This window comes from Cheilinus undulatus, linkage group 6, assembly GCF_018320785.1.
Source record: "Cheilinus undulatus linkage group 6, ASM1832078v1, whole genome shotgun sequence".
NCBI lineage: Eukaryota > Metazoa > Chordata > Actinopteri > Labriformes > Labridae > Cheilinus > Cheilinus undulatus.
In genome coordinates, this window is record NC_054870.1 from 21,168,748 (window position 1) to 21,457,105 (window position 288,358).

The 288,358-nt window shown below is 38.6% G+C and overlaps 4 protein-coding genes and 1 long non-coding RNA gene across 10 annotated transcripts; 3 read left to right on the plus strand and 2 right to left on the minus strand.

Annotated features, from left to right (window-relative positions):
* The first annotated feature begins 2,689 nt into the window (after positions 1 to 2,689).
* Positions 2,690 to 21,825, plus strand: LOC121511419 (protein phosphatase 1 regulatory subunit 1C-like). The gene is made up of 5 exons (XM_041790095.1): positions 2,690 to 2,778; positions 5,178 to 5,235; positions 7,782 to 7,816; positions 8,641 to 8,695; positions 20,235 to 21,825. Exons 1-5 carry the CDS (start codon positions 2,698 to 2,700, stop codon positions 20,294 to 20,296), a joined length of 291 nt encoding a protein of 96 aa, XP_041646029.1. The 5' UTR covers positions 2,690 to 2,697; the 3' UTR covers positions 20,297 to 21,825.
* A 580-nt stretch (positions 21,826 to 22,405) lies between these two features.
* Positions 22,406 to 71,834, minus strand: nckap1 (NCK-associated protein 1). 4 transcript variants are annotated; one of them, XM_041789099.1, is made up of 31 exons: positions 71,514 to 71,834; positions 50,837 to 50,947; positions 46,418 to 46,504; positions 46,273 to 46,329; positions 46,005 to 46,147; positions 45,288 to 45,378; positions 44,679 to 44,816; positions 44,413 to 44,461; positions 44,143 to 44,299; positions 42,854 to 42,910; positions 42,299 to 42,395; positions 39,083 to 39,189; positions 38,835 to 38,967; positions 38,455 to 38,536; positions 36,098 to 36,156; positions 35,823 to 35,968; positions 35,545 to 35,677; positions 35,300 to 35,419; positions 34,775 to 34,914; positions 34,074 to 34,205; positions 33,590 to 33,808; positions 33,360 to 33,490; positions 33,123 to 33,220; positions 32,118 to 32,211; positions 31,875 to 31,957; positions 31,307 to 31,387; positions 31,127 to 31,220; positions 30,274 to 30,390; positions 28,335 to 28,444; positions 27,781 to 27,870; positions 22,406 to 26,110 (listed from the first exon to the last, which is right to left on the minus strand). In XM_041789099.1, the coding sequence occupies exons 1-31, from the start codon at positions 71,619 to 71,621 to the stop codon at positions 25,994 to 25,996; spliced, it is 3,381 nt and encodes a 1,126-aa protein (XP_041645033.1). In that variant the 5' UTR covers positions 71,622 to 71,834; the 3' UTR covers positions 22,406 to 25,993. The 4 variants fall into 4 exon arrangements, with proteins under 4 accessions (XP_041645033.1, XP_041645031.1, XP_041645032.1 ...); XM_041789097.1 differs by having other exon boundaries at positions 35,521 to 35,677; XM_041789098.1 differs by having other exon boundaries at positions 46,418 to 46,510.
* On the plus strand, positions 71,021 to 90,686 carry LOC121510834 (dual specificity protein phosphatase 19-like). Of its 3 annotated transcripts, none has more exons than XM_041789102.1 (5): positions 71,021 to 71,275; positions 73,063 to 73,312; positions 79,428 to 79,474; positions 82,338 to 82,490; positions 86,281 to 86,382. In XM_041789102.1, exons 2-5 carry the CDS (start codon positions 73,087 to 73,089, stop codon positions 86,362 to 86,364), a joined length of 510 nt encoding a protein of 169 aa, XP_041645036.1. In that variant the 5' UTR covers positions 71,021 to 71,275; positions 73,063 to 73,086; the 3' UTR covers positions 86,365 to 86,382. The 3 variants fall into 3 exon arrangements, with proteins under 3 accessions (XP_041645036.1, XP_041645034.1, XP_041645035.1); XM_041789100.1 differs by lacking the exon at positions 86,281 to 86,382 and adding an exon at positions 87,978 to 90,686 and having other exon boundaries at positions 71,022 to 71,275; XM_041789101.1 differs by lacking the exons at positions 71,021 to 71,275; positions 86,281 to 86,382 and adding exons at positions 72,624 to 72,760; positions 87,978 to 90,686.
* LOC121510835 lies at positions 73,974 to 111,179 on the minus strand. Its single transcript, XR_005991994.1, has 3 exons — positions 111,048 to 111,179; positions 93,843 to 93,931; positions 73,974 to 74,271 (listed from the first exon to the last, which is right to left on the minus strand). It is a non-coding gene; the product is annotated as an uncharacterized LOC121510835 (long non-coding RNA).
* A 141-nt stretch (positions 111,180 to 111,320) lies between these two features.
* On the plus strand, positions 111,321 to 212,280 carry LOC121510831. Its single transcript, XM_041789095.1, has 5 exons — positions 111,321 to 112,288; positions 185,093 to 185,197; positions 192,455 to 192,591; positions 198,361 to 198,485; positions 203,391 to 212,280. The coding sequence occupies exons 1-5, from the start codon at positions 112,178 to 112,180 to the stop codon at positions 207,674 to 207,676; spliced, it is 4,764 nt and encodes a 1,587-aa protein (XP_041645029.1). The 5' UTR covers positions 111,321 to 112,177; the 3' UTR covers positions 207,677 to 212,280.
* Positions 212,281 to 288,358: the final 76,078 nt, after the last annotated feature.

The following is a 288,358-nucleotide window of genomic DNA, read 5'->3' on the forward strand; positions in this document are numbered from 1 at the left end:
TTGTTGTACTTGTGCAAGGGCAATAAAGATTCTATTCTATTCTATTCTTATGGGATGAGCAGCAGAGCTGAGCATGTGGGTTGCGCCCATGATAAATTAGCCAAATGTTCTCTGACAATGCCAAACAGCTTATTCTGCCATTGACTCTTTAGTAAATTGGATAAGTGACATATTGGCAATTTAACAATTTATTCATATAACAAACAGGAGCCTCAGTACTGTGTGGAAGAACCATACACAGCCACAGCAGCCTGGCACCTCATCCTCATGCTGGTCACCAGCCCGGTCACACTCTGCTGTGGGATGGCATCCCATTCTTCAACCAGTATTTGTCGCAATGTGGTTGTGTTGGTCACTCTGGCACAAAGAGCATGCCCAAGCTGATCCTACTAGTGTTCAATTGGGTTGATGTCAGGACTGCTGGCAGACCATTCCATCCTCTCCACTCCCCAACTCTGGAGGTAGTCTCTGATAAACGCTGCTCTGTGGGGGTGTTGTCATCTTGGAGGATAGATTTCAGTCCCAGACTGCGGAGATATGAGATTTCCACTGATTGCACATCCTCATCTTGATATTTCTGCATCTTATTTTGCTGTTGCTATTGAGTAGTTAACAGCAAAAGCAAAATAAGCTGTTTGGCATTGGCAGAGAACATCTAGGGAAATTTTCATGGGCATAACCTACATTCTCATAACCTTGCAAAGCAGATGGATACACCCGTTTCCGTGTTTCTCACTGGCGAATCCATCTTGCAAAGCTCCCGTCTGAACCCTGTTTGGGCCTGGTTAGAAAGTGACAGGACCAATCAATGACGAGGGGCAGTACTTACTGGTGCGCCAGAGTCATGGCGTAAGCAAGCAGCAACAAGAGGCCGGTGCCATTATGGCAGAACACATAAGCATGGATGCTGCTAAAGCGCCAGTTTTATCAGAACTTGACATTTCTTTGTTAAAAAAGAACAAAGAACAGCAGTGAGTTGTTTTCTTTTCAAAGATGACAAAAGTCATGTACTGACATGTCTTTAGTCGCCATGGTTCGAGTTATTCCTCAGTAGCTGTGCATGCACACCTCAGTTGCGGCTACGTGTTTTGTTGCTCTGATTGGCCCGTAAAGATGTGACAGACAGCGTTCATCCAATCACACTCCGAGTTTTTTTCAAATCCTCTGCCCTTTCCCAAATGCTTAGTATTGAAGGTTTTCCAGATGGACGTATGAAAAAAATCCATCTGGCGTGTCAGGTTAACATTCTCAGCCCTGCTGCTCATCCCACAAATCCATGTTCCTTACAAATGTGGCACCATTTAAAAGGGAAATAAACAGGCTTTCCAGTAGTATAAGATTTATCCCAAAGAAGCATTGTTACTTACTTTTTGTGCCAAATTTATTAACATAAACATCCAACCTTACAATAAATTTGTGTTTAAATTCCAACGTTTTTGTTTTTGGAGGCATTAGAAGTCTCTTTTTGGATTGGTAAGTGTTGTATTTTAAACATTTCACGCTAGAGGGACCAACATGAATGACTGACAGTCATCATCTGTGCTTTTATTGATCACCAGGTCATTAAAGTTGAACCACTGCTATGAGCTATCTGGTCCCTCTATAACCAAATGTGAAATTGACAAATTTCAAAGCATTGTAAGGTCAAACTGAATCTATGACCATTTAGGGTTTCACTTTAATTGAAAAATACAGCATTTTATTCATTCCCTGAAAAGTGTTGATTTTTGAGATTGGAGGTTTGGGCCCGATGCCAGCGATATTCACCACGCAGCTAAGAGGACAAAATCTGAGTTGACTTTATAATGCTACTTGCTGATGAGTACCCAGTACTCAGGAATAAGATTGTTCCCATCTCCCACCTACCATACCAGAGTCCACATGAATCGGGCCTGAGATCACCTCTTCAAGTGGACTCAGGCATGGTGACCAAGTACAGTATGATTGCATTCACACTGAACAAATTAAACTGGATTTTGTGGTCAAGTTCACCCGATCTGGGCTGTGGTCCCTAATGTAAAACCACCCTTAACATCAGACACATTACAGCCTATTGTAAACTTAGCAAAAGTAACTTTTTGTAATCACTATAAAAGATTATGAAGAATCCTGTAGCGTAAGACATCTTTTTTGTGTATTTTTTAATTTGTTGATTTCCCTGATTGAGTGTGTTTTTTTGATTGCTTCAGATAAATAAGTCAACAAAGCGATTGTGGATTAAAGTACATGTTTTGGTTTCACTATTTTTTGTTAGTATTTTGAAATATACTTTGTTCTTAACTGACTCCCCAAACTCGACTACAGCAAATTTTGCTGCAAGCAGTGCTGTCAAAGTTGCATATTCAGGCTGCCCTACTTAACATGAATCAGACTAAGTACATGTGTTTGCACTCTTTGTGGCTGTTCCAGTTCAGAATCACATCACAAGATTTAAGAGGACGACTAATGTACACAAGTTTGACGTCACTGCACTACTTCATCCTGCATCAGAGCACATGTTTAAAAAAAAGGTTCAAAGACTGGCCCACTATTCTTCTGTTCTCTTTCTCTCTGCAAGTCTGTCAATTAGTGATAATGGACCCCATCAGCTGAGAAGACCACTCCCTCTCTGCTCCATCCCTCCCTCCTTGACACACACACATACACAGTCTCTCTCTCTTTCTGTCTGTCTTTCTTTCTATCTCTCAGTCAGTAATAATGGAGCCCAGCAGTCCAAAGAAGATCCAGTTTGCTGTGCCTCCACTGCAGGGACAGCTGGACCCACAGGCTGCCGAACATGTGAGTATATGTGTGTATGTGTGTCCCAGAATTGGGGTGGATGGTGTGGGTTCATGCATGTGAGGGCTGAATGGGGCTTCTATCTGATCTTGTGAGTCTTGTCTGGAATTTTCTCTGCGTGGGTGCAGACCAGCATGTGTGCATAAGTCGGTACTATGAAAACTGCCATATGTCTGTGTGTGTATCTGGGCGACAGCATGTGTATTTATTGGGTTTGTCATATTTGAGCAGCCATGCATTCACATGACTGAATGTTTGCGAGCTGCTTTGGATTGTTGTCTATTTAGAGAGCGTTTAAAGTGTAGTTAGTATAGTTAGTACCGTTGTGTGCTTTGATGATAGGGATGAGAAAAATCTCACTCTTTAAAACAATTCTCAAATTTAAAAAAAATACATTAGTGGCTTACTCTGCCTTCCTGGATTATTTCCTGAATTTCAAGATTCATAGAAATATAAATTGTTACAATAGTGTATCCCTTTTAAAATGCTTATGTAGCTGATGATGAAAATGTGACTTCAGACAGCTTAAGCAACATAATTTGAGTTAAATCCACCCCTTTCACAGACAATTTGTTTCTGATTGCAACAAGTATACACCCATTCTCTTTAGATTTGTTCAAAAGGGGCATTATGGACACAAACAGACTGCTCTTTACTTGAGCAAAAATGAGTAAGCAAAAAGTTCATAACACCACTGATGAATAACGTCTTAGAGTATCAGAGGTGTAGCTCTCCTTTAATGGCACTGACCAACTCCTACAGTAACAAGAAACAGAAGCTTAAACACTGCTATAGGGAGTAAAAACAGTCCTCTCTATGTAAGGCTCACTGCTCGCTGCTTTGCTGACGTCGTTATGAACTGTTTAGTCAGTGTGAAGCGGAAGTTGTTCATTTCTAAGGAAGCTGGTAATGGGCAGTGACAGATGAAGGGCCCTCTGTGCTTGTTTGGGGATTTCCAGTCAGAATTGTATAAAGTCAGAGAAAAATTCAGTAGATGTTTTATGAGATGTAATCTGGTGAACCAAACTCCCCCTTTAAAATGACAAAAACATTTACATTCCAGAGTGAACTCAAGGTGCAGTGGTTCTCAACTGGTCAAGCCTCAGGACCCACCACTAGCTCTTAAAGAGAAATCAAGAACCAGATTTTAAAAAAATTGCACCCAGTCAAACTTAATGAATGAAAAATGTTGCAGTCTGGAACCCAGATCAAACAAAACATGACTGAAAAAGAGACGAGACATAAATAATAATAATATCAAAAAAAGTTTATGAAGTACATGATTAAAGATACCCTCGGAGACATGCATACATTTCATTTTCCTATATTTTCCTCAGATAATGTTTAAATTTGTTAAATTTTCAGATATCTTGAGAAATTAACTTTGTGATAAAAGTGTTGGTCACAAGAAATAACCCACATTTATCCATTATCATGAAAAAACATTGAAATAAGATTTATAAACATCTGTCCAGCATTTAGGCCTTTAGTACATTGTAGTTTTTGGCCACAATCTCTTTTTCAAGGCCTAAAATTTTTGACCTGACAGCTTCGCAATCCTCTTTTGGGTCCTGACCTACCAGTTGAGAAAAAGTGTTTTAATGGTTATCACAGCTGTTGTTACTGTACAGGAAAACTGCTGATAGAGTTTGCAGGACTTGTATTACATGCCCCAAAGGTTTAATTCAAACAAAAGAATGAGGTGGTAGAATAAATTTTGCTATGCTGTATATATGACTAGCAACAGTGCAATGAGACAGTTCTACTTTTTTACTGAGCTATTGAAACTGTAGGAGGATACCTGTGTAAGGGGCATCTAGAATGAAAGAAAAATGCATGCTTTCTGGCAGATGCTTAAATACTTCTGCCTTTGTTTCCAAAAACCATCATGAGTGTCTTTAAAAGTGTGTTTTAACAGTGTAATAATTGAGACATTAAGTCCTAGTTAGTGTTTTTAAGGAATTCACAATGAGCTGAATTTCTGTATCTAAAAACTTGATTAGAGCAAAAGTTCTAAAGCTTGAGAGTTGTGGTGTTAAAATAGAGTCAAAGTTAATCTATAATAACAAAATTATTAGAGACACAAAAATAATAAGTAATTTTACCCTCTTATCTGCTATTACTTTAACCAAAAGCCTTCAATTTCAATCTGAAATCTGTCAAGTTAAACCAAGATTTTTGATATACACACCAATTGTAACTTATAATTATTTCAATTTTTCTCCGCTGCTTTTGCAATGCTTACAGGTTTTCTATGCCAAGCTCATTAAATTAAATTGAAAATTGAAATACAAATATGATAGAACCAGCAGTCCTCAATAAGGAGACAAGAAAGGTCTTAGCATAAAAGTTTCCATTGGTTTCCAGAAATGCAATTTGTGTTTGTGTGTTGACCTCAGATCCGTCGTAGAAGACCAACTCCTGCCACTCTGCAGATCTACAGACAACCTGGCACAGGTGAGCAAGAAAGGGAGAGAGAGAAAGAGAAAGAAAGAGGGGGGCATACAGAGAGCAGTGGGGGGAAATGAGGAGAGCTGAAAAGCAGCAGCTATAATGGAACCTTTATTAGATTTGTGCTGCAGCTTTTGGTAAGTGATCTCATGGTGCAGACTGGACTGATGGATGCCTTTGTGCATTTGTGTGTGAGTGTGCTCTGAGCTCTTATAAATCCCTCTACACAGGAACTAGCTGATTGAATAATCAGCCTGATTTCATTTTTTCACAGTGCAGTTGTATAAAACTCTGCAGACGCCTGAGTGTTTTCAAGCAGACATTTTTTTTCTTTTTCTAAAAAAAAATCATAGACTAATGTAGGTCTCAAACACAGCTGGACTAGAAACACAAACAAGAACAGGCAGAAATAACTTCAGCATTTTTAATATTTTTAGAGAAATCAAACAGTTCATTGGCTTTTCATTCTTAATTCTTGACAGTCAGTGTGTGAGAGGAAGCAGCTGGCAGCTGTGAAAACAAGAATTGAATGTGCACCTCTGACCCCAAACACAGATATTCACAGAGCAGATGTTGTGTCTCGAGTTGATTTTTTTTCAATGTTTTGCAGAAACAAGGGATGGTATTTAGTTATGAAGGAATAATTACATCATGAACACGTTCCCCTTTTTTAAGGGATATTATAAAACATGTGACTTTTATGATTTCTATGAGAACTCTCTTTGAATCACATTAAGTCTTGAAGATAAATTACTAAATTTTGCTTTATTTCCCCCTTGCAAAATCCTCCAGCTCACTGTATGTGGTTTGATACCCATAATTTAACACTGAAAATAAAAGTATCAAAATGGAGTGTAACCAGATATGCCAGTATTTAAATGAGTTGATACCAATATCAATAGTAATATATAAATGTAGTTCAAACCTAAAACTTCATTCTTTAAAACATAATTCAAAGCTTTAATATCGACAAAAAAATACACTACATTTCTAAGATAACTCTTTAAAGTTTAAGAAACGAGGATGAAGGATGAAAAAGACTTCAGCTGACATAAGTCTGCTGATCCTCTACATATGTATTCATCCATAGGCTGATCTTTACAGCGGCTATATCGGTTGCAGATAACGGCAGAATGTTCCATATGTGACAGAACAGATAATTAACTTCTGAGGCTGATATCTGCCATTCCCATATCATACTAACATTATCATGCATCCCCACCTTAAATATCAGTATGAGTCCTCTCAGTTCATTCATGCGCTGAGATGCACTATCAGCAGATGCATTCAAAAGAAAAAAAATCAATGAATTAAAAAAGACTGGTTACTTACACAAGTTAAAAGGTGATTTATAGTATGAGGTATGGCTATTCAATAATGATACTGTGCTCATGAGGACAAAAGTATGTGGTTCACAGTCACAACAAGTGTTATATATTAAAGGTTGGGTATTCACGCACAGCTGCTTTAAGTTTCCAATAAGTGACATATTTAGTTCGCTAGCAAATGACTGAAGTACTTTTACCAAGGCAACAGTAAATGATTAGCTTAAGAGTTGAGGAGTGCATTAACTTGAATTTTTTGGTGACATTGAATAAAACAGAAATAAAATCTTTTCGTACATTATCTGAGGTGTGCATGTCACATGCATGTGTGTTTGAATGGCACAAAAGATTCTGTGAAGGCAGAGAGGACGTCCAAGACAATGAACGTTCTAGACGCCAGTGTTGATCAAAAACTTCTGAAAACATTCAAAAAAATGTAACAAATCATTTAAAATGATCAAGGATTCAGCTTAATACTGATAGCAGAAACAGTCTCCATTGATACGAGACAGTTCGGCAAATTTTGCAAGAAAATTTGAACATGACGAAATTGTGTGCCAAAGTTGTCCCAAAAATTCTGACTCCAGATAAAAAGGAAAAATGCAAGAAAATATGTGGAGATGTTTTGGAACAAAATGACGGAAACCAAAATTCTTTTAGAAGGAGCAATTACATGTTTCTTGGATCTTTCAATACGATCCTGAGCCAAAACGGCATGAGAAACATCACTTACAGTTCCCTAAACATAGTTCCGATTTTTTTTGGTCTAGGGTTATACAAAAGAAGTCAGCAGAGACCTACATCTTTGATTCTTATCAAGGGTGTCAGTAATGGTCTTACTCATAGTTTTAACAAAGTATTTATTTTTACCTACACAAAACCAAAAGCCAGTACTTCAAGATGTACAGGACCAGCGGAGCACTGCTGCACTTTTCTATGCCTGCCATCTATGTCTACTACTTTCTTGAAAATCCAGTGTGGAACATCAAGTTTTTCATTAAGTCTAAAAGTTAATTGTGAAAAAATCGAGGCAGAACTGACTCGCTCTCCAGAACCTCATTGGGAAGATGTTTAGTAAAAATGAAACAAGAAACACTCTGAAAAAGGCTAAAAAAAAAAAACGTCCTCATTTACAGATTTATATTAAGTGGATTAAGTTAGATAACAACCAGAGACAAGCAACTGAAAGGACAGAAATGTTAATACTGCTGTTTCTTCTGTTTGCAGATGGTGATCAACACAATGCCAGTGGAGAGTCACAGGTTTGTTTGTTTGTTTGTCTTTTTTTTTTACTGTTCATATGGATACAGGGAGTTTGAGCTTGACATTACAATATGTCAATAAGGTGACATCTGAATTTTGATTTTGAAATATCAGACATGTTGCAGGAGTAGGGAAACTAAATTTTGTGTAGGTTAGATTTAATGAAAAAGGGTTCATGTTAAATGTAGAAAAAACTACATGGCAATTGTCCAAGAATCTGGCACATTTTCTTGCCAGCTTTCATTATAAAAGGCCTACAGCAGCAACAGCAACAGCACGACGGCAACAATCTGCCTAATGATTACTGGGATGTCTTAGCCAACAATTCACTGGAGACATCAGGAAGGGACAACACAGTCTATGCTGTCTTTTCTCAGTAACATCACATTAACATGTTGCCATTATTCTGATATTTAAAATCATTTTTCACTGAATCTCAGTTTTACTGCAAGTCCTGTAGTTCCAATCTGGGCTAAGACTGTGGAGAGGTTCTTTAAAGTCTCGACAATGTCACGGGAGTCTGGTTATGCTGACCAACAAGAGAGCCCTGGGTGGCTAGGGCATGACAGAGGCTGTCTGTGTCCGCTGGGTCCATGCTAGCCAGATTGTTCTGTTGCATCTAGTGATGTCTTGGACCCAAATGAAGGACACACAGTCAGCAAAGTCCAAATCGTAGTAAGTTTTATTGAAGGACTGCAGATAAATGGAGCAAGCTTGGCTGTGGTTTGGGTGGGAGTCAGTGGACAGGGAGAGGCAGGCAACTATGATTGTAGTTGTGTAACTGTTTAATTTTAGGTGCCATATTTTTCTTCCTGGTCCTCAGGCCTCAGAAGCCTCTCAGAGGAAGCAGAGCACCTACGCCCCGCCCTCCATGAAAGGTAAACAGTCATTTTCAGCCTCAACATGTGCAAAACTTGCCACTTCTTTAGGTTTACATGTTCAACCCCTTGTAACAAAAATATCTTATCAGTCCATCACATGGCAGCAGCCAACGCATTTAGGCATGAAGACATAGCCAATGAGCCTGAAGTTCAAAGGGAGTATCAGAATGGGTTGTAAAGGTGATTAGGGTAGCTTTGAACATGACATGCTTGTTGGTGTCAGATGGGCTAGTCTGAATGTTTACAAACTGCTGATCTACTGTGTTTTCACATATGACCATCTCCGGGGTTTACAGAGGATGGTACAGAAAAGATAAAATATCTAGTGGCCCACAGTTCTAAAATGTCTTGATGATAGCAGAGGTCAGAGGTGAATGACAACACTGGTTGGAGTTGGCAGATGGGCAACAATAACTCAAATACCCACTCACTACAATCTAGAAGGGATGTAACGGTTTTTGTATTCGGTTCACAGTTCGGTGCACATAGTCACATGTCCGGACCTTAAAAAAAAAACAAAAAAGAAACAGAAGAAAAGAAATGTGACAGTATTTACCTGTCAATCTTGGTGGCAGTAATGCTGATAAGTGTTTGTAAAAGCCTCCAACAGGGAAAGCAGAAAGGGTCAAGAATATTACTGCTGCTAATACATTTCAAAAACTACGCACGGACTGGTAGAAGTAGAGAACAGCGACAACAAAAGTGTTTGTAGGCACTCTGCTCAGACTCTGTTGTACAACCCACCCTGTACTTACATGAGCTAGTCTGGGATCCTTCACTGATGAACACAAGTCCGGATTTTACAAGAGTAACCACCGCACTGGCTTTTTATTAAAAATGGTATTTCAGCACACTTCAAAAATCATAAGTATGATGCACTGCTCCAAAAAGCACATATTTTAATTTGCATATTATGTTGTATTTATTTTTTAGTTTTTCAAATCAGTAGATTTAAGTTTTTTTTTCTGTTTTGCTTTTGATTTTTGCATATATTTCTTTGTTTCCCTCTTTTTGTCCATGTTTCATATAGCATAGGCTGTACCAACTATCACTGATACAGGTGCATCTCAATACATTTGAATATAATCAGAAAGTTGATTTATTTCAGTCATCCCATTCATAAAGTGAAACTCATATATAGATCCATTACACACAGACTGATATATTTCAAGCATTAATTTATTTTATTTTTTAAGATTATGGTTTACAGATTACGAAAACCCAAAATTCAGTATCTCAGAAAATTTGAATATAACTTAAAACCACTTAAAAAAGGATTTTTAACACAGAATATTTTTTTTTACTTTCACTGACTCGAATCACTTCCACAGCTTCAACCCTGACCACATATATAAAAAAAAAAATAATAATTTTGCACCCTTTTAATGCCAGTTATTGTACACTATGCCTATGACTTGGATTCAGTGAGATAGTGTCCATGCTAAACAGATGGATCTAACAGAGTGAAAAACACGCCAGTTTAACCCTCCTTTTCTCGAGCCTCCTCCTCTACCAAATCATATGCGAGTGAATGCATTTGTTCATGTTAAGTTTATTCTATGTACAGAGAAATCAGAGGAAATATGTAGGATATGAATCACGAACACGCGCATTTCCACCTCTAACTAAATGTGACCGTGACTATGCTAATTACACGCATATATAAATTTACTGCATATTTGAAATATGATATATTCTTACCTATTGATCAAAAGGACCCGTACATCCTCATGCATGTCCATCCACTTGCTATGAAGCGAGGGCAAAGTTGAAATTGTCCAAATGTCCCCCTTTCTTAGTCCCACATCTGATGATGTTTAGTGAATGAAATAGCACTTCAAACAATCTGTGTCCATGGAAAAAATCTTGCATGTGCGTTGCTGAAGGGGTTAAAATGGTGCACTGGCACTATTTGCTGGATCACTGTGGAATGGTGAAATTTAGGGCCTTGGTGATCAAGTGACTGCATAGAAAAGGTTGCTATATGTTGTTTGAGTGCCATGGACACACAGTCAAAAAACGTGTTTTTAATAGAAGTCTATTGTCACGATTTTGGACAAACAAGGATGGATGGAGCTATTTGGCATCAGTAGAGTTCTATGGGCAACACATATTATTTTTATTTTTTTAATATGAAGAAAAATAATAACTTTGGCCAAATTTGATGCCTCAATCTACAAAAATGTCACTATCAACTCAAAATAATGACGATAAAAATAATGAATGTCCTCAAAATGGACATAGAAGGATATGAGGGTTAATGAACCTGTTATATATGAGTTTCACTTTTACAATTGAATTACTGAAATAAAACAACTTTTTCATGATATTCTAAATTATTGAGCTGCACCTCAGTATAAGCTTCATTAACACTGGTAAAAGAAAAAAATAATATTAAGTGAAGGACATCTAAAATTATAAATCTAGGACTTTTCTTTTTTATTAATGAACCAAACCTGTACCAAACTGTGACCTCAAAACCGAGGTACAAACCGAACCATGAGCTCTGTGAACCATTACACCCCTACAATCTAGGTATGTAGGAGTGCATCTCTTACAGAAGAGGATTAGGGACACCTTCAAGGAGAAAATATGGGTGGATCAAGATTGAAGTCGAAATGATGAGAATAAAGTCAAAATGTTGAGATAAAGTAGAAAAAAAGAGACTTTTTCTCTTTAGCACAAACATAGTGTCTAAGATCCGCTGTTAGTAATAGCGATATCAACTTTTTTCTCGTCTTTCGACTTTAATCTCAAAATTGCTTTTCGACTTTATTCTTAAAATTTCTACTTTAATCCCGACCTGCCCAAAATTGTTTTCTTCTTTGAAGGTGTCCCTAATCCTCTTCCGTAATCTCTAAACACACAACACATCGAACCTTAAAGCTGATGGACTACAGTAGTAGGAGACCATACCTGATGCCAGCTGTTTACAGTTTTAAGAGAAACCATGTCACCCTCAACCTCCCAGTCAACCTCAGATAAAGTAAATGCAAACTGCTTAAGAATATGCATTTTGTGTCCCTAAGGGACACCTGAAGTCACAGGTGTGAACTCTTGACTCCACCATGAGTCATTCTCTCTCTATGTGCCACTGTGTAGTCAACAAAGGTGGAATTGTACAAGAGTACTGTACTCCAGTAAAGGTACAGTTACTCTGGTTTAAACTTACTAAAGAAGAAGTTAAAGTACTAATTTCAGAATGTACTCAAAAAGTACTGATACCCCCCCCCAAAAAAAAAAAAAATCAGTTACATTTGAGTAAATGTAATTAGTTACTTTACATTCCTGCTAAATGAAGCAATCATTTTAATGTCTGCTGCATGCATTATTTGAGAAACTGCATCACCAAAGCTCCAATCTACAGTTTATTCTTTTCATCAGTGCAAACTGAGACTACACAGCTAATGTGAGCCCTAATCATTTGACTGTATCTGACAATAACAATGGCCAGCAGCCTATAGACCCAGAGAGTTACTTTGAGGTCACCAAGTTTAACACAGCGTTTCTTGTATCCACCTTTTACCCCTTGGTGTAATTCTTTGCAAAGGTACATTTCATTTTCAAAGCGTCCCTGAAAGGTAAACACTTAAGCTGGCACACAGGAAGGAATATTTCTTCTCACAAAATTAAACATTAATCATTTTATGTTTAGGAGTACTCTGGTAATTAATGCTTTAAAGAGATTCAAATGTTTAACTTTCTGATTGACCATGAGTCAAGTTTCCAAACCAGATGTAGCATGCAGTAAATGTGTGTTTTATTTTGGAACATGCGCCGTGTACTGGCAGTAAAAGGAACCAAATACTGAAAATCAAAAATACTACCTTTAACATTTAGCTGATTGTGCTCCCAAAACATAAGAGATAAGAACTTCTCAAAACACAGCTGACTTTGTATTTTTTAAATAGCTACTTTATTTTTATGTAGTGTTTATGTCTATAGTTATTTTCTAATATAGATCATTGAAATATGCTTGTTGACTTTCAGTCATTATTGGTTAACTGTTGGTCCAAGTCAGTGAGTACTGAACTGAATTTTTGGGTAGCAGAAGCTTCTCTGTGTAGAAACAAAATGTTGTCAATTGAGGTTTTCATCCACAGCATATCTAGAGAGCATCTGCCTGCTTCCTTTTATCGCTAAAAGTCTTGTTGTCATTTTGTTATCATCGCTTCGACTGAATAATTCATAAAACTGTAACAGAGCCAAAGGAAGCCGTGCTGCTGCGGCCTGTGTGTTCAGCTACACAGTTTAAAGAGGCTGACCTGAAAATACCTTCACTTTCTGTGCAGAAACATGCTTATTTGACTTCAAATTTAGATGTTAATCTAAACAAGTTCCAAAAACAGATGCATGTTTTGTGGGGAACAAAAGTGATTAATAAATATGTAGAAGCAAGAGTGCAGAGTTGACTACTAGTGACTGCAGCACTGAGTTTGTTCCGGGAAGTGGAGACAGTAAAAGCTTTTCTTTTATTGATCCTGTCTAAGCGTGTGTGTGGTTGTGTGTGTATACAGAGGTGTGTGCGTGAACCAGTTAGCTAACAGCCCTATGAGTAACTGCCTTTGCACCAAACCTTTACATTATATATAGTATTTAGAGCGGTATGGGCATCATTAAAATTCTACTGATGCAAGTTTAAATATGGGTACTGTAATGGCACAGATATTGATCAATGCTTTTATTAATGCTGATTTCTGTAGTTTGTTGCACCAAAATAGGGCATGGAATAAAAAGATGAGATTTTTTTTTTCTTGCAAATTTTTAAAAGGAATCCTGCATGATCAGACAAATTCACCTAATTGAATAGATATTTTTATCTCTCATATTTATACTGAACAAAGTAAATTTGAGCTTATACATTAGTGCAAGGAGGCCGCCATGTTTTGGTCCGCACTGGTAGTGAGACATCACTTGGCCACAGTACTCCTCAGCATATTATGTCTTAACCAGCTGTTTGAGACTGGAAGCCTGCGTGAGGGCTGCATCTCACACGTACGTCTTACGCACAGAAAATTTTGAGATTTGAGATCTCGTCTATTTTTTTCTGTGTCCTAGGAATGGGTGGTAATACAGTAACACCGTATTCCGGGGTACTAAAAAATAGCCACAGTATTGCTTCAATTACCGTCATTAAGAAAGTGCCATGTAATGAGTGCAGGTTTTTAAAATAAATGCCTTAAATATGTGTCCCCCTCCACCAGCAGGACCGCTGGCAGTGTGTGAAGATGCTTGAACATGATAAATGAAATCCTGCTTATGATTTCATTTCAATTTGGCAAATGATGAAGGCACTCAGAGCTATACCGGCACAGCGGTGTGCTCCTCTCTAAAGTCAAAGTGTTTAAGTGCACTGCTGGCTGTAATGTGATCCACAGTAATGTGACTTTAAACAACACGCTAATTCTTCTTTCTAGTAGACCAGTGATGAGAAATGTTCATGTTTTTTTGCTATTAATAACCACAGGTGCTGTGTGCTGCAGCAAAGTCGAGCATAATTACTCCATCAACAGATTTCAAAAACATCAGAATTTTCCTTAAGCCCATTTCTGGAAAATGTAGATACATATTATCAATATTTGTAAGTTATTTAAAGCTCAAAGTGGTCCGCTTGTGGTGCCTACTGTGCACCACAAGCGGTTGCCAGTCAAAATATCTGGAAAATGATAGAGTGCCATATTTATGTTTTAGCAAATATGTATATCCACATTGGCTGAAAATGTTTGAAATCAGTTTCTTGACAAATCTGATGAAGGCCAGAAGCTAAAAAATCCATCTGTTTATAATAGCTGTTCTCCAAACTTCAACTATTTATGAAGCTTTCTGTTTCCATTCTGGTACAATATGTTGCAGGCAAAGATAAACACAGTAGGAAAACACTTCTGGTTTGTGCTTTTCAAAGTAAAAGCCCACCTTAGCATTTCTTTAGAGAAACTCCCTCTGTTAATGCTCTTATTTTGAAAAGCTCTTGGCATGCTTTATCTATACATTGAATCAAGTCACTTGTAGGGAGGTTCACTGAGGTGAAACTTAGGAAGAAATACAGGGCTTTGACAGCAGAGAGACACAGTCAACACACAGCAAACTCACACCAGGTATGAAAGCTGTGACAGTGCAGGAGCAGACACACGCAGCAGCTGCAGGCAGCAAAACATGCTAAAGTCTGAAAGGACACCAATTAGGTGAATTTATCTGATCATGCTGGGTTCCTTTTAAACATATATTTAGCAGATGTCATGTCTATAGGAGCACTTACGAAGATAATTCATTTAAAATAAAGGTTTACTGTCTTCTATTATTTTTTCACGTGGATTGCACAAGAAGCAAAAACCTCAAAGTGCAGGTACAATGACCCTTACGCTTACAATTTTCAGGACAACATTAAAGATGGTTTATGCTTCAGAATAAATGTTTCTAATCCTTTTAGTCTGTTACAGATTTTCTTTCTATTTTCAAATGTTACTTCACTTTTAAACTTAAAATTAATGTAAGTTTTATTATTTAGTGTTTCCCTCCATCATGCTACAGTTTACTGTAGTTGTAAAATCTGTCCACTAGAGGCGCTCTTCTCTCCTCAGAGCTTCAGCTGGGGGTGGAGCAGCACCTTCTGGGGGCGGGGGTTTGTGAAGCAGATGGCCAGCTCAGCCCAATCACAGCACAGCTCTATGCCAGCGCTCTGTGGGCCAATCACAATGGGCAAGAAGAGGCCAATGGGAATGAAGCGAGTCTGCTGTTAGCCAATCAGGAGAGAGGAGTGGTGGAGAGCAACAGTGAAGACAGTGGTAAACTGTTTCTTGAACAAAAACTGTCCATATTCAGGCCAAAAGGCTCCAAAGCAAACAAGATTTTGTGCCCTCATATTAAAAGTATTGCCATGACAGTGACATTAGGAAAAAATGAGTAAGTACTGCATTGAGTAAGACAAAAAATTTATATAAAATAATCAAGTTTGTCAAGAAGAATAATCCAAGATTGTACATAACACTGATAACCAAGTACAACCACATTCACTGTATTTGCTTAATAAATCCCAGAAAAAAAATGTCACCAAGTGGCAACATAATTTCTCAAATGTTTAAATAAATACAAAAGAATTGATAACATTTAATAACTAAAAATGTTTAAATCAATGCAGAACAATAAGACAAAAGCTGTTTGAATAAATTAATATGGATATTTATTACACATGACGTGATGTAACCTTTGCCTAATTGGCATTTCAACTGGACCTTAAACGCCTCATAAATTCAGTTACCTCAGCTAATGTGCCAACAGTGTAAGTTAGCTAACAGGCTTTAATCTGCTGGTTTCAGCAAGTATTTTACCATAAACTTTAGCTTTGTACCAATAGTAAAGGGACTCAAAACAAACTCTGAGGGAGTTTAACAAGGCTGCTTTAAGTGGAGGACTGAGCAGCAGCAATTGTAGCATCACCAAGTGATCGGATCAGTGACTCCCAGTATCATTTCCAATACTTTTGATCATGTATTTTAAATAAATATGCCGATTAATCAGGGTATCACTACTTTAAAAGGAAAAGCTGATATACTGTTTAGTAAACAAACCTTGTGGGTGCTGTTTGGATTACAGTGTCATCTCAATACAAGACAGTAAGCCACAAGTTTATTGACGAGTCATTCAGGAACGGGCTTGTTCAAAGAACTGTCTCTTTAATACAAATGACAGAGGCCAGCTCTGGTTTTCTGTTTTACCATTTTGTCTTTGTTGAGCAGATAATAAAAAAGCAAAAATGACAGCAAATGAAGCACCATTTACAGCCCAAAGATTGGCTCTTTTTACGGAGCTAAGCCAAATTAATTCTCACATTTAATTCCCATCATAATAAACTAGGTTGGACTGACATTTGCTTTCGAAACATAAGTAATATCAAGGGTTACTGTGCCAAACTGTACAGAGCCAAATCTGACTGCTTGATGGAAACTAGGGTGTAACGATTTGGGACAATAACATATTGTGATTTTTTTTCCCCAATATTGCAATTTGATATGTGATTATTTCATAAGTTCCTCATCTTATATATTTTTCAACAAACACTAGCATCAAATCATTCTACATTTAAACCAACACAATACAGAAGGGCTGAACAATTTTTAAAAAATAACTCACTGTGATGGTTTTGACTCATATTGCAAATTGGATATGAATTCTTGTATTAAAGGGAGTGGTAATGTTTATGTTATTCTCATATTCAATAAGGAAAACTTAAAATGTAAATAGGATTTTTTACAGACTATTTGAAAAAAAATGGAACTTAAATGACTGCATGATATGTAATGCATAACATCTCTACTGCAAAAAGTTTTAAAACTTATTATTATTATTATTATTATTATTATTATAAGTATTTTCAGATTAAAGAAATATTGCACCTTCTGTGATTTGAAAATTGCAGTGGGCCAAACTGCAATTTAATCTAAATTGTAATTAAATGCCCTGCCCTAATGGGAACACATCATTAGTGAACCAGGGTTCATAGCATAAAGTCAACAATTACTTCTTTAAGTGCAAACTTAATGTACAACATTATGTAAAAGTAATATCAACATATATATAAAAAAACTATTGTAATTACTGTAATCATTTTACCAAAACTACAGTTTTTATTATCTGGATATATTTGTTGTTAAATATCTAGACAGTAGAGTGTTAAGTATGCAGCTGCTTGCATACTTCTTTAATCCCCAGCTTGATAGGCAGTTTTTAGACTGACTTTCATACACTATCAACACTATACTGAAAAAAAAAAAACAGAACAGTTTTTATCTTACATCAAACTGACACAAACACTGCACACACTCAGTTACTAATAACTCACTACATTAACATTTCAATTACAACTACTAACAGTACTAACTCCCTCTCTCTCCTTCTGTCTTACTATCCTCTCTATTTCCTGTACCACTACCCCAACCCTTCTCTCTACCCTTTTCTCAGATTTGACATGTGACAACAAAAAGGAAGCGTCCAGTCCTGACTCTGTCTCTCGATAGCCACCTTTGCTCTGTTTCACGTTTTTGTCTTCATAACCAATTTTCTCTTCTATTACTGACATTCATCTAATTCTACTCACTGCTTTACTCCTGTGCTTTCCATAAATACTGTACGCTTTGATTTTTCTCCTCCCCCTTCAAACAAACATGCACACAGATTTTAGTTGAATTTAACAAATGTGTCTAAATTTAAATGATTGTAGGTCATGTTGTTAAGGTTTAGCTTGTGAATAAAGATGTACTATATTCAAAAAATGTGGTGGATGTCTGAGTACTATCTTTTAGCAAGAGTCCTTATTTATAATATTGGATCCTCTATTTTCCTATCTTAACAATTAAGTGTTGTATTTTTCCTGGTATGCTTCAAATTAACAGATAATTGTTATTTTACATATTTTAAAAAGGACATTTTGTTTAGGCTAAGTCTTTGACAAAATATAAAGTGTTTCATGCTGAGCCATGCATCTGTGTGACCCTGTTGTTTGCAGGTCGTCATTCCCCATCAATGCATTAACAGCTGAACTGTCTTTATGTGTTTGAGGCTGTTCCAATGTTTTGACGCACAGTATGTGCATGTAGAGCATAAAACATCCACAGATGTGGTGCAAGAAGTAGAGAAAAACAAATAGGCTTAACCTTAAAGGGATATTTCAGGATTTTTGAAGTTGGGTCGTATGAGGTACTTGGCTATAGTAGTGGTATTAGCCTCCAAGGATTTCTGTGAAACTTGCTCCTGTGGTTATTACGAGCTCAGAGAGGTCCGGGCCACAGTGGCTGTAGATTGGATCATTTTATCTGCGTAGTTTGAGTTTCAAGTAAAAACAGGTGAGAAAATACATTGGCTTGCCTGTATGCTGTGTCGAAAATGTACAAAGCGATTCACACACCCCCCCCAAAAAAAACCCTGTGTCATGCACTAAGTTATGATGCGTTTTAGGACTCATTCCTGCACCACTCTATAACCAAAGGAGCAACTTTCACAGAAATCACTGAAGGCCAATGCCACTACTGTAGCCAACTACCTCATACAACCTAACTTCAAAAAATCCTGAAATATCCCTTTGATAGCCATACAACATAAAGTAGTGATTTCTTTTCTTTTCCAAGAATACATGGGATTAAATTTCTTGAATGTCTTTTTTGCACTATACTTAGTCTTCTTAAATAATTTAGAAAATGTTTATTTCCTGTTGATGCTGTGTATAAAAGCAGATGGAAACATGACGATTTATCATGGGGATATAAGGATTAGAAAGTGAGAGCACTATACCGTATCTTTAAGAATTGTAAGGGATGCATTTTTTTTAAGTTCACCTTCAGTTTACATTACTGGTTGTTACTAGGTGTTGGTATATGGGTGGGAGTAGAGGTTTGCATGGCTAATACTCTAAAAGACAAAAGCAGTGATAACATGAAACAAAAAACCTTTTTAAAAAAACGGTGTTCAAGAATGATAAACTGAATGAACTTTGAATGAACTTAAATAACTACTTCATAAGAAAGTGAGAGCAGGGGGCCATTAAAACAACAGAGTAGGAATGAAAACAGGTACAGACCATCAACATGAACCTCAGCAGCCCGGTAACATGCGTGCATCACACATGCAGCAAATCATTTATCATATGAATTTGAAGGATATTATGTCAAATGTCACGTATAGTGAAAAATACAGATTTCTGATTTATGTGATTCAACCATAAACTGTAGAAAATATTTGGGGGGGGGGGGGCTTAACCTGGATGAATGAGAACACAGACATCGACCAGTATCTACCTTGAACCAAGTTGTAAACATGTTAATTTCTGCTGTTAAAATCCTCATTTTAAAATCGGGTATGCCTATGACTTGTGAAGCTCCTGCAGCCAGCCTCAAATGGACACTCGTAGAACTGCAGTTTTCTGCACTTCCACATTGGCCTTATTTTTCAACCACGGATGATGCTGCTTGGAAATTACATGAATGTCATGTGTTTCAACAGATCATGGTAAACTAGCACAGAACATAAGTCTAAATGTTTAAATTACTTAAAAGTGTAACAAATATACATATCCATTCAAGAATGTTGTTTTTTTTATTGATAGGTTAAAATGGATGTTTTGCATTGTATGTACTGTGTGCATCCTTTAACATGTAGCCTGTAAAGATGGGACAGTTTTTAATAACAAAATTTTAGAGACTGGTTTAATGTATAATAATGTGTCACATTAGTGTGTTAATTACTTTCTTCCATATTTGAGTAAGCGCTTGGAGTCAGCACATAGGAGAATAAAAACTACTTGGCTCTTACATGTAAGAAAGCAAGGTGGAATGAGATGTAAATAAAATACAAAATACCTTAGAATTGTATGTAAAGGAGCTTCCAGTGAATGAACTAAAGTACTTTCCTCCACTGTATATGATTTAACAGACCTACTGGAAACAGTTGCTTTTCTCTTGCATCATCCTTCTTTTATGGCAGACAACTGAGGGGAAAAGCATAATGTTTTTACCATGGTGATCAACTGGAGTCACATCTGTGTTTGTAGGTAAGCTGAAAAGTTCAGTACCTGAAGAGGACGAAGAGGAAACCAACACTCAGGAAGGCTGATCCAGGCACAGGCACTCGGCACAGCAGAGGCAGCCAACTCTGTTATTCTGGACAACTGAACAACCTTTGGCCTCAAACACCGCACCTACAGACATGACATTGATCACTGGGGAGATTTTAATGAGGAACAGGAAATGGGGTTTAATGAAAGTAGGCTAAGAAACTAACCAGGTGTACTCATAAGTAACTGTCAATGAAAGAGCCCTATCCAAGGCTACCTGACCTCAACTAGCACATCCAACTGAACATGACTCAGCAAAAAACTGTCTCCAATCTCACAGCCCTGTATGATACTTCATTGAGGTAGAATGTGTGTTTTTCTTGTTTTTCAGTAAACATTTTTAACTTTAAGTGGAACAATGCTGATGTCATGAATGTTTTTCATTTGAAAAATTATTTAGAAACAAGAAATAAGATTTGTTTTCTTGCTTTTAGCTTAAGTATGTAGCTAAGGTAGCCATGCATGCTAGCTCGTTAGCTGACGGTTGATAGTCATTTCTCAGTCAACATTTAAGTGGACGGAATTAATTTTATTTATATTTGATCAGATTTGCTTTTAAAGAATATTAAGGCCAGAAATAAGAACCAAAACAAGTAAATATGAACTAACAGCTGACATGCTAACTAAATGATAAATACTATGAAGGCACACTTAGTGAAATAACAAAAGTTTTGTACTTCTGGTTCGTACCTTTGAGCTCCTACATCTTGAGCAACAATGGGATGGATAAAAGCAGATAGTAAAGAGCAAAATGCTTCATTGGTAGAGAGCAGGGTGGTAAAGTTTAAGGTAGCAAGGCAAAGACCACTTTCTGCCGATTTCTGCTGCTTTGTCCTAGATTGCTACCGCAGCGAGAAACCACAGACGAATCTAGGCCTATCCCTATTACATTTTGATAGGTAGCAGAAACTTACGTTACACCTGTTCAGCAAGCCTCCGCGGGTTTGAATTTATTTACAGGTTTACCAAACAAGGTGATATATCTCTTTTTTCTACAGTTGATCCTAAATGCGGGTTTTTATCACAGATATTTAGGGTCAGGGGATGAACAAGATTTCAGCATTGATTTTATATGCCAAAAACCCTCTGGTCATAAACCATCTGTGCAGAGCAGTGTTAGTTGTTTCAATATCCAAGTTTTGGTGCGCCCACTAGTGGCATAAAAGCGTCTAAAATAACTGCCTATAATTCATGAAGTTACTGTTTTTGTAATACTTTTGAGTGATTAAAGAGATTTAACCTAAAAATACCATGAAATGAGGTTTTATTTGTGCAAAACTCCACTTCAGTTTGCATCCTAATGGGAATGTGAAAACATGACTAAAACTGCAAAGAAAATCAGTGGAGTGAGCAAATTAATTTAAGCAAAATAACAACTAAAGTAATAATAAGAGCATATCTAACTTTGTAATTTTTCTTTAAGTTTCTCATATTTGTCTGATTGTGTAGGAGTTATCAGTTTCTCCAGGATTGAGTTGATACATTAAAGTTTCAGTTTCTACCCTTTCCTATATTTATTTGGACTTAAATTTTTAACAACAAAGAAAAGCAAATAAATTAATAAAATGGAATTTTAAAAAAAAGTCTGTCCGTCCATCTGGTTCCTTGTTGTGTGGACATACAGCAACACTGAAGGTTCAAACTGGCTTCCAAAGTTGTTTTCACTGAAGACCAAGCATGCAAAGCAACAATAAATTAATCTTTTTCTGCATACTTTTCAAATTAAGATTCAATCGAAAAGTTCTGAGACTTTATTGTTCCTCACAAGAAAGAAGTCACAGGTTTCATCAGGCATTGCATTATTGATTGAGGTATGATTTCCTTTAACAAACTGAGTGTTGGTGGAATAATTTCTGACAAATTACATATTATTTGAAGTTTATTATTTCCTTTTGATATTTGCTTTCTACTGTTCAGTTGACTTCAAAGTGGCAAAACATGACACTTCAAAGCGTCCCGCTGACAAAGTTTTTGCATCATCATCGGTTCAGTCAGGGTAAGACAAGCAGTCGTGTCCTGGCGTTAATAATTGAAACATTTTCACTTACCTTGTTTTCACTTCACCTCACCTCAGACATGTGCACAAAGCAGCGTCACACATTCATAGCTCACGTCTGACACAGCCCTAATGTTTATTTTATTCATGTCATTTAAGATACACGGTGGAATCAGAGACAAAAAAAAGTTAGAAAGAAAACAGCAACCATTCCACATCAAATGGCAGAATGAGTCCATGGATCTGTCCTTACTAGATCATAATGCACACTAGTAAACATATACTATATGGTGCAGACAAGTCTAAAATTTAGTCTTTTACTGCTACATACTCTTCATTAACTTCTCTTTGCAATGGCAGCATCTCTTTCTGGAGTTAAAAATGGCAACCGTATGCAATATGAGCATTTAGACAGATCCCTGGTGTTGGTCATACATCAGCAGAGGGCTGGCATAAAGGGAGCAGGGTTTGTGTCTCAGTATGTAGCCCTTTGCCATGCCGTCATGAAGAGAGAGAGAGCGAGAGAGAGAGCGAAAAAAATCCAACTGCACTTTGGAAAAGTCATTTATCATCCATGTGGTCTAAAAAACAATTTTATAACCTCTCTACTTGAAACATCACTGGAGAATATTTTGTTGATGAAAGTTTTTAACTGTAGTGAAAACATCATCCAGAGTCTTTATGCATATATACATTTATTTTTGTCTTATTGCAGCTTCATGTTTTTGTTCATAGGTCTGAAATCAATTAGGATTCAAAAGTTTCTCTGTAGAAGATTTAGTGTGTTTGTTTTTTATCTAACCACAGTATGTGGATGTTGGAGCCTTTATGGCTGCACTCAAATGTGCCTTTGAGGAAAGCGCTATCCCCTCAGCTGCTTCAGTATGGCCTGCTGGTAGTTTAAAACTAAAAAGCTGTAAAGTTAGTCACAGAAAAGGAAAAGTCTCATCCTCTTTTCAGAATCAAGAAGCTGCAAAAGCTCATTTGCAAATGATCACATCAAGTAAGCTGCAAAGATTCAAAACTTGACAGGTGTATACGTGTAATTTCTAGTCAAGATATCTCAGAACTAAGGATGTAGCGATGCATTGTGGGAATCAGCAGACTCCAGCCTCTTGGCAGACATTGACCCATTGGCAAATGAGGCATTAACTGATGTCAGTGGCAGAGGTTTATCTGTTTTATCATATTAAATAAATGCTGACATACAGTATATCTGAGAGTTGATTCTGAGAAGTTCTGTGTGGTCAGAGGAGTTGACCTAAAGCAGGGGTTTTCAAACTTTTTAGCCCACAACCCCCCACGAAAAAGGTGCCAGAGACCAGGGGCCCCCATAGTACCTCCAGGTGGTTGAAGTATAGTCAAATACAGCTGTATACATTCAAGAATAGTCAGATGCAGACTGACATTTAAAGGATTTTTTTAAACATTACATTTAATTCTGCATAAATCACACCAGATGACCATTTAACTAATTTTATGCATAGATCCTTATATAAACGAGTAAAATAATCAATTTGAAATCATTTAAAAACATTATTTGTTTTTAGGAAGGCATTTGACAACCCTCTCAGTGTCTCGCTACCCCCAAGGGGGTTCTGACCCCAGGCTGAAAACCATCGAGCTAAAGGACAAACTTATCTTTTTCATGGTCAAACATGAGAGAAAATGCTGGAATTGTGGAAGATGCAATGAAAAAACTGGAGATGGACCGGTTGTGAAAATTAGGGCTAATACCAAGAATTTAGCCGATGCGGAAACCTACGTACTGATTAATTCTTCTGATTCAACACTTCTTGTATGCAAACATTTTCTCTCACATTTGAACATGTAATCACTTCAGAAATTGTCAGCAGATCACCTTTTCAATCCTGTAAAATAATCCCTGATCTGCTTCAGCAGCTAAGTATACCAGATGCCAGCATAAAATTGACTGGACACAACAGATGAACACTGGTAACGGATATCTGTTCATGCCACATAATTTGGCCAGTGGTCGATGTTTGTAAACAGCCAGTATTGGCTAATTCTGGTGTATTTGTGCATACCTAGAAATAACATCAGAATCAAATCATTTATTTAAAACATTTCTATGGGTTTTGGCCCATATTTTCACAGTCAATCCATCTCTACTCTTCATACATATTAGTCACATTTACTGACTAGTTTGTAAGAATCTTATTTCAAAATATAACAACCAAAAATTAAGGCTTGAATTGCTTGCAATACGTAAAGGTAGTTGCTAATGTAACAAGCAAGATATATGCATGCTTTTGAATGAGATCCTTCTGTTATTTTGTTTGTTTTGCTTGCTGCACTGACAGCCCTCTAAATTTTTTGCTTGAAATATCTTGAAATAAGATGTTTATTTGTACAGCTCAGGGGACCGTGACTTATCTGCAGTGTAATGAGATAATTTCAACAAGGAATTAGACAAATACACTTGATGAGATTTGAGTTTTTGCAGGCTATACTTTGCACAGGCTAGTTTATTTGTATTTTGTTTAATCATTTAAGAAAAAACAGCACTTACAGCACCTTAAAATTTAGGGAAGAGTTAAATTAAAACAAGCTGTGAGGAATACTCGCAGGGAGAATTTTTAAAGTTAGTTCCTGTTGTAAAGGTTTGTGTGTGACCCCTTGTGTTTAACCAAGCTGCTGCACAGTCAGGCAGATGGTTTCTGGAACGTCCATTGTTAAAACTCAACTTAAAATGGCATTTCACCCATTAATACCCAAACACTCCACCACTTCCAAGCCCTGATACACATTTTTTTAGTGTCAACACATTTGGCAAATTGTCATCATCATTGTCATCATAAAAATAACAAAACATAAACATTAAAAACAGACGAGTTCAATTCACATCAAAGTAGAATACAGATATTATATCTTTACCCACAAAAATCTCATGTTACGACTAGCTTGAAAAAAGAAAGAAAATATCACCATGTTATACAAATGCATGTGTTTGTGATGAAATCCTGAAAGATTAGTGTGTAAATGTCGTTTTATATCTGCTCAGGAAGTCTGTCAGTGTTTGTTTTAAGTGTAAACTTAGATTAACAAGCAACATGTCTTTCATTATCAACACCAGGAATCCTCACCCACCCTCCTTGATTAAAGGAAAAGAAACCCACGTCACATCATTTGCATTCCCAAAGTAAGCATCCAAATCCATCACCACATAAAAGTAGTCAGCTGGCCACTAAAAATCTCAAATCTTTATCAGAAAAAAGGACAAAAAAGAAAATATTTTAGTGTCAACTATATATATACTATATATTTATATTTTTGTTCTTTAATACGAACCAAACATATGGTTTATTATGTGTTGCTATGGTAATGGTCCCTTGCAACATCATGAAAAATTACAATGATTAAAATAAAGACACTGATCCCCCAACTTCATCCAGCTAGTGTTTACGGCTGGTTTTTTTTTTGTGTTTGTGTCGTCTGTATGCTCGTTCAGTGGATTTGTTGGAGACTCATTTTAACACCAGAAATTTAGTGTCTTAACATTTTTATGCATGTTGCACACTGTTTTTGTCAGAATGGTACGTTGAGGCATTGTAGGCATAGATTAGTGTGTTAAGTTTGTAGTCAGTACATGTTGCTAGTGTGTTTTTGTTGCAGTGTATGCGTCTTTGCGCTCTGATGGTGAACAGTATAGTGGACCTTTGCTTAGTGTAGTGTGCATCTATGCACTAGCACTGATGCTCTGTTTATAGACGGCGTGGTAGGCGTTTCGCAGCAGGACGTAGGGGAAACAGGACTCCAGCAGATCCATAGTCAAGAAGGGAGACTCCTGCACAATCTGAAATACAAACAAAATGGCACACAATTACACAACTAACTGCAGTCAGGTCCTCAAATACAGATTTAACTGCAACTAAACATCATCTGGGAGGCAAAATAACAAATTGATGTTGTAGGCTTAAAGGATCTTCTGTTTGCTTCTGCATATATCAAAGCACTTTGTAAACCCATGTTTTTACAAGTGGTATATAAAAAAGTTTCTAACATTGGGTGAGTTATCACCAACATAAAGGTTTTGCTGGAAAGTATTGCTGTTATTATTGGTCATATTCAATACTGTTATTTCCACTTGTGGTGAAAGATAGCAGGCTATTTTTAGAACTCCTCAGGCATGTACAGGACAAGATCAGCAAAAGAAATGATGTACCATTTTCTTTACAATGCTCACCAAAATTAAAGCTAACTAGAAATTTCTTGCATTAATGCTAACTAAAGCTAGGGCTCTTTGGTCACTGAAGGTGTAGGTGTGCTTTGCTCTGCGCATAAAGTCAATGGTAATAAACAGAAAGCCAGGATTCAGTTTAATGCTGTTACTGTCACAAAATCCTTCTTTTCCATCACTTGTATTTACCTGGTCTGGGCTGGTGGTTTGAGCAAATTCACCTGACAATACTGAAAAATACCTTCATTTGGCTAGTGGTCGATGGCAATTTCCCACCCTGATTTTTTGCTTGCTATGGCAATTTGTAAGCATACAAATAAACAAAAAAAGATTTTTTTTTCACAAAAGGACTTCAGCTGAAAATAATTAAATGTATTTTATCCTTCTGTGCATTTTTGTTCCCTTCAGTGAAAGCGTTTTTGATTTTTGGACAAAGGCAATGGATCCTTGTGACATATTACCACAGGTAAACTGTTAGCAGTACTGGCAACACACTGGTCAAATGAAAAAAGAAAAAGAAAAAAGGGTGAAAAATGAAGGAAAAATATAGAGTGGGATTAGATGAGTCTTTCTACCTGGACTGGGTTTATTTTTGTTGGAGGGGATGAGGTAAAATAAAAACTACTCCTATGTTGCCCTCTAGCACACATGCTCAGCAATAACATTACATCTATTTTTTGTCTTTTTAGTGCTTTGGTTCATGTAGGGAATTTTATGTTGAAAGAGTCATACTATACTGTGCATTACCCCCTTGAAATAGGTAGGTAGGAGAAAAATTTAAGTAGCAAAATAAGAAGATAATCTGAAGGAAATAAACTCTCCAGTTTACATTGATATATATTTTACAGCTGCTGGTAACTGTTGAAATATCCCAAATGAAACAATAGGCAGTAAGTCACACAAATCTCAAGTCACAATGTGTTGTCTGCAGCAGATTATTTTATGATACAAACGTAACATGGCCGACACTTTGTGAAAGAGAGACAACAAAAGCGCTTCTCGTGTCTCACAAACCCCTGTGCTTATGAAAGGAAATTCTGAATTTAAGGTCTTTTACATTTCAAACCATCTTGAGTGCCTGGACCTGGACCTTGGCCTTTTCATTTAAAAACTTTAGGGTTATGATGCCATGGTTCGCTGTAAGAAGGCTAATTTGGTATAATACCGAGGCTCATTGCTGTACTACATTGCTCTACTACAAGGCCTTCTGTGTTAGCAACTCCCCTGATCCAGACCATGTAAGCTGAACTAAAGGGTTGAAATAAATCTTTATTCGTGTCTCTCACCATGTCCAGCAGCAGGTAAACAGATTCTCTGTTGCGTGTCGTCATCTTGTCTGTCTCCTGGCCGATCTTCAGCAGGCTGGATGAGGCAAGCTGCACACACAGAAAAGAAATTTTAGACATGTTCTTTATACAGAGGGTTATGCTTTGCCTATGCTTACATTTTCCACATAAGCTTTGCATTTCATTAAGTCATTAAAAACTAAGTGAATCACTATTTTTTTTAACCAACTTTCATGTTCAAAAAGTATTATAGCAGAAAATAGTACCAAATTAATGGATATATGGCATTTTACTGCAGCATAAAAAAGTTGTTTTTGTCTTTAATGTTTGGCCTTGTCTTAACTAATCAGTGTTCACCCTGTGCTAATTTTGTCTCCAGTTGCTGTAACACAGAGGCTGATGGTTGATATGACACAGAATTTGGGGTCTAAGCTCAACTCGGCCACTGTACAACACTTTTATGTGACGTGATGAAAAAGAAGAGGGTAAAATGGGAGCTGCAGAGGTAGGGGAAGAGTGGAATGCATAAATCTGAAATCTTGTTTTTATCTTACAGCCAGGAACTCTTTGAGGCGATCCTCTATGCTCCCCTTGTGGATGGTAAAGAGAGCAGCAGCGATCTGGTTGATGGCTTTGGCCAGGCAGTGGATGTTGTTGCAGTGGCCTGTAGGGGGCACACACAGTCAATAAAAGAACAAAATGAAACCTGTATTTGAAAAATTAGGCATGTCTGGTTCAATTTCAGACTTTTGTGGCTGTTTTTGTAGATTACATTTCTTGGTATTTTATGCTGCCATTAAGTGAGAATGTGAGACGCATAAGAAGTGTGTGAATATAAAATGTGCGTGTAATTGGAAGTTAACAATAGTCAGTGTGGATGCACTGGCGCCATGTGTTAAGATGTGCTGTCGGAAAGCCAATTGCTCACCATTATGTGGTCTGCATACTAACAATGGTGGGGCCCATTACAGCTCATTATCCTTTTCAAATGTCCCTTATTAACAATGGCGCCTTTCATTTCAAGGTTGTTAGAAGGCGATGTCTTTATAATGCATTCTCTGTGTGACAAATCTTTGATACCTTATCAAAAACCTTATTCTACAACAAACCTTTCTTAATTGCAATAAATATCAGGCTTATTTTATACTAAATTAATCTTAAAAACAAGGTAACAATTTGGGTAAAACAGGTGACAGTTGGGGAAAAACAATGTATATGTAATAGAGAGGATGATATGACTCATCTGTGCACACAGATTAATCTCTCAAAGGGCAGAGGGTCAATCTCATTTGCATGCAGAGATCTCTATTGCCAATAATGCAGCACATTTGTTTTTCTATTGTGTAGTATTTTCTCCAACACTGCTCCCAGGCTTTGAACTGGTTCATTGCCAAAACATACAAGCAACAATGGAGAATTTAAGTGATAAGGTTATTCATCAGGGTATATACAGGAAATTCAATACTTTTTAAGACCTTGTCAGAATGCTCTCAATATAATTTAAGACTTCATTGCTTCTTTAATTTCTAGCCAGTAACATTGATGACAAAATTAAACAGATACTATCTGTTATTGTAATATGCATATAATGCTTTCTTTGAGATACTATCAGTGATAAAATTTAAAATCAACAACCACTGGGCTAGTTTTACACCAAGCAAATGCTTCACTGCAAAGCTGCTCTTTATTTGAAAAATAAAGAGCAGCTATGCAGTGTCCAAGCCTCAGCTCCAACACATTCACCTCAGAACACTTCTCAGAAAACTAACATTTGCCTCTCATTTACATGCACACACCACTCAGTAATGTAGTTAACCTGCTATATAGGGGCAAAGCAGAGCTTTAAGGATGCACTGTTAGCTCAACAGGCCAGAACATAAACAAGTGTGACTTAAGTCAGATCTTGTAGAGTTCTGTCAGAATCTCGCCTGTGTTTAAAACTAAAACAGAAAAATTAGCCTACAACCTCTTGACAATTAGGGCTGAACAATTTGAGAAAATAATCTAATTGTAGAGCATAACATCTCTGCTGAAAAACAATTGTATTAGACTGGTAATTTCAAACACATTTCAGGTTAAACATTTTTGCAGCATCTGAAATTTGAAAATTGCTGTAGGACATATTGCAATTTAATCTAAATTTTCATTAACTGTCCAGCCTTATAGACCTTTATGAAATTTTGCAAAATGAAAGACTTTATAGTCTTGCGTTAACAACTTTTGAATAAATTTTAACGTCTTCCTTTCTGATACACTGATTTATCAACTTCTATACTTTTTAAGATACTGCAGACACCCAGATTAATAAAAGACTAGATTAAATAATTTGTATCAGAAATGTGTGTAGTTAAATATTTCTTGGAATTTTTTTCCCAGTCTTTCATAGAACTTTGTGCTTGTTCTTAGAAAACACACTAGATTTTTTCAGAGATATTGATCAAAATCAAAAGTGTCCCAGATTTTGAAAAATGGCACATCAGCATGCTCTCTTACCTTCGATGGCCGGGCTGTACTGTGACATCACATTGCTTGCTAGTGTTGGCAGGGAAACGGCCACAAACACCATCAGCAGACAGGCGATCTTATACTCCTCCTCTGGGCTGATGTTCTCTGCACAGTCACAAGCTCTCATTAGAAAAGGAGCATGCAACACTACTGGTTCACCATTTTCTTTGGATCATGGTATTTTGTCATCCTGTCGCCAATGTCAACAATTTCGGTCTCAGTCCAAAACTATTAAATTATTTACATTATTCCTGTCCTATGCATTACCAAAAATTACAGCAACCAAAAATGGACTGGAGTATCAAGCCAGTGTCTGTGTCATGTGTTTACATGATGCTAATATCCTTTAGGGGAAACTGTATCTAAATACATCACTGCATTAGTGGCATATGAATGTGTATGAATCCCTAAGACTAGGATTGCAGAACTGCTACCTGGTGTGGAATACTGTTCTATACTTGATTTGATTGTTGTTGAATCTGACACAACCAAACTCTTACATAATGATAGAATAACAGATAAACAGATATCTTTAGTTATTAGAAAGTGTACTCCCAAAAAGTCATACAATCAATACGAAAACACAAGAGCTCATCCATATTATACAGTATGAACCAGGGCATCTGATGTTTTTATTTACAGTGGGCTAGACCATCAGAATGTTTTTCACTTTTACTCTCTTACATTTTACTGAAATAGTGACTGGGACACCAGCAGGATATGAAAATAAAAGGTCAAATAAAGCTGTGAAAGTGACCTGGCTGCTACTTGGACAGAAGGTTTTTAGAACTAAGATGCGTGACTGCAGGAATGAACTTTCATTTGTGTTTGTGTCTCTCACCACTTTTCTGAGAGGACAGAGCCACCACCAGAGCCGGGTCGATCTCGCAGGGTAAACCTGCTGCTGATGACAGCTCGTAGACGTTCATGGCCACCTGAAAAGGTTCAGATATAAACATTAGGGGGGAAGCATTGACATCAGGTTGACAGGTTATTTCCTTCTTATTTAACTGTGTTTTACCTTCATGTCTGTCTCTCTGGGAATGTGGTCTTTGAAGTCCTCCACTGAGCTGACCAGGAAAGGAATGTGACAGGATAACACCTGGAAAGAGGCAGATGGAGACAGTCTGGTGTGAAAGTAATGAAGCATCTATGCAATAAAAAGACTACAAAATAAGAGAAAATACAGTTTGATACAGTTTGTGTTGTCAGATTAAATTAGCCTTGTTTGGTGTGGCAAAAATACAACGGATGCAAACAATTATAAAAATTTAGCGTTATCTGAATGGCGTATCTACATAAAGAAATTTGTGGCATTTGCTTTTATAATGGGTTTATGTGTGCAGAATACATGTTTATTTAAATAATGTGACTACAATCCATCAAATTGCATCCTTTTCTGTGCATATTATAATCTCATTAAGTTTGTTCCCACAAGTGCTGTGATTCTGGGGTCCCAAAGAAACATTTCTGAACAGAACCCTTTATATTCAACTAGTTTTATAGTCACATCACAAAATCAGGTCAACATGAAACAAAAAATACTTAAAATGTGTATCACAATTTCTTTTAAATTGTGTTTTTCTTACATCTCTCAGAGCCTCCTGAGCCAGGGAGCGGAAGGACAAGATAACTCCAATGATGGTCATTCTCTTCAACACACTGTCCACAGCTACAAAAACAACCAAAAACAAGTCAGTTAAGCTGAATTTGGTTGTAAAATCAGTGAACAGCAGCAGATATCACACTTATCAATATCAATTCAACAGCTGAGCAAGCTAGACAGTTTTGTCCTTGAGGATGGATAATAAAGGAAATGTGTGTTAAATTACATGTGAGTTTCTTGAAGAGGGCGGCCATGTGGTCTGGTTTGTCGAAGCTCGTCCTCATCTGGGTCAGCACCTCCATGTTTTCTACCACAAGTTTCTAAATGGAGACACAAATGTTAAGCACAAAGTATGATTTAATTTCAGTGTTACACAAACAAAGTGGCTTTCTTCTTTTTTTCCAATAGATTTTACAAGGCATTTGTGATAAAATTGTTGATTATCATGCTATGGAATTGAATTTTCAAGCAGCTTATTACTGACATAAATGGGTATATTTATTTATAGACATATCTTTACAGTTTGGTAAAGACACTTTCATTCCAACTGAAAAATTTCTCAACCAAAACAAAAAAAAGTTTATTTTTTAATCCTGAAATTTTTGCTATATGCCACTGATTCAGAAAGTCTTTTGTTGCCCCTTCTTTCTCCCTGGCCATACGACTGTTCAACACCTCTCTGTGAGGATAGGGTATCAGCTGAACACAGTGAAAGGTTTTAACTGCAAAATTGCACAGCTGTTCTAGGAGACAGCTCTTTGTCTTGTTTTTATGGACACCTTAATTTCTAAATGGCCATTTATTTACACACTGGCACCTTAAAATGTTACAGTATCAATTCAAACTTGCACTACCTCCATAAAAAATAGTTTTACTTTCTGTACAGGTGTCATTCTAATCCCTTACATTTTTTTGTACAAGTGTAATTTGAGATGCTATTTTTGTAATTTAAATAGTGCCTAAACTTTATATTTATTACTGAAAAGTTCTAAATTTTATCTTTTTTTGTACTTTTTATTTTGTTCTATTTAACTCTAACTCTTATGACTTAAGAGTTTTTTTTTTGTTTGTTTGTTTATTTTGCAAGGGCTTCTTTTGTAATTTTGCATGCTTAACATGGGGGGGGGTCTATACTAAAAGATGTTTTATGTCATATGTCTTGAAAAGTGTCAACCGGATGCTTAAATTTCTCTAGGCATTAATAAAGTATCTATCTGATTTGCAAACATACCTTTAGCTCAGCGACCTGCGATGAAATGTGCCACATCAGACTCTCGCTGAGGAACTTCATACCGTATGGACCCAAGAGCTCAGACAGTGAACGCATCTCTGCAGAAACACAAACGACAAAAAAGTTACACACTTTGATGGAGTAAATGAGCCAACAAAAATAGCAGCCAAAAAAGAGACTGTCCTGCAGTATCAAAAATAAATAAATATGAGCTTAAGACGGATTCTATATTCATACCAGAGATGTCAGAGTACTCTTCAGCGTTAAAAGTCAGTTCATTCTCTGTTGGCAGGTTGACGAAGGCCTTCATGGCAGGAAAATAGGCAATGTGTCCGTTGCTGACCTGACGGAGCAGTGTTTCTAGGTACCTAAAATGGTCCGTCATTTAGAAAAGCACTCATAACTACATTTTAGAGGAACAGCTATATTATTTTGGACACCCTTAAACTGGACTCATTCAATCATACCAGTTAGTGTACAGGCTGGTGATGGTGGGCTCTCCATGGCTGTCCAGGTGCTGCGTCTGCTGCAGGAGGACGTTGTTAAAGACACGGGTGATGTCAATGGTGACGTAGTTCTCTATAGACTGAAGCACCGTCATGTAGGCCCGGACGCTGGTCAGCAGCTCGCTGGGCTTGGCTATCTCCTGAGTAGCCTGGTTGTACATGGTCATCCCCACTATAGACCTACAGGCAAGGCCGGGACAGTCAGAGGAATTAAACAACACAAGTGTCAGATATCTCTGGATTTTTACAATAAACTTCCTATTCTATGTCTGTATATAAGCATTTATGTTGTGCTATTTGCTACTGGAAAAGAGAGGATTTGATTTATAAAAAGAGGACTGAAGATGATAAACAGGATCTATCAGTCCTTATTTTCTCTGTTTTTGTCTTACTTAGTCAGAAATAAGCTGGAGTCTGTTTGTGTTGGCTTTGTGTGTTTGTTTACTTGGTGAATCGAATCTCCAGGTGCGAGGTGAGGTACTCTCTTGGTGTAAATGTATGCTCCCACACAACCAGATTGGGAACATAGTTGATGGAGAAGCAGAGTTCAGATAATGCTGTGTGGAGTTTATCCAGACTGAGGAGGAGACAAGAAGAAACAGGTCAGACTGGACTCAATAAGAGCTGACAGAATCTTTTAATGTTGAAAACAAGTGTTCGCAGCAGCAAATTCAGCAGGTAAAATCAAAGAACAAAGGCAGAATATGACACTATCAAAAATAGTTATAGAAATGTGTAGGTGATAGGATGAAATCCTTGAGTTCTTACATAACACCACTACCTCCTTGTGTCCACATGTTACCAGTTTTAGATTAAAAAAAGCTCATCTATTGATTGATCTTAGACCGATGGAAAACACTGAATCACTCTTCACACTCATTGGTCAAATAATCACTATGTAAAAATGTTTACAACCAAAACCTAACAAGTTGATTTGAAAATGAAGAGCTAAATGAAACGGTTATCATGACTGATTCTTAAAAAGGAAGATGTTTAATGCTTTGCATGGGTATCCAGTCCATGCATTAATACAACTGAGGTCTATGATTATCTATAATTCATAATTAGAACAAGGTAGACAGTAATGATGCATCAACAGAAGCACATGGAGTTAAAAGTAATAAAGGGAGATTCGCTCTGACTCACTTGGTGACCAATAGTCGGTTCTTCCTCATACTCTCCACTCCAGGCTTCTCTCTCTCTGGCTCTCCCTTCTTTCCTGTTGCCTTCTTGCTCTTCTTATTCACAGCCTGGCTAATGGTTTTCGCACAGTGCTTAGGAAGCAACTACAGAGAAAAAAAACGATAGGAAGAGGCAGATGGCAGGGAGAGAAAGAGAAATAAGGCACAGAAGAAAGGGACAAACAGAGAAATCACTTGATTATTCATGGCCTGGCTGAAGGTCTTGGGAAAGTAAAAGAAAAACCAGCAGAAGATTAATGTAAGACTCCTTTAATGACATGATTAGAAAAGGACTAACAGTATAAATGTGACATCTTGCAGTGCTTTATTACTGATATAAACAACAATGTGATTTCTCCCAAAAGATTTTTTTTCTGTTTGGTGGATTTGATTTTTTTTCACACACTGATTGTGACTTATTGTTAACATGACATCACTTTTTAAATCTGATTTTTCTTTAGCGTGTTTATGATAGTCGGTAGGTTCCTACCTGGTCACTGAGAGTACATTGTTCAGTGCAGATGTCAGTGATCAGATTTCTGGCCTGTTTGGCCATCTCATCCAGAAACATGTTACACAGAGATAGGCTCCGATCCCCTATGTGGTGACGCTGTGAAGGGGGGATGAACAGGTCCCATACTTAAAAAGTTGCTCTCATTATTGACAAAATAGAAATATAAACTGGCATTTTCATGAGCAAATCAGGCGTACTTTTGTATAGATGTGTGTGTTTACCTCCTCAGGACAGAGCTCATGTGTGCAGGACATGAAGTGTGTACAGAGCAGAGGGAAACAGATGGAGTGACGGCTCTGAGAGGGGAGCTCCAAACACTGCTGGAACATTTTTTCAAACGCACGGCTGTAGAAGCTATACAAGCAAGAAACACAAGATATTAGATGTACACATACTTTAGTTATAACAATACAAATAAATTAATAAACCAGTGCAATTTTTACTATCCCCTAGGTATAAGCATCATTTTATTATATTTACAAGCAAAAGTCTATCTTACCAGAATATGGAGAGATCTGATGTCTCCACTAACATCTCCACCAGAGAGTCTACCATCTTTGTGTGGAAGATGATGGTGTTCATCATTTTACCAAGCTCCTTATGATCAGCTATACCAAGACTGGCTTTGGAAACACTAGTGTAAGCCTACAGAAGAAAAAAAGAGAATGAAAAGATCCTTCTTTTTACACTATTTTTTGCAAATTCACAATAGTTATATTTTTTATGAAACATGGGCTGTTTGAGATATAAAAAAAATTATATTTTTGTGCACACCTGGAGTCTGAACCAGTCCAATCTCATGCCTCTGAAGTCAAACACCTCTCCATCCTCCACTGTAAAACAAAATCAAAACATAAAATCAAAATTAGTCACACTATCGCTAAAACATCCTGACTGAAGAACACAAACATCTCTGTTAACCAAGATACAGTGCCTATAAAAAAGTATTCACCCCCTTGGATGTTTCACCCTTTCATTGATTTTTAAAGTTAATAATGGTTAATATATTTTGGCTTTTTTTACATTAAATGTACAAAAAAAAATCTTTAATATCAAAGTAAAAAAAAGATTTCTAAAAAGTAATGTCAGTTAAACAGAAATTTGAAATCTAAAATAAGTAACAGCAAAAGTATTTATGTCCTTTAAAGTGACTGACCTAATGTGTCTCAAGTTACTGTAGTGTAAAGAAACCTATGTCTGAAATCTCCGGTCTCTGGTCAATCAGTATTCCTGGCTACCACTACACTATGAAGGCAAAATAACACTCCAAGCAACTCAGACAAAACGGCACTGAAAAGTTTAAGTCAGGGGATTGAACACTGAGCATCCCCCAGAGTTCAGTTAAATCATCAAGAAATGGAAGGAATATGGTACATATGTAAATCCACCTAGATTAGGCTGTCCCAAACTGATTGACTGTGCAAGAAGGAGACTAGTGAAAAAGGCCATCAAGACACCTATGACTAATCTGAAGGAGTAACAAGCTTTTCCAGCTGGGATGGGGGAGACTCCGCCAACAACTGCTGCCTGGGTTCTTCACCAGTCAAAGCTTAGGGGAGAGTAGCAAAGAGAAAACCCCTTTTGAGTTCACCAGAAGGCATGTGGGAGACTCCATAGTCAAGTAGAAGAAAGTTCTTTGGTATGACAAAACCAAAATGGTGCTTTTAGGCCATCAGACAGGAAGCTTTCTTGTGTGGACACCAAACACTGCACATCACCACAAACACACCATCCCAACTGTGAAGCACAGTGGTGGCAGCATCATGCTGTGGGGATGGTTCTCAGCAACCGGCTCTGGAAGGCTTGCAAAGGTAGAGGGTAAAATGAATGTTGCAAAGGTAGTGGGACATCCTGGAGGACAATCTTATTCAGTCTGCAATAGAACAACGGCTTGGGAGAAGATTTACTTCACCAGCAAGACAATGACCTGAAGCATACAGCGAAAGCTTAACAGAAGCGGTTTAAAGACAACAAGGTGAATGTTACTAACTAGCAGAGTCAAAACCCAGACCTCAATCCACGGAGCTTGAGCAGTTTTGCAAAGAAGAATGGAGTAAAATTTCAGTGTCCTGATGTGGCAGCCTGATTGAGACCTATCCACACAGACTCAGTGCTAGGATTACAGCCAAAGGTGCATCTACTAAATACTGACATGAACGGAGTAAATATAATATAAAAAAATATGTGTGTGTGTGTGTGTGTGTGTGTGTGTGTATATATATATATATATATATATATATATATATATGCTATTTATGCAGTCATTTATTCTACAGAACATATTCCTATCTAATTTCTTTGTAGAAATCTGTTTCACTTTGACATTAAAGAGTTTTTTTGTAACTTTTTTTCTCAAAAATGCCAAATTATATTGACCATGATTGATTTATGAAATTAATAACAGGGTAAAACATCCAATGGAGTGAATACTTTTCAAAGGTATTCAGTGCAGTCTGTTTTGGGGGTCTCTCAAAGAAAAAACATTGCTTAACCAGCACTCCTGTGTTACCAGAAGCCATGCAATTCCTTACATAATGTCTATTCCCTCTATGTGGAGTTCATGAACCTGTTAGCTACCAGTGCAGTAGTTGATCTCTCAGTCTGGCGTCACACTGATGGTTGAGAAGTAAAGAGCAACAGCCAGCAACCAATTTTCTCCATCACTCTGTCCACCCTTGTAGGTCACTAGTCATCTTTTGTTGAGAAGTATTTTCAATTACACCAGTACTTCACGGGATTTCTCTACTTAAAGGTATACCACATCTTCTTTATATGCATGATTATGACCTATTGTGGCAAAAAATATGAAAAATGGGGATGAAATTTCAAGACTGTAAGGTGCGTGCAGTGGGTGACACTGGCATCTGCACTAACAGAAATGATGGTTTGGGTGTCAGAATTTAATACTGGTGGCAGTATACTGGTCCCACCAAACTTGTAGAAGAAAAAAATGCATTGAAAAAATGTGCCTGATACACTGGATTTTACTGTAAGTAAATCTAATGGTAACACAAGCACTACTCTAACTAGCATAAATAAAAACCCTGTAACAGCACCCATGCATTACCAGAAAAAAACTGCTGCTCCTATCACTTCTTTAAGGTTCCATAAAGCAACAAGTAAAGGTTTACCTTGTTTGACACTGAGAGAGGTCATCGTGTTGACGAATGAAGACATGATGATTGACTCATCTTCTGGACACACTGACAGGTTCTGTCAAACAAAACGTAAAAGACAAAAGGTTAGAAAAATGCATTGTGAGGAAGCTTATCTTCTCAAATGATCCAACATACCTGTTAAATAGAGGGATACTGTACAAAAATAGGTTCTGTGTGTGAACAATAACTAAATCTGTTCAAAACAGCTTTTCTTAGGCACAGAATTTCATGAGTTTCATGTCAGAGACCCTGCCACTGTTCTGTGTGAACATTATATGTATGCGATTATGAGCTATAAAAAACACAGACTTTTAATCTCTGCATGTCTATAGAAAAGGTTCATGTGTTCATACCTGCACCAGCTCATTCAGCACCACAGCATCAAACCCAGACAGGTACTGGACATAGTATCTCTGCATCACAGGACCGTACTTCCTGACATGAGCTCTGAGCTCTTCCATGTAGAAGATCAACTCTGCTATGTGTCTGTAAGGCACACACAAAACATATTATTATTATTTTTTTAACCATAGAATATGCATCTGTTTGAATGTCTCCTCATGTGTCTGTATGTTCATATAGATGCATGTGTTTGCCTTACTTGTCTATGAAGTCGTCTGTGCTTTTCTTCTGGATGTTGTCTGCATGTCGAAGTAGCCAGATGATCTCATCACGGGCAAAGGACAATGCCATGAACACAAATAATGCCTAGGGTAATGAGACGAGGCAGTAAAAGAAAGAATTAACATATGGAAGGGGGCACAAACACAGAGAAACATATAAAAACAAGAAACGCCAAATTTCCAAAACCCTTAGACTATAGTACTTTCACAAATGATAAAGGGAAGTGCTGGTTTCATTCTCACATTCTCAGAACCACCACTGTATACAAAATCATTTGGGCTTAGCAAATAAATTAATAAACACATTCACAAGGGCTTCCTTACAACAAAGACATAAAAGGTGTTCAAAGGTGGTCAAATTCTGTCTCTGAACTGTATTATTTATTAGGACGTGTGCTGCTGACCTCTTGGCCAGGTCACACTTGTAAAAGAGATCTCGATCTCAATGGGTTTTATCTGGTTAAATAAAAGTTAGATAAATAAATAAAAATAAATGTGTCTATTCTAAAAAGGTTCTAAACTAATGTAGTATCTTTTCACATTGTTTCACATGATATTTGACAGTGGTGTTAGAATCTGCACAAAACAGAGGGTAGAACTTGTAGTGTTTAACCCTTTACCTACTGAGTGCTGTGTTTTATATGTCCGGAGTATTATTACTGTAACTCTGTCAAAGTTTGTCCGATCAGAAAAATTCCAACGGTGTTTGAAAGCTGAGAATTGTGAGCATGCGCACATATATGGTCCCTTATGGTACTCACAACCATATGACGTGGGCATTCATAGCAAAACACCATAGCAAAACAACAGAAGTATCGCAAGACTACACGGACTCTTAACACTGTAACTCCTCGAAAGTTTGCTCAATCTAAAAAATTCCAATGCTGACAGAGAGCCGAGAATCTGTGTTTTCCGGCAATATATGATGTGTGGTATATATATATATTACGGTAGTGTCGAACAGCACCGTTGAAAACAGCAGCTTTGGCAGGAGACGAGTGAGAAAAGGAGAGTGAAGGAAGAGAGTAAAAGGAGAGTGAGCGAGAATGGTGTTTTGTTTTCAAAAAATAGCATTAGATAGTGGCATTTGTGCGTGTCTGTCATGTGCAATAACAAAGTTACTTGAGAATGTTGAGGATGCATTTTTTCACCTTTATTTGCACCAATTTTCGCCTATGTATATAGTTATCTTTTGCACTGTGTTTTGCACACCCAGAGTCCTAGACTCAAAAAATGACTGGTGATAGTTCTAAACATGTATAGGTTCACATTGCAAATGTCAAATCAAAACTTCATGAGCAATAACAAAATTTCTTCTCATAAAAGCTATGAAAAACAAATCCATTTTTGTGTTTTTCTTCTTTTAAACTGCTGACAATTCCATATAATGTGCAATAATCATTAACCAGATGATGAAAAGTCAAGTTCAAGTACTCCTGGGAAAAGGAACCAAAGCTCTAAGACTTAGGGCCTTTCCTGACTATTTTACAGCCATAATAACAAAATATGTCCAAATTGCCATTTTTAGACTCAGTAGGTAAAGGGTTAAACTCTTGGAAATAGATCTCTGGGGATGTAGATGAGACATTGTTGTTTTCATAATCCTGTTTAAATTAATCTATCATGGAGACACTGTAGCAAAAAGCTCATTCTTTCCTGAGCTCAAATCAATGACTTATTTTTCTCCTCAGGAGTTTTCCTTTAGTTGATAAACTTAAGTGATGGACACACTCCTGGTGCTCTGAACTGGCAGTTGAGGAGTAAATCTACATTAAATGCTATACAGGCTAGAGAATAGTTTATTAATATTGCTTAGCCTTTAAGATGTACAAAATTAAGCAGTGACACATTTTAAGACAGCAATGAGCAAAAATAATAAAAATGTTCTACATTTGAGGAAATAACTTACAAATTTGTTATTCCTTTTTTTGGTAAAATGTAGTGGTGTGACGAGACTTATCTCACAAGACAAGACGAGATTTTACACTTTTTTTAATTTTTGAAAAAAATTCATGGGTGGATAATATGTCCTTTATATGGCTGAAAGTCTTAACTGTAAAGCATTCAGGTCTATTCAGAAATGTTTAAACTAGCTCCTCTTGTACTGAATAGGCTATCAATGCTTACACAGTTTATCTTGTCTGAATCTGAGTAAAACTGTACATTTTAACGCTCTTCAAATTAGACCTTTCATTTTAATAGTCTACCACATCTTTATTTTACTCCACTTTACACTCATTGCTATAGTTAAAATCATAATACAAAAATCATTTAGATTATTTTGAAAGTAATTTAAAAACTATTTACAACATATTGAAAAATAAAGAGCTGCAGTAAAATCAGTCAAATGTAATTATTTCTCATCCTCTTTAAGGACATTCATATTTTAAACACTCTAAAGAAATATTTCTTTCAAAAACCCGTTTGCTGTAATTTAGAGGAATAGATTATTTTATCGTTTTGTGGTCTATTTTTTCTCATATGAGCTTTGACAACTGGCAACTGGGGCTAGAACTTCAGTTTTTGGAGCTAACAGTGGACTCTGTGAAACTCAGACTGAGTTTGTTTTGATCTCATCACACCCCTAGTAAAATGTCATATTAATAGCACAGTTTGTGACATCATGAATTCTATGTTCCAATTTAAATACCTTTAGCTTAAGGTTGATTCTAGGGCTATGCTGGAAAGTATTTCAAGAAAAAAAAACAACATTAAGCAAATTTCATCTGTAGACTCAATAACTAATACTTAAAAGACTTTTCTTCTTAGTTTTGGCCTCTCACTTTTATTTGGAGAGGATTTGCCAGCAGAGAGAGCAAGAAGAAAAGAGAGTGGGGAATGACATGGGAAAGGAGCCACAGGTCAGGCTCAAACCCTGGCTGCCTGTTTGTATCCTTTCCACTACTTGCACTTCTAAAGGCAGTTTTCTAATGAAACATGCCAGCAACAACAAGGTGCCTTCAGAACAGACCTGGGGGACTTGTGACTTTTTTATTTGAGCATGTAAATTGTAGATATATTGAATATGTAATTATGGTAAAACACTAAAGCTATCTAATGTTTTTTTCATGTCTATTAAAAGCTAAGACTACCATGGGTATGGTTTGTCATTTTCAAGTGCTATTTCAACTCCTCTGAATCCAAATTCAGGATTAAGGCATTGTCAAACTGTTCGAGGTGGTATTCTGTATTACCTTAGGGCCCAGTAGTCCAGGCTGATCAGCTAAAACAGTAGCCAACTCCTTCAGAGCTGATCTGAGAAACTTGCGTCTCTCTCTGTGCATGGAGCCTCTGCAGAGAGAGGAAGGCAGACAGAGGAAGTCAGTGTAGAGCACCAAGACACACAGGCACCATGGTTAAATGCTATTTTGACACTTTGAGGACAATCCTGCAGAAGCACAAAAGTAAGTAGATGGCAGTGATGGCAGAAGAATGAGAGTGGAGATGAAAGGGGAAGACAGAATCAGTAAGAGGATAAGAGCTGAGATGAGACAGAGGGGGAGGATATAACAGGGAAAAACTGAATGAGGGATAAAGGGAAGAAGGTGATGATTCTGTGTGAGACTCCCCGAGGGAAAGACTAAAGTCTGTGAGCGGGAATATAAATGAATAAAACCCAAAATGAGGGCAGAGAAAGAAATCAGAAAAATACTTTTTTGGGTGTGTGTGTTATGAACAAAAAGGAAAGATGGGATCAAGATTCAAGCTCGGTTCTGATGACAGGATTAGCATCAAGATTATATACATACGCATGAGACAGGGCCTGTTCTTTGCACTCTCTGATGTCATTGACTCGTTTGTTGTACCTGGAAATAACACGAGGAAAAAGGATGTGTCAAAAAGAGACTTAAACATGCTAAGCCATTCTGTTTTTGATTTTCTTACATCTAAGAGCACAGTTTAATGTAATGTTCACTGAAACTGTAAATATTTAACAAAGGAAGCATTATGGACAATTTTCCACAGCAAGCCTCAAGAGTTCAGAGTTCTTTGTTTTGTTCAAACAAAGACACAAAAAGCAAAATACATTTAATTAAAGAAAGATATGGAAAAATCATCAAAAATTTCATATTCAAGAAGCTGTTGCTCAGTCTCTATCAAATTTGACATAGAATTATGGAAAATATACATAGAGGTCCAAATATTCAGCATGGAAAGGATTCTGGTTTCTGTTATGGTATGATCTTAATCCAAGTCTCATTGATCAATCACATATCATCAGCTGATTTTAGTGTATGTATGTATGTATAAGAAACAGCCCATTAGACATTGTAACAGGTGGGACTTTGGAAAAGCATTGACAAACTGCTCCAATTATATACAGTTATTTCCTGTAAAGTGAGACATCTGGTTGAAGCTGTCTTCTCAATCACATGCTCGCACAGTGAGGTTTTGTCAACATTACTAGAGCCCGTACATGCGAGACACATGGCAGGAGCGGGTGAATCCATACGGATATGCAGATCCAACATGGATATAAGGTGAGGACGATCAAATGTTTCACCAGAAACGTCTCAAGGCTTTGTCTCCTGTAGCTTGAGTGTCTGAAGCTCAGTCACAATGCAGAGCTTTAGAAATTAGATTGTGGTGGAGTGACATGGTCTTGGTAGTTGATGGCAAACACTGCTAAGTGAAATGTGGATTTTTTTTTTTTCATATGAAAATGCTAATGCAATTAAACTGTATAATTCCAAGACAGAGCAAATGGATATTTTGTGTGATTTTATATTTTGATGTACACTATTGTTACTGCTCTGTGATTTCAAGGCTAAAGATTGTTTGTGTAAAATGCACATAAATATATCCTGTTTTGTTTTATTTCATCATTTGATATGGTTTAGGGTTACTATTTTTACAGTTTATTCCAGCCAATTTTTTTGGTTAAAAAAAAAAGCAAGGTTGAATTGGCAGTTTGTGTTTATTTTATGATTATGTTTTAAAAGTGGATGTGAATGAAAACAAAATGTAGGGAAAGTAATTGGAATTAGAAACTATTTCATCTTCCTATGTTTATCATGTTTACCACAGTCACTCTTACCCTCTGATGTTCACAAAAAGATCCTCTGCAGCCTTGTGGATGTGAAAAACTTCGTCCCTGAACAGGCAGAGGCAGGTGGAGCTCTGCAGAGCCAATTTCCACAGAGACAACGCAGCTGCATCGCTGTTCAGCACGGCGTGACATAGGATGAAACCAACTGGACAGAAGGCCAGAGAGGAGTATAAGACAATGTGCAACCAGAAGCTAAATTAATTAATTAGGTCATCAATAAATGCATGGAAAGTTTGGACACATTTTTAGAATACTTACAAACAATCCACTTCTCCATTGTGTCCAGTGAAAGGTATTCACATGGCATCTAAAGACAGGGACAGGAAAAGAGTGATCAGGACGTTCCATTTTGCAGATTTGTCAAATTATTCAGCCATTATACATAACCAAATGTTCAATCTTTATTTACAATTTATAATTTGTTAAAATCTTATACTGACTGATTAATAGTTTCATTATAAATAAGCTCCTAAGTTCAGGCTCTTTGATTATATATATTTCAGTGCCGTTATCTTCATACTAACAGTGTCTGACTGGGCAGGGTTGAGCATGGTGGAGGGAGCAGAGATGAGAGAGAGCAGCTGGGCGTTCCTCCACTGGTCAGCAGACAGATTCCTCCTGGGATAAACCATCTGAAGGCTGATCAAAGCATCTGACAGGGACTGGAGGACAGAAAAGAGGGAGAGGGGAATGAAAAAGGCGGCATGAAAGAGTGAAACATGAGGGAGAGAGGAAAAGAAAGGAGTACAGAGGAGGAAGAACAGCATAAATTTCATTTTTATTAGTCTTGCAGATACACAGGAATGTATACCTTAATGTAACTTTCAGTGTATGGTGTACATTAAAAACTGGAATGAGTAGATTTTAGGGCAAATGTAAAATTTCACATTATTGCTTCATTTTCTCTTTGATTAGTTATTATTTCAGCTCTGTGTTAAAGATCAGAACATTGTTTCGCTTTGATTGACTGATCTAAAAGTGGCACCAGGGATGCTATGGCAACAGTGCCACATCAGATCCATCGCAATCTTTGAATCATGCTGTAAAGCCTTAAAGTTCACTTTAAGAGAAGAGATGAAAACAAATTATGAGGGAACAAAGACAAAAAGTGGAAAATGAATACAGCTACGTACCTTTCCATGAGGAACAAACTCCTCCATCATCTTCTTTAGTGGGTTTTCATAGTCCACGATCATCTGGCCCAGCCTGGGGTACTCCCGGTCGCTGTGACACACAATGAAACAGTTACTATAGCAACAAGGGTTGTTGGTCGATCATTTTAAGTTTAACAAAATACTTTATTGAGGGAGGTCTGTATGTTTGTATCCCAAGAAGGATTTCCGACAGGTGAAGCTTTAGAGCCCTGCTGGGGACATCACAGTTCCGCAGCGCTCCCTATGGAGCCTATCCCAGCTGTCACTGGGTGAGAGGTGGGGTACACCCTGGACTGGTCGCCAGCCATTCGCAGGGCTGACATATAGAGACAGACAACACACAGAGACAGACAACCAGGCACACTCACATTCACACCTACAGCCAATGAGCATGTTTTTGGTAGTAGGAGGAAGCCGGAGTACCCAGAGAGAACCCACGTGTGCACGGGGAGAACATGCAAACTCCGCACAGAAAGGCCCTGTTCAGGAAGCTAACCAGCAACCTTCTTGCTGTCAGGCAACAGCGCTAACCACTGTGCCACCATGCGCCGTGGTTAGCACAGTGGTTAGCGCTTTCCTCCATTCCTATTTATTCCTTATGGCTGTTTCCCAACTCCCTGACCCCCAACAGACATTCTAGATCATGACTGGATGACAACCTATACAGAGGAAAACTGGCTTGTATGTTTCAGTCACCTGGCTCCATGTGTCATCTCGTGGGCATAGTTGTACAGTCCGATGATGGCCTTCCTCTCTTCTATGCGAGACAGTATCGTCATCAGAGTAGTGTAAGTCACCACCAGGTCCAGGTAGTTCTTGGTCAGATCAAAGTTCACCGTCTAATGGATAAAGATAGAGAGGCATTTTTTTGAGGGCCAAAATAATGTTTAACTAAATTACATTTTTACAAACTACAGCAACATTTATATAAGCATTAATAGTGTTATTCATGTATTTTACTTACAATGTCAAAGAAGACCTGGCAGGCGTCAATGGTGTTCAGCAGTTCACACACATGATCCTGTAGATCGTTTCAATATCAGTACCTTTATTAGAATCACCCACATAGTATACAGGATTGTTGTTTATATGTATGTGTGTTTTTCCACCTTGAATTCCATGACATCCACAAAGGTGAAGTAGTACAGGGCCAGGTTCTTCAGGATTTCTGACTTTTCTTTCTGCAGCTGAGCCAGCTGTTGCTGCAAACATGGCAGAGTGCATACAGTTCATAAGCAGCTATGGTAAAATCAATCAGTATTATCTATACTTCTTTTAAGTTTAGACTGACCTTGCATGAAAAATATCTTCTAAGGCTGTGGCTATCACTTTAGCAATACAGAAGCTCCATATGTATGAGCTCCACAGCTTTATCATACACAGACTGCCCTGCATCCATTTTCAGATGTTATCAGAAATACACTGTGTATGATTGTATATCAAATTTACCTGACCAAAGCTATCTGACTGAAGAAAAGACTAGAATTTTGACTTTAAAGACTTCATAAACAAACACATGAACATGTGTTGATATAAAATCTACATAGCTTCTGTCCACTTTTTAAAAAATTACCTTGGTCTCAAGACATCTTACTGTGTAGAGTATAAAAGGATGTCTTTATCCTGACTAACCTTTACAACAGTATAAATGAGATGCTGTATTAATTAGTAAAACTGGAGCAAGCAAAGATTTTCATTCTTCAGTCACAGAGAAACCCAGATAAAAAGATGATTAAGAGCAAGATTATATCAAATTGCAGTATGAAAATGCAGTTTTACTTTGGCACCACATTTCCTTGACAAACTCACTAAAAATATGGAGTGAGTATGGGGAATCCAGAAACATTTTTAAAGTTATGTTTGCCTTCAGTCTGATTTATATCTCATGGTGAATTTTGTGTACACAGTCTTTCAGATAGCAGTTTGTTTTTGAAGTTTAACTTTCAATCTTGTAAAACCTTTACAGAGGATAAAAAAAATGTTTGACCAAAGTAAAACTTGATTTTCAAAGCACCCGATGGCATCTAAAATTTCAGGGAGTTTTAAGACAGAAGTGAGAGAGAGAACATTCAATCAGTGAACAAAGACAAAGCCTTTTTTTCTGTACCTGTTGATGTCAAGGAAAGATACGCTGTAAATGAAATCTTTTAAACCCAAACTTGAAAGAGCTCGGCTTGAAAAGATTGACACCATTTCAATCTTTTAATAAGCTCCATCTTTAGCAAGGAAGAAGCTGCTTCTATTTACATGACAGAAATGACTGATGCATACTGTATGTAAATATTACCCCACCTCAAAAGCTTAGTGTGTCTTATCAAAACTGGGTTAAACTTAATATGTATGGGATTAAGTGGGGAAAAGGTGAAAAAGAGAAGTGTAAGGAGTGTGATCCTGCTGCACCAAGGAGTTGAAATGATTGTCACTCAACCTTAAGTCAATCTGAAGCAATACTGGGAAAAAAATACCAATTTGGGGAGGTTGGTATTTTTTCCTGCCAGTTTGTGAAACTTACAGGCCAATTTCTGTAAAATCTGTTTTTTCCATTGAGAACTGACAGAGACAGATCTGAAGCACTGTACAGATACTGACTCATCTCAAATTCAGTAATTACTGGAAACTAAAACAATCTGACAGGCACTCCTTAATGCAGGCAGCCAAATGCTTGGTTATCAAGCCATTTAACCAACCAGCAGTAAGCCAACTGGTAAACCAGTCAGTAAACCAGCAGTCACACAGTCATTCGGTGGATGAAGGTTACAAAATAATAATAAAAAAAGCTGCCAGCAGAGAAGAGAAAAGCGGAGCAAAGCAAAACACTCCAAATCAGCTTTAAAAACAGGTACAACAAAATCACATTTTTACAAACTCAAATACAAAAAGTTACAAAAACTTAGATACAAAAACTTACCAAAAAGCACAAGTCCGGAATAAGCCAAGTTTAGCATGCAGAACACAAACAAACACAGAAACAAAGCAGAAAACAACGTAAGAGACAATTTCTGCACAGATATACCGAATAAAGCAGTTAGCTGGACACACAAACACTCACACACATTCCCACAATCACACACAGTTCACTAAATGACAATTTCACATAACACATAGGCAAGAAGCTATGAGCTAAGCTAACAAGTAAAGCTGAAAGAAACATTTGATGAGCAATGACTCATAATGAGTTTAGTTCATTCGCGACATACGCTATCTTGCATACACACATAAAAACACACAAAAACTGAAATGAAATCAATCTCAACAGTTTTAGTGTTAAAAGAAACTATCCAGGGATATCTACCAAAGGTGTTTCACTTCATGGCTAATCAATGTAAACTGCATGTTAAAGCAAACATAAATGGAATCAACCATTTCTCATGGTAACAAATGAGATTTTTAAGTGTTTTGTTAATTGTTTACATTCCTTTAAGTCAAAAATAAATGTAATGTTTCATAAACGGTTACTTTAAAAATAAGTTATACTGTTAAACTTTTTAAACAGTGTACTGCTCCTGATTTTCATGCATTCAGCAAAGTCCAACAATGTGTAGCTTCTGCACAGCCAACTGTGTAGCTTTTCTATCATCTATAGAGCAGTGCAGTGGTGACATGATTTTGTAGGCAAAACCCAAAAGTTAGCGTTGCATAGGTTCCTTTGGTGGCGAGCCTATGCGATTTTTCTACAGGTTTTTGGATCATTACTGAAAATAAGAGCTGTGTCCAATAAGAGTTTATGAAACTTGCACGTTTTGTTCATAAAAATCATCTCTATAAATTGATAACATAAGCATCAAATCTGGTGCGTTAATATAACTGACGAAAGTAAAAAGCTAATGTTGTGCTATACTGAACTACAACACAGTTAAAGGAATTTAAAGTCATCACCTGTGGATACAAATGTGCAGCAGGCTCAGTTGCTGAAATGGATGATGACATATAATATCCCTGACAAACGCTGTAGTCATTGTCAGCTGTCCTTTAGCAACTGCCTTTATTAAGATGTGAAAAGATACACAACCCTAAAGTGGGGCACGTTTCAGATGTATTTTATGTTGTAAGATAAAAGGTTAAACTCTCTTGAGCTTGTGTTCACCACAGACCTTATTTCAGGCATTTAACTGAAAACTTTAACTAAATCTTATAGACTTTCAGATGAAGAAAACAGACATGCTAAAATGCTAACTCACTTTCATGTTTCAGGACATTCCTGCACCACTGTATTTATACCATGTGGAGTTTGCACTCCTGCTAGATGATAGTACACTAGTTGAGCTTTCAGCCTACATTAATGTTTATGGTTGTGAAGTTGCAATACTCAATGAATGGGGACAATTTTCATTGCACCAGACCGCAGATTAATTGGGTGATGGTGGCTTTTGTACAGCATAAATATGATTTATAGTGCTATACAATGTTTGCAGCCTGTGTGTAGGCATCACACGACTTTTCGGAATAAGGAAAAAAAAAAAAAAAAAAAAATCAGTACCATGTGTGTGTGTCAGCCTCTTTGAAACTTTGATATATGAACAGGTGTTTGCTATTAACAGGAATAATTGCCACATAAAAGAGGCTAGCTTTACACCAGAAGCCCTCACACACAATAACAAAAGGTCAATAGTTAAAAACAATTATTGATATCAATAATATGGAGATACGGAGCGATCAGCAGCAAAGACTCACAGATTGCAAAACATCCTACTTTACTTATCTTTGTATGTTTTTCTGATCAAAAATGAGAATGACATCAAACTATCATTTCCTTCAACATGACAGCTCACATGCCCTTTTTTCAAAATTATTCAGCTCTATGTATGATTTTTTTACATGTGTTTCTTCAAAATACACAAGATGAAGAAGTTAAAAAGTATTATTAAGTCATATATATTAAATTGCAATGGGGGGGTTGTCCTTCATTGTTGAGCCCTAGCATACACCATCTTTTCTTTATATATATATGGAGACCTATGGACAGTGGGGTAAAAGAGGTTTTTATGGATAGTAACAGCAAAAATATTTGGTGCCAAACAAAATAAGAAAACTATCTTTTGATTCATCCCTGGAAAATTTACTACCTTAAAATAGTTCTGCTAATGAGGGATTTGATCTTCCTGGTCATTATTACAGCTGAGGAAATATGGTTTTATTAAGATGTTATTAATATCAACTTTCTCTTCATCCTTTAAGCTTACCAAAAGGGAAAATTGATTCTTTAGGGTTGAGCATATTTATTAGAACTTCATTATGTAGTATGTATCAATATGATACATATAATATTTTTTTAATATCACTAATATGGCAGAAATTAGTATTATATTCAGCCAATAGTACACAGTATTACTTTATCCAGACTTCATCATCAATGCGTTTTAGCGCAACAAAAGAAACCAGGTTTAAATACAACTTTTAAAGAGAGCACAATGTGCAGGTAAGTTAACCTACAGTTTCAATCTTAATAGTATTGCTTATCAATCATTATTACACCAACAAACAAAGTCTCGCGTTCTACACACAGCTGATAACCATGCAGGTGTACTTACATTGTTATTCCGTGTCTCCACAGCCGGAAACTTTCTGACAATAAATTTAACTGCTGACTCCAAGTTCTTATCGACCAGATAGGAGGGCTTAGCCTTGGGATCGCCACATGCCTGAAAAAAGAGAGGAAAAGAAGAGGTGAGGAGAGACGAAACATTAAAAATGTATACATCAAATTACACTGCTGCTACTGAAACACTCTTTATTTTTTTTCAGCGTTTCTGACTGACTTTACTTCTCTAATTGTAACATTTTCTTTCCTTATAAACAGGTATGTTAGATGAGTGGTCCTCATCAAGAAACATTTTGTGCTTACAGTGAAAACTGGTTTATCCCAGCCTGGGATATGAGGAGGGGTAAAGGTATATGAAATACTTAAACTAATGCCATTTTGTGAAGACCGGAGGCCAACTCATGAAAACAAACAGACATCAAACCTAATGTGGGAGCAGTCCGATTTTGTATCATGCCAACAAGGATTTTCAAAATGTTTCTCTATAAGTTTGAGTACATTTCTGTTGAATTAAGTTTTTAGGTCTGTTGTTTTTATGTTTGGATAAACCAGACTCTACTGTTGCACCAAGATTGGGCAAAATCCTGACATTATCAGTGGTTCTTATTTCCTGAATGTGGACATAAGAGAGCAGAAAGCTGTTTAGAGCTGCAACAATTTGTTGTTTAGCAAGTCAATCAAAATAAATTACTAACTATTTTAATAACTGATTATTTTAGTATATTTTAAGCAGATACGTCAAAACATGTTGGTCAGAGCTTCTTAAATCCAAGAATTTGCTGAAAATGTGAGGATATGTTCTTGAGCTCTTATTAAATTAGAGATGCACAATATTCTCAGCATGATATTGGTATCACAAGATATTGGTCACAAGAACATACAAGTTAGTGGCGTTTTAGGCTGGATCAACAGATCTACTAGGGTTGGGTATTTCCTCCAGCCTCGCGACATGATATGTATATGGATAAGCGTTGATTCTGGGTAATTAATATGACAATAAACATGTCCTACACTGAATTCACTACAGCAGCTGTTCTTTATTGTAGAGAATAACAGATAATGTATAGTTTAAGGGTTTTTATACTTCAAAAACTGAAAATTCGAATCCTCAGAGATCCAAGTAAATAAAAGTGTTCTTTTTGTCCTCACTTAGCTATTCATAAATTCAAATACAATAATATTTAACTTTATAAACTTAAAATGACCTTCTCTGTTACTGCTCTTGCAGTTGTTTTTTATTCTTATACTTGACATATGTGGTTTCACTTTACTATAAGCCCTCTTTAATTAGTAAGAATGACTTTATGCACTTCTACATCTGCATAAAAGGCACCACAGTTTCTGAAATGAACGGACGAGTGAGGATTAAAGAAGTTTAACTAACACTGCCTGAAGCAGCTGCCTAAAGCCATTGTTATCAGTGCCACTTTTTGCCTTGTGTTGTTTTCAATAAAAGATAAAGTGCTGCTTATGATCTCCTGATCAGAAGTTGAGGGAAACTATGAGTTTACAGCAGCATTCAGTGCTAGTTGGGATGACGCAGATGAGCCTGGTGAGCCTAGCTGTTGTTGCTAAGTGCTGATTAGCCTGGTGTTGTGCATTGATGGCATTATTGAGGCGTTTTACCTTCTTAAGGCCTTAACACATAAAGGGCGATGTGAATAAACGGCACAAAAATGTGAATAACTTGGAGGCGAATTTTGTTGCGTCTTTCTATTCACAGCAGCAGCAACGCGATTTTGCAAACTATGCCGATTCTAAAACACATTTGCCCTGCATGTTTTCTCCTGTCCTTTGATAAACAGTGACATATACTGGAGCAGAAGATAAAAATAAGTTTCTCCCTCTCTAGATATACAAACTTGTATTGGTCTGAGGAGAGAGACGTGCACTGAGGCTGCATCGTGCAATTATATGACTGCTGCCATCTGCTGGCTCGTTTTGTGAACTGCACTGTGGGGGATATATGTGTTTAAACCGCTGTCACAGCATCTATGACCATATTGATTCTGTAAAATCCGTAACAATATGGGTATTTGCAAGCTGCTGTGAAAACATATTTCCATATCAGTTTTTTGAGCAAAGGCCTAAGACCAGCATCAGCTTAAGTCTTTCTTTTTAATCATCATGATTCCTTACACTTTGAAGTGTGTTTCAAGGACTCAGACATGTCAATTTGTTCACCCTCATACTTTCAATTGTGCGTTTCAAAGACTGACGTTTTTTTGGACAAAGCTAAATGTAAGTATTGGTATCGGCTAAAATTATTTTGTACATATCGGCATTTGAGATATCAGCAAAAATCCAAAATCGTGCATCCCTAAAATAAAATGATAATGGTAGAAAATTTTAAGCCTGAAAACCTTTTTTGTAACAAAGGTCAAATGTAGTATTGAGCAGCAAAATCTCATTAAAGGGATTGAATATCAAGTTTGGTACAGCTCTAGTTGCTAGTATATAAGGCAGAAAATGGTGAAACTCCAGTGGTTTTCAATGTTTATGGTAATGTCCATAAATGCCATGATTTGTCCACAAATAAGAAGACTTGTGTCACTGAACTTTTAAGATACTTAAAATATTTGCAATGGAAGCTGCAATCAAAAAATATATATTTTTTCCAATTAATACTTCAACATCTCAAATACCTATCAAAATTGTTGGTGATTGATTGCATAGTTGATACTTTTGGACTAATTGTTGCAGCTCTAGCCTAGACCTATTATTTTGGCCCTCCTTATGACCCCAATTTAATGAACTGATAACTAAGGCTGCCTCATTTCTCTTCATCCAGAAATGTCAACCTTGGCAGCTGTCAAAAGTTAAACTTTTCCAAAAGTTATTCACAACACAGAACAGGATGAGAACCAGTGAGAGAGTCCCCGGTAATGAGAGGGTTTCAGTTACAAACAGTGTCTCTGAGCCATCACTGGTTAGTCGCACTGCATGACAGGCTGAGTGATGGACAGGGGCATGAAGAGGAGACTGAATGAAACAGCTGATAGATAGAGATAGCGGGACAGATAGGGGAAAATAGAGAGAAAGGGTAGTGAGTACAACTTAAAAAAAGAGACAGACAAATTAAAGTGAGAAAAGAGACAGAAAGAAAATTGTTTTCATATTCCCTGTCATCTTTAAGAGCTGAATTTTCTGCTTACTTATTCAAGTATTTTAAATCAACACTCAACTCTTCCTCCAAAAGTATTCCTTTATCTTTCTAAACAATCAGACTCTGTAAGGAAGCAGCAGCACTCATGCATTATGGGTAGTGTAGTAGTGAATCGTGAGGAAGATGTAGTCCATGCATGTGCCATAAACAGAGTGAATGTTGAAAAGTTTGCTGGCTGCCGACACAGAGGAACGATCCTAGAAGAGGTCAGTTCTGAGGATTCAGTTCCCCGTGGTTGAGATTTGACTTTAAAAAGTGGAAGCACATTGTTTAGAAAAGTCATAAAAGTTCTCAAAATGAAACCTACAACACAGAACTACACTGGAAATGTAATACATCACAGCTAACAGGCTTGAAACAGCAACACAACCAATAAACCTGGATTTCAGTTTGCATGGCGCTGAAATGTTTCCAGCATCAGCCAGTGCAAAATGAAAGCACAAAACAGCGACACATGCTAGGTCACATACGCACAGTAGGAAACTGCCAACCCTGGAGTTAACATGAGATAAAACACAAACGGCAAATTCTGCAACATGTGGCAGTGGAAATTTTCAGATTGTTCATTTTTCACATAGTGATTATGCAGTAGTCACCTTTAGCAATACACTTCACCTCTGTGTGTGGTGGGGTCAGTGATTAAATACATGCTAACAAGAGACAAAATAATTATGCTTTTAGGCAATTCAACATTTAAGCTGTATTGACCATATTCACACAGTATTTTCCTCTGATTCTTGCTTAGGGTGGGACTTTCAAATACTGTTACAATTCAGCATGCAACAAAACCTAACAGTACAATAAGAAACATACACATAAAGAACTATTTAAATCCAAATTTTGGTTGTAATATCAGCAGAAAATTTCATATCTGCCAATACCGATAACTGCCATTTTTAGCTTGTATCTTCGATCCCAACATATTGCTGTTAATATCATGCATTCCTTAAAGCTAATATAACTAGTGGATACTGCTATATGACACAACGGGATAGGCACAATTTTGATGTAGAGCTTTACAATTTAGGAAAATAATCTGATTACTATTTTTCCCCTAATATTGCAAATTTAAAATGAAACCATTTTTGACATCCTAATCTTTATGTGTTTATCAATAACCAAGCAATAAATCCTACTATATTAAAACAAACCCATTTGATAAATTAAACTAAGGCTGATCAATTTTGAAAAAATATCTGTTCATATATTTTGATTTATTGCAAATTAGAGATTAACTGCTGTATTAATGGGAATGATGATTTTATGTCAATCATTTCAAAATAGACAAACATGAGTAACAAGGAAAGTAGTAACAAAGTAATATGTTTTCTTCCTTAAAAATGTATTAAACCGGTATTTTGAAACACATTTCAGGTCAAATATTGCAAATTCTGCAATTTGAAAATTGCAGACCATATTGTGATTGATTATGTTAATAATATTGTGTTATCAATTTTTTAAAAAGTGTTCTTGAGGAATAAATAATGTATGACGAACTTACAACCTAATGTAATGTAGGCCATTTTAATGCTGGCTAGGAGGTAGTTAAACAATAGCATTAACTGTTGCCTTCCATTCTCCAGCTGGTTATTAAATAAGCTGTATTTCCTCTGGAATTTATTTTATGAACTGTCTTCACAGTTGTCTACTATTAGTAATGTAATACAACAAAATTTGTGAGATAACCTTTACATTAACAGATAACATTTATACATTTATAACCTGGAAATACAGTGTTCCTACGTTACAACAGCATTTAAAATTCTGACCCCAAGCTTGACAACAGATGAAAATGGCTGCTGTGTCAATATGGTGAAAACATTAAGCTGTAAGTGTCAACTATATCCATGATTTAAGTGTAACTTAAATAGGATATTTGTGTAAATTGATTTGATTTAACTCACTAGAGAAATGGGGGAAAACCATAGCCTATCCCAAAATAAGATATGCAGAGTCCTAGCTATAACCCAGCTCAGTTTGTCTGTTTGAGCTTTGTCGACATGTTGATCCAATCAGAAATCTAATATGCTCACAAAACACACACAGGGATGCTTCTAACTTAAATTCTAAGCAGTATCATAAATTAAATTAAAAAACTCTGTTTTGTATTCAGAAAATACCACAGGGGTGCATGCTAAATATAGTTAAAGTTCTGCATTTTAAACAAAAATACACTAGCCTTAATCTTCAAACTGAAGTGACTTCATCTCCTACAAACACCAAAAACAGGCATGCCAAGCTCTTACAGAGCTGAGTCTGAAACACACCCCTTACTGCAGGGTCTCACACACATCAAACACTTGGACACTGCGGGGATCTGACACAGAAAAAACATACAACACCAACATGATTTCAGCACCCGTCGATGACACGGACTCGGACTTTGAGTCTCAGCTTGTTTCCTTGCGCCCACCTCTCTCACACCTGACCAGATTTTCAAACATCCTCAGTCATTAATGCTTATTGTCAGTGTTGTTGTTTGTTTACTCAACGACTACTGGCAGAGAGAATCTGTTGAGGTGTGAGGGAGGCGGACTGAATTTTAACTGAATGTTAAATGAGAAACAAGGAATCAAGATGTGACTGTGAAATCCATGCAGTTGCAGAAGCACAAGCTTTGATTTGCTAACACAATACTCTTCTGATGACAACACATCTCTAGCCTCACCCTACACACCATGACTAGTCTCTACAACGGCTACTTAGATGTAGTTACCCTTTGATTCACGCCAGGGAACTGCAGAGTGGAAAACACTTTTTTTGGTTATTTCATAATAAAGGTATGTTGACTACAAGGATTGTAAAGTTGTTTGCCATGTTTTAGCCCAAATTCAAAACTGAAAAGTGATTTTCTTTTTCCTTTTCAGTGGTCTATGGATTCTGATGAGGCTCTTATTTGAACATTAAGGCTGAGGAAAAAATGTCAACATCTTCAAAACTTGTTTTATTCATTTATCTAAGAAGCTCTGTGTTCGGACAAGATCTAACAATAACTCTCTAAAAAGTAACTTACTGGTTCACTTACTTGTTGGTCCACTTAAGTGCTTGTAAAAAGGTTGAACATCCAAGACTAGCAGGAAGCTACTAACACCTACAGGTTTGTTTCTTATTTAAATGCAAATGGGTGTGATGCCGACTTTAATATTAATCGCTGATTACAGAACTGTCTGAAGAATGGATAAAGGGTTTTATTTACTGTGCGATATCAGAGATATCTTACAGGCAACCATAACATGACTTTGAAAAACAGAGCTTTGATTACTGTCTTTAAGTTTTGCTTGATATAAAAAAAAAAAAATCACAAATGTACCAGCATTATGGTACACATTCTCATTCTGCTGGTATATAAGGCTGATATGAAAAAATTTTCATACCTGCTGATAGGATAATTGACTTCAATTAAATGTGTCATCCAGCAATACACTGAGCACTGTCTACAGCTCATGTAGCAGAGCATCACCTATAAGCAAATGGTGGTCTTCCCAAAAATTGGTTGGCTATGTGTAAAATACATCTAAAAACAGTATTTTTTTATATTACTGACTTGTTTATGCCGTGCTCTGCTTTCTTTCTCCTGTATGACAGTTAACTGAATATCTTTGGGTTGTGGACAGAAAAGATATTTGAGGACATCACCTTGTGTTTGACATTTTATGTTTTTTTTTAAAGTACACAAACAGGCTGAATGAGAAGTGACTGCCTGACAAATTTAAAAACGTAAATTACTGTTAGTTGCAGCACTAAGTTAATTAACACAATGAAAAGCATTGTCCTGTAGCAGTGGTGCAAAGTCGGTTTAACAGGTTTAACAATCAATGGGCTAAAACATGCAAAGCAACATGACAAACTGTTAAAATTTACACTGGAGACCTGATTATTGTTTTTACAGCCACACCACTGAAGCTAGCTTCAGCTAGTTTATTCCTAAAAGTAAAGCACTGGCAAGTTAGCTTCTCAGCATCACAGAACAAAGGCATTTAGTGTCATTTATATGGCGTGGCACTGTCCATTAGTTCTGGTGGTGGCTGGTGCAATAAGCTGGCTGGCTGGTTTCAGGTGGGTTGGGGGCTGATGGTAGGATGGATGGAAGGAAGGAGAGACGCGGTTAATGAGGGGACAGGGCATGGGAATAAGCTGAGGATCAGTAGTGGTCAGGGAGGAGTGAGGGGGCTGTTGCCTGGATACCAGAACAGACCTTAGTCTCGCCTCCACCATCGTTCCTCCACTCTGGGTAGCAATTAAGAGCTGAGCTTCTCAAAAGGGTCCCCACTCTGACCGACATATGGCAAGGGACCCTGTAATGGATATCACTGGGCCAGGGAAAGCTACATCTGAAAGCTAATTATGGCTGCTAATTACTGGATGAAATATTCCAACACCCCATGGCACCACTTCAGTGATCCTTCAGAGTCCCAGTAAACCATGCAAAAACACACTGCTCCTCCCTGAGATGAATTAGTATTTGTCTTTCATTCCTCACAGTGTGGGCGCTCTCGTTTTTCTTAAGTAGGGATTAACGACTGCAAAATAAGAGAGCTCTAAAGAATGGATGGTTTCATGTGATTAGGAACAGCTGAACTAAAGAACCACTACAACCAGCTAAGAGCTGGATGAGCGCCTACAGTCAAGCTTTAACAGCTTCACCGTACTCATTCCTTCATATAATAATAGGTTTTTTTTTTTAAGGATTTAATTCTCAAGTACAAGGGTGCCTGAAGATGATAGAGCAGGGACGGTACAATATTGCAAAAACTATTTTCATGTGTTTATCTGCATTGATATACATCAATGATAAACAAAAAAATTTTAATAATGGTTAAAGTTTCTAGTGTATCCTGGAACTGAGAGAGGCCTAAATGGGGTAGACAGCTAATTTGTTAACTTCAAAAAGAGTTTTTTAGCAAGCTATTCATTATTAGTCCATTACAATTCTTTATTCTGAGTAATGACAATAAAACTTGTGCAAAAACTGAATAAAGAAACATTGTGTTCAAAGTAATGACCCTTTCAGGCAGCTACTTTGAAATCTGTTCACATGTTGATTTTATTGCACTTGGTATCAAGTCTAAAGTTTAGGAAACGGTCAAAATTGAGAACTTTCAATTTACCACAGGATCACAGAAACTGCTGGAAAATTATGTGAAATCAATTAGCAATGTTTTGCTAACTTTAGCAATGCTAGCAACAACCTCCTCGCAGGTTAACATCCACATGCCTGTGCTGTATGTGATTACACATTGCATCAGTCAATTTAACATAAGTATAATGTGCCACTGCTCCAGTATAACCTTATTTCCCCTTTCCAGATCAAGTAAGATACTTTTTATTAATGGTGCTTGTTTACATCCAGATAGTAGAGCATTATGGCAGCATGGCAGTAACCACTAAATGGAGCTACCAGTAGGTAACAGTGGCAGACAAGGGTGTAACAGTTAAGACAGAGCAATTGACCTGGATTACAGGCCTGAATGGATTAAAAATAAAGATAAAAATTTAACTGCCTAAGAATTCACATGCAGACTACTGAGAGACCTTGCTTTAATTGTTTAGGCGGCTATTAACAGACAGCCCTTGTTAAAAGATGACACCAAACTATGTTTAAAAGACAAAGACACAGGCCTTTTAAGCTTATACTACATTTAGCTCAACATGTTTGTATCAGCCCAGCTCATAAGGATTTCTACTGTGTCGATCATTCTCTAGCTCTATATTGGGAACAGAATTATCTGCAGAGTTCCCACCTTATAAAAACAAATATGACTACCTGATTAAAAACAGAACACAGTGAGTAAGTCAGTTCAAGGTTGATAATCTGCATTACTGCATTGTTTAAATTTTCTCAACAGTTTCCTCATCTTTGGACGATGATGGGGAGTCAGTTTAAGTGTATTTAAGCGTTCTAGGTTCAGCTGTTTCTTTTTCTTAACTTTCTACAGTAGCAACTCATACAATGCAAAAAGAAGTGGATGTACTCTTTTGTGAATACTTCAAGTACAAGCAGAATCTTCAGAATAAGTGATCTGCAATTGACTGTTGGTTTTTTGAGTAGACAATGACTTAAATATCTGAGGTCAAGTAACTTAAAGGATGTCAATTTTCTGGCAATACTCTGTAAAATAACAAAGCCCTTCCCTTACGTACTGAATCTACTGTCAAAATAGATAAGTGGTTAAGTTTTGATCTGTATGTAACTATCCCTAAACAACATGCTAAAACAGAATAAACTACACTATTCGTATTTGAACACGGCCCATCTACTGATAGCTCACAAGGGGGTTATATCAAGACTTGATCACTGTTATAATTGTAAAAAATCTAGTTTTGCTTTGTATACTCGAAAAAAAATGTTTTTCTTAACAAAGCACAAAGGACAATGGGCATGGGGTATGTTCTCTACCATGAGCGAATGAATAACACGCTGGTTTCCACTGCAGATTGGTAAAACTGACAGTGAATGGAGCCTTGGCTTACTCTCAGCATTTGATTTAGACATGAGGAGGAGTGAGGCACAAAGGAGAGGACCAACAGATCAGTACAGGTAGCCAGAGGAGCAGGGGGAGGAGGAAGGGAAAGAGGAAGGAGTAAGGGTTGAGGAAGGGTGAAGGGGTGGGTGGGGTTTCATCAGTGGAAGGTGATAAACTTTGCAAACCTTCCAAACTTGTCCTTGCTGCATAGGAGAGGGGGGAAGCATTGGAACGGAGAGAAGAAGAGAAGAAATCAAAACAAAGAGCCCACCCAGACAAACTGCTGGATCACTGGTCTACTCACTCGCTCACTCACACGCACACATGCATGCATGTCTAAAAGAACAGGTGTTTTCTGCATATCTCAGATTAGGGTCAGCTATTCTGGCAATACTTTCATCACAGCACACAGAGAAAACAACACATGCTGCGCCAACATGTAATAATACTAACACTTGTTTTTTTTATGCAGACTGTCTTCAAAGTAACACAGGATTGTAGAGTGTCTCGCCACACTCTCATTGAAAATAATACATCAATATTTAACAGGGCAGAACTGCTGAAACAATATAGTTGACACTCTGGCTGTCTCATACAGAACAGTATGAAGATAAAGTTTGGCCCCTTTGTCAATGGCTGCAAAACTTTCTCCACTTTTCTGCTCCACTGCTGTTGCCTGGTAACGGACAATACAGTGTTTGCTGTTCACTGAAGCACAGGCATCACCTCTATGTTGCGTTGGTTTTATAACATGCAATAAATAAATAAACAGATACAGACATATGTGTTTGAGTTATGAAGTTACACTTTCTTTATTCTGTTCCTGTGTAGGTTGTTTAGTGATATGAATAAAAAATAACTTCACATTGCAGATTAAGGTACTTTTTTCTCTTAACAAAATCTTTGGTCCACCACAATTTCCATTTTTCATATCCACCTCTGACAACTGTTTTGTAAGCAAGTTGCGTGGTGTCAACAACATGAAGTCTGATAGTTTAAATACATTGTGTTCGCCATCGTGTTCAGGTTTCCGTCTTTTGAAGCAAATAATTATGATTTCATGTGCCAGCTCATTTGCAAGCAGCAATACAAGCAAATAAGTGTGCAGAGCTGCAGTCAGACCAGTTGACCTTAGGACTAGGTTGTTCATAGTTAAAATTTTAAAGTGTCAAAGGCCACTTTAATGAAGTGTTAACCAAACAAATGTGACTAGGTACACATTTTTTGTACATTCTTCATCATATCAGCTGTTTTTCTTTTGGGAAGTAGAAGAAAAAGAGGAACAAGAACTATTAAGAAAACTAACCACTGATAAGTAAATAACCCTTCTGTAAGGGACACATTATAACCCCAATTCCAAAAAAGTGTGGGCACTGTACAAACTGTAAATAAAACAGAGTGCAAGGATCTGCTCATCTCACAGTCACAACCCATGTGTTATTCACAAAAGAACACAAACAACATATAAGATGTTGAAACTGAGACATTTTAGAATTTCATAAAAAGTATAGGCACTTTTTGAATCTGATGCCAGCAACATGCCTAAAAAAAAAAAAAAAAAAAAAAAAAAATCAGGGATGGGGCAACAAAAGGCTGGAGAAGTAAGTGGTACAAATGAAAAACAGCTGAAGGAGTATTTTGAAACAATTAAGTTAATTATCAGGGCTGTAACAACGAATTGATAAAATAGAAAAAAATTCAATAATTACAAGTGTTGACAACAAATTTATGTATTGATTCATTGTGTCGCGTGATAATGGTGTCATTTGGCATAGCACGGCGCTGTTTACGTCACACACAGATGGCCAACAAACTGTACTTTTGCTTAGTTTAGTACTTCTCTGATTATCATCTGAAAAAAACTGAGTAAATATATATATTCATCATCAACCATGTGTCATGATGGAGATGAGAGGCTAACAATCTAAAAATAGCTCATTGTTGTAAAAACTCCGGTGGAACTTCAGTACGATATGAAACTGGATTAAAACAACAGCGGTGGACTGCACGGCGTTCATGTAATCCCTGATATTTGTCGCATTTTGTGCTCTAAATCTTAACAGGAGAGAGGAAGGAAAAGCGTGAGCCGCAGTCACAGGGCGAGAGGAGCAGTTGGGTGTGTGGGTCTGTGTGTGTGCATGTGTGTGTGACAGAGAGGAGAGATAGTTTGTGTGTCCATCCGTGGGCGCGTGTCGGTCTGACAACAAACATGAACAAACTAACATTAGCTTGTTGAATAAGTGAGTGACAAATGTTTTTAAGTTATCATACCATCAATAACTTTAAGAGGCTGAGGCTTACCTGCGGCTCCTCTGGGATAAAATAGCTGCAAAAGACCTAATAAAAGCAGTATCCCACTATTAGAGTCTTTCATTCAAATCACATCTCCAGACTGTTGTCATTAGTATGATCTTAAAGTGTTTATGTTTTTAAGGAGTGAGGCAAAGTAAAAACATTAAAAAAATATTTTTCATTAAAAAAAACATTTATTTTTTTGTGTTTATTTATGGCATGTTCAAGTTATTACATTTCACAGAACTCAAAAAGTGTTTTTTTTAAGAATATAGATATTTAACTCTAACATTATTTAGACAGCTTTGGAATGTCTGTGTTCAATTTTCAATCAAGAGTGTCCCTACCCAAAAACATCTGATTCATCGATGAAATCATCATCTGATTTATCGATGATTAAAATCATCGTTTGTTGCTGCCCTATTAATTATCCACAGCTCAGTAACATGACTTGGTATAAAAGGATCATTATAGAGAGGCAGAGTCCCAAGTAAACATGGGAAGAGTTTCACCAATCCGCAAAAAAATTTAGAAAAAGTGGAGCAATTTAAGAAAAATGTTCCTTGATGTAAAATTGCTAAGACTTTGAAAATTCCACCATCTACAATACATATCATCAAAAGAGTCAGAGAATCTGGAGAAATCTCTGTGAACAAGGAACAAGGCCAAATGTAAATATTGACTGCTCATGATTTTCAGGCCCTAAGGTGTCACAGCATCAAAAACAGGCATGATTCTATACTGGAAATCCTTACATTGGCTCAGAACACTTCCAGGAATCACATTCTGTCAACACAGTTTGCTGTGCCATCAAGAATTATCATTCTAAGAAGAAGCCATGTGTGAACACAATCCAGAAACGCTGCAGTCATCTCTTGGTCCAATCTCATTTAAAATTGACTGAGGCAAAATCTGTGGTCAGAAGAATATAAACTTCAAAACCTTTATGGAAACCATGTCCTGTAGACTAAAGAGGGTAGAGACCATCCAGGTTGTTATCAGTGCTAAATTTAAAAGCCTGCATCTCTGATGGTATGGGGTTGCATTAGTGCCTATGGCATTGGCAGCTTACACATCTGGAAAGGCATTATCAATGCTGAAAAGTATGTAGAGGATTTAGAGTAACTTATGCTTCCATCCAGACTACGTCTCTTTCAGTGGAGGCCCAGCATATTACACCACATACTGCTTCCATCACAACAACAGGGCTTCACAGTACAAGAGTGCAGGTGCTGAACTGGCCACTCTGCAGTCCAGAGTCAGACCTTATACCAATAGAAAACATTTGGTTCATAATAGAATGAAAAATCCAGCAAAGAAGACCTAGGACTGTTGAGTAGCTACAATCCTACATCAGAAAAAAATGGGACAGCATTCTTCTCCAAAAACTCCCAACAACTGGTCTCCTCACTTCCCAGATGTTTACAGACTGTTGTAAAAAGAAGAAGGGCGCTACACAATGGTAAACATGGCCCTATACCTACTTTTTTGAGATGTGTAACTGCCATTAAATTCTAAATGAGCTAATATTTTCCATGAAACGGTAAAATGTCTCAGTTTCAATATCTGATATGTTGTTTATGTTCTATTGTTAATAGAATATTGGTGTATGACCTTTGCATATCATTGCATTTTGTTTTTATTTACATCTATTTACAAAATATAAAAGATGGCTAAATTCAAAGTGGTTTCAAATTAACCGTAGTGTATATTACATAACAGAATTCCCTGTATATTCAGTTATGCATTTATGCATAGTCACACTGATTGCCTGAGCACCAAACAGAAAAGGGAATCCCAAAGCAAACATGTCTGCCTTAGCACACATTTACAAGACTGCTACCATCTAACCCTCAGGTGTGCAGTTAGGCCACTGACAGGCCCAAAGTCTGCAGGTTTTCACCAAAATCAAACTCTGCAAAAGTAGTGTCAATGATGGAGCAAATACAAAGAAAAGGTGGGCCAAGTGAATTTCAAGGAAACCTGCAAACTACCAGCCCACAATAACAACTGCCCATTCATTACCACAGTCACTTTATCTTGCTTTGGTCTTTTTAAATCAATCAGATGATAACCTAGCATCAAATGTGCCAACAGTGCCCTTAAAAGCCCATAAAATAGCATTAATATTAAAAATGAGGAGTAAAAATGCCCCCAAGAAATGTCCTTCATTAAATGTCAACCTGTATTCCTTTCCCCAAGTAGGTCATTATTCATTTTTGAGTGCAGCTGCAGTTTTGTCCTCTGTGCCACGATAGAGGTAAGAAGCCTTTTACTGCTTTAGATGTTCAGGTGCATTCTGGACAACAAGCAGATGTTGCTGCTGTAGGGGTGTGACGAGACACTCAAAAGACAAGACGAGACTGATTTGGGCTAACGAGACATAATGAAATTTTACATAATTTTTAACTTTGGTTACAGAATACATGACTGAAAAAACATGTCTTTTATTAAACTGAAAGTCATAAATTCAATAAAATGTTTGTCCATTTTTACAAAGTTCTAAATGCCAAACCTGACTGCTTACAAATAGTGCTACAGTTCCAATTATACTAATAGATAAAGTTTGATAAACCTAAATTATTTTGTGGTCTTTTCTCTCTTATGAGCCTTGACAGTGCTGGCCACATGACCTACACATCTCAAGCAGATCTGTTTGACTATGTTTGTGTGCCCGACAACAAACCAAGTGTTTATTAAAGTCTTTTTACCTCTGGTTTATGGAGCATACAAACTGTTCGATGACAAGCGTTTGTTTTGTCAAGTTCACTGATGTTATGTTACTTTTGTTAAGGTCATGACAGATGTGTGATAAAGACGTGCACAGAATAAACGGAGAAACATTAAAGCAGAGTTTGTTTCAAACAACAAAGAAATGAACATCAACACTTTATGTGTTGTCTCCGGGCAAAAATCTTAGCTCATATATTTACACTAAATACTGTATACTTCTCATTGTGACCTTGTATGGGTATTTAGAAGCAGCACATTTATTTCAAAGCGTGATGAGTTGTTTTCTTTCTGCCGCAGTTCACGTGCAGCTCGACCCAGCACAAAGTGGTGATCCAAATGGGTCATGAAGGATCAGCTGTGCTCCATTTCTTTACTAGCTGCCACAAAAAAGATTTGAGAGAGTCAGTGGCAATAGCAGGGGCATTTTATGGTTCAAATGGGCTACCCCATGGGAGCTTCATCTGCATCTATACAGCCTATTAATCTGGGAAGACATTTTTCACCTCAGCAAGACATCTTGTGATGTTTCGGTCATGCAATCTCGTCACACCTCTATTGATAGGACAGAAATAGATAAGGTAAGTAGAGGTGAACATTCAAAAAATAAATCACAAAAACTACAGCATCATTTAAAGTAATTCATATTGCAAAGATGTAAAAAACAATATGTATTGTAAAGATAAAATAAGTGATCAGTACTGACTGAACTGATCAGGTGAAAAAAAGGTATGATCCTCACCACTTGTCCAGCATAAGGAACATTATAAAATGCTCCATTTTTTCCATGAATTCCTGTTTTATCAACTGAGCATCCACTTAAAAGTCTTAAAATTAGAATTTTGATTCTAAAAAAATCAAAAGCAGAACCGACTCCAACTCTGCTTGTTTTTTGCAAGCTGCATGGAAAATACACAGGAGTCAGAATGAAAGAAAAAATGTGGACATTAAAAAAAAAAACTTCCTACCCTCAACTCATGTGTTTGCCAAATCCAATGAGACTTGTTGGTCAAACAGCTGCACTACAACTCAAAATATTCTGTTTTTGCTTTGTTTCTGTAAAAATAAAAAATGTCTATAAGTCTATACGTTTATAAGTTTTCTAAAAGCGTCTATCATCATCCATGATGATTATAGATCATGATGATAATCAAGATCATATAGATCACCTATGATCATCCACTTCATATCTCCCTAAATGACCAAAGAAACAATGGTGGTGGACGGCTCCTCTCTCTTCACTGCAGGACAGAAAGATATAGAAGATCTTTCATACCATCAGCAATAAGACTATATAATTCTACCATAAACAGATGAGACTCCAGACAAATTAATTTCCCTTCGGGGATAAATTAAGTTATTGTATTGTATTGTATAAGCTTTTTAATGGCTAATTAACTAACCACTTAAATATATATATACCACTTTAATATATCCCACCTGCTTAAAAAGCTAAGATTCATATAATCAACATACATGCCTGAAGAATGCTCTTCAAATCTGACTTAGGGTGTATTCACACCTGGCTCGTTTGGGGCAGTTGTTCTGAAACAGTGAGCCCCCCCCCCCAAAAAAAATCCAGTTCGTTTGGACACGTGAACACAGCAATCGCACTCTGATGCGGGACAAAACAAGCGGGCTGACATCGCCAAAATAGGGTGGTCTCAGCTCGCTTCCATTCGAGCCCTGTAGCGGTTCCTTTGCAGTGAGAACACAATCAACTCAGAAACCAGCACATCTGACTCATAACTGTAGTACACACTGTAGTCGTTGGGGCAGTGTTGCGCCCAGTTGCCAACCATTCAGTTAAAACAACAGAAGAAGGAGAAGAGAAGGCGGAAAAAACAATAGATCTATCTGAGCGAAATGAGTCATGGCTCATTGCTGTTGTTTTTCCCCGTGGAAAGCGGTTAAGAACCTGAGTGAATGAATGAAGATAAGAAAACTCCCCTGCCTTCCGAGTAAGATTTCTGACCAATGAGAGACGAATTGGAGCGCACGTGGTATTTGTTTACAACTTTGGACAGCAAGAGACTTTTGCCGTGTGAACACAAACGAACCAAGTGACAACTGAAACAAATGTATCGGTTTTGCCCCTGAATTGGAACAAAGCAAACGAGCCACAGGTGTGAATACACCCTTAGATCAGTAATAATACTTTATGAAAAAACGCATGTGGCCTAATTTTGGCTATCTGGATAGAATAAGCTCTATTCTATTGATGTCCATGTTTGCGTTCTGCTTGCTATAAATGGCATTTTACATAACAGTGAATGATGTAAACGTATTTCTTGATTTTTCATTGGTAATCCTCTGTTAACTATACTACAGGTCAACAACAAAGTATTTACACTATTGTTGAAAAATGGACTGTCCTAAAAAGGCCTGTGGCCAATTCTAATGCTCAATTACAAATAGTAGTGGAAAATGTTGCTGCAATTAAGTTGATTTTACAGCAAACCATAAATCTTAATATTCAAACTAAAATAGAATTTGGACCTTAAAAACAGTCAAGTACAATGCTGGATCAGGAGAACCATAACATCTGACGTGCAGCAGAGATAGAATATGTTTGATGTTGTTAAATGCCGCTTAAAGGTGCAGTGTGTAATATTTAGCCTATTAGCATTTAGCAAAACAAGCTTGGTTAAAATGAAACATAACATTTATAAGTAGATTGATCTAAATTAGTGTTGACATCTGATAACACATTTTTTAAATTTATATTTTAGATTAACTCAGAATAAGCCTTTTATTCATACATAGCGAGGGTCCCCTCCAAGGACGCTGCCATCTTGGATTTTTGCATTTTGCCTGTTTCTATGGCATCATAGAAGGAACCAAATAACAGTTAAGCATGTATTGATTTTTAAACTTCACTGGTTCCCACAGTTATCACCAGAGAAATGAGCACCATACTCCAGAATTGACTGTAAGATGTTTATCGTCCCATTTTTACACACTGTACCTTTAAAAGAAACTGTGTCAAGCCCTATGTGCGTGCGCACAAACTCATGAAAACTTCCTGAAGTTTTCAAATTAAGCTGCATGTGTAAAGGCAAACAGCTAAATGCTTCACCCAGACTTTACAAGGACTTTTTCTTGCCAACCCTCTCATAACATTTTGCAGGAAGTTGGGGAAGGTTGATGTATGAATTCTGCAGGAAATATTAAGGAAAATGTAAAGCAAGATAGCAGTGGGGCTGTATCCCCCAACTGGTGTGTGATCATTAACAGTAAAACAAATGGCTGATAAGATGCTTTGATACATTTTCTGGCAGCAAATATTCTCTGCTCTTCTTTTGCTATATGATTATGTTGTATTACATGTAGCACTGATATTATGGCCATTTTTATTCATTACACAACTTCCACACTGATAATTATTTTACTTTGCCAAGGTTTTCAGGAGTCAATAATTTCAATGATTCTTCAATAACAAGGCTCTGAGGTCCAACAGTTAAATATCTCTCTAACATGGTTTCAGCAAAAGGCTCAATTTTACATTCTACTGCAGGACCATAACACCAAACTGCATTTAAGTTTACACATGTTCATGTTGCTGCATGTATTCTGCTCCTTTAGGTAAAAACAAGAGAAACTGTTCCCTTGTTTGGGCTGTATGTATAAGTTTGAAAATATATTTACAACGAAATGACGATGCAAATAAGATGAGCAAACATAAAAGAGCTATCTGGATGCAAATAAGGTTAGGATAAATAAATACCATGTAAATTTTGTGCACAACACAAAATATGATGTTAGAGGATCCACTGACTTAAAGTTATGCACAGCAAACAAAACTTAAACACCAGCAACGCCTGCAAAAATTAGTTGAGGTGACTGTAAGGAACTGTTAGGGGATATTTAAGAAAACAGATTAATATTTTCTACAGCTAATCAATGGTAAGTGATGAGTGAATATGTTCAAAATGGAAAAGGCCATCCCAGTAATGTTAGATGATCCCATAAGTGAGCATTCGAGTGAGTATGAATTACTGGCTCCCAAAAGTAGAAAAAAAAAATACAAAAATGTTTTCACTTCTCTTTTGTTATGATACAAAATAAAGTAAGGGCATTGATGATAATGAGGAGATCTCTGGAGAATTTACAACTATTTACAAATATTGACAAATTACAATAAACTGGTCTCCAAATTGCTACTGCAGGTAGCTGAAATCTGTACAGATTGAGCCCAATAACTGTAGTACAGATTACTGTTCCAGTTGTTTTGTTTTCAACTTTTGGAAGCAGTTGTTATTGCTGGGAATGTTACAATGTCCTACAGTAACAAAAAACAAAAAGAATGATAAATAATTTTTTAAAAACACAGCTTTCAGGGTGGATATATTCAGAGGCCTTGTGGTGAGGCAGATGAGTATAGATATGAATTGGATGGGACAGACAGAAAGTAAAAGGAAGGAAGGGAGAAAGGAGGAAAGGAAGGGCATACTAAGAAGAAATATCAGCTGTAAAATAGCAGTGATTGTATCTGACTCCTCACACTGACTTGAAACTGCTACAGAGCTTAAACACACAGATGTACTCTCAAACTGAAGTCTATACTTCTCTGGATTTCATGTGATAGTTACAAATCATCTCACAGTTTAGTAAATAATCAAACGATCTAATGATACATGGAGAATAAGACACTATCATAGCCCTACTACTTTAAAAATCACTTCTGTAAAGAGCAAACAAACTCTAATGCTAATAAACAGACTTTCAGACAGTTAAACTTGACTGACTTCTTGCTCTCTTCCCCACTTTTTTATTCATCATGCATACCCTAGCATAAAGGCTGGTCCCATACAAACAGACCCACTACTCTTTTCCTCCCACACACACATCATTGTTAGCACACTCGAGGAGCACAGTTAATAGTCAGTAACATTACAAATACAGCTACTTAATTATCTACAACAGAGAAAACAGACAATTAAACATTGAAAAAACACACATAAGAGGGGGTGTCGCGTATTATATTTGCATTTCAAAGGTGCTACAACAGCTACAGTTCACTTTAAACGCCATCATTTATTCCATAGAAAATGATTTTTTAGAAACTGCCAGTTAAAGGCAGGGCAAATATTTAAGTGCCTTTCAAAACTTAACAACAATACATGAAATTATCTATAGTATTAAACAGATATTAAGATAATGTTTAAGTGAGTAAACGAGACTAACGTAACGAAATGCTGGCATTTACAGCCAGTAGCTGATTTCGACAAAGACAGATTAATCAAATAATTTTACTAGTATTTGAAAAACTTGCAACAGTTCAGCAAGCTCAAATGAAGCCAAGTTTGGGTTAATGTGTAGAAAACGTACATCATTAAAGCCCTATTTGTGCTATTTATTAGCCGCCATAGACATTTTTCAGCGGTACCCCGGGTTTATGCGTTTTAGTGTGCTTCGTGTTTTGGGGTTTGATGGAGCAGAGACGACGCCCGTTGCTAACGTTAGCTTAGCAACGTCTAGCATAGCAAGCAGCCGCCATTACCAGCCGACATTAGCTAGCCGTTGACGCTACTACAGGCCTTTCGGTTCGGCAATATCGTTTCAGACGCTTAATATGAGCCTTTAAGTTTCATTAAAAGCTTCTGAATTATACACTTTAGCCATATATGTCACAATAAGGGTTCCTTTTTAAACGAAAATCATTTTACATCGTAAAACAACCGAGCTATTTTACCGCAAGCTAACCCGACAGCTTGTGCCCAGCCGTGCCCAAAGCCTCTTTCTAATGATGCTAAAGGGATACATCTAGGATAACGTAAGTCTATTTTCACGCATATTTACCTTTCCAAATAAAACTATCAATGGTGGTTCGTGTTTAATATGTAAGGGGACTAAAATTTCAGCTAACGTTGACATAAAGGTTACAGTCAGTGCTAACTAATCAAGCATTCATCCTGTCTCTCACATTAATACTGGCATTCGTTTGCAGTGCAGGTGCAGACATATAATAAATCTGGTCATGAGGATATAAATTCCTGTGAGTGTGTGCGAACCTTTTTGATATTGTAAACACGGGTCAACATCCCGATGCCTCTGTCGTTGAGGATGGTGAGTTTTTCTGCCAGTTTCTGCTGGCTGGGCTGGATCACTCCCCGAGACATCTTCTCGCTGTTCGTTTAGATCTCCACTTAAATCCAGAAAAATATCACCAATCTCCGCAGCCTCTGATCCCGAACATAGAAGGTAAAAGAAGCGGTGTATTTAGGCGTCAATAGATTTCGCCCATGTTCAGATGTTCGGAGACAGCGGCTTCCTGTACTCCACCCCACCGTCTCCCTGCCTGTTTTTTTCGGTCACAGGGATGATGAGGAGTTGTCCTGATTTTCACAACGAGGCTGGCTCCCGCTGCGTTCAGGTCACCATCGTTAAAAGGAGTTTTCAGATAACGATTTGATTTTCTGTTTTAAAACGTCAACTGAGTGTTTAGTGGTGCATACTCCATAACCTTCCCCTGGCATAAGGTTCAAATGCACAAAAACATGAAAGAAACGCACATTAGTACATATTTCAAAGGACACTTCGGAAATATGCAAATTTAAGTCACTTTTGTAATGTTTGATACATGAATTAATTTTTTGGCGATTAAAACTATAAGAAAAATAGTAGGCTACCTGTTTTCTGCCACTAATAAGAGAATATTTAAGGCTTTCATCAGTTAACTGCGAATTATTTTTCTGATTTGTCAAAAGGTGCGAAAATATGTTGAATAAAGCGTGATGTAATTGTCATTTAAACGCCCAAAACCATACAGAATCTTCATCTTCCACCACTAACGCTGAAAAAGTGCAGCAGAAGGATACATTTTCCAAGTCTATGTTTGACTGGCCCAGTGTTTATGCCACACGCGTTATGTCTCCTATGCAAGTTTATAAGCTCGCTTGCACCTTTGTCTTAACCAAAACTTGGTATTTTGACTGACGGACGAAAAATAGATAAACAAGCTGACAGATGCGTTAATAAAAGCAGTTTTATTAGCCACACCCTGTGCAGTTTCTCATTCACCCAAAATGAGAATATGCTTTACTGTGAGCATTGAACGCATCACGCATAGTTGACGCAGCTTCCGACTCAGCTGTCATTTCTGTGTCAGAGCCGTCGTAGCTGCTGTAATAGCTGTGCTTCCTCATATTTTATCCTCTGTTGAACACTGTAGCGGGGATAATGTTATATTACCGATCAAAGTAGTAATGATGCAACATTTTTGGGGGATTTTTGTAGAATTCAAGACATTATAGACCAGGTGGGTGCACGACGCAGAAAGAACTGAAATGTTAAAGCTTCTGCACAAAGCAATTCTTTTATGCACCTCAGGGTTAGGGTTAGTTCACCTCGAGGATTGCACAGACCGTTCAGCAACAACTAAGGGCGATGTCATTTAAATCTCACTACAAGAGTCAACTTGCTGATTCATTGAGGAAAATTCCCCTTTATTTGATGTTTTATTCTTTGCTGTTCTCACGCTAGCTCCACCAGTTGGCATTTAGAGATTATTGATGATTTTCAACTATACATTTTGTGTAAGAGTTTTCTGATTTGTTTCAGCGGATTCCCTGAAACCCTGGTAAGATGCATTCGCTTGCTCAGGAGATCCAAGGCTTCACCAAGAACCGTCTGAAGAAACAGTGCACGCATGTTACCACGGTAACAGGCAGGAAGCTGCTGGAGAGGAGGAGTGATGGAGGCGAAGGAGAGGTGCAGGTGGAAGAGCTGGAAGAGGGAGGTGGATTTGGATTTGTAGAAGACAAAAGTTTGGACCTTCAAGTTGGTGTCGTTAAACCCTTCCTACTACTAGGTAAAGCACAGTACATTTATTAACTACCCCTACTGGCCTTGTACTACTAATTCACTTTTCAATCCATGGATCCTGGGTAGGCAGCTCAACTATACCCCAATTCTGCATGATATACTTTTTTGCAGCTATCAACAATACCCCCCCCCCCCGACAATTGATATTCCACCAGGGGATCACATTTATCATTTATCAAATTGTATACAAAAGGTTTATGTATACAATCGTGTATCAGATTTGATACAATTCGCTTTAAAGGGTTAACGGTTTACTTGGAGTCTTATATTATTTCTGATTTTTTAATTTCTGATTCTGAAAAGTATTAGCTTTTAATTTTGAAGAATGAAAGGTGTCACTTCATGATCTACTTATAGATTGTTATTATTTTTATGATATAAAGTTGTGCACTATTAATATTTACTTTCTAGTCCTTGTCATTATTCTTGCTTGTACTTCTATTTCTGCTGCTTTAACAGCTACTACTAGTTCTGCCACAACTATCAGATCCACAATAATGATAGGTCACTGTTGTCATGAAGATACAGGGTTTCATTTAAACTCTCTTTCCCACCTGAGTCCATTTAACAGGGACAGATGTTACAGACAGATGTTATGACATGTTTATGGTAGCACAAAGGGGAAAGTCACACAAGAGCTTGTGAGTTTTTAATTGTCAGACAGCAATTATTTCATAGTGTCTCGGCCACTTCAGTACTCAAGGTCACAGAGAAAGAAGAGTTGTATGTTCCTAGTAAATGGAATCCATATTAAGGAATAAATCAATGTAATTAAGTTTGGATTAGTCTCAGAGAGCATGGTGAAGTATCCTTCAGTCAGAGGACACAGGTTGACACCCTCTCATGTCAGCGTGTATCAAAAGTGTCCTTCAGCCTGACATTGAAGCCCCTCGCAGCTCGGGGGTGCTCTTCACTTCTGCAGCCGACTCTGTGCTTTGACCTCATCTGCAGGAGAGAATCAGAGAGAGAATTTCTCAGCAGGGATCAATAAAATATTACATCTGTCAGATTCTACAGAGGTGACTCTTTTCTATACACCGATTTGCTGCTAAAAGCAATAAAGTGCTTCTGTCTCTGTTATGACACCTCACAGGATCAGTTACAGAGCAGACAGGTTTGTAGAAAACCACCTTGTCTCCAATAATTAAATACCTCTTTGTCAGGGGGATTCTCTGATAGAATCTCTTCTGATAATAGAGACACTTTTTGATTTGCTTGTGTTTGCTTCTTTTGTCTCTGCCAATTTCAGACTATCATTTATCTTCTTTTTTTTTTGTGATGTTTTCGTCACAGTTGTTTTACTATTTTTTCTCTTACTCTGTGCACCCTCAGCTTTCATAAACCCTGATGTTTCATTACACTGCAAATCTTAAAGATATCAATAGTTATGCATATAGACATAGATCCAACTTCCAGCACATCTAAAGCTCATCAGCTACTTTGAAATATTTTCTTTGCTTACCCATCAGCATTTTGTATAAGGAGGATTTAACCTCAGTTTGTGGAAAGTCTTATTAATTGGAAAGTGCCTTTGACCTGCCCTCTTTTTAATGGCCAACAGGGAGCAACTCCACTAGTTTTAAAGGAAGTCAAACTATGCCTTGTAATTTATTTTACTGTTGTAAATATCACGCAGCAACATCTGATATTTAGAAAGGGCCAATTGGAAAGTGCATAAAGATGCAGCTCCTCCAGTGTCACTTGAAGTTGGTAGAATACCCACATTAAAATGCCCACCCTAACTGGTACACATTGCACAGGGGGTGACTTTATTGTTTTTCAACTCATCTGTTTTGATTCTATAAAGGATGAGAGTAAAACATAATCAGGCACATTACTAATCTGGCTGGCTAGTGGATGCTTTGTAGCTGTTTGCCAGGAGGCTTAAACCCTGCCTTTTCTTCATATTTATGTCTGTTATTATTGGTCGACCAAAAGTTAGTGTGATTCAACATTTCCCGCATGGTGTCTGCCATTGTTACGCTTCAATAATTTGCTCCAGAAACCAGTGGTTGATATCACTGAGACTATGTCTATGTTTTAAACAGAACATGTATAGAAGTCATATACTTCTACCTTCTGAAGTTATTCAGAGCTTATGAACACATTTTCAGAATGAGTTTATACTGTGCTCTCGGTTATTGATTTTAACTGTTCTGAAAGCACAGCGATGTTTATTTTGTAAGCTTAGAATATAAAAAACAAAGAATGATTTAGACCATGGCTGCCTTATGATAATTTGTTTATTGGTATGAAGTTGCTATTTGAAGCCTGTTTTTTAACATGGTAAATGATAAAATGGACTTAATCTTGTATAGAACTTTTCTAATCATCTGATTATTAAAAGTGCTTTTACACCCTCTCGCTTCACATTCACATGCTGATGGCCGAGGTAGCTATGGAGAATGGACCATCAGTATTAGCTTATACCATTTAGACACCACTGACGAAGCAGTGGGAGCAAACTGGGGTTAAGTGTCTTACCAAAGGACACATCGATGGACATGTGACTGCAGGAGCTGAGGATTGGATCCATGACCTTCCAGTCACAAGATTACCAGCTGTACCTACTGAGCCACAGTTGTGACTATTGACATAGTTATTAAATCTCCCTGAATAATAATGCATTTACTACCAGACTAGCAATAGGGCTAAATGATTTGGAAAATGTATCTAATTTCCCACCAACATTGTGATTACAATGTAATCTGCATTTTTTTTCCAAGTTCCACATCTTGTCTATTTTTCATCAAACTCAAGCACTAAATCACTCTTTATTACAACCAACACAATGTTAGATTAAAAGTTTTAAAAAGGTATCTATTGTGATTGTTTTATATATTGCAAATTACTAAAATTGCACATTCAGTATAAATTTTTGTATTAAGAGGGTGGCCATTTTATGTAATTCTCATTTTGATTAAGAAAAACATAGAAAGTGATCAACTATTCTGAAAAGTGACATTTTTTTTTTACATATTTGGACATACATTTCGGTAATATTGCACCTTCAGGGATTTAAAAATTGCAGCAGGCCATATTGTGATATAATCTAAATTTGGATTAATTGCCCAGCCTTAACTAGCGGTAGCTAGCTTACCTAGCTGTTGCGTACACCTCAGTCCTTTTAAACACTATCTCCTGTCAAAATATGGTCACTTTGCATTTTTAAAAACAAGATAACTAGGGCCAAAACTAAAGGCTTCTAAGCAGTAATCCATAAACTATTTATTTGCCAGACTGACTGATTTCAGTCTTTGATTTATGCCAGGCTATACTTCATCTGCTTCTGTCATAAACATTAACATGAAAAATTTTGAAAGCTTAAGTCTTCACTCTGTCACTCACAAGACTTACTTTTGCTACCTGTGCCCAAAGTCTGTCTTGAAATGTTTCAGGTACGCTGCTCCAGCAGCCTGGAATGGTCTCTTTGAATCTTTTCAAAATCAGATTGAAGGTGTTGAAGGAAGATGCACCAGATTGCAGATATTTTTGACTAATGACTTTGTGCTCTGTGAGTCAAGATAGGTTGATCTATGTTTGTAACTGCTATGTGTTTTGATTCATGTCTCTAGCTCTGTTGTTTGTGCTGCTGCATGTCTTGGTCAGGCCACTCTTGCAAATGACATTTTTTATTTGAATGAGGCTTTCCTGGTTAAATAACTTTAAATAAACAAAAGAGCTAATCTGTTGCTGGCTGATTAGGGTCATATTTACCCAGAAAAACACAAGATAATCTCAATTGTCTAATCAAATTCGTAGCCAAAACAAAATAATATGTATTCTCCGAACTCTCATTTAAGTCTTTTACCAATTAATTTCTGGTTTATTTAAATAGATAGCCATCAAAGAGGGCAGATAACTTAGAATTAAATTAGACATTTGAAGTTCATCTCAGTGCATATGAAAAGAAAGCTCTTTTATCTTGAAACAGTGCATTTTTTTCAAAGATATTTCAAAAGGATTTTAGATGGGTTTTTTTATATGGCAAATGTTCACGAAAGCACAAAAAACATGTTATCTCTTATCTGAAAACCTCCAGAACACCAGTTATTGAGCTACACCGGAGAAGAAGAATAAGTAAGTGAAAGAGAAATCAATGCGCAGGACAGTTTCAGGGGCTGTTGTACAAAAATGTTGCAGCTTTATTTCTAAATATAGATTTTTTTTACAGCACTTGCAGCTGACAGTTTAAATATGACTGAGATGTGTTCTCTGTAGCTGTAGCAGATTGAATTGGTCCCATGTCACACTTGTATTTAAAAGCGCTCCAGAAATCCTGGCATTCCCGCATCCTTTCACAGATGTGTCAGCTCAAATCTTTTCCTTTTACATTGATGAGGCATATGGGCTGGAGCTGGATTATTTCCAAAGACTCTCTAGCCTTTGGATTTAGATTTACTTTAGAACACCATGAATTTGGCATTATGTAAAAAGTGGCTTTGGCTGTTGCAAAGAGTGCAAATATTGCTATTGAAGGCAGTGAGCTGCTGCAGAGCAGCCAGTCGAGAAATCTGGAGGAATCCCTTCCATCATATTCTGTTTCCTGTCGTATTTGCCCCGCTAAATATTTATTCAGCCTTGAAACTAAACAATCACTTCATTTTACAAAGCGAAAGGGACTATTTCTTCTGCTTTTTAAGTCTCCATCATTGATGTAAAGCATGCATGGCCTCGGACCTTCCTCTAAGTCTTTATCTGCTGCATCATTCATTTACACTTTCAGTTTTTAAGGTTTTCTTGACACACTTTAGTTCAGTCCTATCATGAAAATCATGAACTTCTTTGTCTGCAGCTGCAGATGCATATTGAATGTCTATTTCAGCACTTTTTAAAGCCCAGTCTGGTATAAATCTCTATATCTTTTTTCTGTAGCTTTAAGCTGTTCTGCTGTTGGTTTCTGCTGACTTATATCTTCCTTGTTTGGTGCTGCAGCTGTTCAGAAAGTGTTTCTCTGTCTGAATGTTTTTCTCCTAAGTGATATAGGAGATTATATCCTGCAGCATTTGCTTCCAACTACTGACTTTACTGCGCTTTTTTTAACTCAGTGTTTATAGGAGTATCTGATCATGCTTCTTAAAAACAGTTTAAAACTAGTGTATTTTATGAAAATGGAATATTTTCATTAACTTCAAGTACAAAGTCAACTGCATTGTCCAAATACACATATCTGGGGGGTATTTATGTTGCTCTTATACTATGTGCTCTTTCCATGGGTTCATTTGTTGTTCTTTATTAATCAAAGTTTGTGATAATGTGTGCTTGAGCATGTTTTCTTTTAATACGCCATCACCCTAGCAGGCAAATTCAGCCTGGATTATTATTTATGGAACATAAGCCTGTTAAATCCAAGTCCTCAGATCAATTAAATGCTTTTTCCTTAAAATACTCACATGGCTGTATATAAGTGAATGTTTCTTGAAGTTCTCCTGCTCAGGGCTTTGTAACTGAAACAAATAAGGCTGATCCCTAATCTGTTGGGATTTTGGATTTGAAATGTTGTTATATAGGAAAAGTATTCTTATATTGTGTCATTTTGTTACATATGGATAGAATTAGGGGGAAACAGGCATTTCTCATGCCCTTTAACAACAAAAATTACAATGGCAAAGCATGTCACGGCATATGAATATCATTCCACAGAGTTCAGATCTATTAGCATTAACTTGTGTAACCAAAATATACACTTATCATTGAGTTATAGATACACATCATAAAATATTATGGGTCTGATGCTGTCTGGTATGGGGGAAGGAGGGTTATACAATAAGTTCAGAAAATACATTAACCTGTTGATTTTTTTAAATGGAATTTAAGAATGAATTGATCTTGAAACATCAGAAATTTGGGAAAACACCACATTATCTTCTCAGAGCCCTAGGGGTATCTTCTGAACAGTTTACATTTGATTTCCCTGCAACAAAAATAAAAAGGGTGGTTCTGATAGATATTCATGTATAGTATGAAAAGTCGCATCTTTGTAATTTATTACCAGCCAGTTATTGTCAGCCTGCCAGAAGCATTTTTCCACAGATAGATTTTCATAAGCAGAGGCATGCCCTCCTGTCTGTTTTCTCATTGAGTTGTTTCTGTCTTTTCAGCCTCTCAGGATGCAGCCCACGACATTGACACCCTGCGGAGACATAAGGTCAGTACGAGGGGATCAATACAGCAGGCATGCCCTTGCCTTGATGTGATCGCATGTGTAGTGACATGAGATTAGAAGCGGCCACGTAGGTGTGCATTCCTGCAGCTCTGCGACATCCAGCCAATAGCCAGAGGAGCTTCATGACTCATGCAGTGACAGTTTAGCTCAGTAGAGGGAGTAAATGATTACACTAAGTCTCAGCGCTGCTGCGTCTCCACATCAGAGAAATGTGACTACTCCTCTCTGCAGAGGCTGCTCCCAGGCATGAGCATATTGCTGCCTGTGCAGTCTCTGGATGATGAATTGGAGAGATTACAAGTGCCTTCACTTCCTGTTACTGTGATGAAGCCCTGACCGCCTAATAACCAAACCACGCAGGGTTTCCCAGACAGCTATTAAAGCTCAGGAGGCTTAACAGAGGGCTCTGAGGACAATTTATAAAAGGATCTATTCTCTCGGCGCAACATTTAATGAACACTTACTGGCATCCAGATAAAAAGACCACAACATTGTGTTAAAGGTGGAGTTTGTCGGGAAATCAAATCTTTTTTTTTAGGCATGTAAAAGGTAACCATAACATAAAGATTACATGATTGTAGGATCCTGTTTTGAGACAACCTTTGACAGATTTTTACATGAAATGAATGATAAACTGTTTAATTCCTCCTCTTTATCCAGCAGATCTGTGTTATCTGTGCCAACTAACCTCAACATGTGATGATGAAACCATTTTGCTCTCTGGCTGCCTAACATTTGCAGCACATCCGTCTGCCTTCAGCTTCTCCATCAAATATGTTTCAATGCCTGAAAAGAGGCGCAGGAATTATCTGAATCAAAATTGTATTGTTTGATTTTATTCCAGCAGGTGGAACCAAATAACATCATCAATCATGATGTTTTTTTGTGTCACTGACTTAATTGCTACATAATTCCATTTGAGAATGCAGCTGTGAAAACATGGCAGCCAATGATCAGGAACATGAAGGCTGAAACATCTGACAGTATCTCCATTATAAAAGTACGCCAGCAGATCAGCAGCTTTCTCAAGGTTCTCAATACCTGGATATAGATAGGTATGGCAGAGTTGTTTATAAAATATTTTATGAAAAATGCATTTTTTTCTTATGTAGTCTAACCCATTGGGCTATTAATCTGTAGAAGTACTTTTAACATTTATCAACAGGACTGTCCATCTACTGAAAAAAACATAACAGTTTAAATAAAGAGAAAAACTTTGGCTGTGTAATGAATATGACTTTGTCTTCTACTGGTGTACAAAAGTGAAGCCAAAATATCCCCACACTTGGGGCTCATATTGGGACAGTGCCTTCATTTGGAGTCAAGTTGTTCCCCAAAGTGGGCCCCCCAGGGGGGCGCGGGGTCATGATGGGGGGGCGTGGCAAGGCAAGGCTAAGCAACACCAGCTGATCACTTCAGTGCTGCAGAGAAGGAGCAGTTCACTGATGTCACCTTAGATTCAACAATGTTTATGCAGTTCAAGTCCAAGACTTTTGCTGCATTTTGGACTGGAGTGGAAAAGTAGTACAGTATCCACTGATGGGCTTGAGAGCCTTGGCCACACTCTTTCCTTTTGCAACATCCTACCAGCATGAGATAAGTTTCTATTATCTATTAAATAAAAACAGACTGTCGGTTTTCTGTTTAGTGAACAAGCGCTATGAGGCATTTTTATTGAAAGAGTCCTCAATCCATAACTAGACGTAAACAGTGCAGATGGGTGGAGCTGGGTGGAGCAGGGCAGTGCTGGTCAGAATCTTCATGCAGTGTTATTGTCTTGATTTAGAGCCCAAGGCCCTGATTTTTACATACTGTGCATTTAAATAGCATAAAAAAATACAAAACCTGAAGTTTTTACAGTACTGCTTTCAAAATAGATGAATATTTTCCAGAAAATAAGTGTTTTCCTTTTTTTGAAAATAAAGGTTCTTCTATAAAGAGTAATAGTGGCATTGCTGTAAGCTTAAATGCCTTTTTGCAGGCATTTTTGTAAATGTTTCAAGTACTACTTAATACAAAAATAATTGTATCATATATCAGCAAATGAACTCTCCAGGAATCAGTGGGTAGTACCAATGGGAAAGCTTCAATTTACAAGGCCAATAGTTAACAAGTCCTAACCACTATTAGCATGCTTATACTCAAGAACCAGGTTGAAAGGTTGGTATATAGTTGCTGCTTGTTTATTTAAAACTTACTTAGCCCACTCTGTTGGAAATATTTGAGCATTATGTTTGAATTTAGGAGGTGGGAGCAACCTTATTCAGTCTATGCTGCTCTCAAACAATACCATAAGCAAAATAATTGCCAACATGAGTGATGGCACCATGTACCGCTGGTGTAGGAAAGAAAACGGCAGGAATTTTACTCAAATCATCAGTAATTTAATGGGAAATTTTGCTATAACAAAAAGAAAAGGAAAAAATATGGGGATTCTATATTGAGCTGAGAAGAGTATAGACTGTCACCCAGCTTGTTATCTGTTTGGGAAGGATGTAAGATTAAAAAAGAAACAGTCCAGAAGCAGGAAACATCAGAACAATGTAAGCTAAAGTGAGATGTTAACTAAGTGGGAGAGGACAGATACTGCAAAATGAATTAGAGCCATCTGTCTTCTCTTTTTGTCTCCTCTCTTTCTCTTCCTCTTCATCTGTCTTCTTGCTCCTTTATAGCCCCCACCTGCTCCATCTCCCTGCCCTCTCACTCAGTCACATTCAGATGGTGTCATGTCATCAATAAGGCTGACAAAATATCTCTCTTTCCAAGCAAAAACAGCCCTTAAAACAAGTCAGTGCTCAGGGGTCGTTTGCTCAAGATGTTTATAATGTCTCTCTGTCCTCCTCAGGTCTCCCATGTGCTAAATGTGGCCTACGGCGTCAATAACCTGTTCCATGACCAACTGGTTTATAAGACGGTTGAGATCCTGGACCTCCCAGAGACAGACATCACTTCATATTTTGGGGAGTGTAGCTCCTTTATTGATCAAGCACGAGAACAGGTATACACAAAGACAAAACACTCAATAAGTGTAGTATCTTGTACACAATGACAAATGAAGGTCAGGTAGGTTGGTCTGATGGTCCAGCCCAAAACTCAACTAACTTGTTTGTTTGTAAGGCTAGTACTTACAGCTGATACAGGCAGATTTGTATTGCCAAAATATTATTTGTAAATATTGGCAGAAATTTCATATCTGCTGATACGATGTTTCACTTTTTTTAGCTAATGTCTGCTGACACTGATATGTCTAATATATCATGCATTCCAACACAGTTCTTTAATTGTAGCTGTTGTTTATTCTCTATTCTGCCTTTCATTATATCATTACCAGTCCTTTTTTCTGCTCGTGCATGTCTGTATACATGCTATAGATGATGGCGCATCCTGTTAAAAGTCACAATAAGGGCCCACTAATGTCTCACCGTAGATTTAGTTAGCTAGACTGAGGAGAGCCTGAAGAGGTCTGTGACTTCTGTCTCTGTGAGACTGAGGGGGCTGCTGTGATCCGCTGCCCTGTCTCTGCTGGAATTTGATAGGCTGTATCTTTATTCTGGAAAGGGTTCTCTCACCCTTCTCTATTTTGGACTCTCAGGCTGTGTTGGAGGTCTTGGGTCTGTAGAGGAAGGGATACTACTTTCTTATCCTCCTCTCACTCTTGTGAGGCTCACACATCAGCATCCACACTAGGACAATAAAAAAAACTTATACTACATGGTAAAAGTTACACAAAGTTTTTTTTTTTTAATTAGAAACAAACATTAACACACAGACCTACAACCCCTGCCTTCCCCTTGTTTCCTCTGCAGGTTTTGTTAAAGGAACAGGTAACTAAGCTAAAACAAGCTATTTCAGCTCAGCTTTCTACCTCAACAGCTTGACACAATGTTTTCATAAAGTAAGCATACCGTGCTGACTGTAGCTTGTCCAAATATCAGCCATTAGAAGAATAAAACAACAGCCATAACATACGCGAAAGACAAATTTCAATTCAGCCCCGCTGAAAGGGGTGGTTTTCCTATTTATCTCCATTAAGTTGAAGAAGGTCCATAAAACCCCAGCATTCAGTAACACATGGAACTCTGGATGGGGTGTGATGCAGGCTGCAGGCGTCTGTGAGGTGCTGTCTTCTGATCAGAAATGTCCTGAAGAAGTGTTCAAAGCTAAGTCCCACTTGCTAACTAGTCTTCACTAAAGTTTCTGCCCTCTCTCTTTCTTCCCACAGAGTCCCCATTTGCAGAAGTTGTTCCTCTGTGTACTAATTAAAGTACCCCTTCAAATCCTCATACCCTAGTAATTGGCACATCATCATCACTAGAGTCATAGTTAGGGCCTGACCTATACAGATTTTTTGGGGCCGATGCAGATACGGACATTAGAGCATAGAAATTCTAAAAAACGTTTATACCAGTTGAATAAATAAAAAAAAATAACTTTACACAGATGTATCTAATGAAGTGGTCAGTAAGTATATTTACAAATGATGAATTTATTATTATCTGTAGGTAATTGGATAAGCACCATCATAGAAGTCACTGGTTAAACACACACTCGCGCGCGCACACACACATCCGCTGGTCGTAACTCATCTTTCTTGATTTACTCTGGTCTTATCTTGCAGCATGCAGCTGCCTGAGTGAGCATAATATTACTGTGAGATACTGCATCATTATGTTCATTGTGTCATTACTTGGATAAAGTTTATAGCTAGCACATGTTAAGCTAGGTTACCATCACTTTAGTGTGCTAACATAAACAGATAAGCGTTATCAGCACAAAGGAGCCTATCATGACTCATGAACAAAGGGGTTAGATTTGAACAGGAAACTTGTAGAGTAACAGTTTAATTATCAAACTAGTTATATATTCACCGTTGAGGCAAGCTGTTCTCTTTAACACTTTTGAAGAGGAGACTTTAGTAGACAAATATGGAGCGTGTGACATGAAAGGAGTCAAAGCGCCCTCTACTGGTTAAATAATAGAACACAGACATTGTACCTATATAACCCCAAGTCTTATCCAGTACTCTTTCTTAGCAAAAATACAAGTGTTAACATCAGCGTTTATTGGCCAACTTTGGGCGATTAACTATCATTTTACATAGGCTGTTATCAGCTGATTAAATTGTTGGGCCAATCAATTGTTCAGGCCCTTACATTACAAAATAGTGCCAAACACAGAGCCTTTCTGAGTGAAAAATGAAAGGCTTCAAAACATTTCAATATAGTGCACAGTTGAGCCAACATACTTTTTGGCCCATTTTTACCTGAAACTTGCTATATCATGGAGATAAACTATACCTATCTGTAGTGCTGTATGGCCTAGCTTCCCCTCTAAGGGGCAATGCTAACTGAAATCTGTGAAGGCTAATGCCTCTAGTATTGCGAAGTACATTGTACAATCCAACTTCAAAAGTACCAAAATATCTCTTTAAGGTGTCAGCACTCACAATAAAGTAGATAACTTTTTCATGTAATTTATTGAAACCTTGGGCTGACACACATGACATGCACGTTTTAATTAGCTGTTGTTAATTTACCTCATAAAAAGATGAAAATGTAATCATGTACTGCATCATTATGCCAGCTTTTTGTTTATAAAGTTCCATAATAGTGCTCAACTGATTTTGATTTTTCAGGCTGAGAACAATACTGATTATTAGTTGTTCATAAGAACAATTAGCATTTATTATGAAAAACAAAACATGCTTAATGTCATAAAAACAACATCCCACATTTGAAAAACTACAGTATTAGAACAATATGGCATTAGCTCTGTTGACCCGAGGAATGGTACAGAGTAACACAGAAGCAGCAGGAAAACAGGAAGTGATGCCATACGCTCACTGTCTCAGTGGCAACCAGGCCTCTGTTGATTTGCTAGCACTTGTGTGATGTCTAGCCAATCAGATACGGATGGGAAATTAGGTTAGACCATGGAGATTGTAAACAAACCAGAGGGAAAGACACACTTTGCTGTGGAGCCAAAGTAGAATGTATAAATGTTTCAATCTATAGTAATTATGCATTCAAGTTCATATTATAAAGCACATCTTACAGTATTCTACTAAAATCTAGTATTATGGAGGCAGGTTGTATTTGTAAGAAATTTAAAGGACCAAAAAGTACAAGTGCATTCAAATTCTACTGAAGTAAATGTATTCAGTCATCTTCCACCTCTGACAGCTGCAGACACCATGCACACAGGACACAGACCAGAGTTCCTGGGTTTTTCTCAGATAAAAAAATGCATCAAACTATTAAAATATTTCTGTATCCACTTCTCCTCAGGGGGTTCATACAGTCTAAAAATGCCGTCTTTTAGATCTGCCGGCTAATTTAACATGTCAGTGTGCACACACAGAGCCTCTGCTCCCACACTGTGATGCATTTATACACATCGGCAGCAGTCGGCTATCTGTAAGTCAGCACAAAGGCGAGGTGGGTGGTCAGAATATCTATTAGAGGAGCATGCTGGGGTCAAAATGTTCTCTGCTTACACTTTCCCTCAATGATTTCACAGGCTGTATGCAATACTTTCCAAAGGATTATTTCATTGCAGAGTCTTGAATTTCTCCCTGTTTGTGTTTGTTTCAGAGATTGACCGTAAACAGAACATGAGTCGATGTGAGCACTGATATGAAAACACTAAACTCCAGCGCAATGAAATAACAGCAAAACAAGAAACTCTGACAAAACCAAATTAAGTCGCCATGTTCACTGTGATGGATTATCCTGCTCTGGCAATTTTCAGTCTGCAAAATTTGTCTGTTTTTTTTTTTTTCCCTAAAGACAGAAAAACAAGATCTGGTACAAAGCAAAGTGGATGCAGACACCAGCATGGATGATGCAGGAGCACAGAAAGCTTTTGATTGATAGAAACATATTAAAGACTGATATTATTGCAATAGCCTCTCTGTATGAACTTTTTTCTGCCTCATGTGATTGTTTCACCCAGAGGAAGGATCTGATTGGTTTATAGTTTGAAATGAAATCACAGATATCAGCAATAACATGTCAATTACATCTGCTGTATGCGAGTGTAGCCAAAGCTCATTTAAATCTCGTGTCCTTCCGTGTATATTGATTGACATGTAAAATAAAAATGTGCTCACAGTTTCTTTTCTGCTCCACTTCAACAAGAAAAGAGACTTTATGCTGTGGTGGGAGGCTCCGTGTTGAATAAAAGAGACAAATGTGTCAATATGCTGAGCATCAGAACTGAGCCAAGGGCCTGCACGCATTGTCTAAAGATGTGGCTGGAATTTAAAAAATTCATTTCCAGCCAGGCACTCTAGGCAGTAAAATAATTACATCAACATTAATATTAATCATATCACAAATTTTGACACACACACACAAACCACAGGCACAGATTTATTGCTTCTCAACGTGCTCTACATGCTCGTCCCAATGCTGCTTTCATAGATGTTACAAAATCAGAAGTTTACGTTTCACAAGAAAAAATAAATTTAAACTATACTGTCAAAGGCATTCACTTTTAAGTACTTCTAATGTTATGGATTTATCACAGTGATTGATTTTAGCCGATTTTATACAGCTGCAATTATAAAAAAGATAAGATTATGATTCAAACGTTAGACAAAATTATATTTTTTTTCATATACTTTTTAAACAAATTGCCATTTAAAACTGTAGAAAACTACTTTTATTTCATTTTGGATTTTGAACTGTCTTAAACTAAAGGAAAATGATGTCCTGTTTGGATATAGATATGACTTTATTTTAACATGAACTTTGGGTAAATTGAAAAGAAAAGGAAGGAAGGAAAGGAAACAAGGGAACAGTAAAAGGTAAATCTTTGATAACACAAAGTTTAGATGACTTTTGGCTTGTCCACTTAGCTGTCTGTGAGCTTTTGCAAGTGGAATGAGATATCAGGGAGCAGTGGCGGACTTTTTTTTTTTTTACATCAGTGCTGGGAGATGCTGCACTGGCTTAACCAAAGTGTGATAAAGAGACATACAGGATGCCATTACAAAAAAAGCACTAATAATGGAACTTAATTAATTGCAATTAATACATTTATGCTGCTGAAAGCCTTAATATTTATCGTTGTTGGATCTAAGGCATCAGTGCTAGAGTGTGTTTACAAGTAATTGTTGGCTTTTAATGTTACTGACGAGGTTGTCACAGTTCCCTCTCCTTTCTTTTCTGGCATCCCCACTTTAGTGCAGGTTGTGGTAGTACAGGTGCTTATAGATGCGGTTCTCACAAGACATAAAGCACATGACACACTTGATCTCTTGGAATTTGATGTATTGTTTACTGTTCATCCCCAAACATCCTATTCATAGGTGAATCACTGGTAGGGAAATATTTGACTTAATATTTACCTTATTTGTTGCTTTCACTTACAGAGTCAAAGTCCAACAGACACACATATCATAACATTTTCAATGTTTTTTAAAACAAGAGGACTTTGACCCTTGTTTCTTAATCTCACTCCTTTCTTACTTTGTTTCCAGGATGGTGTAGTGCTGGTCCACTGTAATGCAGGGGTGTCACGCTCTTCCTCAATTGTGATTGGCTACCTCATGTTGAGGGAGGGACTGATGTTTGATGCTGCATACAGCCAGGTGAAGCTAGCAAGGCCATCGATCCGTCCAAACCCTGGCTTCTATGAGCAACTAAAGAACTACAAACCATGAAAATACAAATTTTCATTGCTATTTTACTTTTTTTTTTGTTTTTTGTTTTTTTTTCCACTTGAAGGCAGCTCTGGTATCTTATCGGGGTCTGAGTTCATATTACAGTCTGCTACATATTTATGCATTACACAGATATAAAGTTCAATGTCTTAAAGCTTTGGGTTTTTGGAATATTTTTGGAGTACTTTTGTGCTTTCATACAACAAATGGGAACATTGGTAAAGTCTGAAACTGGGGACAGGGAAAATGGAGAATGACATGTGGGAATGGATCCCTACAGGCCAGATTTGAAGCCAGGCTACATGCTTTGATGACAACAGTCAATGAAAAGGGTGTGCAGACATGACCACCAACACCCATTTTAAGCTTTTTTTGTTTTCTATCATCTCCAAATCAATCACATTTCAAATACTTTTGGGCTCTTTTGTTACTCAGCTATGAACTCGCTTTGGTCACTAACTCTTCTATCTCCCTTTTGGTTCTGAATCGGCATAATTTAGTGGACTTTTAGAGATTTTGCACTGAAAATCGCCACATGGTGCTCCAAAAAAGGGATTTTTTGAGGGAAAGCTTTTGTGAAAACAAAAGTTTCAGCCCCATAAAACTAAACACTGAAGGCTGAGAGAAACAGCACAGATGGTGATAACTGTGTTAGATCTACTCTTCATCATTAAAGTTGTTCCTTTTTGTAATTTTATAAAACTCATTTACTGGTGCCATTTAAAAAGAGTTAAAATTTCTGTTTGAGAAGCCATGAAAAGCGACGACTTCCACAGTTCAAGTGTTGACCACACGATTAACAGGTCAGAGTGTGAGAAACATTTTAAAGTACAAGACCTAACTAACTTTTTTTATAATATCTGGCCAGAAACTTGCTCTTTGTTTTTTTCAAGAACTTTATCATTACAGCTTTATGAAAATGTCTTCAACATTAATTGAAACTTTTTGTTTTCAAAGCTGTCATCTGCACCATCTGGCCTTCCATAATGAGCCGTCATATTGTTTAGTTGTGTTCAAGTAAATCCAGCAGGGTTTTATATAAATTTGATAAATACACTATATGGACAAATGTATTTGGCCACAGCTGTTAATTATTGAATTCAGGTGTTTCAATCAGACTTGTTGCCATGAAATCAAACACCAAGCCATGTAGTCTCCATTTGCAGACATTTGCAATACAAATTGGGATGTTGTGAAGAGCTCAGTGATTTCAAGTGGGGCACTGCTGGATATTTCACAGTCAACTGTAATTAATATTATGAGAAACTGGAAGTGTTTAGGAACAACAGCAACTCAGCCACAAAGTGGAAGACCGCGTAAAATCCTTAGAGTGGAGTCAACGACTGCTAAGGTGCATGGTACATAAAAGTTTCCAACACACTGCTTATTCCATAGCTGAAGATTTCTGAACTTGGCACCTGGCATTAATGTAAGCACAAAAATTGCAGTGGGAGCTTCATGGAATGGATTTCCACACTGATACTGGACAGTGAAACCGTGTTCTGTGGATTGACAAATCCCACTTCTCTGCTTGGCAGTCAGACGGATGAGTCTGGGTTTGGGAGATGCTGAGACCGTTACCTGCCTGACTGCATTGTGCCAACTTGGAAGTATGGTGGAGGAGGGATATTAGTATGGGGCTGTTTTCCAGGGTTCTCTAGTGGAGGGCAATCTCAATGCTTCAGCACCCCATAGACATTTTGGACAATGCTAACAGTTTGGAGAAGGCCCTTTTCTACTTCAACATGACTGTGCCCCAGTGCACAAAATAAGGACTATAAAGACATGATTTGATGAGTTTGGTGTTGAAGACCTCGACTGCCCCGCACAGAGCCCTGACCTCAACTCCATTGAGCACCTTTGGGCTGAACAGGAACAGAGATTGTGAGCCAGGTCTTCTCGTCAAAAATCAGGGCCTGACCTCATAAATACCTTACAGAATGAATGGGCACAAACTCCCACAGAAACACTCCAAAATCTTGTGGAAAGCTTTTCAAGAAGAGTGGAGGCTGTTAAAGCTGCAAAAGTGGGCAACACCATATTAAAATATATGTATTTGAATAAATTGTCATTATAGTCCCTGTTGGTGTCTTTGGCAGGTAGCTGAATACTGTAGTCCATATAGTGTAGTTTTTGTTCCTGTGTGCCATATATCCTCTGTTTTTATTCTCTCTTAAAAAATACAAGTACTGGGTGAAAACGTGTGCCTGCCTCTTCTTCCACAGCAGTAAAATCCTTACATTAGAATCTCATTTGTCACATTTGAATACTCTTTCTTTTTTCTGTGGTTTCTAATTAAAGACATGCAAGTTTCTTTGGGTACAACTTGATTTTTACTTCTATCTCCAATAAACCTATACACCCATCAGTTATAATGATTTCTCCCTCTGCTGCGTTACCTCTATCAATCTAACAACTTAGCAAAGCTGATGAGCTAACCTCGCTCCCTTGAAATAATTAGCTTGTAATTAGCTTGTTAGATAATGAGGGAAAATCCAGTCTGCTCACATGTTAATCAGCACACTCCACCGGGACGAGCTCCTGATGCTGCAAACTCACAGCACACAAAGGTTTCATATCCTATCAAGCTTTGATAGCTGTTTAAATGGAAATTAAGTCTGCAATGTTTGAGTTCACAGTCAGAGCTAAAGAAGAAGACACGTTGAATATATATCATTGTACAGGAGAGAAAGAAATAGTCCAAGAAAATAATCTTGGTCAAACGTGTCTGCAGCAGTGTTAAGTCAATAGAATAAAAATTCAATGTCAAAAGAACGGAATCACTATAATTTGACCTCAGTTATCAAAAATAATAGTAACTATGTGATCCCGCAAACAGTTTCTTGGGTTTCTCTGGCTTTATTTGTATTGTTTGGACCCTTCAGTAGAAATAAGTGGCCATGAGTAATTTACTTTTAGTCATACTAATACAGATTGTTAATTGTTTCTTCAAAAGCTTCTCAAAATGTACTGAAAAACTTCGGCCTTCTGGGAGCTCTATCACTACAGATGTGATAAACAGCAAGGGTTTCACTCTTACAACAGACCATCTAACTAAATTTCTTTGGATCAAAAGCAACCATAAAGCAAACAACATAGTGGACTAGAATCTGGCTGAATTCTTGTCTGAGTGGGCCTTTACTCTTATTCCCCATCAAGTGTGTCAGTCTGGCAGTGTCTGCATATTGTTTTTTGTCAACTTTTCTACTTTCTCATTTCTTGACACCAAAATGCTTCCACACACCAGACTTGAAAATGCTGGAACCTCCAGGATCTCAAACATTTTGTCACTCGGTTCTTCACTTGTAGCATCCACCAAGCCTTTTTTTTCTTCTTCAACTTAATCTTAATTGAATTGATCATAATTGCACACAGATATTAGCGTTTATCATTGAAATTTGGCAGCTTTTTCCACCCACTACTAAAGTCATTTAACTTTTGTTTTATTTAAACATTGTTCCCTCAAAGAAAATAAATTAAATTTATTTATTTTGCCTGTTTGATTGAAATGTACTGCCATTGTTGATTGATTGTGGATGCTACAGGTGCAATTTTAAAATCTTAGAATATCATGAAAAGTTTTGTTTAAATGTTGGTGATAACAGATTACTGCTGTAAAAATCCACCATCACAAAATATTACAATATCAGAAAAAATCAATCTAAAAAAGGATTTATAATACCGAAATGTTGACCTTCTGGGACATTATGCTCATTTATGTACTCAGTACTTGGTTGAAGCTCCTTTTGCACAAAATACTGCATCAATGTGGCATAGAGCCAATCAGCCTGTGTCACTGCTGGGTTTGTATGAAGCCCATTTTGCTCTGATAGCAGCCTTCAGCTCGTCTGAATTGTTGAGTCTGGTGTCTCTCATCTTCCTCTTGACATCTTCCCAGAGAATCAGGTCAGGCTAGTTGGTTGGCCAACAAACTCAGTAGTACCATGGACAGCAAACCAGTTTCTGGTAGTTTTGGCTTCACTGTGGGCAGGTGCCAAGTCCTGCCGGAAAGGAAATCAGTATCTCCATAAAGCTTCGCAGCAGATGGAAGCATAACGTACTATAAAATCTCCTGGTAGATGGCTGACAGTGTTGACTCTGGACTTGATTAAGCAAAGTAGACCAACAGCAGCAGATGACATAGCACCCTAAACCATCACAGACTGTAGGAACTGAAAACACTGGACTTCAAGCACCTTGGATTCTGAGCCTCTCAGATCTTTCCCCAGACTCTGGGACCTTGATTTCCAAATAAAAATCACAATTTACTTTCGTCTGAAGACAGGATTCTATGCCACTGAGCAACGGTCCAGTTCTTTGTCTCCTGAGCCCGGGTGACACGCTTATGACATCTATGTTTCAGGAGAGGCTCAACTCTTGTAACATGAATGGTTGCCCATTCTCTGGACCCATCCTGTGCTGGCTCTTGATCCATTGAATCCAGCTTCAGTCCACTCGTTGTGGATTTCCCCTTAGTTCTTGAATCTGCTTTGTTTGGCAGTCCTCTAAAGGCTGCAGTCATCCCTGTCACTGTTCCTTTTCTTACCACACTTTCAAAGAATATGCTTTGATACAGCCTTTGAGAACAATCTGCCTTCTCAACATTGACCTTTTATGGCTTAACCTTTGTGTGAAGGGTGTCAGTGATTGTCTTCGGTACCAAAGTCAAGCCAGCAGTCTTCCCCATGATTGCTGTTGTGTGTACTGAACCAGAGTGAGAAAACAGAGGCTCAGGAAACCTTTGAAAATCTGACTTTTCCACAGCATTCTAATCATTTGATATAGTAGATTGTTTTTATTTTTTGGAGGCTGTAAGCTGTAATCGTCAAGAGTGAAAGAAAAAAAGTCCTTGGATATTTTGGTGTGTTTAAGTCTACAGCCAAACAAATATGAAATGCACTTGCCAGTGTTAGGTGTGTTTTTATCATGCATTGTGCCCAGATGTTTAGGATTTAGGTTAATTCTATGTATTCTATTTTTACTGAAAAACTGATTCACAGTGTGCAGTGACATTTGGACATATTGTTGAGAATCAGCATGTAGTATGGATTTGGGACACAGCTTTTGTTAACTGCTTAATAAGCTACAACTGTTCTAGCACCATTATTATTCCAGTATTTTGCATCCTGATGTTTTACTTCTTCCAGTGACACTTCAGCTGTTTTTGGCTCTAATTAGAGAGCTTATTTGTCTCACATTTCAAAATGCAGCTTTTATACTTCATGTCAGTTGCAAGCTGCCGACGCTCGGGGGAGCAGAGACGGTTGGAGGTTGGTGTTGAGCCAAAGACTTGGAGGTGGAGATAAGTTCTGCCAAATTGGTAATATTCCTTGTAGTCCTACAAAGGTCATAGATTATTTAACGATCTTTTAAAGAAATGGACTGATTGCAAAGAGCAGGACTCTGTCACAGTTAATAACTAAATATTTGGGCCCTTTATTTTTCTCATAAATGTCCAATAAATACACATCTCTGCTTGTTATAGAATCAGCTGAAAATACGGGCAAATAAAATATCGAGTGGGTGTCTGACTAATGGCGACAGAGCCAATACACAGTCTGATGCTGCACTGGAGTGGAGGGGAGTTTGGCCTTTTCTTTGGTCCTCTTCAATGGTGTATCGCTGAAGAGTATCTGCTATGAAGCCAAGCGGGTTTCCCCTGACATTTTTGTGACATTTTACCGTCTGGATGTGGCGGCCCACGGTATGGCACAAGCTGTCCCATCTGCAGGGTCTCGTGGGGTCCAAGCAGCTTCTCAGTCTGTGCAGACCTTGGTATGAGAATATTAACAGACAGAGAGAGGTGGGTTACATGCAGGATGTTGAATAATTCCCCCCTACAGCAGTGTAGTGTTATCTGGCCTGTTCGCTTTCATTAGATTTGATGAACTGCAGATGTGAACACTGGAGAATAATGGATGGCCTTTTTTCTTTCCTCTTAAAAAAAGACATCCCACACATAAATCAACAAAATCATAAACAGGACGAAAATAACAGGAAGTAATGATAATGAGTGCTGGTAGCTTGCATACATTGTTTTACATTAGTAGCACAAATGCATATTAGCATAACTGAATGTTTGCCATTTGAATTCTGTAAAGTGCACATTATCATATGTAATTATCACATGTAAATCATATGTTGATGTAGGTTGTGTATGGATGTATTCAAATAAGTGTGCAATTTACAGAAAAAAAGTTTCTATATCCTCAACAGCCTGTCTGTTGTTTATCAATCCATCTGTAATAATGACTTCTGTTTATACGATCAATAATGTTTGTGTTGCATAAAAGATAATATTTCATCAAACTACCCCAGTATTATTTTTTCTTACTTTCCTTATTTTTCAGGAAAAAAGAAGGGACAAATGCCAGGAAAATGCTAGAATTACCAGATTATCAAACAATGAAAATGTATTACAAAGACGGATATCTAAATTGAATATTTGAAAGAAGACTTATACTTAAAAATTCCTGAAATTTTAGGACAAGATGTCCCTGAAATCTTCAGAATTTTCCTGTTGAGACTTTCCTCGACAGCAATCTGAACACACTGGCTCACAGGCACTGACATCACAGACATGACCCCCCCCCCCGGTCCAAACAGAAGCTTTTTGGAGGAGAGGCGAGACATCTCTAAGAACCTCAATTAAGTCTGGTTGGGCTTTTGATGAAGATTTGGTTGGTATGGGGTCCTAACAGTGCCAGCCATCAAACCACTTGAATGATGAAAAGTCATCTTCTGAACTTGTCTGCTCACTGGGAATTTTCCTGAAGCATTCTCACACTGGCTTACTCTGGATTTCACAAAGGAGCTGGCAGAGAAAATTGTGGGTAATGTTAAGTTGAAAAAAATTGCCCATTTGCTTTTACAACTCCAGACACCTGCAGACACTCTTGGTCCATGTGAGGATGACTCTGCGTGGGTCAGTGAGATTTCATCTAAAATCAGGACTAGTCTGAATTGGAGGGGGTCATTTAATGCTGAAAGTAAAGGCCAGCTCTGACTAAACAAATTCAGACAAAATTTGGCCTGACTGCAACATCAAAGCTCATCATCAAACCTTGGGCCTATTATGCACATCTGGAACACCAAATGGTTTCCTAGAGTGACATAATCGACCATTCATCTAAGACATCCCATGACTATGATTCAACAAGACTGTCAAATTTTTTCTTCCATCATTGTCAGGTTTGACACCCTAACCTGATGTCAGCGACGGGAATCCTGATGCCTACCAATAGAGGAGCATTAGCTCTTTCTTAATATACATAGATATACGATAGAAGCACATAACATTATATCCTGTAGCAGCACCAAATCCATCTAACACATTTTCCACATGGAAATAAAAAACATCCGACAGCAGTGACATACTGAATATTGCACAACCCCATGGCACATCTTACATTGCCTGTTTCTCAAAAGTTTAATGGACATGTGCACATTTGAATGATTGTATTGATTCAGTCTGGTCTGGGGAACCCTAAATCTTCTTCCTGAGGATAAGAGCTCAGACTCAGAGGGGAGAATATGGGTCAGAGCAGATACGTAGAGCAGTCTGTTGTAAGTCCTACAGTGATTCTCTTGACGTTTTATCACATTCATACCTCAAGTTCTGTTTGAAGCAGAGCCGGACCATATTATCCACCTCTCGATTCATCAGGAGGAGTCAATAATTGTTTCTTGTTTCTCACACACAGTGCTTTTGTTTTAGAGATGATCCAGTTAAACTATCTCATGAACATCTGGCAAACAGTCTAGTGATGTGTTCTTTGGAAGTCTGCACTTCCTTTCCCGGACCTCAACAGCTGAAGTTGGCAAAAACAAGTCCATCAATTTAACTTTCCCCAGAAAGGCTTGAACTGGCTGTTCTAAATTATTTCCTAACAATTCCTAGAAAAGGATCATTGAAACTGGATGTCCCCATGTCTGCATGCTTGCAGATGTGTGAGTCTCTTACATGAGCTTCTTGTTTATTTGTGTGTGCATCTCTTCTGACTGAATTTCTGTGTCCTATTGGCATGCCATTATACTTACATGAATAAAAAATAAATATTAAATAAATGAATAAATATTAATAAATATTGCTGAGTATGTATTTTCTGTATAATTCTATAGATATATCCCTAGATTCCACAACACCATAGTCATCAATGAAATTGTCTTTACCAACATATAGAGCTGCAGAGTTTGAAGTGCTGGGTCGTTCATGGAGCGCTGGGCCTAAAACTTTCTGAAGTCAAGCAGGACAGTGTGAGCCAGCTGTGTTTGGGAGACTCATTCTACCACTGGGGACAACAGAGGATAGTTTAGCTGAGTGCATAGTGTTCCTAAAAAAAGCTGCATCTTTGACTTACTTTTGAAAGCAGAAAGTTACTCTTTATGTCCCGATTACCTGGGACTGTCCCGTTATCAGGCTGTGTCCCGTGTCCTGACAAAAATCAATAAAACGACATTATGTCCCATTTCTGAATAACCCCTGTCCCAATTTCTGCCAATGGAAATAGGGAAACACAAAAACATTGCCAAATACATTGTGCCTGCAAACCTTTGCCTGTATTTGTCTGCATATTTCACTCAGTGTTGTTGCAAGACAGCTGCTATCTAATCAGTTGAAAAAGAGAACTAACGTACTTCATGTCAAAGCTCAGTTCTGACTTGTTGGTACGTGTCAATCAATCTGTATATAGTGTATATTTTGAATCGATTCCAACATATGTCATATTAACTAGCACACCCAAACGATGGGTACAAGCTTGGGAAAGCAGTTACAACCCACTTAACTGTGGAAAGGGCTGATGAATTGTCACGTAATAGGCCTGTTCAGGAGGGCATGCTTGCAAAGAATGTCAAGTTACATTGCTATACAGTAGAGACAGATTATATCTTGTTTTAAAATGATGTTTTAAAGTGAAGACCACACATATTTGTGTATGTGAGTTATAATGGCCTCAGCAACCACCTTGTTTTGTAAAACAACATAATAATGACATTATTATTATTATTATTATTATTATTATTATTATTATTATTATTATTATTATACTTGTGGCCTGTCTGTCTGTGTCAACTTTGCTGCAACATTGTTGCTCCAGTCTACCTTGATACTTCTTAGAAGACTTCTTTGGTGTACTGGTTCAAAATTGATGCCATAACAAAATCAAAAGTATGTATAAACTTCTATAAAATCCATAATTGTTGCACCCTTTGCTTCAGTTTGTCCCCCCCAAACCCCCTGACACATGCTCACAGGATACATATTTGGCACACCTGGATGTAACGATGCACCTGATCCCAGATTAAAGTAAAAGGAACCCTGCCTTATCAGACAAGTTCTTCTTGCTGGATAGATATTTGTATATCTTGTATGTATATTGAACTAAAAAACTCACTAGATATCTGCATTTTGAGTAATCTGAGTATATAAATTCTCCAGGAGTCCACCACATTTTGGTCTGCACTGGCACTGTGACATCACTTAGCCACAGTAACCGCTGTTTCAGACAGGCAGCCAATTTTAGGGCTGCATCTCAGAGATGCTGCACGTCTCATGCATGGAGAATTTTAAGATTTGAGGTCTCTTCTATTTCTTCCTTGCACCGTAAGCTGGTATTGCTCAAACTCAACAGGAAAATTATAAATTCAGAGATATATTTACCTTGTTGTAGCAAATATGTACATCGGTAGATTGAAATCTGCTTCTTGATGAACCAGATGAAGGCCACAAGCTAGCTTTCTGTTTCCACACGGTTCAAAATGCTGGAGGTAAAGATAAACACTCTTCCAGTTTGTGCTTTTCAAAGTTAAAGCCCGCTTAAGTATGTCTTTGCAGCAACTCCCTTTATTTGTACATGCTTTTATTTTGGAAAGCTACCGGCACACTTCCAATATACACTGAATCAAGTCACTTGTAGGGAGTTTTATTGAGGTAAAACTTAGAAGGAATGACAGAGCTTTGACAGCATGGAGACAGAGCCAGCACGCAGCAAACCTGCCAGGCAGGAAAGCAGTAAAACACACTGCCAGTCTGAAAAACCGGATACTGCATAGCAACAGCGAGGAGCACTATGGCTATGGGCTGCCACACTACCAGTGTGGGCAAAAACACGATGGCCTCCTGGTAAGTTTATAAGCTCAAATTCACTCAAAATGTAGATATTTAGGATATCTAGAGGTTTTTTTTAGTTCAACATACATATGAGAGATACAGATACCTGTCCAACAAGATGAACTTGTCTGGTAATGCAGAGTTCCTTTAGGTTCCTTCCAAAAGCACTTCTAGGTGCTCTTATCAAACAAGATATGACAGGAGATTGTAGGTTTGTCGGTTGTAGTTGGCGGTGCTACAAACATATGTCTATGTGTCTGTCTCCATGCAGCCAAATGGTACAGCACAGTTTTAATTCTCCCCTTATTGTGTTGTATTGTGTATTGTGTGTATTGTATGAATGACAGCTGATTGCACAGATGGTTGCTTAGTCTGTGAGGACTTGGATTGAGAATCAGGGGAGGGCTGGTTCAAATCTCACTGTGGCCTAAAGTCAAAAATTGTGATGTTCCAGAGGAGGTTTCAATTCACTCTCAATTGACTTCTGAAGTGCTTTTAAGCAAGATGATGAATCCCCACAGCTCAGGGCTCTCATCTGTGTGCAGCACCTCACTGACATCTCTCTGTGAATACATTTCTCCATTAAGACATGTGTTGTTTATTCATGTGTATATTTTGGGCTTCTCTCTGTGTGTATGGCATTTTTATGATCAATAACAGAGTGAAAAAATTGAATTTCCCTTTAGGGATCAACAAAGTCTAACTTCCTCTTCTTCATATTTATGTGAAAGTACGTCTAAATATTCTACAGATTTTTGAAATGTTCTGAATCATTTAAGTGAATTTGACCTTTGACATTGACATCAGTCAGGTTCACCTTAATTCCTAAAGTGATGTACAGTATTATACCCCATAATTTTAAGATCATCCCTCCTGATGTTTCTTTAGTATTTGTTCTAAAGGGGATGCAAAAATCACTTTTTTAGGCTTTTCCAACACAAATATGTGTCCCTGGCCTGTCCACAATCCCCTCAAGAACCAGAAAAATCCATTTCCTTCTCCCCCTCTCTTTCTCCACCTTTCAGAAAATGTGTGCTGAAACAAGCCGTTCTCAGATTTTACACCTAGTGACCTCACATGGGGCCTAAGCACCCGCCCCCAGGTTTGGTTGGCCCTCCACCACTTGGAGGAAAGTTCCGCCCTCCTCTACTGATCCTCTCAGCTACCAGCTGAGATACTGGATAGCTCAGTGGGTTACCCTGCTGACTATGGTCTGGGAGATTGCTGGTTCAAATCCCAGTCAGGTCCTAGACTTTGGATAAAAGTGTAGAAGTTCTGCATTTCCATTTCCTGTGAGGGGTGTGGTCAGGGGCAGAGTCAGACAGCTAATTGCCATTTAAAGCCACAGACACAGAAATGACTCATTCTGAGAAGGGCTGAAACAGAGGGGGGTTTAGACATGCAAAAATCCAATACTGGAGTGTTTTTTCAGCAATAAACTTCACAGGCATGTTTTGAGGACCTCTGAGACCAATATAAACTTGTCTTAAAAGGGTAAAATATGTCCCCTTTAAAAAATGGGACAGAGGCATAAAAACAAAATGAGTGCAGTAACAAAACAAACACTGAGATTCAGGGCACGACGTCTCAATGAATGATTTAATGAGCATGACAATTATGCCACAATGTGGCCTTCACGGTCGCAAGATCAGGAGGAGTCTGGAGCCTCTTGCCAACGAGGAAGGACGCTCGTGGTGGACATCACCTTAAAAAACAGAGACACTTTCATATTCATCTGCTGATACATGGAGCTCATCTTCTTAACAGAAAGTGAAAAGGGAAACATGCTGTTTTTAATTTCTCTTATTCTGTATGAATGTGCAGATTGTGAAATGAACCCCCCATTAGCATTAATATTATGTTCTTGTGTGTGTGATGTATTATTTAACACACCAAGCACTCATTTAAAACACTATATTATTATTATAATGGTTTCCTTGTTATCTCCCTACCCCCAAACAATCCACCAGCAACTGCTCTTATCGCCACACTGCACTGAAAAATCAAACAAAAAATTATAATACACGATAAAACATGCATAACGGGGTACAAGGGGAAAATACATATAGATACAAAACAAACCTAAGCATATATACACAGTCTGATCCACAGAAAGTGCTGAACAGGGGGTAAAAAGTTAGATTTGTATTGGTGTAAAATTAATCTAGTGCAGCCGGTGGGAGGGTTTTAATCTTATTGCAGTATTGGATCATGGGAGCCAAAGTAGAAGGAAATTTATCAGATAAGCCTCTTACTGTGTGCTTTATTTTCTCAAAGCTCAACAACAATATTAGGTCACTAAACCAGAGAGACACTCTGGGGAGTCTTGACAATTTCCTGCAGAGGAAAATCGTTTTACAAGCCAACACTGATGCAAATGTTGTAACCCAGTGTCGCTCAGAGAGAAAGAAAAGCAAGGATTTGTTCATTTTTTTAATGAATGAAGTGAAGCAAAGGCATCTGCAGCACTTGGCTCGAATTCAACATGCAGTTCCAGGTGAAGATTTAAAATAGAGGACGTCAGTCTCACCAGCTCCTGCTGTGTAGTCACAGTAAAAAAAAAGACAAACTCTTAAGATAAAGCGAAAGCGAATGGTTGTGTACTTTAACACAAATTTGTTTGGCCCTGCAGCAGTGTTTGTGCAGTGAAGCATCACAGGTTGTCTTCTTTGCAAAAGGTCATTAGGTGCATTTTTTACTTAACAAGGTCCATCTGGGATCTGCAAACATCAGGAGGCACATGCACATTAAAAAAACATTCTTGAAACCCTTGATTTACTATCTACAAGAAAGAAAAGAAAGAAAGAGGATACATAGTGCTTTCTTTCTCAAACACAAGTGGCCCTTTTCAGGTAAAAGTGAGGCTATTGCATATCTTTGATGTATACAAACAGAAGATGAGCTGCAAGGGAACATCACACATTATCTGTGAATTGAGTTATTGCTATGATGTATAAAATCATCACACTGAATCACTCATTAGGGAGGTGCGATCACACAAAACACAAAAATATATCATTTTTATCATTGATGTTTAATTAAAAGCACAATGTGGATCAGAATAAGCAAATAAACAGACTACAATCAACAAATGCTCAAAATATTTTGGTAAGGCTGGTCAAAATTATGATCATTTCTTATGTTTGAAGCTCCTTAGTGGAACTTTGTTTTTTCAGTGTAATAAAATGGACAAAAGTATTCAGTAACCCGACCATTACACATATGGAATTGACTTCTTTTTGCAGCCATAACAGCCTCCACTCTTGTTAGAAGCCTCTCCACGAGGTTTTGCAGTGTTTCTGTGGGAATTTATGTCCATTCATTCTGTATATGAAACATTTATGAGGCCAGGCACTGATGTTGCATGAAGAGGCCTGTTTTGCAATCTCTCTTCAAGATCATCTCAAAGATGCTCTGTAGGGTTGAGGTCAGGGCTCTGTGCGTGCCAATCAAGTTTTCCACATCAAACTCATCAAACCATGTCTTTATAGTCCTTGCTTTGTGCTTATCAGCACAGTCATGTTGGAATAGTATGCTGAAACATAAAGATTGCCCTTAACTGGAGATAAGGGACCAGCCCCAAACCCTGAAAAACTGTCCCATACTATTATCCCTCCTCCACCAAACTTCCAAGTTGGCATAAGGCAGTCAGGCAGGGGGTGTTCTCTTTCACCAAAGCCAGACTCGCCCATCTGACTGCCAAAAAGAGACATGTGATCTGTCACTCCAGAGAACATGTTTCCACAACTCAACAGTCCAGCGTGCTCTATACCACTGGACTCCAATTCTTGGCGTTGGACTTCATGATGTGAGGCTTGCATACAGCTGCTCGGCCATGAAAACCCATTCCATGAAATTTCCGAACTCTTCAGCTGTCAGCTTCCACTTTCTTATATCACTTACAATTGACTGTGTAATATCCAGCTGATGAAATATCAAAACTGTTTGTTTGCAAAGGTGGCATCTATCACAGTACCATGCTTGAAGTCACTGAGCTCTTCAGAATGACCTGTTTTATATCACAAATGTTTGCAAATGGAGACTGCATGGCTAGGTGCTTGATTTTACACACCTGTGGTAAAAGGTCAAATTGAAAGACCTAAATTAAATAATTAACAGGTGTGGTCAAATACTTAGGACTATATAGTGAACATGTGTCTTTGGCATGACCAGACTAACTTATGTCTTGGTTAACAATTTTACAACTCACTTTCCTGTTCTTATTTAACACTACCTTAAGATTAAGGGTGAAGTTTTCAGTGATCAACTTTTCATGGCACTTTGTCTTATTTTACAATCTCATCACTATTTGTGGATTAACAGCAGACAAGGGATATTATTTTTAACCACTAGTCTGTCCAGAGAGTTAAATACAAGAGGCAAAACACTTTACACTAATTGGTTAAATGAATCTAAAACATAATTGCTGTTGCAATATTTTGGTTAGTTTGGATGTCCAGCTTTACTTTTAGGCCTTCATGATGCAGCCAAACAATGACATAACTTCAGTTATGACTTAAAGATGACATTACACCATAACTCACAGCAGAACTCACAAACAGCTGGTGCAACAGGCCAGAGCACATGCTATAGTATACTTCCTTTCACTGTGAGTCCTTCTTGCAGTAAAGACTCCTCCAATCTGCATGCTGTAAATCATCTTTCCATACACATACTGTCTAGTGGCAGCAGTGACAGGCTTTAAAAATCCCCATAAAAGACAAAAAAATCTACCTTATTCATGATGTTCGCATTTGTAGGTCATAAAGAGACACCAGTTTTTATTTCAGTCTACTTTGCAGGAGCTTTGTGTTTGCAGTCTCAAGAGCCTAGCATAGAAGAAACTGTCATTATTTCAATTTCTAAAGCTTTGTATCATAGAACTTGTTCAGTGATTTCTTAAATGTGATTAAAGCTTCAGGTTTGGACAGCTTAATTAAAAGACTAAAAAAAACTTGACCCAGGTGTCTTTGTCACTGTGGCTAAAATCTTGATTCTACAGACAATCAGCTGTGTCTTTTCACCATGATCTCTGTCAGTAAGTTGACTAAACTTAACCAGACTTTAACCCTGCCTAATTTTCTAGGCAAGGACAAACATTTATGCAATTAATGAGTGAACACCAGCTATATTTCTTACTTGAGGCATTTACAATGTTAAGGTCAGAATGGCCATTTAACGGCATGTTTTGTTTGCTTGTTCTAAGCTTGTCTGAATTTTAAGCACTTGAGTTAATAGAGATTAATTTTGTTGGGGTGCTTTATTTAATTCTATACCAAGCACAAACTCATAAATCATCTGCAATAGTTCTAATAACTTTTTTTTACACAGTCAGTTCTAATTTAGGAAGTAAAAAATGCATACTCACTGCGGGAAGCCTCTTCTTTTTGAGAGGAGTTGAAGAGAGAAAAATGAACAATTTGCATTGGGGCATTTTTAATGTTATGAAAAGAGCTGGTCTTTTAAACTGGAGACAGACAAACTTGCTTTTCTTTTATGATCACTCTGATATACAGGTGTGGGATACTGACACCAATTATGCCATGTCTGCAGTGTGCACAGCATGAGGCAGAATAGAGGTGCAAAGATGTTCCATATATGGGCATTGTCATACAGCAAAGTGGGTGGGACATTAGGGCTCGACAGTTTGGTTCCAGAGGCAAAAATCCCATTCATTTTCTCCATAGTGGATTTGATTATTAGCTGGAAGTATCGGAAGTGTCCGAGTCAGACTTAGCACGAGCTACCTGAGTGTAAAACAATGATATATGCTCGGCAAAAGTTTGCAAGATATCAACCTTGTTTAGAGAAAAAACACAGTTTATTCACAGTCTCAGCAAAAATAGTATACCCACAATCCTTGCATGTCAAAGCGATGTTTCTGATTGGTGGGGACTCCGGTTTCCATGGAAATGTCTACTAAGCCTGCGAACAAAGGTTGTCCCCTGTTGATGAGGACAAGACATGCTGCTGCAGTGTGAAGCAATAAATACACAAACTATGATATATAACATTATCATTTTAAATGTAAACACTACAATTATGGAGAAGTCATACACCCTTCCCTGAGTCTGGGGTTAGTCAAGCCCCATTGAAAAGTATAATAAAAAAATAACAAAAAACAAAACATAAAAAAATAAATACAATAGAATTAAATAAGAAATTCTCCAGCTCTCTGGGAGTGGGGTGATTAGATTGCAGGCCACTACCCACTTCAGCTAGTTAACTTCAGCTGCCCTGGGTCCAATTTTTGGCTCAAAAATTATGCAAAAAGTTTCAATAAAAACAGAGAACAATTTTATATAATGAAATACATGTGTATGGAAGTGTGTGACTGTGTATGTTTTTATTTTCTTTTTCTTCCCTTCTTTATTTTTCTACGATCACTGTTATTATGTCTGTTTTTTAAATTTATTGTTATTTTTGATTTGATTATTTCTCTTGATTACAACTTTTATAAATCAGCCCATTTATTTCACCCTTTTATTCTAGGAAAGCTATAGTTTTTTTTATAGCCATTCCTTTTCCCCCCTTACCCAACAAAATTAAAATAACATATACTGAATAAGCCAGGATTCCTTACCACATCAAATATTATTCAACACCATCATAATGATTTTTGTCTTTTTTGTGTGTTCTTGTTCAATGTTGTTGCTGTTCTGTGAATGTATGATTTGTTCACTTATTGCCCATTCAAAAAAAAAAAAAAAAAAAAAAAAAAAATCATGATTAAAAGGACCAATATGGTTTTGAAAAACAAAAAAGGCCCCAGAAAAACCCTTCTCCACAAATTACAGGGAATATACGCTGGGTATCTAAAAATTTTCTGATAAAAACCTGCTGTGTACAGGTCCATGTACAGCTTTAGTGCACTGCCTTTCCAAACCAGTGCTTTCACTTCCTGCCCCCCATCTAGTGCGCCATCAAGATCACATGACTGCAGACAAACTATGCAGTGGCTCCAGCGCCCATGGTTCCACTGTGAACCACCATCTGACACAGTAAAAGAGACATAATTGGGGGAACAAGCTGGCAACGTTTCACATCAGGGCTGGAGAGCTTGAAGAGCTGTGTGTGTGCTCATGCCAGAGTCTGTGTATGTGAAGCTCCTGCTCAGTGTTACACACACATAGTGCAATGAGAAATCACACACTTGGGCACCAACATGACGCTGCTGCAGATGCTATGTGTAAGTACAAAGGCAGAATGCCTGCAAAACTCTTACAGTGCTGTTTGGGAATTGTAATCTGTAAAGGCTAATATATTCACTAAGCTGAGATAAGAGCTGCAGGATTACACGCAGAGGCTGGACTGATTAGAAAAAGAGGGGAATTTCATGTGGATAGAGCTGAAATAGATGATAAAACTAAGGGCCAAACCCTCAAATCCTGGATTGAACCAGAAAGTAATGCAAACTTGTGTTTTACATTTTAGTGCAGATATGAGCTCAGAAAGAAATAGATGGTTAAACTTGAGGGCAATGAAATAACTACAAAACCCATAGAAGAATGATGTGATAAATTTCAATCTGAAAGGCATTGTGGATGTCAATGAGTACCTCATATTATCTCATTAGGAGACTGGTCTTTTGGAGCACTGGAGCAGGAAAGCAGGCAGTCTTGAATACTAGACTTACCCAGAAAGCCTTCTCTAGTTCAGAGATCAGGAGCCTGTTTTGCATGCCTTTATTTCTCACCATCTTGATTTTTGTGTTTCTCTGTGTGAGTCCTCTCTGTCTCGCCTTCCTGCCCAGTTTCTTACTGGCACCCAGCAGAGATCTAGTATCTTCCCTCCTCTAACCTCCCATGGAGAACTATTTGTTTGGTTCTCTATTTGTTTTTAAAGTGCTACATGTTGCTTGAAATCTTTGAATAACTCTGCCCTATTTCACATCCAGAGCTCTTAAATCTTCAGCTGAATCACTCTGATCTGGGCTGGGCTGTTTCAGACAGGAACCAGAGCCACTAGGAGAAATGCCTCTGTCTTTACTCAAGATAACTTAAAGTCTCATTATCTCATTAGATTTGACGTAAGACAAATGGGTCTCCTATCTGTCTCAGTCCTTGTTATAAATAAGGGAGCCCAAGTTTACAGTAAGAGTTTTAACTGTTTAAAAATACACTCAGATTTATAACACAAAAAGTTAACATAGCTAAAGCTAATGTAGCTGAAGCGAGTCACTGTTCATGTAACTACTTCTAAATGTTCTAGCTTTAGCACATGTAGTATAAGCTAACATAGCTAACGTGGCTATATTAGCTTTAGCTACATTACCTACATAGCAATGAAGCTAACGTTGCTCCATAAGCTTAGGCCTTAGCTACATTATCTGCACTGACCATGTAGCTACATTAGCTATGTTGCTAACATAGCGCCGTAACTTAAGTTACATCTGCAACTTTAGAATGTTTTCATGGAGGACAGGGTTTTTATATCCAGTTTTATTTTAAATGTTTTAGCATGTATTTCCATTCTGACAGATGTGGCATCTCATAATAGTGGTCCCCAAGGGGGTCATCTGAGAGCCCTGGTCTACAGCCAGACTGTCTTGGATTTCAGTGACACAATAAGAGGCTAAAAGGCTATTCCAAAATGTCATATCAGCTTGACATGAAATACAGTCAGATTAATCAGATTGATAAGAAGCACAGCATTATGTATTTGTCCATATGAAGTGCTGTCAGATCCACTTGGCAGTGAGGAATATATTTAAATATATAGAAAAAGGGTTAGTTAACATATAAACAAACATTTGAATGGGTGAACAGTTGGCTTAGCTTATCTCATTCAGCCATTCAAATATCTAAGAAAATATTTCTCAAATAAGCTACGACCTGGCAGGCCAACTTCTTCATTTATTTCTCGACATGTAGTATTCGTCTCGTTTTTTTCACAGTAATTCTTTGAACACATATTCCAAACTACTAAATGGCGAAAAACAGACAAAATGATCCTCAACCCATGGATACACATAGTTTGGTTACCGTCCAGCTGTAAAAGGTGCACCTCTATGTGTTGGACACTAGGAGGCATAATCCATATATTTACGGCTGTATGGACAGCAGTCACAAGTAGAAACAAGGGATTAAGATGCCAAAAAAGGTTTCAAAGATTTGCCTTCAACACTGGATTTTACAATTAATCTGCCACTAGCCCAGGCTATAGCCTTAGTTAGTGGTCCTGCTCTTTCCGCTCCACTGCCTGGATGTAAACCAGCCCAGTGGATGGATGGCATTTATTGGAACAGCACAGGCAAACTGGTGTATGAGAACCTGATCAGAGCAATGTGTGACCACAGTCACACATTACTGAATGAAACCAATTCATAGTGTTTACCCACACAACTTTATTACTTGTACTGTATTTCTATCACTGTTAAATCAACATGGACATTAGTTACTAAGAACATCAGTAGTAATGACTATTATCTGTATTACTTAGTTGGATTGAAATTTTAATGATTATTTAACAATAATAATCATAGAAGTAAAAGAACAAAAGGATGAGTTTTCATCCTTTAATGTCTTAGGTGGAGGGTATCTCTCCCTTTTTGACAAAGTGTGAAAGTCATAACTAGAGCATGATTTCATTCAGATATGAAGGCCAAAGCAACCTCTGAAAACCAAATTCTTATCCGTCCATCCTTTAGTCCAGGAGGATGTTTGTGAAAGATTATGAAATGTCTGGCATTTCAAAACTATTGTTTACCGAGATGAAAATCCCAGAAACCAAGTGCTTCAGCTCTGAGTGTGTCAGTATGGCGCCACAAAAACATGTCAGACAAGTTTTAAGTGTTAATTCTTCATTTCATATGAATCAAACCACTTAGAGTAAAAAATGTTTTAAAATGATCACCCAAACTGTCGGCTGTAAATGTCCATTAGCTTTTGCAGAGTTACTTCCAGGCTCATCTTTGACCCGCTGCAGCTCTCTAATGCTATGCACCATTTTAATGGACTTCTCATTTTTCCATTTCATACTCATTTTAAATCATTTCGCTCAGGTGTAATTGTGCTACTAAGCATTTCTTTGCAACCTGTCTGACCATTTGTGCTGCCTGTAAAGGAGGGGAAATGATACTCTGCTGATTCACATTTTGTTCAGTGATTTATGAGGGGAGAAGATGTTTTTGGATTCAGAAGAGATGTGATTTGTGTTAAAAACTTCTGGCATTTTCTCTACATCTTCAATTTACCAGTCACACTTGAAAGGGCTTTGATTCCATCCTGAAAACAGTTTAGGATTGTAGATTGAACTTTTAATCTCTCTAAATATTTTCATATTAAGCTGATGTCAGTTTTGGCTGACTCACTGTTTAGCCAGAATTGCTTGTGATAAACCTCTAATCCACCATGCCTTTTTGTCAGGTGTATTAAAGTTTAATAACTTGATTGCAAATAAGAAGAAATAAACACACAACATGTAGTAGGTAGTTTAATTTAAACCTTGGAAGAAACTTTTCAGGTAACATTTCATTTTGGGTAGGTTCAGGAAAAGGTCATGGTTTGGTTAGAGAGATGTATTAAAGACAGTCTATATGACTGTTTGTTCATCGGTTAGATGGGAGTGCCCTGGAAATTAAAACCAACACTAAATAGCACAAAAAGGCAGTTCCTCGAATGGTCCCTCCAGATGGACTCTAGAACTGAGTCAATCAGAAGATGGTGCATCTTTATAAGCTCTCTGGTTTGGTTCAGTTTGGTACAGTAAACCCTGATCTACCTTGCGTTTCCACAGCCAACTATTTTGTAAGCGAAGGTGAAAGACAGCAGTGTCTCTGGCTTCACCTTTAAGGGTTGGATAGGTTTGCTTGGTATCCAAACAGAAGGGTTCCAAAATAGTGGGATGGTACGGATTAATAATTTGGTACCTTTCCTGTCTTTGGCAGTGGAAAATAAATAATTGCATAACAAAGCTGAACTAAAGTGGACTACTTGGTGCAAATGCACAAAGTCACCTATGCTAAAATGCCCAACATTACAGTAGACATAAACATGCTTTCCTGCATATTCCAAAACTGTTTTCATCTCCACAGCTTATTTCCCTTAAACAACAACTGTAAGTAGGGGAATTTTATGCAACACACCCGTTAAAATTATATCATTGCTTTAAGTCATGCACATTTAAGGAGACAAATGCTTCGAGTCATCGGTTCCCAACCTGGGGTCTAGTGGGTACGTATTCTGTTCTTTTTTAAGATATATTTTTTGGGCCTTTCATGTCTTTATTTCTAGAGAGGACAACAGTGGATAGAATTGGAAGCAGGGATGAGAGAGTGAGGGAGAGACATGTAGGAAAGGAGCTGCAGACCACACTTAAACTCAGGTGCACATGGGTTGGGACCTAACCACCGGGGCATTTGCACCCTAGGGCATGTATTCTTCTAAATACATAAACTGAATGTTTTAGTTTGTATTACATTATCTTAAAGGAAAGCACTCCCCATAAATGTTCATTGTTATTTAAATTGTTCAAAGTTGTGAAGTGAGCAGATCTTGTAAATAAAATTGAAATATAAAATTCTGTCACTGACGTAGGGTTATGTTAACTTTTGTGTTGTATAAACTGGAGTCAAGAGGAGGCACACATATAGCTGTGACTGGGCCAATACATCCTATCTCCAAAATCACCACCTTCAAGGGAATGAAAAAACTTTGTATTTTTCAAATGAATTAACAGTGAATGGTCATACTCAGCGTCTGTCTGACACTTTATTGCTTTAAAATTTGTTAAAACCCACTGACAGATGTAAAGGGTGACCAATAGCACTGAAAAAAATTAAACTCGTAAAAAAATGAAGATATCAGGTTTTGGCCCATTGCCATCAATATTAAAGACTTATAAAGAGCCTAACATTGAGCCTTGTGGGATGCCACATCTAATAGGGGCAGATGATAAAACCTGTATTTTCAGAGGGTTATTCAGTTTTCCACAAACAAAGTCATTTAAATCTCTTTTCTTACCCACTCTGATGCTCGGTTTGAACTTCAGCAGGTCATCTTGACCATGCCTATGTGCTTAAATGCATTGAGTTGCTGCCCAGACTGGTTTTGTTGTTGGTTTTTGTTACCAAGCAATTGAACAGGTGTACCTAATAAAGTGGCTGGTGAGTGTATTTTTGTTTAATTGACATTACTTTGTAAAAATCTGTTTCACTTTGACATTAGAGTTTTTTTGTTCGTCAAAAAACCAAATTACGTTGACCATGATTGATTTATAAAATCATTAAAAGGGGAAAACAAGGGCACTGTACAATGTAGACACTGTACATCACTTTTTTATGTGGTTCCTGTGGGGCTCAGCCTCTTTAGATACGAGTAGGTAGGGCTCAAAGAAAAAGGTTTGAACCGCTACTTTGAATAAAATGCTGATGCTACTAGTGGTCGACTGGTTTACATCTCAGCTAGTTTAGATTACTTAAATTGACTTATGGGTATTAGCCTGATGGTCATTTGACAAAAAATGATGAAAAACAACAGCGACAGCCAAAATACCAGACTCCTGGCGGACTAAATGTTTTCTGAGAAACAAATGGGTTACATTACATGCCACTCCCATTTTTTAAAATCATGCTTTATTTCTGCTGCTTAATTCCTGCCGTTTGATAAATTGTGTTATTTGTGATAGTTTTACCTGGATCAGCTAGATCAACATGGGATCCTTCTAGAAACACATTTCTTCAGACAGGAAAGAAATCAACCCAGCTTCTTTCCTGTTCCACTCTTACAAAATAAAATATGGTTTTCACAGATAACTTGGTTGAAATCAGACATTACCTCCTGCTGTTTCTCCTGCTCCCCTCTCTGTATGTTTCCTGCTTGCCAGTAGGTGGAGCTTGTCTCCTTTGGCTCGAGAGAAAGAGAGAAGAAGGGAGAGAAGGAGATGATTAAAGCGAGAAGAAAGACAGCAAGAGGAGAGGCAGAGAGAGAGAGAGAGATGGAGAGGGAGGGATGGAGCTGGAGAGGGGAGGAGAGAGAGCAAGCGTCAGCACTCCATGCGTTAAAAGGGCAGATGGTAACCGCGGGTAACTGAGGAGCAAACCACTCTGCTGGCCACAGAGCAAGAGATCAGCAGGGAGAGGGAGGAGGAGGAGGGAGGGAGGAGAGCGAACACATGCAGCGCAGGCAGCAGAGGAGAGGAGCATCTGAGAGGAAGCTGCACGCCGCCTCTGACAGAAAAGACTGAGTTCTTCTGCTCCTCACTAACAAGGAGGCAAAGAAAGAAACAAAGACAGGAGAGAGGGACAGGAGGAGGAGGAAAAAGTATCCCTCCTTCCCACTTAGAGGGAGGGAAAACAAAAGAGAGGAGGGGGTTGAAGTGGAGAGAGAGAGAGAGAGAGAGAGTGAGGAGAGGAAAGGCAGCCGGCGGGAGATAGTTAGAGGAACTGCAAGGCTGATCAATGAGCAAGCTGAGATTTCGGCAAGAAATTTCGACTCAGCAAGAATAAGAGGAAGAGAGAAGGGAGCCAATGACAGGGAAAGATTGATGAATGAAAGATGGAAGCAAAACATCTGGAGAGGAAAAAGCCTGAGAAATAATTCAAGGCAGACGTAGGGAGATTTTAGAAAGAGAATAAAAACATTTAGAAGAAGATAAGAGAGGAGAGGAATAAGGAGGAGCAGAGGGTGAAATATTTAAAAAGAGACAGAAGCTGAGGGAAGACGAGCCCAGAGTCAGAGAGTCACCGGCACAAAACTTCAAGAAGAGAGAGAATAAATCAGAGCAGCAGCAGGAGAGGAGGGGGTGAAAGCGCTCCTCCTTTTCCCCTTTTTTCGTTATTTCTTCAGTCCCTCCTCTTCTTTATAAAACAGAGGAGATGAAGAGAGCGGGAGCAGAAGATTAAGAAAGAGAAGGCTCTCTTCCTTCACCTAGATTGTGCTTTAAGTTTGTGAAACTGTCAAATCCAATGGCGTGCTACTACATTGTGATCAGTTCCACCCACCTGCGTGATGGACAGCTGAGGAGCATCAAAGGGGTGTTCAGAGGACCAATAGGAACCAACGGACAAAGAAACACGGTAAGGCCTGTTTACTACTCTTGATTGTGCTGTTTGACAGAAAAAAGCTAAATTTATGGTGATATCATTCTTCAAATTAGTTTGAATCCCTTAGTGTAAGTTTACCACTATTAGAAAGCCAATCCTTGAACTTTTCTCCCAACTTTGAGCACCTTTAATTGGCTTAAATCCACTCTAATCCAGAGTGCATATGCCTCTTTGTTTCTTTTATTTCCTGCATCAAAGAAAAGCCATTACCTCTAAATCAGCATCACTTAAACCACTCCCACTCGTTTGATTGTCAGCTCCTTAATCATCATGTTTGCTGGGTTAATTAATTGCCACTTCCATTAGGTTAATTGACTTGGAGGCAGAAAAGATGCAGAAAGACGGGGGTGGGGAAGCTGGAGAGGGTTTCCCCTCCGCTCTCTCTCTTACACTAAGAGCTCCTCTGGCTCCGAGTCCGCACTTAAACATGTTTGGCATTTTGTGTCCTACATTTTAAATGTTTGATGTCTGAGGTCAGTAAAAAGTCAGGAGGGTTTTTCTCTTTACATTTCAGCTCAGTTTGACACGGCGCTTATGCTCTTCTACTGCAAAGGAGCAAAGTGTTTACACGGGTTGATGCACAAATTGGCTGGTAGACTTGAATCTTATTCCAAATCCGCCTTTGTTTGATCTACAAAGGAATAAATTCAAGGAAAACACTGATTTAAAATCTAGGTGCATGTATTAAAACCTGAATGAACAGTAGTTGAGAGAAACTTGTCCCAGCGTACAGACCTGCTGCTGTGTGGGAAGAATCAAGCTAACCGGATGAATCACACACTTTCTTTACTTTTATCTCTTCATCTAAACTCTAGTTTAACATTCTGCCCTCACTCTCCATCACTTTCACTGAACAATAGGAAAGCACAATAACAGGAGGCTCTTAAAAGAGACAAACCAGGCTTTGAAAAGAGAGATCATAGGAGATGCCAGCCTGTAGAGCAGTGGTTTCAGCCCCAGGACCCACCACCACCTCCCAAAATCCCCCAAATCATCCTCCACTCAATTTTCTTCATAAAAAGTGTTGCAGTTTGGATCTTATGACTGAACAAAGAGACAGGACAAACAGCGTGTTGCTGGCGTCAGATCATTACTTTGTATCTCCATTTTTCATGATTTTAATTATTTTTTCCATAACTCAGTGTAATCAGTCACTATTTGCCTTAAATAGAAATTAGATAGAAGAATTACAGTGGGGTTTTTTTCAATCCCTGAAAAGCAGTGATTTTGGAGATAAGAGGTTTTAGCCCGATGCCAGCGATGTTTAATAACTGCATTAGAAGCCATGGAAGGATGTGCATTCATGCCTTTTATCTAACTCAGTTTTAACCTCCATAACATGTACATTTTGCTACTTTTCTAGCGGTCTTGAGACCTTATCCCAGAATAAGACAAATAAAGCAAGAGTTTGAAAAAAACAAAAAACAAAAAGCGTAATCGTTTTAACAGAAAATGCACCAAAATAAAATGACTGCCATAGCCTACATACTAAATCACTGGTTTTCAACCTCTTTTGCCCAAGGTACACCTAAGATCAATCCAAAATCTAGAAGCACAACATATCCATTAAAATAGCCTATTTAAAACATGTTGTATGCATGTAACTTAAGTCGTACATTTGTAGTATTGTTGTACAGATTACCTTGGCACATTAAGAGTTGCCTCAAGCCACACTGTTTTTAAAAACACTGCTGTAAATCATGGACTTTTTTTCCCAGGCACACATTCACAACAACCCAATCAAATAGGTCCAAAAACCTACTTTTGGTCCCGACCCACTGGTTGAAAACCACAGCCGTAGAGCGTACCTGCCAACACTTAGGGTGGGGTCGAAGCGGTCTGAGAGCTTTGCCTGAATGTCACGCATTACCCTTAGGAGCTGGGTCATATTGTTTTTTCCTCCATGCCCTATGAAAATCCACCCCTCACACTTTAAAGAAAGCATCGATTCGACAACACATGGTTGTAAACTAAAATTTAGTCTAGTGCTGCTTACATTTGGAGGCATATTTGTTTTCTTTTTTCAAGGTCTGGGACGCTGTCTTGTCCTAACATTTTTGGCCTCCTTGCTCCATCAGCCAGCCTTCCTCCCCCTCTCTGCGCACAAGAATACATCCATACCGTACTCTTTTCTCTCATGTGGATTGCAACATAGCAAGGACGAAGGTGTTTAACTTTGACATAGTTGTGGATCATGTATCTTATGATTCTTAGATTATCTGGCAACTTTGTTTTTTTCAAACAAATATACACACCTTTGTTTATACAGTAGATTATTCCTAAGTTTGTAGGGCTGTGAAAATCACAGGAGCTTCCTGTGAGAAAAAAACAACACAGAAGGGGTGTGAGAGATGGCCTTACAATACATGAGAAACGGGAATGTTGGCAGGTACGATGGCTGAAGTACAGCTGGCTTAAGTTATAAATCTCACGAGCGGCTTGTTTCACTAGGAAAACAGATTTAGATTTTGTTTCATATCTTAATCAACCAAAACTTCAAACTTTCTTTAAATATGAATGTTAGTACTTGAAATAATTTTGTGTTAGATTTGTGCTCAACACTGCTGTGCTCTGTCTTTGTTCCCTTTGCCTCGTGTGTTTTCACTGTCAGATCATATTTCACTTCAACTTGTGTCAATACTTTTAATAACCCTCATAAATCATAAATTATGAAGACATGCCATGGAGAAATGATGGTGCCATCAGTCTGAGTGAGTGACTGGCCTCTCAGTAAATCAACAATGCACCTGACTCCGACTGTAATTAACTGAAGAAACACAATAGAGACTGCAGCGGCGCCCACAGTGTCCTGCAGCTGCAGCCTGGCACCGTGTTTGTGCTCTTTTATTGGGAGTCTTATTAAAACAGTGTTTGGCTGCAGCAGCTCGACATGCAGATGTTGGACTTTTCATTATCACATGAATGCATAATGTAACACTTGCATAACACTCGTGTTTATGGTTTCTAATGAATAATAAGGAGGGCATATCCTAAATTTGGATAACAGCAGATCTGGGAATATGTTATCAGATCTGACACTGTAATCTAGTAGTGTGTGTTACTGGAGATACAAGATGAACATGTGGTTTTAAAGGAAGGCTTTTAGCCTTTGGCATAGTGCAGCCTTTATAGAGCCTGATGAAGAGTTACAAGAAATGAGGCTGTGATCAGAGTTAGTAAGCAGTCCTTCATCAGCAGGTTTTAAAGACAGAGTTTGTGGTCACTTCTCCAAACACTATTTATTTTCAACAAGTTATACTATGAATGTAACAAAACAGTGAAATGTGTAGGGCTTTTCTGCTCTATATAAGGACTACGAGGTTGTTTGTATTTCCATGAAATAAAATCAGGGGAAAGCAGAGGAAACAGACCTTGAATAATCACATTATGTGTTAATTATTTAGATCATTTGTTCCAGTGGTTCCTAATACTGTAACCAGACTCAGGAAAGCTGTTAAAAATCCCTGCTAAAAAGACACCTAGCCTCACTGTAAAGATGTTTAGGTTAGTCTTAGGTCCAAAATCAGAATGGCTTAATATTAACCACCAAAGGTCAGAATTTGTGTAAAAATGTTACTTTTGTAAATCCCATTGTTAATGCTATTGTTAGAAATGCAAAAGCCTGTTTTAAATTGGAGTACAAACATTTTACAGTTTGTAGAAACCAAGTCAGAATGCCATTGTAGACTAGCGAATTATTGTACAGAAATACACATAATGCAAATTAATTATGCCAGTTGGTCTGCTTGCCAAGTGGCAACCTCTGGTTGGAAGTACAAAAAACTGCAGTTCCTCAAGTGTCCACTTGGGGCTGTCTCCAAAGCCCAGAAGTCTCATTAACACCCATATGATATCCCATTTTTACAGCAGATATTACACTTTTACTGCCAGGTTAAACAACAGATTAGGTTTTATTGGCACAAACTGTATGACTTGGGATATTTTTTTCATAACTCATCAGTTATTCATTATTTTGTGTGTTGCTGATTGAACTGATAGGCCTCCTGTTTACCAGGAGGCTAAATACCCACTTCCTCTCCACCTCTATGTCTGTATCTGAGTTACTGGAAAGTCAAGTGTGTGACAGTACTTCCAGTATGGTGACAACCATTGCTGGGCCTCACATTTTGTGCTTCAGAACAAATAGGTGATGCCACTGAGACTATGCCCATGTCTTATACAGTTTATGGTCAAAACACACAGCTTCCACTCACTACAAATTTTACCTCAGAGTTTACCTCTATAGAAGTGTCTGTCATGTTTTTTCCATCCTCAATGCACTTTATAGATCACTGAAACTTTACTCCATGAAATGTGCCATCATAACTTCCCAGACAACAGTTAACTATTTATTTTGCATCACCACAATGGCTTGACTTGTAACACCTAGACTAAAAAACCCATCTTCTTTATTCTTTTGAGATTCAAACTGCAAACACAGGACCCTGAACATCTATACTCCCAAGTTTAAGACAAATTTGTCTTATAGTTTTCAATAAGTTTTCTCTGAGTTGCTTGGAGTGTTGTTTTATCTTCATGGTGTAATGGTAGCCAGAAATACCAATAAACCAGTGACTGGACCTTCTAGACACAGGTGTCTTTACACTACAATCACTTCAGACACATTCACTGCACTCAGGTGATCCCAATTTCACTAACTGTGAGACTACTAGCACCAGGTGGCTGTTAACGGTTAGTCACTGTAAAGGGGTGAAAATATATGCAATCACTTATTTTGCTTTACATGTCTTTATTCAATTTACATTACTTTGCAGAAATATGTTTTAATTTGACATTAAAGGTAGTTTTTTTGCCAAATTATATTGGCAGTTAAATATTTCAAATTCACTAAAAGGGTAAGGGGATGTCTACTTTTTATGGGATTGTATAGCTATCAATTGTATTAAAGACTTTAACACTTTAACCTCCTATGACCCTGCATGTACATTTGAAGACAATACATTTTGGCTTTCCTACAACATAGCAATAATTTTTGCTGATAGAAGTTTTGAAATAATCATCCAGAATTTCTATCAAAATTTATGTTATTTGCTTTAAAGGCCTGAGGAATCTGCTATGATGTTTTCAGGAATTTCAATGGGAATTTAAGGGAATTTATTTGGATAGTTTGGGAATTTGCAAAACATTTTTCACATATTTCAATTGAAATCTGTGGTATATGTTTTGAAAGTTCATTGGAAGATTGGGGGAAATTTTGCATTGATACTTAAAGGCATTTTCATCGAAATTTGGGAGATGTTTTTTTTTTTTTATTTTGTAGAATTTGATATAAATTTTGGGGGAGAATTTGCTTTACAAATCTTAGGTATTTCATTAAAATTAGGAAAATTTCATTTGTTTTTTTGGGGGGGATGTCCCCAAAATTTCCCTAAAACATTTGAGGGAATATAAGAAAAAAAAATGGGGGTATTTATTATGGTATACCTTAAAAATATGTTAAAGAATTTTAACAGAACTTGATATTTCTTTGAAGTTTTAAGTAATTTGTGTGGATTTTGGAAAGGACAGTTTCCAAGAAATTCAGAACTTTCTGGAAGTTGATACCTGCAAATAATTGAACCCTGGACAACAAGTATAGAAAATACAAATACAGTTTTAAAGTGGATGTAATGCTGCTTGATATTAACATTTCTTACACGAGTGCTTAGTGTTTATACAAATACAACATTTTAATGTTTGGATTTAACTAAGATGACTGAAAATAAGGGTGACCATTGAAATCATGTGTTCATTTGTTAGTTCATGATAAAGGTGATAAATAAAGACAAACAAACAAACTAGGACACAATTTGTCCTGTCATAACAGTCAAATGTGAATAACAATGGTCTGTAAAATTTGGTTTTCATTTTGGTCTTTTAGCTATGAACAAAGATTACTAAAGACTGCTTTGTGTCAGAAACTGGGTAGGACAAATGTTTGCAAAGAACGTTTGGTTCGTTTGGCTCATTGTCCTCTACAGTCTCTAATTTTAGTTTAAATCAGGAAAACACTGGACCCCTGGAAGTAAAAGTAACCCAGAATGCGAAATACAATATTTTGTGTCGACCAAACCAAGCCCTTACTTGGAATAAAATAATCTTTTCTTCCTTCCATTGGACATGACTCACCAGTACAACAGGTTAATGGGGTCTTCTTCACTTTAAGTAAACAACATTCATCATTAATTTTTCTTCTGAGGACAGTTTCAAATAGTTTTTTGCAAACAAACATTCCAAATTAAAACCCTTTCCTTCCTTCAATATCACAAACTTTATAGCTGGGCCAAACATTTCCAATAATGTTCCTTCAACACATAAGTTATTGTGCTTTATTAACTAGATGACAAACTAAAAAAGCTGCTGTAACACCTTTGCCAAAGCAGATCTCAGGAACTTATTAAACTGAATCAAACTCAGCAAACATAGGATACAGCTTTAACTGCTAACACTTACCATAAATAAATGTTCTCTAATTACCCACACAAGAAAACTGAGCAATTTCAAAGACACGTATCTGACTGCATTCGTCACCTTGTCCAGGAATAGAAAGCTATATCAAGAGATTTAATTGGCAAGCAACCACACATGACGATCAGCAGTCACCTTAGATTCTCATGTACCAGAGCTAATTTTATCTCTAACTTCGTCAGTGCAGGCACGTCTGATGAAATTGCATGAAACGATCATGTCTTTTAAATTCACACAACATGCTGTGTGCATGGGAAATGAGACGTATGTTCGTGCCAGCACAAAGGGATTGCATTTGAACGGTGTGAGAGCGGGAACAGGAAGGAGTCTGAAGCCAAAGGAGTGTAAAGAGATCAGTGGGATGGATGAGGGTGTGCAGTTTGCCTTTAACTTTACACACAGTACGTTTCATTTTAAGCTGTCTGAAATTAAATTCTCAACAAAATCTTGCTTTAAGACATTTATTTATTTGTGCATTTTCAAGTAAAAAACACATCAAAAATTTAAAAATACACATTTTTATGCATTTTTCTCTAGTGACTATTATTAATTCACTTAATCAGAAAGAAAGACAAGAGGTCCAATATTCTATTTTTTAAGCCTTTCGTTTTTGTTGCATGGTAACTCAGACTGAACAGAGATTGATATGAGAATAATAACCCCACACTTGTTGCACAGAACACGCTATTAGTAATAAGTGTGGGAGGGACACTTTGCATTTCTGATTAAATCAATCTCTTGTTTTTTTTTTCCTTTACATAAGAGTAATGAACTGAAGCTCTTAAAAACTTTGGACAAAAGCAGGCGCCAAAGAAGTTGATAACACCCACAGTGATGTATCATCTGCAATGATAGACAAACTCTGAGAGTTTTTAACTAAGTGGCAGACTTGAAAAATAAAGCCAATACAGAAGTGGGAAACTGCATTCTTTGAGAATCCACTGGCTCCAAGCGCCAAGAAATTGCACCATAACACCTTGAACCATTAACATGCCAGATTTTACAGGAGAAATACACATCCTATCAGGAAAAATCTAATTTTGGGTGAAGAGATTGTTTCTTTTTTTGTACATACTACGCAGAGGGTGATTATTTTTAACCACACATTTATTTTGATTATTTTAGGCTTGGGGTTACGCATAATTAGGGGTGCGGTTGGTCTAACTGACAGGCGGACATATTGTAGCTCAATTTGTTTTGTTGCAGCCATTTTGGCAAATTCGCCCATTGCCATAATTCCTATAGTCTTAGTAATAGGTTTGTTTCCTTTAGTTGTTGGTGCAAGCTGTTTCTAGATCTGGGGGGACTGATATACCAGCTGCACAGCTAACGCTATGGAAGCAGACGGTATTTTTTGCTTTCCCTCATCAAACTCATCAAATACACAATCCAACAACTCCAAAACGCTCTCGTGGACAAGTTGTGACCTGTACATTCACCACACTATGAAATAATCATGGAAAATTACAAGACAGAGATGTTTTAAAGTTAAATGCAAAGCCGGAACTACATCCAGGCTTGGCTGCTGCACTGTGTCACTCCGCCCAGTGGTTTACTCAAGAAATAGTTCCGAGTGTTTGCTTCATGTGTCCTAATGTTACATAATTAAACGTTATTATTTCATAGCGTAGTGAATGTGTAGGTCACAACTTGTCCACGAGAGCGTTTTGGAGTTGTTGGATTGTGTATTTGATGAGTTTGACCAGGGAAAGCAAAAATTACCATCTGTTTCCATAGCATTAGCTGTGCAGCTGGTATTTCGGTCCCGCCAGATCTAAAATAAGCTTGCACCGACAACTAAAGGAAACAAACCTATTACTAAGACTATAGGAATTGTTGCAATGGGTGAATTTGCCAAAATGTTGAAGTATCCCTTTAAATGTGCTTATGCTTGCAAGTGAGTGTCTGAGAGAGAAGAAATATGTCTCCAAATGTAAAAATAGTCAAAACTGTTCTAACTACTTTTGCAAATTAAATTGCTTCAAGGACATTGATTCCCAACCTGGGGTCTGGGGGCGCCAAAGATCTTTGTGGGGGTGTATGTGAGGCTTTGTCTGTGTCACTTTTTCTTTTCTTGAGTCCTGGGGGGGGGCGTTGCTTTACTTAGGTACACGTAAGGAGGGGGTCCAAGGAAAAATGGTTGGGAAACACTGTTCAGCAGGCTTTTGGAGTAGTTTTCGTTGCAGGTGGTTTTTGAGGAGGTTGGGGTAAAATGACCATATTATATTGTACTGTACCAGATCCTGCCCTACTGTACCGTATAGTATCATATCATATTGTATTTAATCTTATCACATAACACCAGACTGTATCGTACTGTATTGTATTGTACTGTACCTCATTGCATCCAACCACATCATATCATGTCATATCATATCATACTTTATTGTATGGTATTTTACAGTATCATACTGTATTGTACAATTGCAAATTGCATCATATATCATATTGCAGTTTATTGATTACATGCTACTTAAATCTGTATTAAAGTCTGTTTATCGTTTTTATTTTGACAGTTTTGTCCCTTTTGGCAGTGATTTAAGAAAACTGACCCTTTGAGAAAACAGTTTTAATTGCCGTCATCTTTAATGTGTTAGAACGTATTGATAGATTCAAAACACTGGTACGCAATTTTTCTTTTTCATAACATCTCTCAGTCTTAATCCTCATTCCCTGACACTTTGTTTTTCGACAGGTGAGCGTTTAGTGGCTGCACACAGCAAACAGATCTCACACTGCATGCTGATATCACCCTTTTCTCTCCTCTTTAAAGGGAAAATAAATCATCCTAACACCCTGAATCAAATGTTGTTTTTTTCTCTACCTTAATTGCCCGACTGTGCCAAAGATATTTGGGCACGTTGCCGGAGTCTCTCTGTGTTACTATTCATGCTGTCAACACTGCTCGTCTCAAAAACACACTGTGCGGTCCGGAGTCTTCATTTATTAAAACAACATTTAAAACCATTCAGAAGGTGTGCATACATACGTGTGAGTGTGGTTTAATGTAAGCCAGGTAGTTCACTTTGCTGCAACATTAATTCACGATAGCCCACCAGCTGTCAGGGAATTTTTCACACCTTTCCCAATATCAGCGAGGCCACAGTTGTGTTGCTATAGAAACATTGATTCCAGTAAGTTAAATAACGCTGATTTGCTACACCCTACTTGGCACAAAATTTGACATCAAATTCCTTCTGAGCACATAATTTATTCTCTGCAGTGATCTTTTTTCAAGCAATTTATTTTGTTTGGGAGGCTTCCTGAACTGCATGTGTGAAATGCACTGATGCTCTCGAGGATGCCTTTTTCTTTTTCAGATCTCAGGACTGAAAAAAGTGGTAAAAATAGACCAGTTAAGCTTATACTGATTTATCTGTCTTTATTAGAGCTTTGTATTTTAGTGTAGTGTGTTTTCAATTAAAAGCAGAGGTGCTGCTGACTGTCTTGTAAAAGTAATAATGTCCTTGAGCCGCCGGGTTATGGTGCAATATTCTCACTCGCTACTATCGACTCTTTGACATCGGGCCTAACAACACCCATGACAATTCTGCTCTATAACCTGCAGCCTCTCAGCTATCACAGCTTTGAGTGTGTCGGGGTGTGTGTGTGTGTGTGTGTGTGAGAGAGAGCGATGTGTGTGTTAGGGTTTGGGATAAGTTGCCAACAACATGGCTCCTCACTCCATAAATTAGCGCTGATGAGGACACTCCGTGCACACGTGTGCATTTGTGCATGTGCATAAGTGACCGTGGGTGCTGTGAGTTAAGCGACTGCTCTGCCCGGGTTCTAGCAGTTACGTACGTGTGCAAGCGTGTTCCTCTGAGTGTGCTCAGTAGATGTGACTCGCATGCCATGGCTTTGTGTGTTTTCAGTAGTTGTGAGTACACGGTGTGCTTCACTGATGTGTGAAACATCAGCTATGACTGCGGAGCCATCTGCTCCAAAGGGAGAGATAGAGTGCAAGTGTGTTCATGTATTTTCTTTTGCTACACATGAATGTGTTTCCATGACACAGCAGTGTGTATATGTGTGTAAAATTTTTGACAGTCTGACTACTTGGCCAGACCAACAAGTTGTTTCTAAGCGCATATGAGACACTGTGAAGTTTCAAAGTTAAAATATCACAGAAAACTTTTGAGAAAAAACATATTAGTTTTTAGTCATTTGATTTAATTTTATTATTGACTCAAGGATGAAATTGCAGTACAACACAAACCATTCCACAAAGTACAGGACTTGAATACATATGTCCAACCCAAAGAGAATAAAAAGACACTACTATCAAACAAAAATACCAGAAACCAAAAGCTAATGCTTTACCAAATTAATGCTAATGGAATAAACCATCCTGATGTTTCTCTCAGGCCTTTACTACAAAAGAGGCCAACTTAGAATCACTGAAAGTGCTTTGCCATAATTGCAAAGCATTCAGGTCTACTCAGAAATGTTTAAACTCCTTGTCATCATCTTCATGTATTTTTTGGTTGATTGCTTGAAGATATTTATTTAACTCTCTCCTTCTCTCACATCCTACGATATCTTTCGGAATATTATCATAGGAGTCATATTATTTTTTACTAACTCCATAATATTTTTTAGATTTTATAATCTTTGACTGCCATTCAAGATCTAATTGTGTCATTTTGATTTTTGGTATATTTCCTCTGTCCACATTATATTCTTCCCTTGGTTGATTTTACAGAGCTCCTATTCTGCTCTGATTGTTGTTTATTTGTCCCCGAGTTTTTGCTCTTGCTGTGTGTAAAGCACTTTGTAAAAAAACTGTTTTTTAAAGTGCAATATAAATAAAGTTCTTATTATTAAAAGTTATTATTGTACTGAATAGGCTATATGACTCAAACTGTACATTTTAATGCTCTTCAAATCCGAATTTTCATTTTGATAGCCTACCACATCTTTATTTAACTACACTATGCACTCATTGTTACAATTACAATATTAATAATCAAAGCATTTAGATTATTTTGAAAATAATTTAAAAACTATTTAAGAAAGACTGAAATATAAAGAGCTGCATCAGTTAAATCAAACTATTTCTCATCTTCTTTAAGTACATCCATATTTAAAACACTCAAAATAAATCTTTCTGTCAATAACACATTTGCTGTAATTTAGAGAAAAATACCATGTTATTGTTTTGTGGTTGTTTTGAAGAGGGGGGTGGGTGTTGGAGCAGTGATCTGAATGAGTCACGGATCAGCACTTTTCTTCATTAGCTCTCTCACTGAAAATTTTAAAAGTCCAGGGCATCTTAATGATCTTTTATAATTCCAGTTTGGTATTGTTTTCTTTCAGGAGAACTGCTGCTCCAGGTGTCATGGCAATATTGAGCTCGTGAGAAATCTTGTGACGTTTTGATCTTGCGAGTTCTCACAGCACGAGATCTTGTCACACCCCTAACTGAAAGTGAACAACCGCTCCATCCTGTCATCATCAGTGCTGCAAAATATTCCAGGATTTTTATCAAACATTCCATTCATTGAAGGTGTTCTTAACTCACTGTAGAGTGGGCATTATAAAAGTTAATGAGATTTATTCTCAGCTCCTCCTAAATCACAGTTCAAGTTCACAAAGTCTGTTCTTTTGGGATGTTTGTATGGTTTTTTACCAGTGGTTACCAATTTCTTTTCCTCAAAGCCCCCCCCCCCATTTGTGTCTGAGAAAAGTTAATCCCCCCCAAGATCCAGACGAGGAAAAAAGTGATGTGTGTCTGTAAAAGAGCAACATCCGTTTTTGTTGTGTCTTTGCTAAAACTTAAAGAAATAGGCCTACATGTTTTTCTTACTAATAGGTTTATTAATAACATTTGTAAGTGTTTTGTCATTATTTTAGTTAACATTTGCATATCCAATTTTTAGAACCTCAGAGCAGGAATCCTCCGAGATCTCAGAGACCCCAGTTTGGGAACCAGTGGTTTATACTTTTTGATTTGGATGAAGACATTCAAATGTGTTTTCATTTTTTTTTTCAAAGAAAGTAAAAATATAATGGGATATCACCATATCTATGTTCATTCTACATTTCAATACGGTTCACCAGTTGCACTGCTGCAGTGTAAATGTTTGTTTACACTCAAAATAATACACCTTAAGTTCAAAAACAAAAAGAAGATATGCATACTTCCCCATTAAAGTCATGAGGAAGCATGCAAATGTAGTAACTCACAATGCTATTCAACATGTTGATATGTACATGGGTTGCCACCTGTCCCGTACCCCATATTTCGAGCTGCATTTGTTTGTCCCATAGATTGACAATACTTTGCTGTTGTCACTAGATGACATTTTAAACGCACAGTATATAAATTCTGCCACCATGGAGCTCTAAACCAAAACAATAAGTCAGACCAGCGCTACCGGGCTCCACTGTTTACTTCTAGTTTTGAATTTAGGACTCTTTTCAGTAAAACAGCACCTTATTGGGCTTACTCAACAGAAAACCAACGTTCTTTTTTCATTCATAAATTTCTCGTACTGAGGGAGAAATGCACCAATAAAAGCACTTCCTGCTCCCTGTGAAAGCACTCCGAGATGTGACCGTGTGTGCTCTAGCATCACTTCCACTGAACCTGTGCTCTTAGCATGTTCTCCTCCCAAACACTTGATGTTAAACATTTTTGAGTGATCCAAAAAGAAAATTCACAGGAAGGAAATGATAAGGGTATCGATAAAGAATTAAATTGATAATGGCATCCATATCAATAAAATCTTATCAATTCCCATCCCTATTTATAAACCTGACACGCCAGATGGATTTGTTTGAAAAAAACTCGGAGTGTGATTAGATGCATGTTTTGTCTCACATCTCTACGGGCCAATAAGAGCAACAAAACACGTGACGTAGCAGCTATCGAGCTGCGTGTGCGCAGCTACTGAGGAATAATGCGAAACATGGTGACTATAAACATGTAAGTACTCGACTTTTGTCGTTTTTGAAAAGAAACCAACTCACTGCTGTTCTTTGTTCTTCTTTTAATGAAGAAATGTCGTCAAGTTCTGATAAAACTGGTGCTTAAGCAGCATCCACGATAATCTCTTCATCATCATATTTGTCAAAACACATTTAAACAGGCTACTCTTCCATTTTCATTTTATTTATTATATAATATATGTATATGAATATACACAGACACAGCCAGTAGCTGTTATGCACTTATCCCATCCATCCACACAACTATAGGCTTTATCTACAGCACCAAAAGCTTCAAATCAGACTGTTTCATTCATGGATGGTTTTGTTAAGTTGTTGCACAAATGTGGATTAAAAAATGGATAAACCCAAAAAAGAAAAAGATTTTCCAGCCACAGCAAGAAATAGCAGGCAAAGAGACATGGTGTACAAAAATGAACTTGTAGCTAAGGAGCATTTCTCATCCCTTGAGAGTATTAATAGACACTTTTATATTGCAAATCACCAGGACTAGACTTAATGAGCTTCTTAGTATTGATTTAACTTAAGGAAAACATGTTTAGTAAAAATCCACAGAACTTGTGCTACTTGAAAGCTTCATGGATTTAATTTTGTCTCCCTAAAATCCTCACGCTGTGCCTGAGACCAGAGTCTCTCTGAACACTTAACATCACTCCTATTAGACATTGACAAGAAGCCAACTGCTCCTACTCAAGGCATATGCTAGTGTTAAGTACTCACAGAATAATGAAATGTAAATGCACTGGGAAATATAAATATATAACCCAGATTTATACTCAGAAAAAATACACACCAAGCTTAACAAGAGTTCAGACTTTACTTAATTAAAAGAAGCCAGTGGAGAAATGGAGAACCAGGAAACACTTAAGTACTAATTTGACTGTAGCTGTTTTAGTCATACACTCCTTCTAAAAGCAAGAGACACTGATCATAAAATCTTTTCTGGTTGTTCACTACAACTGAAGACCAATCCTTTGGAGCAAAGACAGGAAAAAGAAAGAGTGATTAGGAGGTGGCAAAAGAGGCATCACACACCACTTTTTAACATTATAATGGAACTATATGTCCGAATATACATTATGTATGGTTTAACACTATCACAGCATCATTAAAAAGCAGGGAAAAAGAAACTCTACTGAAGCACTTTCACGTGCACATAGACTTAAATGGTTTGTTGGCAAATTGCACTAGCTGTATGTGTTATCGTCTCCTCTCATCCGCTCGTGATAATTCTCCTTAATATTTCCTGCTGTGTTCCCACACAAGGTCACCACATCTTCAGGTGGAACCAGGGAAAAAATTTGGGTAAGATGAAAACTAATGGAGGTTTTTAGGAGTTTGTGGAGTTGTGATAAGGTTGTAAGCTGTAGAAATAAAACAAGCCAGGCTGTATCTTTACTGGTGCAGTATTGTTATAGTTAAGCCAGGCCTCACGCAAAGGTCAGAAAGATGGCCAAAGAAAAAGTTGTAATTTGAGACAACAATAATAGTCAAGGTAGTGATACAAAAAGTCTAAAAATGTGCGCTCACATTTTTGAAAATGGATCACCTATGAAATGGTTTTCAATAAAGTTCACCAGGAGTTTTTAGTTAGGAATCTTGATGTAAATAGTAGAAGTAGGAGCCCAATAAAGAGGCTCAACTAAACAGCAACTTTGTAACTGGAAAATTTTTATGAGTTTGCTGGCTTTAAGTAATCATTGGCTTATTCCTTCCCAGATGTGTTGGTAGCATCTGCTGCGGCCGCTCATATTCTGGCCAGATGTGTTCAATTCAGTAACCAGCACGTCTTTTCAAATAAATTTATAAGAACAACCCAAACCACCTAACTTACTCAAGAGGGTCTGGCTGCAGACCTCGACAAAACCTCTACGCTTGGGCGTGCAGTGTGTTAGCTGTTTTTAGCATGATTACACTGGTCACAGCTGCTTACTAGACCTTAGCATAGCCCCGTACGCTGGAGCGTACAGCTGCAGACCCCGACCCTAGGGGTCGCCGTACAGTAGCGATCCCCGACCCCTAGCCCCAGTGAAGGGGTCTATGCTATTAAAACCTGAGCGGTTCGGTTTACGCATTCAAATTCGAGTGCTTCGGTTTAGGCATTAAAATCTGAGTACTTCGGTTTCAGCATTAAAAACCAAGTGGTTAGATTTAGGGTAGGCCAGTGGGCATCGGATAGAGCAGAAAATTCGTTGCAGGTAATTTACATCATTGCCCCAGCGTAGAGGTCCACGGGCTCGGGTGATATATGTCACACCCCAGCATGCAGGTCTCCAGCTGAATGCCCCAGCATAAAGGTTTTGTCGAGGTCTGCGGCCAGATGCCTCTCAACTTACTCTCCAGAGGGACCAAGACCCAAACACCTCAGGTTATCTTTGTGAAATTAACTGTTAAAAGCTTATAATTCCTTATCTATTTAATCACATAATAAAAAGCATGTTATCTTAACCAGGGTTTCTTAGTATTTCAATATAAATGCATTACAACTTTTGTGTGCTGTTGCCCCGAAGCATACAGCAGGGGCTTTTTTTATTTTTCACCCCTGCCCCTTAAACATCCTGAGTCAGCCACTCCCACAATTGATCACTTTCTTTTGTTTGGCGGACACCAACAATAAAAGCTGAGTAGAGCTTTAGTGAAAAAGGTTTAGCGGTCATGATTCAATTTGTTATATCAATGTTATATTGCTGAAAAAACCCAACATTAGATTATTTATATTTACAATTGTATTTATTCCAGTTTTTCATCAAAAGCTTATTTTTTTCTTTTTCTTGATGTGACATTTGAACACATCATGACATATTATTTACATCTACCTAAACGCAGTGTTGTAGTACTCGAGAACAGTCTTTGTCTTGAGACCGTCTCAAGACCACATTTTGAATGTGTTGGTCTTGTCTCGGACTGGCCAAACTCAGGATTTTCCATCAAAACCGCTCAAGACCAGCACTGATCTGCTATTCTTCAGCTTCATTAATGTGATAAGGAGCAGTACTTGCTAAAACAATAACTTCAAAATAAATTCAAAAACTCAGACATCAGTCCGTCTTATAGTCAGAAATACCTCTGAACACTTACTTTAGGCCTCATTCACCTGACAAATCTAGATAAACATCTCATTTTCAGATATTTAAAATAATTCCAGACTTGTTAGTGGCTTTCAAATACATACAGGTATTTATTTTTTAAAAGAAGTTAGTGGAACAGGTCTTGGATAATGGTGTCTTGCATACAGCACTACCTAAAAGTAATTAAACTGAGCTTACCTTGAACACATTGTAATATAACTCAATGAGGTAAGCCAGCAGATTTTTTTTTCTGCCAATTTCAGTGCAGATTTATACATTGGATTGAATTATCCTCAACTAACGGGACTTGACATGAGGCAGTGGACCACTTTTTGAGTGCTGAAAAAGAAGATAAAGAGGAAAATTACCCTGCAAGTCAGAGCCAGTGTTGTGATTGCATGCTGCTCCCAGCACAACCAGGTCAACAGGTATCATATTTCAATGTAATTTGATGCACAATGCTGATGTGCTCTCGTCCCTCCTTGCACAGTCTTTTGCTTTGTACAACAGCTGTTTTGGAATTTGATGTGGAATCATTCTTTCTCTACCTGCTACTGTGTAGTCAACAAAGGTGGAAAAAGTACAGAGTATTGTACAGTTACTCTGGTTATGAATTACTGGAGTAAAAGTAAAAGTACTGATTTCAAAATATACTCAAAGGTACTGAAATAATACTTAATTACAGTAATCTGAGTAAATGTACACCTGCCTGTATTTATCATGCATTCGTTTATTTTTCAGCCACTTTACTGTGTTCAGAATTGTTTGTTGGCAGACTTCCAGAGAGATGTGGGTGACCCACAACAACAACATGACCAGTTATTATATGGTGCGCAATATACATTATGCGTAGCTCCTGGAATAAAGCAGTGGTGGCCAAAAACCAAACTTGGGGTTTCATATATCCAGTAGTTGTGAAACCAATAGGTGATATTACTGTGGTTACATTACCATCTTAAACACAGTCTAAGGTCAGGTGAGAACATTGTTGCCTATTGATGATGTACAAGATAAATAATGATCTGTAGCTGAAGCCACCCAGAGGGAGGCAAGATGATAATCTGTTTAAGACGTTTATGATGACAGGCTTTTTAGAATAAAATCAATAAAAAACATTCATGAGAAAGCTCATTGAGATTCAGAAGCTGGTGGAACAGATGCTGAGGGGGAGAGGGGGCGGGACTGCGTCTGTTTGTGTGTTGGTGTTGGTCATTCATGATGTCAGGCCCAATATGTTTACTACCATCACCTTTCTGCTGTCAGGGTTTTTTCTGCTGCGTGAAACTTTTAACTTTAAAAACCACTCCAAAATAAGAGACTCTGATTATTGAAGGGTTAATATTAACATGTGTTAGATATGCTGAATGAGTGAGTGAGTGAGATTTGTTGGAGCATTTTAACCCAAATAAGCTTTGTTCTGTTTCTCTCATGAGTGGTGAATAGGAAATGTGCTCTCGTGCTCATGAAATCCCCCAGGGTCACATTTACCATCATGTTGCGCTCAGTGGAGCAGCTCCCTCTTTTGCATCCCGACAACCTCTCAGGTTCAGCGCTGACATAAACACTTAGAGGAATAATAATAAAAAAAATAGTCCCTTAATTTTACCATGGTGGCCCCTTTAAGAAGAACAACACCCTGAGAGGAATTTTTCATCCAAAGATGTTCTTAATGAGTTGTGGAGTGCCGAATGTTAAAGTATATATTTATGAAGCATGGTCGCTACTCGATTACCATGGAAACTGAGGTAGCATGTTGGAGGTGAGTGGGCGTCAACGCGACTTAGATGAACCCTGCGAATGTGGTGGGAGGGACGGCGAGAGAGAGAGGCAGAGAGAGAGAAAGTGACAGAGGAAATGGAAGCAGATGGAGAAAAGTAGAAATGCTTTCATGTTCAGAGAGAAAGTTTGTTGTGATGAGAACTTCGCAGGTTTTGTTTTTCTACCTTTACTTCTCTCTTTTGTGCTTTTTCCTCGCATCCTGTCCTCTTCTTATCTTTTCTTCATATTATATACAGTAACTCCTCTTCTTTCTTATTCTTCTTCCTATCCTACTCCTCCGATCTCTCTCCAAATTTTTACAATCATCTTTTCACATTTCCCTCCTCTTTTGTTGCTGTCACTCATTTTGTTTTCAGTGTCAATCTGTATTGTCCCCCTCAGTGGAAATTTCTTTCATGCTACACAATAAAACTGTCAAAACAAGGTATGAACGGACATGGACAATACAGTGTGCAGACTATTTAGAGCTGCTGAAAGCACAATCTTTTCATTTGCAGATTCATTGACAGTGTTAATGTGAGAGCTTCTTAAAAAGTCCTCAAACAAAACAGAACAGTGTGTCATTTTTTCTGGTCTGCATGAAAGGTGTAAAGAAGGCCCGTCATTATGGCGGATTTTCTTTTATACATTGAGCCAAACAGTGCTGGCATATTGCACCCACAGTAGGGGATTTAAAACAGCATGCTTGTTTTCCAAATCAAAGGGGCGTAAGGGGTGGAATCACAGACTGTATACAAATATGGAGGAAAGGTCTAAACCTCCTCCTGATGTACAGAAAAGAAGCCAAAAAACCTCCTGTGGTTGGTGCTGATACAGGTACATATAAATATTAGAATACCATGTAAATGTTTATTTATTTTTATTTTTATTTTTTTGCCAGTGATCTACTCCAGATAGTTAAACTTCCATAAATTATAGATTCATCCCATGCAAAGTGAAACATTCAAGTTTTTTTTTATTTAATCTTTGTAGTGGTCTCGTCCAGTGTGTAGAAAATTCTGAATAAACACCAAGTTACATGAACGTCAATAAAGACGGAGTCGTAGCAAGGTTTATTTACTATTTTACAAAAAACTGCATCTCTCATGCAGATGAAATAAAACTACAAATTATGCAACCGTATATAACAGTACTTTATAAAACATAATGTCTAACATCTCTGTAATTACTTAAAATACTCACAGCATTGCCTGCCTTATTCCTGTCAGTGGATGGTAATGGATTGTCCTTAGCTGTCTGGCTGAACTGGCTGCAATTGTTAACTAATTTCCCAACAAAATAAAGCCCACCCACGAAAGTTTAGGAAACAACCCATAAAAGTTTAGAAAGCCCCTGAAAGTGATGGACGCCACTAGCTAACACAATCTTGATGATTACGGCTTACAGCTAGGGAAAATAAAAAAATCCACTATATTAGAATATCCAAAACATTTGATTATTGTGGAAATGTCCAAATAGCAAAGGTTTCCTGAGCTTTAATTGTCATTCAGTACATAGAACCACGATCATGGGGAAGACTGCTAACTTGACAAATGTCCAGAAGACAATCACTGTTCACAAGGAGGGTATGCCACATAGGGTCATTGTTAAAAGGGTAGAGTGTTCATTGTCAAAACATATTCTTGAAAAGTTAACTAGAAGGGAAAAGTGTGGTAAGAAAAAGGTGCACAAGCAACAGGGATGAACGCAGCCTTCAGAGAACTGTCATGAAAAAGTCATGAAATATTTCACTTTGTATGAGAAGAATCTAGAATATATGGAAGTTTCACTTCTTGAATTAATTCACAGGAAAAATATTTTTTAATGAAATTCTAATTTTTGAGATGCACCTGTATGGATGGTGATGTCATTGAATAGCAAGAGTTGTAAAGTAGAGACCAGCTGATGGCTTTAACATACAGGATAACAACTATAATAACAAATTATTTAGACAGTTGATGCATTGCCATGCAAATCCTCATAGTAAACACTATTAAAATTATTAAGCTTCATCAGGGGGGTCATATTGACTAATTGAACATTCTGAGTTGCTGAGCTATATTTGAAATTTGTCAATGTTTATCCAACAAATTTTCTTAAAAAAATTCTTGTAATGATATTTCTGAATCTCTTTTTTTCTTTAAAAGTGAATGCATCCCTATTAAGTTTTTCTCTCTTGAGTTTTAACATGTATTTGAAATTTTATGTGTTTTCTTCTTTTACATGGCAAGTATTATATCCAGAAATGCAAGTGGTCTAAAAAGAAACACAATATTCACCAGTTCAAAAGTGAAATGAAAATGTACTATGAAACACAGGAAGACCTGGGCAGTAAAAACGAAACCAGGTCTATGGGTATTCACAAAGCCATGAAAAGCTCTCTCTAATTTTAGGAACTTAGGCCCCCCTGTCCTTCATTGCCAATCTATCAACCTGATTTTTATTATAAATTATAAGATATTGTATTGTCATGAAATGATTGAACAATTAAGAAAAAAAAGAGAGATCAGCTGTAATTTTGATGTTCTTACCAAGGAAACACCCAGTGCTGAAAACATGAGCAAATCCAGAAGTAAAGAAAGAAAGAAAGACTGCACGCACCTGGTTCCACAGCTATTCAGCAGACAGAAAGCAAGCAGTAGTTGTGGATAATGACTATTTGCCCTTTATTAAGGTCAGCATATGAGTACCCCAGGGTTCCATCTTTGGGCCACTTCTTTTTAATCTCTTTATAAATGACACTGCAGGACAAATAGAAAAATGCAAAATCCACCTTATGCAGACGATGCAACTTTATACTACACTGCTCCCTCGAACAGCCAAGCTTTCTCACAGCTACGGGCCGATTTGAACCTTTTCCAGCAAGTTCTTTTTCATCATAAACTAAAACCTTAAACCCCCAAAAAACAAAGAATATGGTTTTCTTTAGACAGAACAATGAGTCCATTAATGCTGTGTTGACAACATTAGATGATTGAAACATTGTGCTTTTCCAGCAGTTCAAATACCTGGGTATCTGTTAGGTCAGAATTTGTTTTTTAGGTCTCACATTTCAAATGTAGTTAGGAAGACAAGGCCTCAGCTTGGTTTTCTATACAAGTCCTGCCCAACAGTGACAAAGAGAAAAGATTGTCCAGGTAATAATTTGAGCAGTTTTAGGGTATGAAGACAATCTTACACAAATGCAACTGCTTCTGCCTGTAAGTCACTGGATGCTATATCACAGTGCTTGTTGTTTCACCACCAGCGATAGATTTGGCTGTCCTTCTTTGGGTCAAAGTAGGAAGCAGGATAAATAAAAATAGATATATTTATTTAACCCTCTGGTACCCCTTGTGCCAAAAATGTGCACTTAGTTGATATTCAAAAAACAAACAAACAAAAAAACTTTGTCCTCTTTCACAATTAATATTATCATGTATTGTAGTTTTTGTTCATTTTTGCACAATTTTCAAAATTCTGTCCCAGTCACAACAATCAGCCCAACATAAATAAAATAAACCTTCTTTATAGTGTTAATAGCCCTGATGTGCAAAAACTACTCATTGAATCCCATTCAAACCAATTCTTTTGATCTATACGCCATTAAGGCATGAATCATGTATTTTCTGGTTTCTGGGCTTCATTTGAGAGTAGGGGCTTTACATTTGCACCTGGACCATTTTTTTACCCTGTGATGTCACTTTTACCATATATGGGCGAGGGCAGGAAATACATGTTTTTTCCACCAGATTTCAGTGTTATACTGCCCTTTGCTCCCCTTCTCACTAACTGTCTGAGGTTTTGTTTCATTGCAGATCAGTGTGTGAGTCTGTGAGTGTGTCTGTGCAATAATCAAAAAATAAGTTATCTAACTTTCATGTAGTAACTTGCAAAAAAATCATTTTTCGTGTATTTTGCATCTAAAAATGCAGTGACATCATCAATGAAACATGGCATTTAAAGGGTTAAGAAAGTTAAAATGAATGAGTATTTGACATTTATGATGAGGGCTGACCTTAAATGAAAAAAATATAATTCAATAACAGTAAAACAATTTTGAAATGTATGCCATTTATAACATGATTTAAAGGTGTGCATTTTTTGCACAGAAGGGTGAAAAACATGAGTATTTTAGAATAATTGACCTGACAAAAAAACTAATGCATTTTAACCAATGTTGCTACTGATCAATGACATATGCTAGGCTGCAATAATCCAAAAATAAGTTATTCACTTTCAGTGTAGAATCTTGAAAAAAACCTTTTTTTTTCATCAAAAAATTTTGTTTGTTTACATTACAAACATGGCAATGAAAGGGTTAAAAGATATGACAATTATTGAGTATTTGGTATTTTTGTTAATGTCACAAGTTGATGAAACAATGAAAAAATTAAACAATCAAAAATAAACTAATATAACTTTTTTATTTACAGTAATAACCCACCTGTGCATTTTTTGCACACTGGGAGGAAAATGAGGCAGCAATTTGTAAGGATACCAGAGGGTTAAAATATCAACTATTGACTCCAAAACAATTAAACTACATTTACATCACCTGTGAACTTCTTATTCTATTTTTGACTGCTACTGCCAGGGTTGAAAAAAAATCCCCTAGCAACAGTACATCTCTGCTACTTTATATATAATGTAGAAGAGCTGTAATGTATATGTATTTGTATACTTACAGAGTGGTCACCCTGGCTCTGTTTCTGCCCCCTGTGTTGGGTCTATAGCTTTGCTACAGCATTAATCCTTTTACTGCAATATATCAGTGTGACTTACTTGCCCTTTTCTGAACTGTAATGAAGAAGTCAAATATTTTGTTTTCCTCTGATACCTCCATTTAGTCACAGGATGACTCTGTCAGTGTCTTTAAAACTTTCAAATGACTGTAAAAAAAGCTGACTGAGCCTTGAAGCTACAGTACTGTCATTAAGGTTTAAAAAAAACATCACAGTTTCATAGGGTTCATGAGGTACAGTGTTGTGGTTAGAGAACATTCATCGTCATGGTTACAATAACAAATATGTGGTTCAGGTTTTGATTTTTTCCCTCCAAAAACCTCTAAGACAATATTAACCTTCAGTTGTTCCGATTCCATTGTAAACAGCACTTCAGGGTTTTAGCTTGTGGAGATAAGCAGGAGTTTTATAAAAGGTTATTGGATTTAAAATGAGATGTTTTATTTATCATAGAATAATGGAGAAAGACTAAATATGCTCTGTTTGTATGAAAAGTTACTACTGATTGAGGCGATCTCATCTATTTTTCCTCTTTTTTTTTTTTTTACTTCTCTTCTACCTTTCCTACCCGCTCCTATTTTCTCCCTTTCCTCATTTCTTTGTGTTCTCACACTTTGCCTGAATCCCACTTTCTCCCCTTAACCCTCAATCTTACCCTCAAGCTCAACCCTCGGGCCATCTCGTGACTTAGAAATGGGACACTCCTTAATCAGTGGTACAATCATGTGATTTGAATAACTGCTGCAATATTTTAATGTATTCATTAAAACTTCATAAATTTCTCATTCATCAAACTGACTTTCAAGTGTGTAAATGATCTTGCACCACAACTGGTCAGTGAACTGATTCAAAACAACTAAAGTAAAGGAGCCATTACAAGAGGAGCAGTTAGTGGAGACTGTAAACCAGCAACATGTAAAACAACATTTGGCCAGTCCTCTTTCTCAGTCAACGGCCCACAGATCTGGAATACTCTCCCATCAGAAATAAAAGCACTGACTGACTTCAAAGTATTCAATAAGATGGTAAAGCAATGGCTCAAACAAAGGCAAATCTGTGAACGCTAATCTACATATCTTAATTTTTTTTTATATCATTCAGCTCATGTTACTCCTTTCTATCTTTGTTCTCAGCTATTTCACCTATTTCTCTTAATTGTCATTTTAGTCATTGTCATTTGTCTGCATGTTTATTTCTGCCTTACTGTTAGCTTTTATGTATGTGGCTGCATGTTTATGTTTGTCTTGCTGCTGCTGTTTTTATGCTTTTTTTGTGGTTGTTTGTTTATGTCTACTGCCATTGTTAGTCTTTTATGTCCATTTTATTTTGTTGTATCATATGTGTTATCTCTTAAAAGCCTAACCAGGGACAAGGACTGCAAATTAGCCATGGCTAGAGGTCTTTTACACATTGCATCGGTTGCACTTTCATTAAATGCAGCAATGCTTGTGTATTGTCCCTGACAAATAATCGGATGAATAAAATAATAGCAGTTACAATTTCAGACTGTAGAGGGCAGTAATGTGCCAAAACTGCGTAGTCTGTCGATTCAGAGGAAGAAGAAGAAGAATGAGAATGTGTTAATATTCAACCAAATAACATATATAAACACCACAATCACGGACATACTCAGCTGACAGTCACGTATAACACGGCCATTCGCTAACGCTAAACACCAGTTGTAACTAGGGTGGCCATTTCCACAGCACCAAAAAGGAGGACACTGCAGCACTTGGTGAAGCAAGAATAATCGCAACAAATAGGACTATAGTGTATTCCCCACTACAATAAAATTTTGTCATTACACTGATGGTATCATGACACAGTGATTCTGAGGTACTCTACTCATTGAAGGACAGTTTGACCCAGGACCGCCCCTGGCCAAAGGCCCTTAGCAGACTCTGATACGAGGCTCCCCACTATCGCCCAAACATACTCACTTAACAATATTCAAAAGTATCTTAAAATAACTTAAGGATATATAACTACAATAATAAGAAATACAAAGTCTTTGCAATTTAGCCTTAGTTAGTCGCATATTAAAGACACAGTGCTTGGTTAGTAAAATTATCATTGAGTTTTAAGAACATATTACTTGTTGCAATAATAAGGACATTTTAATTTCCATCTGTCTAAAAAAAATGGTCACTATGGGTTAATTATTTTCATCATAACATCAATCCCACTTTAATAGCTATCTGTTTTATTGGGGTCTTCTCCTCAAAATAATAATAATATAAAGCAGCTGATCTTGCCCCCCTCACACCCCTGCACATCTCCCCTTCCCTCACACAGCACCTCATCCATTTTGCTTCTTTCTCTTCCTCTCTCTGTTTCTGCTTAAGTGTTATCATCTTTTGTTAAATCACCTTTAAATATACATTGTCTTTATTTATTTTCACCAGCAATCTGGTTTTTAAAACAGCTGATCTGCGCGAGGAGGTTGGACAATGTCAATTAATTCCTGATCAGAACCAGCGCAGGAACTTCACAGAGTCTTATCATAAATTTACAAACTAAACAATGGTAGAGGTTGACGTTTGACATGAGAGGTTGCAGAATAACTGGTGGATTTACGGGACAGACATGATGAAAGTTATTGTGCAGCAAGTATCAGGAGAGGAAGAGAGAGGGAGAGAGAGCGGACACTGCGTGCACTTTATTGACCACGGATGGCACCAGTCTCAAAAAATATATAACTAATGTGTGATGGCCAGGTAAAGTTTATGTTTGGTCAATGCTGTATATACACTACCAGGATTACATTTAACATACAAATGTATGTATGTCTGATGTGCAGAGAAAGAGAGCAATGGACAATATGCGTTAAGTTCAGGTGCACAACTCCAAAAGGAGGACAAATAAGCATCCGGCATGTGGCTGCACTGGATGCAGGACAAGGCATTGAAATTCAGCCTAAAGCTGGACATATGGCCACCAGTTGTAACTTGTAGGCTTGTCCGCAACGGCACGGTTACCAGCTTACAATTGTAAAAATAAAAGTAAATGTTACGCTACAAAAAGGCAAATAATCTATAAAATAACATTATACTAAGATAGAGTGGTTTTCATAGTTTTTAGATCTCTATTAACAAAGAAATGTACATTTGTAGCTCGATTTATTCCCCGCATTCGCCGCCATCTTTCTTTGATTGATAACCCTTGATACCAAGGGAGGTCCAGGAACATCTCAAAATTGAGGGAGATAAAGCCTTCAATCTCACCCCTCAACTCAACTCTTGGCAGAATTGGTACAGCCCCCACTTTGCAGGAACGCGCATTTTGAGATTGAGGGTTAAGATTGAGGGTTAAGGGGAGTATTAGGATTCAGCCTAACTTACCTTTCTTCATCCAGACTTAAGTTTTTCTCCTTCTCTCCTCTCCACTTGACATTTGTGTCTTTTATTCCATCACTTCTTTCCTGTCCTTGTTTTTTCCTCTTCATCCCGTATCCACATATTTCCAACCTTGACTTTATCTTACTACTCTTCTCTCTGTTTTATTGTTTTGTTTATTTGTTCCTTCTTGGTCTTTCTTCTTTCTGCAAAGTCTTAACGACATTGTGTTGTCCTTTAATTTCTCCCCACCCCTCCCTCATTTGTACTTATCTTGACACCTTTCTCCTCCCTCCCTTTACACTTGTCTTTTCCTCTCTCCATCACATCTCTGCTCTCCTCCCCTTTTTAGTCAAGTAGTTCTCTTCTTTAAGCTCTTTTTTCTCTATCAGCCGTCTCCCTACTTTGTTTCCTTTGCCCCCTCTTCTGTCTCTCCTTGTTTCAATAAGCTCTCCTCCTCTTCTTGTCCCCTTGTCCTGCAAGCGCTCCTCCTGCCCTCTCCTCCTATCCAATACATTAGGAAGGTTGTCATATTCCTTTTTTGTTTTTATCAGTACGCAAACATGAAGCACAAAAAAGAGAAAATAGAAAGGAAAAAGCCAATATTTACAAAAAAATCGAGTTACTTGGAAAAGATTTAAAGGAAGTTCACTGGAAAATTAGAACCCTAGCTGTAAATGAACTGTTTTAGACACGTTCACTGTATTTAAACATGTTGAAGATATGTTTAAAGAATGAAAACCAAAAAATATGTGAATAAATATTTACCCTCTTTAAAGTGACTGACATAATTCAACAGAGGTTCAATCGCTGGTGCTCGTTGTCTCACAATTAGTGAATGTTTCTCAAGTGACTAGTATAAAGACACCTGTGTCTGGAAGGTCCAGGCAATGGTTAATTCATATCCCTGGCTACCATTACTCCATGAAGACAAAAGAACACTCCAAGCAACTCAAAGAAAAAGTTAAGTTGAGGGATGGATACAAAAAAATCCATGTCACTGAATATCAAGAAATGGAATGAATACGGCACATGTGTAAATCTGCCTAGATTACACTGTCCTCTCAAACTCCAAGAAAGAAACTAGTGAGAGAGGCCACCAAGACACCTATGACTATTCTGAAGGAGCTACAAGCTTTTAAAGGAGGGACTCTGCATACAACAGCTGTTGCCTGGGTTCCTCATCAGTCAAAGCTCTATGGGAGAGTGGCAAAGAGAAAGCTCCTGCTGAAGAAAACTCAGATTAAATCTCAACTAGAGTTAGCCAAAAGGCATGTCAGAGGCTCCATGGCCAAGTGGAAGAAAGTTCTTTGGTCTGATGAGACCAAAGTGATGTTTTTTGGCCATTAGACAGAAATGCTATGTTTGACAAACACCGAACACTGCACATCACCACAACACACCATCCCGACTGTGAGGCATGGTGGTGACAGCATCATGCTGTGGGGATGATTCTTAGCAGCAGGCCCTGGTAGCTTGTAGAGGTAGAGGATAAAATGAATGAGGCAAAATATGAGAAAATCCTGAAGGACAATCTTATTCAGTCTGTAAAAGAACTACACCTTGGGAGAAGATTTATTTTCCAGCAACACAGTGCCCCGAAGCATGCAGCAAAAGCTACATAGAAATGGTTTAAAGGCAACAAAGTAATGTTCTGGAGTCACCGAGTCAAAGCCCAGACCTCAGTCCAATAGAGGATTTGTGGCTGGACTTAAAAAGAGCTGTTAAAGCCCAATCTCTGTGCAACCTGACAGAGCTTGAGCAGTTTTGCAAAGAAGAATGGAGTAAAATTGCAGTGCCCAGGCGTGCAAGCCTGACTGAGACCTATCCACATAGACTCAGTGCTGTGACTGCAGCCAAAGGTGCATCTACTAAATACTGACTTGAAGGGAGAGAATATTCTGCAGTCACTTATTTTACATTATGCTTCTATTTAATTGACATTACTTTGTAGAAATCAGTTTTCACTTTCATATTAAATATTTTTTGACAAAAAAAATCAAATTATATTGACCATGATTGGTTTTATAAATATGAATAAAGGGTAAAACATCCAAGGGGGTGAATACTTTTTTATAGTCACTGTAGTGTGGTTCAATTGTGCTGGTATGTAAGCTATCAATCAAATCCTTTTGGGGACCAACTAACCGTTTGGAAAGGTGGGTCTCAGTCTTCTTTTTGTTTGTTTGCAAGGTGAACACAAACTGACCTTGATCCGACCTGTAACTGCAGGAAGCATTGTGCTTTTTTTGGATTCTCTATTTCAGTGGTTCCCAGATTTTTTCTGCTGGGTTCTCTGTTGGTTGATGAAAAACATTTCAAGCACCCCGACCCCTCCTGTATGGAGATGCGACAAAGTTCCAGTAGGACAACCATCTCTGCAGCCCTCCACTAATCTGGGTTTAATGGCAGAATGGCTAGATGGAGGCCTCTCCTCAGTGTAAAACACCAGAGAACCTGCTTGAGGAATTCTGACATTAGAGATTGTTTTCACTACACATCACACATTTTGGTCCACTTGTAAATATAACAAAGACCAAACTTATTCACGCAATCAAGTAACCAACTAGTCCAGGATTTTCGAATATTACCCACTGCACCTTTAAGATGCTTACATGCAATGCATTCTGGTACATGCAGGAACAGGAGCGAGCTCTACAAGCAGGAAAACTCGCTATGTCAAATAGCACACACTTTCTCCGTCCTCTAATACTTGACTGGACATCCACATCAACTTGGGGAAAAACTTCCCTGTAACTTGAGAAGTTGTTGAAACCTGAAAGGGTTTGCATATTTTTATGCAATATTCACACACTACTGTTAAAATTTGCACAAATTTTGGATGGAAAAGGAGCTGTTGGCCACCTTACTTCTGATTCATCTTTTGGTAATTTCATTGCAGCCCCCATCCCAAACTATTTGTTGCTCCTCTTATCTATCTTTAATATCACTGTCTATCTTTTCAATCTTCTTCCCCAGATTGATATCTAACTTGCCTTTTTTCCCAGCATTCCTTATTTTATTTGTCCCTTCCGCCTCACTTTTGACCTTCTCATCCTCCTCTTTCCTACATCTACTCTATATTCCCCTCTACTCCTTCGTCTTTTCTATTTATTCCAGTTTCTCCTTTACTTGTTTTAACTACACCTTTACAGCCTTTCTTCCTTTATCCCCACATTATTTCTGGTTTCTTGTCTCCTCCTTGTCCTGCATTTACTGCGCTCCCACCTTGTCTCCTTATCTTACCTCCTCTCTACTCTTCATTCTCAGTTTAGTGAGCAGTAAAAACAACGATAAAATAATAATAAAAACAACAACTGTCCCGTGATTATAAACCCATCTCCATCTGGATCTCTCACACCCTCACACTGAGAAACACACACTCACAGACGCACACTGAGCCGAATAGGAAGTCAAACAGAAGGCCAATAAGACACGCTTGACTGGAGGCGACTCTGCCGTGTGTATGGGAGGGAGAGAGAGAGGTAGAGAGAGACTGCATGAACAGAGAGAGTATTCACTGCTGTCATTGTGCGAACCTTGTGTCCTCGCAGCTAAAGGAAAGTGTGATAAATCCTTAAACATTTTTGTCGATACTCGAGGGAATGTTTCTGAATAAAGACGCCCGGAGGTCAGGAAGAGACGGCACCTCCTGCCATCGTAAAATGAAATGACTATAAACTGGTACTCAGCAGTATATCTGGTAACACCAGAGAAACAAACGTAAAAAATAAACAAATATTTAACTGATGGACTTGCTGCAACATGTTGACTCATTAATTTTTTGTGCTTGTGTCATACGATTTTTCTTGCTGTCACTTACTGGGAAAGTTTTTAGATTAAAATTTTAATGATAGACTTTTTATTAATTCAGATCTGCGTGTGGGTGTGTGAATAAATGTGTGCTTGATGAAGTTTAAGGAGCAGTGGTGCGAAAAATGATGGGCAAAAAGGGACACATCTGGTCATAACAGCCTGAGGGACGCAGAGACACACACGGACTCACACATACACAGACATGGAAAAAACTCTAGTAACCGCTTAAAACTTTACAATGACCTTAAGTAATGTTGAATGTTATAGGTTTTATTGCACCAGCAAAAAAGGCTGCTTAAAGCAGTGAGGACAGGATGAAAAGGTGATCATCGCTCCACCAAACAGTAGAGATCAAACAAATTAAGGATTTCTATCCTCTTAAGACAATAAAAATCTTAGTCATGAATATCAACTATTACAATAAGTTAAGGCCGGCTCAGACTATACGATACTGTTGGTTGTTCATGATGGCACAATGTCAGACTGTGCGACTAAAATCTTTCTCTGCAAATGTGTGTGAGTTCACAGGTTGGTGGGGTGGGGGGGTTGGGGTGGTCAAAGAGTGTCAGGAGGACAATGTAGACTCCTATAGCTAGAACTGAAGGTATGCATGTGAATAACATAATTGAAATGAAATAAAATGTACACATTAGGTCAGAGGGAGAAAAAGTAGGGACTCTTGTAAATTAAGATGCAAAGGGAAGGGGCAAATGCTCTCCTGCTGGCAGGCGTCAGGATTCACATCGGGTCAGTGCAAGAAAATGTCTGACATGCTAGTCTTGTTGAATCGTGGTCATGGGGCATCTTGGGTGCGTCGTTAATTATATCACACAACAAGACCATTTGTCATTCCCGACGTCCAAAATTGAGCCCAAGGATTGACGATGAGCTACGGTGTTGGCCGAAATCTGGATGAATTCGTGTAGTCTGAGTCGGCCTTCAGTTTAACTATTGGAATATGCTGTGGCTGTACTTTTAACATTAGTTCACATTTTATGTCACAGAGGAAGAATTTCATAGTCCTACTTTTGACAGCATATTTTCATTTTGTGGTCTGCTAACATTTTTAGCAGTTTTTAGCTAATGTTCAGTGTAAGTCCTTTTAGAAAATTTCATTAGCATAACTTCCCAATATTACTCTGTTTTTTCCATTTATTTACTTTTTTTTTAAAAGTAATTTTCTCCTTAAATTAAACTCTAGACCGAGTTGCCTGTAGTCGTTGTTCGGTAATATTCTGCACGAGTCCCTCTAGCATACTACAGACATACAATTTCTACTAATGAAAGTGATAAAGATATTTTTTCTCATTTTCTACTTGAATGTAACTCCGGACAAATGACAACAGCAAACACCAGGCTTCTTTTAACCTGTTTTTCTTCATTGCTCCTTCTTTTGTTTAGCAGTTGTTAGCTGATGGTCTGTAGCGAAAATTAACCTGAACAGACTAAAAAGAAGACTTCTACTAGCCGTACAGAGGTTTCTAAAGATGTTCATTACTTTCTATTCAAAAACAACTACAGACCAACGGCAATAGTTGGCCTGTAGTTGTACAGCTGTACTGTTTAGCTGTCGTATGCTAACAGTCTATAGCTAGAAGTAATCTGAACATACTATTAGGTTTGCATAATTTTTATTCAAATTATTTCTTCCTTTCTATTCAAAACCAGCTACAGTTCAACAGCCAAACCACAGCAGTCTTTATATTTTCTTCAGTTTTCCTTGCTATCTTCTACCTCTGTTATCTCTGTTTAGCAGTTGTAAGCTAACAGTCTCTACAAGTCTTGTGAGCAGACCCGACAGCATAAACAACAGATGACATAGAGATGCCCTTGCTCCGGGGCACGTCGGCAGTGTCGCCCCGCTGTTGATACCTGAGATCAAACCGGTAATTCCTCCTCCTGCTCAGTGGCCTTTCAAAGAGGAAAGAAAGATGGTCCGATATTTTGGCACTCAGGCTCCGCTCTAATGACACAGCAGACGAGCAGATAGCATTGATCAGAGTGACCCCTCTTTCTAAATCAATAGAAATGATCCCATCTAGATAACGTTACACACAATCAATAACTCTCTGTCTGCATGTTCGTGTGTCTGCTCCTGTTCCTGATGACCTGACCTGTGTCTTGGAGAGGCTTCTCTCTGTGTGTGACTTAATATAGTTTTGAGAGCGTTTGTCTGAGAATTCGTGCATGTGAAAGTGTGTTCGTGTGTGTGTTGGGGGCTGGCGTGGGGCAGCTTAAGGTCAGACAAGGTGAGGCGTAATGGGACTCTGACCAGATCCAATCTGGGACCACTTGTGGCAAAATGAATTGGCCTCACACATAGGAAGCCTATCCTTGAGAGCGTGTGCATCCTGTCCTTTTCAGTGTATTTCTGTGCTCCCAGCTGTCTGTGGCTTGCAGTGTGTTTGTATATGTGTAAAGGCCATGCGTGCTGTGGAAAACTAATCTAATTTTGACAGGTTCGCACAGACAAAAGGCCACATTTATTAAAAAAATAATCATAAAATGACGAGGCGACACATTGGCTTTGCACCACTGAGTGAGTACGGGCAATCTCCGCCTAATCTAGTTGAATGTTTCACACACCAGCCGCCACTTTGTGTCCGTCTGCGCTGAGTGTAAAACGCCTCATGATTGGTTGTGTTGCATTGTGGAAAAGCATCTCCATTTCCTCGCCGTCTGGCTCATCGCCTTGCGGTCGACTCTGCAGATCAGATGCCGTCTTAAATCTTCAAATCGTCTCCGCTGCTTCTGTCGCTCCTTCACCACAGTCTGTTGACTGATTTGTCCATGATATTCCCAGGTTCCTGAGCCAAATATGCAAGGTTTAGTGCAGGTCATATGATGTAGGACATCAAGGTTGAAGTTGAGCTAAATTTGTTTTTTTAAACAGTTTAATGATTCTTATTCAACTTTACAAGGAGCTCATACAAATCATATATAATTTAAGTGAGGTGTAGTTTACAAGGTTTCAGTGTTGGAGATGGATGTAGAAAACAGAGGTAGAGGGTGAACAAAGAAGGTACCTGTTGGCTTGAAAAAATGAGTAACAAAGACGGTGGTGGCGGTAATGGTGGTGGTTAGGCAATACAAAGACTCTCATTTGCTGTATTAGCGTGCTGCTGTGCTACATCAGCACATCCATCATATTGGAAGTGGCAGGCCCGCAATGTAAGAAAATACAAGTAGATAAAGAAACTGTGGAGGTTTTATTTTATAAAAAGCACTAACTTTTACATTAAAGGAATTTTGATTTGTTTTTATATTCAATGATTTACAGTGCTTAAAAAATTTATTAGACCACCCTAACCCTAACCAAAGTAAGGTTTATGCCACAGCTGGCCTAAATTAACAGCATTGGTAATTACCATAATCATTTTTTATGTTTCTGCAATGGTTAATACACCAATATGTAGAAGCTCTTTAACCCAAATTACATTTTTGATGCTAAAATATAATTGTTATTGTTATCCATGAATTTACAAATTTACTGATTTACAAAATAATTGAAAAAATAATAAAGCACATTAATATTTCTTGATTAATATGCCAAATTATAGTTATTTACTTGCATTCCTGAACAGAAAAATGAGTTTTAGTGGTTGAATGCTATGCTTGATTCATTTCTGACTTCTCAGAAAAGCCCAGTGAGCTGGCTCAAATTTGGGTGAATTCAGTTTGAAATTCCTCATTCCTGTTCAAAATGGTAAAGCATGGAAAGCTCACTGAAAATGGAAGAGTCCGCATTAAAGCACTTCATGATGCTGGATGCTCTCTGAGACAAATATGACAGGTGGTCTAATAAATTTGTTAAGCACTGTACATTCATTCAAGTGCTCATAATGACAACTGATCCAAAAATAAAGATGTCAAGAATTAAAGTGTCTGTAGAAAAACCTTTATAGATACTCTACATGACAGAAAAAGTGACACATATGAATTTGAGAACAATAACATGTTTATTTAAACAGAATAACTGTTACTGTATCTTCCTAAATGTCAATGTTAGTTCATGTGTTAAGATGACAGCAGTGTTTGTTAGAAGCCTGTCGGTGTTTGGAGAAGGGAAGTGAGACAGTGAGTGCTAGGCTTATTTTGAGGCTGCCACTGCCAGAACAGAGAAGGAAAATTTGGTTGAGATGCTGTTGGCTATGTCCCGGATTTGCTGTCTTTAGTCAGGGAAATAAAACCCATATGTGTGCTCATACATTTATACATTATAAGCAATATAAAATATGTTTTGTTTTAATAATCTTCAGTCCTAAGGTACATATGTTATTTTTTCACAGCTGAAATAAAAAAAGTAGTATCTTCTTCTGTTCCTACTATTTTGATTTTAAGACCCCGTGGTTAACATTGTAAGTGCTTGAATGATTATAAATCATTGAACACAAAAATAATTAATCAAAATTAGTTTGACATAAAAATGGTTGGTTTTTATTCATATACCCCAAAAGTTTTCACATCTACTTATACTTGCCGGTGGAACTGCCACTACAAACAGACAGACACTTCGAGGGAATTTAACCCTCCTCCACCCCAGCTTCTCCTTGATTCTGCTTCTGACTTAATGAATGTCATTCTGTGATCACTAATGCCTGCTCTGCTCTGGTTTTTTTTATTGCTTCTCGCTCTGACTCAGGCTTGCCTGGTAGTCGCAGGTAAGGCAGGGACAGGGGGAAGGGAACAGCTACTCCTCCAAGTAAAAATAACAACAATAAGCACAAATTAACAACTGCTGATATAACCACAAATTATGTGTGTTTCTTGACATAGTGGTTCTGACTGAAGTAGTAATTTTGAACACAAAACTGCTTGATTCAGTATTTTCACAGGTTTCAATCTCCAGGATGTTTTCTTTTTCAGACAAGAGGAAGCCTCTGAAAATAATAATATTGTAAACAATGTATATTATGACACTGATAAAAAAGCTTTCCTAAAGAGTCATATTTGGTCTTTAATGTTTTTATTGCAGATATGACAGTGGATAGCTTTCGTCCATGGGCTACTAGGCTACTGTCCCAGTATTGAAGAAGTTCTGAGCTCCAATAGACAATTAAAGCTAATGTTAGCAGCAACTTACACTGCAGCACTTTCATGATCAAAAAGCCCCTTCAATCTAGCAGAAATAGAAATGACATGCAGGGGTAAATGTTAATTCTTGCAATATATATTAAAATACTGCATCATATTTTTTTGTATCGCTCAGCTTAGTTAAATCTTAGGTGAGTGTATTATAAGCCAGAAGAGGTACACATGTGACTGAATAGGAATGGAAAAGAGGAGAAAAGATAAAGGGATTATGGGTAGGAATGGATGGGGGAAGGGATGTGAAAGGAAAGTGAATGTACATAGAGCACAGGTCAGGTTAAGCTATAAGTAGGTCTGACAGGTGATTATAGCTGTTAAGTATGGCCTGGTCCAGCGCTTGATAGGTTAACTAATGCACTGTCAGGGTCTGCATCACATTCAAAGAGGGTGATATAACTGCTGCTGAAATCATATGGGAGTGACTTAGAAGTGACATGTATATCCAGATGGCCAGAGAAGAGTATAAATAAAGGGAAAATAAGAATTTAGAGTATAAACACTGCATGCATTTAGCAGCTTGACCATCTTTGTTTACTCTGTCCACTGTCCTCAGGTCTCTCAGTCCAGGGACCAACAAACACATTCATACATTCGTTCAAAGTTTAGAATTGATCTGAATGTATTTTGGCTCTCTGGGTGCTCCAGTTTTCATGGGGCAGAGCTCCATACAGTATACAGCCAGGACCTTTATTGTTTTGAGGTGAAAATGGTCAAGTATCTCTTAAGTGAAAAAAACTTTGTCTTTTAAGTATCAATTTCTCACAACATAGAAAAGAGAAGAATCTGGAAAGTTTGAAGCTGACAGCAGTTATAATAGACTTCAGGATTCAGACATAAGAGAAAACATTTGTTCACCAAAATCCACTATCAAACTGATGGTATGTCCTGAATCTGAAGTAACAGTAGTGGGGGGTTTCCATCCGCCGGTTCTTATGTGCATGACTGGAAACAGTGCAAATTTAAAGAAACTTTGACAGTGGAAGTGGAAACGTTGGGGCATTGACAAAATGAACTTTTTGCAGTGGGAACGCATTTATCAAATAAATGATATTTTAGGATGAACATGCTTAAGAAATCACCTCCTACAACTCTTCCAAGAGGATTAGAAAAAGTTGTTCAGATCCCCATTTGCATTAACAAAACTCCCTTCCTTTCCTTATCTGTGCATTCGCTTCCAAAATAAAGTCCTTGGACCATAAAGCAATGCAGCATTGGTCTCTCCTCCTCTGCAGTGTTCCTTCCTTTTTTTTCCTCATAGGGCAACCTGTTGACTCCAAATTCTCACATTAATGCTGGTGGATGGTGATATTTTATGCCCCCGTCTATCAATTCACAGAGTGTTTTCGGCTTCCCGCCAGCGTGAGAGAGCAAAGCACAGCTGCAGCTCCACTTACAACCAGACATGGACACACACACACAGCTGCACACTCCCCTGCCTGCTCAACTGATCCCATTTACACCTCTGTAATACTTTAGTTAATAACTCTGAAGAAGGCACAGAGGGGGGATCACTTCGTCCCACCTTTTCCACTTTGTAACCTTTAGAGTGAAAGGGAAATGTCAAAAGGATGTTAAAATTACAGCCAAGGCTGTACATAAGGAGTATAAAAGGGAGTGCTTTCTGGGGCTCAGCCAAATGGGGGGCCCATGGAGGTCAGCAAAATCCTGTTTTATTGTGAATTTAAGATGTCTTAACAGTGATATATATATATATATATATATATATATATATATATATATATATACACCAGAATAAAAACCCCTTTTACCAAAGCAACAAATTATTTATTTATATATTTATGCTGTAGTATTGGCCTTCTTCAAAATGTCAACCCCTTTTCTTAAATCAGAATAAAAAAGGGTTAAAAGTTGCAAAAACAAAACAAAAAAAAAAACCTGTGTAAAGTAGTACAAATGGGTTAACATAAGCAAAACATGGGTGGAGCTAAAAATCGCTTGAAAATTGTACAAACAGACAGAAAACATGGTGAAAATGGGTTACAAGTGGCAAATATGAGCATAACAAAGACTGAAATGTTGTTAAAATGGGGGAAAAAATTGCACAAAAAGTGATTAATAGAAGCTAATAGGCAGATGAAGTAGGGGGGCAGGATTCAAAAGCTGGCAATATGGCTTAAATATGGCAAGAAGGGCTGAAAATGTGGTAGTTAGTATTAAAAGGAGGAAAATTGATTAAAAGAGGCAGAAAGTGGTTTGAATTGAAAAAAAAGGTTAAAAGTGAAAAAAATAGGTAAAAATAGGTAGCAAGTTGCAAAAATGGGTCAAAAGCGACAGAAAAAAATAGTGAAAAGGGGTTACAAATTTCAAAAATGAGTTTAACAAAGACTGAAAGTTGGTTAAATAAACAAAGGATGGCATAAAAAAGAGGTGAAAAGTGGTTAATAGTGGCAAAAATGGGTTAATTGAGCCAACAGAACCCAGAATGTGTCCAAAAATGGGTTAACAGAGGCAATATAGGCAGAAAAAGCAGAGGAAAGGGTTCATAAAATGGCAAAATGGCTTAAATGTGGCAAAATGGGCAGAAAAGTGGTAGTTTGTATTAAAAGGGGCAAAATGGGTTTCACTTGCCAAAAAAATGGTTAACAAAGGCAAAAAAGGTAGAAAGACGTAATAATTGGTAGTAAATGGCAGAAAAAGTGGTGAAAGGGGTTACAAAAGGCAAAAATTAATGTCTCATAGAGTGAAATGTTGTTAAAATGGATTGGTAAAACTGGGTTAACAGAGGCACCAGAAGGTGGAAAGTGGCAAAAATGTGTTCAGAAACTGGAATAATGGCTTAAATGCTGCAAAATGTGCAGAGAAGGGGGTGGAATAAATTTAAAAGATCCAAATATGGGTTTGAAAGAGCAAAGTTGGGTCCAAATCTTTAGAAAAGGTGGTAAAAATGGGCTGGAAAGTGGTTAAAAGTGGTTAAAAAATTGGTACAAATAAATAACTTCAACATCAGACCCAACACACACTTTTCAGCTCCAAAATGAGGTAACTGTTAGCCAAGATAGCTAGCATCAATGCTACTGATCCAACACTCATGCATTGATATCATCAATAAATCACACCTGGAGCGGGTCTATTCCTTGTTGGCTGCCCAGCCAAATCTGTAGGATGGCCTGATTACAACAGTCCTGTAAATTAGTCATCACTCCACATCTGTCCAAAGATGTGTGGTTCTTGCTCTAGCATTCGCCACACTGATAACTTTATCTTGTTTTCTTTACAGCCTTTTTCATGGATTAATCTAAGCTGAGTGAGGACAGTTAAACAAGGTTTTGATTTTCAGGAGATAGGTTTCTAGTGGATTACTCATTTGGCCACTGAGCTGCTGTCTTGTATCTTATTTCACACATCTTGTGGTCAGTTCAGCCAATCACAACCTTTTAGAGTCTTTTCATCAGCCAATCTTTGCCCCACACTCACCGCAGAAGCTTGAATATCACCTGTGTAAGATTTTCCGTCACCGCTATTTCCGGCTTTCCTCGGTTTACCCTATTCTTCACTACACGCCTCCATGCAGCGTTGAATGTAAATAAACCAACAACTGAGAAGCTAACGCCACTACACACACAAACACACACTCACACAGATTTGTATGCGGCGACGAGTTTGAATGCGTTTCTATTTCTGGTTGGTTTTGACTTCTTTGTAAGTCTGCCGATCCGCCCTTTGAGCGTTTCTTGGTTGTAAAATAAAGAATGCGGATACATGTACTTCTCCACAAAGATTTGTTCACCCTCTCTATTACAAGGTGTGCATCTGCGTGTTTTGGTGTGTGCATTCGACAGTGTTTGTGTGGAGAAAGAGAGACAGAGATAACATTGTTCCCCTAGAAATCTATCAGCGCCAACAGGATTGCTTTTCCCCCCGCCTCGCTTTTTCCTGTGTTTCATTCCTGTTTCCATCTCCCCCGCCTCGTCTCTCTCTCTATTCACTGTTTTCCCTCCTCCCTTCCCTCTCCTTTTTCTTTCCCTCCTACTCCTCTCTTTCCATTACTCTCCTTTTTCTCAACATCTCCCCCAAAAACCGAGCACCAGTTGCACTTTATAACATCTACTTTAGCTGCTGCCCACCAGAAAACAGAGACGCACAGTAAGACAAAGGACAGCGGGGTTAATGTGTGTGTGCATTTTTGTGTGTGCATCGGCATTCCTGTGAAAGCTATCTTCTCTAAATGATACTCTGCCTCCTCTTACCCCTGACAGAGAAAGAGATAGATCTGAAGATGGCAGAGAAATGGGAGATGGAGAGGAGGGAGACAGACGAGAAGAAGGGGGAGCAAAAAGGGGGGAAAGCGAGAGGATGGTGCAAGATGCGGCATGGGGGGATAAGTGATCACAGGCCAAAGAATAAAAAGAGATGTATAGGGATTAGGTGAGGGGGGGATTAGTTATGGTCCGTACAGACAGGAGGGGTTGAAGTAGGGAGCAGCAAGGTTGTACTCTGCATTTGTCAGTGTAACTGTTATAATGTTTAATATATCATCTCCTCATGTAGCATGCCATTACTGTACATGCAGAGTGGAGAAAACTATAGGACGGGACAGCAGCAAGGGAGGTTTGATGTAAAAGTAAATAGATGGGATGGTACTGTGTTGGTAATAAAACATGCTCTGAAACCTGCAGCACAATGCAGTTAAAGCACGACTCAGTAAATGGGCTGCATTTTAATAAGACTTTTATCCAAAGCACTTTACACTTTAGCCCATCATTCACACAATCTCACACACAGTGTGATACCATTTCAGGGAGCAGAATGACCATCACTCTGATAAATCCTGTGTGAAGACCAGCACCAGCAGTGTATTACTCTGCATCTTGAGACTTTTTGACTCTATTTTCCTGTCCGCTGGCTCATACTGTGGATGCAAACCATTAGATTCTCCCTCCACTAATAAAATATGGGTTGCTAATTGTAACCTCTCTTGGTAGCTTGACCTTCACTGTGCAGAATGATGTATGTGCAGATAAAAGAAGGCTGAAGGGTCTTAAATCTCAATTTAAGACTTGTAGAAGTGCACTAGTTTGGGAGTCAATCATGGTCTAATAAGCAAAGTTTTCCCACAAAGAACTGAAAGTTTGGAAATACTCAACTTTAGCTGTTTTACTTTCAAGGATAAGTTTAATTTAAATTGACTGAAGCCTTGAAAAACGCATATTAACGCATGAAATATTCATGCGGAAAGTTTCCTAATATTTGAAATGATGCAATCCAGTTCTAATTTTTGGATCTGATGTCTTCTAGTATCTTTGACTACACAGATCAGACTTCAGACAGTTTATAAAGGGTCAGTATCAGTTTGCAGCTTCATTAGGGCGACAATCTGCCTTTAGAGTTTGCTCAAGTTATCCGACTTGAGCTGTTTAATAAATGAAGTAAGTATCAACATAAGGATATAAACATCAGCATTGAAGACAAAGTAAAAGAGACAGAGGAACAACATATCATACACAAGTGAAATACATTCAACTCTAATTCCCAAACCTGTTTAATCTGACAGCGTGGGTACACAGGGCATGCATTGGTCCACTTATTTGGTGTCATATTTTTGTCCCCATGATTAAAACACATCTAATATTTTCTCTATAAGTAGCTGTTTGGGGACCTCCAAGATTATGGAAGATAACTAACATTTTTTATGTTCAAACTTCTTCACTAGTTGTTAAATGGTTGTTTAACTTTTTTTATTGTTACATGCTGAAGGGTTCACACATCATTCATAAGAAGAAATTTAGCAAAGTCTTGCTAATCTCTCATTTTTTTCTAAGCCAAAAAAACAAAATGCGCACCAGGAAAAATGTTAATATGACAGGATAGAATGATCAATATTGTACTTAATAGCTCTGAAATGTGTAAAATTAAGGAAGACATACACCATATAGTTTTGAATAATGGAGCCTAGAGTTACTTCATACAGGACACAGTAAATTTACCTGAGTGAATTTTACTCAAATATAATAAAAAATTTACTCTGAAAAATAAAACATTTGGTCCCAGTCATTTTGGAGCATAATTCACTCTGCTTGCAGAGTAATAATTTCAGAGTTGGTTTCACTCTAAAAATATTTTTATTTAACTCTAAATGACAGTTATGTACTCCATGATGAACAAAATAAAGCTGTTTTTCACTGAACAGTGTTGTACTCGACCCTTTCAGAGCTGTTTCCATACTTATAGAGATGTTTTTCAGTCCCTTTAGAAATGCTTCCTACTTGTTATAGAACAATTTCTTCTTCATACAGAAATGGGTAACCCTTTATGTAGAGCTGTTTCTTACTTCAGATTGATGCTCCTCTTTAGAGCTACTTTTTACTCTAAATATAGGTACATCTAAAAAAAATAGAATATCATGAAAAAGTTCATTATTTTTTGGCACTCATTTCAGAAAGTCAAACCCATATATTATACAGACTCGTTACAAATAGAGTGAAATATTTCAAGTCTTTATTTCTTGAAATGTTGAGATTATGGCTTTCAGATAATAAAAACCCAAAATTCAGTGTCTTTTGTTTAGATGTACCTGTAGATCATTCTGCTGCCTTTCCACTGACAGAAAACAACATTTTCCCCATATAAAGGTACTAATGTTCTAATATTAAAGAAACAATTGTGATGAACACATGACAAGGACCCAGAAGCAAATCATTAGATGAGGTAGTAGGGTTAGAGAAGTTTATTTGACCACAACACTAGTGCAAACGATGGTTAAATGTATAGCTGGTCGTTGGCAGAAGCACTGGCAGAGAGATGAAGACAATGCAAAAACAGAAAAAAGAAGACAAAAGTGGAGTTAGACAAGGAAAAAACTCTCTGAAAAATCAATTTATTCAAAGGCTGAAGAGGAGCAGGTTTCCTTATTAGAAGCTGTAGAGTACTGGTGTCTGAAAGTTCATCACCAGGTGAGGAGATCTTGATCGCCAAGGATTAGCTTAAAGAGCTGCAACGAGCTGTTGGTGGTGAAAGTTTATGCCAAAACCTATGGGAAACATGCAAAATCAACATGTTTGCTAGGAGAAGCTTTCAGTGTGGCTCTGTGTTTTTGTGTTGATAAAGAAATCTGATAAAGGTTTGATTAATCTCCAGCTATTTTACAGCTACATCTGAACTAATCTGTAGCTTACAGTCCAACCCCCCATAAATTCACAAGCTCATGCCAAAACAGGTCAGCAGAAAAAAATAAAAATTCTTTCATGAGAAACACTCATTGTGGTTCTTTTCTGTGTGGTTCTTGTTTTTATAAAGAAGTGTGGTCTAGTTCTGATAAAACTGCTGCTTTACTACAGCTACATCCAAGCCAAATGCTAAAGCGGAAGCAGCAATAGCTAATGGCTCACAGTATAACCTAAACCCGCCCTTAGCTACTGCCTTGTTTCCCTCAAACGATCCTAATTGGCTAGATCCATCTTTGGGTCTGGCTCAAACATTGCAGATTGGACCAACAAGGAAAAATGTGTACGAGCTTCAAGCTCATGGCATTAATCAATCTAACAACAGGCATGAGAGCAAATCAGGAGTTTAACAATATCATGTCACAATATGATGTAGGTCTTAAACCCTCAGATCATTTTGGCGAATGAGGCTCTGTAAGTGTTCTAGATCACAGTCAACACAGTTCCTGTGGGCACAAGTCTGTCAAAGTTTCTATATAAGCGAGGCTATATACTGCTGAAAATGGGTCTTTTTAAAAGACCTACTAAAAGAACTCCCACATGTAAGACAACATTTTGCTTTGAGGGTATGCTGCATTTTCAGGTATTTTCACTGCTTCACCTTGACTTAAACAGCTCTTTGCTTTGGGACTGTGCTTCTTTCCTTACAGCAGCCCTGAACCAACCTCTCCCTTTAACTTTGTCTGTCTTTGGTGATTGGGTGGGCCCTGTACAACAGGATTAGCAGAGGATGCTGCCTGAGCTGTTTGCTGCTACAGAATGAGTTGAATAGAACAGTGAGAAAAAAACAAAGCAAAAATGTGCTGTAGAACCAAAAACAGTAAGCTTAAATAATAAGGTAAAATGCTTGGGAAAGCTTAAAACCAGGGGTAAATCTTTCTGGGGGTTTGGGGTTACAATAAACCAGGCCAGTTGATTAAATTTTGCTATCAGAAAATCAAAAAAGAACGTGTTGATTCAGAGCTGTGCAAATTTCTCTGTGTTTCATTTATAATTCATCATATAGATGGTTAAATATGTATAGTCAGTGTTGTGGCTCATGCTGGTTCAGATGACACATGATGTATCAGCTTAACTGCATTCATTCAACCTTTTATGAAATTCATAATATAAAACTGAAACAAAAATGGTTTCAAGCAGTAGGTAATTATGTTGCAGGTACCTCCTGCTACAAGTTAGTAAACCTTTCTAATTGCAGTATTGGATTGCTCATGCTTTGCTGCAAACCATTAACTAAATGTCTGAGGAGCCAGATATACGCTGTGAGGTAGTTAATTAGAATGGAGCAATGCCAGCGGTTAAGACATCCCATAATATAGCTATAATGCCTGAGAGATCTCGGCTGAGTGAGCCTCTCTGACTGGAGGAGAGTGCCTCAGCCTTCCAGCTGTATTTTCCAAATGTCCGAGGAGCTGGACGTTAGATATTGAAGGCACCGTAGCGAGGCGAGTGCGACGATGCGCTTTTCACAGCCTTCTTCATCAATCCTTTCCAGTGGATTTCTGTCACCGCTTCACCATTTTTCTAAATAATATCCCATCTTAGCTGAAACCTCCTCATTCCAGCCCCTCTTTCCTTCAGTCTGTTCATTATTTACCCACCTCTGTTTCCTCTCTTTCACCCCCTTGTCTCCCTACATCCCTCCTCGTATCTGTTTCTCCTCCCCGGCCTTTAAATCTATTCATCTCGATCTCCTTCTGTCTCTTTATGTCTTTCTCCTCCTCCTGCTCCCTTTAGTAACCTCTTAGAAATTCCTTAACGGCACTTTTCTTTTTTTTTTTTCGGGAGGAGAGGCAGAGATTGATGGAGTGAACAGCAATAAAGAGACAGTAGAAGAGGGAGTACGAGTGTATGTGTGGAGGGAAAGAGTGAGGGAGGGAGGAGGGAAAAGGAGGAGAAGTGAAAAATCTCTGAGCCATAATCTTCACTCAGCCTGGAGAAGCTCTGCCAAGCTGACCACACACACAAAAATGCACGATGTGTGGGCTAAGTTTAAGACAGAGTGGAAATCAATGCAACCACTACCACTATGCATGATAATGAGAAACACTGCCCGTGTGTGCGCTGTGTATGTGTCAGGCAGTTTGACAGAGGATGTGTGTATAAACCGGCATCTGTGTGTGTTTGGATGCAAGTGGATATCTGCAGCGTGTGTATGTGCGGTTTAATCCTAACTAAGCCTGCAGATGTGTGTCTGACGCTGATACAGTGTTATGGGCTGATTGGTGTATCTGCCCCGTCAATGTTTGTGTACTGTAAGAGCACTCGTCTATAAAAGTGTGTATTTGTGAAGGTAAACTCAGCGCCCTGAATGCAATGAGGAAGAGTTCAGGTTCAACAAAAAGTCACTTTATTAAATGTGCAGGAAAAGGCTGGGGGTAGTAAGTGAAACTAAGCCTCCTCCCGGTCATGCTGTCTTTGCTTGGCGCGGTCCAGCCGGACGCCGGCGCTCTCAGCTCAGGGTAAGGAGGAAAGCGTGAAGCAGAGGAGGCGAGGTAGGGAGGAGTGACTGGAGGTTAAAGACAGGGCCGTGTAACTACAAGCAGCACTAACCCGTCCAGATCCGGCGCTTGAAGCTGCGATCCAAAATCGTTATTCCTGGTCACGCTGCAGGGTCCGAAGAAATCCATAACACCTCGGCTGAATCCTTATGTGTCAGGCACTTCATCAGCAGCTTTCACTTCACACTAAAGAGATAGAAGATGGTTCAGTTAAGATGTCACACTGACATTTGATGAGATTTTATTGGATTATGTTTCTTCTGACAAGTCACACAGAACATCAACAATTGTTCATCTGTGACGCAACCCCGTCCCAATCTATGTTTTTCTTTTCTAAAATGCAATTTACCACATGCTGTGCTCCTCACAGAAGGGAACCAATCACAGTCACTGCTCACACCTGGGATGGATTTGGAAATAGGCTACGTCATCCTCGTAGCAAGCTCTCCCGCCTTCATTCAAACAAAACTCGGCAATGGAGATGGCAGGAGAAACTCAAGCTGAAAAACCAGCGCACCCATGGCCATATCTCAGCTCGATGTTTGAGATTTCAGAAATGAGGAATGATTCATATCATTTCAAATGTCTCATCTGTGTACACTGTGGACAAACTACATTTCTGCATTCAAGAAAAAAAAAATTAAATGACAATAGTTGTCCTTGTTGTTTTTGTTGCGTTTTTATGGTGAAGTTTTTACAGGTGTTTTTATAGACTTTTGTAGCAGAGTTGTTGTACATGTTAGTCAGTACATCATTAGGTGGTCTCAGAGAGTTACAAGGTTTTGTAAAAGCACTGAGAAAACAATACAGCAATGTACTTATATTAGAAAATTTACTTTGTACTTTTGAATACTTAAGTATTTTTAAAAGTAAGTACTTTAGTACTTTAACTTGAGTAAAATTTCACAGAGCAACTTTTACTTGTACTTGAGTAAGATTTGACCACAGGTATCAATACTTTGACTCAAGTACTAGTGTTGAATACTTTGTCAACCACTGGATAGGATAGTGGATAGTGCTGGAAACAAGGATGAGAAAGTGGGGGATGACATAAAATAAAGTAGGAGGATTGGAATCAAATCTGGCCTGCCTGCTTCAAGGACTATAGCCTCTGACAATGTCTATATCATATCCAGTACCTCCAAAAATGAATGCTTCTTGATTACCATGTACACATATATTGCTCATTAGATGTATGCACTGAAATTTTTAAAAGATTATGTTCTGACCTTTTTTGCCTTTATTGAGATAGGACAGCTGAAGAGAGGCAAGAAATATGGACAGAGCCAAGACCAGGAATGAATCCTGCGACCAGTGTGTTGAGGACTATAGCCTCTGTATACTTCACTACCCACTGTGCTAAACTGGCGCCCTGTGCTGAACTCTTTAAACCTTATGTTGTTACCAATATAACAAATATTACAGTCAGACAGCTCATATTTGTAATGATTTATTGCAGCAGTAGAACATAGTTTCTGTTTCTGTGTGCCCTGACCTCATCACTCCTCACAGGTTTATTATGCCTACAGAGTTTGAGAGATAAGATAGTGTCTTAGGATGAGTTCACATCAGGGATCCGGACCCCAATCTGGGTACACTTGAGCCCAAAGTCATATTCCATTTGATCAATGTCAGAGCAATTGTGGGTATCACTTGAAAAGGTGGTCTTGGGCATGATTCATGTCGACTCGGCAAATATACCTGGGGGATGTTACTGGGTACTTACCAGTGAGAGCTGCAAAAGCAGATCTTAACATTACGTCTCTTCAAAAATCATTTTATCCGCTGCATGGGCCCATTTCATCTTCTGAACTGCACTGCAGAGGTCAAAATAGAAAGAGGTTGGTTGTTGGCATCTTGAAAATAATAAAAACATTCATAGAAGACAACAGGGTCAACACCATTGTCTACAAAGAGCATTAACTAATGTTGACCTGAGTGGTTGCCATGTTTATCTCTTCTTCTTGGCAGATTTTTCATAATCTTGTGAAACAGATGGATTTGCCAGACTCTATCTCTGTCATCAGGCAAATCCACCTTGAAAAGCTCTATCCCACAACATCAGCTCAAGTTCTCTGCCAAACTAACTTGCACATGTTGCTCCTGTATTTCTTTTAACTTGCTCTCCAGTAAACCGAACCACTGTCATATCAACTCAACCTTATGGGCTTATGAGGCTGTATATTAGACTTAATTTGACTGCAAATTAAGATTTTATACTGCTGAATCATGCTACTGGAAATCAGCAGACTAAAACCCAACAGGTATAACAGAGTCAGTAGTCACACTTAAGGGACCTGAAACCACTAAAGTAGAATTTATTTCAGTGACCTGTCATTAGCATGGCACCATGCTGTGAGGGAAGTAAGTGTTCTGACATGAAGGAAAAGGCTATCCAAAACAGTCCATTGCTCTGATGAGAGATGTTCAAAGATGATATACTGAAATACTGAAGAGGGAATAACTTTTATATTTGACAATAAATCAGTTTAACTGTAAAATGAAACAAAGTAAACTGAATTCATGGTGATTATGATACTGTAAATTTATTAGTGTTTTCAATAAATCAGTCATTTCATTAGGGTTTTCAATAAATCAGTCATTTTTCCCCCTTAAAACCTTTTAATCTACTTAATGTATTTATTTTAAGGCTTAAGATGGCAAGCATCCAAATTTGTACATGTCATCAATATTGTCTGTTCCAGCAGGCACATATGTACAACCATAATCAACTTACTAAATACAAAAGTAAGAGTAACTGCAAATGTGCTGAACTCTTTCACCTCTACCGATGCAAATTTGTCTGACAAATGACATGAAAAGTGGATATTAATGCAATTAATAAAATGCAGTGAAAATGTGATAGCTCCAAGTCAGCCTGGCTGCAGACTGTTCATCTCTGATGGTCACTTTCACAGACCATTCATCTGAGACACCGTATGTCATTTAGAATGGAAACACACATTTAAACTTTCTAAATACAATCAAATTAAACTTCCCTTTAGAGTTAGGGGAAGGGTTCAGTTAATAAAGCGGAGTAAACAGTCTGTTTTATAGAAAAAAAGGTGCATCCTCCATGAAAACATTATAACACAGACAGCATAGCTTACTTAGCTCCATCAGCTATGTAAGATATGTAGATAATATAGACACATAGCTAACATAGTAGTACTGTAAGCTATATATCTACATTATCTAAGTAGCAAAGTTAGCTTCAGCTATGTTTGCTAAAGCAAACGATGAACTTTACACACTACAGTCAACACTGCTTTTGTTTATTATCATGATGATGATAGTGACATTTTTTTATTTTACATGTGGGGATGGGTATTGGGGGCATCACTATCTTAAAATATTTGATTGGGGCAAAGCCCAGTGTGCGTAAAAAACACAATACTGTATTTTAGGCAGGAGGTATCAGAACTAATTTTGGATTATTAATGAATGAAGAAGTAATGGAGTATTAAAAAAACACATAAATTTCTCAGTGATAAGCCATCTGAATGATTAGAAGGGGTGTAGCCAGACTGTTTTGACTGAGGCCCTGCCTCTGGCATGACAAATATTATCAATAGATTTTAGTTTTTCTGGATTTTTTTTTCGATAAACAGACAAGGAATCATAGTCCCTTTGTTGATCTTGATTTTCACCATGATAACTTAAATTATATATAAAAGTGACAAAAGTTTTTTAAAAAGTCATGGGATGTCCCCCAATAATATTCTAAGGCTTAAATTTTGAAATTCAAAGTATTTCAATGAGGGCCCTATAAAGGCTCAAGGAAGACCACTTTGTTTAAGTAGCCACTAAAATGATAAAATACTGTCACCTGTGCCAGTTGGAACAACAATTACTAGTTGGTTAAACCAGCTACTGATATTTTTATTAATCCAGGCCACAACGATGGTGTAGTGCTGTGTCTAAGTTGTAATGCAGTCACCCACCACTAGATGGGGTTTTTGTTCTGGCAAATAGGTAATGCTATACTGCTCTACTGCCAGGATGTAAACAAGCAGTGGATGGATGGCATCTTGTAGCATGGAGCGCTTTTCAGGTACTTTGACCTAAGAAATGGTTATTAAATTGTATGTAGGCCGTGTCGGGTTCAACCACACAAAACCACTGTGTGTTTAAGCAGCACAGACATGTTGATGTTCACCTGCAAGGTGACTGAAGACCGGCAGTGTTGGCACTGCTGCTGTTAGCCCCACTCTACGAACCAGTTTGACATTGTTTACCCCCTAATGCTGTGATTCAGTGATGTTAAATAAATTGCACTCAATTTGACTGTTTCTGATTGTTTTTTTTTATAGTTGTTTTTTTTTTTTTTTTTTTTATAAATGTGTGCCTAATTGACTTTGAAAAAACTCACCTAGGAAATCCTGAAGAACCACTATGTGCAAGTGTATGTTGCTGAAGGTAGATGGTCTTTATTGCAGAATGAGGCCAAACTATAAGACAGGATCACTCAGCTGTGTGTTTGTGTGAACCCACTGTGTGTCTATAATGTGTGAGAGAGAGTGGCTGATGAGTGTTTGCTTTGAATGAGTGTGGATGTGGGGTGTGTGAGTGTGATTTGTGAGTGTGTCTGTGTGTTAATTGGAGGGCTGTTGTCTTGAAAGATCATCCATTTGTCTCCATCTGGCCCTCTGGCTGCAGATACTTCCCTGCTACATCACACAAACACACACTTTTACTCTAATTTACCAGCACGCACATCAATGCAACGTCTACTTGGCACCAGTGTTCCTACAGCGCCAAGGTCCTCACCCGCTGCATTTGTGAAGTCAACAATGCTGAAAACATTTCATCAAAGCTGCAGCTCAAATGTGTTTTAATCTGCATCTTCAATCACAGTGGTCCTCTATGGTTCCTGGGTTGTGTAGCCTGCAGGGTAAAAGGCTTTAATATTGACTGTAAAGTGGAGGTGGAGGGCATACAGAAGACCCACCGGCTCATTTCAGAGCAGCCTGCCTCTCATTTATTTAGAAAAAGTGATTGTGCAGGTGATGCTCCATTAAAATCCATCCAAATCTTCATCCAGTGTGAGCAATAAACTCAGAGTCTAACATGAAATAAGTGCCATAATAGTGAAGGATGAGCCCTGCATTGAGGCCGTAGTGATGAGGGCTGCACTGCAGACAGAGGGTGTGTGAAGAGTGTGAGAGAGAGAGAGAGAGACAAAGAGAGAACAATGTTTATTCATAGGATCAGACTGTTTGGCCAGGATGTTGGTCGTCTTCACGAAACAACATGGCAAACACTCCTGAAATTGATGCAATATTAATGTCAATATGCCCGTCTCATTTTCATCTCGTTGAAGACTTGGTGTGACCTCTTAAAGGGACATGTTCATGGAAATATCCCCCCACAGTCAAGACGAACTTACAAACGGAATCTTCAAACACATTTTAACTAGTAAGAGGAGGAAACCTGTTTGTGTCTGAGACTGTAGTCTCAGAGCTGGTAATGTCATCAGGATTATCTCAGCTTGGATCCGAAAAGAAAACATTGTTAACACTAAGGGGAGTGGAGTATGAAAGACAGAAAGTGGGCAGTTCTCTGCAGGGAGGGTCTTACAAAAGATGCTATCAAGTTGCATCATGAGAAATGTTGAATTCAACAGATCATCCTGCAGCTTGACCCGGAGAACGGACTAAAGGTCCTATCACACATACACACACACACAGACTGGAACAACAGCCAGTTATTCATTGTGCATGTGACAGGGTTCCTGGTTGGTGCTGTGCAGAAAACAAAAGGGAGAAGGTTTCTTAAATGCTTAAAGAAACAGGGATAAAGTTATTTTACCATCTGCAGCTCTCGTAGAATTGAGAATCCCTTTCAGCTGCACACAGAACTATAATGCTCATCATTTTAGGAAACTTTGGTGCTATTTCTACAGTGTGGCACTGCCAAACCTTTCAGTTCATTTAAAATTTCAAAGGTTTCACCTGGAGTAAAGCCTTTGTATGCAACTGCACAGAAGCTATAAGTATCAGGGAGAAAATGTAATGCATCCTTCAGCTGTTAGTATGACTGCTGGTTTAACACAGACTTGCATGGTGATTCAGGGGCCAGTACTCTTTTAGGGCATCATGCCCACATATGTAGTAATGATAGTTAATATTTAAATTTTGGTGTTTTCTCCCTTCAGTTCCGTACATCATACCTTGAACATGAGCTATATTTAATTTAGATTTTATTTAAACATCAATACAGATCTAAGAAAGACCCTCTTGTCTTGCATGATGCCCCTGGTGCTGTTACCTCATATTTAGAAAGTTCCTGGTTTGAATCCTGGCGGGACAGGGCTTTTCTCTGTGGGGTTTGCATGATCTCCCCATGCATGTGTGGGTTCTTTCTGGCTATTTTTTTCCCTTCAAGAGTCCTGCTCACTATTTTACTGGGTGATGCTAAATTGTTCGTAGATGTGAGTGTGGCTGGTTGTCTGTCTCTATATGTCAGCCCTGTGAGTAAGTTTGTTAACTGTAATGACTTCACTGCCAGTTGTGACACTAGGCCTTACTCACACTACATAAATGTTTGAAACTGGGTCAGTTGAATGAGGTTGTATGTTCACCCACTTCTTAGGTGCTTTAAAAGAGACAAAATGTCTCAAGAGGTCAAACTAATAAAGAAGAGGACCAGCTCAGCAAGAAAAAAACTGTCCTGCAGATTTGTCTGATTCCTTCGTGCACTACGTTTTTGTTAGAATGATACTGGATACATCTTTAGAGGCTATAACAACAGCAGATCAGCTAATGATTACAATCAATTATTACAATATCCAACCGCACCTTTGATTTAATACTCAAATCAGCAAAAAATGGGTGCATTTTGCATCCTAAGGTATTCTGGTGCAGCACTGAGGTGCATGCAGGCTTACATTTTGCCTTAGTAGCACACTAAAATGCAGAGTTAATTCATATTGTCTGTAACCCCTATTGTTTCCCTGCTGTTAAAATCCAAAAAGCAACTATCAGCAAAAACACAAGCAGTAGTTCCCAGCCAGGGTGTCATCATGCAAACATCAGACTAATTACACTAGGAAAAAAAGGAATGCACTTTTTATCTCTCACTTTTTTTAGTTTATTGTGAAACTGAAAGGCTTCTTCTTCTTCAGGGTTACTGCAACAGAAATTAAAATAACAGTCTCTTCTTGAATTGCTTGTAACTCATATACATGTGTGAAGGAATCAGAGGTCTGTTGGCAGTGTTTGTTTGTCGGTAGCCACTGGGGGATTCTATGCCTTTACTAATAATTGGAACAGGGTTTATACATTCAGTAATAAAAACAATATTTCTGCAGACAAAGAAGAGAAGATATCTTAGAAATATAGTCAAACAAACAACAGAAGAGTGTGTCCAAGAGGCAATCAATGTGAAAAAATGTCACACCTTTAATACACATGAGCCATCATTAAAGGGACCAGTGATAGTGCTTGTTGATTTCTTTTGCTCAAGGATGTATGAATACCCATGTTGACCGTATAATAATAGTTCACACTGATTGCTATGACTATTTAAAAAAAACCCTGGCAATAAACACAAATTTGCAATCTGGCCGATATCTGCCTCGTGTGGGAGCAAGCTGAGGCTCAACAACAACACATACACAAAGGAGTTTAACCCATATGGTGTCAGAAGGCTGATACAAATATTTTCAGACCAGAGTCACAAGTAGCAGATACACAATATCTTCAAAATATTTTTAGTCCCTAGTAATTTATCTACTATTTGTTTCCAACATAATCATTTTGTGGATGACAAGTTGGTGAAAATAAATCTCAAAGGTGTTTTTTCCTTGTTTGACCAACAGAAAAACTCAAAATATAACATAGAGCTAGACACTTTTACACACTATACCATGAAAAAAATCCTTTACACTCACAAATGTAACTGGTTCAGTTGCCAAAATCTACATTTAGGCAAGGAAATACACGATATTTATCATTAATCTCTGCTGTGATGAATTTTAGAAAAAGAGGAGGGAGCGTCAAATGAACAAGTTCAACAAAGACAGATGACCAGGCCTGCCTACAGAATTGGCTGGGCCCATGAAAAACCCAGAGAACAGGTCCTCTCCAGTCCTGATTTATTGATGATACCAATACATGTGTGTTAGATCAGTACCATCAAATGCTAGCGTTCTGGCTAACAGTTACCTGATTTTGGAGCTGTGCCAAGCTTTTACTGGGTTCTGATGTTTCTTTGTGCCACTTTTTAACCACTTTTCACCACTCTTTTTGCTAATAGTAGCAACTTTTTTCACTATTAGCCCATTTGTCCACTTTTAACTAACTTTTTTACCATTTAAAACCCTTCATACCGTATCTGGTCATTTTTGGAACTCTGTAACTTTTAACCCATTTTTATTTATGTTTTGCCAATTTTTGCCTGTTTAGGCCATTTTTGCCACTCTGGTCCATTTTTGCTGCTGTTAAACAATGTTTTTGCCACTTGTTAACCACTTTTCACCATTTCTAACCCATTTTTACAGTTTTGTAACAATTTCTTGCCACTATTCACCCCTTTTTTACTCCTTTATCACACTTTAACCCCTTAGTAATCTTTATCTGATCTTTTTTGTAAGTTTTTTAAACCATTTTTGATCTTTTGTTGCCATTTTTTTCTTATTCAGTCTTATAAATTGTAAACTCTTTTCTTGCATTTTATTCTGCCCAAACATTTTTTGCCCATTTTAACCCATTATTGCTATTTTTTGCAATTATTTCATTAATTTTTTTTTCTCTGAAAGTTTTCTCAGTTTTTTTTTCTTCATTTTCTGGTATCCTTACATTTGTGCACATCATGGCTTAGCTATGAATGCTGACCATATTATTCTAATGCTTTAATTCAGTGTGCCCATCCACATTGTTCCACATTTTTCTGAGGACAACCTGGGCTTTAAGAAAATGTGTGCTGCAGTAAAGTCAGCTGAACTTTTGATAAGTTATGGGATTATAAAGAGAAAAAATAGAGAAACCAAAATTTAACTCATAGATTTAAAAAAAAAAAATACTTTTTTCTTTTTTTGCATAAACTTGTTCTCCCATCTCTTGTGGACTAAAAAGTAAGAAAAAAATCATTCATAACAAAAGGTCTTCAAAGTATTCACATATTTACTAAAAACTCCTTGTGCTTCTTTATATTGGCTCTATTTGAGCCATTAACAGCTCCTGTCTGTAGTGACACAGAGGGCCCATCACAGGCTCTCTTTCTCTTCATTAGCTATTCAGGCCATCACCGGCATGATCTCAGTGTAAAGACGTGCGCAGTTTGATAGAGCATGACATGACAATGGAGCAGCCTGTCACTGGTTGTCACAGTTTGTCACAAAGCACTTTGGGATACAAAATAGTGGGTAACATCAACCAGTAGCTGCAGAAACAATTGAAAAATGGTTTAAAAGATGAAGACGTTCAATGTCAAAGTTACTGGTGTGGATTTAATCTCTTAAGACTCCTGAAACTCAACCAAGTTCCAGGCTTGCTAGAAGGCTCCAGGGATAGCATCATAAGAACGGCACAACAGCAGGCTGCAAGAAGAAGAGGTACGAGTGGCTAAGATTTATGGTTCAGAAGTTACTTGACTTTTTGTAACCTGTCTCTTCTCATTGTATATGTCCGTCTCAGAGGGATAATCATGTCTTGGTTGGGCCCCTACTGGGTCTTTCAGGGGCCCAGCAATTTCTGTGGGCTGACTTATTGTGCCACAAAAATCTAAATGGATTACTTATAAATAATTTCAACCTCTACTCAGCTTTTTACTGACAAAGAAACAAACTAAACCAAACTGTAAATGTATTCATTTCTGCTGTAAAAAGAATGTAACTTTAATATGAGGCCTAATGGGTACTTCTTTGTGACATCAGACTCAAGTGGATACTTGAGGAAGTGCAGGTTCTTGCACTTATGCTTGGGATTTTTTTTTTAGTGTTTCCAGTGTTGTTACTTAGAAATTCAAGAACTGTTCAGCCTTTTTGTTTTTGAATTCCTCATTGTTAAGCAAATTTGTGCTTTTCTTTTAATCAATTAACCATCTAATTATAATCTTGTATCTTTAAACGCAAGAGCTAAAACTGCACTTTAATGATTCTCACTTTTATTTGGGTACATGTTATTTTTAATGTGCAGCTTGTACAGCGTCATGCCTAATTTGATAACAGGGAAAATAGGATTACTATGAGCTGAGTGATGGTCAAGGAAGAAAAATAAGTAGAGGAGACATGATTAAATTCTTGTTGTTTTAAGAGATATCAGATAGTATGATCCTTTCCTTAACTCATCTCATCTATTACATGAATATTTCAGTCCAGCACTCTTCAATCCTCACATATTTATCTTTCACAAAAGAAAAAAGTGAAGGCGGAAGAGAAGTGGGAGGAAAAGCCTGCGTAATTAACCCACAAAGTACACTGTCGACTTCAAAAAACCCTCTTTACTCCTTCCTTTATCTCTCTCCTTTTCCCTCCTCCATCCCTGTCTCCATCTCTCTATCTTCCTCTCTCGCCGTCTCTCTGAAGTCCAGTCGCCGTATCAGACGGGCTAATTAAAGCAGCACATAATGAGAGAGAAGAGGGGGAGGAGGTGGGGGAGGAGGAAAGGGGAGGGTCAGAGAAGAAAGGAGTCAGGATTCGGGGATGTCATACTCCTATCAAAGGAACTTGTTCTTCAGACACGCAGCTCGTTTCCTCCTCCGCTGAACCTTCGACGTGCTTCCTCATTCTCCTGCTTATTTGTGATTAAATTATTTAAACTAACAGAATTATAAAATGCGGAGTTCTGATGAAGAGGAGCAGCTGATGCCTGTGGGGTGTTAATTAAGGCCAGTTTCAAAAGTTAAAGAAATGTAACGTGCAGCCTAAGGACCTCCCTGGAGACGGAGGGAGTCGATGTTTCAAACACACGAATCGGCTCATTTTAAATGAGCTGAGAGAGAAAGGTGCCTGGAAGAGAGGGAGGGGGACACCGATGCACTTTCTTTTTTGCAGCGTTATACTTAAAATTTATTATTTAATTGTTGATGTAATAGAAATGTGAAGGTGATTCCTGTCTGGGATCCACCTGGGTATGAGCTGCATGTTAAATGAAGATGTGAGAGGACCACCTGCTGCTAAGAGTCAGACCAGACAAGATTTGAATATAGACAGCCGCTGAAGACAGACACATTAGAGGCTCCAAAACTGTCCTGTAAGAGAGAAAGACACTGTGGACGAAATAGACACAAGTGCAGCTGCTTGTATTGTGCCTTTTGGTCCTTAGCTGTAGTTTTGCATTTTTATGCAGCCAGTTAACTTCTGTATGAAGTTTCTTTGAGTGATTTGCATCCTCTTTTGATCAGTTCACCCAAAGTGCATTTTTCTATCATGTTTATGGGCATTTTAGATCACTTTGCTATTGTGCATCTTTTTACTGCCATTCTGAGTTTCTTTGAGGTCATTTTTCTGCTCTGTGGGGTCATTTTGCACCCCTTTAAATATAGTAAATCTTCCATTAATAACCCAGGCTTTATTTACTTCAGCCTGCCTTCATTTGGGATAGGTGCCAATAAGATAGGCCATATTTTCAGACAAAACTCACCATCTGCACTGTGGAGGAGAGAGGGAGAGACCCTGCTTAGTTTAATCACTTACAAGTGCTGTGCTGGCCTATGGAGCAGAGTAAACATATCAGAATGTCTTTAGTTGTTTAAAACATATGCTATAGCAGGGATTCCCAAAGAGGGGTCCCTGAGGCGATAAAAGGGAGGGTTCAGCAAGGCTGAATTAAAACAATGTATGCTGTTTTGCACAGCTAGCAAAGCATGGCAAATTATGTGAGAGGACTTCCAGGTAAATGTTGCGCCAACATTGAAACAACAGCAGACGTCACAGCTACTCAAACAAAGTCAAAAGACAAAAATGATGAATCATATCTCACCCTTGGCTTCATCTGAACAATGATGAGTATGAAAGAGAGTGTCTTTCTGATGTGTATGGTGAGGGAGAGTGGGGGGTCTTGACAATATTTTCATCTGCTTACGAGGCCCATCAGATAAAGTTTGGGAACCTCTTTTCTTTAGCATTAACATTTCACATAGGGAATATAAAAATGTTTTTTTAATCTTTCATTTAAGATATTTGTTCTCATTTTTGATCTGCAAACTATTTAACACTGAATGTGTATTGGATTCTTAAAGAGACCGGTCCTTAAATGAGGCCGAGCTTCTATTTGAAGTTTTAGGGTAAATGCGAGATCAATCAAATCAAGCAGTGATGTTTCACTTTACAGCCAGTTTGTATCTGATTTTAGTCAATAATGGGTCATTTAGCTTGGTTATTGCTTCTCTGTGAAGATTTGGCAACTTCCTGTGCTGACTTTTTTATAGTGCAGTTGTTCTGGGTCTCTTTGTTGCAATGAATCTTCTGTCTGAGGTCATGTTGCCTCACTTAGTAGCCACTTTGTCTTTTTTTATCCAATCTTTTTCTACTGACTTTGAGTCTCTAAATGGTAATTTAAAATCTGTTAAGTGAGAAATGCTTTCGCCATACATTTCACTGCTATATAGGTATACAGTTTTACTTGGCAGAGTAGGCTCTGCTCAAAAGATGCGCCCTGTGAGGGCATGGCTAGAAACCTCCATATGGAAAGATACATTTATGACAATGCGTACTGAGTACAATAGATTAGTTCAAAATCAGTTAATATATAGAAGTATGAATCTCGAGGGTGCAACAAGCTATATGCTATATAGGACGTAGCTGGGGTGGAGGTTAAGCTTTGCCAGCAGCGTGGTGCATCAGCATTAATGCATGCAGGAAATAGTGGGAAGAACGTCATATTTAAATACACCGCTGTGTTGAGAGGAAGAGGTGTAATCGGATCAGCGAGCTGTCAGCTGATCACGGCTGGGCGAATGACTCGTGTTCTGCTGTATTTTTTGGATTTGTTGCCAGTGGCTATTATACATCTCTTTGGTTTTTACTTGTGTTCTCTAAGAAGCCATTTTGGAGTCCTTAGTGGCCATTTTGAATCCCTCTGATGTTTTATCACATTTTTAGGTCTCTTTGGTTTTTTCCATGTCATTCTATGTCTTTGTAAATCCATCTTGTACATATGGTGTAATTTTGTAGAATCCCCTCATAATGACTCCATGCCAATTTTTGGTAATTTGCATCCTTGAGGCAAATGCAGTGCTGTACTTTTTGTTTCTTTGCAGTATTTTTGTGTCCTCTTAATTGCTTTGATGTTTTGTCTCCCTTACTTGTTGTGTGTTTCTTTCCCTGACATATTAGGTATCAGCCAATTTGGTAATCCATCCTTGGATTTTAGCCAATATCACCCTTTGCGGTCTCGGTTCAAGTGCAGAAAAACAGCCATGGAGAGATTTTGACTCGCTCGTGTCTCTGCTGTGTGGCCGATGATGAAATGACTTGAAAGATGAGAGACCGACCAAGAAAGACAGAGATATGGAGAGGCTAAGAGGGGAGACAGAGGGAGAAGGAGACAAAGAGAGGGGACACAGAGGGAGCTGCAGAGACAATAAGGAGGATGTTATCCCTGCATCATTACTTCAACACCCATTCTGCCTCTACAGTCTCATCTTCTCTTTTTTATTATTCGCGCTCCCTCTCATCTTTTCTTTCTATTATTCATCCTCTCTCGTCCTGTCTCTGTCATTAGTTTTTATCTCTCTGTCTCCCTCGCTTTCTGTTGTTCAGACACTCTGAGAAATGAGCCATGAAATATTCGCCATCGAGACACACAGAGTTTCAGTGAGGGTGTGTGTCAGTGGGTGTGGGTGGCAGGCTGTGCACATGCATGCATGCATGTAAGCGTGTGCTCTTATTTTGACTCTGAAGTCTGTCAAGTCTACTATAGCCACACTGGAAGGTAGCCCACCTGAGTTCAGTATGATGTCTGTGATCCAAAAAAATAATAATTTGGCAGGAAATAAGAATCAAATTGGCTGCAAGAAGTTGTGAATTCACTGGCTGCTGCAGAGCTGACCAGGCAAGAAGAAAGGATGTGTCATGAAGATCTCAGCTAGAAATCTCACTAAATCTCGCTAAATCTCACAGACTAATACAAAATGCTTGAAAAAAACCCCTCTGTTATAATCTCATTAGAAAAATGCAATAAATATGATTTATAACACAACAGCATGACTTTGTACCTGAACAGGTGTGAGGCCTACTTTTTTCTCATTTTTTCCATCTCATTGTTAGACGAAGGTCCAATAGCAGAATTTTCAAGATTTTATTATTATCATAGTACTTATATTTGATATTAAAACTTGTAACCAGAGGTGATTGACCAGTGTAAAATGGGATATTAGTGCCCTTAATACCATTAAATATTGTTCCATAGAAATGTTGTTATTGTGGCCATTTCCTGGTTCCTTTCAGAGGTCAGTTAAAGCTCTAATGATGCAAAGTCCCATCAAGATAATTCTGTTAGCCTGTAGTAATTAACCAAGCACAGAAGGAACAAAACACTGGACGGAAACAATCAAGCTGTCACATAAGCTGACACAAACCAGCCTGAAAAGTCAGATTCAGCACTAAGAGAAAAAGATTTTCAGATCCCAATCTTAGTGTTACAACAGAATATGATTCCACAACTCAAAATACATCATCTACATTATATGGAGTGTACTTTTCTATTGTTAAATTAGTCAGGATTCAGTTTAAATGTGTTTGTACAGCAGTCACGCTGCAAATGTTACTCATCCTCGCCCTCTTTACACAACACACAACTTTGTAAAATATGTATAAAATCCTGCATTACTGATATGAAGCCAGAGGCTCTGCCACATGTTTGATCTCTCACGACTTTGGGCTCCAGCCCACATTCACACACGACATTTTCCCTTGTGTTTGACACTCTGCATCCAGAGTGGCTCTGAAGAAGTTGTCCTCCTTTAAAGTGTTCTGGAAAGTCAAGAGCAAAAGCCTCTTATTACAGAAGGAGAAACACAGATCCATTCTTGACCCATAACACGGTTTTTGTTCATGCCTTCTGTGCTTCCTCCTTTGGTGCTGGACGTAAGAGCCTTGTAAGAAAATTGATGCTGCTTTAAAACATCTTTTCAAGTGCATTGAATACATAAGAATGCAAACGCAAATGGTTTTGTTGCCATGGTGATTATTGTCATCAGCCTTTATAAACTGGAGATCTGCTTTTAGAGAGCATGAGGTTCAAACTACACCTTAGTAATAATTGAAGAGCATTCATAAATCATTTAAAAGATGGTTATCCAAACAGTTGACTGTGTAAAACTTTTAAGCATGTTTGGGCCACAAATTGAGGCTGCAGTTAGGCGTGTGATAGCGAGTAAGCTCGTCTAAGGGCTCCACTGGGCAGGAGGGTGGATTGATACAACCCAGGTCATGCTCTGTACGTCCTTGCATATGAACAGAGACATGGGAAAATTATCTGTTGAAATATTAGTCCGCCGTAAAGGTGTGGATGTAGCAAGTAAGCACTTCCTTGGGTACCATCCAGGTGGGTAGTGGGGTTGCCACAAGCCCCTGGTCATGCTTGGGATGTCCCAGTGGCCTGAGCAGTCTCAAGGCATATTACCCAAGGGTGGAAAAGGCCCTGACAAAAGAAATGCCGTCAAGCTTGACCTTGGAGGCCAAGCGACAAACGTGTGTGGATATGCAGAGGTGGGAGAAAGTCATTGTTTTGTGAGTCTCAAGTAAGTCTCAAGTCTTTAATCCCAAGTCTCGAGTCAAGTCTCAAGTAAAGACGTGCAAGTCCAAGTCAGGTCTCAAGTAAAGACAAGTCCAGTCAAGTCTGAAGTCGTAGGCTTGAAATTTTCGATTCCTTACAAGCCATAAGCACTGTTTACTCTCATTATTATCGCTTTTAGCTAAAGGGGGAGGGTCCCCATACTGGTCTTTGCCCTGGGCCTCCAAATGGCTAAAACCAGCCCTGCCTCACACCTGCAGCTCCCCCTCACAAATCGTTCTGTCCTGCCACTTTGTTGCTTTCATTTTTCTGTTTCTGCCCTTTTGACAGTTTTCATTATTAGTACGTTTAAGATCAAATAAAACACCCACGTTTGTACAAGTTTTACTCAATTTTACATTATTTCAAAATGTGATCCATGTGTGTTTGGCTTGTTGATGATGATGCGCATGGCAAAAGTCATCATCAAATATGAGTATGGGAGAGCATTGGCAGGAAGTGGCTGAAGAAATGTGTTAAAACGAGGGCATTAGAAGCTTCACCTTGAACACAAGACAGCACACCTCTATGAATTAACTTAATAAAGAGATGCACCACCAGCAGACTTCCTCTGCGCTCTTTTGCGCATGTTCCTCCATCCAGCGCACATCCAACCGTAAAATATAAAAGTTCATTTGAATTTGTAGGTTAAAGTCTGTCTTCTTTGTCTGGACTTAGATTTATAGAGGATTTCGGGAGGATTTTTTAAAGTAAGCCTTAAAAAAGCTGCAACCAGTCACTAAGAGCCACATGTGGCTTGAGAGCCGCGGGTTGAGTATCACTGCGTTAGTTGAGTACTTTGAATCGGGGCGCATTTTACTCAACACACTCACTGAAAATCTGAAGTATTTTCAAGTCATCGGATTAAAGTCTGAGTCAAGTCCTGAGTCATTGATGTCAAAGTCCAAGTCGAGTTACAAGTCTTTGATGGTATTGTCAAGTTGAGTCTAAAGTAATCAAAACTGTGACTCGAGTCTGACTCGAGTCCAAGTTGCGTGATTCGAGTCCACACCTCGACATGTATTGAGTTTGAATACTTGGTGGTGAATACTTTGCACCCTACCCTTTTCAAATGACTTCAGATCCATATTAGATGATTTTGGCTGTTCTTTTTACCTTTAAAGAAAGTTTATTCACATTATTCATGTTTCAGGTATGTGTTACTACTACTATGTACCTTTATGCTACACTCAGGCTTTTTATAGGACTGTACTTGTGTCTGCTCTATTGTCTGCACCTCAGCACCACTGTAAACAAAGAGTCTCCCCAGTGCTTTATCTGAGGATTTAAATAAATAAATAAATGATGATGATAAATGTAACCTAGTTGTTAAAAGGCTTACTCAACCAAATTGGATCCAGTTCTCATTGCGATGCTTCCATATCCTGTAAATTACAGTGTTGAAGCTCACTCATCTTACAGAAACTTTTACGACTAAGTCTTTTCATGATAATAGGATTTCTTGCTTCTATGCTTTGGTTCCTTTTGAGAAAGTTTCCACCACCAGCTGCCCCACACACTCCCTCAGTACTGGTGTAAGCAACAAAATCCAGCAAAAAAAAAAAAAAAAGAACAGAGAAGCAGTCCGGAGTAAATCTCACTGCAGCAGGGTGGGCAGCTGGAGCTCAGACATGTCGTCCAGCCTTCTTAGCCTTTATTGTCCCGGCTCGAGCTGCTGCAGCCTGAGCCTCCATCGGCCTCGCTTTGTGTCAGTCCCTTAGCGCACAGCTCTGCCTCTACCAGCATGCTCTGACAACATTTTATTAAATGTGAAGTGATGCAGAAGGTCCCCTGCGCTTACAGACTGGAAAGTTGTTTTGGCGAGCTGAAATGATGCAACTCCAATGGCTGAGAGAGAAGGAAAAGATTGAAAAAGCAGCTAAAGTTTCCTGTGCAGAACCGGTATGATTATGAGTGAAAATGATGGTGAATAACTTCTCTATAACATTGTATTATTAATAGATAGATGGATGACTTATGCATTAAATCTTTCGCTGGGTCTTCACATGCATATTTATGATTGATTTTAACTATTCATGAAGTTGTAAGACAATATTGGCAACAGTCATTGCATTTTCAACTATCATGAGAATCTTTATATATTTTCAGCTATTATTCAGATATTATACAGTACATGCCATACGTTTTATTAATCACATGGAATCACAGGAAGAAATGAAAAGGGTTTGGTTTTATTTCCTAACACTATGCTACACTTACCAAACTGTAACTTTGGCTTTCTCTTTTCTATATTAAATCTTGAAACATATGTAATTGCCTCCCTTTGACTTAATAAATAGTTCACAATACTTCCTTGGTAGAAATTAAGAGCCAATATATACAAACAAAATATCTTTTGTACTGTGTGATCTCTTTTATCTCTATCTCACTGGTTTTAGAAGATTTTGATAATTGAACAGATTTTTCTCAAAGCAATTTATTAAAAAAACATTTAAAACAAAAAGGACTAAGATGTTGATGCCATAAAGTACTTTTCAAACAAACACATTTTTAGACTGCTGCAGGGTCAGTGTGTACTCCTGACTTCCTCTTAAGATTAAAGTTTTGTTGCATAATTTATACTGGATTATGAATAACCCACCAAAGAATTATTTTCAGTTACAGTATCCTTTAGTTTATATGAATTGTCACATTGTCAAGAGACCTTGCAGAACACACTAACAATTAATTCTCTCTGTTAAATGCACAGTATGTAACTGAGTCAGAAACTTCACTCATGGTACAAAAGTGTCAAATGCCAAATGCATTCTGGGAAAACTCTGACTAAGGGATGGTTGTCAAACAGTTTGAGTACTTTGACAAACAATTACTTAATGAGTTTGAGTGTCCCATTATAGTTATAGAAATAAAGAATTTCTCTGGTTTTGAAAACTGCTGAAAATATGTAAGGTAATGTAAGAACTCAACTCAAATGATACAATAAAGGAGTAGACATTTTGAATGAAATATGGCATTTCAGTGCAAAGACTCTGTAAAAGGATTTTTTTTTTTTACATATGTTGCAGCAGGAAATCTTTGGAAACCTCAATATGTGATTTCTAACCAATCCAATATTTATTTCAGTAAATCTCATCTAAGTCATGAAAATAAATCAACACCGTGCTATGATGAAAATGACTTGAAACTAAGGATGGATGCTCATACATGGGCCATCTTCACTTTCATATTAGATGAAAGATTGTAAATCTGCTGTAATGTGGAAGTCTGGTTGTCTTTACTACAAATTACTTGACCCATATATCCCTCCAAAAGACCAGAACAGGTCTATAATATAATATAATATAATATAATATAATATAATATAATATAATATAATATAGAATATGAAGTAATATTGGTGCTTGTATCAGGGTTGAGTGGCAGTAGGCAGTGGTATGAAGGTCAAATACATGTTTTTAATTATAAAATTCATTTATGCTGATGGTATTGTGGATGTTGGTCTCAGGCACAGAGCACATTGATGCAAGCATACACACAAACAGCACACACACACACACACACACCCCCCCCCACACACACACACACAGTCATTTCATTTAACTTCATTCCCCTTTCAATTTAAATCCTTATTGTCCCAGAAGGGTTTTATTTTTTGGTTTCCAGGCAGGATTTACGATGACAAAACAAAATCTAATAAACACAATTAAATAAAACAATAAAACTCACACAGAAAATTAAACAGGCTGGAATAAAAAGACCAAAAGAAGTAATAGCTGCTGAGGCAATAGCTCCATATAGTCCTATAAAAAGTTGATTATCAGTGGAAAACATGACGTCCTCAGGTAGATAAAAAGCTCCAATGTTCCGTCTGCAAATGAAACAGTTACAATGCAGTGGGGATACAGTGGTCCAATATTATTTTAATGTTGGATTTGGCACTCTGAAATGTCACCCACAGGGCTCACAGCACCCTCAAAGGAGCTGACCTGAGCAGTCAGCTTTCCTTTACATATGCTTCCTGAGGGTGGAGTCGTTTTTTTCCCAGATACTTTTCACCGTCCTCACTTAACTGGTTTCATTGCTGAAGGCTGTTTAGCTCGGCTGTGATTCTAAAATGCTCAAAATATGCCACTAAACTCAAATCAAACAACATTTTTAGAGTTTATCCAGCATCGTAGGAGGGACAAATGCGGCAGTGCCTTCCTACAGTTTGAATCTCTAATTTTGCTTCACTTAACAGACATTTTGCAGTCAACAACAGATATGTGCAGATGTGTATACCTTCTATTTCCCTGCGTTTTAACACAGTAGGTTTCTGAAAAGGCCATGACTTCGTCTGTAGTTTTGAAGCAACCCTGTGATCAATCTGCCACATCACGGCCGCACAAAGTGATAATAAAAAGGCTGTCTTCTCTTTTTTGGCATAAAGATTTAAAATGACCTAATGTGACCTCAGCGCTTGATAAAAAGAAAATAATACAACATCCTTCTACATGCTGGCTGTGGTTCGTCATTAGTGTTAAGAAAGTACAAGCTTGAAGACAGAACACAACCCTGAGGGAGATGGAGGAAAGGAGATCTGTCAGTTAGAGAAGTCATTTACAGGAGCTGCTCGGCGAGCGTGCCAGGCTGGAGGAGAAAAAGCTGCAGAGGAGATTCACTTCACAAGTCTTCACACTTCAGACTTATCAAGCCAGTTATATGACATTGAAAATCAAATTAGTTACAGCCGACAGCTTTGTTTCAGCTAAAGTAATACATTTCAAGATACTGAGTTGAGCCAGACACTTTAAAAAGTCGATTATTTAATGCTTTCCCCCCTCAGCTTTTATCATGTTTTTCTCTCTCTGTCTCAAAAATATGAAACACAAAGTTAAAATGAAGCAGCCATTTCCGCTAATTGGGTGTTAACACCCAGCTCTGCAGCTCTGAGCACATTTTAGCCTCTTTTAGATCACTGTCTTGTTTTTCAAGCAGAACAAGAGCTGCAGTTTCCACCAACAGAATCAGACAAAGTGTGGGCTGAACTGCCGGCATCAAACGGCAGAGACATGAAGTAAACAAGTGGAAAGTGGTGTGAAAAGCTTTACAAGGCTGGAGAGACGGACATTTTCTCAGGGGTCTGTGAAGGCAGAGCCAAAAGAAAAGTGAATGTCAACCTTTGATTGGATCAGTAAGTAACACAGCTTCAATGCTCCTGCTGCTGTGTGTCTAAAGGAAACAAGCATCAGTTTCCTGGTGCCAAAAAGTCAACAGCTACTTAAGCTAAGTGTAAACGTTCTACACAGTTTACACTTTCAGCTGCAGTACATTTAGGCCTTGTAAGCTCATTAACTATTATAAACAGTTTCTGTCAGGGATAATCAATTAATCAGGAACCAACTGTTGACATGTATAAAAATTACACAATTGAAATACTGGAAATAATGCTTGGAGTCACTGATATGATCACCTTAATACTCTAATGTCTGCATCTTACAGAAGCATTGTATGGTGAAGTGTAAATATTAAGGCTAATTGCATGGCCTATTGCACCAACAATGTGTAAGTTATGTCTTAAGCTTGGCCTTCATTTAGAGTTTTTTGCAGACTCCAAGCTGCTTTCATGTGTTTTGCACTGAGAGGAGGCTTAGCCACTCTGCCAGAAAAGCCAGATCAGTGGAGGGCTGCAGTGATGGTTGTCCTTCTGGAACTTTGTCCCATCTCCACCAGGATCTCTGGAGCTCAGTCAGATTATCAGGGTTCTTGGTCACCTTTCTCACTAAAGTCCTTCTCCCTCCGATTACTCAGTTTGGCTGGGTGACCAGCTTTTGAAGGAGTCCTGGTTGTGCTGAACTTCTTCCATTTGAGGATTAGAGAGGCCTCTGTGCTCTCGGGAACCTTCAGTGCAGCAGAATTTTTTGTACTCTTTCTCAGATCTGTGCCTTTGCAACAATCCTGTCTCTGAGCTCAGAGACGGGATCCTTTAGCCTCATGGTTTGGTTTTGCTCTGATTTGTATGATCAGCTGTGAGGCCTTCTATAGACAGGTGTGTGCCTTTCCAAATCATATCCAATCAATTTAATCTACCACAGATGGACTCAAATGAAGGTGTAAAAAGATCTCAGCAAAGATTGGGAGGTGCACCTTTTCCTACCACACTTTTTCCTTCCACTCAACTTTCTATGAATATGCTTGGATACAGCACTCTGTTAACAACCAGCTTCTTTAGCAATGACCTTTTGTGGCTTACCCTCCTTGTGGAGGGTGTCAATGACTGTCTTCTGGACATCTGTCAAGTCTGCACTCTTCCCCGTGATTGTGTAGCCTACTGACCCAGACTGAGAGACCATTTAAAGGCTCAGGAACCTTTGGCAGGTGTTTTGAGTTCATTAGCTGATTGTGACACCATGACTTTCCAATATTGAGCTTTTTCTCAATATTCTAATTTTCTGAGACACACTGAATTTTGGGTTTTCATGATCTTTAAGTCACAATCATCAACATTTCAAGAAATAAAGGCATGAAATATTCCACTCTATGTGTAATGAGTCTATATAATATCTGGGTTTCACTTTCTGAAATGAGTGACAAATATATTGAACTTTTTCATGACATTCTCATTTTTTGAGATGTACCTGTATATAAATAAATCTTCAACATGTACTTCTTCGCTCTTTTTGTATTCCAAGATATATCTTAGTCCATCTCAACACCAGGAACGATATATTGTATTGCTTTCCAGCAGCTCATCTGTTTTCTTTGTGTTGGGCAATCAAGGTGAATATAGCAGCAACAGCTATCAAAAATCCACTGCATTTGTTCCTGCTCTCTGGTTTATTCATCTTTATCTTCTTTTGTTACATTTCCAGTGTAAAAACAACCCAAACCTCTGCTGGATATGTCTGCAGTATTGATTCTGAGTATTTCAAAAATTTACAGAGCTGGAAATAGAGCTTTTATCTGAGCCTAGCACAAGTGTAAGGAAACCTGTGTTTAGTAGATTATTTCTTTGTTATAACAATGCTTCTTAGCAATAAATATTATATTGTTGGAGAGCCTGTTTATTCCCCTTTTAAATGGTGCCACATGTGTAAAAAACATCACAACAACCATACACAGCCACACCAGCCTGTCACCTCCTCCTCATGCTGGTCTCCAGCCTGGTCACACACTGCTGTGGGATGGCATCCCATTCTTCAACCAGCATTTGTCACAAGTCAAATGCAACAACGTGGCTGTGTTGGTCACTCTGTCATGAACAAGCTGATCCCACAAGTTTTCAATGGGGTGAGGGATTACCACTGGTTGCAGAATCTTATCTCAATAGCTCTCTCTATTGAGATTGCCTCCAATGATGACAAGGCCAATTTGAGGAATGAATTTACTGTATCATTGCAGCAATAAGCTTAGCATTCTCTGCATTTTCTCCACACTTTGACCCTGTGATACAAGTGCAGTAGGCAAAATCTGGACTCATTGCTGAGCATAACATTCCTCCAAATGTTCAGGTTCCAGTGCACATGTTGCTGACACCAGTGCACATGGCCTGATGGTAAAGGACAGTCATGGCAGGCCTATGAGACTGGAGATTGGCAGTGCACAGTCTCTTCTAGATTGTCAGGGCAGAGAGCTGTCAGCCATATCATCCCCCAAACCTTGACTGCAATCTGGTGCTAATCTTTTCATAAATTTTTCATAGGTGCAACCCAAGCACTCAGCTCTGTTGCTCATCCCACAAATGTATGTTCCTTACACATGTGGCTCCATTTAAAAGGGGAATAAACAGGCTTTCAAACGATTTATTGCCAATAATCATTGTAACAACAAAGAAAAAAATCTTTCAAACAAAAATGTCTTTGATTTTTGTGCTAACTACAATCCACTTGTTTTATTTTAAAATATTGCATTTAGAGTCTACAATCTCAAACAATTTCAATCAAAAGTTCCAAGAATTCTAATTCCTTTACCTGTTCTGTTCAACTTACATCCCAGAAAAAAACCATCTACATACTGCGCATCCTCTTCATAGATATTTAGCAGCCGTGGAAGCAAAATATCCCCATGTGTAACTAGAAAGTGATGGTGATGCTGTTTATTATCACAACTATTTAAGAGTTAATATTATGTTAGCTGACTATTCAAAATAACCAATTACTTGGCCTTAAAATGAAATGTAAATAAACTGAAATACAGCTGTAAGTGCAGAACTCCATTTGATATTGCCTTCCATGTTCTGATCTTAGACCTAAAAATAGATGCCTCCCAAAGCTGCTTCAGATATGTGTTGCATAAACTTCACAAACTTAAGAGTTTGTCCTGTGGGTTTTGAAAAATTAATTCTCACTGTGGGTCTGGATGTTTCCTAAACTCTTCCAGGAAAACTCTCCCTCATCTTACAGAAAAAAAAGTGGAGAGAAAATTCCCCATGGCAACAAGAGATCCTCTATTTTGTTGTGATGCAGTGCCAAAAGCTCTTTAAGTGCAATGTGTTTTAATTTGTGAGTTTACTGCTCTGCAATTTCTAAGTTATCCAGCACGCCATGTTTAATGGACACCAAAACCCATCTTCAGCGAGCTAATGCAACCCAACAACATCTTTAATGGCATAATGCAAACCAATGTCGTCTTTGATTAAATAATGCAAATGTAATGTTTGGTTCTGTAATAGAATAATGCAACATAGATTTGTGACTTAATGGGATTACGGTAGCTGCAGTAATCAGTCGTGTGCTGAGCTAATGCTGACTGAAGCAGGAGATCCCGGCAGTAATGGCTGAGGATGGCGGCTGTTCTGGGACCGTGAGGGATTAAACAAGGTTGTGTGCATTTCCCCTCTGCTTATGTCACTGTCAGTCTGTATGTCTCCATCTGTTCTCTGTCACATTGTACGCCTGACTCGCTCACTGCTGTCTTTCTGTCTCCCTCCTCTCATTCGGACCATCTCCAAATGGCCGCAGAGCTCAGGAAACCTTCTCCTTTGAGTTTTCTAGAAGACAGAACGTTTAAAATGCCCAACTTATGCAAACTGTGACGGACACACAAAGAGACACACACACAGAGCCTAGACCTCTGCTGAAGGTCGTGTCAGAGATTGAATGTTCCTTACTTTTAAAGATAAATCAATCTTCCATTAATGGACTCAGTGTGTGTGTGCAGATGCCTGAGTAAAATCCTGCACTGCTGCATCTGTGAATGTCCATCACCCTGCTGTACTAAGAGCCATGGACGTATGGGAGCTCGCAGAGATTTGTGTATTTGTTTGTGAACGTATCAGTGAGTGTGTGGTGACTCAGAACCCTCAGATTGCTGATCAATAGTTGTGATTGAAAGGCCCATTAGCCATCGGAAGCAATAGAGACAGCATCACTCCACATGACAACCTCAGTGAGAGCGCACACGCACCCCATATGACAGGTAACAAATTAAAAGCTTGAGTATGATGAATACACAATTCCCTTTAATGCCTTTTATGACCCATGCTCAGACTGTAATCAGACAGTCTCACAGTAGAAACTTCTTTTTTCTTCATGATAAACTCTAAAAACCTGTAGAATCAAAAGAGCCAAAGGGAAGCATTAGGATGTCAACTACATACACTCTGCAAGTCTGAGTGATCATTTCTGATTTGTTTGCTCAGATCTGATTGTTTTTGTTCATTTAAATGTGCAGTATATCAATTCTGCCACCACCAACATAGCTAAAGCTCATGTAGCTACATAGACAATGCATCTATGTAGCTTACATAGCTGCTTTGTGAGCTAAGATTTAGCTCCATTAGCTACATAGCTCTGTAGCCAAGTAGTTACATTAGCTATGTAGCCTCCTTATCTGTAGCTAAATCAGCTTTAGCAACCTGAGCTTTAACAAACATTGCTACATAGATACATAGCTTACCTTGCTTCTTTGAGATTAGCTTTAACTATGTTAGCTGACGCTACATTAGCTTCATTGATATGTTAGGTACATTAGCTCTGTAGCTTTGTTAGCTCCATTATCTACTTAGCTTATGCAGCTAATGGAGCTTCATAAGCTACGTCTGCGAAATTAGAATGTTTTCATGGAAGACAAGCTTTTTTTGCTGTAAGCATACTGTTTACTTGGCTTTATTTAACATTTTGTAATCAAGTTTTACCGGTCAGGTTTTTACTTTTTAAATTTTGGTATCCCAGCCCTTACCTCAACCCTTACCCTAACTTTAAACAGAAGTTTAATCCAATGTTATGTTGAGAGTTTAGCATGTATCTATGTAACGAGATTTACAGCATCTCAGATGAATGGTCTGCAGTCAGACTGTTTTGTTTACAATTGCTTTCCTGGTTAATGCTGCTAGCAACTGAACAAGGCCATTGAACTGAACTGAACTTAACTGAACTGAAAAAGGCCATTATTGACAGCTTTTCTACCTCATTTAATGTTTATCATTGAAATGAAAACAATGATTTCGTAAATGTACCTCATGAAGGGTTGAGCCCATGTTACAGAGGGTGCTTGGGCCATAGAACACTCAGCCAATGACGGAGAATAAATATGGCTGATCCAGAGTGAGTCTGTTGAGTAACATTCAGTGTTTAAAAAACATCAGTAAACATAATGTGTTTGTCTCTGTCATGGCAGCTGCTATGACAAAACACAGACCACTGCATCTGTAACAAATGAAGGGTTTCTATGGCTTTGAAAAGTGTTTAAGAATATTGAGATAGTGTAGGACTCAATCAAAATATAAACAGAACATAGGAGTATTAATTTTAAAATCTATGTTGACATTTAATTGTGAAAACTCTAAGTGCTGTGCCTTTGACTTTTTCAGTGTGGACTAATATTTGACTCCCTCATGGACTAGTCACAGTCCTGAACTGATCCTCATGTGCTGAAGAGCAACAGCTAAGCTGTCACACACAGAACTGTGTCCTTGAAAGTAAACATTGCAGCCACTGCCGTATGGTTTCAGGCTTCATGTTAAAAATCTTAATGATCGTTTAATGTGGACCTTTGGTTGCTTCTTCAATACAAAGTGGGTGTGGATGCAGAGTTAGAGCTAGGAGTGGTTGGATCAGATCATAAATGGCTGAAAGGGAAGAGATTTTATGTCACTCATGAGTGACAGAAAAGTTGCATGACTTCCAACATGACTGCTCAGGCTGAAAAAGATTCAAACTGCCTGTATAAAACTTAGGACCAAAATATGGAAGTGATCCAAATCTGATTTGAAAAGATCAGATTCATGTGGGAGGTTTCCATACCTGTGTGTTTCCAAATGTTTGCTGCCAGATCTATTAAGAGAAATAGGGTAGATCTGTATTGGTGAAGCTTGTGAGGGCAGATATGTCTTTGCTACCATATTTTTAAAGAATCCAGCAACAGAACAGATCCACAGTATATTTTGCAGATCTTATATAAAGACGAATTTGGGGTAAAAATTGTAGGTCCAACATTGTCTTGGGTGACAGTGGTCTGAAATAATGTGTGCTCAGAATTTTACCCTGAGTGGGATCTGCCTCTGGTCTGCTAAAGAGCGAACAGAATGTGAATGTTTGTATCTCCCTCTAAGTTCCAGCCTTGTCTTAAGGTTAAAGAAGGCTTTTCCCTTTTGAGCTCCTGAACAGATGAAATACTTTAGTAATGACACAACAATAAATATAAAGGTCTACCACATGGTAAGTTTCAACAACAGGCAGAAACATAACTGTTTTCCAGGCATTATCAGAAACAGCTTTGAACAATATCTGTCTGAAATAAAGGACCATTAGTCTTCATAATAACTGGAAATTACGTTAATCTAATCTGAGTTGACATTTGAGCAAAGATTGAAGAAAATTCTTGAGTTATCACATTCGCAAGCAGGGAATAAACGTGAAGCCCAATGACGTTGACCTTTGACCTCCTAAACCTAAACCAGGCATTAGACGGACTGGGCAGCAGATGCTAGTGATGAGTCTAATTCATATGGGGGACTCTGCCCTGTAACAGCAGCTCACAGTTATTCCACAGCAACCTTTAACAGCTCTAAACAAAAGCTTATGAGAGGACAAAAGAGACTGGTTTAAATTGATCTTATTGTTAAAAATAACTTCTTAGTGAAAATGAAGATCCATTTATCTTGTTAATGGTACAATCATTCTCAAGATCACCACAAAGACGCTCGATACATGGAGAAGATTTCCCATTCAGACTAACTAATTTCTCTTTCTTTGTCCTACCTCTCTATCTCTCTACCTGCAGGAGGAAGGGGAATCTAGTTTGTACTGTGAGCTGTGTGATAAGCAGTACTTGAGACACCAACAGTACGACAACCACATCAACTCCTACGACCACCACCACAAGCAGGTGAGTCACACCGCACTGACAAGTCACCCAGGGGTCTGCTTTAACACAGTAAACTACCCTCACCAAGGTCATAGATTTATTACATCCCAGGGCCAGAATCAGCACTTTGCTCTGGTTTGTGTTGAACAAAATGCGGTTTAAAAAATCATAAAAACACACAAACAGCACTACAACTACAAACACACACTGATTATTTTTTTTATGCCAGGTGAACACACAAAAATAAAAGTACACTTAAGCATTTACTTCAAAATTTTGTCCAAGGGGGGTATAAATACATAAAGCTGGAACTCCTTAATAAAAAAACAATATGCTACCTGTTACTAATATTGAACCTTCATTGATCTTTTAAATCAATCAAGGTCAATATAATTTGACTTTTTTGACAAAAACAAAAAAACCTCTTTAATTCCAAAGTGCGAACAAGTGTACCTTTGGCTTCAATCATAACACCCAGTCTGTATGGATAGTTCTCAATCAGGCTTGCACATCTGGACACTGAAATTTTATTCCATTCTTTGCAAAACTGTTCAAGCTTTGTCAGGTTGCACAGGGATCAGGTGTGAACAGCCCTATTCAAAATCCAGCCACAAGTTCTCTCTTGTATTAAGATTTAGGCTTGGACTTGGCCACATTGTTGCACTTAAACTATTTCTGTGAAGTTCTTGCTGTATGCTTCGAGTTGTTGTCTTGCTGGAAAATAAATCTTCACCCAAGCACTAGTTCTCTTGCAGACTGAATATGATTGTCTTCGAGGATTCTATGATATTTTGCCACATTCATTTTACTCCTTACCTTTACAAGCTGGCTGCCCAGAGGCATCCCCACAACATGATGCTGCCATCACTGTGCTTCACAGTGGGGATGACGTGTTTGTGGCACTGCTTTGGTCTCATCAAACCAAAGAACTTTCTTTTAATTGACCATATAGTCTCTCACATGCCATTTGGCCAACTCTTGTTGAGATATAAGGGCTTTACACATTAAGGGCGACACTAATAAACGGCACGAAAATGCAAATAATTCGGAGGCAAATTTTGTCACACCTTTCCAATTCGCAATTATGCGAATAAATAATGCACATTCTAAGAAACACAAACACTCTCCTCCAATCCATATGTAACGGCACTTTAATGCACAACCAGGAGGTCAGTGCCATTTTGTTTTACTGTTTTATTCACTGTGCTAGCCAAGTTTGTAAGAGGAGGGGCCAACTTCATTCATTCCATGTTAAATATGATCAGTAATAATAATAAGGGCAGGGCTGAGGTTGGCTGTGAGAGGAGTGATCTCCCCCCACAGCACACCGATCAGCTCACCTGTTTGTGCCACAGACTGGTCAGAGGAGTCATTTCAGTGAGCTGATTTATCCAGAGCAGTGATTAGCGGACACTACCAGCATCAATTAGCTGTTGAATTAGGTCAGTCACATTAAAGAGGGTGGATATTTATGCAATCATTTACTTTACCTCACATGTCTTTATTTTAGAGAGAGATTTTTGTTTGTCTTTTTTAGTCAAAAAAGCCAAATTGTATTGACCATGATTGATTTATCATATCAATAAAAGGGTAAAACATCCAAGGGGTAGAATACTTTTTTATAGGCACTATACAAGTATATTTTATATTTCCTATCCTGTCTGCCATTGGCTAGAAATCAGTGTCCTGGGGGCTGAATGAATGAAGATGACGTGCAATTACACCTTTTACTTATTTACACTACTGAAGTGAATGTAAGATGATATTACACTGCTTGGAGTTTTGAAATAAGGCTTTGTACAGATATTCCCAACTAATGCCAGCAAACATCTGCTATTATTATATCTCAGGGGGATGTGATTGAGTCTAACTTGTTTTTGTTATCTTTGTTTTTTAAATGATTCTTTCTTTTTTAAGCTTCATATTGAGCGATGTGAAAAGAAACAAAGCTGCAGCTTTAGGATTTTTTTTTTTTCAGAAGGAACTTTTGTTTTTCTTGTAATCCCTCTGATCAACTACAGAGGTGATTAATACATGGACACTGCACACATCATCTCAATGATGTCTCTGAGTACTGTAAACCATTGAGGTTCATAACATATCTTGAGGCCCCAACTCACCATTGTATTCTGTTTGCTGAAGTTGGTGGCCTTCATGACCTCTCATGGGCTAAATCAAATGAAATACAAATAAATAAAAAAACACAGACACAATGGGACAAATTAAGAAATTACACACTAAGATTTAATCAAAGCAGACTTCTAACGAAAAAAAGCGTACCTCAGAGCAACACTGTCATAAATCTTTTCAATTTACAGTGAGAAAAGTACCAGAGGCAGATCACAGAGAGATTAAAACCATTAAACCGTTAATAATTTAATATATATTCCTTTGCTGTCTTTGACTTAGGGGAGAGGCATAGTATTTTATAAATAGCAGCTTTCTCTGGAACAATCCTGGGTGTGCTATTACAGGCTTTTATTGTGTATTTATTGTGGGAAACATTGCAAATCAATGAGCAGAGCTGCATTATGGTAATATTGTTTTTTAAGGATTTTTGCATCAATATGATGAAGAAATATGTTGCTTCAGCTATTCATCTTGATTTCTTAGCAGACAACAGGCATTTGATTTATGCTTTGTGATTTCTCACTCACTATCTGAAGAAAAAAATTAAACATCTTTTTCTGGCTCCTGATGCTTATGTCGATTTGTCTTGAATTTTCTTTCTCTGTGTGCAGAGTTTAGTTTTAATTGAATCCTTAAACAAGTGGATCTATAAACTTCTCAGTAATCCCTTCAGAAAAATGTGATTACGCTGCTCTCAATACAAGCAAATAGTTATCTGGGGCATCGTTGCAAGTTAAAATCAATACTGCATATTGAATAATAAAACAACACTTATCAATAAAATACTCTGTTATCCAAAAATAAATAAACAAAAAGTCATGTCAGGTCTCTGCAGTGTTCCTTCTTTTTTGCTCATTTTGGTTTCAGCCTAATTTGAAAAGAGTTTGTTGATCCATAATGGGATGAGGAAGCGACTCTGAGAACTTGCAGCTGTTTACAAAATTATAGGTGCTGGGAGGAATGTATTTGCTGCAATTATCATTTGTTCACTTGTGAGCGACAGAAGAGGCATAATATTTTTTCACAGTTAGTGGTGCGTCTGAGTTTTTTAGGTTTACTTGAGGATGCACAGCGTTTAGGGCACATTGTTCAAGATTGCAACATTTGCAGGCAATGGATTTTCTCGCAATAATATTTCCAAGCCTGCACACACAGCGAGCTAAGCTGCCCGTCTTTTGGTTCACGGTCAGTCATGGTCCCATCGTCTTTAAAAACATGAAGAGGTTTGAAGAGAGGCGACATTACCAGCACTTGATGTGCTGTTGCCTGTGACAGATGCAACAATTCACGATAAAAAACAGCCTCAGTTTATCCTACATTATTCTGCTGCAAGAGGATATATGTGTTCCTAATTGAATTTATAATATAAACACTGAGAGCAGGGAGAAGCAGGAGGGTGACACCTTATTTGTTGTGCTATTTTCTCTTGATTTGATTTGACTCTTTCTGATCTAATAGGAAACAATGACTGTGATGTCAAGGTGCTGACCCTCAGTTTCATTCTTTTAGTTTCTGTATCCACTTCAGATTTAATTAGTTGCCAATTTTACAAAGTTCTCTTTCCTTTTCTATTTATTCTGAAAACCAACTGTAATACTGGCTGCTAAAGCCTTAATCCTCATTGACTGTTACTTTTAGTCAGTGTTTAGGGCAGAGGATATTGTGCTTTTGGGTATGATTTATTGCTTTTGACCTGTTGCAACAATAAAGTACTTTATTTTAACAGTTTGTCCAACTGGGTAGACAGTTTTCAAAGTTATTTATAGCTTACTGGCAAATCCATCTTGCAAAGCTCCCATCTGAACCATTTGGCCCAGTTAGAAAGTGACAGGACCAATCAGCGTTGAGGGGCAGTACTTTTGGGTGCAGCAGAGTCGTGACATATGCAAGCGGCGAGAAGAGGCCGGTGCATGTATATTGTAAATTGTATATTGAAGGTTTTCCATATGGATGAATGTAACAAATCTATCTGGCCTGTCAGGTTAGGAAAGGGTTACTTGTTGTGTGAATGCTTGTATACAATGCCTACTTGAGGAATGATTAGCTCCAATGAGCCTGGAGGGCTGAGAGCAACACTGAAAACTTTCTGTGACAGACCAGATGTTTTGGCTCCATCCTTGTCTGTTTTGGTATGGGTTTCCGATCATTATGATGGGCTTGTCTGGTATATCCAGGAGCTGCTGTAGTGTCAGCTGTTAGCTTGGCTATCAGTGTAGGAAATCTGCAGTTTACTCAGAAGTGAACCACATTTCTTTTTAAAGCCAGAGCAGAAAACCACACCAAAAGCTCATCCTGGCAGAGATATTTTTGCATGTCTTCTGTAGTGACGTGCCTTCTCCGCACAAAAGAGCACAGAATAAAGGGAGGATATTTTCTCCTCCTGCGCTGTGTTTGACTCAGTGCGTGAGAGGAGAAATGTGACCATATAAATTTAAGTAACCAGTAATAATAAATTCCTTATAAATATGGACCTGGTGCCAGGTTGTGTAACATAGCTTTTATACCAAAGATTTTGTTAAATTTAGTCATTCTTTCAGTTTTGTGGTTTATTGTCCCCATGTTCCATTTGCAGTTTCATTTATTGGGAGATATTTTGAGAAAGCAGTGTTATTTATTTTATTATTATTATTACTTATATTTTCATGGAAATCACAGAAGAATACTCACTGTGTTTTATGTTTACTGTGAAAAAATAACACAGCATTCAACATATTACAAAAACTTATAGAACTGATGTTTGAGTGTCTACAAAAATATAGTCATATCAAATATTATGTAAAATCTTTGCAATTCTCAGAATAAATAGATTTATTCAGACAGTTTTCGGAAAAAAGACATGCAGGGATATCTGCAGTTATATCAATCATGGGTCATGGGTGTTTCCTGCCGACAGGGCTCTATGTTTTAACCTTTAGGGTCCTTCAATTCTCAACCCACAGACATAAGGGACAGCACTGGTGTGTGGTTGTGATGATGATGGACAATACTGTGAATTGCGTTTGCAATTACGAATCAATCCATAAATGGTATCATTAGCCTACTTGCTTTGTTACCAAGGAAAATGCAGAGAATAATGATAGTTTGAAGTGTGTATTTCTCAACTCAAAACAGACAAATATTTAATTGCTTAAAAAAATACAAAACCTTAAGTTTTTACAGAACTGCTTTTAAAATAACCTAATATATATATATATATTAAAATTAAGCTTATACTAGAAAGTGAAATAGTTTTATAATCATAAAGGCATTTTTTAAACCTTTTAAGTACTACTTCATACAAAAAATCATTGCAGCCTTTAATGCAATTATATAATTGAGCAGCCTGACATTGTGATTGGATTAATTGTGCAGCACTAGTAAAAGCATTACAATCCATTGTAAAAAAATTACATCTAAAACAAATCATGTTATCGGGTCTATTGGATTATTATAGTGCAGAAAAATGATAGTCTGCGGTAGAAAAACAAGCAATGATGTGGTGCTGGAGGGTGAGAGGCCAAATTATTACCTCTCTATGGGTGAAAAATAGCTGAAGAAGACTCTGGATAAAATTAGTCATCTGTGACCCATGACCTGAATGACATGGGACAAGTCATCATGACGTTTTAGCTTCACACAGAACCCAAACCTCAGCCTTCATAGTGACAGTCCTTCGTTATGACCCTGATCCTGCGCCAATTTAATCCTTCTTTTATTACATCAACTGACTTCTCAAAGAAACACGAAAACAAAGAGAAAGAAAGAAGACGGTTGTTCTGAGCATTAAATAATGTAGGTTTACATTGTAGTTGGCTAAAGGCCTGGTGCTTCTCCTGCAGACATTAAAGGAAGGTTACACAGTGTTGGTATTTGTCCTTTTGAAATGTGATCAGCTAGGCCAGGATGTCAGTACTACGATCAAGCCCTTCCTCTCAGTGGCTGTGTAACATTAAAGAAACATAGGAAATGACATTTTAAAAGCGCTGCTGAAAGGTCACACAGATATAGCCTTACATTACACAATGCTTTATGAAACCTTGTTTTAGTTTGTCTTTGATCAGATACACTACGTTTATTTAAAGAGGTTTGAACTGTATTTTTAGTCAGAAATCTTTCACTGTGTTTTCTTTGACTGTTTCATAACGGTTTTATTTAAAGGTATGATTATTGTTGAGGTGAAATTCAATTTCCAAACTTTGTTATTGGACATGCTGCTACACATAGGCTGAAAAACATGCACTGACAGGGTTCAATGCACACGAACTAATAGAGAGATGTCTGCTGCCCACAGAGGAGCACTGCCTGAGTGGTTGGGTGTGAGTGTCTTGCTCAAGGGCACATGGGCAGTACTTGGGAAACCCCTTACACTACCAGACCATCATCCAAACTAGGTCTGACTGGGACTTGAACCCTTCAGCTTTAATGTCCTTCCAGACTGGGCCTCTGCCACCCCTTTATTGATTTATTTATAGGTCTAACAGTCTATTGTAAGTTTTTTGTATCATTTTCCCTGTCCATCCTGCTCACATCAGTGTACACCCACTTAAAAAGGCTGAGGCTAACACGCAAGCTGAGAAAAAACACTTTCTTCCTGCCCGTCTCTCTCTCCCTCTGTGCTGTATCTGTCTGTCTGCCTTTGTGTTTTATCTCAAGGCCTACGTCTATTTTGGTCTGTTTATCTGTTTGTCGATGCCTGTCTGTCCGTCTCCTGTCATCTGTCTGTCTGTGATATGAACCCACTGTCACATTATTAATATTATTTTTGACACACGCACACATGCACACATGCACACACATATGCGGTATCAGTATCTCGGGCTTGCAGACAGAGCTCAGTAAGTGAATTAAGCTGGTCTGGACTGTACTAAAGCTGACACTGGCCGACTTAGTGAACACATAAATACGGAGCACAGAGCTCACTCACTCACACACACACACACACCAACACACCACTGTTACACTGACAGAGGACAGATAAATAATTGCCGATGGACAGATAAACATCCACACACTCAGATACTAAATTCTGCCTAATCAACGTATTCAGACGGACTGTTTTTCACAGTTTTAACCTTTAGACCTTTGTAATCTCCCTGTCAAAATAAAATAAAACTAAGACTACTGGATTCACTGATAATGATAATCATAATCCACGTGCTTGTTCTTCAGCGCCTCAAGGAGCTGAAACAGCGGGAGTTTTACAGAGCGCTGGCCTGCAGGAGGCAGAGGAGACGCAGGGAGGAGAAGAGAGAGGAGCGAACGCTGAGGAGGCTTCACAATGACGAGGAGAGGAGGACGGGAGAGTGGTGAGTGCAATGCATCTATATATTAGAAATGAAACATACATGCTTTTTTTTGGAGGTAATATACTTCATGCATTACTGTGGCAGATGGGATTTTTTTTTTATGAAGTTTTATGCATCTTAATGCAAAAAAAACAAAAAAACCCCTCATTTTTACAATGACAAGAGCCAATAAAAATACAAAGCCTAAATACAGTCTTTAATGTGAGATGCCCAGTATTAAACACAGAGAGAAACTAGCTTCAAGTAAAAAGTTTAGAAAATATGAGTTTGAAGTGTAAAGTTGTATATTAATAAAAATTTATTACATGTTTTTTTTTTTTTTTTTTTTTAAACCTTATGTTTACCAGAAATACTGCATTTAAGAGGTCAAATCTTTCCACAAGAGGTTTCTGGCCAAGACAAGCACAAAACAGGGGTGGCTTTAGAAATTTGGAGGCCCAGGACAAAGAGTAACTTGAGTTATTTGTCCACTTTATTTAGCCATTTAAAGGGCAAGGAACCATAAATGGTCACTTTGGTTGACTTCCTTTGACTTCCTCCCCCCAACTCTCTGTGATACAGTAAAAGCAGTCTGCTTTACCAGTAAGTACCAGTGGAGATCAAGGAAAGTGACATCACAGCATCTGACCAGTCAGCAGTGGTTGGTTTGACATTGGCTGTTCCACACCAATGACCCTGACATCATAACTATGAGTTAATAACACACACATTAAAAGGGTGAACAGTGGTGCCAAATGTCATGATAAGACCTGTTTGGGGAGGATTTCTAGCATTTATTGGAATTTTACTATGAAAAATGTAGGAACCATATCTGATCATAGGGGGTTTGTTTAGGGGTGTAAAATGTCTATATGAAGACATAAGGCTATTTCATCTAGCAAGCCATACTGAGGGTATTTTCTTGACAAATATCTCATTTTAATGGAGGACAACTGTACTCTGTAGTGTAGTTAGATGTTGGCACAGGTTTGTAACAGAGGAATGTAGAGGTGACTTTTACTAATTTATAGAAATTTTCAAGGTATGAGTAGTAAGAAAGATAGAGGTTTCAGTCACGTATGACAAAAGAAAAAAAATCTAGGGTTTAAATTTTGAATTTCCAAGTACTTCAATGAGTGCAATGAGGTTTAGTTACTCTTTGATGCTGTGTAAGGAGCCTTGGCAAATTTGGTATACCTGATAGAGGTCTGGCTGTAGATAGCAACTCTAGGATGCCACTCTTGCAGACCTCTACGGTGAGACATATCACCACCTTAAGGACAGAGGTGACATAATGTGCCTGAAAACAAAGATATAATGTGCCTGTACAAAGTATTTCTTGTTCCATTAATTTTTGCTACTTTGCAAAAGCTACTGTAGCTATGCTAGCTACTTAGTATTATTTTATAAGCTATATAGGTAATGTAGCCATGTTAGCCTTAGCAACATTAGCTTTAGCTCCATAAGCTTACATAGCTTCGTTAGCATTCGCGATGTTAGTTGGATTGGAGTGTTTTCATGGAGGACAAGCTTTTTTCCTTTAAGCAGACTGTTTGGTTGGCTATAACAAGTTTTGCAGGGGAAGTTTTTTAATTTTTAACTTTTGGTGTCCCAACCCTCACCCTAACTCTAACCATAAGTTTAATCCAATTTTATTTTGAAAGTTTCTGCATGTATTTCTGTATAGACAGTTATGGTGCCTGACAGCAGTGGTCTGCAAAGCAGGCATCTGAGAAAGGCGGTCTGCAGCCAGGCTGTCTTCTGGGGATCCTCTGCTCTGGTGTAAGGTCACTCTGTAGCTAAGACCAAATGATGAGACTAAAACATTACCAGCACTTTAACCACGGACAGAATGGGTTTTTGGATAATGTGCATGATAAGTCTGAAGGTTACTGCTGCTGACAGTGTGAGGAGTCAATAGAGAATGTTAATAAGACGACTGTTTATGTTGAAAGGCCTAATAAAGATACATATGGATGTCCACCCTGCTGCAGTGTAAGCAGCAAGATAAATTGCAAAGTATCTTGGTACACCGAGTCCAACATTTATTTTTTGAGATGATGAGCTGGCATGTATATGAACATTTTTCCCATAATAAATCAGTGTCAGAAATGTTTGAATGAGTTATTCACTTGCAACAAAGGAAAAAAAATTAGATTTTTTTTAGGAGAAACTGGTAAAAAAATATGAGAAAATTACTAACCAACTTAGTGTCTCAGATATAAAAAACATTTTTCTTTACATTTTTTTTTTCACCTTCCTAGTTATATTCTTTTATGACCCTTTGACTTGATCCAGTTAAATCACACCTCTCTACAATTAATAGCCTGTTCAGGTGTTATCAGCTAATTAAACGACTGTTGCATATCATGTTAGAGCACATACATGTTAAATTGATACCTCCAGTTCTGGCTGTTACCACCTTTTGATGTACATTACTTTGTATATTATTAATTTCTAACTAACCCACTGCAAAGAACACCCTGCTGTTTATTAGTATTGAGCTTAAATGCTGAAAAATCTACATACAGTAATTCTGAGTGCTCATATTCTGTGGGAAGCTCCAACATCCAGGGCTTTTGGAGTGGGCTGCCCAACGGTGCTGTGCTCTCATGCTGTTTGTCTTAAAGAAAAAATTAACAAGAAGGGCAAAAATTACGATAAAGAAAGGGAAAAACCCTGCAAGACAAACAATCAGCCAACAGAGATGTGGAATAAGATGCTGATGGATTTTGGCTGTGTCTTTTCATGGAATTCATTTATATGATGAGAGTTCATCTGGCGACCTACCAAACAGAATTCGCTTTCCCAAAATATATACGATAGCACATGAATGCAAAATTTGAGCTCAGAGCTGCAAGTCAAAACCTGAAGACGCCCACGCAGAAAAAAAGAGCGCAAGACTCCGCCAAGAAAATAGTCCCTGAAGACGTGATCAAACATCCATGACTTTTAAATTTGTGCATGAAAGTTTGAATCTAAATGTAGGTCTGCCTGCACACTTTGGTCCAAGTTATTTTTAAAAACACTTAATGTGACGACTGACATGTCTGTTTAACAGGACTGAACATTTGAGAAAATAAAACAGGAGAAAATCAGGAACTAGCTCCCTGGTGATAACACGTTTTAGCACAGAAAAAATACGAAGCCTCCTGCTGTGTTTAATAGAGATGATCAGCGTGGCCATAAAGTGTTTCTGACCAATCATGTCAAGCAGTTGAACCCACTCGCTGCACACTCAGAGTAAGCATCAGTGTCGGTTGTCAATGCCATTTTCAGATTTGCAACAATGCAGTTTGGCTCCTGGCACAAAGAAAGAGAGAGAGAGAGAGAGAGAGAGAGAGAGAGAAGCATGAACAAATTGATTTTCAGCTGGATTTCAGCTCTCCTCTCCCCAAAGCTTGTCTCCTTGCTTCCTCTGCTCCTCCTCATGTCTCCTTTCATCCTTGCCTTTTCTCTTTTGTCCCTCCTTAATTCTCCTTTTCTTTTGTCATCCTTTCCTTTTATTTCTGTGATACTTTCTTCTTCTGCTACTTTCTTTTCTCCTTTCCTTTCTCACGGATCCCTTCCTTTCTTCCCTTTCCATTTTCTTTGTCTTATTTCCCCCTTTTCTCGGTATTCTTTTCTTTCTCCTTTCCTTTTTATGCTGCCTTTTATCCTTTTCTCCTCTATATTTGTTCTTTCCTTCCTTGTCTCCTCTGTTAACTAAATCCCTTCCTTTTCTGCTAACTTTCCTGTTTTCTCCTTCTCATCTTGTCTCCTTGTGTCCTTCCTGATGATCAAATAATTCCTTCATCCCTAATTTCCTGTTCTTGTCTTCTACTCTTTCCTTTTCCCCTTTCATCCTTATGTTGAGTTCTTCCTCCCCTCTCTTCTAATTGCTCCTTTCTTTGTTTTCGTCTTTTTTTTCACCACTTGTCTCCTTGGTTTCATCCTCTTCACATTTTTAATCTGTCTTTAATCCCATATTTCCTACGCCCTACTCCCTCCTTTTTTTCCAGTTTGTCTATCCTATGCAAACTCTTTAAACCTTTTATACTCTAATTTACATACCACAATGCCTATTAAAAGTATTACTCCCCTAAGATGATTTGCCCTTTCATAGGTTTTCTTAATAAATCATGGCAGATTTGGAGAATTTTCTTTTTGACAAACAAAAAAAAAAAAAAAAAAAAAAAAAAAAGGTTTTGAATGTCAAAGTGACAACTGATTTCTACAAAGTAATGTCAACTGAATAAAATATGTAATGTAAAATAAGTGACAGTATAAATATTCACCCCCTTTAAGTTAGTGTTTAGTAGATGCACCTTTGGCTGAAATCACAGCACTGAGTCTGTGTGGATAGGTCTCAATCAGGCCTGTGCATCTGGACACTACAGTTTTTCTCCAATCTCCTTGCAGAACTGCTCAAGCTCTGGCAGGTTGCATGGTCTTGGCTTTCACTCAGCCACTCCAGAACATTCACCTTGTTGTCTTTAAACCATTTATGTGTAGCTTTCACTGTATTCTTGTTCACTAGTATAGTGTCTTGTCTGATGGCCAAAAGGCACCATTTTGAACCTTCTTCCACTTTACCATGGAGCCTTCCACATTCCTTTGGCCAGCTCTTGTCAAGACTCAATATGAGTTTTCTTCAACAGTGGCTTTCTCTTTGTCACTCTTCCATACTGCTTTGGCTGGTGAAGAACCCAGGAAACAGTTGTTGTATGCACAGTCTCCCATCTCAGCTGCTGAAGCTTGTAACTCCTTCAGAGTAGTCATAGGTGTCTAGGTGGCCTCTCTCACCAGTCTCCTTCTTGCACTGTCACTCAGTTTGTGAGGATGGCCTGATCTTTGTACATTTACACATGTGCCACATTCCCTCCATTTCTTGATGATGGATTTAACTGAACTGTTTTTTTGTATCCATCCCCTGTCTTAAACTTTTCTATAATCTTTCTCTAATTTGCTTGGAGTGTTCTTTTGTCTTCTTGGTGTAATGGTAGCCAGGAATACTAATTTACCAGTGACTGAACCTTACAGACACTGCTGTCTTTATACTACATACTATACTATTTATAGTACAAGACATATTTTCATTTAATTGACATTACTTTTGAGAAATCTATTTTCACTTTGACATTAAAGGAGTTTCTATTCAAATTATTTTGAGCATGCTTGATTTATAAACTCAATATAAGGGTAAAACATCCAAGGTGATGAATATTTTCATAGGCACTATACGTTCTTGATTTTATGTCATTTCTTCTTTCTTTTGTTGCATTATTCACTCTTTTTTTGTTCCCTTTGTATACTCTCATCTCTTTTGCCATTCCTACAGTCCTTTCTTCATTCAGTTGCTTTCTTTCTCTCTGAAATCATTTATTAGCTCTTGTTCACTTAATGTCTCTTTTCCTCTTCTCGCTTTCTCATCATCATCTGTTTCCTCCTATCCCCTCTTTTACTTTTGTGTCCTTTTATCCCCTCTTCTCCTTTGTCTTATTCTGTTCTTTGCTTTTCATCTTTTGCCTTTCTACTATCATTTTCATTCATTATTCCTTTTCCTCTTATTCTTTTATTGCACCTTTTCATCCCTTCCATTCCCTTTGTTTCAAATCTTCTCTATTGATTCCTGCTTCCTATTCATTTCCCCTTGATTTCTTCCCTCCCATTTCATTGGTTACTGGCCATCTCCTTTTCCTCTACATTTCCCCTTTCTTTTAACTTATCCTTTTGTACTGTCTTCTTTCATTGTCTTCATCATTTTTCCTTTCCTATTTTAACCTCTTTATCCTCTTTTCTCCTCCTCAGTGCTCCAGGCTCTGGTCCCATGTTCCGGTCCACCACAGTGGCAGTTGAACCAGCAAACCAGGCGGGATCAGACTTCGTGCAAAACTGGGCAGACATCCATACAAGTGGCTCCACACTGGGAACAAGTAAGACTCTTTTCAGCCTAAAAAGGCAAGCGGCGGGCTGCTTAAATAGTTAATGAGTGTGTGTTTGGTTTTGCTGATGGAGATATCACTCTTGATATTGAGGGATTAAACAGAGTGTGGTCTGCTGCAGCAATGCTGGAATATCTTCATCACCAGCAGACTTTAGAGACGAAATGAACGGCTCAGAATTCTTTGCACAAGATTACATTAAATGAAATAAAATCCACCAGGATGAGAGGTTATGGTTTGAGGAACAAGTGGTACACATCTTAACAACATGAACATGAACAAAGCAATTATATGCTAAATAAAAAATGGCTCTAAGGGCTCGGTTACTCTGGCAGAATTTCAGACCCAAACTTAATGTTTTCATTAGAAGAGCAACATAACACTAGCACAGTGTTCAACTTAGGTGAACTTTCTTGCACAAATTCCTGCTGTTGACCAATTGGAAACAATCCTGACAGGACTGACCTTTGAGATAATACAGTGCTGGAGATTTCAGGACTTAGAAAGCAGTGTAACTTAAGCTGTACTACCAAGATCTGCAGAGTGTAAAATGCTTGAAACAACAGATTTGAGTAAAGAGTGAAAGGTACATGAACATTTCCTCACGGCCTGCATGTAGTGACTGAAGGCTGTGACGCAGATGACAAGCATTAAACCTTATAGTTGAAAAAAGTTTAATCATCTTTTAATCCATTGACTGGATATAAAAATGGACAGCATGTTTCCAACTCCTCCACTTGCACTAAGCCAAAATATCCCCCACAAAGAGTGCTGACATCATGCTCATCACTTCATTGAAGTCAGACTGCAAAGTGCAGATCAGCAGGTGGACTTGCAATATTGTCATCCCACGCTTTCAGCCAACCAAAACAAACATTTAACCTACCCAAAAGGCACAAGTCCACACAGAACAAATTCTTGTGTAGGTTTGAAGCAGACACTCATGATTATGGAAAGTTTAATGGCTTTCATTTCAGTATTCAGAAGATTTCCTCCCACCGTTTATCCTCTACTCTGCTAATCCAGTGCATACAGTGCTGCAGGAGCCACATATGTCAACGGAGCTGTCAGTCATGGCATTGAGCCTGCTTTTAATGACATCAAATATATAATTAAAACTAAAATCCTCCAAAAAACATAAAAAGTGTATCAACCAACTTGTATGACAGAAACCATGTCTGTCCACAACTCATTAAGCTTTGATTGCAATCACAATGGCATTCCCACAATCAAAGAAACATGATGAACAGCAGTTACATGTAAAATGTGCTCCTAAAGCTGTCACATTAAGCTTACATATTAGGTATTATTTAATGAGTGGTAAATGGACTTGAGCTTGTATAGCCGATTTCTAGTCTTCTAACCATGCAAAGTGTTCACACTGCAGGTCAAACCTATCCATTCACACCCTTTTACTCCATGATTTTTTGCTGTGGAGAACTGGCCATCGTTATTATCTAATATCATTCATACACGACCATACCCCACAGGTTAATGGTTAAATGTCTTGCCCAAGGTTGTGGGCAAGACATTCCTTCCACTTGCAGGGCGACCAACCCTTCCTACTGAGCCACAGCACATGTAGATGAAAACTAACCTTTTTTGACATCCACTTCTTATGTACAGTGCTTAACAAATTTATTGGACCACCTGTCATAAAAATGAGAAAACATAAATATTTTAGAAATCTTTCAAAAATGTGTTTAAAACTAATAATGTTATTGTTATTTATTTGGCAAATAACAAACTAAAACAACTATAGTCCTTTTTCACACATAATAACCAAAACTTCATATTTTGTATGGCCTCCTTTGGCCTTGATAACAGCTTGCTTTCTTGTAGCCACAGATGTGGTTTGGTTGTAAAGTTTGTTAAAAAATGGTTGTCGGTGAAGCGATTACCACAGATTTAGCTGTAGTGGCAGTTTATCAGAGTTGGGCAACATTTCTTTATTAAAAGACGAGCACATTGATTGAGAATTGAAAAACAAAGTCTGTTTTAATCTGAAGACAGGACCTAGGACCACTGAGTAACTGTCCAGTTCTTTTACTCCTTAGCCTAGGTGAGAAGCTTTTAACACTGTCTGTGGTTCAGGATTGGCTTGGCCTGAAGAACATGACACTTGCAGCCCATTTCCTGGACCTGACTGTGTGTGGTGGTTCTGCTAAGTCCAGCCTCAGTCCATTCCTAGTGATGCTCCCCGAAGTTCTTGAATTTCCTTTGTATGACAATCCTCTAAAGAATGTGCTCATCCCTGTTGCTTGTGCACCTTGCCATAGATATGCTTTAATACAGCACTCTGAGAACAGCCTGCCCTTTCAGTAGTGACCTTCTGTGGCTTACCCATTTTGTGAAGGGTGTCAGTGGTTGTCCTCTGGACAATAGTCAGGTCAGCAGTCTTTCCCATGATTGCAGTTATGTGTATCAAACCAGAGTGCGAAAATAATGGCCTTTGCAAACTGGACTTTTCTACAATATTCCAACATTTTGAGATTAGATTTCGATGAGCTATAAGTTTCAGTGCAGCGCATTCCTCTTATATCTATGTGCATTGTAACCTTGCAAAGCAGACTGATAAGCCTGTTTCCTTGTTATTTACTGGCGGATCCATCTTGCAAAGCTCCCATCTGAGCCATTTGGGCCTGGTTAGAAAGTGACAGGACCAATCAGCAACGAGGGGCAATACTTTCAGGCGCAGCAGAGTCATGGCGTAAACAAGCAGCAGCAAGAGCTGGTGCAGTTATGGAGGAAATGATTAGCGTGGATGCTGCTAAAGCGCCAGTATTATCAGAACTAGACAACATTTCTTTGTCAAAAGATGAACAAAGAGCAGCAGTGAGTTGTTTTCTTTTCAAAAATGACAAAAGTCGAGTACTTACATGTCTATAGTCGCCATGTTTCGCGTTATTCCTCAGTAGCTGAGCACGTGCAGCTCAATAGCAGCTACGTCACGTGTTTTGTTGCTCTGATTGGCCCGTAGAGATGTGACAGACAGAACGTTCACCCAATCACACTCCGAGTTTTTTCAAAGCCTCTTCCTTTTCTCAAACGTTTCCTATTGAAGCTTTCCTAGATGGATGTGTGAAACAAATCCACTTGGCGTGTCAGGTTATTTGCATTATTGTATGTGAAACGATCATGTGGGGTCAGCATCTCCTTCTTCTGTCTAAAAACAGATGTTATTTTACTTTTGACATCTTTTGGAGCTAAGGACAGAACAAAAGAGATCAGCTGGAAGATGTTATATTGACGTCTTACATATTTTGCAAACAAGAGGCACAAGACTGACTCTTTTTACTAAGCTGAGCTGAATGATGAGGATCTCTGAAAAAGCTTGAATTTCCATTACTTTGAGAGAACTGGAAATGCAAGCAAGATCAGGGTTGACTCTACCTGTGCCAAAGTGTACTGACCCAAACTGGACTGCTTGGTGGAAAAACAGCAGAATAAAACATTTTTTCTACCAATGCTGGATCCATTGCACTGCTTTGCATTTGCTATGACTGTATCAATCACTTTAATCACTTTCGCTAAGCTCCATTTAGCATGCAGTTCATGCATTTATAAGTAATAACCACCAATACTTTTTTTAGCGGCACCTTATTTCCTGACATGTAAACAAACTTAACAGGCAAGAACCTACTCAGTGTAGCTACAGCTTAAACTGATTAAGTCAATATATTCTATCTTTGTAAATAACAGTGAGCCTTATTTAGAACTAGAACTTATATGACCTTATCCAGGTCAACAGCATTGCAGTCTCAATATGACTATGGAGATGTTTAAGCATACCTCTAACAGTGACGTAGTGTTATGGCTGAATGTTGACTAGTTGTATGCTGCTGTTGAAGTGTACAGAAGACTTCATTTTAAGGAGTTTTTACAGGATCTGAACATTAACAAAAGATTTATTTCAGTGCTGTCAGACTGCATCAATTTTGTTTTATGTTCAGCTGCAAACTGAGAGTATAAAAATCTCAGCCTGTGAATAAACACTTGAGTTTGGACTACTATACCCCAGTCAAATTTGTCTTTCAGTCTGGATTTGTTCTGATCTAGGGGGTGATAACAGCTCCCTTCAGTTCTTCTCAAAGGGATTTTAGGGTGCAGGATGGACTCATTTTTCACAAGAAATTCTTCAGCAGCATTTCTGAGGTTTAAAAGAAACAATCAATTTTCACCCTGTCTTTTCTGAGAATACAGCACTCACATATTCAGCCAGTTTTTCTTTTCTCATTTTTAAGTTAAAACAGAGGAAAAGTTTTGACAGCTGCATTTAAAGTCGACCCTCCCCGAGTGCTAAATCTATTTTCATATTTAGTGCAGGGAGAGTAATAATTCATTTGAAAGCGTCCCTCTCAAACTCAAATATTAAACAAAAGAGGTTTCTAGTGTGACAGAAGACCCAGCATGAGAAACTTTTAGAGTTATGACTCATCTTTAAACCTTCAGCTTGGAAGTAACTGTCTGAATCGTCCTACATGCTGTTTAAACAGATGAGTATCTGAAATGCTGTTTCAGAAGATGGATGTAGAAATATTGATATCATATGTCAGAAAAGATAGAGCCCTCATTCTTAATTTCTTCCTTTGTAAGTGAACCACGCATTCATCTCAGTGCTTATGTTTCACTCAAGTGCATCCTGCTGTCATGAATCACATTCAAATGTGTTTAAAGCAACAAAAGATTAATGGCAAAGAGCAGGAAAGCTGAATAAAGCATAAGCAGCTTACTGTATGCAGAGTGTTAAAGATGAGCGCTATTCTTCTATATGTCTCATTTCATTCTGCTTTGCTTTAGAGTCAGGTTAGCCACATAATCCTGTTAAGTTTTGCATGTAAATGTAACCAGTGTCATTTGGTCTAATCCTTTCTTTGCTCTCTCTCCTCCATTTAGATCCTAAAGCCTCACTCATCCAGCCTTTTCTTCCCCTGGACCCAACACTGGAAACCAGATTCCTGAGCAACACACAATGGGGGTACAGCCAGATGGACGCTGACAACGCTGCTACTGCCAAGTCCTGCATCCTCAAAAACACCCAAATGGACTACAATGACCTGACGGCAGCTGGGATTACTCCGAATACCACCACCAACACAATCATAAAGACCGATAAGACAACAAACTTCTACAATTCTAACAACAGTTCCCACTTTAATAAGATCCCCTGGGCTCATAATTATTTAAGCAACCCCATTACTCCCAATAACATCCCTACAACTGCCCCTAAGGCTGCCATTAATGGATCTATTTTCAACACCAATGTCACCAACTTCAGCAAGAAAATCCAAACCACAGCTGCAGGAACAAACACGACTAATATCAGCGGAGGGGGCATTCAGTCCATCCCCAGCAGAGTCCGTCCTGTGTCCTTCTCGCTGCCCAAAAGGAGCTGTGTCCTCCTTCATCAATCAGCTGCCGTCTTCATACAAGCTGGGCGAGGATCTGGCTTGTCAGGGAAGCAAGAAGGGTTGACTGCCCAAGAGCGAGCCAAAGATCTGACAGAGAAAGCCGTTCATCAGCGGCTCAAATCTCCAGTATCCGCGGACGTCAACGGTGAAGGTGTGGATCAGTGGGACACTGGAAACCAGTGCAGTGTGGACGATAAAATAGCAATCCAGCTGTGTGAGACTGAGGGGGGAACTGAAGATGTCTCGCAGACTGGTACCAAAGTTTCTTTATGTGATCATAGCGTGATCAGAGTTGAAGACTCTGTTGTGAGCGGGAATGCAGCCCAGTTCTCCTTATGTAATGACAATGGGACTGGAGTCCAAGTCAGCCTTGAAAGTAGGACTGGAACTCATCTTTATTTAAACAGTGGCATGTCAGGACAGGTTACTGATATTGTGAGCACAGCTGAAGATAATAATTTAGTTTGTGAAGACAGTAAGGCAGAAACACATGAATATGTGGACAAGGAGACTGAGACAAACCCTACACAAGAACTGCTTTGTCCTTCAACTGCTCAGCCTCAAACACCAATTTCTACTTTGAATGAGCTCAAAGAGTCTTCAGTCCAAACACAGCCCAAAGAATCCAACCTCCCTCCACCAAACTGTGCAAAAGAATCAACTCCTTTAATCCCAAATCGTCCCAAAGAGCCGTTTTGTCCTGTCCTAAGCCGAGATGGGACCAGGGTTCTTCTCTGGCCGTCTGAGATGGTACGATACACCAAGACCTCACCCTCCATCTCCTACAGCATCAATCCTCTACTTTATGACTTCAGAGCTCATAACAGGACCAAGGAAGGGGCTGAGGAGAAAAAAGAAGGGCTGGAGGAAGGGAGAGAGAGAATAAAGCCGTCTGTGATCAAACAAACCAACTGCCAACAGAGGCAGGAAGTAATGGAGGGAGAGAGGGAAGGGAAGATAGATGAAAGGGAAGACAAGGATAAAGGAGGACAGGCAGGAAATCCTGAGGAACTTGTTGCTGGTTGTAGCGGTGTCGGTGCAGTTCCTAGTGGCAACGATGAAAGTGTTTTAAAACTTGTTCCTGTTTCCATCGAATGCCAACTTGCGCCAACACCGGGCCATCAAAAGCGAGTGAGGAAGAGAAGGAGGGGGAGAAGAGGAGGGGCAAGGAGAGGAGTTAGAAAGAGGGGGAGAAGGAAAAGAGGAAAAGGGATGGATAGAAAAGACTCGGAGAGAGTAAGGAGGACAATAACTAGTCTTTCTGAGAATCAGATGCTTGAGGGGAGAGCAGAAGAGAGGTTGAAAAGAGAGGGCACAGAAAAAGATGAGAGAAAAGAAAAAGGGCTATTAAGTAATCTTGCAGCGCATCGGCTGGTAGGAGGGAAAGAAAAGAAGATGAGGGAAGACGAGAGACGGATAAGAGGAGATCAGACGGAGCAGGAGAGGGCAGGTAGAAATGACGAAAAGAGAGGAGAGCTATTAAGTAATCTTCCCGTGAATCGGTGTAATCGGTGTAACCAGCTGTGTCTGCAGGTGAAAAGGGAGGCCAGCCAGCATCAATCCCAGCAATCAACCTCTGGGTGGGGCCAGGGGCTCAGAAAGCTCCTCAGCAGGGGTGCAGCATGTAACTCAGTGATTAGCCCCGTCCCTGGGTCTGTTATAGAAATGCCACGCTGTCCTGCAATTACACCCGACCCTGCTCAGAATGACAGAGAGACGGGGGAGATGAACAAAAATACACAAGCAGGGAAGAAGGAAAAGCAGGGAGAAGAGGAGCAAAGGAATTCGAGGCAGGCGGAGATAAGAACTGTTCAGGATGCTAAAGAGAGTGTGTGTAACCTGGTGATTAGCCGCGTTTCTTTTCCCCGTCGAGAAGCAGCACGAGACCCTGAAATTTGTCTTCTCCATACGCCTCATAGGGAAACAGCATGCGATACAGCGATTAGCCTTGTCCCCGCTCCCTTTAGAGAAACAGCATGCAGTCAAAGACAAACAATACCTGCAGGACACAGCGATCCAGTGTCAGGCCCAGCCCCAAGCTGCTGCACACATCAGACAGAAACACAACAGAGAATTAGATCAGCCTCTGCTAACACAACGCTCCCAGGTGATGGGAATTCAAAGGAAGTGATGCCAAAGAGCACGGTAACAGCTGGCAAGAGGAAGATGGAGGAGCTGGAGGCTGGGGTAGCACCAAAGAAAAAACGGAAAAGAGGAAGGAGACAGCCGAGGAAACTTGCTTGTGCATTGAGGACTTGTGCCCAGAGACAGGATAAAGCTTGTGATGCACTGATGTCTGACTCTGGCTTAGATCAGCCCTCTTGTATGCAATCCACAATACTTTTGGACAACTGCACGAGTTGCAACATAGCTGAGTGTAGTCAAGAGGGCAAGAGGAGAGAGAAAAACAACTTTCTTTATCGGACTAAACACTTAGGGTGTCATCAAACAAATAACATAGAGGGAGCATTTAGTTACAACCCCACTGGCAAACTGAGTACTTACTGCTGCTGTGATGACAGTAAAGATGGCAACTGCAATGTTGACAGTCAATTTGGCTGTGATTCCTCTGGAGGTGAGACAAAGATAAAATGCTGGAATGAGAAACCTTTCAGCGGTCCTAACACCTGTAACACGCCAAATGACCACACACAAGATCAGAATAAAAACCTTAAGAGCGCAGGCATCTGCAGTGCTACCTTTGACAATCCTTGCGACACAAATGACCAACATAATCCAAGCTGTAATGGCAGTGAGATCAATCCTGAGGTTTATTCAACCCATCTTTACTCAGTTTACTCAGCCAAAGAGGGGGACGAACCCACCTGTGACATGGCCACTTCTGTGGATTTGCTCACCTATAGCACTGATAATGCACATACTGACCACTGTCAAAATGGAAAAACATGCACTGATTCAAATTTCAGCAACCAAGATGACAACATACAAACCAAAAGTAGCTCCAGTGAGGATAAAACCAAACTGCAAAGTCACAACCTTTCAGAATCAGCAACTGATTCCAAAAAGAGTATTGATCAAAACAGTGGCAATCACTGCAATGATACTGATGATGGTCAGTATGATCATTTCAATAGTAATCATGTTGCTAATTTTAATCACTGTGTGTATAATGGTGTTAATGCAGCAAATGTTCCTGAACTCATAAGCAAGCAGAAAGAGGAGAAAAAGATGGTGAGAAAGGAGGAGGAGGTGAAACAGATTGAAAGCAAAAAGGTGAGGGAGAAACAAGAAGAGTGGGAGAAAGAGTGGGTGAGGAGGAAGGAGAAGGAAAAGGAGGACAGGGAAAGAAGGAAAGAGGTGGATTTTGAGCATCTTTACCCAGAGAAGAGGCCTTGTTTCACTCATACCTTCCCTCCACACTGCATCCCCTTCCACGGTCCACTCCTCCTCCCGCCTACTCTCTCCTCTTCCTCCTCCTTCTCCCTCCATCAAACCATCATCCAGCATCATCTCTCCCTCCTGCCACCTCCATCCCACCTACCCATCCCTTCGTACCCTCACCTGCTTCCTTCTTTCTCCCCACATCTCTCGCCTCTCACTCTTAATCCAACACCTGCTCCTCCACCACCACCTCCTCCTCCACCTCCCCCACCTCTTCCTCCTTCTTTCTATGCCTCATCTCCCATCCAGCTCCTTGATGCCCCTGGTCCATATCCACTTGCAACACCGTTTCACCCCTTGCAAAGTCACCATCCGCCTTTGTATCCCGCGCCCCATCCGACAGTTGTTCCCTTACAGATGTTGTTCTAAAGAAATGAGTGAAGCAAAGACACATGAAGACGGCCATTTTTCTCAAAAACATCAAAGGCATCAGTTAGGAACAGTTTTCACTTGCACACTTGGAGCTCATCTAAAATGTGAAGTCCAGAAGACTTAAGTAGAAAGCCAGACCTCTGGTGACCTCACCACCCCACCAAAACACTCCAAGCACTGATTCACACATCAGGGAAAAAATGATGGCTAATTATCTTCATCAGTGGCAAGCCTGCTCGAAATGAGCCTCAGGTGTGCAGCCAGAGGAATCAGGGTGGGAACACACAGCTGGGCTTGTTTCCCTCATCACAAATTAGTCGCTGTCTCTGTTTCTCTCTTGGCCATGCTTGTTTTAAACTTTAATGGAAAAAAATCAAACTATGGTCTGTGGCTTTAAAAGACAAACCCATTGTTGTAAACCCTCGGATATCTTCAATCTATGAGGCAGAATCTTTGTCTTGTTTAAATTTCCATTTTTCTCTCTTAAGAGCTTCCACTTCAGTTGGTGATTTCCTTCTTTTTTCCTGAATGACTCTAAAGATGGATGTGTTGCTCTCAGCAGAGGGTTAGTGAGAGCCAGTGACCCACATTACTATTTAAACCAGCGTCTGAAACGATAGCATTGGTTACTATGAAGTGACTCTATGAAATGTTGATAAAAGATCCTGAGTTGTATCTTCAGTATTAATAGTAGCGATGAGGTTAAAATATCTTGTACTGGGAGCATTTATATTTGATTTCCATGCAGTTCTAACAAATAAGGTCCTTCATTCATGTTGTTTCCATTTGATAAGATCTATTTTCATATCAACATAGCACAAAAAGTAAGGAAATCTGTGTTTGGTAGATTATTTCTTTGTTGTAGCAATGCTTTTTGGCAATACATCTTTTACCATTGGAAGGCCTGTTTATTACCCTTTTAAATGGTGCCACATTTGTAAGGAACATGCATTTGTGGGATGAGCAGCAGAGCTGAGTATGTGGGTTACACCCTTGAAATCTTTTCTGCCAATGCCCAACAGCTAATTCTGCCCTTGACTCTTCTTTGGTGGATCGATAACAATTTATTCATTTAACAAATAGGAGCCTCAGTAGTATGTGGAATAACCATAGCCACAACAGCCTGGCACCTCCTCTTCATGCTGGTCACCAGCCTGGTCACACGCTGCTGTGGGATGGCATCCCATTCCTCAGGCAGCATTTGTCGCTAGTCAGCCAACGTGGTTGTGTTGGTCACTCTGGTACAAACAGCACGTCCAAGCTGATCACACAAGTGTTCAATTGGGCAGAGGTCAGGACTGCTGACTGGCCATTCCATCCTCTCCACTTGTAAATCAACTTCCACTTCTGGAGGTGGTCTCTGATAAACCCCGCTCCGTGGGGGATAGCGATGTCATTTGGAGGATAGAGTTCTTGCTGACAGGGTGAGGAAACAGTATTCTTGGGTTGTCATCTTTTTGGGACGCCGACTTCCTGGCCTGTTTCTGACATGCTCCGTTATATGGAACTTAGCCTTCAGTTTGGAGATGGTACTAGGCCTCACTTGAAAAAAAGACACATATTAGTTTTGTGGAACACCAGCTTGAAGTTGCCCTATCACAAGAGCCCTGATCCAGATCAGTCAAATGTGGCATGCCAATTCTTGGAGCAGACACCTACTGAGTACCAGAAGCCCAAAGCAACAGTCAATAGCAACAACAAAAACAGCTGTTTGGTATTGGCAGAGAAGATTTGGCAAAATTTTTCTTGGCTGCAACCCACATACCCAGCTTTGCTTCTCATCCCACAAATGTTCCCTACATTTGTGGCACCATTTAAAAGGGAAATAGGCTTTCTAACGAGATAAGATTTATTGCCAAGAAGCATTGTTACAATAAAGAAATAATCTATCAAACACAAATGTCCTCACTTTAGGTGCTAAGTTTAGTTGCACTTAGGCCAAATTAAGAAAAACAGCCTATTCTCATTACTTAAGGTTAAACATGACAACATGAACTTTTAACATCACTTTCATCAATGACATCAGGGTTCAATCCTAAATAACAGTCATCTCTTTATATTTGACTGATTTTAAGATTATGCACCTTATATAAGGTTTGAATTCACTGTAAGAAAAGTCATTAATCAAACCTGATTCAATCATTTACCTCACTTAACCATGGAATTATGGAGTCCAAGCCTGAGCAAAGCATGACTATTTCCTGATGCTTACCTAGTATTTTTAATTGTTACCATGATAAGGGCCACTTCAGATAGTCAGTAGGAATCTCACGAAAAAATAAATTGTCTTTGAGCACGCGGTACAGTCAAACCTAATGTTCTGTCAGCCATTTTGTCAAATCTTCGCAAAAAGCTCTGCTAATTTCAGCCTCCTTTACACAGTACAGGATCTGGGGATACACATTCGAATGAAAGAAACAGCAGTTTGGTATTTTGTATTGATAAGTTGTTGGCAGTGATTAGCAGGATAAAGACAAAATAAAGATTAAGCTTTAGGTTGCACCCTGGAGCTTCATGTTGTTTTTAATGAAGGTTGGGCACAATTCATAACATTTAGTTACACTGAATTCTGACTTAACAATAGAGCCCTGCACAGTCTGTCCATAAGGTGCCATGTACTGTACAGTCTACTGAAATTGATCTGCTAATGGATCACTACACCTATGCTACAAGGACCTTTTAAATTATTGTTTAGGGCATCAGAGATGGCTGATAATCTGATGTCTCTACCTGTGCTGCCTTCACCTGACATTAGAATGACACAGACTAAATTATCTGTAAAGTCAGGTGTAATACAGGCAGGGTTTTTATCTCAGCATTCATGATGCTGTCATTAATGTATGAGCTATATTTCAGCCTGTTCAGAGGTCTGCCTCTCCCGAAGTGACTGCTTCACATCAGGGCAAAATGTTAAGTTTAGAAATAAGCGTTTGCTCTTTGATTTTGAGGGACTGAGTCCAGCGTCTGACCTTTACTCTTGACGTTTCAGGCTGTTGATTTTCTGCCAATCTCACTCCACTGCGGCTGCACTAAAAATACCCCAATGAGGTGGAAAACTTTACATTTAGTGACTCATCCATGGAAACAAAGACCAAAGCACACGGGGAAAGTGATTCAGCATGCCATGTGGTGCACACTGCTTTAGGAAGGCTTTGGAGAGTCAGATGAATACAGGCACTGGGAGGGTTTGATTGTCAGAAAATCACCAAACTGCTATTTTTAAATTAAAGTTCCCACCCCTGTAGTCATTCATTGGTTCCAGTTGGACAGGTTATTCACTAGATTGTTTCAGAAACACTGCTAGCACATGTAATGTCACATATAGGAAGTTTAAATGGCTCCTTCTTCACAGCTCTGTTAAATCCGAGCATTCCTACAGGGTGGATTTCTCCTTTAAAGTGGTGGGTTAGCATGAAAGCACATGGGAATGAGAGTATATCAGACCTTCTGCTCACTTCAAATTTGTCCTCTCTTGGGTTTTTATGCTCCTTCTTTTGTCATTAAATCAGCATAAAAACCTCACAACTAATAAAACGTGACAGCGACTCTGCATATGCAGTGTTTGGAGAGTTTTTAGAGGTCTGACTGGCAGGAGAAACGACGAGGGAAGAGCAGAGTGACTCCCACACTTACCAGCACATTTGTTTTTCTCAGTCGTCTTTTCTCCCTCCTCTTAAGTTGAACATCTGGCTGAGATGGCTTTGGGGCATAACTGGCAGCGCTGATCCATCTCAACGAATATAGATTATTCTGGTGCAGACGGTGATGACAAACAAACAAAAAAACCAATAAAAAATATGCATGAAAAACGGTCCATAGGAAGTGGATTTGTGGGTGGATCGCCATCCTTATTCACTGAGAGTTCCTGCCAGCACTGTAAATGGTTTTGCTTTTATTGATCCCATGGGTTTGAGCACACACTGTTTTAACATTACAGTTGTCAGCTGCAGCTCTGGCCTCTCTGTTTGTCATGACAGCATGTGACACAGTTCTGACACTGGGGACATAGTTGCAACTCTCCCTGCTTGAGGTGTTCATGAGGAGAGTTATTTACATAAAACTCTGAGTGCAGGAAATTAGAATCATATTTAGCCGGCGTGTTAGCACTTGTGATCTCTCCCTGTAGCTCTGTACCTCGAGGGGTTTGTAACCATATGTTCTCTAAGACATAGTTTTTATTTATTATTGTGATAAAACTGTGTAAAGTAGAAACAAAAAGAAGCAGTTATTCTACGTATTTTTGTAGAGAAACCTCAGTTGAATGAGGCAAGGTTTTTGTATCATGTACTCTGTTATTTTAGCGAGTAAATTTGCTTCACTTTATTTGTCCTCTTGTAAAGCTGTTGTACATATGTTCTTTAAAGTCCTTGTTATGAATTAATGGGTTGAAATGCCATGTTTGAGTTCTGCTTGGAAGCAATTTTGTCAAAGAAAATGTCTTAAAAGTACCTGATGAACTTAGCATTTTTTAATGTGTAATCTAGTCTGAGCAGACTCATAACTACAGATATTATCCCTGCTGATATAATAGATCAAATTAATCTAGTGAGAAAAAACAAATTACTCTGAAAATGGAAATAAATCAGTGCAATTAATTATTATTTCTGTGTTTTCTTGTCATTGTTTTTCATTTAAAGAGAGTAAAACATCACCTGTCACTGATTCCTTTCATAAGAGAACATCATGAGCATGCAGACAACAAAAACAGAGCATACAAGTTACACAAGTGTACAAGGTTTTGGGGCCCTCCGTAAGGAAAAAGGTTCAAACTGTCCTCCCTATCTGCTCCTATACGAAGGTGTCCAAGTGTTCAGCAAAGTTCACAACATGCAGTTTGGAGTTTACAATTTAAACAGGGTCCTATGATTTCTGCTTTGACAGAATCACCAATGAAATTGGCCTATAAAAATATCATCCACTATGAAATCAGCAATATTGTGCAAAATTGATTTAATTTGCCTAAAATACTGTTTTTGTTTGAAAAAGGAACATATTTTTGGTAAGAATATTCCAGGGTGATCTCTAAAGTATGGCACTGCCTGTGCATACTTAATGGCCAGGTCTCAATGTCCACACTCACTGACTTTGAGGTGCGTTCCCACTAAGTTCGTGAGGGCTGTCCTACTGTCAAATTGTAAAGTGTGTGAGGGACTTTTTGAGCCCTTCATGCATCCTTTTTGCGAGTCAATTACACATGTTTCATAGCATTATGACGTATGACAGGGATTCCCTGGGGAAACGCACTAACAAAGCTGTAAGGAAAGTGAAAAGAGTGAAATGATGAACAAGAAACATGGAGGGTGAAATCAGTGTTGACACTGCAAAACAGAAGAAGCTTTCCTTTAAGTATAGAAAACGGCCTTCATCCACTGAGGAAATAGGCCTATGGGGAAGGCACAATTGGTTTTATATTTGTTTTTTTATCTGTGCAAGATGCTTGCTGTCAAAAAAAAAAAAAAAAAAAAACACAGGGCTGTCCCTTTCCTATTTCTACCACTACCAGCCCTCACAGTCTTATGCTCTCAACCACTTTCCAGGTGCCGTCCGTTAAGTCCATAAGGGCTCAGGGTTTAGGGAGGGGATTGAGACTGAGCCAAACTCTCTCAGGTTTTATTGATTGTCTTATAATGTAGGAAATATTTTGTGGAGTGATTTTAGTTTTCATCAGTGTGTCCAAACTATGGCTCACGGCCCAATGAGGCCTATAAATAAATTCAGTAAATTTACTAAGCTAATTAGCTTAATATTATTTTTATTTAATCAGTGGAAATTTTATTCATTAACAAAAACAGGACACTCTCTTTTATAAGATTAGCATAAAGTTAACAAAAAACAAGGAATTCCAAAAAATAGAGACAGAAAAAATAGATTTAAGAAAAAGGAGATGTATTAGGGCCCTACTAAGAGGTAAAGTAAATTTAAAGTAAATACAGTAGTAAATTCTGCCCCTGTTGCTCACCTCTGGGGTGCTGTCACACCTAACTTGTTTGGTTCACGAGGTCAAATCCTTGCATTAGTTCAGTTCATTTGCTCTGGTGTGAAAGCAGACAGCTGAACTCTGGTGCAGACTAAACCAGACCCAAACCCCTTGAAAAGCTGGGTCTTGCTCTGCTTCCATTCGCGCTCTGGTGCAGTTCATTTGTGGTGAGAACACAAACCCATCTCAATCTTGCCTAATTTGGGAAACACTGGATGACAGTAGTTTCCGTAGCCAGAGGAATATGTGTTAAAAACCACAGAAAGAGATGAATGAGCTTCAGCAATAATCATGCAACAATCAAACAAGTGTTTTCCCTGTTCTCTCATCAGGACACTGCCTGTAGGAGAAATATCACAAAGGTCATGGACAAAAAACATTCCCAGCAAACTGAAAGGATGAAACATAAAAATGGATTAGGGATAGATGATATTGAAATTTTGCTGATATCTGATATACTGATACTTACAAACTAATTTTATCAGTTTTTTTCATAAACAGCAAGAAATTGCCCAATCAGAGAGCACTCTCCAGGCTCATCATACATTCTGGCTGGCTTGTATATGCCCCCATATGAACACAGACAAAACTTGATGTCAAATCAAACGGTGTAAAAAACTGGTCCTTAGTTTGGACTAGATCAACTGAACTAAAGGTGTGAAACATAACTAAAACCATCATCACCGCCTTAATTTACGTCACTTATGAGGAAGAAGAAAGTGACATCGCCAGCCTGCTCTGTGTTTTTATGCAGCACAGGATGCTGAACTTTTGGTCATGATGCCACATACTTGTTGCACCAATGTAAGCACTACCACTCTGAAAAAATGGTACTACACTGGATTTCATGATTCCCCCCTACTTTAAATGACAAAATCTGTGAGGAATGAAGATAAAAACGCAGAAAGACTATACAAGTTAATTCTGAAAAATATCTGTTACCTTTAATCCAAATAAAGGTTATAAAAATAGAAAAAAGGCGACTCACACTCCTAGCGTTGATCAAATGCTTTGGGACTGAGACTGTGTGTGTTACGTGTGCGTTTTGTGTAAGCATGTGTGTGTTTCTACAGAAGCCTCCCAGACAGCTGGGACCATCACGTTCAAAGACTAAAATAGCGTCATAAACTCAACATGTTCAGCACCTGGGGCTTTGCGATTGTGTGTGTGTTAGATGTACGTGCAACATATTTCCATCTGTCCGAGTGTGGATGTGATGGTGTGTGTTTCTGCGTGTGTGTGTCTTAGGGGCATGGAAGCATCAAACGTAGTAAGTGTGACAAGCCAAGTTCACTTTATAACCGAATCAATGGTTCTCAGTAATTTGCTTCGGTGACCTTTAAAAACCAACGAGAAACCTTGTGACATTAAAACTTGACTGTGTGATATTAGTTTCTAACGTGAGTGTGACTTTTGGCCCTGAACACGGCTTCTTATCATCTTTGTGACTTTTTTCTTCTTCGCACACTTTTCCGAAAGGTTGGCGGATGCTTTGACTCATTCAGGCACTTCACGCTGGATGAGTTAATAGACTCAGTGGTGCTCCAGCAGCCACACATTATGGTTTACTTCCTGCTCTTCAACCACAGAAACTACTCAGAAACATGTTAAGAAAACCTCAGTGGTGGTTTCTTGTGTACTTCATCAGCAGCAGCGAGACACAGCTCGCCCATGAATGGGCCATTATGGCTGCTGTCACTCTATTTGGACTCAACGAGAAACAAAACCTATTTAAAGATTCATGACACTTTCTGACAAAAATAACTCAAGAATGATTTATGAATCATGAGAGTCTCAAGGTGAGAAGATGAAAAAATATTTCCCAGGATTATGGTTGGCACTCTGAATGAACACAAAAGATGGCAGTAATGAAAGAAAAAAATAGTATGACGACAAAAACGTGTCCAAAAAAAGCTTTTATTATGGCGCTATTAAATAGTGATGTTGATACTGCAAACAAGTACTGTATTGAAATACATTTACTCTAACACAGAGTTGGCCCCCCGTGGGCAGCTTAACAGCCTCCACTCTTCTTGGAAGGACTTCCACTAGATTTGGAGTGTTTCTGTGTGAATTTGTGCCCATTTATTCTGTAGAGAATTTCTGAGGTCAGGCACTGATGTTGGACAAAAAGGCCTGGCACGCAATCTCTGTTCAAATTCATCTTGAGGCAAGGTCCAGTCAAGTTCTTCTCCACTGACCTCATCAAACCATGTCCTTATAGTCCTTGCTTTGGGGCACAGTCGTTTTGGAATAGAAAAGGGCCTTCACCAAACTGTTGCCACAGGCTTGGAAGCATAGCATTGTCCAAAATGAATTGGTATGCTTAAGCATTAAGATTGGCCTTCACTGGAGATAAGAGGTCTAGCCAAAACCCTGGAAAACAGCATCAAACCATTAACCCTCCTCCACCAAACTTCACAGTTGGCTCAATGCAGTCAGACAGTTCAAAAGCTCACAGACAGTTAAATTATGGTCCTGTTATGGTGTGTTTGGGGTCAGTTCAGTAAAATGACTATTAAGTGAAATGAAAAAATCATGATGTCTTAAAATGTAACATAAGGGTAGTAGTATCAATTAAGAGGAACAATCTCCATCCATCAACTTATATGTTTTTTTTTATATTTGTACTCAGATTGTTTTTTTCATTATCATACCCACACTGTTTCAGTAATCAGTGAGCTTGTGCCGCCGTTAGTGCCAGGGTTCTCTGTTTTTTTTTTTTTTTAATGAGGCAGCGTTTCTATCTTGAGAATACAGAAATCATCTGTACCTTGGACAACCTTAAACCAGGTCTAAAAAGTCTACAGCCTGTGAAGTTTGTCACACACAAGATAAAGTCTACCATCTACACAGTTTATACATTCATTACATTTTCTGTCTTATTCTTTTGTGCAGATTCCGAAAGGTAATAAAGATACACTTTTCTACCTAAATTTGGAAATGTTTGCCATGTCTTTTTGCTTCTGATGGTGTTGGATGCTTCGATGAAACATTACTTAAATCCTCCATCAACATATTTGACAGTGTCCTATGTGAGTTCTGTTTGTTTAAGGGTAAATGAGATTAGTTTACTCATAGATACCCCTGGTACTTAAAGGGAGTGAGAGCTGACACTTAATTTATTCATCCATCCTTACATTTTCTTCCACTCTTTATGGTGGCAGCAGGCTAAGCAAGCCAACCTGGATGTTTTCCATCTTCTCCTGGGGGATTTTGAGGCATTCCTAGGCCAGGTGGGATGTATAAAGAGTGACCCTACCCCTACGTAGTAAACTGGGGCAGTGCCCTGGAGCTAGACCTTGGGGGAGCTTCATATGGAGCATCTGTTTGCCAGGCTTCTCTTCATAGAGTCTAAAAATATGACATGGAGCCATCACCCTGTGGGCCCACCACTGGAAGGGATGGACTTGGGGTCAGGTGAAAGGCAAAGGTGTGGACAACCAAGGTGGGGAGCTCAGAGTAGAGCTGCTGCTCCTTCACATGATGTTAGTAGAGGTGGTTCAGGCATTTGACCAGGATGCCTTAATGGAACTTCACTGTGCTCCGTACTTCCCTTTGAGTTTAGATTGTGTGGTGCATAATTATCAAATGTAGTGGAGCAAACCCAAACCATTCTGTGCATTGCACTTTAGATGGCATGCTATGCCATCAAAATAGGGCCCTAATATTCTTCTGTTGTTCAGTGTTAAATGTCTGTAAAAAAACACGTCAAACACATTTAAACATTTGATGTAACTAAGCCTTCGTTTGTTGTTCTTTGGAAAGCTGCTTTACCTCTGTGTGTATAGAGCCACCAATAACAGCTTTCAGCAGTTGTCTCTCTAAAGCCCTTTGATTTGTTCTTTTCTAGTTTAAATCAATGTAAAGACACAATAATGTAGAGCCGCACAGCAAGACAGTTAAAATGGGCATCAAGCATTAAGATTGTATGTAGCAGTTTGAGGTGATGACTGGATTTATTTTATTTAGAGAACAACAGTCCAAACTAAAAATAAAATGTAGTACAGAGGAAATTTTTTCCCCTAGACTTCTCTGTTTAATTTCAATATAAAAGAGTTAGCCAGTTTTTGACTGGATAATGTAACAATCTTGGATTTCAGGACCACACAACCAGTTAAAAGGAATTATTATTTGTTATATTATGATTTTAGGTTGTAATGGTTGTGAAAAGTATGGGCCTAATTATCCATCGATGTGGATCTATACACCAGTTAGCCGATCAAATATCCAATCAAATTGATAGAGTCAAAACTTTGAGCTACACCACCATCTTTAAACTATGCTTTTATTTTGAAAATCCCCTCAGAACATTTTTTTCGACAATTTCCCACGCATCATCTTAAACTTTCAGACAAGCTATAAACGTACAATCCCAAACAGATAGTAGATGAGATCAAGAGGATGAAGAAGATATCCACTTCTCTCTCAGCTTTGTGGAAATATTTCAGTCTTAGACTACACCAAGGTGGGCCTTTTCCCCCTTTTTTAGCCAATTACATTTGTATTTTTATCTGTATATGATCAAAAAAGATCAAATAAAATAGTTTACAGATAAAAACCTACCTCCCCTCACTATCTACTCATGGCTGAAGTACTGCAGGCGGCCTCTGGTACAGGCTCTACAGGGAAAAGTTCACTTTTACATGCCTCCATGGATGCATGAATTATTGTCTGACATCTCAATTTCAGATGTGAAATTGACATTGAAATGACTGTTCAAGTCCACATGTGTGTAAATCTATTCACGTTTAGAATTAGAACAAGAAAAAAAGGGTCAAAGACTGGATCATGAAGGAAAAAAAAGTTTGAAACTTCAAATGGAACCATTTGTTTACAGCTAGGGAGCACATTTTATGTGTGCACACACATCCTCAGCTGTCCACTCCATGCTAGATACTCTGTAAGTGTCCCTGGAGCTTTGATGTTACAATACAGGTGAAAGTAAGCTGGTACAGTCTGCTGTGCTACTGCATTAGGAGCCCACTGTCACACCTTTAGCAAGAAAACCTGTCTGCTTCCTTTATTCCATCTTAAAACAACACCCCTTCTTAGTTGCTTATAACTCCTTCTGAATTGCCACAGAACTGTCCGTGCTGAATGGAGCTAAGCTGCCTTTTACATGAGCACAAGCAAGAGTAAAATACAGTCATCAACGAGGAAAGGACATTAATTTATAAAAAAGAGAGACAAGCAGAGAGAAATATGCTGCACTAGTTTCTTCATGGATAGGTATTCCTCTGAACCTTCCTGTCCATACTTTACAATATGTTACCGTATAAAATGCTGTATACATAAATGTGAGTGCACACTCTCTCTAATTGAATTTATCACACAATCTTTGAGTAAAACAAATTCAGTTACATCACTGAGGTGTTGTACGTGGGTCATGGGGCTACAAAGCTCCATAAGAAACATTAATAAACTTTAATAATCTGTAATACTCTGTAGTTGCAGAAACTTTTACTTTGCACTAAAAGTACAAGATTCATTGTTATTCTGCCTGCAGCAGTGTGTTGTTTGTGCAGTTGGTTGCTGAAACTGTACTTTTTCAAGTTGGAAAAACTTTTTTGTTCAAATAATACGACTATGACTTACTATAATATGACTTACTGGTCACTCCAAAATTACACCTGGTCCCATCCTGGACACGCCGCTGAAGATAGTCCTGTTCTGACTCAGACAGTAATGTCAGTAATGATCCTAATTAAAAGGTAATCAGGCAACCATGGTTTTTAGTCATGAAATAAAAAAAAAAATTGCAACATGAAAAATGTTGTGCAGTGAAATGCGGGTTGTTGTCCTTTTTGGTGAGAAGATTGTTTTTCATTAACACTTCAAGCTGCAAGCTATTTTTTAAGCGTTTTGTCTCGCCTGGACTTATTGCCTAAAAAAGCATGTAAAAGTTCAACCCTGTAGTGCACAGTCAAGCTCTAAATATAATTTTTTTCAGGAAAACCTTAAAGCCCTGAAAACCTTTCAGGGCTTTGAGAAGGTGCGTGCTGCAGAAATGTCCCTTGAATTTAAAGAGTTATAGGACATTAATGACAACTGACGAAACTACATGGAATGGAATGGTGAAACTTTTGTGCAGATTTTTTCCACCCATCTCTTTGAGACCAAAAAGGGAAAAAAATATAATTCTGTTTCAAAGTATTTACATATTTACATGGAAGTCCTTGCGCTTTTTAAATTGGCTGATTATGAGCCATTATTCAAAGCCATTCCTGTCAGCAAAGACAGAGGGCCAGATCACAGGCTCTCTGTCTCTCTCTCTCTCTCTCTATTATGAAATGTTCAGGCTGTCCCCTGCATGATCTGCCCAGCCAGACCTGTGCGGTTTGGCACAGCATGATGTCAAGATGGAACAGTTTGACTTGGGTGTCTAGAGCTAAGCTAGAGGCAAATGTGATCGAAAATGGATTTAAAAAATGGATCAAAAAAGACTTTCAACTTTGGAGTTACTTGTGGGGATTTAATCTTTAGATACCCAGAAAAGTCACCCAAATTCCAGTCTCACTAGAAAAGCTTCTGTACAGGCTCCAAAGGCATGGATAGTGTCAATAGAATGGTACAATGGCAGGCTGCAAGAGGAAAAAAAATACATTGCTAGGATTTATGATTTGAAAGGTATTCAACTTTTTGTAATTTGTGTCGCTGAGCATCTTGGTAATCTATATTGCCAAGTTTTCATTATCAGTGTTGAACAAGGGCATAATATCACAAGATATTAGTCACAGGAGTCTAAACCAAATCAAATTGAAATCATATCATGGCAGAGTTTGTAATACTTTAGAACTTTAGAATATAAACCTGATACATCTTTTTTAAATCCACATTGACAGAGTTCAGTACTTGAATTGTTAAATGGAGTGCTTTCTGCTGTTCACTTTCTGTTAAATACTTTGCATAATGTAATCAAACACACCAGCTGAGTAATTAAAGCCCAGTCACCAAATTGCATGTTAATTGATGTTTTAACATCTTAGACACTTATTTAAATCATGAGATGGCATTTAAGAGGAAATTATCTTTATTTCCAAGGTGAGTGTTTATCCTTTAAAAGAATGACAGGTGCTGATGATGAGTGAAGGATGCTTTCAGAGATAACTGTTGGGATGAAACTGAAGACAGAAAAGTAGGGTAGACACTTTTTATGACTTATCTTTGATTTTATTTTGAAGGGCTGAATGGCTCCCTCCAGGGAAAAAACAACTTCATCCTTGTACCTTGGACTAAAAGCTTTTCTGCCTCCTCAGATGGATGTGACTTTCTGTGTGAAGACTTGAAAGAAATACAGAAAGTAGCTTGGTAGTGGCAGCTATTTTACGCCGACACTGTACAACATATTAAGATACTTTTAGTTTCCATTTATCAGAGCTGGAACTATTTTTCTGTTTCAGCTCCAGGTGAGTTGAAATATGGCTGTGATCACGAAAAAATCAACTTTTAAATGAGTTCTGTTGCAGCCTTCACTTCGCTCAATGACAATGACTCCAACATAATCAGTTTTAAAGCTTCACAGTCAAATAAGTAGCATGTAATCCCTCTTTTAATGGGTTTTGAACATTTTATCTCCAGCTTTAAGAGTTTCATGCTTCATTGTTTCATTTTCTTCAATTTTAAGGATTTAAAACCGTGACATGGACTGTTTTTTTTATTTAAGAAATTGTAATTTTGACACTAAATTCCATTTAACAGCTTATAATTGCATAATTTTATTGAGAACAAATGTCAATGCAGGACATTTTCTTGTAATGCAGTGTTATTCTCTGGTTGCATTACTACATTAACTTCAGGGATGTGGTGGAGCTGTGGGATCCTCGAGGCATCGCTCTGTCTGCATGTGGTGCACCGACACACTCTGCATGGCTTGTAATGGCTTTGCAGGATGGGCGAACATTTCCTCTCGCAGGAAGTCAAGACTCAGAAAGACCCAAACCACAGGGAGGCAAGAAAAAGCAATAACATTTGTTCTAACATTTTTGATCACTCCTGCTGCTGCAGAAATGGGTCACGGCTGCCAGAGATGCTTCAAACATGGCGTAGTCGTCTGACTCAGTGGAATCTCTGATGGGCCTTTTCTCTCCGCGCTGTCAACACCGCCGCACTCCACTTTCAAAGCTGACAATGTTTTAGTGCTGAGGAACTGAAATGTAGTTTCAGCCTTTTCCACTTTTCTGCTCATTTATGATGACTGATTGTATCTCACTTCATGCCTGGAGTTTCTTTTTCAGCGTTGCTCATATTTAGGTGAAACAAAAGGTTATTTTGGATTGAATTCCTCGCCACTGCACTTTCAAAAGCTGGCTACACAAAGGGATTCATCAGCCTTAATCAGCACAAAGACTGAAGCGGCTTCTGTGGGCTTTAGCAACTGCAAAGTCTCAGCCAGGGTTATACTGAGTGAAGAAATATGACAAGAAAATCAACGGTTTTCCTGACTACATGTGTCCTTTGCCATGAGAAGTTCAACTTTGCAGCATCTGGTATCCATTGATGTACAGTATGTGAATTCTGCCACCAGGGCTGTCAATTAAAAAAGACAAAATGTAAGACAGGAGATGACTTACAGTTCAGTTAGCACACCTTAAAGACCTAAAAGACCCACAGAGTCACGTCAGGTATGGGAGCATTAGCCAGTTTCACACTTTGCTATGCCAACCTTGGTCCTGTACTGCTCTGGTCTCCTGATTACCCTCCTCCAGGCCTGTGCCAGGCCCATACCCCATCTCTCCAGGTATCCTCCCAGCCACCCCCCTCAGGACACTGGAGCTGGATCAGTCCAGCAGCTGACTCTCCCATCCTCGCTGTCCTGAGAATGTCAGCAATAAGAGGGTGTGTCTTTCAGTAAAAAGAGTTCCAGGAAGCCAGCTCTCAGATCCTTAGAGCTCTGTCCTCAGTGGTCTTAAATATGGCAGGTCAGAAACTACCTCAGGTTTGACCAAGAACCTAGGATTGATGAAATAAGCAACACTGTTACACAGCCCAGGAAGGGGAGCTTTTGGACCCCCACCTTTTTCCCGCAGGGTGAGTACTGGACATGTCTGAGGAAAGCCCTGCAGAGTCATTTAATACACCCCTGATCAAAATTTTAAGACCAGTTGAAAAATTGCAAGAATTTGCATTTTGCACAGTTGGATCTTCAGAAGGTTCTAAGTAGAGCTTCAAAATGCAACACGAAGAAATGGGAGTGAGACAAAAATTTTGAGTAAGCAATTTATTGAAAACAACAATTAAACTATTGACAATACAATACATATGAAAAACTGTGCCCTGTCCTCTGACTATATTGTGTCATTTCTAACACCTCACAGCAGGCCTGCCCACAGATTTGGCTGGGCCCCTGACGAACCCAGAGAATGGGCCCTAGTTGTGATTAACTGATAGTATCAGTGTATATGTGTTTGATCAGAAGCATTGGTGCAAGTCTTGGTGTCACTTTTCGTCAGTTTTGCTTACTTATTTCTGCCTGTTATGGCAAATTTTGAAAATTTTTGTCACTTAAAAAACATTTCAACACTAATAATTAATTTTTTTAATACTTTTTAATCCATGCCATTTCACAATCTTTTCTGCCCATTTTTGCCACTTTGTATCCATTTTTGTCACTTGTAACCCATTTTTACTACTTTTTCAGCCCTATATTGCCTCTTTCAACCTATTGCTGCCTCTCTAAACCAATTTATGCCACTATCAACCCATTTTCACCACTATTTATACCTTTTTTAAACCTATTTTAACCACAATTATATTTTTATGCTCATTTTGCCACTTAAAACCCATTTTTTGCCACTTTTAGTCCATTTTTTTTTCTTTAAGGTTTATTTTTGGGCATTTTTGTTCCTTTATTAGATAGAGGAGGACAGTGGATAGAGTCAGAAACAGGGTCAAGAGTGGGGGAGAGACATGTGGTAAAGGGCCTCAGGCCGGTTTCGAACCCCGGCTGCCCCTTACACGGGGAGCACCTTTAAGCACTAGGTCACCTGCTCCCCACTTTTAGTCCATTTTGATTATGTTTTAAGAAAAGGTGTTTAAATTTTGTAGAAAACCACAAACTATAGCATGAATAAGTAAAAAAATGTATTTATTGCTTTGATATGAGTGGTGAATGTTCAGGTAAAAATAATAAAATATGGTTATCACAGCTTAAATTTACAACGGACCATAATGTGTGACCTCCATGGGCCCCCAGTTTGGCTGAAAGCTCTCCCCTCTAGCCCCCCTTATGGGTGGCCTTGCCTCACACCAGAGGGAAGTCTGGTCATATATTCTTCAGAATCAGCAAATAATCTTGACTTTGAGAATTGTGTTTGAGGGCTGCAAATTATTGGACCAGCTATGTTGTAATGTGTACCCTGTGTGGTGAGTGCATTTACTTAGGGACACTAGCTGAACTAATTCTGGCGGACAGTGGAGTTTTACTGGATTGTAAAATACCCCAGATATTTTGCAGGCAGTATTTTTATACCACGATCAGAGTTTTTCAGTTTTAAGACACATATGAGAGGTGATGTAAATTTCTCTCTGATCTAACATTCAAAAGAAGTTTGGTGATATATTTATGATATGCAATGTAAAACAGAGGGCAAATACTTTTTCTAGCAAAATTTTTTTATTCACCAAGATTAAGTGATTTTATCCCATAAGATGATGCTAAGTATCTGTGTGACACCCTCCCTAATGTCATAATTTAGAGGCCACAAATAAGCAGCAGCGCAAGTTGACTGATTTTTTTAAACACAGCTATAATCATCTGCATTTTGTGTGAAATGTTCTCTGTTCAAATGATAGGAAAAAAAGATTTTCTGGATCACAATTTCTTCCTCTCCTTGGGAGGTCTCAACCCCAATTTTGCAAAATCTTGTTCCAATTGAAACTCAGAGTTTCAGGGGTTGTGATTGATTTGACATCGTGCTACGGTCCAAAAACAGAAGAATCACTTGAGGGATCTTGACATGATCGACAAACAGCCAAAGTGCAGTGAACTTCCATTTTCTATTTCCTCCATTATACTGGAGGGGAATAGAGGGGAATGGAGGCCAAAAACGAAATCAGATAGAAAATACATACTTTTAAAAAGTCTTATCATGATCTTTGTGTTTTTTTTCTCAACTATTTTACATAAAGTACTGTCTTGTATCAAATCAACTACCTGGTGGATTCTTAAGGGGTCATAAATACAGAAATCCAGTGCTACAACTGCATAATGCTATTAGTGATAAAAGGGACTTTTGTACTACTTATATTACTTAATGATTCCATTTCATCAAATGCAAATATTTTGTTTTGAAGAGTAAACCTTCAAAGTGTCCAAGATTCCCACTTTCAGGAGTTTTACTTCTACACAGAAATACATTCCTGTTAAGTAAACACAATGTGGAAGTCTCTGTTGACACTTGTGACAGAAACACAGCATTGACTAAATCACCTGTCATATAGCTCAGTATGATCCAATGAGACAAACTGACAGCAGAGTATGTCTGCAGCTGACAGACAAACTGCACAAATGAGGGATATGTCCATGTGTCTGCTTCACGAGAGAAAAGACTTCAGGGATAAAGAGAGGAAGAACAGATATTCAGAAATGCTGCTGGTCATGTCATGATCAGAGTTGTCTCCTGTTTCAGTAAATATAGACTGTATTCCCCCTGATGTCGAGCTGCAGTCTGAAAATAGACTCATCTCTAGTAGGATCTCGATTCTGTAATGATCGACCACTGCTGTTTGACTGAGGAAGTGTCTGAGTTTGATGTGCTTCAATGTGTGGTTAAGATTTTTTTTTACTTGGAGTTTAAAAGCCTTTTGGACAAGCAGAAAATAGATTCTTTTGATAAAATATCTCAACTCTGAAAGTGTTCTTTTCAAATCCTATTGTAATATTGATGTCTGCTGAATTCTCTTGTTGTGTGGGATTCAGCTGAATCCGATGCTTCAAGTACAAAAGTCATATGATTTTTTTTAAATTCTGGTCCAGTCTTTAAAGGAAAAAATGTGATAAACAAAACTGACTTTGGTGCAGGAAGATGGGGGTTCGGATCCCAGTCAGGGCATGATCATCAGTGGTGTTGACCCCTGGGCAAGGTCCTCAACTGCCTATCTATATCTCAGATATGAGTGCAAACAGTTCGATGGTTGGTGTTGCCTGGGTTAACAAGGGAACCAGCACACCCAATAGCTGACTGGAACAAGACTTTCATGGAGTTGGGTAGAGAACATAGAACTGATTTAATGCTACTATACAAGCAACCCCAGTGAAAGGGGATATATGCAGAGGATCCTTTAAGACTCCCATTGTTCCAATATCTGAAAACACAAGTTGACAGCTGTAAAAACAGCCAGAGAAGATGTGGGGAGTGAATAGGAGTTTGGTACCAGTAATGGGTACACTCCAACCCACAAACTGAGAGGTTCCAATAGATTCCAGGAACAACATCTGAGATCTCCATCCAAATATTCAATAATTCTCAGAATTGTAACCCTTTTAAACTTACACAAAAACTCTCCATAATACAACGGGCAAAAATATAAGAACCCCGTGCATGGTCCTACAATGAGTAAATGGTTGAATCTGGTGGAATAGGGTGAAAATGTCAAGTTTCATTAGACTTCTTCACATTGAAATACTGACATTAAAGAATGCATGATTTTACACAGCAATGACAGAGAGATTAGAAAACGTGGTTTTAATGGAAGTCAGTGGGGGCATTTTTGCCTCGAAGATGTCAAGAGGGTATTTCTGACATTACGTAAAAAATATTAATGCAATCAAATCAATTTTGTTGCTAATCTCTGACCCATCCAAGACTCTTATCACCCCCAAAGCCCCATCTCTCTACTATTTATTATATGGAAAATTCACTTTTTGCGTTTTTTTGCTGTAAAAAGTGAAATATTTCAAATAATCAAACAGGCATTTAAAGGGTTAAAATCTTGAAAATTAATTAATGAATGTTTGGCAGTTTCAAGCAGGTCCGAAGTTGTTTAACAGTTTTATGAAAAAAAAGTAGAAAAAAATATTGATGTATGGTGATTTAATAGCAGATTTTTGTACATGTACATTTTTGCCTCGAAGGTGTCCAGAGGGCAGTAAATTTGAGGAGGGCACAAGGATTAAGTGTTTTATTTAAAATGGTTTAGTAGCTGTTTTTTATGCTGGTATGTATATCTGCAGGGATGGAGAAATCATAAGAATACTGTTTATTGTTGACCTGGATACACCAAATGCTGCACAGCTGCGTCACAGCAGGATCAGATCGGACCACAAAACTAAACCAGAAGACTTAGAAAAATGAAAATCATGACCCCTGTGAACACACTCTACATCTCTATGTAGAATCTATACTTTTTCCATTTTAAAGTGCCCCTCAGTCACCCTCCCTCCATTTCTGCTTGAAATGACATGAGATGGGTACATATGACTCTGTGCTTCTCTCTTATAGCTGTTATTTGAATGATATAAATGAGGACAGCCTGTAGTAGTTTTAATGATTAATACTCATGGTGTATGAAGCGTTGACTGCTGAATGACTGTACCCTAAATGTACAAACACTAGGTGTTGGAGGCCATTAGTGCCTTTTGTTTTTGTTATTTGCTACTCACGTTCCAGGCAGAAGCCGACGCCCTGGAACATGTATAAATAGGTTCAATTAGTGTTTCCACACACTGGCCTCATCACCACCGGAGCAGGTATTGTTGAGCATGATAAGTTACCATCAGTTTGTTTATCTTGAAAAGGGTTTTAATATTAGAAATGTGTTTGTTTAAGCTTTGAGTGCAGTCGCTGTCGGCTAATGGGCACGTGCTACGGTGGATACCAGTCTCCAGCCACATATGTAAAAGTTTGTGCCCCTTGGTAAGCGGGGTATGTTTGTTTGGTTATTCGAGCATGTTATTTTCACTTTGTATTTAATGACTGTATTTTTGTACGAGTGGGTGTGCAATACTGTTTATTAGTGATTTCATGTATGAGAACATTGAAGATGGGCTTTTAAAATGAAAGGATAAATCATTATTATAAATGTTTGTTGATGCGCTGTGTATGTAAATGTGTCAATGTGTGCCTGTTTGAAAGGCTGATTGTGACTTTTTCTCTTTTAGTTTCATGGTGCTGAATGATTAATAAAAGAATTGCACCTGTCAAACTCTACATGGCTTATTGAAACCAAGGAGGCAACTACACTAAGTATGTGTTAAGTTATGAAAACTCATTAAAACACAGGCATGTTAAGATTTAGAAAATGTAGTTTATTAAATAAAAAGAGGAATGAATCAAAAAGAAAAGGATCACATTTTTTCAAGTATTTGTCCTTTGTTTGTAGAGGAAACTCGGATTTTATTTTACTTTTAAGCAAAATGTCTGTCATTTAATTGAACTTAACACATTACAGGTGTTTTCAGAACTGTTTAAATATTTCAAACTGCACCAACAACTGTTGGTTCTCATGTTTACCCCATGAAACTGAAGCTTTATTGTTTGTGCTGGCGTCTTGCCGGCGTGAAATGAAGATCTCACAGCTTGTTACACCATGAAATAAAGTAAAAAGCGTGTGTTTCAATCACAGTTTGGTGATGGAGTGCTGATGCACTTCCTGGCTGCAGGCACAGAGCTGTGTGCCAGACGCTGTCAGCACAGGTGGCGGAGGCAGCGGCCAGCCAGCAGCAGAGGAAGCAGCAGCCGAGTGATTACAGTTCAGGAGCTGAGCCGATCAGCTGGACTGGGCTCAGAGCCGCACGTCGGTCCAGTGAAGCTTCAGGTTCATTCTGTCAGGCTTCACCTGATGTGACATTAATGTGCTGATGGTCTGTCTGATACTGAACTCTGAGTGCTTTCTAATGTGGTTTTAGGAAACAGACTCAACTGCTTTCATCCTGCAGTCAAAGTCTCTCTGTTGTTGTGGTTGTTAAGTGCTGGCCGTGGTTTTCGTCTCACAAACATGACACTGCTTTCTGTCTTTGACAGTTTTACTTTAACGCAAACAACAACTACTTTAGTCATGTTAAAAATATAATTTTCTGCAAACTGATAGACAAGACCAGAAGGCTTTAAATGGAGTAGACTATGCGCTTTTTCTACACTGGAGCTTTGCTACTTCTACATACAGAAATAGAAAGGGAAACCTCAAAGGCACCAGACATTATATAGTCCTCTATATCCTCTGTGGCAATCTCATAACCCATCAGCTTCTGTCTGATGATACATGCCTCTGGGAATATATGCTACTTCTGCTCAACAATTCCAGTTTAGCCAGCTGTTAGTATTAAATGACTTCAGCCAAAACTTCATTTTCTGCACGCTGCATTGTACACATTTCAAATCAGTTAATAACCTGAGGAGCAATTGTGCGTTTGAATAAAAAGAAAAGCAAAATTCCCCCCTTCAGATAAATCCCACAACATAAATACTGTATTTCTTGGCTCATTGCATTCCTCATAATAGTGGTTATGTATCTGTTTTTTTGAGTCTCAGTTTTACTGTGAATAATAATTTACACAGTGGAATGAGCCTGAAAACGAAACCAGGTTTTTTTGTAATTTACCTGCCATTAACAGGAACTGAGCTAGCAGAGCTAACAATTAAGGATGTTCCCTAGCCGCTATTTCTCTGTTTGGCTTAACTTGCATTTGAATTGCATGTATCCAACAAGTCTAAAGTGGAGAAAAGCTCAGAAACATTCAAATTCATCACAACCTCATTGTGGCAGTGGGTGTATGATGTAAAGCTGCTGTGCTGTTTAGAGCAGTGGTTCCCAACCTTTTCCAACTCAGGGCCCACTTTTAAGTCTCAAAAATCTTCGCGGCCCACCTACGACCCCATAAATACGGAGGCCATATAACGCGTTCTCAGAGCACTTTATTTTATTGAAGACTGAACATAAACGACTGTCCACACAATAACCTCGAGATAACAACAAAAGTTCCTATCTCTCTTTTGCTTGTCACATGTCTAATACTTGAAGGGAAAACAAAACTAAATAATGAAAAGAATATTTGAACATTTTTAATATCCTTTTAAACATAACTGAGTTTTGACATTTTAAACACCATTCTGTATATTTTTATTTTAATATAATTACCCCCCCCCCCCCCCCACACACACACACACAAAAATAAATATATATATATATATAAATAAATAAAATAAAATAAAATCATACTATTTTGGAAATGATTTGGCGGCCCACTTGCAATACCTTGGCCCACAGGTTGGGAATCACTGGTTTAGAGTGTGGCTAAAGTTAGCAGTTGGGTCTGCCGGCCTTTGCAGATTCTTTGCTCTTTTCATATGACATGCTAAACGCTAAGCTTCTCAAGTTTACATCCAGTGAAGTGTAATGGGAAAGTTCTGGCAGGAAGGTCACAGCCATTAACTAAGGCTACTCTGTCTACTAGTAGTCGGAGGCTTCACTACAGTTTTAAAAAGAGAATTTGACCTTGATTTCAGGTCTGTGTTTTTTTATGTATAAAAGATACATGATTCTTTTCAATGACTCTAGCGCTATCTAATTTGGTAAAATAAAATTAACAATTTAGCCAGCTAACTGCACACATCCCTCCCAAAAATGATGCAATTTTTTAAAGGTCCTTATGAGGTAGTCTGGAAATCCAAATGTTGACTGGCTCCATCAGCTCTGTTGCTGAGGTAGATTTTCTTTTTATGTTTATACATGTTTACAGAGATTATGGATATCATTACATTGGATTGTGTTCTGAGAGTTTTGCTCTCAATATGGACTGCCCTTCCTGCATACAATAAAAGCTGCTGTAGATACTGAGACTGTCTCCCAACTCCAAATGTCCTACAAAAAAATAACAGAAACAGAGCATGACAGTCTGACTGCAGACCGTTCATCTCTCACAGCCACTCTTACAGACTGTTCGCCTGAGATGCCATAACTCTTTGATGTGTAAACACATGCTAAAATGGCAGAAAGTAAATCAGATTAAATTTCCATTAAATGTAAAGGGTAAGGGTTAAGGTGATGGTTAGGATACTAAAAGTGTAAAGTTAAAAACATGACCTGCAAAACCTGATTATAAACTGTTTAATACAGCTGAGTAGACAGTCTGCTTACAGGATAAAAGCTTGTCCTCTATGAAAACATTCAAATGCAGCAAATGCAGTTTACCTATTAGCTGCATAAGCTACATAGCTAACATAACTACAAAGCACCAATGTAAGCTGTATCTACTTATCTAGCTTTGTAGGTAGGTAAGCTAGATCTGCTAAAACTCATGTCACTCAAACTAACTTAGCTAGACATAACAGAGCTATGTAGCTAAGTTAGATACATATATAATGCAGCTAAAGCTAAGCTGACAAAGTAGCTATATGATACATACAGTAGATATGTTATCTATGCAAATAGAGTTGTAGTTTTAGCTGCATTTGCTAAATCTCACATTGCTAAAGATAACTTAGCTACATTTGCTTATGTAGTTACATTAATTACATAGATAGTGTATCTATGTTAGCTTTAGTTCAAGCTAACAAAGCCAAAACAAACAACTGTTTGTGTAACTACTCCCAAAATGGGTCGTTACATAATTCAATCCTGGATTATATCTCTGATCTTAGATATACTTTGGCTCAAATAAACTGTCTGCAGCCAGACCCCTCTTGTAAAATATGAAAATAGAAATCATGTGTACACAGACTTTGACCTCTGCCACTCTGGATCATGATTTAGATTACCAACAGCAAGATCAAAGAGGATTAAAAATAAATAATCCCATGTGATTGTAAAAAAATCTGACATCAGATTTAAGTACCTTTAAATACCTTTATCTTTTAAAAGATTTTAAGACACCATCACATCTTCAATTTCGAACCTCTTACATTAGCAAAACAGTTCTGTATGTGTTTTTTTGCTAAAATAAAATTTTGATAAAAAAGAAAAGAAAATGCTTGCACTATTCTTATTGTAGTATGCAGATTGGGCTTTTGTGGAACATTCTGAGATTAGGCTATGGGGACAGTGACCTCAGTTTGATATCATTAACCAGCAGGCAGGTTTGATGTTTCTACTTAGGCAGCCTAATGTTGTGTTCACATCTGACAAGAAGAATTCCCCATTCACACATATCTGAAGGTGTAATTATACGAAGTTTACTTTCTTCAGTTTTTTAATATCTGTCAAATAACTCACTCCACCTCTGTGCCAAATTGTGTGTATGTAAGTGTCCAAAAGACACAAGAGGGAAGAGACTTCCTTTTCCCGCATCTGGCATTTCAGTTGTCAACAAACATGGCTGAGCTTGATTACATTGTGAGGATTACTGCTTTGTGGGCAGCGCTAGCCATGGTGCTAACTTGGTAGTAGATGGCCGAAATCAACTGACAAATGTTTTCACTATTAACCTCCTCTCCGACTTTCCTCCAAGCAAGTTCCTTTTTATTCCTGTGTAGAACAGGCATGCTGTGTCAGGGCAGCCACAGACAGACACACAAGTTTGTCATCCATGACACTAACAACAGAAAAAAAAATGCCATGGACATACACAAAGAACATAGAAGAAGTTGTAAAAAGCTCAATGATATTAAACTTGACGCTATCATACAATGTTGCCGTTCCAATGAGCCGATTCATCTAACCAGAAATAACCACAAGTATTATTATTGTGAAGTGGAAGAGCCTGGTTGACCGTGCAGATCCACCAAGAGAGGACAAAGGGTGCTGAAGCAAGCAGTGTGCCCATATTTCATCAACTCTGACACAATCACCATGCATCTCCCTGACACGTGTTAACATGCCTCACATCACAATCTACAAAACAAAGCTTGGTCTGATGTGGTGCAGCAGTGATCATGACTCTGGACACAGAGTGGTGGAGAAATGCCCACTGGAGCGATGAAGAAGATTCTAGAACTTAACTTACAAAAAAGCTTTGTTGAGGAGGTGATATCAGTTTGGGCTTTTTTCAGAGTTAGGAACAGGCACCTTAGATTCAGTGATGATTGTTTCTAACCACATTTGTGGTTTCACAGCACAGATCTACTCTTAAGCTTTTTTAATCATGTGAAACAAGTTTAGCGTTGGAGACTTTCAGCCATTCTTGCAGGACTGCACTTTGTGGAAGAGCAGTGTCCATAAAGAAATGGTTAAATGAGAAAGGAGCGAAGGAGCCTGACTGTCCTACACAAAGCAGTGACCTCAGACTTGCCAAACACCTTTTAAAGGATTAAAAATGTTGGTAATAAGCCAGAACTTCTTGTTCAACATCAGAGACTGACCTCACAAATGCTCTTCTGGCATGAACTCTCTCAGAAAACTCCATCGCTGAGGGAAAAACCCTCCTTCAGTCTTCCTATGCTCCTCTTTTTAATGTTACTCTTGAAAACCATTAATACTCATCTGTTTTCCCTGTTGTCTCTAAATACTGTTGTTAGTAAGATCTCTTTAAAGTCAGTCTGCTTCCTCATAATACACATAACACATTTTAGAGACCAGGGTCTTTGCTTTAATGTAACATTACTGTGTTTGCTTTATTGTGTTTTCTTATTTATTTGTTGTGTTTTAAGTAAGTTTAATAGTTTTAAGGATTTGGTGACTCTGGATGATTTTCAAATTTTGACAAGTTTTAACAAATGTTCCCTCTAATTTTCAAAACTCCCAAGCAGACATTTGACTCCCCTGAGCACCTACTTCATCAACTGTGGGCGACATCTGATGCATACGCTACATCTACATCACCTCTCTAACCCCTCCCCAAATATCATTACAATTGACTTTAACTATAACAATTAACAATCACTGTTCAAGTCATGAATTTCACCATTCATTCATTTACTCATTCATTTAATTCACAAGTCACTGTCGGTTTTAAGTAGTTGAAATTTTGATGTCTGGAAATCCTGTTTAATATAACCATGGTTTACATTTCAATGATTTATAATCCTTTGCTCGATAAGGAGAGGGAGAGAGAGAGCAGTTATTCATAGACAGCACTAATGCATGTATGCACTATAGTCATAGAGGAGCTTTAATGCAGGAGAAGAGTTCAGTTCTGTGTTGAATCCTTTTCTCCTCTGCAGAAAGAAGCCTCAGGTCTACACCCCCAACACATTAGCTTGTGTCTGTCTGTGAGTGGCGTTAGTGTTTGCATTGTTGTGTGAACGACATGAAGCCAAAAGTGTCTGCGCAAAGACGCATGACGGACGCATCAGTTGACTCGGCCACATGGCAGTTATTTTGGGGAAATCTCTCTTTGTGTGAAAAGCATCTAATTCACACACTCTGACTCTAAGAGCCATGCACAGTTAGAGGGAGGTGGAGTTTGTGACGCGGATAAATTCAACTCATCAAAGTGCCTCACTGAGGAACCCTCTGTGGCTGGAGTCCACCCATATTCAGCAGCTGTCAATAACAGGCCCTGCCATCAGTGTGTAGGCTGCTGGATTGTGGTAGCCACACTTTACATCTCTCACGTATGAGGCACCCATGGAGGTAAAAAACCCAGGCTACAGTACCAGGTAGACTGCGCAGTAATGCGCCTTTAATCATAACGAAAAAAACAGTGAAAACTCATTAGAGATATTTGAGTGTGCAACTTTTTTTTCTTCTGTCTTTTTCTCTCCATCATGAGCTATTAAAGCCTTTTTCTTCATGATGTATGGGGAAGAATGGTGTTGAGTCATGTCCAAGTCGACAAAGTATGATTCCAAGATGGAATATCCTGTCATTGGTTGTCAAAGCCTCCTTACAAAGCATTGTGGGATACAAAATGGCATTTAGCATAAGCCACTAGCAGAAATGATCACTAAAGTGCCAATTAAAATGAGATGTAAAGACTTTCAATCAATCAATCAGATTTACTGGCAGACTTGGCTTGCTTTTGGACTTTTTTGCAAACTCCAAGCAAGCTTTCATGTGTTTTGGAGAAGCTTCTGTCAGGCCACTCTGCCATAAACCCAGATCAGTGAAGAGCTGCAGTGATGGTTGTCCTTCTGGATCTTTGTCCCATCTCCACTCTGGATCTCTAGAGCTCAGTCAGAGTGACCATCAGGTTGCTGGTCACCTCTCTTACTAAGGCCCCTCTCCCGATTGCTCACTTGGCCAAAGTGACCAGCTCTTGGACGAGTCCTGGTCATGCCAAACTTTTTCCATTTGAGAAGTATGGAGGAGACCGTGCATTCAGTGCAGCAGAGTTTTTTTGCTGCCTTCCCCAGATTGGTGCCTTTTAACCATCCTGTCTCTGAGCTCTGCTGGCAGTTCCTTTGACTTATGGCTTGTTTTTTGCTCTGATATGAATTGTCAGCTGTTAGCCTTCTATAGAAAGATGTATGCCTTTCGAAATCATGTCAGTTTATTTTACTTATTTATCTTTGTTTTCGACTGTAGCACAGGGCTGCATCACAACAACACTGAAAGTAAGTGAATGGGATCTAAATTCCCTCTGCACTGTATATATACGTTTATATTTATATACACACATGCCTTAACCTGGGTGTTTAGATGTTAAAATGCTGCATTCTGCACAGAAAGCCTCTACAAATACGGCATTTTCACAGGATGCACACACATTTATATGGACTACCCACACAAACACACAGATCCACACAGAGGCTATTTCAGCAGACTGGCCCTCTTAAAGCAGTAATCCATAGTGATTGAACTGTGACATCCAAGCTAAAGCTTTACAGATGACAGTGCTGAGCTCTGTCTCTCATTTAGCTGCTGTTCATTTATCAGCTTTCCCCTTCAGATGACCACAACTTAAAAAAAAAAGATTGTGAGGTGATTTCAGAGCTGCACTTTTGTCCTTAAGTGTTACAAAATAAGGTGAAGTGTCAGATAGTCAGGAATAGATGTGTGCTCCCCAGAAACATGAGTGAGTGTGACATCTGTGCCGTGCTGCGATCTTAATGATGACATATAAAATGGATATTCTTTGTCCTCGTCTGTGATTGGCTGAGCTGGAGCTGTTGTTAAACGCCCCATAAACACGCACCTGTGATGGCGTTGGTGTTGATTTTAATACTAATCCTCCAAAGGAAGACGAGAGCCTGCATCATGAGTGGAGCTAAACTGTTTGATGGAAGTTTGTAGTTATTACAAGGTGAAAAAAAGAGTTTGACAGAGTATTCCTGTTGGCAGACAAATATAAGGCAGACATCATGTATGGCTTTACACATCCTCCACTTACATCGCCTAAAGCAGCGTCACACACTGAAAAAAGGACTGGTATGGAGATATTTTTCTCTGCTCTTGCTTTCTTTTCACTGGAATAAGTCTGATCTGGTTATGAGGAGCTCAGACAGTCTTCTCATAAGTCCAAAATGCCCATCTTTTTTCCCTTCACAGCGTTGGTGGTGCAGCGCTGCAAAAGTCTGAGCTGTTGACATCACTGATTAGAGGTTTCACTCTGTGGACTGTTGGCTGTGGGGGAGAACTGCGCACCACCTCCTCTTCAATTACATCAAAACAGAGCCAAGGAGGAGGGTAGGAGGGAGATGTAAGGGGGAAGGGACAGAAAAAAAGAAGGCGCGAACAGAGAGGAGAGACCGGAGGAGCAGAAAATTAAAGAATAAGCCACAAGAGGCCACAGAGATTTTCCAAAGCAAAGTCTTTGTCTTTTAAAATCCTGTTAGTTGAGTTAAAGCCAAGCTATCAAGTGGCTTTCTCCTTATTTTATTGCTTTTATTAACACAAGTGTCATAAAAAAGACTGCAGTATTATAAATTATTCAGTAAAAGTGCATCTTAAATGTATACATATGACAGTTTTCTAATGTTAAAAGCAGAGATCGACAGAAGTAGGGGTCTGCAGCAGGGTATTAAAAGTTGTGAATGCATGAAAAACGCGAGAAATACATTCCCCCTCGACATGAAAAGCAGAACATGAAGTAGGCAGCGGTACATGTGGCAGTCAGAGGTCTGACAGTGAAATTACAAAGTGCAAAGTCAAGAGTGTGGAGGCCGAGCAGGTGGATCAAAGTGTGTATTTACTTTCAGCTGCACTGACTTAAGTTAAACCTTAATGCATGCAGAGAAGGTTTCCATCATCACGGAAATTTTCACTTCAAATCAAAGGTTTAACTCCATCCAGTTGGAGCCTTCATCCCACTCAGTCACAAAGTTAGCTGTCAAAATTAAGTCTGTTGGGTTTTTATATTAATGTACTAGAGCTGTAGAGCTGCTGAGCTTTATTGCTCAACATAAACTGGCATGTCCATTTTTTAATTATCTTTGATACTTATCTAAGCTTTATAGCAGCTATATACTATGTCATATTAAAACTCCTGTGAGGAGTTTTTCAGTGGTTAAATTAGTGATTCCTGTTTTTGATCTACAAAGCAACGAGCATAACTATTTCCATATTGTAATTTTTAAAGTCTGTAACCTCCTCCATGGGGCAAGTGTCAGAGGAGATAAGCAGGCTGCATACCAGACTTTGTTCATGTTTTCACAGCAAAAAACCTGAGTGAGGGATTCACTTGACTGTCAACAAAGGGAAGTTGAGATATTTGTCACATAAAGTTCATTCATGTTCTACGTTTGAAAGGTGTACAGATACAAATGTAGCTTTCTGTCATTTTCTGTGTTCATTTCATTTGTATTTTTGCATGTTCTTTAGAAACCTGTAACGTTGCAAGGCAGATGGATATGCCCGTTTCCGTGTTTCTTACCAGCTAATCCATCTTGCAAAGCTCCCATCTGAGCCGTTTGGGGCTGGTGAGAAAGTGACAGGACCAATCAGTGACGAAGGGCAGTACTTTCGGGCACAGCGGAGTCTTGACGTATGCAAGCAACGAGAAGAGGCTGGTGCAATTATGGCTGAAGACATTAGCGTGGATGCTAGCATTGGGCTGTTTTCTTTTAAAAAACAACAAAAGTTGTGTACTGATGCAGTCGCCATGGTTCACTTTATGTAGTTCTTTATGGAGTTTAGCCTAGTCGGTAGGGGCGCAGGCACAGCCTGTTAGTGGCTAGATCACGTGTTTTGTTGCTCTGATATAAATGTCTCAGTGAATATGGGGGTTCTAGCTATGCTCGCTCTGGAAAGTCAAAGCATGAATCAACATAATTTGGAAGTTTCCCTCAGGAGCTCTAAATGAAAGAATAGATGGCAACATGTTAAATATTTACCATTTAATATCTGGTTGTGTCTTGGGTAGGGACGTAACGATACAACTTTTTTCTTAAACAAGTTCAAGTACTTGCATTAGTAGTACTAATCCTTTTAATTTCAGACATTCCTCACTGCTCCTCTTGACAATTTATTCGTGCATAATTTGCAGTCAGCTCTACTTTTGCCATCCTCATTCATGTTTTAATCTCACCAGACTCCAGACATGACTCCAACTTTGCCTACCTATTCAAATGAGGGGTCCTCTTTCTCTCCCTCTTTCTCGCTCTATCCCACACACACAAACAGCATCACCATCCAGGCCAGCTGCAGGTCCGTAGGTAGGAATATTTCCTGCCCGTTTATTTCTGTTATTATAGTGAGGGTGGGGGGGCATCAGAAAGTCATTCCAGCTGTTGTCATGGTAATTTAGAACGTTGTCTGACAGTTTACAAAGAAAAAAAGAAAAAAAAAAAAAAAACAAAGTTGTCCATTCTGCTTGTGTTTCTGCTCTGACTATGGGAGTGTCTGAAGTTGTACGACCAAAATATCAAACATGCCAGAAACCCATGATCAGCTGTGGGCTGTGATCGGGTCCTTGCTGACCACCATATCTGCCTGTACACAGCATGACAAACAACAGCCGATCTGACTGAAATTTGTTGCAACTTCAAAGTGAGTCATGCGACTCAAACTTCATGGCTGAATCGGATGAAATTCGCACAGTGTATGTGTGGGTTAATGCTGAGCCCAGACGACCTCCTGAGGAATCTCATTTCGACTTCTTGAACCCGCAGTTTTATTCTTTCGGTCATTACCCAAAGTTCATGACCTAGGAGAGTGTTGGGACATAGATAAACCAGTAAATCAAAAGCTTTGCCTATTGGCTAGGCTCCCTCTTCACCACAACAGTCTGGTACAGCGCCTGCAAGATACTGACTGCAAATTTATAATAAAAATTGTTTTTTCTAACTATAGCAGGCTGCAACAAAGAAAATTAAAAAGAAGGGGTCAGAATACTTTCTGAAAGCACTGTAAGCTCTGACAGACACACTTTTTAATATATCAAATTAAAAAAGGAAAATCATTAAACATAATCAGGATTTCGTATTTAGTCCTAAACCTATTGAAGGTTTACATTTATTTACGTGTTTGGATAAAAAGTCAATAGTTTTTGTATGATGTGCATAAAAACTTTTTGAAAACAAAAATCCCAAGCAAATGAAAGAAAACCAATTTGTTGGACCTTAAGCACATCTAGTGCTAAGGAGCTACTGAAAATGTCTCAAAAAATCTTGATGACCCTTGGTTTAAAGCATGCAATGCAAAAAAAATGTATACAAAATTTCAACATCAACAACCAAGCCACTGGGTCTGAAAGGTTTGAAGAGCAACTTTAAAAACTTTCTTTACATACAGTGATGCCAAACATCTAAAATAAATTACACCATGTAAAGAAACTCACCATTACACGTGTAATAGTTTTTCACTCGGTGACTTTTTGATCCTTGACAGCCATTGACAGGATTTCCAACCCCAAGTGTGAGCTGCTGTGTTTATTTCTGCTCAAAAACACACTGTATGGGATATTCTGGTGGGGAAAAAAAGAAAAAAATGATTAATTTTGTGCCTCACAAATGTTTCAAACATGATTTAGCCAATCAGAGCTGAGAGCCTCAACAAACCATTATATTAGAGGGTTAATGGCACGCGGAAGATGGAGGTACAGAGTACTGCGAGGCATGAAGCAGACACATTACGTTTGAGAGGGAGGAGGAGAGCAATGTGACAAGGAGAAGAAGCCGGGTAAAAGAGAAAATGGCGAAGACGTAAGGAGGAGACAGAAAGAGGAGGAGAAGCCAGAGATGTTGTGGCGTCTCCACCAGCAGAAGCTGAGGGGTCCGACAGCACACGCAGCAAAACTCTCCCAGTCCACTGCCAGATAAATAGCTTTACACGCACATGCACAGACGGACACACACACTGGAAACTAAATAAATAGCTTTATACTCAGCAACAGCCAAAGTGGGTCAGACTTCAAAGTAGCCACTCGAAAAGCTGCTGGAGCTGTCGACACACACAAACACACACAGGGCCACGCACACACTTGCTTACTCCAAATTGCTACTTGAACTGTCGACACAAACACACACACATTCAGAGACACACACTTGTGCTTACTCCAAATTGCCACATTCTCCTCCTCCTCCACCCTTCCTCCCTCTTCTTCTCCTTCTTCTCCTCTCCTTGCACACATACACACACCTTCTTGCGTCTTGTAAATTGCAGCGAGCGGGTGCCATGGCTGACCAAATAACAGCAATCAGGAAGTCTGAGTGCTGAGGGACAAAGGCTGCTGGCCACTTTAGATAGATACACACAAAGACGGAGTCTGTCACACACCTTCAGCAGCAGCTTGCATCGTGTCATTTTCAAAATAAAAGGCCAATAGGAGGTCAAATATGGAATAGATCAGTGTTATCACAAGGTTTGTAATAAGTCATGCTCATTAAAGATCAGAATTTCTATTTAGATGACAAAAATGTTTATCAGGAGAAGAACATGCCACATTTTGCATCTCACTAGTGTTGGGCCAAAACCTCGCATCTCTAAAATCACCACTTTTCAGGGAATGAAAACAGCACTGCATTTTTTAATTCATTTAACACTGAAAGGTCATAGTCAGCATCTTTCTGGCACTTTTTAATGCTTTAAAGTTGGTCAAAACACACTGACAGATGTAAAAGGTGATTGATTGAAAAGGTGATCTATGTAAAGAAATATATATATATGAAAAATGGAGCTACAAGGTCTTGGCCTGATGCCAGCATTGTGTTTGGTCGAAGTCCTCTTCATTGTTGTACTTTTTTGGTCTTTTCTTCAAGCTAGTTTAAATGAAACCCCACTGTACAATAACTAGTCAGTACCAGGTTAAATACATTGCTTTGAATCAATTTAATGTAGCCTGTTTTTTATTTATTTCTTGCAGGATGCCATAGTCATACGCCCAGCCATGATCAGCGTACTGCCAGCTGTTGCTGTAACAGCATTGAAACAGTGATTTCTCCGTAGATAATTCTAACAGCAACCTGAGACACATCTCACCTATTATCTAGTTTAATATAAGCAAGGAGAAGTGCTTTAAAAAGAGCTTATTTTGATCGGGGATCATGGAGCAGGTGTATTATCTCATCCAAATACGTTTCCTTGTGGGTGTTTTTCAACAAGGTCCAGTTGTTTTCCGGAGATGCGAGGTTTTGGCCCAACACTAGTGAGATGCAAAATGTGGCATGTTCTTCTCCTGATAAACATTTTTGTCATTTAAATAGAAACTCTGATCTTTAATGAGCATGACTTATTACAAACCTTGTGTTAACACTGATCTATTTCATATTTGACCTTGTTTTCCATCACTTTCTCTTACAAGCTCGTAGCAAATGGAACTTTGGTTTGACATCATTCTCAGCTCCAACATCTGACTTTTGAGGTAAATGGAAAGCAGCAGAAGTCCCTGAAAGATGACTCGTCGCAATATCGTGGGATTTTATAGAAAAATCTGTAAATATATATGATTTTCTCATGACATCATGAATCAGTACACCCAAGAAGTCTTCTTAGAGGTATCAAAGACAGTTGTAATGGCAGTGGTATGGCTTACAAATTGATGAAGACAGACACAGACATGCCGTCCATTATAGTGTAAGATGACTGTGATAATGGTAAGATACCCCAGTATCCTTTTTTTTTTTTTAGTATCCAGCTAGTCCAAAAACATCAGAAACCAACCCAAACAATACTACTAGAACTCTGAACCTCAGAAATCAGAAACCAGAATGCTTCTGACAACAAAAATCTCCTTGGCCAACAGGTTTTAGTATATAATACAGTACTAGTTTTGAATGGTACATTAATCTTTGTCCTTCTTCACTTGAAACTTCTTTGGCTTTATTGATCATGAAAACAAAATATTAAATTTTCCCAGCACAAATTAAAGCCAGGGTATTTGTACAAACAGACACAGCTCTGTGTTTCTGAGGAGAATAATGATAGTGTTGAAAACAGTAGAAAAAAAACCCCAGCTTTCTATGCAATATATTTTCTTCTTTTATAATTACAATTAATGTGAATATTTATTCTACATGTCGCTCAGACATCATTATCTCTGGTCTCTCTGTATCTGACCATTCTGATTTATTTCAACTCTTGGACAGACATACTGATTATATCACCAAATCAATTGTTCTGAACAACATGTTATGGTTGTTAACCCCTGGAAAAAAAAATGGCTGTGGACACTGTGATAACCAAAGACTTTCTTGAGTTTAAACTGATAAAAGCCATCAATAGCCACCTCAGTCACTGAGCAGCAAACATCAAACCCACTGCTAGAAATGAAGGTGTGCTGTTTGACACTAATCTTTCATTTGAACCTTGCATAAAAACACTTGTAAAATCTTGCTTCCATCGATTACCATCTCCAAAATCAAAACAATACTGACTTTTTTTATGGAGTTTACTCCTTCAGTAGGGGTGCAGCTCGTTAGCGGCTACGTCATGTGTTTTGTTGCTCTGATTGGCCTGTAAAAATGTGACAGACAGAACGTTCATCCAATCACCTGCTGAGTTTTTTTTTCAAAGCCTCTGCCCTTTCCCAAACGCCATCTATCAAAGGTTTTCCAGATGGATGTGTGAAACACATCCATCTGGAAAGCCAGGTTAAACGCATGGTGGAACGAGCTCTGATAAGAAGCTGCAGAGCCTCAGTGAACCGATCTCTGATGTTAAAACTGGTGCATAGACGGTTAATGTTACATTTTTTCTGATCCAGGACTCGACGGACCTTTGATGTTAAGATCGGCTAACCAATCCAGATCGGTGTATCTTTGCACTTCTACAAACCACATTTTTTAAAAGTGAAAGAAAGAGAGCTGGGAGCTGCAGCCACTGTTCTGAATAATCAATTGCTAATTTAAATGACTCGGATGGATTAAAAACATCGAACCTATTCCTGAAAAGTCATGATGAACCAAAGTTTCTACCTTAGTGTGCAAACATTAGCACAACATGAGATTGTTTTTCTTTTAATGTGCAGCAATATTAGAAGAAAGAAACAGACTCAGTATACAAGGCCTTTACATAAACTTTTAGTTCTAAGTCCTAATTTAGGACTGAAGAAGTTAAAGATTTGAGTTGAATAAAATCCTGCATCATATTGTCCTAGTGAAATTATTAGTTTAAGATACAATCCAACCCAACCACTCGTATGAATAGTTAGATTACTTTAAAACTGGAGTTAATTTAACTTTCTATTGTTAATGGACACTCAGGCAAACTGAAACACCCTGTAATTATACAGGATGACTCAGGAAGTGTTGGTGTGGCTTTCCTCCTGAATCAAATCCAACCCCTTATCAAAAGGCTAACTAAACATTACAAGCGGGATCTCCAAGATTTTGTCTGTTCTAAGGTCTAGGGAAAAAAAACAGTATGTTAATGTGGTTTCCTCATGCATAATAGTCGCTTTCCTGTTTGGCAAATTGTTTGAATGAAGCAAAAGTACTTCAGAGCAGCGTATGTGGATATGGAGATAGAGATATGTTAGAAATTGTTTCTCCTACTGGCAGACAATTGATTTATTCATATTTAAGGAACATAAAATGAGTCAAAGCCTAAAGGTAAATTTGCAGAAGTCTAATCTTACTCTTGACTACAAGAAGCTTTCAAAGGCGTATTAACGTTGTTTACTATTAATGAATTTGTTCATTAAGTTGTCTGTTTTGTAATAAACATCAGTGTTCTTTAAAGCACAAGAGTCCTTTTCTGCTTGTTTAGTAAAACATAAAACCCAACAAAATCTGCTGGAAAAGTAACAACACCAATGCTCTGAGTCATGCCTGGTTATAAATAAAGTTGTTTTTTTTGTTTTTTTTTTAATATGTTTAGATCATAAAAGTCAGATTATTTGCTCTGAGTCTCTCCCACAAAGATTTCAGACTGGGCCTTTGTTTCCGAAACCAGGGAAAGGAAGAAATTGAAAACACCATTAATATGTCTGATATACTACTATGATACTCTGAGGTCAATTTTAAAAGCTGAAGACACTTCAAAATTAATAAACTGCCTCACATTAATCAAGGAAACAAAAGTCCAAAGTGCACTACTGTGCAGGAAGTAAACCTGCCCTTAAAAACCCTTTGTATCTACTCCACCTTCTTCTTTGTGCACATTTGAGATGCTGTTTCTCTTCCAGCCTAACTTCACAGTGAGTGTGTCTACAGTATGTCTCTGGGTTTTGCTTCTGCAAGCTCAGGCAGCTGCTAACACAAACAGGGAGTGATTTATCGTAGCAGACAGTCGGTGTTTTCATTGTCAGGAGATTGGTAATGGGAGCCAATTGAGGAGTGAAAGAAACATTGTGCTGCTTTGAGTATAAGAAGTATAGAGAGGAGCTTTGTGGGAATGTGCTGTTCTTTTCTGTCAACCTCCTCAAACCACACAGCTTCCACTGCAGAGCCCAGCACACCTCCACAGGATCTGGACTCAGTCTTACCTCCCATACAACTGGCTGACAGCCTGACACTCTGACTGCTAATGGTGTAATGCAAAAAAAATCAAAGCTGTAAAGGAGCTTTTTGGCTCTCCACATTTCTTCACATCTTTAAACAAGGCCTGTTTTTCTCCAGAAATCAGACTATTCATTACTGTATTTTTAACAAATTCAGGACCATGACAACCTCCTCCTTTAACCTACAAGAAGCTCAAGTTTGAATTACAGTATGAATGTTGACTTAATAGACAAAAATTACAACATTGTTTTTGCCTTTATTATTGAAAGTGACAGAATCTCCCTTTTCGACTTCAAATCCTAGTTTCAGTGTCTGATAGTACAGTAATTTTCAACAGGTAAAACAGCATCTACACCGCGTTCCAAATTATTATGCAAATTGGATTTCAGTGTCAAACATTTAATGTTTTGTTTTTCAATTAAACTCATGGATGGTATGGTGTCTCAGGGCTCGTTGGATCACTGAAATCAATCTCAGACACCTGTGGTAACTAGTTTGTCAGGTGAACCCAATTAAAGGAAAACTACTTCAGGAGGACGTTCCACATTATTAAGCAGGCCACAGGATTCAAGCAATATGGGAAAAAAATAGAAATATTTGTGCAGATAAAGGCATAATGAGGAAGGTTTCTGCCAGACAAATTCATCAGATTAAGGCTCTGTTTACACGACAACATTTTCAGGTGAAAACGCAAAACTTTTGTAGCGTTTTGACCGTTTACACAAGAACGGCGCTTTGGTGCCTGAAAACGGAACAATCTGGAAATCGGCTCTAGAGTGAAAGTTTTTCAAAACACCCCCGTCTTCATCTCCGTGTAAACAGAGAAAACGACAGTTTCTGAAACCCACATGAACGCAACGGCTTCAGTCAGTCGTCAAGTGTTTTGCAGAACTCTGAACCGAGCCGTGGCAGCTCGAGCCAAGCGGTCTGACGTAGTTACCTCTGATGCAGCTTGTCAAGTCATAGACAGCTTAATTTAGAAAAGGGGGAAAATTATTCTCATTTGTAGGGCTATCACCGCCACTTTCATTAGATTAAGTAATACTATTAATTTTGGAAATAACATCTACCTTTTTTATCGATCATCATGATAATCACTGTAATCACCATCGTAGTGTGGCAAAGAATTTTCACAGCTCATATTAACATGAAAAATGCATTACAAGATGAGTCTTATTATGAAGTAGATATAGAATAATGTGAATAATTAATTTTTCACTGACAACTTCAGCTACTATAGCCTTTAATTGCTTGTGGATTTCCTCATAGAGTGCAGCGCTGCTCATGGGCGAAGCTAAGGGCCTTTTTAGGATGATATTTCTATTTTCCTATATATCTGATTCTTGGAAATAATTTAGACTTATCTGTTTTCTAAAAGTTTTAATATGGAAACTTCACCCGTAGACCCTCCTGTCTCCTCCTCCATCAGCTGCGCATCAGTGCGCAGCTGATGGAGGACACAGGATTGAAGCTTCTTTGTTAAGGTTGTAAAAGAAAGTTGTGATCACTTCCAAGAAGCAGATAAAATTGAAAAGGGGAAATAGAAATATCATTCTGATAAGGCTATCATTTTCCTGCTGCACTAAATGCATGAAGCGCTGCACTTTTTGAGAAAATCCACGAGAAATTAAAGGCTGCAGGAGAAAAATTTGTCCATGGAAAATTAAACAGTCTTAAAGGATATATTCCATATAACAAGACTGGTATAGCAAAGCTTTATATGTACCATGAAATGTAGCTACCGCGCTACAATAGTGACAAGGAGGAGGATTTAGTGATGAACTACAATCATGCACCCTTGTATGATAAAAACATTACACATTATCAAAAACACATGAAAACAAGTGAATGTGCAGTACTGTCCTTACTGTAGAGACAGTTTTATTTGGCAGTAAATCACTTTACCACAGTGTTTTTGTGTAGATAGAGATTGTCTTCAAAACCATCTAAATGTGGAACTATTTGAAAATGAAAACAAAAACAAAGCAGAAAGTGTAAACAAGGGCTAAGAGAGCAGCTAAAATGCCATTACAAAGCAGCAAACAGATATTTGAAGCTGCTGGTGCTACTGGAGTCACTCAAACCTCTAAGTGTAGAATCCTCCAGAGGCTTGCAGTCATGCATAAACCTATTGTTCTGCCACCACTAACCAATGCTCACAAGCAGAAATGGTTGCTGTGGGCCCAGAAATACATGATGACTAATTTCCAAACAGTTTTGTTTACTGATGAGTGCCGTGCAACCCTGGATAGTCCGGATGGAGGAGTAGTGGATGGTGGGTGGATCGCCATCATGTCCCAACAAGGCTGTGATGTCAGCAAGGAGGTGATGGAGTCATGTTCTGGGCCAGAATCATGGGGAGAGAGCTGGTAGGGCCCTTTAGGGTCCCTGAAGGTGTGAATAAAGCTCTTGTCAAACTATATAGAGTTTCTGACTGACCACTTTCTTGCATGGTACAAAAAGAAGAACCATGCCTTCTGTAGTAAAATTATCTGCATGCATGACAATGCACCATCTCAAAATGCAAAGAATACCTCTGTGTCTGTAGGAACAAATGCTGTAATAATTACCAAGTGAAAAAAACTATTGACAAAGAGGCATGCAGCACAGAAATACTTTAATCACGCTTATCTTTTTTTCATAAACATGGATGGCTAAAATTGTGACTGAATCTGAAACTGGATTAATTTCCCAGCCCTAGTGTGTGGCGTGATGACATTTTCATGTCCAGGCCTGTTTAGGCTAGAAGTGTGGTTGCAGACTAATGGGGGGGGGGGTGGAAGCATACAGGGGAACTGGTCTGAGTCTGAGTGCTCCTTTCAAATGCTTCCTGCTGGGAAAAGGCATCAGAGGATAGTAGAATTATATGGGAAACTGCCTTTTTTTGTGTTCATGCTACTTTTTTTTAAAGAAGACATCTTTATGGACCTGTATATACTGCATGTAAAAAATAAATCAAAGCAAACCATAAACACCAGGGTCATTTCAGGACCTAGATTGTAAAATTCACAGCATGCAATGCAGCAGCTCCTCGATCTGTTTGTGTAATGATGCAACAAAAAAACAAATAGCAGATAATAAACAGAGAAAATGTGAGTCAACTGAGGCTCTTCTTGACTGATGATTTTTTTGTTTCTCTTTTTATTATGGAATTTTTCTTATAAACTTATGATTTTGAAAAAGTTTCTTTTTGTGCAAGCAGCAGTTTCCTCTGCAGGCTGTGTGGTCTCAGCTCCTGCCTCCAGCTGCACCCTCACCTCTTATCAAAAACACTCTATTTCCTCTCACCCAGACCGCACCAGCCGTAAGCCGAGGTGTCTGCATCTACCTGACCGTGGCCTACAGGGCAGGGGAGTCGCACTCAGGCGTGAACACAGGGTATGACAACTCAATGAATAAAATGGATGAAGTAATGACTTGGTGAGGCGGCCGCTCCACTTGACTAGTTGAAGATTTTTAATTCTGTGAGGAAAACAAGATTGGGCCAAACAGGTTAAACCGGGAAAAATATTCAAAACTCCATGCATAGCTAGAAAATGGACTGACAGCTTCCTCAACTTCATGCTTCCAATGCAGAGTAATTTTCATCGAAGTGTCTGAAAATAAGAAAATCACAACAATTAGTATTTCACAGATGGAGTTTTCCATGCCTTTTTTTTGCATCCAAGTGCATCAGCAGGGTTTTTAGGTGCAGTGAAAGCCTTCTGAGTGCATTCTTCTCCAACAGCATCAAGGTGAGAAGTTCAACCACTAAAAATCAATTAAACATTTTCAATCGGTGTCAGCTCACTTTTAAAAGGGTCTGTGTTCAGGTTTTGACTTGGTCCCTGTTTCATTTTTATCTCAAACCCAAACACAGACAGCTTTGCACATGAGGAACGCAGACACAACCCTGCTCAAGGTTTCATGCTGCTCGGTAGCAAAAAGGAAAACAAACATGACAGCAACTGTGCAGGACTAAATTTTAAAACTGATCATGGAGGAAAATCATGGAACATTAATGATGGGCCTGAAAGATTTTAATGAAAGACAATCTCTTCTTTTTTCTCCTGCCTCCCAGCAGAGGAGGTATGTGTTGGTTTTGCTTCGACATAGTACACTGAAGAAAATGGAGGTGAGGGGTCATTTCCTCCAAGAGATACCATGTCATTGCTGAATACAGCTGGAAAAAGCAGTAGCTAAAGGCTTTGGATTGAAGAGAAAGAAGAGAGCTGGGTGGTAAGCTGAATAAAGGAGGGTCTGGAAGCTGAGGGGGGGTTACCATGGACGCCAGCTGTCTCTGTGGAGCCCTCTAGAGATGTCGCTGATTTATCTTTGAAATATCAAAGAGGGGGGATGCCCACCTGATGACCCCAGTGACGTACCTACATCTCCCTTTTATCACTTCAATCCGACTGTCAACATCAAGAGTGACGACTTACCACAGGGATCGAAACATCAAGTCCTATTATTTCTTTAGAAGTTGTGTTAACACCACTGGCTCAAAGAAAATAAGCTTCACTGTGCTCTGGCAGTGAATGTACAAGTGTCTGGAACTCTTGGTTCAAATAACATTCCCTCTTGCTGTGTTTGGAGGAGGAGCACTGCCCGATATGGTGGTTCAGAAACTTCCATAAGGGTTAAATTAACTTAGGCTAAGGTCACTAGGAAGCCCACATGAAAGAAACAGGGGGCATCTGGAATGCTTCCTTTTTGAAGGGATTCCTTTCCTTTTAATTTATCAGACATTTATATTTTTCCAAGTCTTGTAAATTGGTGTGAAGCCTTGGCGGTCTATCAGGGCCATGCCAGGACACTGTTAACAGCAAAATATTACGTATCAGGACAAAATCCATAACAGGTGTTGTTAGAAAGACCAATATTACCACCCTAAATGGAGCAGAAATCTTTGCCCCTAATGTCTGAAACAAAGGTCTTCCCTGAGCTGAATACTGGCAGCCAGGTGCCAAAACCCTGAAAGCCTCCATAAAAAGGGTTTTGATCTGACCCTGAAAAGCTGGGAACCTCTCGCTTAGAAGATCATCCAAGATGGAGCAGTCATCTGAGAGGACGCGGATCCTGATCCTGAGTAAATCTGCTAAGGCTCCCTTTGGCCTGTTCAGCCATCTGCACACCCAGCAAAACCAGCAAAGTATCATTATATTATGATAATATGATTAAACTGAAACAACCACAGCCTGACTGTTATATGCCTCTGCAAGTGTTACGGCTGTGGGTGTATTGTGTTACATTATTGTATTGCTGTCTTTGTATTTTGTATTGTTCTTTTGTGTGGGAGTGAGTGTTCTGTTGTCGTGTGGATCTTTGTCTTGTTCATGTGAGAGGGAGTCCTCTGTTCGTCTTGTGTGTTTGTGAGTGAGTGTGTGGTCTGTCGTGTGAGTGGAGCTTGGATGTCTCCAGGTGGTGCTGGGTGATTGGTCGGTAGGGTGGCGACAAGGAGACGCAGCGCTGGTTGGCTATCTACCTCTTTAAAATACGGCGGCCTGCAGTTGACAGGGGAACCTCACTGACAGCAGCACCTCTTTGTTTGCTCCCAGCCTCCAAAGATTTAGTGATAACTGTGTTTTCTTAGCATTTCAGTATAGTTTAACTGTAGCTTTGATTTTGTTTTATAGTCTTAGTTAGTCCGTTTCTGGTAATTGTGTTTTTTTTTGGACGAACTTTACTTTTGAGAGCTAGATCGCCTCCTTAGTTTGGATCCAGTTTTTCGTTTGAATTCGTTTCATTTGGGTGACCTGTTTAATTTGAATTATTGTAAATAAATTTTGTTTAACTTCGTCCTAGATCCTGTCTGTTAGTTTGGGGACTGGGAAAAAAACAGTAGTTTCTAAAAAATATTATGTTATTTACCTTCCCCCTAGACTAGTGCATAACAGCAAGGTTGCCTACCAGTAAAAGTAAAAGTAGTGGTTAAAGAAGAAGAGCTGCAGTGGTTTCCATGGTAGACTGATTCATAGAAAATTTCTAGGAAAAAGATGAAAATGGCCTTTATCTTTGACCAAAATGGAATCATTTGATTCTTTAGTCAGAGTGGACTTTATGAAAAGTTAGAAAAAAAATCCCTCAGAGCTTTCTTGAAATATTTAGTTTCCAAGAATTCAGACGGAAAGCCTGAAAACGTATGTCTCCGGCTTCAGCTATCCCCAGTGTGGAGTAGTAAAAAGTTTGATGGGTCTTTTCTGCTCACTTCTCAGAGGTTCTGCATACTCTTCTCAGTGTCTTAAATATTGCAAGAATCCTGTTGGCCTCTTACCTTTCACAGAATAATGTTAGTAATAGAATACTTAAAGTTGCCTGCTAGAAAACTAGGTGTGCTACACTGAAAAAAAGGGAATCAGAAATCACTGAAGTGTTTTACAATACCCAAACACAGAGAGTGAATTCATAATGACTTAATATGACAGAGGCAATTCTATGCTAATGTCTGTCTGTCTGTCTGTTTCGTACAAAAGCAACTAAGTCAAACTGCAGCAGGACAATTCTCACCTAGGGACTTGAGTTTTGCTGAGCAGCAGCACAAGCACACCTGAATATTAAGCTATTTTTTCAGTCACAGCTGGGTGAAGACTATGTTATCTTGACATCAACAGCTTCTCTGTCTTACAACTGTACTGTGCTGCTGAGAAAGATTACTTTCATGACAGTAAATACATAAGTGCCAAAGAAGGTTATTATATGAATATATTTTGAAATAATACATTTGTCTCCTCTCTTCTCTCAAATCCATTAAGTTAAAAAAGGTAGCAGGACTCTACCATCAATTTGCAATGTTCTGTATCCAGTCTAACTGGACCAAACATTGTATATTTGAGTCATCAGTAAATCAGACAGCAGCCTGTGAATTGAGATTTAAATTCTAATGATTTTCAAAAAAAGATTCACATCCTAACAAAATATGCATGTGATGTGTGATGCATCACTTCATTTACTGATAAGGGTTTATCATTTATGAAAACAAATACAAAATAGCATGTTAAAACAAAGTTCTTCAAACTTTTAAACTCATTTAAGCGGGCTGGCCCACAGAATTGACGAGGCCCCTGAAAATCCCAGAGAATGGGCCCTTCCCAGTAGTGATTTATTGATAACAATGCATGTGTGTTGGATCAATACCATTGGTTTATTTTATTACTATACTATTATTAAGCTATTATTGGGCTCTGATGTTGGAATTGTTATTTGTGAAACTCTTTATACGACCATTTTCCACCCGTTTCTAAAATCTTTGTTTTTGCAACCCTTTTAACCCCTTGTTGCCACCTTTAAACCTTCTTTGCCACTTTCACCCGCTTTTACCACTTTTTACCCGTTTGCCACATTTTTGCCCATTTTTTGCCCTTTTATCATTACTTAATTCTTTTACATTTATTTCAGTTTCTCCTCTTTTATACTGGCATCCTGATGTTTGCGCAAATTGCAGCTAAGCTCTGAAGCCTAACATTATTTTCCTAATTTTTAAGTTTAGTGTGCCCATCCCTATTTTTAACATTACAAAAAAAGTTAATTCTGTTGCCACTTTTATCCCATATCACTTCTTTGCCACTTCTCACACATTTTGCCACCTTCCCCCCATTTATGTAACTTCTTTGCCACTTCAGACTCATTCATGCTACTTTCCCTCATTTTTGCCACTTCTTTATGGCAATTTTTAAATCATATTACCACTTCATTTTGTCACTTTTAACACACTTTTGCCACATTTCCTCTCCTTTATGTCATATTTTCCCTCCCTTTTTAACCCATTTGTGCCACTTTTCGCCCATTTTGGCCATTTTGCTTTCAACTTTACTAAATTCTTTAATATTGAAGTTGTATCCATTTTGTCTTTTTTTTTTTTAGGCATCCTGATGTTTGCCTACACACCGACTACGCATAGCGCATAGGGCCTCTTCACTTTGAGAATTTTTTTTTCTTCTCTCTCTCTCTGCACATCAGTCCAGTGTTTGTATGATAAATATGATCCAGATAATGTATATAAAAAGTTTACCAAACATAAACTTTACCTGGCTGTCACACGTTTGTAAGTTAACTCCTAATATATCTATTTTTGGAGAGCAGTGCCACCCGTGATCAATTAAGTGTGCACAGCGTCCAGTCGCTCGCGCTCTCCCTCTCTCTCTGTCTGTCTCCTGATGTTTGCAGGTGATACCTCATCACATCTGTCACCTGCTATTCTGCAACCTCTCTTGTCAAACGATAACTTCTACCATTATTTAGTTTGTGAATTTATGATAAAACTTCTTAAAGTTCCTGTGCTGGTTCTGATCAGGAATTTATTGACGTCCTCGAACTTCCTCGTGCAGATCAGCTGATTTAAAATCAGATTGGGTGTGAAAATAAATAAGGACAATGTATATTTTTAGGTGATTCAATACAGGAAAGGCTACTGATGATAAAACTGAACCAGAAAAACAGTCAGGAATAGAAAGAAGCCAAATGGATGAGCTGCTATGTGTGAAGGAAGGGGATGGGTGCAGTGGTGTGTTTTGAGGGGATGGGGGGGCAAGATCAGCTGGTTTATGAGAAGACCCTAATAAAACAGATGGCTAATAAAATGGGATTAATGTTGAAAATAATTAACCCACCATGATTACCTTAAAAAAGAAATTAAAAACATTATTTTATTATTGCAACAAGGAATGTGATCATTAAAAGGAATGATCATTATTGTGACTTTTTTCGAATAAAGGTCAGTTTGTTGAAAGACACAGGTCTGTGCTAGTTTCTGGTATTTTATCCTTGATGATGACTCAGTTACAACTTGGAATGGTGTCTTTTAACTTACTCAGGCTAAATTGCAAGCAAAGAAATTGTCTAAATTGTTATTGTTTTATATTTCTTTTATTCATTTCAAGATAGTTTTGTATGAGTAATGTGAGTAATGTGTAGCCCTGTTTGCAGCTTAGCTCTTAAAGGGATGCTTCAACATTTTGGCAAATTCGCCCATTGCCATGATTCCTAAAGTCTTAGTAACAGGTCCGTTTCCTTCAGTTGTCAGTGTAAGCTGTTTCTAGATCTGGAGGGACTGTTAAACCAGCTGCACCGTGAACGCTACTTTAGCAGACAGAATTTTTGCTTTCCCTCATCAAACTTGGTTTTGTATGATTTTTATGTAGATTTTTAATGTACTCTTTGTTGTATATATCATCAACCTGCCAGGGACTACAGATGGAAATCCGCTATGAAATAATAGCATATAATTATGTAACATTATGACACATGAAGCAAATACTCGGAACTATTTCTTGAGTAAGCCACTGGGCGGAGTGACACAGTGCAGCAGCCATGTCTGGAGTGTAGTTTCGGCTTTGCATTTAACTTTAAAACATCTCCGTCTCGTAATGTTCCATAATTATTTCATAGCGTGGTGAATGTGCAGGTCACAACTTGTCCACGAGAGCGTTTTGGAGTTGTTGGATTGTGAAGTTGATGAGTTTGATGAGGGAAAGCAAAAAATACCATCTGCTTCCATAGCGTTAGCTGTGCAGCTGGTACATTGGCCCCCCCAGATCTAAAAACAGCTCGCACCAACAACTAAAGGAAACAAACCTATTACTAAGACCATGGAAATTATGGCAATGGGTGGATTTGCCAAAATGTTGAAGTATCCCTTTAAGACAGACCAGGAATTAAGTGACCATTGCAGTTAAAGTGCATGAGGCAGACGGTAAAATGCTGTAGTGCTAAAGTGCAAGACCTCCATGGGCTTCTAAGTTGGCTGACCCCTAAAAGCTTCTCCTTCTCCTGCCCCCTTATGAGTGGCCTTGCAAACAAGTTACATCCCTACATCAAAACCTCTGTTGGTTGGTATGTGCAGAGAAAAACACATAATTCAGTGCTGTATTTGCAGATGATTTTATGTGTTGTTAACGTTGAAATCCAGCATTACAATAGTTTTTGTGTGTAGAGCACAATTGTCCTATGAACAGGAAGCAATCTGCAAACCTCCTCCTCCACTGCCCCGACAGCACACACCAACTCATGAGTGACTGTAGATTTGAGTCATCATCACCTCTGTGTCACACTGTCTTAACCAAAACGGCACATTACAGGTTTGCAGTATTAGCATTAGCTGCACAGCTGTCATATTGTTGCATTATACATTAGACTGAACGTGTATTCATGTTATTGTGTCCACCCCCTACGGCACTGCTCTCCTGCTGTTCTGTGCTATTGAGGCAGTAATTGCAAAATCTCACTTTGCTTTACACTGTGTGCACAACCTTATATTACCCCAGCATTTGCTCACTGTGCCATTTTACAGCCTCAGGAATTATGTATAATGCTCTGAAACTCTTTAAACTTACTTGAGAAGTTTATTCAACTTTTTGCTTTCATCAGCAGGATTCAAAGGTGGACAGAGACTGACTCACTCTTTTCTATATTAAAGTAGAAATTCCCTTTGCACTGGACACTCGTATACATGCATTAAGTACGCTGCTAATGTAATTACTGCACGAATATTTAATGTCTTTACATTATTCATGTGAAATGCTATTTATAGTTCACTTCATCATATACCATAGCTTCCTCTGACCTGTTCGAACTATTACAAAGTTCAAACATGACTTCCTGTAATTTTACAATAATTTTACTCTAAAAAAAAAAACAAAAAACAAATAGAAATTCCAATGAATCCTTTCTCTCCAGCTCCATCTGTGTCCTCTGTCTCGGTGACTCTTCTTCTCCTCCTCTTTTTCCCTCTCTCCTCGCTTTCTGTTGTCACATAACTGCTTGAACCTTAACCAACATTGTCCCAGTGTTGTCATGACAACAATATGGAGAAAATTAAATGATGCTAATTGTTGCACAGCTATATTTTCATGCTGTCGTGTGCATAGCACGCTTTCTCAAGCTGTGTTGCAGCTGCTCCATGGCTTTAACCTCGACCACTTCCTTGCTTACGTTCTCACACTCAGTCTGTGCAGACTGAAATCAATGTCTAATGAGCCATGAAATTCTTTTATCCCTTTTCTGGCATCTTATAATTTTCCTTTGACACTTGTGTTGTTCTTCCCCTCAAGAAAGCTATTTACAGGATTTTTTGTAATTACTGCAGTGTAGCAGGGCCTGTTGTAATCCCAGATTTATAGGTTTGGATAAGATATCCAGCGCTTTCAGTAAATAACTATTAAAAATTATTGAGGATAATTAAATGTGTCTAGATCTAACCTTTGTTAAATCAACAGTGAAATTCAGCAGTGCAGCTATCTTACTATATGAGAGTCGGAATCACTGGATAATTTCAGAAAGGATACAACAGAATAAAACAATCATCTCATGATCTACAGTTAAAAAAAAAATATTGCAAGTCACTTATAAATGATAAATAATAATATGTGGAAAGGAAAAATGCAGGTTTAATGTATTCATTCAATGAAATTTGGTGTCCATTCTTTGGCCGGTCAATTTCTGCCCCTAGTTATATTCACTAGACTAAAAAAACACAAAAACAACCTTTAAGTTTAACTGAATACGGTTGGAAATACCACCGTCAATATGCTAACAGTAGGAACATGCTGGCATGCTGATATCAAACAATTTTCATAATTTCCATGTTAAAAGCAAGGAACTTGATCAGCAAGGATATAACTTCAAAGTCTTTTTGTTAATTTTTGAGTTACACTAAAGAAAAAAACCCCACAAAAATAAGTGTCAACATGTTTTAAAGTTACAGAATTAAAAAAATCTAACTTTGTAAATAAAGGGAAGATTCGGGTTTAAGCTTTAAGACTTTTTTTTTTAACTTAACGCTCTGAGACAGAAGTCACGACAAGAAGAGACTCAGTTTACAAAACATTAAACAACTTTTGAACCATTAATTGTAGCCCTTTATTTCCTTTGTAAAACCTCTGCTTTGCCATTCCAATAATGCTATCCATGTCATAGTAGCCCTTACAGAGGCTGTTTTCTAGCAAGCCAGGAACTTGGGTGACTATCTGAGATACCTGAAGATTAAATCCACACCTGTTACTCCAATATTGAACGTCTTTTTATCCATTTTTAAATGGACTATGGACTATGTTAGAAGATGTTATAGTCTTCTAATACAGTCCAATGTTAGAAGACTATAATGTCTTCTAACATCAGTTCTGTTTTCTTTGTTTTCAAATTCAGACGACACAACACCAAAGGGTGGAGATGCTTACCTTCAAGTTAAACTGCTCAAAGTTTTAATGCAAAAAAGAATGATGTTCAGTTTCTAATTTCAAATGTTCATAAAGAAGTAAAACTACTCATTTAGACCTTACATGTCGTTCAGCGTGTATAGATTAGGCTCGGTGGCGTTCATCCACCATGAATGTGGGGTTATCTGTCCAGTAGCTATTAAGACATTTCTGTTTGCATGAAAGCTGCAGAACAATCAAAGACATCTGCAGCAAATGCCAGTATTGACAAGAATGTCTTGTTGTGACTTAACACTGGTTATTGCAAATTAAGTCAAGGTGTTTTCTGCACAACAGTTTGAATTTGTGAAACAGAAACAAGAAAATTAGAAGAATATTAGTTTCTGTCCCGAGAAGGAAAAATCCATTCAGCCACCTCCGGTCTTACTGCATTAATAGTGTAGATATGCATATGTATGTTACCTGACGGTGTGCTTCATTACAGGCCCAGCACCCCCACAGTACACCCACACAGGTGATTTGACTTTATGCCTGATTAGAGCTCCTATAAAGACACAGACATCATTTGACTGACATCATACTCGCTGTCCTTGGAGCTCTTTGCACCTGCAAGACTGAAACAAATTACACCTCTATCTGAGTGGAGTCAATTGAATTCATGTAGCTGAACTATCAAACTAAGAAGGTGCAGAGAAAACAAATGATTGTCAGACATGCCTTTGAAATTTGAACATTAATCAGGCTTTTATAACAGTTGCTACTCTGTTGCATCAATGAACCCATCAGTTGATCAAGGCAAAGTTAATTAGCAACTATGACTTTTATGTGCAAAAATGCTTATTATAAGTGCATTCTATAGCCTCTGAAATATGACTAGTCTCTGCTGCTGTCTATTGAGACAGCAAATATGACATTTTAAGATTTTGGACTGTAGTTCTGGCCTTTGCACATCAGAAGTGTATTTATTGTGTTATTTATTAGCTTGTTATTTTTTTCCGAACCTGTGGCCAATCAACGCAGCTTTCACACCAGCAATGTGATTTAAAACTTGCAGCTGTAATTTGTCAGACCATAGTTGATTTTTCCAAAGAGTAATTTCTGACAAGCACACAGCTGACCAACTGAAGGACTGATCAAAAGAAAAAGTTTCCAGGCAGACATAATAGAGGAGCAACAACTTTCTCTTCTCCATAATATTTATGAGTTTTCTTTTCATGTTATTATCTTTCTCTAACTTTTGCTTTGTTATTCTTATCTTTATGTAGCCTATTAAAGATCAAGACAGGCAGCAGGCCGCCCATTACATGTCAAATAAAATGAATGAATCAAATGTGCTAAGAATACAAAGAATCCTCTTAGCTCTAACATAAGGCTAATCACTGCTCCCGGTCAATCAGCTCCTTGAAATTACTCTTCTGCCCAGTCCCCTAATGCAAACATGTCATTCCCCCCTCACCGCTCACCTTGAGTGGGCCCTTAATGTTAGTATAATTTTATAATTCATAGAATGAATGAAAAGTCAGCACCTCTCCCATGACCAACCCAGCTGAAGAGAGAGAGAAGGGCTGATCATGACACAGAATTAAAAAGGCTCTGGATGCCAGTTTAGCTTGCCCATAAACTGAGGCTATAGTCCTCAATGCACAGATAATGTGATTGCATGTTTGGTGCATGTCTTTCTGCTTATTTCCTGTCTCTCTCTTCAGCTGTCCTATTTAACAAGGGCATAACCCCCCCCCCCCCCCCCCCCCCCACACACACACACACACACAAAAAACAAAACAAAACACTCTGATGTAGAAAAAGATCTAACCCACTCAACCAGTGAACAGGGAAAAACACTGTACCTGATGGCAGTCTCTCTCTGGCCTCCTTGCATAGGCTACTTGTTGTGAGCAGGGTCTCCACACCTGCTTTCCAGGTAACAGAGAGAAACCAAGGTAAAATTATGATTTGATGCCCTCCACCACCCATCAGCTTATCAATACCTCAGAAAAGAGTGAAGAAATTATACTTAGTAATTTTAGACCAAGAGTCATTTTTGCAACAAAGTATTATTTAGCAAATGTTTTAAGTAGTGGTGTTAAAATTCACAGGAGTTACGGTGTGGTTCAGAAGCCTAATTTCTCCTGAAATCAAATCAATACTTAAAAAAATGTTTAAAAAAAAGTATAATTTGTCACATTGTTAGTAAATAGCCATTGCACAACTCATGTATAGCAAAGGACCACAAACTAGCTTCCACTCATCATGCACCTTTTGAATCTGCTGTCCTCTCATTCAAAGTCAGCCTGTTGTTTCAGTGTGGATGCAGCAACCCTCCTCCACCCCAGCCACCTCCATTCAGTTCATCAGCATCTAGTCTGCTCATCTCATCCTGGGTACCTCAGTCCCCTCCTTCAAGCCACCTTATTGGTTTCCTTTCCAGCTTCTCAGAAGTCTTCTCCTCATCTGATCCTGCATCCCTCACCAACACCATCATCAGTGTCTAGACTCCATAAGGTGGTATCCTCGTTACCCCTATAAGTACATGAAGTCATTATGATAGAGGCTAACTGACAAAGACATTGCACATTTCTCTTTCATCAAAATTTGTAACATTTTGAAACTCATGTAGTTTCCTTATCAAAATAAAATACCATTACAGCACTAACTGTAAGGTAACATTCAAAACAGGAATCCTGTAGAGATCTCACTAAACAATGTGAGCATACAGCAATATGCAAGGCTGTGAAGACACCACTGGCCTTTTAGGGAGTAGACCCCGACATTAATCAATGGTCTTGAGATTTCATGATCACTGAAGTAATTCCTGATACATTACCCCAATTAACACCAAGGCCTTCATCATTAATAAAGAGGTACAGAAAATGTTATTCTGACAGGACATGACAGGATCATCACTGAATCATCAGCATACATCAGATGATTAACTGGTAAAGTCACCCACCATTCATCCAATACTAACTGTAGAAAAATTATTTAAAAAAAAAGAGGGGTGACAGACTTCCACCTTGTCGGATGGAGAAAGATGCTGATATATTCCTACCTCATCAAGTTTGCATGGTTTGATGCAAATAAAAGACGTGCAAAACTCTCATCAAATAACTAAGAACCCCTGTCTTCTTACCTGGCACGCCAGATGGATGTGTGAAACACATCGATCCAAAAAAACAGTCATAGACAGCGATTGGGAAAGGGCAGAGCATTTGAAAAAGACTCGGAGGGTGATTGGATAAACATTCTGTCTGTCATATCTTTGCGGGCCAATCAGAGTAACAGAACACGTGATGTAGCCACGACCAAGCTGTGCCCGTATCAACGGAGTAAACTCCATACAGAACTGCATAACGCGAACCATGGCGACTGTAGACATGTTAGTACTAGAGGTGGGCAGTTAACCGGTAAAATTTTTCCCATGGAATGGATTTCTGCAACACCGTCATCACCGGTTTAAATGCACGCGCGAGGCATATCCGCTTCAACAGCTGCGAGTGATTTCTGATGGAAAGCTCAGGCTGAGTCCAGTCAATAGCACGATTAGCTCTAGTATAACGTGTAGGCAGGTAACTAACTGAATGTCATCCGCTCTTGCCGTAAGCACAGCAATAAGCACAGTTAGTAGGCAAACACGTGTTTTTTCCTCTCAAAGTTTGATGGCTGTACCACAACAAAGTCAGTGTGCCGTCTCTGTCAGCCTGCCTGGGCCTTTAATACAAGCTAAGTGCTGCTTTGGCTGAGCTCAGCACTGCGGGACTTCATCTTACAGTGGCTTCAACAACCATTTAAAAGTCTATTCTTTTCTAAGTCCACAGTGAGTCAAAGATCCAGGCTGCGATGTTAAATGAGGTCAGAAAAGCTGCTGTGACTAGCTGCAAAAACTCTCTGGTACAACAGCCTAAGCTAAGCTAACTCAATGCCAACCACATTACTTCCGTCAAGCCCTTCACAATAAAAGTCCGCGTCAGTTATTCTTCTGAAACGCTTTTATTGTGAAAGCCTTCTTTAGGCCATATTGCCCAGGCCTAGTTAGTACACAACTTTTGTCATTTTTGAAAAGAACACAACTCACTGCTGTTCTTTGTTCTTTTAACAAAGAAATGTCATCAAATTCTGATAAAACTTGTGCTATAGCAGCATCCTATAGCAGCTATTGTCTTCCGCCATAATTGCACCGGCCTCTTGTTGCTGCTTGCGTACATCACGACTCCACCGTGCCCAAAAGTACTACCCCCTTGACGCTGATTGGTCCTGTCACTTTCTAACCAGGCCCAAACGGTTCAGACAGGAGCTTTGCAAGATGGATTCACCAGTGAGAAACATGGAAACGGGCGAATCCATCTGCTTTGAACGGTTATCTGTCTTCTATAATTTCACAAATACATTTGCATCATATCAAAATAACACAAGTTTTTCTTTTACCAAAACAGGAAAAAAAAAGATCTTGATTTGAGACGGTAAAAAGTTGAATAAAAGCCCTACGAATAACAGATTTCTGTCTTATAGAGCTTGACCAAAAAATGAGTTACTTATGTCCATACAAAAGTCATGAAAAATTGTACCATGTACCCAGGATTATCAATTGAATCTTGCTGTGAACTGAGCGCATAGTCCCCAACTGAAGAAGAAGAAAATAAAGTACCTATCTGTATTGACCTGATTGCAATACCAACATCAAAACATTTCAGCTTTAAAAAATACATATTTTGACATGATGTTTATACTTTTGGAAACTAAATCTGGATATATAATGGTTGCAGATTTCAAACCATAAAAGACTGGACAATTGGCACAGGCCTGCATTCTCCAAGAGTCCCTCTAGTTTTACTCTCGTTTTGATCCTGTGTATTTTTGCTTTCCAAACTGAATAAAAAAGCAATTTTGTTTCCAATTTCCAATCTGAGCTCCATGTCCAAACAAAAAACTCACCCAAAAGTTTCACATGATTTTAAACAAGCACTCAGCTCTGATTCAGTGAGAAAACTATCAGAAAACAGGCACGGGTAAAAACTCCTCCACTGACAGCCGCCTTCTACACAACACAAAGTAAAGTGCAGCCACTAGTTGTGTTTGGAGTGAAGCGCACATGTCTCACTTCTCTTGACAAGAAAAACAGGACTCTCATGTCCTGCTGCAAATGAAATTTGAGTGCTACAAGTTCAAACTTCTGCTCGGGAAGTTTGACGAAGTGCTGCTGAAAATGAGAAGTTGAGAAGTGGAAGAGGCAAGCCGAGGAGAAAAAGTGACACCATATTTGATTTATTTTCTCACCAAGTCGGGTTTCTATGGAGATAATAACGTCAATACGCACTAAATATGAAACCTAACATTTAACGGGTAAATAAAGAGTGGCAGTGGTACAGATTACGGGAAGTAAGATCTGATTCTTTGCTTATCAGGATACCAGCACATGCTTTACCATCTAATGCTGCAAAATAGGCAGCAAAATGACAGAAAATGATAAGTTTGTTCTGCAGGGAGAATGACAAATAAGCTGACAGATAGCAGGGGTTATCAATTCTTCGTTTTTGCTCACATTTGAGGAGTGAATCTCCAGCACAAGAATGAAGCAGATCCAGGATGGCAGAACATCAGATTTCTGCCTCGCATCCACCAAACCAGCGCTCTTTCCATGGCAACCGTATCAGAGGCTGTTTGGCAGCCGCTCGCCGTGTACCAACCAAATGACAAATCAACAATGTTGATGCCATCACACTTCCACTGAGATGCCCATCATTTTCTGTGAGTGTGTGTGTGTTTTTCTGTGTGTCTGTCTTCCAAGATATGTCCACTGCGGATCAAGATAGAGACGTGCAACCAAATCTGAATGCTAAGTAGGCCTGTGGGATGAAAAAAGGAGAGTGTAGGTTTTATTTCAGCTCTGATAGGAAGGACAGAAACAAAATGCAGCTTTTTCCTCCAGTGTTATCATTACAGCAACACAGACACAGATTTTCTTTTATCTACTCTGTGATAAAATTTTACAGAGACCTTTACAGAAAATGTCATTAAAGTAGCTAGAGTTAACATGTGTGTTAAATATCAATGAGAAAGAGGTCACTTTAGGATTGATCTGAACACAAGCAGGCACATTTTTCAGCCATACTCCCCCAGTAAGCTTTTCCTGTTAAGTAAAGCAGAGCTGATGTGTTAACACAGTACAATTGCTTAAGCATGTAGGCTAGATCAATTAAAATAGTATAAAAGTATATCACCCAAGGTCACTTTGTGACCTGCAAAATCTTTAGGCAAATAATAAAGATGCTTTGTTCTCTTTTCTGCTCACCAGTTATGGATGGCCTACATTCATGTTTTTTCCTTTTACAGTTACAGTATTATATCACAGTATTACAAAATATATATCTTGTGTTTAAACAACGCATTTACACTACAACTCAATGCTACATTTAAACTGATGAAGACAGTGTTTCAAAAATCCATTCTGTGGCAGAAATGTTACCAGTGATGATGACACCAGTCAACCACCAGTATCACCAGTGTTTTTTTCACTCTGTTGATATTGTGAATAAATCCAATGACAGGGAAAACTGATTACAGATTTTGACTGTTCCTGAAATCACATAACCTTGAAAAGCAGATGGACTGGCCAGATTCCTTATCTGTCATCAGACAAGTCCATCTTGAAAAGGGCAAGAGGCAGGGAAGACATTTTCACTCTTCTTCTGACCAGCCTCTGAGTTTTATCCACAAACAAGTTCCACTGTCCATAAACTACAGCAGCGTTTGCCCCGTCATCCCAGGTTACTACCGGAGCTGCGCATGCCCATTAGCTCATTTTGTCTTGTCACTATGATGGGCTCATAATGGAACTGACAGACAAACTTTCATCCAATCACTGTCCTAAGATTTTTTTTAAAGTCCTAGCTTCTCAAAGGCTTTCTATAGGAGCACTCTCAGATGAAGATGACATGTATACTATGCAATGTATGAAACAGTCTATCAAGTGTGTCGGGTTAGGTATCACACACTTATTTCCTACTTCCTGTTCCTTACATAGTAAGCTTTCTCCAGTGGACTATGTCAATTCATATGCACAGCCAAAAGTAAATAAATATTAGAAACTGCTGTGGACGTTTAGGGCTAAAAGATAGATCATTTCAAAAACCTGATGGTTTTGTGCGCATTACAGTCACATTACAGGATGTGTGATGTCTGTCAAGTGACCTAAAGCATGTCATGCTAATCTTTATGTTTTGGATGATGCCTATCAATCATGAGTTTTCTCTTTTATATGACTAATGCACAATGAAACTGTTTAAATCACCATCAGTGGTCAAAGGACTGATCACTCTTCATGTGTAGTCTGTAAATCTCCTACATTTATGTTCAGGCTACAGGTGATGCTACTGCCATCACAGATACACCTGTATGACGCCCAAGGCAGACGCTAAATTACATGGATCTTAAGTGGGTGTATTTTTACTATCAGCAGCACGGTTCCTCATCAATATAATGTTTGTTAATGGCACGAATATGCCAATGGTTAAATAATTTAAAGTAAATGGACTTGAGCTTGTAAAGCGTTTTTCATCTGACCACTCAAAGCACTTTTATACCGCAGGTCACACTGACCCATTCACACCCTTTCACTCCATTCACTCCACATTCATACACTGATGGCAAAGGTTGCTAGGAGAATGGTCATTAGTATGACCAGATAGGAGCAAGCTGGTAAAGCGTCTTGCTCAAGGACACATCGACCTGTGACTGCAGGAGGGGATCAAACCCACAACCCTCTGATTATGGGGCAACTGCGATACCTACTAAGTCACAGTTGAACACTGTTACCGCTGTTCTGAGCTCTTGGTCAATTTCTTCTCCAATCTGGACTGTAATGGCAGGAAAGTCAGGAAAGTGTTGAAGTCTTAAAGTTTGAGTGACATCTTCTCTTTATTCATGATGAAAATGACATCTCCTTATAGATGCGTAATCAGGAAACATTATGTGGCCATATGAACTTGATAGCTGATAATGCATCACTGATGTGTTAGCTACCTGTTTTTAAAACCAGAAGTTGAAAAGTTAAACACTACTTTTGCTGAAAATTAATTCCAAGAGAAAAAAGCTAAATCACTTCACTGTATGATAGACCAAATTATTATTATCTGAATTATTATTAGAGCTGCAATGAGAGCCCATGTGACCAGAGTTTTAATGAGAAAGTTGATCAAAGGTCGAGCTAAAGTTATTGTCTTTATAGACAGTATTATTATGAACTCTGTATAATGATTGTCATGTTCTGCAACATGACTCAAAAATGTGAAAGTGTTATAAAGTGCAAAATGATAAATATGATCCAGCAAGCTTCCAGTGAACATATGGAAACATTACCTCTGGCTGTTGTGAACTTGCCGTAACCTTTAAACTGATTCAATTATACGTCAATACTAGCCTCCAGCTTTCATTGATCATGCGCCTCATCCAAAACTTTATGATATGTATTTTTGGTTGTGGGCTGCATGGCGGCACAGGGGTTAGCGACGTTGCCTCACAGCAAGAACGTTCCTGGTTCGCTGGCTACGGGCATCGGCAATACAGGCATTCCCCTCGTGCACAATGCTGCAGGGGGCACCTGAGTGAGCCCTGGGCCAGTTAAATAAAGTACCAAAAACCACGCCCCTCTTCTTTTGCTCTTTTCAATTCAGCTTCTTTCTATTGTGTTCTCTCTCTCTTACTCAGTCCATGCATCACAGCAGTGAGAGCAAAGGCAAAGTATGATTAATTAGAAAAACACAGATGACACAAGGTAGAACCATGCAGACATTTACAGGGCAGTGCAGTAAGAGATTTTATTCTTTTTTTAACACTGAACAAAAGCTTGACTTGAAATAAATGTTTTAACACTATCAACAGTTTAGAAACATTTCAACTGTGTTTTATTGTTTTTACTTTCCGCTATGCTGATAATAGCTGCAATGTCATATGAAATTTAAGAGTTATTTCCTCTCACACTGCCACAAAAACAATAATTTTGGTGATGTGTACAATAATGAGGACAGAAGAAAAAAAAGTAGCCTCTGTTACTTTTCATCAAACTTGTTACTTCTACAATTCAGTAACTTGGTTACTAACTCAGCCCATCACTGGTAACCACTGAACTGTCCGTTTACTAACAACTATGTGATGTCAACTTTATAAATCATGAATATGATACACTGCACTAAAATGTGCACCAAACTTTGACCTCTGTGAACTGTTATACCCTTAATGATTACAAGAAAATCTTCTGTATTGAAGGGCTAGTACATAAAATGCATCTAATGTTTCCCTAATATGCACTACTAAATGCTTAAAGCTAGCAGTATGCATTAAAGCTGCAGTTGGTAAATTTTTGGCAAACATCCCTTTGGGGACTCAGTACAGCCCCTCCCAACCTGATTCTCTCTCAGTTCACTCTCACACTCCTGTGAGCCCCTCCCACAAGCTTGTGCACGATCTGGTTTGAACCAAGCGGCAACTTCTGGCCATGAAAAATGAAGCCAATGCGGAAGTGCAGAAGACTGCAATACAGTGAGTGTCTACTTGAGGCTGGCTGCAGGAACACCGCAAGTCCCGTCTGATCACTTGTTAAAAAGCCATTATTTCCACTAGAAATAAACTGGTTTACAGCCTGGTTCAAAAAAAAAAAAATGTGTCTCATTAGCTAATATCTTCATGTGCTCTCACTGTACAGGGATGACTTTTTTTTTGGTACCGCAATGATTTAGATTATATTTAGGAAAAACTTCACTGCTGACTGATTGACGGGTCTCATTTGATTGACAGATAGCTCGACAGGCAGAAGCTGTCAACCAGAATGCTAGCTAGCTGACAGGAAGTCGAACTTAGTTGGTGGGCTGTTGGGTTGATCCAAAGTTCAGTTGAGACAGCGGTTTCAATATGGAAGTCTCCGCTGATTGGCTTCAAAAGCAGTTTGAGTCCACCTATTGTAATCAGACGGCTGACGTCACACAGGGTTTGTCCAATTCTTATTACAGTCTATAGTTTTAACATGGCATTGTACAGTTGTCAACAGAGGAACTGAGGATTATGGCCCAATCTGATTCTAAGGTAAGAAAGCTTATAATGTCCAAAAATAATTAAAATTCAAGCTCAGGGTCTTACATCCTGCTATTTCAAACTCAAATATTTTTCAGAAATGAAGCTCAGATAGCTTATACCAGCCAAACAAGTGAGCTTTGGTTATATTTAGAAGATACTAGCAGCTAGCCGGCTAGTTTGCATGACCGAAGCTACAAATAACACAGTACACGTTTACAAACCCTGGTGAGCACTGAATGAATAAAACAACTTTTGTTTTCAGTTTGAACAAGAAGAAAGCCTCGACTCCAGGGGTAGCTAAAAGTCAGGTCCATCCACACGTGTACAGGAAAGGCGAGGTGTAGCAGGTCCTTCAAGAACCAGGCAGGCGCGACCTAAGCTGCAGAGCCGAGGGAGAAATGACCTAGGCCGCTGAGCCCAGCAAAGGCATCAGCCGTGGCAGGACGTGGACGTGGAGGGGCTGCAGCCTTGGTCCAATTAAAAGACAGTTCTTCCAGAGATGAAGCCTCTGCAAGCTGAAATAATGGCAGACCAGCAGGTTTGTCTTTTGGATGCATATTTTCCACATTGAAAAATGGATGTAGTTGACCCCTCTTATATAAATTTGTAATGAGGCTGTTTATTATACTTTACCAGGTTAGAATTAGAAGCCTCATCCTGGAGCAGCTGCAGAGATGCCTGAAAGAGTTATCCATCACCATCCAGGGGTTCACAGCCATCATCATACATGTTTTTTTTATACTCTTATTCCTCTGTGGACATTTACATACATGTTTTAAATTTGGATGAATAATGAATAAAGGATGAGAGAAAATATGGTCTTAAAGGATTTTACTAGATAAAATAAATAGCATTTTTGTGCATAAGGCCTTTCTGCTCCTTCTGAAGATCACCTGTCCTGTCCACCCAGCCATCCATTTCCACAGTGCTTATCATGTTGGGGTCATGGGGCTTGTCCTGTTTACACAAAAATGAAGGACAAAAGAAATCAGAATACACTTTTCTACAGTTTGGTGGCCTTAAAATTCAATAGTGTGGCTATAGATTCTGATTGCTGTCTAGGGGTATTAGGTCATGCAAATTATTTCTGGTATCAACAAACTGTTACGATAAATGGGTCAAAAATAGAACCTATACGTTTTTATCTATAAAACTTGATAGAACGGAAGGGCATATAACCTCCAGTGAAGTTTGCTATGAAGACAACAATGGAATCATTTATGTAAATTCAAATATATTCTGTCTTTTCCCCAGTAAAATCTAAAAGGATGCAGTAAATCACTGTCAGTTATTCTATATCACAGCATAATGGTACTTTAAAATGAGGAGAAAGGTAAAGAACTGAAACCGACTCCTATTTCTATTAAGTGTAATATTTTCTCGAAATATTGACTTTAAAACCATATCTGTGCTAAGCAAGCTATTGAGGTAAGTACAGGATGTGAGCTGGAGAGTGTTGCCTTTTCTAAGAAATCCTTCTGTAGATTCCCCCCGGCAATTAATCCTCCTAACTCAGGGTAAAAAATCCACAGCAGGCCTCACGTTTCACCGATCAACAAGGCTACGCTACACCATGGGCTAGCAGGCCTCAGCAAAGCTACATCATACAGCAGGTCACATTTATATGAAAATTCATATTCCTTGTCGCGAGACAACAAAGCAAAAGAAATAAAAAAGCCAGTTACCTGTCTAGGAGAGACGTAGTCAGTTCCGTATCCAATTTGAAACTTTACAGTTCCTGAAGCTTCATCCACTGGTCGTATTCTATGCTGATGTTTACCCTAGTTTGATGTCTGTCACAGTCCTCCTTCCTCCAAGCATGTTCTGCGTTTTAGTCGTGTTGTTACTGGTATGCTGGTGGCTGTTTGGTCCAAAGAAAGAACTGGAATCTTGTCTCATTTCTGTGAGTTACTGCTGTCACTCAGTGGAAGCCATTATCCTTGTCTTCTGCCTCTCCTGCGCATACACGGAGTGTGACGAAGTACTCAATGAATCAGGGCGAGGGAGTAAGTTCTCCCTCAACCAATGATGGTAGAGAAGTCAGAGGCGGATCTGATTGGTCAGTGATACCTGGAACAATGGAGGATTTTTGGCTGCTGATTACAAAGGCATATGTAAACAGAGAGATCTCGTAGTAGTCTCATTTTACTCCTCTTACCAAGCGCTGTTCATGGATATACAGACTTTTGATCAAAACAGAATATTTAACAAATAGTGTATGTGAATGTACTGTAAATAAAGAACCCATAGTCACTAAAATTACATAAAAAATAGAGGATTATTATCCAGAAGTTACTAATATTAAAGCAAAACTGAATATTGATTTTTCAGTATTATTACACTTAAACTACTTATTCTTAAACTATTTAGGTAGGACAGCAGCTTGAGATAAAATGACAAGAGAAACATTTGAAAAATATAAGATAAAGAAAAAGAGATACACTGACAATAAATGAATTAGATAATAATTAACAGAGGGTGAAAAGTGCACATGGTATCAGAAATGCACAGCAATTCCTAATTTTTATTATAAATGTTTAATGATAACAGCTGTGAAGTAAATTTGACACAGGTGTACTGGAACTCTTCCAGTTTGCACTGCATACCTGCTTATGCTTGTAATACTTCCCTGTTACTCTGAGTAACACAAGTTATATTTAAGTCATATTACTATTAATATAAACCATAGAAAACTTGGCTTGGGCTTGCAATAAGGGACTTGTGCCCATCTCTGCCACCTAGTTATGCGGGAAAATCCCTCAAGAGATTATAGCATACGTGACACAACTACTGAATAAGTCCTATAACACATAGCAAACTCTGATATTTGTGTTGATTTTAGCACTTTACTGAAAAGCTGATTCATCACTGTTTGTCCTCAAAGTCTCTGACATGAAAAAGACAGAACCCCACTTGTTTGAACACTTCAGATATTGTTGCAGTGTTAGTGTCGACTCGCCTGAAATCGACCACTCAGCTCTAACTCAGTGCAGCTCTCCAGCCTGTGCTATGGCTGACAATCACAGCAGCAGCTCATTAGTGGAGAAGCTGCTGATGTGAAACGACACCCAGACCGGCTCGCTGACTGGTAGGTGGGAGAGAAGCACTGAGAAGTGAATCGTTAAAACTACAGCTGATGGACTTTAAGCCTGACAAAAAAAAAAGACAAACTTCACAGATGTGTTGAACTCGTTCCCTGGCTAATTATAGCTTATAAAACTGCAGGGGAGTAAAAGGTAATGGTTCTGTAATGAAACAATAAAATATGCCATACATGTGCTGCGCAGTGAATGACTGAACCAAATCTCCTGGTAAAATGCTTTAAAGAGCTTTAGTCAATATTAAATGGGCCTGTAAAACTCCAGCAATCAAGTGAATGGCACTGAGGCGCCTTTAAGCAACTTTTAATATATTGAGGTGGAAGCATTTTCTTTATACACACAATAACTGGGTTAAAGGCATCAAGGGCAAAATCCTTATTATAAGAGGCTATTCTTGAAACAGACAAATCTGTGCAGATGTGATGTTACCTGTGGTATGGGGCATGTTACAGGACAAACAGAGTAACTTGTGTACCTAAACTACTCCAAACTTTATTAGGACATCACTTTCAACTCCCCCACAGACCAAATAAACTTCCACACAAAATAGATATCTATAACATATGACTCCAATGAGCTTGCCCATAGCTCTGTAACAGCCATCAAAGTGTAAATCAATCAGCAGATCTGCTGCTCTTTCTTCAGATCTATTCCACTTTTGTAACCATTGTTAACTGTTGGGCTTTGAATTTTTTTTTTGAAAGCCTCTGGATATGGATGTAAAAGCAGGGTTTAGGACATTACTGTTGCAAACACATTTTAAATACCAAATATGTGTGGAGAAGTGGAGAGCGCTGGCTACAAGTGTGTATTAAAGTGCTCTGCCGGGATTCATCATTACAAAGTGAAACATTTCAGTCATTATGATTACAGCCTACAGCTCTCAATAACCAAAAATCCACCACCTCAGAATATTAGAATATCACAAAACATAAGACCAAAAAAATAAATAAATAAAATAAAGAATCTATAATACAGTGGATCTGATAAGTCTGTGACCCTGCTGGGGTGTTATTAAGCCCAGGTTGCTCTGATAGCAGCCTTCAGTTAGTCTGTATTGCTGAGTCTGGTGTCTGCACACTAAAAACTCCTGGGTTAAAACCAACCCAATTTGGGTGGTTTTTAACCCAACCTTGGGGTAAAAAGTGACCGGCACTTTCCTGGTGTTAATTTAACCAGGAAAAATGTGTTATTCATTTAACCCAGAATAATGGGTTGAATAGTCAACCCAATAGTTGGATATATTAACTACAGTTCTGGGTTATTTAACACAGAATGTTGGGTTGACTATTCAATCTGTTGTTCTGGGTTAAATGAACAACACATTTTTCCTGGTTAAAATTAACACCAGGAAAGTGCCGGTCACTTTTTACCCTGAGATCGGGTTAAAAACAACCCAAAATGGGTTATATATTAACTGAAATGCTATTGCGTTAAAATCTATGAAATTATAATCTACTAAAATGCAAACAAATAACTCTTGTACTGTAATGTAAAAAACTTTGATTGATTGATTCTTTAATGACTACACAGCCAAGCTGGTGGAATTTGTTGTGAGTACAGCTGGTACAGGTTCCAACATTTAAATACAAACATAGAAATATATCCAGACAAACACATTCAGACAAACACAAAGGCCATGCTTAACCCTCCTCAGTGTTCAGAGTTCAGAATATTAATAGAAATTGGGATGAAACTGTTTTTGAAGCGGGTTGTTTCGAGGCAATTGACCTGTAGCGCCTCCCAGAGGGCAGTAACTGGAAGGCATAGTGTGCAGGGTGAGTGGGATCCGAGGTGATCTTGCGGGCTCTGCGCAGTGTCCGTTTGCGGTGGAGCAGTGCAAGGGATAGTAGGGGTGAGCCAGTGATTTTGGATGCTCTGTTAATGATGCGCTGTAGTTTATTCCTGGAGAGTGTGTCAAGACTGCCAAACCAGACTGTTACTGATGAGGTGAGGACAATTTCGACGATTGCTGTGTAGAAGCGGAGCAGAAGATGGAACCTTACTCTGAACTTCTGGAGCTGTCGTAGATGGAAAAGTCTTTGCTGGGCTTTTTTGTAGATGTGGTCTGTGTTTATTTTCCATTTGAGGTTATTGCTGATGTGGGTTCCAGGAATTTGAATGAGTCTGTGATGGAGATGGGTTCACCTTTGATGAACACAGGAGTTTTGGGGAATGGCTGGCATCTTAGGTCGACGATGAGTTCTTTTGTTTTTGATGTGTTGAGTAAGAGGTCATGTTCTGTACACCGGGTCACTGCTTGGTTGATCTGTGCACGGTAATCAGTTTCTTGGTTGTTGGTGATGAGTCCTACAATGGTTGAGTCGTCCGCGTACTTGTACAGGTTGACAGAGCTGTGAAGGGATGTGAGCTGATTAGTGTAGAGGGAGAATAGCCAGGGTGAGAGAACACAGCCTTGGGGTGCGCCTGTGCTGAGGAACGGAGAGGAGGATGTGTTATGGTTGATCTTCACCTTCTGCTGCCTGTTCCAGAGAAAGCTGTGAATCCAGTGACAGATGCATGGGTCAATGTTCATGTCCAGTAGTTTATTGAACAGTTTGGCCGGGTTTACTGTGTTGAATGTGGAACTGAAATCTATGAACAGGATGCGGGCAGTTAGCAGTCTCTAGATGGTTCAGTATGTGATGGATTGCTAAGTTGACGGTGTCCTCAACTGACCTGTTGGCTCTGTATGCAAATTGGTGTGGGTCCATGAGGGGGGTGGTAACAGTCTTCAGATGCTTGAGTATGATGCGCTCGAATGATTTCATGACTGCCGATGTCAAGGCGATGGGTCTGTAGTCATTGAGGCAAGAGATGGTCCTGGTCTTGGGAACTGGGATGATAATGGACTCTTTGAAGCACATGGGTACTGAGCATTGACAGAGAGAGGTGTTGAAGATATCGGTAAAAACCCCAGCCAGTTCTGCAGCACAGTGGTGGAGAACGGAGGGGCTGATGTTGTCGGGGCCAGCGGCTTTATTCCTTTTAAGTCCCCTGAAGGTACTCCTTACCTCCTCCTCATGGATGGTGAAAGGGGGGAGGGGAGGGGGTCGGGGAGAGATTGTGATGGAGCCGGTGCCTACCCAAACCTCCCATAAAAAGTGTTGAGTATGTCAGGAAGATGATTGTCGCTGTCAGTTGTGGGGGTGGGTTTCTTTTTGTAGTTTGTCATGTTTTGGAGTTTTTTTCAGATGAACTGTATGTCATCCGTAGTGATTTGCTCTTCTAATTTAGTGGCATAGTTGGATTTTGGCCCTTCTTATTGTAGATCTCAGTTTGTACTTGGCAGCCATGTATTGTTCTTTGTTTCCTGACAAATGAGATTCATTTTCCTCCTTTCTTAATTTTTTGATGTCCTTGTTAAACCACAGTTTATTATTATTGTGGTGTTTGACTTTTTTGAGTGGTATGCACAGGTCCGCACAGTAGTTGACGTATGACGTCACTGTGTCGGTGACGGCGTGGAAGTCACCTGCAACATGGAAGACATCCCAGTCTGTACACGCGAAACAACCCCGAAGTTGATCGATGGCTTCCGGGGACCAGCACCGGACAAGTTTTGCTGGTGACTTGGAGGATTTAACTTTTTGCCTGTATCGGGGAATTAGCAGCAGTATTGCATGGTCGGACTTGCCTAGCGGAGCCCTGGGAAAGCATGGTAAGCCTCTATGATGGTGGTGTAGCAGTGGTCCAGTGTGTTGGTCCCTCTGCTGGGGCAAGTTACCTGCTGATGGTAGCCGGGGAGCTCAGATGACAGGTTGGTCCGGTTGAAGTCCCCAAGGACGATGATTGTTGAGTCCGGGTGTGAATTTTCTGCTGAGGAGAAGTAGTTGGCTAACAACTCAATGTAACAACTCGGCATGACATTTAACAACATAACATTACAACCTGTGACATCATTGGCCTAGGCATCAAAAACCTGCAGGCTTACGAAAGACAAGTGGGACTCTTCAGTGGAGTGCCGGTATGTCTTCTTCCCAACCTTGCAAGCTGTTGTTGGCAGCAGGGTGGGCAACAGTTGAAGAGCTAGTTCCCCTTTGGCATCTGTAGGACAACAATATTCTAGGTATTAATATAGGGTGTCTTGCATTTCATTTGGATAAAAAACAAATTTGACTTAAATGACTTGAAACCTTTTTAAAGCCACACTGAATTCCAAATGCATTTTCTCCCATTTTGGGTCACATCACAGGTCATAGTGTCACCTATTAAATGATAACTTACCCAGTGTCATGTCCTCAACAGGAAAAGGTAACTTCCCTTCCCCTCTTGCCAGGTAGAGGACCTTGTCAGCATAAACAGGCAGCCACATCTCAAAAAGTTTGGGTGCAGCCTCACCATGCAACACCAAAAAGTCCTGCACAATCTAAAAAAAAAAGAAAAAAAAAAGGAAAACAGGAATTCAAGGTGACAGCTGCAATTTTAAAACAGGACAGAGATAATATATTCCCACTGTATGCAATTATCTTCAGGTAGACCCATACCTTGCCTGGAGCGATGAGATTAGGGTACTCCTGAATGATCTCAGTGATGCCTTTTGTGACCCCGTCCCCCCGTATCCACTTGGCTCTGTAGAGGACAGTGGCTTTAATGTAATCCTGCACTTGAGAAAGAGGCTCGGAATTGTGTTTCAGCCATTCCTTTTGCTATTCAGCCCTTTCCTCAGGTATGATTGATTCTATAAAAAAATATAAAGAATAGTGAATGACTAACACTTTATCAATACCTAAAAAGGCGAAAACACCATAACTTTGTTTGTAAAATTGTATTGTAAATAAAGGCCAAAAAAAGTCAAGATAAAGAGCCAAAAATAGCTAAGATTGCAGATCTAGAAGCTCATATTGCCTCTCATCGTGAAAGATGAACTTGTAGATCTGCTGTGTTAAAGTGAAGAAATAAACATCAAGCTAAGCTTCCTAATACTGTGACTGTGCTTACTACTCAGTTAAGCAGAGTCTGCTACATGACAGACTATATTGCTCGCTAGGTAACATTTGTTTGCTTAAAAGCTAGAGCTAGCTAACTACATAACAGGCAATACTGTTTGCTTGCCAGCTAGCTAACGAGGAGTATAGCTAGCTAAGCTAACGCTAGTGAACGTCTGCTAGCTAACTAACTAGCGAACGTAGTCTAGTTAGTTAGTTAGCTAGCTAGCTAGCTAGCAAGCAGGCGAGCAGTATAGCCAACTGGGTAGCTAGTCTAGATTTGATGTTAAACTGTGAGTGTGTGTCAACTAGCTAGCCAACGTTAGTTGGTCACAAATCCACACTGTATAACCCCACAACAGTCTTTACAGCAGGGGTGTCGAACTCAATCACAGCAGGGGCCAAATTCTGGATTCATGACTAACCTGAGGGCCTAACAGGGTCACCTTTTTAACCATAAACTGTCAACCTCATTTCACCATGATAAAATATTAAAAAAAAAGAAAACTTAGCACTGATGATGAATGATTTTGACATTTAAAAAGTTAAAAAGATAAGTGTAAAGGCTCACGATCTGAGAAAAGTAAATTTACTAGTTCAAAAAGGTCAAAACATGAAATTGAAATTGAAAAATAATGTTTTTCAAAGGCAAATGTATTAAAAAGAAAGTCAAAATCATGAGTTTAAAAGGTCAAAAAATGAAATAAAATTTGCAATCATGAAATTAAAAGTCAAAATATGATTCAAAATTTTTAATTGTGAGTCTAAAAGGTCAGACGAGGGTATTATGAAGTTAAAGTCTGGAGTTGAAAATATGAGATAAAATACAAATAACTGGTTAAAAAGGTCAAAATATCACTTAAAAATTAGAATTATGAATCTTAAAGCTCAAAATATTGTATGAGAAGTCAAAATTATGAGTTTAAATGCTCAAAGTATGAAATTAAAAGTCAAAATCCTAAGTTTGAGTCCTAATTGTGGGATGCTACATTGAAAATGTGAAATTAAAACACAAATTAATTTCTTTTCCCACATTCCGGACTACTTATTTAAAAATTTTTACTCCTTACTTTTCCAGATTTTATGACTTAACAAGTATCTCAAATCATCAAGGATTAAAATCAGATATTTATACTTGAGGAAATCTGCAGACCTCATACTGATGGGCCAGTTATAACAGAATTATGAGATCATCTTGTGGGCCAGATTTAACTTTTCCACGGGTCGGATTTGGCCCCCAGGCCTTGAGTTTGACACCTGCGCTTTACAGGAAGCAAACACTATCGCTGTTTCTTACGAGAGAAATCCCGACCATGCAATAGATTGACTAACGTTAGCTACATTTGTTCATAACATTGAGTATATGACTTTAGTATGTGCAAACATGACATTGAGTGACGTTATATGACTTCAATATGTGCAACGTGTGTACCAGTACAAACAGACTTTCCAAAATGCTAGATGTTTACCTTCAATGCACAATTAACATCCTCTTGGCCCCAGGCTACAAACGAAGCGCGTGTGTGCAAGCCAACAAGGGCTGGAAGGAGGGATGCCGCAAGGGACATGCACGAAGGGGTGTTACCCCAGAGTATGGGTTACTCTGATATGTTAACCCAGAAATATAATTAACTCAAGCAACCCAGAACTTGGAATTACCCTTTCAACCAGAAAATGGGTTCATTTCTGAAAATTAACACAGAAATATAACCCAACCCTAGCAACTCAGGAATTGTGTTGATGAAATAACACAGGAGTTTTTAGCGTGTACCCTCTTCCACGTGACATCTTCCCAGAGTATCTATGGGGCTCTTGTCAGGCAAGTTGGTGGGCCAATCACACACAGTAATACCATGGCCAGCAGACCAGTTTCTGATAGTTGTAGCTTTACTGTGTGTGTGTGCCAAGTCCTGCTAGAAGAGCCAATCAGCATCTCCATAAAACTCCTCAGCAGATGGAAGCATGAAGTGCTCTAAAATCTCCTGGTAGACAGATGACAGCACTGACTCTGGACTTGATAAAGCAGTGGACCAACACCAGCAGATGACATGGCACCCCAAACCATCACTGACTGTAGAAACTAAAATTCCTGGACTTCAAACACCTTGGATTCTACCTCCAGATCTTCCTCTCTGGGAGGACCTTGGACTCTGGGACCTTGATTTCCAAATAAAATTCAAAATTTACTTTAGTCTGAAAACAGGGCATTGGACTACTGAGCTATGGTCTACTTCTATTTCTCCTAAGTCCAGGTGAGACTCTGATAATGTCTGTGGTTCAGGAGTGGCTAAACACTAGAAACATGATACTTGTAGCCTATTTCCTGGACATCTGTGTGGTGGTTCTTGATACACTGACTCAAGTCTCAATCCACTCCTTGAGAAGCTCTCCTAAGTTCTTGTATGTGTTCTGTTTGACAGTCCTCTTAAGGCTGTGCTCCTCCCTGTTGCTTATGGACTTTTTCCTTCCACATGTTTCCCTTTCAGTCCACTTCCCATGAATATGCTTTGATATAGCATTCTGAGAACAGCCTGCCCTTTCAGAAGTGATCTTTTCAAGTGATCATTGTGCAGTATGGTAGAGCTCACAGCAAACACTCAGCAGGTTGGTAAGAACTTCATGATCTTTTGACACTGCTGTATCTCCTGTGTGTTAGTCTATAACAAACCCTTGCATCATGTGCATCTTAATGAAGGACCAAAAGGACTTTCTAAACGTCAGTATTTGCCACCAGGTGAATTTCAATGGTGTCTGTGTGGTGGCCGTGTAGCTGCAGGTCTGATGGGACAGTCACACAAAGAGTGCATATGAAGAACAATGCATACAAATAAACCAAACTCTACCTCACAAGTTTTTTTTCTCAGAAGTGCAGATGTGTTAAACAGTTTTATGAAGCATAACCACTTCTTTAAATTCACACTTTAAAAGGTCAAAACCTTTAACCCTAAATGGACAGCTTGTTTCACCAGAAGTCCTTGTAAAGCAAAAACAAAAAAGTGTCTAAAGACCCTACATATGTCGGAATGAAGCTATTGTAAGCATGCCAAGAGGTTTAGAGCTATATTGACTGAATTTAAATTGGGATTATTGGAAAATTGTTAGTCACTTTTGGGGCTAGCCTTATTTTGGGCAGCGCAAATGATGCGTAGTAATCAAACTGCTAATTTAGAAATCAAACTGCTAACAGCTCATTTTAAAAGCAGGTAACACATTAACATCCTGTCAGCAACAGAAAAATCCTTTAAAAGCAACAAAAAATCCAAGTATCTCTGATCCACAACAACAGTCCTAGAATAGATTTAGCAATACTGTTCAGACTATTTCCACCCTTCAGGAATGCATAATTCCAGTTTAAACTTTCAGAATGCTGCTATTTACAAGTTAAACACATTTTGTTCATAGAAATTTAGCAAGTGATGGATGTCTATATTTTGAATAAAAAAGTGAAAGAAAATCTTTGAAGCTTTCATGATTATCAATACATTTGCTCTGAGCAACAAGATAGGGCTTTACTAGTCGCACAACAAATGTTCCATCCTTTAGTCCTCCTGACTCATTGGGATATGGCGCTGATCTGTGAGGCTGTTAGTTTCCTCAGTTTGTAACTACATGGTACTGTTTCTGCTAGGAGCTGATTGGCTGTTGAAATGTCAGTGGTGAGCTAAGTCACAGGTGACACCATTAGTGTCTCAGCTCAACAGCTGACACTGCTGAAACTTTTTTTTCTCACAATGTTAAAGAGGTTTTGTTCCGTCAAGAATCTTTGGTGTGAACTGATCGTCAGATGTCTCAGAGGGTCTCTTTACTCTGATAAGTCAGTGTGCTGCTGGGGAGCTGAGCCTGCTGTTGTTAAAACAGACACTCAGAATGCCCCTATATGCCACTAAAACAATGCAGCTTTGTGTTTTCTGTACATTTGTCTGAGGGCAAAAAAACACAGGCTGCATGTTGGCTGTGTTTCCCTGCTGTTGCTTCTGTCTTTATTTGTTATGCCTCCACCCTGGTGACAGCAGAGACCTGAGGCATTATGTTGTCTGTCCATCTGTCTGCCTGTTCAGATCATTAGTGTGAACACGATATCTCAAAAACTCAAAGAGGGATTTTCTTTAAGGTTTGTATAAATATCCACAGTGACTCAAGGATAAACTGGTTAGATTTTGGCAGTCAGTGGTCAAGGTCATTGGGCTTAATGTTCATCCCTTGTTCATACATGCATTCAGAAAGTATTCAGACCCACTTCATTTTTTTCAGTTTCATCATGTTGTAGCCTGAAGCTACAGGAAAAAAACAAAACAAAACAAAACATTTTTATCCTCATTAAACTACACTCAGTACCCCTTCATGACAAAGTGAAAACAGAATTTTTGGGGCAAATTTATGAAAACAAAGAACTGAAATATCACACTGATATCAGATCCTTTGCAAAAACATTTGAAATTTTGCTCAGATTCCTTCGATGTCTCTCAATCTTAGCTAAGATGTTTCTACATCTTGTTTGGAGTCCACCTGTGGTAAATTGAATTGATTGGACATGATTTAGAAAGGCACACACCTCTCTATAGAAGGCTGTACAGCTGACAATGCAAAAACCGAGCCATGTGGTCAAAAGAACTGCCTGCAGAGCTCAGAGACAGGATTGTTCCAAGGCACAGATCTGGGGAAGGCTACAAAAAAAGCTCTGCTGCACTGAATTTTCCCAAGAGCCCAGTGGCCTCCATAATTCTCAATTGGAAGAAGTTTGGCACAACCAGGACTCTTCGAAGATCCGGTCGTCCGACCAGACTGAGCAGTCAGGGGAGAGGGGCTTTAGTAAGAGAATTGACCAAGAACCTGATGGTCACTCTGACTGAGCTCCAGAGATCCTGTCCGGAGAAGGGACAAAGTTCCAGAGGGACAGCCATCACTGCAGCCCTCCACTGATCTGGGCTCATGGCAGAATCAGTAGACAGTGAAAGACACACGAAAGTCCACTTGGCTTTTATTAGGAGTCTTTGCAAACTAATGTTCAGGAAAGCTCCTGCACACTGTCTTGCTTTCTGCTGATATTTATTAAAACGCAAAACATTTCTGTCTAACCTTTGGCATCATACCATTTACAAACAAGCTTTGGTGAAAAAACAATTGTTGAAGCAGAGGAACAGGGAAAGGGAAGAAGGCAAAAGGAAGAACAGGAAGAAAGAGATAACATTTCATGTTTTTCCCAGTTTGAACGCGCCTGCTGGTTCAAATTTAGGTTCAGGAACTGGAACCGGCATGGAGCCCTGCCAGTCTGAGAGGCCTATATTTGATCAGATCGGTTCCACTGCCCATGCTCAAGTCCAGCACCAGCATGTTCCGGGGCCGGCTATACGCAGGGGCAAGAGGGGGCAACGCCCCCTCAAAAAAATGCCTTGCCCCCTCAAATCAAATCCGCCAAAAAGGGCACAAGCTTCCTTATCGCTCTCTCCCCTCTGCTCCGTGCTGTGTGCCAGGCGGCTGTATGGGATCTACTGTCTGCAGTCAGCATAGACCCTCCTACCAGGAAACACCCAGCGCTTCTGTAGCCTGTCAGTCACTCTGAGTATCCTGTAGAGTTCAATGGAGGGAGCCCTGATGTGATTTTAGAGAGAGCGCGCGCGTGTGTTTTAATGTGTGTGCGTGCTTGTCTGCAATAGAGCTAAACTCTCGGAGACCGATAAAGACGGCAAATTTAGTTGTTTTTGGCGTTGGCTATGGCCCACAGTAGCCTGCACCGAGTTAACAAAAGCTTATACAAAGCTGGAAAATGTCCTGTTGTATAGGAAGAGTGGGGGTCCTGATAAAGTCAACGAAAAGTCAAACGCTGCAGTATTATACATTATAGCTAGCAAAACATTCTGGTGAGAGGAGTTATGAATTAGCCTCATGGTATTGTATTGCACACCCAGCTGCTACATACGCTGCTGTAGACAGCTGTTATGATCAGATGTTTCTGTGCTCTTCACTGGTGTGTTAAAGGAGTAACCCCCAGCATCTAAAGGTGAGATAATACAATCATGTCTGTCTCCTGTAAATTATTGTAATTGTGATGTCTATTTATCTCTCTGAAAGTGGAGTGTGTGTTTAACCCTAACCAGTTGCTGTATCGATGATATGAAATATACAGATTAATTCCGTTATGTTGTTGGGCTTCATAAGATCTGCCGTTTTTTGAGGAATAGAGATGCAGGTGGTGGTCATGCACCTGAAATCAGTAAGTTGTGATGGTTGACTGTTGTTGCTTGTTATTATAGGAGTTTTTTTTTGGTGTACTTAAGCTGTCAGTGGACTTTTATGGACTTTTGCAGGTTCATCAAAAGAAAAAGCACTAAATATTGATTATTGGGTGTTTTTTTTGTGCATTCTGGCGGGTTTTGGACAGGTTTTGGGCTGGAAACTATCAGCTGTACCTGGCAACACTGATTGCGCAGTGAGCTGTGTATCGAGAGGCTTGGCTGGTTAGCATATATGATATATGCTAACCAGATATATGATATATGATTGATTTTTCTCTCAAAATGCATCAAATTGATGCTTTTAAATATGAAATATTCAAAATTTTCTTACTGGGGAGAATTCCCCCGGACCCCCCTAGAGGGGTTGGTCCTTCTCACCTTTTTCCCCCTTTACCTGTTTTCATGCCTGCTACAGAAAGCCCCACCCAGTCTCTAGTTCTGCATGCTGGTTTGAGATGGTTTGATAATAATAATAATAATAATCACAGTAATTTTTACAAAACTTTTACTCTTTTTCCATTCCCACTGCTTTCAGCAGCTCATAAAGAGCTTCATGTGTGTTTCTGCATCCATTTTCTACAAACTCAAACTGATCACAGATCAGACAATAAATGCTTATAAGTCTATCACCTTCATCTACATCTGGTTATGATTTTTTTGTCCTCATTCAGATGATTTTAATTATCAGTGTTTTCAGATCCAGATCAAAGTGGTTGCTTCAGTTGATCTCTAAATAAAAAACTCTCTGAATGAATGAAAATAAAAATAAACCGATTGTATAAAACTCTGTAGTGATTTAAATCATGCAATAGATAAGTAAGAAACTGACAGGTATAGCAGACTGTCAATGAATGCAAATGCCTGAGGACAATTATCACTAAAATGTGACCCTCTCTGTTGTAATTGCTAATGAAAATCCCTTGTGGAAATCTTCCTCAATTTTAAGACTTTACTTGAGAAACATAGAGCTGTTCTTTCTAAATCTAGCAAATAAACAATCCACATGTGCCTAAAAGTCCTGCAGCATCCTTCGAGCAGCTTCAAGCAATGGCTGATTTAAATTAAATTAAGTCAATTATTTTTATAGTCAAAGGTCTCTCCCTCTAAGAGATATTGTTCACATCCACATGGAGTTGCCACATTGCTGATGTGGCACATGACAGTAGCATAACAACCCAATTTTGCCATTGGACTTAAAGTTTCCTTCAGTTCTGCACGATGCATCCATTTTTCAGAGCTTTCAATAAAGGTAGTTCTGCTCCTGTCTGTACCAGTGGCAGTGATGCTGCCGGTACCTCACAGACAACAACAACAAAAATATGCTGGAGCATGATGTGTACGCATGCTGCCCCCTTCACATTTCTGACTGCCCCTAATGTATGCATGCCTAGAACCGGCCCTGGCATGTTCCCTATCTCTGCATATCTCTGCTTCATTAGAGTTATACTGCAGCTCTTTTTCTGATGTTGGGCACTGCCAAACCACATCAATCCATGGAGAGCAGATTGATCCAAATAGCTGGAAAAACATGCAGGGTGAACTTGAACATAGAAACCAATACACATACTCTTGATCATAAATCACCACTGTATCAACAATATGTCTCACCCTGCAGCACGAGTAAAAAGTCACTGAGTCACAGAGCTACAACAGTGCCATTGACGGGAAAAAGCTGATTTGAGGTAAACAACCACAGATTCTTTGTAGCAAACATTAATCTATTAACTTCAAACATACTCACCCATGGTGGATGCAATAAAATCATGGAATCATGTCAAAATGAACACCAAATCAAGTCCATTAAGGCAAAATAATCTGCAGTTGACATATTATTCCTGCGTGAACTTGCAGTTCTCTTGTAATCTCTGCCCTGCTTTCTTATGCAGATCAAGCCTATGCTGCATTGCAGAGCCCTGAATACACACTTCCAGTATGCGAGGCTGCTCGCCTTGTCTCAGGGCACTGAGCCAGTGTACGTGGAGCAAGTTAAGGTCTACCAGAAGTCCTGTGTGTTAAAGTCGTAAGCAGGTTAGGACCCAAATGAAGGTGGAGCACACTGACAGGAGCTGTTTACCGGCATGAAGGGTGATAGATAAACAAGTCACGTTTGTAACATTGGCTCCAAGGAATACACAAGACAAAGGAAAAAGAAAGTTCACATCAAGGAGAGAGAGAGGGAAAAATTGCAATGAGGGGGGCCTCGGGAATGGGGAATTAAATCCCCTTCAATCCAAACATAGTCCAGCAGATCTGTAATAAAAGATTAAACAATGTGCAATCTGCTCAGATCCAAGCCGTCACTGTGAGTACTATATCCTTGAGTTCATTTTGAAATGGGTCTCTAGATCTTACAGATTAATAACTGTGTCAGGTTTGGATCAGACATTTTGGACTTGTGATGACCTCTATTACAATAAATGCTTATAAGTCTATCACCTTCATCTACATCTGGTTATGATTTTTTTGTTCTCATTCAGATGATTTTAATTATCAGTGTTTTCAGATCCAGATCAAAGTGGTTGCTTCAGTTTATCTCTAAATGGAAACTCTCTGAATGAATGAAAATAAAAATGAACCGATGGTATAAAACCCTGAAGTGATTTGAACCATGCAATAGATAAGTGAGGAACTGACAGGTATAGCAGACTGTCAATAAATGCAAACGCCTGAGGACAATTATCACTAAAATGTGACCCTCTCTGTTGTAATTGCTAATGAAAATCCCTTGTGGGAATCTTCCTCAATTTTAAGACTTTACTTGAGAAACATAGAGCTGTTCTTTCTAAATCTAGCAAATAAACAATCCACATGTGCCTAAAAGTCCTGCAGCATCCTTCAAGCAGTTTCTAGCAATGGCTGATTTAAATTAAATTAAGTTAATTATTTTTATAGTCAAAAGTCTCTCCCTCTAAGAGATATTGTTCACATCCACATGGAGTTGCTGCATTGCTGATGTGGCACATGACAGTGGTTTTGTTCAAATCGTCTGTCACTGCGGATATTTGCCTTATAGCACAGCTAAATGCTGCCATGGCAACAGTCCGGGGTTCAAGTCCCACCTCTTCCTCTCCTCCACCTCCGATCTCTTCTCATCCTTCCCTCTCCTCTCGATCCAATCTTCGCTCCCAGTGAAACCATTAAATTATCTATCCCACAATCCCCTCAGGGTTCATATCAGTGCCTCATCTCTCTCCCTCTCTCTCTCTCATTTTCGCTCGCTCTTGCTCGGTCAATATTTACAGAGTTTCTCATAGACTCTCTCAGGTAATAGTGTCTTATTCCCAAAGCTCTGCATGGTGCAAACACACACACAGACATGCATGCAATGTGAAATGGCCATTCCATCTAAATGAGTGCAATTGAACTAACGGTCCCACAGGCTGTTACTGTCTGCCTCTGCATGTGTGTTTGGGGATCCATCTTCACCCATACACATGTGCTCCTTCAGTTGGATGCACGTTGCATTCTTGCTCATATGTGTGTGTGTGCACTGATGTGTGAAGCTCAGCGTGTTTGGTGTGTGTATGTGTGTTTCACTGATAGCTCTCTGTCCCTTCAGGTAATCTCATGGTTGAGAAGAGAAAGAGAGAGAAGAGGGAGAGAAATTTTCTGAGAGAGAAATTAAGACAGAGTGTGACATCCCTGCTGCTATAATGGAGAAGATCTAAAAAGACAATAAATATGTAGATGCTTACAGATGTATGCATGTGCAGATGGCAGACGGATATGTTCTCGGTAATATTCACCAGCCTCAGCACAATTTACAGTTTTTTTTAAATGGTCCTTAGTGATTTATTACCACTTTAGCTCCTTTTCTTTGGAACAAAAAAACCCTACTGCTTTTTATGTCATCCACAATATATATTCGACAAGACCAGAAGCCAAATGTTACTTCTTATTCACTTATTAAGAAAAGTTTTTGGCAAAATGCAGTGAAATAGGAAACATGTAGAAGATAGTCAAAGGTGTGTTAATAAAGTGTACAAGCTTCTGGTTTTAAGCAAGGTAATTTGGCCTCGTTTTGTGAGATTCTACCATCTGTTTGGAAGGTAAATATGGTAAAAAAAAAATAAATAATAATAATTAATTAATTAGTTAATTCACATTGCTTCAACCCTGAATGAGAACGTTTTCCTGCCAGTACCATGTCAGTAATATTGACTTGTACCAGAATACATTGTAAATTAGCAACCACTGCTGCAGTCTGGTTCCACAGCATTTTTCGTTTCTTCTTACTTTAATATCTAAATTTGGCAGAATATCCCATTATTAGTCATATAGTTTCATAGCTAATGTGCAATACAAGCAAAAGCAGAGGCTACAATGTACCGTAACATTCGGTGTACAAGACACACTTACGATAATGATATAAGTGTAATTTATCTAAATGCTGACTGGTCCCATATAACAGTATACAACTGTTTATTTCCCTTTAAAATGGTGCCACATTTGTAAGGAACATGCATTCGTGGGGTGAGCAGCAGAGCTGAGTATGTGGGTTGCATCCATAAAGAATTTGTCAAATATTTTCTTCCAACACCAAACGGCTTCTTCTGCCATCGACTCTTGTTTACTGGACTGGATGATTGAAGTTTAAAGGAACAAGACATACTGGCAATTGAAAAATGTACTCATTCAACAAACAGGAGCCTCGATAGCATGTGGAAGAGCCATACACAGCTACAACAGCCTGGCACCTCCTCCTCATGTTGGTCATCAGCCTGGTCACACACAGCTATGGGTTGGCATCCCATTCTTCAACCAACAGTCGTTGCAAGTCAGCCAATGTGGCTGTGTTGGTCACTCTGACAGAACAGCACACCCAAGCTGACCCCACAAGTGTTCAGTGGGTTTGAGGTCAAGACTGCTGGCAGGTCTTCCATCCTCTCCCCTCCAAAATTCTGGAGGTAATGTCTGATAAACCCTGCTCTGTCAGGGGGGAGCGTTGACATCATGGTGTTGTGTGTGTTAAAAAAACTCAAAACGGAGGACCCAAATGCAGATTCAAACAAACTGATTTAAAGTAGTAGTAAACACGTTAACATTTTTTTGTCAGTTGTATACTTGCGTATCTGACTGAACTATGATAAAACACATCAGTGCTGCTGTTATTTCTGACATTTGCACCAAACTGATAAGAATCTTGGTTTGACTCGGCGTGGCCAAAAGCCATAGTGGAGAAGCCCAATAAGTTTGAAGCAAACTGGCACTAGTATTTCTTTTAGTACAGTTCTGTCTTATTTTATCTTCTATTTTCAAAGTTTGTAACACAATGTAATAAAACAACATGAAAATTAACAGCAACATTTCAAATCTTTTTTCCATCCATATTACCATTGCATAACTGAGAATGAATTTTCATAATGTACCAGAGGTTTCTCCTTGGGGACTTGCGTTGGTGGTTTTTTATTTGTTAGATGTGTTGGCAATGTAAGAGTTAATCCACATGGGGACACATGCTGCATGCTTCTGGAATAAAGTTTTGTGTGGAAAATGGTGATACGATGTGGGCCCATGTGGGCAAACATATGATACTGTAAACACACCTACATATTATACGTAGGCACTGTACATGTGGATATGTTTAACTACAGACGTGTTGAAAGTACCGCAAACAAACATATAGCAGAAACTCACCCACAGCAGACACATGGCCACAGAGACGGAGGAGTGGAGCTGGTGAAAATAATATCTGGAGACGTTAAATATTTAAATCCCTGATAGTTTCACAGCTGGTGCCAGCAGATACCAGAATCAAACATGCAATATGGTGAGGACACACATACAGAGATATAGAATCATCTATGCATACTCTCTAAACACAAATTACAGAACTTTTGCATCAGCAGACTTTAATGAATATTTATGACTATTAGAGAAACATGGTGACCTATAGAAAGAAAGAGCTCACAGCACCGTGTTATCCAAGTAGCTATTCTAAATGCCTGTTGTCAAAAAATGTCTTAATACTTAGAGGGTTTATGAGAAGATTTAAGAATAATTTTCCTAAATAACAAAAAATACCTCAGGTCTAAGCTCTTCTCTGTTTCAACATTTCCCCTACCCTCAGTCTCTTTTTATCCTCTTTATTCTCTAATTTTCTTCTATTCAAGCTTTTCTGCTACATTTTCTCTCAGGCTACACTAATTTGATTCAAAAAATCACTGGCGCCTAAGCAAATGATTATACAGGCCAGTAACAAATGAGAGCAGACATTTTGATGGGCAACAAGTCAACCGTACTGAACATCAGCTCATCTGTGTCTTTATTAAAACATAGCAGATGACAATTATCGTACAAGTGCCTCAAACTCAGGCAGCTGTCAGAAACGACAGGGCTGAGGTGATTTTTGGGCCATGGGGAACATCACAAAACTCTCCTGCCAACTGCACGACAGGCTGCTTGATTGCTGCGCTGACAGAGGTCCGACTTAATTACATAAGAAATTCTCAGACCTCTTTGATGTGGTGTTGTGACACGGCTGAAGGTTCTTCGGTGGCAGCAGGTAGCTGTGAGTCTGCAGCAGCAGCAGCAGCGTGACCGCTCAAATCCGCATTAATTAAATGAGCTGCTGCTCAGCTACTGCCCATCCTGACACCCAACAAAAACAGCTGATGAGCAGAACCTGATCACGGATCAATGGTCAGCCCTCTTTGAGGTGAGGCGGGAGCAGGGCTGAGACTTCTGAGTTAAGCCATGACAGACTTAATTTCACTCACACGACTGTGGCAGTCCTGCAATGATGAGAAATAAAGAATCAAGGGCACAGCTCTGTCGGCCAACTCTAGGGCATGTTAAAACTATGTGCCAAGAACAGTCTTTCCTTCAGACTCGTCAAATATAGCATCATGTTCATAGGTCTTAAAGGGATACTTCAACATTTTGGCAAATTCACCCATTGCCATAATCCCTATAGTCTTAGTAATAGGTTCTTTACCTTCAGTTGTCGGTGCAAGCTATTTTTAGATTGCCGCTGCCGAGTTCGGACCCGTTGTGCCAACTCGATGTAAGCAGATGGTATTCTGGCTTTCCCTCATCAAACTCATCAAATACACAATCCAACAACTCCAAAACGCTCTCGTGGACAAGTTGTGACCTGTACATTTACCACGCTATGAAATAATCATGGAACATTACGAGACGGAGATGTTTTAAAGCTAAATGCAAAGCCGGAACTACACTCCAGACATGGCTGCTGCACTGTGTCACTCCGCCCAGTGGTTTACTCAAGAAATAGTTCAGAGTATTTGTCCTAATGTTACATAACTATACGTTATTATTTTGTATACCGCCGGAATTGCCGGAATACCATCTGCTTACATTGAGTTGGCACAGCAGGTCCAAACTCGGCAGCGGCGATCTAAAAGTAGCTTGCATCGACAGCTACAGGTAATGAACCTATTACTAAGACTATAGGGATTATGGCAATGAACGAATTTGCCAAAATGTTGAAGTATCCCTTTAAAAAGTGTCTGGACAGACGCATATATGGACAAATAATGTACAAATCAGTGCTGTGAAAAAGTATTCACCCCCTTCCTGATTTCTTATTTGTTTTGCATATTTGTCACAATAAAATGTTTTAGATCATCAAATATGGAGCTATTATTGTTGC

Excerpts from the sequence above, each read along its gene's own strand:
- LOC121511419 (XM_041790095.1), top strand. The coding sequence starts at position 2,698 with ATGGAGCCCAGCAGTCCAAAGAAGATCCAGTTTGCTGTGCCTCCACTG. Across the intron at positions 2,779-5,177 it reads ACCCACAGGCTGCCGAACAT|ATCCGTCGTAGAAGACCAAC; the intron begins GTGAGTATATGT and ends TGTTGACCTCAG. Across the intron at positions 5,236-7,781 it reads CTACAGACAACCTGGCACAG|ATGGTGATCAACACAATGCC; the intron begins GTGAGCAAGAAA and ends TTCTGTTTGCAG.
- nckap1 (XM_041789096.1), bottom strand. The coding sequence starts at position 71,621 with ATGTCTCGGGGAGTGATCCAGCCCAGCCAGCAGAAACTGGCAGAAAAA. Across the intron at positions 45,379-46,004 it reads GAGATGACACATGGAGCCAG|CGACCGGGAGTACCCCAGGC; the intron begins GTGACTGAAACA and ends TGTGTGTCACAG. Across the intron at positions 26,111-27,780 it reads TTTACCTGCTGCTGGACATG|ATTGTGCAGGAGTCTCCCTT; the intron begins GTGAGAGACACG and ends TTTGTATTTCAG.
- LOC121510834 (XM_041789100.1), top strand. The coding sequence starts at position 73,087 with ATGCATTCGCTTGCTCAGGAGATCCAAGGCTTCACCAAGAACCGTCTG. Across the intron at positions 79,475-82,337 it reads ACACCCTGCGGAGACATAAG|GTCTCCCATGTGCTAAATGT; the intron begins GTCAGTACGAGG and ends TGTCCTCCTCAG. Across the intron at positions 82,491-87,977 it reads TTGATCAAGCACGAGAACAG|GATGGTGTAGTGCTGGTCCA; the intron begins GTATACACAAAG and ends CTTTGTTTCCAG.
- LOC121510831 (XM_041789095.1), top strand. The coding sequence starts at position 112,178 with ATGGCGTGCTACTACATTGTGATCAGTTCCACCCACCTGCGTGATGGA. Across the intron at positions 185,198-192,454 it reads ACGACCACCACCACAAGCAG|CGCCTCAAGGAGCTGAAACA; the intron begins GTGAGTCACACC and ends CTTGTTCTTCAG. Across the intron at positions 192,592-198,360 it reads GAGAGGAGGACGGGAGAGTG|TGCTCCAGGCTCTGGTCCCA; the intron begins GTGAGTGCAATG and ends TCTCCTCCTCAG.